Source organism: Lissotriton vulgaris, chromosome 2_1 (assembly GCF_964263255.1).
Source record: "Lissotriton vulgaris chromosome 2_1, aLisVul1.2, whole genome shotgun sequence".
Classification (NCBI taxonomy): Eukaryota; Metazoa; Chordata; class Amphibia; order Caudata; family Salamandridae; genus Lissotriton; species Lissotriton vulgaris.
In genome coordinates, this window is record NC_141687.1 from 1,496,914,623 (window position 1) to 1,497,202,980 (window position 288,358).

Sequence of the window (288,358 nt, forward strand, 5' to 3'; positions counted from 1 at the left end):
GGAGGCAAACAGACATAAAATGGAGGAGAGACTCATGCCAATGATGCCAAGTCTAACACGTGTCCCCTCCAGCTGAAATGTGGGGAGAACTACCCTTCACCTAGGGAGTCCTCAGCACTAAGGCGGAAAAATCTGGACAGACCATCAGCATTGGCGTGATCTGTACCAGGGCGGTGTTCCACCGTGAAGTCCATCCCCTGTAGGGAAATGGACCACCTTAACAGCTTTGGATTCTCACCCCTCATCTTCATCAACCATCTGAGGGGCCTGTGGTCTGTCGGAACCCGGAAGTGAGTCCCAAACAGGTAGGGTCTTAGCTTCTTCAGCGCCCAGACCACAGCAAATGCTTCTCTCTCTATCGCACTCCACTTCTGTTCCCTGGGAAGTAACCTCCTACTGATGAAGGCTACAGGTAAGTCTCGGCCCTCCTCATTCTCCTGTGCTAGAACAGCCCCCACACCATGCTCTAAAGCGTCAGTCTGGACAATAAATTCCTTAGAAAAGTTGGGGGCCTGGAGTATGGGTGCTGTACACATTGCAGTCTTCAGGGTGCCAAAGGCCGTCTGACAGGCGTCAGTCCAGATCACATTTCTTGGCTGCTTCCTGGAAGTCAGCGAAGTCAAGGGGTGCACAATGTTGCCATACCCCTTGACAAACTTCCTGTAGTAACCCGTGAGACCTAAGAAGGCTCTCACCTGAGTCTGGGTTTTGGGTGGTGCCCAAGCCAGGATGGTATCTATCTTGTGTTGCAGGGGGACCACCTTGCCGCTCCCTACTTGGTGCCCCAAGTACACCACTGAACCCTGCCCAATCTGGCATTTGCTTGCCTTGATTGTGAGGCCTGCTCTGCGCAGAGCCAACAAAACACTTCCTGGAGGTGGCGCAAGTGTTCCTCCCAGCTGGCGCTGAACACTGCTATGTCGTCCAGGTAGGCGGCGCTGAAATCTTCCAGTCCAGCTAATACCTGGTTGACCAACCTCTGGAAGGTGGCAGGGGCATTCTTCATCCCAAAGGGCATAACCCAGAACTGGTAGTGCCCATCTGGTGCGGAGAATGCAGACCTCTCTTTTGCCCCATCAGTCAAGGCGATCTGCCAGTACCCAGACGTTAGATCAAACGTACTAAGGTACCGTGCAGCCCCCAACCGATCTATGAGCTCATCAGCTCTGGGGATGGGGTGCACTTCAGTCTTGGTGACTGAATTGAGTCCTCTGTAATCCACACAGAACCGAAGTTCTGGTGAAGCACCAGGCGCTGCAGCCTTTGGGACCAAGACCACTGGGCTGGCCCAAGGACTGCTAGAGGACTCAACCACCCCTAAGGCAAACATCTTGGAGACCTCCTCCTTGATGTAAGCTCTGACCTTATCAGTCACTCTGTAGGCTTTATGCTTCACAGGAGTGCTGTCCCCGGTGTCTACATCATGGACACACCGCTCAGTGACACCAGGGGTTAAGGAAAACAGATCAGGGAATTGTCCCAACAGTTGGCGACAATCTTGCTCCTGCTCAGGGGTCAATGTGTCAGAGAGGACAACACCATCCACTGACCCATCTTGCTCTTTGGCATACAGGAGGTCAGGAAGAGGCTCACTCTCCTCCTCCGTTCCAGCATCTGTAGCTAGGAGCATGCCCACTTCGGACCTTTCTAAGTGGGGCTTTAACCGGTTGACATGCAGGACCCTCAAGGGGCTCCTGGGAGACTTCAAGTCCACCAAGTAGGTGACATCGTTCTTTTTCTCCACAACCTCAAATGGTCCAGTCCACCTGTCCTTGAGCGCACAAGGTTCCACAAGGGACATGACCCAAACCTTCTGACCAGGTTGAAGCTTCACCAGAGTGGCATTCCGGTCGTACCACCGCTTCATCTCTTCCTGGCTGGCCTCCAGATTTTCCTGAACAAGATCTCTGAAGCGCCGAGTCTGGTTCCTAAAGGCCAGCATGTAACTGTATACATCCTGGGGAGGTTTCCTGGGAGATTGCTCCCAGCCTTCTTTGACCAGACTCAAAGGTCCTCTTACCGGGTTTCCATACAAAAGCTCAAAGGGGCTGAACCCTAGAGAGTTTTGTGGCACCTCACGGTAAGCAAACAGCAGGCATGGTAAGAGGACGTCCCATTTAAGCCTCATTGGTTCTTCAAGACCCATGATCATGCCTTTGAGGGTCCGGTTGAATCTCTCAACCAGCCCATTACCTTGTGGGTGGTAAGGAGTGGTGAACTTGTAGGTTACCCCACACTCCTTCCACAGGGACTTCATGTAATTGGAAATGAAGTTGGTGCCCCGGTCTGACACCACCTCTCTGGGGAACCCCATGCGGGAGAAAACACCCATCAGTGCCCGTCCCACCACGGGGGCCGTCACTGTGGGAAGAGAGGGATGGCTTCCGGGTACCGGGTGGCATGGTCCACCAAGACCAGGATAAACCTGTTGCCCATGGCTGTCTTGGGGTCCAGTGGCCCCACAATGTCAATCCCCACCCGATCAAAGGGGGTACTGACGACGGGAAAAGGTTGGAGGGGAGCCTTTTACTTCCACCCGCTTTTCCCACTTGCCTGGCAAGTTTGGCAGGTTTTACATGGATGTCTACATCCTAAGTATGGGCGGAAAATCCGTTTCGCTCGCGTATTTTGCGGATTTTCGGTAAATTCGCAATCCGCGAGATTCGCGAATCTCCCGCAAAATCCGCAAATCCGCGAGCAGCGGATTTTATGGCTTGCTCGCACTGTTCGCGTGAGTTTGCTGCTTCCCAGTACAACTTCGCGCCCCGCGAATAAGCGCTAAATTGCAGAAATACGATCTTAGCAAAACTGAAACTACTTACCAGGTTTAAAAGTTCAGGCTCATCATTAGTAGCCATTTCCTGTAGTGCTTCCTGAGGGGCCCCTCCAGAGTTCAATTGCCTACTTGCAACTATTATGTGACCCTGCTCTGAACCTCAGAATAGTTACACATATGCCACAAAGGTCCTGAATTACAGCTAAGGGAGACAAGCAGGAGCCAGGCTGGAAGTTCAAATCCATTAATCAGCCCCTAATTCATTATTGTCAGTTGGGGCAGGGCAGGTGTTGTAACTAATTTTGCAACAATGAAAGCACTTAGCAAGTGCAAAAGATCACTAATCAGGAAGCACTAAGGAAGCAGGTGCCAGCTAAAAAAATATTCTGTGACACATTAATCAGCCCCAAATTAATTCAGGTCACTTGAGGCAGGGAAGGTGTGCTTTGCTTTGCCACAATAATGTACACTGACTGGACAACCAGAGGGTGCTGTGATGAAACAGAGGGTGGCATGGGTGGGCCAGAGGGTGGCATGAGTAGCAGAGAGTGGCAGTGATGAAGAAGAGTGTCCCAAACAGGCTGGACACGTAGAAACAACAAGTTCGCAAAACTTGCGACCCGACAGGTAAGTTCGCGTTTGCGAAATTATACAAAACCCTCGCGAACTGGCAGAAACCCGCGCGAACACAAAAAAAAACGCAAATTCGCGAGAATTCGCGGATTTTGCGAATTGCGAGTTCGCAAATCCGCAAAATTCGCGAAAGCGAGATTCGCAAAATTCGCCCATGCTTACTACATCCCTTCTCTTCTTGGGCCAATAAAAATGGGTGACAAGCCTATCATAGGTCTTGTCCTGCCCCAGATGTCCAGCTAACGGAACGTCATGAGCCAAACCCAGTAGGAAAATTCTGAAGCGCTGGGGTACCACCAGCACACGGGCTGACCCAGGCTCAGCAGCCTTAGGCTCGCTATACAGGAGGTCGTTCTCCCAGTAGACCAAATGTGATCCTGACTGATCACCTGTTGTTTGGGCTGAGGCCTGCTGCCTCATACCCACAATCAATCAATCAAGCAATCAATCAAAGCATTTATATAGCTCACTACTCACCCGGAGGGTCTCAAGGCGCTTGGGTTGTCCTCTACTGCTCGAATAGCCAGGTCTTGAGTTGCTTCCTGAAGGAGAGGTGGTCTTGGGTCAGTCGGAGTTGGATGGGGAGGGAGTTCCACGTCTTGGCAGCCAGGAAGGAGAAGGATCTTCCTCCCATGGTGGCTCTTCGGATGCGAGGAACGGCGGCGAGGGCGAGGGTGGTCGATCGGAGTTGGCGAGTGGGAGTGTAGAAGGTCAGGCGGTCGTTGAGGTATCTGGGGCCTTGGTTGTGGAGGGCTTTGTGTGCGTGGGTGAGGAGTCGGAACATGATTCTCTTGCTGACGGGGAGCCAGTGCAGGTCTCTCAGGTGTCCGAAGATGTGGCTGTGTTGGGGGATGTCCATGATGAGTCGTGCTGAGGCGTTCTGAATTTGCGGGAGTCTTTTCTGGAGTTTGGCTGTGGTTCCGGCGTAAAGGGCACACTTTCTGTTCAGCACAAAATTCTTCCCTGGAGGGACCACCATCCTGATGCCAGTGGGTCAGCTCGGGCAGGTCTCCCAGTTCAGCAACTTGTTCCCCTGTAGGTTCAAGGGCATCCCCCTCAAGGTCTGCCTCCTCCTGGACCGTGGGAACTATGGGGGACGGTTTCCCGCGCCCCCTGCCTCTTCTCTTCACAGCTGGGTCCTGGGCCATACTTTCAGGCTCCAGAACCCCATCAACACCCTTACTAGCTGTCATGGATCGAGTGGTTGCACACACCCACTCTGGCACACCCAACATTTTCAAATGTGACTCTAGCTCCACCTTAGCCCAAGGGGAGTCCTCCAAATCATTGCCCAGGAGACAGTCAACAGGCATGGCGGGCCTCACAGCAACCTCAAGAGTACCCGAGACCCCACCATTCAAAGGGAACCTGAGCTACCTCACACTCTCTCTGGGAGTTGTCAGCAGCTACAACAGGGTAGAATGCATGGGGGAACCACCTGCTCTCTGAACACCAAGTGACACTTGACAGCTGTCACACTCGCTCCGGTGTCTCTGAGGGCTTCCACCCTATGGCCATTAATGGTCACCCACTGTCTATATTTCTTAGTGTTACTAGGCAGAGGGGGTGGAGGGACCATTTCCATGTCTCCTAAAGAGACCAGGGACATCTCTGCGGGGCCTTTCCCACCAGGGGCAACCATCTCCTCCCCTCCCAGGGCTATACTAGCCATCTGACGGGGGTGCACGTGGTGGTGCATTAGAGTTCTTCATGAGACACTGGGGATCATAATAACGGTGTCCCACCTGCTTACAAGCATAGCAGGTCATGGGGCCCCTAGGAACAGGTTTACCTGTCGGGGCCTCTGGCTTCTTTACTGGGGGAGGCTGGGAACCCTTCCCTTGGTTCCCTTGGGGATTACTTTAGGGCCCTTTCTGAAACGCCCTCTGTTTACCCCTGTCCCCCCCACTCTTCTGCTGGGGACCCTGCCCACCTTTGGCTGAGTCTCCCTCTGGACCCTTGTGGACCCTGGTACTGACCCAGCGGTCCGCCTCCTCAGCAAGTTTTCTAGGGCTAGATATCTTGCTATCAATAAGGTGCTGGCGTAGCTCTGGAAAACAGTTATTAGACAAGTGCTCCCAGGCAAACAAATCATAAAGAGCATCATAACTTTTCACTTTGCTACCCTTTATCCAACCATCCATGGCTCTGCAAAAAAATGACACATATTCAACCCACGTAGTACCAGGCAACTTCTTACATTCTCTAAAGGCTTGTCTGTACTTTTATGGGGTTAGGCCATACCTTAACATTAAAGCATCTTTCATATGAGTATAAGACATCCTATCCTCAACAGGCATGTCCAACAAGGTATCTCTCCCTTCATTGACAAAGCGACCCCACAACCCCGCTCCCCAATCCTTCTCAGGGACCCGCTGGGCCAACAATGCTAACATTGACCAATATCTTCATTCTTATGAAAATCTTTCATCACATCTTTGGGAAAATAAAATCTACTTTCTGCAGGCCCAGATGGAATGCTGCCACCAGAGGGATTCAATTCTAAACTCTTAGCTTTGAGCTCCATCTCCCTCACCATTTTCTCACGTTCAAAAGCTAACTTTTCTCTTTCATACTCCAACCTTTTGATCTCCATATCAGCTTCCCTCCTGCTTCTTGCATTCTCTAACTCCAACTGCCCATCTATCTTAACCCCTTAAGTGCTGCGTCGGTGCGTTGGCCGACGGCAGCACTACCTCCCCAGTGCTGCGCACAACCATTGGACGTCCATTCAGCACTGGTTCCAATGGACAGCGCAGCACTGGGGAGGGATGTTTACTAGCATCTATGAGGTTAAGTTTTGCCATTTCTATGTTGTATGCTCGTTCCTTTGCCCTGTCTTCCAATTCTTCAGGAGAAAGACCCTTAGCCGAAACACTGCTGCCGGGAGAGGACCCAGGCCCCTTCACGGGCTCTGCCTCATCCCCTTCCTCTGGCGGTACCACCACCGGATCAGAGGGATCTCTGGCCTCTAACCAGGCCTCCAATGCTTTGAGAAATTCTTCCTTATATTTGAGGCCTGTGGTAGGAACGTTCAACTGCTTGCAGAAGCGCTGCAGCTGCTTTTTCTTGTAGTCCTTTATCAAATTTTTATCAAATTACTCCACAACAACAGGGATAGTGACTCCGGCATCACTCATGGTCAAAACTGGCAGTGTTCAAAACAAGCTTCAGGAAAGCAGAGAACAAAAATAGAATATCCTACCAAAATAGATTGTGGCTGTGGTATGGTCTGCTCTCAGTATGTAGCGTACACTAATCACTGCACATGAGTCATAAATGCAAAGTTCAAATCCCACCGCTGCCACCAATGTTAGAATCGGCTGGTCTCTAGTTGGCAGAGGTATAAACTTCTAACAAATAGGGACCCACCTCCTCTAGTCAGGGCAAGGGGATCACACACTCAGATAACCCCCGCTCACCCCCTTGGTAGCTTGGCAGAGCAGATAGGCTTATCTCAGAGGCAGTGTGTTAAGCATTTATGATCACATACAGTAACAAAGTGAATATACCACAAATGGACACAACACAGAAGGCATTATAAAAATTAAAATGTTTATGTAAGGCTTAGTACAAGACCAAATAACGACAAAAATATACCACAATCTCAATAAATACTCTTTGAAAGGAAAAATAATAGTTCAGGTAAAGTCTCTTCTTAGTAAACGGTTCTTTAGCAACAAAAGTAAATCTTCTTCTTTAAAGCACAGTTCTTGGCAACAATGTAACACCCACAGGAGTCACACGACGTCAAGGCAAAGTTATCCCAAAGGTTCGGCGTCAACCGCGAGGAACGCTACGTCGAACCCGGAGTCGAAACGGACCCCACAAACACAGTACCTTTGGAAATGAAGAAACGATGGTCCACGGCGTCGAGATGTATCGGCGTCGAGTCTTCAGCGTCGATCGGGCCTCGGAGTCGGAGCTATCTGCAGCGGCGTCGACAGGTGTGAGGTTGGAGCAGCACTCACAGTGGCGAAGCGGGATACGGTGTCGTCGTCGATGTCGTTGTTGCAAGAGTGAGCAGCGCTCACGGCGTCGAGAAGGGCTGCGGCTTCGATGCGATCAGCGGCGGCGTCGACACAGGGTCACTTGGAGTTGGAGCCGAACTCGCTACTCACTGGTGTTGCTACTGGCATCGATCGAACCCGGCGGCCGGGATCGAAGGTGCGGGACACTGGAGCCGTTACTCACGATGTCGAGCTGGATTCGGCGGCGTCCGTCGACGTCGAGATTGCTGATTTCTTTAGAATACTGGAAGCACCACGCTCCAGTTCAAGTAGATGGCGAAGTCCTTTAGCCCTGTGACTTCAGCAGGAGACTGGCACTCTTCCAGTCCTTGGAGATTTTCTTGGCAAAGCTTGAGAGTACACACTCGGTTCCTCTCTCCTTGTTCCTTGGCAAAAATAAAGACGCAACTGCAGGATTCCCCCCAGCAAACAGCACTCTGGCAGAAGGGGTAGGCAAGTCCTTGGATCAGCAGGCTTCTTGTCCTTGGTATAGGTTTCCTTGTCAGAAGTGATCTAAATTCTTGGTTCAGGGGTCCTTCTCTTATACCCATTTTCTGCTTTGATCCCTTTGTCCAGGCAGGGGAATTCCCCCCATCCAGGGTTTGTTGTGGGTGTTGCCAGGCCGAGGCACCTGGCCTATTCACTGAGCAGGGCAGGGTCCTCAGCCGCCCAGCAGGAGGTGGAGCCAGTATTGTCACTGGCAGGAGCAGGGCCATCAGTCGCCCGGCAGGAGATGGAGCCAGTATTGTGTCAGGCAGGGCAGGCTATCAGGAACTACTCTTCCCTCACTCTAAACGCAAATGCCTCATTCACCCCACACTGACTCATTCAGACCTCTGGAGCCACCCAGCTCCTGTCACACACACACCAAACCAGCAGAGACCGGTAAATAGTTAGACAAGAAACTAGTCACTTTCTAAAAGTGCTAGTTTCAATCTCAGAATCTAAAAACCATCCATCCTAAAGGATGTGTTATTAAATTCTGAGTTAAGGAATACTAAACTCGACTTTCCACCATGCTCTCTGAGTCTGTTTGGATTATATAGTGTAATAATTCCAGCAGCTCAGTCTGGCCAAAGGAGAGCAGGTAGCCTTACAATAGTGAAAAACGAAAATGGCTGTAATTCACTATTAGGACATGCCACACACATCAGGGCTTGTCCTACCTTATGCTAACAATGCACCCTGCCCGTGGGCCTACCATAGGGGTGACTGACATGAAGTTAAGGGAAGGTTTTGGGGACTGGCAAGTAGGTGTACTTGCGCAGTCAGCATGGCAGTACCAGACTGCACGCAGGTTCTGCAATGGCAGACCTTAGACATATTTTACTAGGCCGCTTCTGTGGGTGGCACAACCAGTGCTGCAAGCCCACCAGCAGCATTTGTATTTACAAGCCCTGGCACTCCTGGTGCACTCTACTAGAGACTGACAGTAAACCAAATAAGCCAATCATGTAATCCAATCAATGTATCAATTTAACATAGGGAGCACTTGCACTGTGGCACTGATCAGCAGTGGCACAGTGCCCAAAGCAATATTCCAGCAAAACATCGTAAACAGAGAAGGCAAACAGACAAAAAAATGGAGGAGAGACTCATGCCAATGATGCCAGGTCTAACAATGACGCATCATGTCGCAAGGAGTTACAGATACGTCAGTATTTCTGACGTATCTGTAAGCGCAAAAGTGACCCACTGCTGGAGTGTGTCACAAAAGTGACGCAACTCCAGCAATGTGTCCTTTCACATGGGGCAAGGCCCATTTGAAAGGGCCTGCGTCAGTCTTACGCCTGCTGTGAGGCAGGCGCAAGATTTTGACCCAACAGCGTCCTAGAAGTGACGCATTGAAATCTCATAGATTTCACTGCGTCACTTCTACGAGGCTTTTTGCGGGGGAACGCCCCCCTGCATACATTATACCTGACGCAGGTATAATGTAGCGCAGGGATTTACAAAGTGACGCATCTGCCTAGATGCATCACTTTGTAAATAGTGCGCAACAGGAGGCATGTTTTACGCCGCCGATGCGTCACAAAAAGTGACGCATTGGAAGCGCAAAACTGATGCAAGGCCTCATAAATGAGGCCCATCATGTTTAGTGAGTCAGTCAAATCTCTTTATGTCGCCTCGTTTCCGAAGCATAAAAGAACATACTAAAACAAACGTAGATAAACATTTAAAAAACAGCAATCAATACATCGCTAAAAACAGTTAATGGATTTTAAAACTTTAAAATCAAAATGATCTTTCATCTTTAGGGAGGCACTAGAAACAAACCGATGTATAAAATCCATTAAATACAATCAGATATACACATAGGAACACTTTATTCTTTAAATCCTGAACCACCAACAACATCCTTTATATTATTTTATAAAACATCATGTCAGTGCGCCAACCGACGTTACAATTTCAGGGATTTCCAAAGGTAAGATGCAACAGTCAGGCACACCAATGGGTCATCTAACTTTTGGATACAGCAAAGGGATGATCTGCATTGCCTAAAATTGTGTCTGCACATGAGTGGAACAGTAAATGTCTTCCTTTTAATTGGAGTGCAGTAAAAAGTGCAAAAAAAACATAGGGTGCAGGCTAGACTGAATTGAAACACCTTCACGTGGACATAGACCCAGCTCCTTCAATGAACACTAGTTTGCAGGAAAACCCAGCATTAGCGAGAGGTAATTCATACTAAATCCAGTGAGTATTAAATGAAGATGCAAATTCTGGACTAAAGCCAAATAGGATTATAAACCAGGGCAAGAGGGGAGAGTATCAGAGTGAGCAACGACATGTTTTTGTATGTTAGCTTTTAAAAGAAGCCCTGGCCAAAGATGTCTAATTCAGTTTCGCCTTATAAACTGGTAAACATGTCAGGAGTGTGAATCCATTTGGAAAGCCCCAGGTCTTCCAGAGTACACTTTACAAATGCTAACCAGGGAATCACTAGATTGTGCTGTAAATTTATGCCATCCTCCAGGATCTGTTAGTTTAGTCAGGGCCGGCTGGTCATAGTGGGCATTGGGTGTTTTCTCAGGAGACTGGAAGGGTTGGGGATCGGTTTTGCAGGATTGAGAACCGTTTTTTTTGTTATTGGGGCCATTGCTGCAATATCAGCCCCCAGTAACAAAAGCAGCAGTGCTTCACACTTGCACCCCTACCCTCCTCCCACGGGTTGGGGAGGAGGGCGGTCCTACAAAATTGCCAGGACTGCTTTGGGTTCCCGGTCGGGCCCTGGTTTTAATAGAACCGTTTCTCTCTTCCATATCGAATGCCAGAGAAATACTGGTGCTAGCTTAGTTATATCTGTAATATCAGATAAACCCAGCTCACTATGACTTATTGTGTTGGATCCGGAAGGGGGTAAAGCTAAGATCTTCTTAATAAATGTATTTTCACTTTCCTGAATCTTCCCACAATCCACCATACCCCATACAGCAGCCCCATAGTTAGCGGTTGTAACAGATTTTGCTGCATAAATGCTCAGCATCTCGAGGATAGGTTTCAATCCTAGTCTCTTTGTAAAGGTGAGCATGGCAAGATTAGCTTTTTCTAACATCAAAGCCCTGTTTGCAACCATGTTTTTCTACAAATGTCTTCTGTCAAATAAGGTACCCAGGTACGAAAAGGTCTCGGCCTCTTCCACCCTACTGTTTCCTTTATGGAACAGTGGACATGATTTGGGCCGTTTCCAACAAACAAGTGTCAAAGATTTACTCTCGTTCACCTGGAGATCCAACTCCTTCATTAAAGTTGTTTAATCTTCTATGAGGCCCTGCAGTGCAAGTCTGGTCCATTCTATGAGCCCAGCATCATCTGCATTGAGGAGTACAGAGCGGGCATGATCTACTATGAGGAATGTCTCTAGACTGCCCCACCAGGGATGTTTCCACTCTGTTGGCATAAAGGGAAAAGACAAAAAGTGTTAAGACGCACCCCTGCCTTACATCTGGCTCGATCTTAAAGTGCTTAGTGAAATCACCTTCTCGATAAAAGCGCGCAGAGGCCCCCCGCATACATCTCTCTTATAAAAGTAACAATGGGGCCTTCAACACCCATCTTAGTGATCATAGCCCACAATTTAGAGCGAAACACAGTCATATGTGGCTGTTAGGTCCATAAAAGTCATATAAGTGGCACCTTCCTTCGCCACCATGTACTTGCCTATCAAGATACTAAGGTTTAGGCACTGGTCTATCATGCCCCTGTTATGTTTTGTTAAATGAAACTTGTAAAGTGCACAGTCACCAGGACTGTCTCATGGTGCTTAGGGGGACAGTGGTAATACAAGGGAGCAATACTATGATCCGGGAGAGATAAAAGGACATCAATTTAAGAGTAGGATTGTATGCATAACCAGATTTTCAATGCTTTCCTGAATTCTAAGTAACAAGATGCTAATCTTATTTCAGTGGGGAAGGCGTTCCAAAGGTTAGGGGTAATGACTGAAAAATTGGTTCTGCTCTGTCTTTTCTAGGGGTGGGCGGAATTTGCTAAATTCGCTTTCGCAAACTATCGCGAAAATGTCAAAAATCTCCGCTATCACGTGGAAATATCATGAAGACGCATACGTTTTTTCCCAGCCCGTTCGCGATATTTTCTGCGTGATCAAGGCTCACCAACATACCCATGCGGTCGCTCAGGGGTGCGGCAATCTTGTTTTCACTTGTCCCGCCCGCCCGCGATGCTTACTTCCTGTTCCAGGTCGCGCAATGCATGCTCGCGCCCGTTCGCCATACATATGTACTGTTCGGGAAAGCTTTTACTTGTTCGCGCCGCTTTTTGCGTGCTCGGGGAGAAAATATTGCGCAAACTTGCGCACGTGGTCGCAATGGGCGCGGCCATTTTGTTTTTCTCTCTATTGCATGGTTCTGGGGCCTGATTTTGAATCCTCCCTGTATCTTTGCAATCCTTTGTTTCCAGCCACTTTTTTAAAATCTTTTTTATTTATTATCTCTCTAACTATTTTCCTGCTTCTATATTTTAGTTTTTTGTCTACTTTTTTTGAGTTTTTAGCTACTTTTTCACTCTTTTTCTATTCCCTGCTACTTCCTTTACTTACTTTTCACATTTTATTACCTTTTCTTTCCCGCCCCGTCTCTCTCTCCCCAGAACCATGCCAAAGGGTAGAGCTCGCAACAGCCAGAGCAGCGACCGCCTTCCCGTGCCTGCACAAGGGGTGCAGGCACTGGCCTTATTTGGGGAGGTGGAGTTGGCTGTACTTATCTTCTTTGTGCAGCGCCACCTCCCCTCTACCCCCTCAGCAGGTGGCAGGCCAGGGTCCGGGTACGGGCTCCAGGAGCGTCCACAGCGCTGGGGGAAGGTGCGCCGGGCAGTGTTCAGCTGCTCTGGGGTCCGACGCACCCAGGTGCAGTTGACACACCGGTGATCCGACATCCTGGACCGTGAGCTGGACCTGCTAGGAGTGAAGGTTCCAGGTCTTGGTGAGTAACTATTTAATTATTACTACTTTGTGTCTGTTCTTCTGCTCTGTGTTATATATTGCGAAAATCTTTTTTTCTTCCAACCTGCTAGATTGTTGCTGCTCACATTCCAGGTTAAGTAGGTTTACAAGTCTTCTGTGATTGTTAAGACACAGGTGCTCCTCTGCGCTACTACTAATCTTACTTGTTTGCAACTTTGCGTTTGCACTCTCTTATCTTGATTATGTAAGAGTTTATTTTAGAGAAATTAAGTTACGGAATGCTATAGAGACTCTAGTCCTTACTTTGTCCTGTCACTAAGAGATAGGGGCAGATTGATTCTGAGGTTTAGTTACTTTATATGAGTTTGTTATTTTTTTAGTGGTATGCGTGATGCCCCCTCAGTTACGTCACATGCTGCTGGTACCCCAGTCTTTATTAGAACCTTTTCTAGTTTGTTCAATGAGTGGTGATAATAGGCTTAGCACTAGCAGAACATCAGCATCAATCAATCAACCCAAAATTTGGTGTATACAAAAAATTTAGTTATGTGTCCTCCATTTGACCATATGCATTGTTGAGGACTAAAAGAAGTGGAAATGCATACTTAATGTACAATTGACATGCCTGGAATAGGTGGGCTAGGTTGGGTGGTACGTAGTACTTATGCTTAGTTAGTATTCTAGAATCAGAATGGAAGACTGGATTAGTGTTGATAAATAGGAAGTAGTCGATCCACAAATCCCCTGATACTATTTGTTGACCAGATGAGATCGGTCAATTTAGTTATTGCAATTGTTGTTTACATAAGTTTTTTTTGACCGTTCTTTAAAAATATTTTGTTTGTTTGACACCATCCATCAATGTGTCTCTTTCTTATATCTTTCCTGTTCAGCACCCATGAGGCAGGCAGACACAGACAGGGAGTGGGACTCAGGCGGCGGGAGAACCACGACAACACCAGGACAACACCAGCGAGGGCTCTTCTACTGGCCCTAGTAAGTCTTCTTGTTTTTAATAATAATTCTTATTCCATAACTTTTACCGCACCATATTTTTCCCGAACTATTGTTTCAGTTTCCTAATGCTATTTTTTACCAACAATTATCCTTCGATCTGTACTGTTTTGAAAATCTTGTTATCCCTGCCTCTGCTATGATGACTCTCTGTACTACTACTACTATTAGTCTGTCTGTACTGTAGTAGCTAAGCTTGCCTAGTTGGCCACTCTTATTTAAAAGGTTGTAAATAAAACTCAGATTCACCAGTAGCTCTAGCCATTGAGTCCAGTCCTTTGGGTCATCCTCTTGTACTACTTCTAGTCCTATTGATCTTGAGTCTTTGTTAATTTTGAGGGCTTGACAATTCACAACAACAAATGCCCGAGCAGATTTATTACTATTTTGATATGATAGGACATACTACTACTGTTGTAGGGATTTTGCACATACAGATCTTTGCACAAGAAAATAGGATGTTGGTGATGGTAAGTTGGACATTCCTTACACACCTCAATCAGAAGTACAGAACCCACCACAATCCCCTGCCCGACTAGTTTTAGTAGTGTCTTGTCATAACTATTAGCTCTCCAAACCCTCTCCCCAAGATTCCCAACAAGTAGACAACCCAGAACATAACACACCCAACCTCTCAGTCGTGGAAGCAATGCACATGGTTCCTTTAATTTGCTCACTCGTGTAAGTCCACACCAAATACCACCAAGTCTATGTAAGTTCAAAATGTTTATTGACAAGCTCTGTACATTAACATAAACATTGTTACACAGTTGTTAATTGAATCATGATAACTGAACAGTGGTGGAAGCACCACCATCCCCTAGGTAGGAATTTAGTTTATATAAATTTATAACTGAAGATCTCTGAGTGAAGGGACCCCTCACCGTAGAAGAACCCAGTACTGGTAGTTGTTGCATCATAACCTCTGCAAAGCTCTGGTTCGTAGAAGGGAATCTTCCGTCTGTAATGCAAAAATGAAATGGTGCATGTTAGTATATTGCAAGCATTTCTCAGCCGTGCCAAAAAGTGTAGCATTTATGGATCAGCAATATGGACTAACAGTACACCAGAAATTTTAAAAAAAAGTGGCTAGTTAATGTTTTGGTTGACCACTTGTACGCAGCGCTTAGACAGTAGCAGTGTAAGGCCATGTGGGCTCAAAGGTGTCTTATACAACAAACTGCAAGGTAACCTCACATGTGCAAAAATAAAAGACACAAAGGTAAAATGGTTCCATGGCTCGGGCTAACTAAGCAAAGGCAAGAATGGCGCTAGGGACCATATATAACTACTAGTGTCTACTCGACTACTACCTGATTTGTACTAGTAATGTATGTTATAAGCTATTAACTCATTTTTCAATCTTGCTACTGACCAATAGGGGGAGGTGTATATGACGCCTAAAAAATGTGTAATGTTTTCTAGGCGCACTACCCACGGCCACCATTGCCGGGGCCAGCCAAGGCGACACAGAGGAGGAGGATGCGGCAGTTGCCGAGGATACCAATGGAGCAGTAGGTTGAATGCCAGCACCAGTGGTGGGTGGTGGTAAGTTAGATTCATAATCCTTAACAATTGTTGAAATTACACCCACTGCAAGGGTTTCCCCCGCCAAGTCGGCAGTAGTCACCGCGGACCCCGCAGGGGCAAACCTCCCACCTTCCCTGTAGAAAAGACCCCCGCCATATTACAATGGCTGGGGGTCCGCAGCGGATAGAACCGTCCGCCGATTTTCCGCACAGTTGACATGTAGACCGGGTGGAAAAGGTTTCAATATGGTGGTGGTATCTGAACACACTGCCAGCCATATAATCTGCATTTTGGAATGCCGTTCCGTGGCGGCATTGCCGCCATGGAAAGGCATGCAGAGTATGCTTGGGGTGCCGGTTGTGGGCCCCCATTGAGGGTGCCTACCTATGCTATGGTACCCCCTGCCTTTCAAAACACAACGTGGCAGGTTCCGCACGGTGCCTGTCACGTTGTGCTTGGAAAAGCACAACATGTATTTTAAGCATTGCGGCGGGCGGTGCTTTCGGCACCGCCCAGCACAAGGTTAAAAATATGGGATGCGCCCGCCACAGTGGGGGGCGCATCCTAATTGTCCCCACGGGACCTCCGCCTTTATGGCGGGTGGTCCCTTTTTAGCGTGAGCCATCCGATGTCCTAAGTAAGTAAGAGTTGTTGTGAACGTTCGAAGAGTGAAGAAGACCCCCTTTAATTGGCATTGGGGCAGGAGTATTGAGTAACCAATGGCCTCCTCTATCTGTGATTTCAACTCTGCTTTGAAAATTTTATGGAGAAGACTAAAAGTCAGATCACCTGGTGTTCAACTAAAAAATGAAAGACGGGTGGAAGGAAGAACGGGCGAGATTTAATAAATGTTATGTACTTACTGTGCTTTATAGTGCTACCATGCCACTATGTGTATAACTATAACTTGTCTTACTGTTTTTCTAAGAGTATATTTTACAATTGTCTTGTTTCTTTTTGATATACAGCTACTCCTTCCAAGGTTGATAGGAAGGAGTTGGCCGCCAAGGCACGGTGCCGGAAACTGGAGGCAATACAGCGGGAATACCGGCGGCTGGTGGTCTTGGCAGAGGAGGAGGAGGAGACTGCTGCAACACTTGAAGCCTCCTCCAGTGCCCCGGGCCCCAGGCACCACTCTCCAGCGGTACGGCACCACCGTCTGGCGGCGGCCCGCCGCCCTAGCCGCAACACCATCTCTGGTGCCAACACCACTGTTGCTCCTGCTGCCGCACCCTCAAGCGCCGTGTTCGCCGTTAAGAGGAGCAAATGTTTGGGTGGGTGGTAATTGGGCGTTGGGTATTTTTTTACTTTTTGGACTTCAGTTTCTTTCTTACGGACATTGGTTGGGGTTAGGGAGGGGGGTGGGTCAGCTTTTGTGGGTTTTCGTTTTACATAGTTTATTTTCGTTAGGAGAAATGACATCTATATTTATACTATAAATGCAATTTTGTTAATGTTTTGTAGGTGGGTTTGTAGGTGGGCTTACTGTTTTACATCACACTGTTTCCTTGCTGGTGAAGGTCCGCCCGTAGCCAGTGTTTAATTTCAATAATTGGCTGACTGTGTAAGACACAAACAGATAGATGCGGCACCCCTCACTGATTGAGTTGTCCTACCAGTACTTTGTCTCTCTCTTCTAGTCTATGCATTCTTTTTCTGGACTCAAAGGGGTGTGTGAATTCATTGAAAACATGTCCATTATTAAATATGCCTCCCCCAAACTTCTCTTACCTTTGCTTGATGTTTAACAAATTGTCCCAACGTGAAGCTATGCTTATATTGAAATTCAACACCGCTGTGCGGGGACTAAACGAAATTTCTGAAATTTATAAGCCTAATACTTGAGCTAGTCCACGCCAGCTTTTGGTTTGCTCTCCAGCAAAACCGCGCACATAGACTACAAGTCCCAGCAACCCCAGGCCTCCATTTCCAACCAGGAAGCACCGAGGCACCATTCCCACTTGACGACTCGAGCAGTGTGAACCACGGACACCACCGAAGGAGAAGGTCTTACGCTTCGCTCCCGCATCGGTAGGTTGTCACGCATTCATTGGATTCAACATGCCCGCGTTTACAACGCCAGCCACCTAACAACCCCTTTTTCGCTCCGCTTTGCAGCAAAGGAGCGGGCGCACAGTTACCATCTGACGGAACAGCGAGCACGAAGCTGTTCACTAACGGGTACGTTTTCATGACCCCTACCCCTTTCCCTCATCACACACGAGCTGAATGAATCATTGTGAAAGGGTAGACACTGTAGTAAATGTAGTCTTTCGTATTGTTTTCCCTCACACAGCGGCTTTGACCACGCCTATTGGGAAATACAATTCCACTTTGGATTTTCACCTGCCTGCCATTGTTTGAGTTCTTAAGACTATTGGATTAAGGTAGGGAGCGGCTGTTGAACACAGGGAGTTGATCCCCCTCTTTTTTCTATTCATCGAAACCCTGAACAAATTTGCTTAAGCCACCCTTTTTATTGTTTCAGAACCATTCCGGTCCTGAGGAGAACCCCCACTTAACTGAAAGGGGTTCGAAACGCGTCGACCAGCTTTCTGTCCCGCATCTGGTCACCAATTTTACGTTGGAACAGTCGTTGGATTTATTTGGTTTAATAAGATAGACTGTGACAATCACAACTATAACAGATTGTTAAAACATGAAAGGAAATATTCTCCATTGAACTGATTGACCGATGCTCGGACGCATTGTTTCTTTATTTACGGTTGTTGTGAATGCATGGTGTATGAATGTATGGCCAAGTGTGTCTGAAACTGTATATCTATCTGTTTGTATATTTTGTATATAATACCTATTGTATTTTGTATTTTGTATTTTCCATGCACGACGAATAGTGTGCTCAAAAAGAAAAAAAAGTATGATTAACAATATAGAATAAACTTGTTTGTGGTTAAAGGAATATAGGTTGTTTTTGCTTCAATCAAAGCAGCTTGCGCCTTAAATTTACTAGTCTTCAAAATTGACATTCCAGTTTTGGCTCTTGTTTTGTTTAATAGTATTAGTTGGACTCAGCCATCCTGAGTAATGAGTCAAGGCCCTTCTTGATTCTCTGATGTTTAACTTAGGCACAGCGATGGCTGCATGGTGAAGATGGTTTCCTTTTTCTATTCTAACATGCCATGATTGGGGTGGTGGTGGTGGTAGTAGTAGTAGTAGTAGTAGTAGTAGTAGTAGAAGACACTGGCCCGGGCAGCAGCATTTGCAAAAAAAGAAAATGAGACAGTCAGTCGCCTTTGAGAGACTGTTCGAGGAGTAGTAGAATGAAGTATGGTACAGAACTTACCGGGCAACAATAATATGCTAAATATTTTAAAACAAAACCTAATGGTGGTGGGGATAGCCTACTAGACAGAGTTACAAAAACTATAGTTGTGTCGAGTCACTTGACTAGGCCTACAGCGTAACAGTTAGTGCTGTGTATGAGGAATGCCAACAAATCCAATCAATGCTGAGGTATATGTTCTTTTGTTAAATAAAAATCACCTCTAAAATATACTGCTCATGTCTGGGCAAGCAGGAGAAGATCATCGCTCTGCCTTGAAATTGAAGTACTGTTGCTTTTGCGACATCCACCCCATCAAGCGTGTGATTAATTATTTGTAACCATTTAATTTAGTCACACCTCAATAAGTCACACAGCCCGGGGGAAGAGGGTTAGGGTTTGTTGAATGGATGGGAAGGGGGGTTGGGAGAAAGTTTGACAGTGAAAAACAGTACACATGTAAAAACAAACAACAATCTTTGAAGACTACCATATCCATTTCAATATGTTAAGGGAGAAAAAGGAAATGCATGCATGATGATTACTGATAAGGATACCAGGATTACATACACTTCTTGTTCAGTTGTTCCGGGCCTAATACTTTTACAGATAGCAAATAGAATTTTTAAATATTGGTAGGGATGAATCATAAACAGAGAGCAAACCTAATGATAAAAACAAGAAGAAGAACACACTGTTGTAAAGATTGTAGACAAAAAAATGAATCAAATCATTTAAAAGAAGGTGAAAGTTGATACTGTTACTGTGTTATCCTGGTAAAAAATGTGGACTGGTTTTGCATCTCGGCATTCCTCTTGGTCCTCTCGTCCATCAATCTTGGGTGTCGCCACTTGGCACTGCCCGCCTGGAAAAAAATGTAGATTTATTGGTAAGGTAAGTGTGCATTGTAATGTTTTCCCAAGCATAGGGCAAGGCCCGGCCTGTAATTGTAGATGGAAACACAAAGGGGATATTGAGAAACAAAGTTGAAACAAATGCGCAAGTTATAGTGTAGTCATAGTGCAACACAAGAACACTTTCAGAGGCGGCATGTATGCATCATTTCTACTCTAGTCTGTTTCCAGCATTGACCTTCAACAACAACAGGACAGAGCAGGCCCTCAGTGACAGGCCTGACAGCACATTGCTTAGTACATCCTCGCTTAGTATTTTTTTTTAAGAGTTGGACAAAGGCAAAGCACATATCCATTCCAAACGTAGCATTTTACAATTTAAGTTAGTTCATTAAAAGCACCGCAGTCATCCCACTGCTACACTCGACTCCACTTCTCTTTTACTTGGAGCTAATCAGGCTGAACTCTCTAGACTTCAACGCGTTCAGAACGCTGCCGCCAGGGCTCTGGTAGGCTTACCAAGATTTTGCTCGGCCAAAAAAATTATTCATAAGCTCCACTGGCTTCCTGTTGCTCAGAGAATTAAGTTCAAGTCTCTCTGCCTTTCGTTCAGAATCCTGAAACACTCTTTCCCTCAGATTCTGGAGCATCTCATCTCTCCATATGTTCCATCATGGTCTTTGAGGTCCTCTGGATTACACCTGGCTATAGTACAGCGCTTCAAGAGGTCTAGGATCGGCGGCCGCTCCTTTAGAGTGCTTGCTGCCAAGCTATGAAACTCCCTTCCTGTCCATATCCGTGCGATTGACGGACTCTAGGCGTTCAGGAAGGCTGTTAAAACTTTCCTCTTTCCTTTAGATCCTTAGTGTTGTTGTGGTCTGGTTCCTGCTATTGCTTTTGTCCGGTTTTCTGTTCTGTTAGCGCCAGGACGCCCCTTTGCTGGGGCATCTGTGCGCTCTACAAATCCGGATAACATAACATAACATAACTTCTACACGGACATTTGGGTCTGCTGTGGTTGTTGTTGACGTGTTTACCTTTAGGCTTTTATGACACGCATAAAAAGTTCTCTTGTCTTGTTATTATTCCATCAATCATCTCTGATACTTGTACTGACTGACTGTGGAGGTTGACCTGCAGTAGAAGTAAAATTTTATTACACAACAAGAGTAGTATTATTGACTTGAGTCACTCTTTAGTGTGTACAGTAAGACTACTAGTACATTTTGACTTCACTTCGTGCACAACAAACAAACAACAAAAACACCAATCCCTCAGAGTCAGGTGTCCAATGCATGCCATTCATTTTCATTACTTCTCATCTAGTTAACGGGCCTTTCTTTTTCGCCATCATCATCATGGATGATGCTGTTGTCATACTCAGTGCTCAGATTGAGTCCCATTCCTGTATTCAATCAAAAGCAATGTATCAAGCTGCAGTAGAAGTACACATTTCTTATTTACAAGAAGGGGAAAATTTACCTTGAGTTACCTTTAGTGTGTACTGTAGAAAGATGATTAGTGCACAATGACATAAATTCATGCACAGCAAACAACAACAAAATCACTCAGTCTGCGACTCTGCATCCAATGGATGGCATCAATCATCATTACCTGTTCCATCTCATTTTCATGGGCAATCTCTCTCGAGTCTGAAATGAGGATAGCTATAGTAGTCATCATGTTCCACTTCTTTTGGCGGGACTAGGAAAGTTTTTATTTTTTCTTCTATTTTCCATCATCCAATCATCATGAGGGCAATGGATTTAGGTGGGAGATTTAGTATGATGGAGCGGAGGAAGTGGATTCGGAGGACTGTACTGTCAAATGCAGACACCTTAAAGTTGTATATTGAAATAAGAAGAGAAGAAGACGGTGGTAACGGAATGGATTTGTTGTGATTCACAAGTTTGTAACTTGAACGACAGACACACAAAACAAAGGAAAAAAGTGAGGAAGACAGTAAGTGCAATCCTAATTGTCAGGGAAGTATAGCTCGTCTTCAAACTCCGGGGGTTCAGCCAGTAGTAGGTAATCATCATGTGACACACTACTTCGGCTGTCCTCTTCATCTTCCTCCCTTGCTTCATGTATTGTGTAATTCGTGGTATGAAGTGCTGATTCATTTTGATCATTGTTAACCTCTCCATGTTTTTTGGCGATAGACTGGTCCTTCTCACTGTTACAATGGAACCAGCAGCACTAAAAAACACATTCGGAAGAGATACTTGCGACAGGGCTAGCCAGATAGCTTATCGCCAGCCTGCTGAGCAGTGGTCATTCAGACCTTTTCCTATACCAATACTGCAATGGGTTTTGATCAATGTACACCTCTGTTGGGTAGTCCAGATAGGCCTGGACCATCAGCTCAATGTTCAGGGGTGCTGCTGCTAAGCTTTCGGGCTCTTTTCTCTGTGCATCAGCACTGCGCTTATTAATGCTTAACTGTAAATACCAATCGTCTAACGATTCAACTGGGTCTAAATATGATCCAGTTATTGTTGCTGTTGTCGATAGTGATGGTGAGTGTTATGATCCAGATGCACTGCCCTCAGCCTCCAAAGTTGCACTTGATGCTGCATGCCCTTCTGCAGTACTTCTTGTGGGTTGATCTTGCAGGCTTTTAATTAACAGCCGTTCATTTTCCAACGTACTCGCTGCCTCAGCTATTCAAGTTTTGTAGCGGGCAACATGAATCTCTGAAAAAGGAAAGAATGTCTTCAGTCCCAATTTTGTCAGTGGACCCAGAATTGTGGCAGAAATGTAATGTTCTTGTGACAAAATTTTATTTTCTATCCTTATATTTTTAGCTAAGCGACGGGCTAAGCTCTCCATCAAGTCAAAGGCTTCCTTTTTGTCCTCTACACCTTTGTATGGTTCAGACACCTTCTTCAGCTGATGCTCTAGCATTTGCAATAATGGGATAGCTTGGCCCATTGTACAGTCGTCCTTGCTGGCTTCACGTGTGAAGGCCTCAAAAGGACGAAGCATCTCAGTGAGGCATTTAACTAGGCCCCATTGCTCCATCTGAAAGGTCATGCCTTTCACAGTAGTATCCCCTCTTTGCATGACATATTCATTGAGTGGCCTATACTGCTCAAACAGACGATCAAGCATGTAATACGCTGAGGTCCAACGTGTTACCACCTCCTGGATGAGTGCTTTGACAGGCATCCTAGTGGAGTGGTGTGGCTCACTGGTTAAAGGCGGCAGACCCGGAAGCAGAGTATGTCCCGGGACCAGGGTTCAATTCCCGATGCGAAGGGTCGTGGACCAGGGTCAGCCGACTCGAGAATTCTCGCCTCGGTGCCTACTCTAACCAGGGATCACACTCGGCAACTCTGGGCATTAGCTTGCCTCATCTCTACAACAGCCCCCCACATTCGCTGGGGATGCCTTATTTCACCTTGGAGATGCCCAGTAGGGACCATCTCACAGGGATAGCCAGGACGGGTTCCCCAGCGGTCTACAGCGCCACGACGCCTCAGGGCAGCAGTGCGCTTTACAAGACACATACATTTACATTTACATATATATTCACGTTGAATGATCCTCCGCTGCTTCCGAGCTTTAAAAGAATGGCTGAAATGAGTGCATATTCTTCGGCAGATGCTAAGTAAGTTGCTAACTATGGGTTCTTTTTTCAGAAATTCTTCAACTATAATGTTTATACAGTGCGCCAAACACGGAACCCTGAAATAGGAACCAAGTTCCATGGCCTTAAGTACATTACTGCCATTATCTGTGGCAACAAAACCAATAGTAAGCCCTATTGGGCGCAGCCATTCAGAAACCTTGCTGCAAAACTTTCAAAATGTTTACAGCATTATGAGATTTCTCCTTGGCGAACATGGCTACAGTTGCATGTTTCCGAGTACCTTTAAAAATCTCAGCTGTGTCAACAGCACCTCGTTCAGATAGCCTATCTCTAACCACCACAAAAGAGACCCAGTGTGCAGTGATGCACATGTAATCTGTGGCTTGGCAACTGGTCCACATGTCTGTAGTCAGGTGGGTATTGTGAAAAGCACTCTGCTGCAAAGCTTGTCCAACCAATTCCAGCACATCATGATGTAGTGCCGGAACAGCAATTCTTGCGAAATAGGAACGGCTGGAAACCTTCCATTTAGGGCAGATGGCTGACACAAATTCAAGGAAACCAACCCCTTCCACAAATGAAAAAGGGAGAAGGTCCAGTCCTAACATTTTAGCGAGCTTTGCATTGTACAACAGTGCCGTTGGGTGGTCAAATTACATCTTTTCCATCGTTGACAAACTCACGAATCCTGCTTGGACTCAACTTAAACCTGAAGCCACACAGGATTTTAGTAATACTTTGAACCATTATTTTCTAGATAAAATTGCGCTTATTCAATCCAGTATCCCTACTTGTCCCCTTTCTTCTTTTGAGCCCACTCCCATCCCTAATCCACTTTCAATGGATCACTTCCCTCTTTTGGATGTCCCGGCCTTGTTTACCCTTACGACAAGGGTCAAGTCGGGTTCTCCATATGACTGCTGTCCTCCCCATGTGCTAAAAGAAGTGATTACAGCCTTTCCCTCTCCTATATTAAGACTTCTTAACACCTCTCTGACTCAAGGTATAGTGCCTAATTCATTTAAGGAGGCAGTAGTCATGCCCCTTCAAAAAAAACCTGGCATGGAAGCCACTACTTTATCTAATTATAAACCTATTTCTTTACTACCATATCTGGCCAAACTGTTAGAAGCCCATGTAACATCTCATCTCTCAGGTTTCATCGAGCAATCCGACTTTTTGGATTCTGCTCAAGCCGGTTTCCGTCCAGCTCACTCAACTGAAATGGTTATAACAGCAGTCCTTGATTCCTTACGACACAATGCTGATTTAGGCATTCCTCAAGCGCTGGTCTTGCTTGATCTGTCGGCCGCGTTTGACACGGTCAACCATGACATCCTTCTCGACCGTGTCAGACTAGCCGGCATCAGTGGCTCGGCCTTTGACTGGGTTAGGTCGTTTCTTAATGGCCGCTCCCAAGCAGTGGGCCTGTCCCCTTTTCTGTCTCCTAAACTCCACACCACCTGTGGGGTCCCCCAGGGCTCTTCGCTCTCACCCCTCTTGTTTAATATTTATATGCGTCCCCTACTTCACTCATTAAAATCCTTTAAAGTCACCACATTTAATTATGCAGACGATCTGCAACTTACCTTCACTATTGACGACTCCCCAGAATCTTTCCATCAATTTCAGTCCACCATGCTCTTCATACGCCACTGGATGGATAGTAACCAACTAAAATTGAACCCTGAGAAGACAGAACTGGTCCTCTTTGGTAAAAGCAAATCCTTGTGGGAACCACACTATTGGCCTCCAACACTGGGTCCTTCCCCTACCCCATCCAGTACAGTGAAGAGCTTAGGTGTACTCCTTGATGGAGAGCTCTCATTAAGACCTTCAGTTAATTCGGTGGTCTCATCCTGCTTCTTTCAGCTCCGTAAAATAAAAAAAATTAGTCGGATGCTTACCCAACCTGCTTTGACCCAGGTCGTGTCGGCCTTGGTGTTGTCACATTTAGACTACGCCAACGCCATCTACCTGGGCCTTCCTACCGCCTTGGGTAAACGCCTTCAGATGGCCCAGAACCAGGCAGCTAGGCTTATATACCGCATTCCACAGTGGTAATCAGCAAGATCTCTGCTGTATCAACTGCACTGGCTACGGATCACACAGCGTGTACTTTTTAAAACTGCATGTATAACTTTGAAGTCCCTCCATGCACGTAGCCCCAAGTTTATTCAGGCGCTCCTCCCTAGATATATTCCTACACGTAGCCTCACAAATCCTCCTGACTGTCCCTCACTACAAACTTCAACGGCAAGGAGGCCGTAGGTTTGCCACACTTGCCACTAAACTGTGGAACTCTCTCACTCAAGAGATCCGTTCCTGTACCACTCTCTTACAGTTTAGGCGGAAACTTAAGACCTGGTTATTTGTACAGACCTTAGCCTAATTCCTCTATGGCCCCTCGTCAGGTGGTTTTCCTGGATATGTTGGTTAGCGCCAAGAAACCCTCGGGTGAACGTGCCCTGTATAAATCCTTGTTAGGATAAGATACGATTGCGTTGGAACTGCCCCTCCAACCTAAGAATGCTCTCAATGGTAGGCTGGATTACTTTCCTTTGTGGTTCTGTTGTTTTCATTAACCCACTTAGGCTCAATGATGCAGTTTGTCTGATTGCGGTACTCGGACGCCTTGGTGTCTCAGCCTGACTCTGAGTATGGCTCTTACTTTGGTGCCACTCAGATGTTACTGAGGAGGATGTGGGCGGTACCACTTCACTACTGGGGACAGGGCTTGAAATGCCTCCCGCTCCACCTTCCACCACAATAATATCGTCCCCTGGTTCTTCCTGACCAACTTCAATGTGTTGAGTTTTTCTACTTTCTTTTAACTTAAGTAGGTGATTCCCCAAACAATAGTGTGGTGTATTCTGAGATGACTTGCTTGGCCTCCGGTACCATAGTTTGTACCAAGCTTACTGCGCCGAACACCTGAGCGACAAATTGAGCATATTGCAATGTTCTCCTCCTTGGTGCTAACAGAAAAGAAGTCCCAAACTTAGGAGGAGAACTTTCTGGCACAGCTGGATGTGCCACTTTCAATACCAGATGAACTGGAGGGTGTGCTTGGAATGTGGCTCTGTGCAGCTACACTGTGACTTTTACTACTACTAATATCTTCTGAGATGGTTGAGATGGATGTAGGTCCCTGCCGGGCCTTGAAAAATATGGCAGCTGGAGGTCATGGTGGTGTAACCTGCGTTGGTGGTATATCCCGTTCAGTAGCAGCCTTTCTGGATAGGGTGAGAATGTTGGTCTCCATCCCCTTTGGGGCGGGAGTGATGTGCGTGATGACTGGCTCGTCCTCTTCATCAACATCACCCCCCTCTTCAACATCTACCTCCATAACTGTAAGTTTTTTGGGAACCTTCCTTTTCAGAAGCATTGTCTTGTGGCGTGCATCACTCTCAGACTGAGCTGGTGGCTGCCAAGTGACATCACGGTAGTCAGAAGTGGGATTTGAAGAAGAAGATGATGAACTAAGCCTCCTTTTTCCTGCTGGTGGTCTGGAAGACAATAGATCTTCCGAAACAATGGTTTGCTCCACTTTGTCTGCAGGAAGCTCGATTTCCTGAAATGCCCCTACGTCAGTAGGGTATGTAAAAAGGGGTTTACCCAAACATAGTCACTGGGACCTGGGTTCGATAAGTACTAAGAGGGAGGGGTCCCAGCTAGAATGTGACGTGATATGCAAAATTTCGAGCAATGAATTACACAAACAATAAATGGGTACACATTGTTTTAATCACAACGGGACCAAGTATACTGAATATATATACGAGCAAATCAATAATACAATTGGTTGTACAGTGCCCCAGGGAGAATAAGGGTAGGGAAGGAGGTAGTGATAGGTGCTTTGGTGAGGATAAGGTGATAGACAAAGGTACGTGACAGTAAAATCATGTGGTCATGGATACTGTATTATCAAGTTTTTACAGTTTAGTGGACCAAAGGTTCATCACATTTGAATCAAGGAATCATACTCCACAGGTAACAATGAATGAAACAAATGTTGGAGTGGAGTTGAAGACGCAGTAGGTGGTGGTCGACGTTTCGACCCTCTGATGCAGGGATCAGTTGTGCCCTTGCTGTGGGGTCTTCATCAGGACAGATAAGGGGGCCGGACAACCTAATTCGGTATGTTAAATTAATAATTAGAATCAATATGTCGGGAAGTACCTCAAAATAGTTAAACCAAAAATTTGGCACACAATCGATTGAACAAGTTAAGGTAAATTCAAATTGAGTTATAAATTCTTGTTCGTTCGTGCATGGAGGTCAATTACAATAATGGATCTAATGGAGCCGTCCTACTGAATAAGTTAGCATTTGATGATTGTCCCATTAATAAATGTTTTGAGCTTAATTAATTGGGCTCCAGAGAGAGCCAGTCCCGTACTTCGAATTAAATCACAGTGGTCGGCCTTATACTGAGTCCATCTGACTACGTTTTTACGGTAATTAACCACCTCAAAATATCATGCGAAGGGGATTGCTGTATCTGCCTCTTCCCCCAGCCCCTCTTCTCCATCATCCAGTCCGACCACTGTGATTTAATTCTAAGTACGGGACTGGCTCTCTCTGCAGCCCAATTAATTAAGCTCTAAACATGTTTATTAATGGGACAATCATCAAATGCTAACTTATTCAGTAGGACGGCTCCATTAGATCCATTATTGTAATTGAGCTCCATGCACGAACGAACAAGAATTTATAACTCAATTTGAATTTACCTTAACTTGTTCAATCGATTGTGTGCCAAATTTTTGGTTTAACACAGTGGTCGGCCTTATACTGAGTCCATCTGACTACGTTTTTACGGTAATTAACCACCTCAAAATATCATGCGAAGGGGATTGCTGTATCCGCCTCTTCCCCCAGCCCCTCTTCTCCATCATCCGTTCCGACCACTGTGATTTAATTCTAAGTACGGGACTGGCTCTCTCTGCAGCCCAATTAATTAAGCTCTAAAGATGTTTATTAATGGGACAATCATCAAATGCTAACTTATTCAGTAGGACGGCTCCATTAGATCTATTATTGTAACTGAGCTCCATGCACGAACGAACAAGAATTTATAACTCAATTTGAATTTACCTTAACTTGTTCAATCGATTGTGTGCCAAATTTTCGGTTTAACTATGTTGAGGTACTTCCCAACATATTGATTCTAATTATTAATTTTACATACCGAATTAGGTTGTCCGGCCCCCTTATCTGTCCTGATGAAGACCCCACAGCAAGGGCACAACTGATCCCTGCATCAGAGGGTCGAAACGTCGACCACCACCTACTGCGTCTTCAACTCCACTCTAACATTTGTTTCATTCATTGTTACCTGTGGAGTATGATTCCTTGATTCAAATGTGATGAACCTTTGGTCCACTAAACTGTAAAAACTTGATAATACAGTATCCATGACCACATGATTTTACTGTCACGTACCTTTGTCTATCACCTTATCCTCACCAAAGCACCTATCACTACCTCCTTCCCTACACTTATTCTCCCTGGGGCACTGTACAACCAATTGTATTATTGATTTGCTCGTATATATATTCAGTATACTTGGTCCCGTTGTGATTAAAACAATGTGCACCCATTTATTCTTTGTGTAATTCATAGCTCGAAATTTTGCATATCACGTCACATTCTAGCTGGGACCCCTCCCTCTTAGTACCTACGTCAGTAGCAACAACTACTACCCTGGGCTGTTCTTGCGACTGCTGCTATTGTTGTTCTTGCGGCTGCTGCTGTTGTTGTTCTTGCGGCTGCTGCTGCTGTTGTTCTTGCGGCTGCTGCTGTTGTTGCGGCTGCTGCTGCTGCTGCTGCTGTTGTTGTTGCTGCTGCTGCTCACTTATCTGCTGAGTTGCCTGCGTTGATTGTGTACTACTTTGCGATGATGGCATTTCAACATCGCTGCTCGTTAGTAGACAGGCTACCTCTGCAACACTCAAGGGCTTGGGCCTAGGTTGGTGGGATTGGACCGCTGGTGCGGAAGTGCTGCTCCCAGCTTGGTTCCCAGACAACGCTGCTGCAGGAGTAACTTTTTTGCTCCCAAAAAAAATTGGCAGGCACACCAGTCGTGGTTAATGGCACTTCCTTTTTCTGTTCCTTCTTCTCACCATCAACTTTCTTGGTGCTGGACCTGGTACCTTTCTTTGGGGCCATCTTCTTCAGATGTCAGGCAGGACGCAGATGCACAACAAGTTGTGTTCACACGTGGATGTGATGCACAGCAGGATTTCTGTCTGGCTGGCAGTACAACGGGTGATGATGATGACACCTCCTCCTCTGGCTTTTTGTGCACCTAAAAGCAAATAAGCCAGGAGAATTGTTTTTGTGTGGCTAAGTTACTTACTACGGTACAAAAGATATTACTTAGCCATTTCTGAGAGTTTGTCAATAAGGGCTATGTTATACTACTGCGTATACACACACTACACTCTCAGGAAGGATAGGAAAGAGAATAAGAACCACCAAATTAAAAATGTAATGGTAGTGGGGTGGACCCTATTTGCCATTAAATTATTAGAGCATCACATTCACATCACATTCATGGAGATGCTGCTGGCAAAGAGGGTGGATGGATGGAAGCAGTAAGCCAATAGGAAAACCATGCAGGCCTATATGCCAAAAACAGGACACTACTAACTCCCAACACAAAGAAAGGCCACCATCCACATGCCCAGGCCCAACAACATCAGAAAGCCCACCCCAAAAAACACACTTCCCACCTCAATCCAGTGCCATCCATGCCCTAAATGATGTCTAAAATAAATTCAACAGACCATACCCAGAAATACTTGATTAATAAAGCTGTGGCTACCTGCCTTGAGCCTACTGGATGAAAGCAGACGTGTTGGCAGACAAGGCCAGACAAGCTTGCAGGCCTAGGCTTCAAAATGGGCACCAGCCTCATGGCCAGGCCCAACAACATCAGAAAGCCCACCCCAAAAAAACACACTTACCACCTCAATCCAGTGCCATCCATGCCCTAATTGATGTCTGAATTCAATAGGCCACACACAGAAACACTTGATTAATAAAGCTGTGGCTACCTGCTCTGAACCTACTGGATGAAAGCAGGCCTGTTGGCAGACAAGGCCAGACAAGCTAGCAGGCCTAGGCTTCAAAATGGCCACCAGCCACATGGCCAAGCCCAACAACATCAGAAAGCCCGCCCCAAAAAAACACACTTCCCACCTCAATCCAGTGCCATCCATGCCCTAAATGATGTCTAAAATAAATTCAACAGACCACACACAGAAACACTTGATTAATAAAGCTCTGGCTACCTGCTCTGAGCCTACTGGATGAAAGCAAGCCTGTTGGCAGACAAGGCCAGACAAGCTTGCAGGCCTAGGCTTCAAAATGGCCACCAGCCACATGGCCAGGCCCAGCAACATCAGAAAGCCCACCCCGAAAAAAAAACACTTCCCACCTCAATCCAGTGCAATCCATGCCGTAAATGATGTCTAAATTCAACCGACCACACACAGAAACACTTGATTAATAAAGCTGTGGCTACCTGCTCTGAGCCTACTTGATGAAAGCAGGCCTGTTTGCAGACAAGGCCAGACAAGCTTGCAGGCCTAGGCTTCAAAATGGGCACCAGCCACCATGGCCAGGCCCAACAACATCAGAAAGCCCACCCCAAAAAAAACACACTTCCCACCTCAATCCAGTGCCATTCATGCCCTAATTGATGTCTAAATTCAACAGGCCACACACAGAAACACTTTATTATTAAAGCTGTGGCTACCTGCTCTGAGCCTACAGGATGAAAGCAGGCCTGTTGGCAGACAAGGCCAGACAAGCTTGCAGGCCTATGCTTCAAAATGGCCACCAGCTACATGGCCAGGCCCAACAACATCAGAAAGCCCACCCCAAAAAAACACACTTCCTACCTCAATCCAGTGCCATCCATGCCCTAAATGATGTCTAAAATAAATTCAACAGACCACACACAGAACCACTTGATTAATAAAGCTGTGGCTACCTGCTCTGAACCTACTGGATGATAGCAGGCCTGTTGGCAGACAAGGCCAGACAAGCTTGCAGGCCTAGGCTTCAAAATGGGCACCAACCACATGACCAGGCCCAACAACATCAGGAAGCCCACCGCAAAAAAACACACTTCCCACCTCAATCCAGTGCCATCCATGCCCTCAATGATGTCTAAATTCAACAGACCACACACAGAAATACTTGATTAATAAAGCTGTGGCTACCTGCTCTGAACCTACTGGATGAAAGCAGGCCTGTTGGCAGACAAGGCCAAACAAGCTAGCAGGCCTATGCTTAAAAATGGCCACCAGCCACATGGCCATCCCAACAACATCAGAAAGCCCACCCCAAAAAAAACACACTTCCCACCCAATCCAGTGCCATCCATGCCCTAATTGATGTCTAAATTCAACAGGCCACACACAGAAACACTTTATTAATAAAGCTGTGGCTACCTGCTCTGAGCCTACTGGATGAAAGCAGGCCTGTTGGCAGACAAGGCCAGACAAGCTTGCAGGCCTAGGCTTCAAAATGGCCACCAGCTACGTGGCCAGGCCCAACAACATCAGAAAGCCCACCCCAAAAAAACACACTTCCCACCTCAATCCAGTGCCATCCATGCCTTAAATGATGTCTAAAATAAATTCAACAGACCACACACAGAAACACTTGATTAATAAAGCTGTGGCTACCTGCTCTGAGCCTATTGGATGAAAGCAGGCCTGTTGGCAGACAAGGCCAGGCAAGCTTGGAGCCCTAGGCTTCAAAATGGCCACCAGCCACATGGCCAGGCCCAACAACATCAGAAAGCCCACCACAAAAGAACACACTTCCCAACTCAATCCAGTGCCATCCATGCCCTAAATGATGTCTAAATTCAACAGACCACACACAGAAACACTTGATTAATAAAGCTGTGGTTACCTGCTCTGAACCTACTGGATGATAGCAGGCCTGTTGGCAGACAAGGCCAGACGAGCATGCAGGCCTAGGCTTCTAAATGGCCACTAGCCACAAGGCCAGGCCCAACAACAGGAAGTCCACCCCAAAAAAACACATTCCCCAACTCAATCCAATGCCATCCAGGCCCTAAATCATGCTTTAAAATGAAATACATTAAAAAACACCAAAGGAACAGTTGCTTCATCATGCACACACCCATGAGGCCATGACTAGCTCTGGCCTACAACTGACTACTACTACGCACAACATTTAAAAAAAAAAAGGAATGATAGTTCCCAAAATTAAATTGTAGTTGTAACAACTGCAATGCCCCCAATCAAACAGACACAGCAACCACTTACTTGTAAAATATCCAATTCAAAAATCCTCAAATCTGATTGCAATGATTCAGCAGACAAAAAGAGTGATCTTTCCAGCTCAAAATCCAAAGGCAGAATGACCAGGAGATGGAAAAAGCACTGGGAGGAGCCTGCTGGACAGGAACAGGAAGTTGGAGATTCTGTGGCGTTTCCACCCTCTCCCCACCTCTTTAAAAAAGGACTCCTTGCATAAAAAAGAACAGCCAAATGTCAATCTGAGTAGTTTTTTCATCCAAATCATCATTTTCAGAAAGGTTCATGCTGCTAGAGCTGATATTCTTCTCCAAATTGAAAATTTCACATGTTTGCGTTCTCCAGCTTCACATTACTTCCGCTGGCGTGTCCAAAATTACTTGACCGCGTTCTCTCGCTCCCTGTCGCGTTGGATATGATGTGTTTGGGTTCTCTCGCTCCTTGTCGCGTTCGATATGACGTGTCCGTATCCTCACGCTCTCACTCGCGGTGGAGAATGAGGTGTTCGAGAACTCAATCATCTCATATTCTCGCGGTGCATGATCGCGAGAAGAAAGACGTGATCGCTCGACGAATGACGTGATCGCGCGACCAATGGCGTTAATGCGGGCGCGAACTCTCGAGAGATAGCGCAAAAGGGCTAGTACAATCCAACATCTCGTGGAGAACGCAACCGGATCCGGAAAACTTGTCGGCGAACGCAAGGATTCAGGTAAGGTGATCGCGCGCGAGAATGTATTTTTTTACAGCGCGAGCAAGACAAAAATTTCCGGTAAGATGCGGATTGTGGAGATTGTAATATTTTCGCGCTCTCCGCGGAATGCGAAAATGTCAAATTATCGCAATTTCCGCGAGCGGAACGGAATTTGTGCCCAGGCCTAGTCTCTTCCTCCTGAACTTAGGAATAGACATGTAGTTCTGATGGGCAGAGCCTAATGAGCACATAAGGGTGTATTTACGTAGTTGGGAGGTGATAAAAGAAGGGCTTTTATTCTAGATACTTTGAAGGTGATACATCCTACTTTAAAAATTTTCTTTGTTCTACAGGCATGGATATTTTTCATGAGTGGAGTGACATGACAATGTTTAGGTTGTTTATGGATAAGATGTGCTGCCTGGTTCTGAACGATTTGGAGCCTTTTAACAAGGCATTTAGGTAGTCCAGCATAGAGGGAATTGGCATAGTGATCCTTGAGATGACAAGAGTAATAACCGCTTGGATGAGGGCCTCCAAGGTAAGAAATTTGGTGATTTTCTTGATTTTACTCAGCATGAGAAAAGCAGAGGAGATCACAGCACCAATTTGAGGCTTCATAGAGAGTTCGGAATCAATGATCACTCTTAGACTTTTTACTGCTTTTATGGGATTGGGGGACTTCTCAACTCAGGATGCCAGTATTCAAGTTTGTTATTGCTGATCACAATCTCGATTTTATCCGAGTTAAGTTTCAGATGGTTGCTGCTCATCCATTCAGAGATGTACAGAATGTCAGATTGAAACTGTGCATTGGATTCATGGGTGTTATTGAGCTTAAAAAGTAATTGCATGTCATAAGCATAATTGTAGATGACGCAATTCATTTGTTTGCGATTGTGACCAGGGGGAGAATGTATATGTTAAATAAATGGGGGGCCGGGGGTAAAGATGATCCCTGGGGGACTCCACAGTCTAAAAAACTCCTGCCCCTGTCCTTCCTAAAACCATACTGTGGATCTACCAGGGTGTTGTTGGACTCTGCCCACTCATCTAACCTTTGTAGCAATAAGTGCACAATTATTTTTGCAGTGGAATCAAGCAACAAGATTAGCCTATTATTTTTCGAACTTGACTTGTCTTCCTTTTTTATAAATTGGCACAATTACAGATTGATTCCAGGATGCCAATGAGCCAACATTTTCTATGGCATTAAGCATGACTACCAAAAGCAGAGCCCACATGTATAGGTACTCCAAGAACATGTCTAATGGTACCCCATCTGGATAAGGGGCATTAAGGCTGCAACATTCCCCCAAAGCCCTCCTTTCCTTTTATAAGTAAAAAACCAAGAAAGAATAACCTTCACTAGGGGCGGGGCAGTTAACAGCCACTGGAGTCCTAGGCCTGCACGGATATATCTGCCTAAAGTGGTCAATCCTTACTTGTACCTCAAAAGAAGGGCCGTTAGGATCCTTAAAGAATGGAGCATTCACCACCTTCCAAAATCTAGAGCTATCTCTTGCCAGTGATGCTTTCCGCAGATCCTCCAATTCATTTTCCTTCAGGGCCTTTAGCCTAGCCATTCTAACATCGTTATACATTGTGTGTAACCTCCTAATCCGAACCCTGTCTCTTGGTTCCTCACACAGTATCACAGGCAGGTTGGTCCGTTCTTTTGAGCATGATGTGTCAAACCAGTGTGGTGCCAGTCTCTTCATAGAGTGAGAATCTTGTAACAACTGTTGCTTTATGTTCAACAGGATATTCTTAAAGGCAGAAATTATCTGTCCTCGGGGAAGCTCTGTGTTCAGGTATATAAGTACCTCTGTCTGTTTACTATTAAGGATCCCTGGGAAAAATTTAAGTTTGCAAACTTTGTCCCACCTAATGGTAAACTCCTTTTTTTCTAGCTAACACTGATTTAGGGACCACCGTTTTAAATAATCCCTTCACCTTCGGGGTTCAGGGCATCAGAGGAGGTCACTAAACCCTGCAAAAAAGCACCTAAATCTTAGTTAACCATGTACAGATAGCTTCTGAAGCAATAATGTAATGAATGGTAGTTCCCCTATCTGGAACTCCAAAAGTTCTAACCAAACAGCCTCTTTGGATATACACCTTATTCAATATTACCAGGTTCATTTTAACCATGAGATCATTCAAGGAGCCACATACTCTATGTTTGAAGTGAACTAGTGAGTCACCCTCAGTATCTATTAGCCCATAAGCAGTATTTTCCAGTCTCAAGCCATTCAAATTACATTCAAAGTTTTGGGGTGGAGGAATTAGTTGGAACCCAAAACCGACTCAAGTGAGACCGCTACCTGAGCCATGTCTTCAGTAAAACAATTATTGTAAATAGTAACAAACTAGACAATGGAAATTAGGGGAGGCATTGTGGAATGTATGTACTTTGTCCAAACTAGTATTAGCAATCAGAGTAAGAATCCCACCTTTAGCTCTACCTGCCCTAGACAGAATAGTAGTTGAGTGAAAGGAGCGAAAGCCATCCAAGAAGCTAGGCTCCACTTCCCATGATTCCTGCAGACATATCGCATTATACCTGGCAATTTCTCTCATCCATTCTGGATTTACCACTTTGTGCCTCAGACATGCTTTATTCCAAGATGCAGATTTGATCGTCCTGTCAGAATCAACCAATCTACTTTCGAAATTGCCCTGTCTGTATCCACCACATTCCCTCCTTATCTAGAACCACTTCCTTTAATGCTGGACTCAGTCAGTAACAAGCATCCAGACCTTCTAGGGGTGCATATCTATTCCTCAGAATCACTTCCAATCCACAAGGGATATGGTTGCATGCATTAAGGGAAATGAATGTCATTGTGGTCAACTGATGCAAAAGCTGACAGTGGGGTTCATACATAGGAGTAGGAAGTAGGTGAAAGGGAGGGGTAAAGTAAGATATAAGGTAACATGGATCTGTGAGCTGTTTGTAGGGTATAGTGAGGTCAGGATTCACAGGAACAAGCTTGTTACAAGTGATATGATGCAGGCAGAAGAAAATCATTTAAGAGAGTATGGTGGGGGAGGGAATTAAGGCCAGGACTCTTGAGGGGAAATAATGGAGAGTGGTGAATTGAATCGTGGGTTGACAGCCATAAAACATTGAGAATAAAGAAGTACTCTTGTTTTGTGAATGATATTTAATCAGATGGTTCTGTGCATCCTATGGTATTTGATGTGAAAGCTGGAGATTCCCCCTACTTTGTGAATGGTTGGGCCAGATTTATCATATTGTTGCATTGCCTTTGCGCCACATAGGTAACACAAGGGCAATGCAACACTAAGGTCTGATTTACCAAGCCATGCAAGGAGACCTTGCGTGGCCCTAAGGTGCTTGGTAAATCTGGAGTAACGCAAGGCCGTGCAAAGGCGATCCATGGGTTAAGAATGGATGTCCCCAAGCATCAACACATGGATTTTGGCACATTCCCAGATTTACCATGAGTGGTAAACTCAGGAATGCGCCAAAATGCTATGCTTTCCCAGGGGAGACATAATAAGGAGAAATAGCTTAATTTGTTCCTCTTTTACGTGTGCTGCATTCTGGAGCACACCTAGAAAAGCCTCAGAGGATTGTTTTTTGCAAGAAAGAGTCCATTCCTGCACTAAAACAATGCAGCCATCCTTGCAACAGCACCAGGAAAGGACAAGAATGTACTATACAATGTTAAATATGATGCAATCCTGCCGTCTCCCTTTCACACAGCACAGCAAGCTATCTTGCTGCATTGTGTGAAATATTAATAAATCTGCCCCTCAGTTGGTAATCTTCTCACCACGGTTCACCTTCTTTTCTGTAGATGAGTGGCTTTTATTTGGGGTTGGAGGTACATGTAGATATTTCAGAGTGGTGTATCACAGGCGCCTAAATCCAGTGCAGGGTGGGCCCAAATCGACCAGGGTGCCCCCAACCCTTCAAGCAGACCGCATTCAGCCCAAGTTCAATGAATAACTGTGAGATATGGGATACTCTGTCACCCCATCACATTCTGCAGGTAGACCCCACGATGTTAGATCAGGTCACGGATATTTCACTTAGTATTACCTTCAAAATTGCTCAACAGGTCGCTGTAGTGTTGCCAGTGACTCTGGAAATACTTTCTGGTGATATCTACCGAGGCCCAGGAGCCATGATTGTCCACCCGGTGTAGGGATATTTCTTTACCAAGGATTTACCATATAATCTACACTCTTTAGTGCATGAGGTCCCCTCTAAAGCAGTGCTGCTGCTGTTCTGAAGATTTCCCATAGAACAAGGAGCCCACGGATTCTGTTCTACAAGGACCAGGAAAATTGTTATAGTGAGACTCTCAATTAATTGCTTCAGGACCCAAGGTCACGCAGATGTGAGAAAAGCAGCCAGCCTAGTAATACCTTTGAAAGCACAAGACCAACAGTAGCAGTTCAGTAAATCCAACCAGATGTGTAAAATGCAGATATCCTGAGGACACCCCTGGTAAAACGGAACCTGGAGTAGTAGTCAAAGTAGCATATGTGATAACTCCTATTCCTAATTTTTAACTTAAAAGCACACTCATTTTTTAACACTCTAATTCCACATGTTATGCATGTTTACAAGCCCGGTTCACAGATATATTTTGGCATGTCAGAATCCATGAGGGAAAAATTCAGACGTTTGATTATTATTACATATCTTGCATCTAATTGGGCAAACTCCTCTTATTTACACTTGGATCGGAATTCAGCCATTAACTTGAAAGAAGGGCATGAGTCTTAGATATGTAAATTAGACTATCTTCGGGGACACCCTTGGAAGCACATGGACTTAAGCTAGTAGTGGGTCAATGAGGTCTACCAGATGTGATGTTGATGAAGATACCAAGCAGCATGTTTGTAATCACTAAACCACCTTTCAGTGATTCTTTCAGTTCTCTCTGCTTACAGGGAAATACACCATGGAAATAAGCATTGGAGACAACCAAACCTGTCCATTCAACTGTGCTACGCAGCTCCACCATTCCACTGTAATTTCCATAAACAAACGTGATGGTGATAACACATAATACAGAGCTAAAATGCACCCACACGACAATTTAGCACAAACTGTAATTTCACTGACCATCGTGACACACCTTACATAAGTCAGCCTCAAGGGCGCTCATTGTTTTGGCACGTGTTGACTAAGTCATATCTTGGAGTTAGAACAATGGTTTTACCCTTTGCGTTGTCGATGGAATAATCCTTTCAGGCATATCTTTTCTCTGATGTAATAGCCCGCTACACTAATCAGTGGCAGCCACGCCCTCATTTATCTACTCTTACACTGATTGCTACTTTTTAAAGCTTTCAGTTCTACTGAAGGAGCCTTTGCCCTCTGACATCCCAGACAGGAAATAGCCAAAGTCTGGTGAGACACTGACTATGAAAAGATATATAACATGACTGGATATATGATATTGGTGGCTGGGCTCTTCTATTACTCCAAAGCAAAAGTGTCATAATTGGTGCGGGAGACATATCTTGCCAGTATATGGAAAATAAACGAGAGAGTATCGTTTGGGAAGATAACATTCATAAAAAGATATAAATAAAATAAAGTGTTATTCAAAGTCCACGAGATTTCAATTAATAATTGTATGAATACTTTGAAGTTAACCAATGATACAAAAATGTCATTAATTACTTGGACTTATGTAGGACAAATATATATCAGTGTACAAAGGAAGATACAAGAATCGTGTACCACAAAGTATTTCTATTTTAATTGGCTTCAATGTAACGTTGTGTGTAGACAGTCAGTCAGTCATGAGAACTATTTCGCCCCTACAAGTGACATAAAAAGTATTCTACAATAATCAATCAATAATATTAAAAACATATTAAGTGTCTAATCACATAGAATTGCATAAAACTCATTAGAAATACAAAAAAAAACTAAAATAAATAATCTCATAAAATCAATAATTCAAATATATTCCTATTCCTATTATATATACATTCAATCATATGAAATACATGTTGTTTTCCTAGTGTGTAGTCATTATTGTGCAAGTCATGTCTCATGTAGATCACTACTATTGGTTTAGCTGTATTTCACTGACTTTCTTGTTTTTTCTATATGTACAACCACATGCTATATTTTCATGTGAATACTAACTGACAGTTATGGGAAATTTTTAAAAGAAAACAATTTCACCTTGGTTCAACATTTCTTCATCAGCTATGAGTAAGGAGTTCCTGAAGAACATATGTTTTCCCCACTGTTCTGAAGTCCGGAAGTGAAGTAGCCTGGCTCCTCTAAGATGGGAAGCTTATCTATGCTTTTGTGTGCAACTTGGGAAGTCTTGCTCAAGTGGTTTTTTCTTGCTTTTTGATCTCCAACTTGAACAAACTACAAAAGACCTTTGACTAATCTTCATTACTCGGAGTCCAAGTCTTCCTCCTCCCAGTTTTCGGGTTCATTCCCTCCCCACCAATTTATTTGACGACTGCTGAGATGCCTGGGTTGCTTGATGAGTCGAAACCTCTGTGAGGGCAGTACTTATTTAAGTCCCACATGAAGGGGAGGAGCCATGGCTAAGGGCCTGTTACATTTTCTTTGTTTATCGTTTGATCCCCGAAATTGAAATCCCGAATAGGTGAGAAAAACCTCAATATGTCAGGGTTAGGATGTGGAAGATGAATGAGGTCGAAATAAGAGTTGCAAAAATCATGATGAACTGGCTTGGAAACATAGAGTTGTATTTTCAAGACGTGTATGTATTTCTGGAATCAAGCTCATGTACTCTCTGCAGATGGGTAACCCATAGGTTTCGCATTAGGGCAAATTAACATTTGCACATTTTTTATGCTTTTGCAAAGAAAAAATGTTTCTGTGTAAAGGAATTTCTTTTGCAGTACACCCAAATATTTGAGAGTTGTGAGGAAAGCAGGTTACTATATGGTGTGGTTGTACAACCTCACCATGTAATAAACTCACTACCTGTACTGGTTCATTCTGTACAGTATATAAGAACTGCCAAATGTATATTCCATTTCTGTTTATATTTTAATAAAAAACTTTTACATAAAAAAAAAAAACCTTAGCTCAACCCTGGGTAGCTATCACTCTGAGCAGTTGGGCTTTATCAAAGGAACAAGTGTTAAGCATTATGAAGTACCAATTTGAAAAAGCAATAAGACTCCGTAACAATCCAAAACAAATTTTTAAAAATATGTTGTATTGTTATCTTCGAATAGACACCTCAGCAACAAAAATCAACCTGAGGGTTCTAGAGATATGAATTGTAAAAGGAACAATAAATCGAAGCTTTTTCACTTTGCTTAAAAGTCCCTGTAATGGAATACGCAAGGGCAGACTGTGTAAAACGTTTATAAAGTTGTAAACTACTACTTCGCTCCACTTTGGGCAACCAGCTTCAGCAGGAAGTGAGTCACAAGGACCAATGAGGACAAGCTAGACAAATACGTCGCAGTCAAAGCAATCTCCAGTCCACTTCCACCACAGGCACATTCTTCTCTTTGCAGGCCCAAAGGAGCAGCAGGTGCAGTCAATTCATTGGTTCAATCTCTCTTTCCTTGGGCCCCAGGGAACAGCAGGGCAGATCTTATTCAGTCAACCCTCCAGTACAGCGGTGATATGAGGTCTCACTCTTTTACCCATTTAATGCCCTCAGGAAATGTGGCAACTACTAGCCGATGGGCTACCAGTCCCCATGCACCTAGTGATAACTTCCTGTAAAGTGCAGCATCTAGCTAGTTCAGACTGCACCATTCAGCTCACTTCCAACATAGCAGTACCCTTCTCTTGGCATGTGGAACTCCTCGGCCCATGTCAGATGTGTGGCTATCTGGGGGCTACACACCCACAGAAAAAACGATTTGCTGGCAGCTTCCCCCATACTGATCGAATAGCCAACCTGTCTGCAAAAAAAGTTGCAAGTTTGTGCATTAAATTTGACTTCACCATCAAGTCGGGTTTAATTAAACAATTTATTTGATACAATGAATCTTTCAAGGGGACTTTATTTCTATCACTTTAGATCATACAAATGTAACACAGAACATCACAAATACATAAAAGTGAAAACAACTATAAATAGCACAGTATATAATCTTTGGGTAAAAAAAAATCAAAGCACATAGAACAACCAAATATTAAAATATACATCTGTTAAACACATTAAAATAGCAGCATATGAAAAATAGAGCTTCACCACAAAAAAGTTCAAGCAAGGAAGTGTCAGCAGTACAGCAAGATAGCAGCAGGTGGAAGGTGGGTCCATAATAAAAATAAAAATAGAAGCTACTTTATACATGCTTTGAGCACCATATCCACATTGCAATTAGGAACTTAGCCAGACAAACCACAACAATTTGGCTTGAATCAGTTTGCAGTATTCTGAACGCCTCCTGGTACTTCCTAGAGCCCACGTTTCTATAAAGGTAGATAATCCACTTTGTACGAAGCTGTTTATAGAAAGGACAAAAAAACTGTACATAGATGAGCAACAGGGCGGGACTGGGAACCAAAACTGTCCCTGGCAATCTGCTCGGCCAGCCCCTGGGGTGGAGGAGGGTTGGGGTGTGGCCAATCGGTTTCTGCTGATATTGCCGGCACACGGTCACAAAAACGGTCCCCAGGGGCTCAAAACAGGCCCTTACCCTGGCTGCCCATTGGTGAAATGCCAGATGCCCGTTATGGCCAGGCCGGCCCTGATTGAGCAATTCAGAACCTCCTCGCGAACCTGTACAAAGATCATCAGCAGTGACCATTTCTTTTTGCCACTTCCTAGTAAAAGTTTAAACAGGTAGGGATCCATACCTAAATTGTAGGTATAGCTTACTTGCTTAACAATTTCCTCAATAGTATTATTATAAAATGTCCCAGATTTTAGTCAATAAAAGCAACAGATAATGATCTATATCAGTACTTCAAGGGGTGAATTGGCTTTGTCAGAGACTTGGGGGAAAGGATCCATATTTGTATTTGTCTCTTTACTAATATCGGAGGGATTAAACACCGTTTGCGGTACCTGCCTAGAGAGGCAATCCCTATTAGCCCCTAGACGATTCCCCCCTATCCATTTGATACCCTAGAGTACAATATTTAGTAGCCTCATTCTGAAGTTAAGCCTGTCAGAATGCAACCCTGTACTGGCCAATGGGGCTGCTTGCCTTTCTGCAGTAAAAAGGGCAACATGGATATTTTACATCAGGACATTCAAAATCATATTTCCTACTTTTTGATATACAGAACCCTGCCCTACGACTTAGGTCTACCTTAGGGGTAACTAACATATATTATCAATCATTGGTAAATACATTAGGTTTCGCCTCTGGGTTTAATAATAAGTTAGGAGGTGTGTGCAGTGTCTGAGTGCTGGGAGAATGGTATTGGTGAGTGCTCTCCGTGCAGGGTGAGTGGTGCAGAATGAAGGTTGATAAATGCCTGAGTGTAGGATGAAAGTGCCTCAATGCATGGCGTGTCCACCCCCCAGGTGTCCACGGCGCGTCCGGTTCATCAAGAGGCAGAGAAAATGGCGAGGGGGACTTATGTCCCCTTCGCCTTGCCTGTTGCACCGGACGTGACGTAGCCCGCCCCTGACCCACAAAAAGACTCCTTTGTTCGCCAGTCTCCCCTTGGGGACAAAGGGGGGAAGGGGGAGGGGGGAAGCCCAATGGCACTAGAGGGCCGCCCTCCTGAGTGGCCCCCTACGGAGGCCTCGGGCAGCCACAAATGGTAGGTGGGTGTGCAAGATGAGCAGTGCCTGAGAGTAGTTGAAGTGTTTAGAAGTTCTTGTATGGCAGAGCTTATATGTATGTAAACAGAACTTGCAATTACACGTTTTGTGGGCAGTAGATGGCAGAGCTTTGAAGGCGCAGTAGGCATTACATACTGTACAAGACAACATACATGTACAAGATAAAATCAGCATTTGTTGGCAAAAAACTCACATTGGACCTCCATGCATGTGCTATTGCGGGTCAGAGCAAAAGACCATGGTGGACCCCTCAAGAGAATGCGGCTCTGTTTTGGGTAAACTTTGCCGTTCACCATCCAGGGAGTTTAAGATATACAGTTAAAAAACTCTGTCTCTTTCAAGTGACTGGTGCTTGAAGGCAAAGCAGCCGATTTGCCCAGCTTTGGGGAGAGAGGGGACCAGTCTGAAAACACAGCAGTGGAAGAGAAAGACACACAACAGAATGAAAACGCAGGAGAAGAAGAGACACGGAGACATAAACATTTTGAAAACAGGGGAGAGGGTGCCCATACTGAAAACACTGCAGACCAACAGTCACAGCAGACTGGACGCACTGCAGAAGAACAGACACAGCAACACACTGAAAAGTGCAGCGGAGAAAACACAGATAAGCTGAAATTGCAGGACAGGAAAAGACGCAGGGACAGACGAAACCAGTGAAAATACAGCAGAGGAAGAGTCTGAAACACAGCAGGATAAAAGAAAGTGATATACTGAAAGTGTATAAAGGCAAGAAACAAGAGCAATACTGAAAACACCTCTGATGAAAATGCAAAAAAACCAGTTTGGAAGCACAACAGAGGAAAGACTCCAGCGGAGTATAGAAGAGCCACATACAGGAAACGCAGGTGGGAAAGCGGCCCTTGGCAAGGTTAAACGCACAATAAAAATCATTTTAAGAGTTAAATATTGAATGAAAGCGGGTTACAAATCACCATAAAGCACAAAAAGGAATGAAGAGGAGCCTGTAAAGACAGGAAAACATGGGCAACTGCCACAGAGGAAATGGGAAAATAAGGGAGAGGGCGAGCTTGAGGCACTGGGTCTTCATATCTGAGTGATGTCATTTAATTGTTTAATGCTTATAAGGTCGAAAGTAGTCTACCAAACATTCATTTGACCGAAATCCACAATAAAAAGTAAATATTCAGGAAGTGCTTTCTGCTAAATATATTCAGTTGTGAATTTAAATAAAATGAACTTCAGAATGGAGGGTGAGGGATGTACTCGTCAAAATTACACCGACCACTGGCTTTGCAACATAGGTTTGTGTGTTCCAAAAGATGTTTTGTGAATGTAATGACTGTGCAATGCACTTCCCTGGCGCATATTTTGAGACTATACTGCATTACGAGACGTCCACTCACAGCTGAATGAGGGCAAATATAATAGTTTAGTGCTCTTTACCGCATAGTAATGTGGAGCGTTGACACCCTCACAGGATGTGCTCTTACCAGTTAGTAATCAGGACCAGCTTCAGGTTGTAAAGTACACTTGGAACGAGTGATCAAACACCCGCTCTGGTCACTGGCTAGTCCCAAGAAACGCAAGCACCAATGTCCAAAGTTAGCCCTGGGCTAGTGCCTGCTCCGAATAGCTGCTCTGAGCACTGGTCAGTCCTTAGACACACAATCACCAAAAGCCCAAGGTCGGCCATGGGCTACTGCCTGTTCCGGACAGCGTCTCTAAGAACTGGTAAATCCTGGAAAATTGAGCACTAAAGCCCAACTGCACTATGTCTTATGCAGCGCGTATTGTTTGTAAAGCTTGCTAATCATTACATATACTCTGTTTAATAGGACAATGCAATCCTGAGGCAAGTTGTCTGCAGAAGTGTTTTGGACATGCGGTGATGATAGAAAATTTGCTCCAAGGCATCTGATGCAAAAATGAAAAAAAATGCATGCTGATAGGACGAGTAAATGGTGTTAAGGAACACTCTCTAAATGAATACAGCCAGGAAAAGATAACAACATGTAAACAGTAAATGCTGTACAACTTAAGCATAAACAATAAACGCTGTGTGTGCAGCAAGCAGATTAAAGTAGTTCCACCCATCAAAGTGACAAGGGCAAGAAGAGAATGAGTACTTGGGCATGGGAGACTGATAAGAGAAATATACATGGAACAACAGGAAATCAATGCCTACAACCAATGAAAAGGAGGAAAAGTGAAGTGGCAAGCACACAGACCAATAAGTCCCTTTTAAGATATATTGAATGCAAGAGATTTCACTAGCACAGTACAAGTGAAACCTAAAAAGGAAGGCTGGGCTTTGTCATTGCTTAAAGTGGCAAAGTCCGTATGCCTCCCGCGCTGCAGGATAGAATGCTGCTTCTTATGGCACTGGTAGGCCTGGCCCCTCCTCCCGTGCCGCACCGGAAATACATGAACACTGGGAGACCGAGTCCCACCCCAGTCAGCTGCCTGGTCCCAAAGAACATAAACCCGAGCTCCACAAATGGCCCGATGCGTCCCGCAATGCAGAAGGGAGTGCTGCTTCCTATGGCGCTAGCAGGGGTTGCCCCAATTCCGCCTGCGCCAGAAATGCAGGAACACTGGGGGACCGTGTGCCCACCCAGTCAGCTGCCTGGTCCCAAAGAAGGTAAACACGGATCCCATAAATGGCCCAGATGCGACACTTTGTTTTGTCACATTCGTAGTAGCACAATAAATGCTTCATTCCATGAGGTACAATTTAACTCCTACGCCTGAATACACCTGGTAGCATATACTATGGACTTATAAGTACGTTAACCTATTCAAATTGTGTGTGAACCAATCAGACATGCACGTTTTAAGGGTCAGATTACTGGCAGTTAGGACTTTTTGGCAGGGCTCAGTGCACTGCCAGATTTGAAAAACCAGGAGCATAAGTCCAAAAGTTGGGGGTCTTCATGCAAAAATAGTTACTTTATGTGGATACTTGCTATTACCCTCCTTTTCAAGTCTCTCATTGTTATAGCCATTTCTAAATGTATCATTGTGAATATTCTGGCCAAATGGAGACATTTCTACACCCATAAGACCCACTTTTAGCCTTAAATGAGATTGTGATGTCACAAAATATGATATGTCATTTGTGTTGGATTTCCTGAAGTCAAAGATATAGGACTAAGGTTGCAAACTTGGATGTTCATAAGATGAAGGCACTGGGGGGCATATGTACAAGGAGTTAATGCCACCTTAGCAGCACTTTTCCGACGGATCGGGTGCAATATTTTCATTGCCATATCTTCAAGCTGTCGCTAACCTCTGTTAGCGGCAGTTTTCTGTCAAAAACGTCAATAGACAAGATCGCCACTTCTGTTAGCGATAATGACATGCAAGAAAGGCGGTCCTGTGCAAAAGTGGCCGCTAACCCCACTTTGTGATATTTACAAGGGAATTCTTGAAGGTAGGAGGAACCAAAAAAACTGCCTCTAACTGCATTTAAAGGCAGAATTTTAAGACCTGAAAATAGCTGGACTTAAAAATGGAGATAACTCTTGGGGCCTCATTTCAGCAGGTTTTGTTGCAGGACACCACTGGAAGCAATGTTGCTGCTCTGCCCTGCGACAAAACTACAGGGCAGGAATGAGCACCCTCAATAAGATAATGGGCATTCCTGGGCCTCAGTCATGAGAAGTGTTGCAGCGCTGCGACAAGACACCGTTGCAACACTTTTCATTATCCCTTCTCACAACAGCATGGATGCGCTGTATTCACTGGACAGCGCTCCATGACGCAAGTAATGGCAGATACGTCTGGAATCCTGACGTATCTGTCTGCGCTAAAGTCTGAATTGATGCAGTTGTGTCACAAGCATGACACAACTCCAGCAATGTATGGGGCCAGCCTATCCATGTGGCACAGCGTCACCCTTCGCCTGCCATCAGGCAGGCATAAGGTAATGATGCAGTGCTGTTCTACAATAGTTGCAGTGAAATGTGAAGGATTTCACTGTGCCACTCCAATGAGGCCTTGTCGTGTGGAAACTCACACCCTGAATACATTCTACCTGATGAAGGTATGAGGTGGCACAGGGCTTCACAAGATCAATTGTATGCCTACATGCCTCACTTTGCAAATACAGCACAACGTGCTGCTAGATTTTCCCTTATCTTTTCTTGAGGGGTGCCAAGGTGTCGACGCAGTTGCAGATCCATCGGAGGCAGTTGCACTCTGCGCAGTTATCCTTGGTAAGCGTTGGCAGAGTGGTGGAGCTGAGGTAGTTGACGAGAAGTTCTTTGGTGGCCTTGATCCAGCAGCAGGGGTGGGGGGGGGCGATGATGGTGGTGGTGTACGGTGAGCATGGTGAAGACGTGATATATATAATGATGGTCGGTCCAATTGAGTCCGGTGGTGTGGCTGTAGTTGAAGTTCCCACTAGAGGAGGAGATGTGCTCAACCGTGTGTCCTGCTATGTGGCTTGCTGCGGTGACTAGCTGCTTGAGTCTGATGTTGGCGAGCTTTACCAGTAAGGGGTGGTATTCTGGTCACTGGGGTTATCTAGGTGGAAGTGGAGTTCACAGAGTAGGATGTTGTTGATGGATGGGAGAGCCTGGGGTGCAATGGTATTGAGAATGGGGGTCCATGGCCCGGGGGCCTGCAGATGAGGGTGCCGCAGAGGATGGGGTTGAGGTTGGTCCGGTTCTGGAAATTGAGGTGTTCCATGATTACCGTTGGCTCATTAGAGTGCGTGGTAAGTCGGAGTGTGCTTCTGTAGGTGATGGCAATGCTTCCTCCTGGACGTTTGGGGTGGTCCTTATGGGTTAAATCAGTAGCCGTAAGTGATGGCAATTGTGATGTCCGGTCAAGAGCAGAGGTTGGTCCTGGCAGGCAATGTGGCGTCCAGAGCTGATGGCAAGGAGGGTGCTGGTGTCGTAGCGGTGGAGTGTATGAGAGGAAAGGGGCCTTGTTGCTGAGCATGGTCCAGGGGCACATGGACACAGACAGGCTTGCCTTTAGGTTGCCTATGGCACAGAAGACATCCATTACAATCCAGGAATTACAACGTAATGCCTTTACAACACAACTACAACAATGCAGGTGCCTTTACATCGCATTCCATTCCAACGCATTGTGAGGTTAGTAATGGTGTTTTTTAAGTTTTAAGGTGGGTATGGGTTTCGGGGGTCAGAGATTAAATTTGGGGTGCATTATAGGGTAAAGTATGACATTTGGGGTGTGTTTTGGGGGGTCAAAGATGAATTTTAGGGACCAGGGTGTTTTTTGGGGTGCAAAGGTTCATTTTAGGGTTGCACTCACTGAAGTGGCAATAGTAATGTTTTCATCTCCGCTTTCCAGTACTTTCCCTACTTTGCAATATGCGTAGTATTAGAATGCATTGTAATGGAATGCGATGTAATGGTATGTGTTGTAACATCCTATATACCTTTGGCACACCAGTATTACGCCCACTGCACATTGGTGCACAGCGCCCACCATAGAGTAGTGCTGCGGGGGCACTGGGCAGCTGGGATGTGGGAAACACCGGAAAGGACACTGAATGGGGCAATGATGTGGGGGGTGTGTGTGAGCGGGTGTTGTAAATATTTAAATGAAAGACATCTTAACTCAAGGCCAGGTCCCGTGTCTTTGTTTCTCCTACTCTCCTGAGTCTGCTTGAAAGCAGTGGGGTGATTACTCTTCTGTCATTGCAGATGAGCCGCCACTGGGGGTGTATCTCACCAGGTGCTAGGCCTGGGCGACTCGATCCCCAGTCCTCCTCTGCTATGTGTCCCACCTTCTCCTTACCTGGTTATTGACACCGTGGCGCAATCAGCTGCACTCTCTCCAACTCTATGACTCAGCCAGCAGGAACCTCAGCCAGGTGGGATTTTACAAGTCTGGGTATCGCAGTTGCTGCCAAGTCCACTGGGGAACCTCCCAAAGCAGGTGATGAAGCAGGGCCCCCTTAGGGGTGAAGTTGCAGTACTCCCGCCACACAAGTTTGGCGCAGCTCGGGGGCCTCACCCCCTACAGCGTCCAAACAGCACAAATTCATCCGGCCTGTGATGCAGAGAGATGCCCACCGTTGGTAATCCCCTCTGTGCACCCCAGTGTAGTGGTGGATCATAGTAGGCAATGAAGATCTCCCCACGTTGGTGTGCTGGAGTGCCTCAACCATTCACAGCTCCAAGGGGCTCAAGGCGGTCTGCTCAGACAGGTCAGCAGCGTGTCTCTATGCGCCCTGCCAGACTTCACTAGCAAGTAAGGGCGTTCACCACGCCTCAATGTCTACTGCCACGGCTCATCGACTCCACAGCACCTCCGCATCCCAGACCAGGCTCCAGACGTGGGTCCAGCGAGGCATCCAGGCTTCAGACACAGAACTAGCGAGGCATCCAGGCTCCAGATGCAGGACCAGTGAGGCATCCAGGCTCCAGATGCAGGACCAGCGAGGCATCCAGGCTCTAGACGCTGGACCAGCAAGGCCTCTGGGCCCCAGGGACTGTCTGCACTTTCAAGGTTTTAGATGCCATGGTGTTGCAAAGAGTGCGCAATGAGAAGTGATGCACCACTGGAGTTGTACAGCTATGCGTCTTTTCATGGATGTAGCCCTGCCTTTACTCTTTCCCTGGGACACTGGCTGGTCATCCTGGATGTTGGGGGGCTTTAGGGGTTTGTTGATCTGTGCTGCACTTGGCCCTGGCTGCTCCATTCTGCATTTCATAGTTCTTTTGCCTATTTATCATTGGAGGACGACTGATAGGCTACTTTTGGCTATAGAGGGAAAAAAAACTCACGTTGGGCTGACTAACTTGCATTTTTTTGCCGTTAATGGGACTTTTGTTAGTTTTTGCCCACTAACGCCGGAATTCCTATTGCCATCACGCTAATGTTACCGGCAGTTTGCACTGCTGATCCCTGAAGCTATCGCCATGTATCGACGTCTTGTGAATACGTCGCTAACAAGGCAATAGGTTTCAGCGGTGCGCAGTGGTAAGAAAACTGCCTCTCACTAGCGGTAGTTAACGCCAGTCCTTGTACTTATTCCCCTTAGTGTCTCTTAAGGAAAGTGCTCACACCAAGTTGTACCTTTATATTCAGTCATAAACCTTTCCAATGGCTTGTCCCCACAATTTGTTCACTTTGCGTTAGAAAAAAAATCAAAATTATTGTGGCTGCTACATGAGAAAACCCCCTAAACCCGCCTGTATTTTGAAGGATAAAGATAGAATGTTTTCCCAAGATCACTTGCTAAATTATTTTCCATGTGAAGACCATAAAATAAAATGTTAATGTGCAATCGCACTGTTCATCAATTCATACTTCTGAAGATTGCCCTCAACAAGGATAAGGCAAAAGCACAGGGACGTGGGTCTATGCCTTGAAGTCAATGACTTCTGTAAAATATTATGGAGTTGTACTCATTGAGAATCTTTGAATCTAAAAAAAGAAGGAATCCTTTGCAATTCATAGTCAGAAAATTATTATTCATCAAATCCCCACAATCTGCTAATTGCTCCATTAGTGACTAACCAAATATTGACATTCTAGTTGAATATTACTTATTTGAATAGTTAGTCATCGAAAAACAAAGATAGAGTTTTGCAGAGTTTTGCTGTGTGGACAATAAAAACCCTTTTTCTCTATTATTCCATTGCGACAAAGTCCACCATCACCTGAATGGAAATCATAAACTCAGTGGGTAGGAATTCAGGAGCAGGGAACTGCTTCCTCAATGTCACTTAGGGCTATACTTGGCTATGAGTGGCAGCTGAAAATCATAATAGTTACCACTCTGCAGCCATGTCACCCCCTTCCTTGTTGCTGGAAGTCTCACCTTAGTACAGCTGGCATCTAGGAATGAGATGTACTTGGTTAGATGGAACACGGAAGTAGTAAACAACTACCATGAGGTATGCTTGCAGCCTTAATCACCACTTTCTTGACAAATGCCTCTTTTGATCCATTTTTCCTTTTTCAACTTCACTAGTTTTTCATTTTTGGAAAAACATATTTAGAACTAGCTTTCTATTTCTTTGTATCTAGGCCCAGGTCGAATTTAAATTATGCCAATTATAGTTTGCATAATTTTCATAATTTTATGTACATGCATTCTTCAATATTACTGAAAGTAAAACATATTGCATAATAATGCCACAAACAAGGTAAAATCATAGTGCAGGAGTGAAGGAATGTTGACAATGAGAATGTGAGGAGCTGTTGTTTGTGGCATTTGAATTTTTCATACAATTTTTTTAACCACAAAGTGTGTCCTAGTGTCCAAAACAGGCATAAGGACGCATTTTGTGCAAAAATGTAACACTTAATGCCAGATTTGCCTTTCAAATAATTTTGTGTAATTTTCCTGAAATTTCCTGAAATTTCCCCAAAACGTTGCCCAATTATGCGAAAAAAAATTACACAAATTTAGACACCTATTTGTATCATTTGTCTCAAAAGTATACGCTCTCTTAAAAACTTGCTATTTCTGACCTCTAACTCTGGCTCCTGCCCTATGTTTGGCTAGCACTGGGAAACCCCATTAGGGTAGCTCTGCACTCTTAAAAACTCTTATAATAATAATACTAATAATAATACCATGACTTGGCTACAATACCACACTAACTTTTCAATCCCTGAAGTCATATAAATAACATAACCGTGCACTTGTCCTTACTCACTGAGTTAACAATGTCTCAGTGTCTAAAGTACACTGCATATGACAGTGACATATGGTACAACCTTTACTTAGCCACTTAAGAATTGCAAACATACTTGTACTTACTTAATGTCAGCTTTAGGGCATGAATAGAGCCTATTATCACAACCTCGTCAGAAATTGCCTCTTAGATATACACACATATATCATGGAACTCAATGTGATACATTTGAAATAAAAAAGCAGAAAAGAGATTAGGCTGAATATTTTGTATTAAATGTGGATTTTTGTTATTCTTTGTGGACCTTTCACTTCCATGCAAACAGAGCTTTCAATGGAAACAGAGAAATGCAGGCGCTCAGTATTAGAAACCTACCAAACTTTCATTCATGGACATGGAAAAGAATGCACATTTATGAATCCTGAATGGAGGTATTGGCCACAGAGGCGGTAAGAAACAATGACGTTCTAAAGTGCCAAAAGTGCAATTTCATGCTGAAGATGTCACTAAAGACAAAGAAAAATATGCTTGTTGAAAAAGATAATGGTCAAAATCAATACTGAATCAACATATCCACATGATATTGAAAACATTAACAGCTTGTTCTCAACATTGAAACTCTAGGTACTTAAAGCAAGTTGCCAAGTGCAATCACTAAAGCTTGGCAACTGGTGGCAGTTTTCCACCTCAGCTCTACCTCAAAATATGGGAAGAACCAGTTATGATCATCCTCAACATGTTTGGAGTGGAAGATTTGGAAGAAGGACTCCAGTTTAGAGTGATCTAACTTAACAGCCATGAGAGTTGTTATCGAAGTACACTTGGCTGTTAAAAAAGTTGACTTAGCTGAGAATCATCATCGTTGCGAAAAGTGGCCGATGTAATTTGTTACACATATTCACATTGATCCATGTATATATCATAGGGGCTAACAACTCTCTAATGTATAGAGGTTGGGCTACAACAATCATAATGCACTGTAGTCTTGATGATGAAGGGTTGATATGTCTGCCCAGTACCTAAAGGGTGACTTGTTTCCACAGTATGGCTGATGTTGCTTCTCCTCAGCATCATCACATTGTAGTTTCATACAGACCACCTCACATACCAATTCAGTATACACAGATACACATCACACAGCATTTAAACATAAATAGTGTGCTTCATTTTATGGTTTCGGTGCACTTGTTAGCGTCTACCATATGTACATGAGTGTAGCCAATTGTCCAAGGATATCAGGAAATATTACTGTAACACAGACGTTTGCTTTGCTGGCATTAGCTGTGTGGGTGTCCAAGGGGAGCTTTACATGCTGCTCACTCACTCTCTGTAAAGAATCCAGCACTTAGCAGAGTATTTTGCTAAAGATAGATTTAGTAATTCCATACACCAGTCTGCTGTTTGGTGCCTGTTGCAGTTGTAGGTATTCTAGCATTTTCAGGAAGAAGGAAGGCAGTGGATCCCCTTGTTGGGCTCCAGGGTATCTGTAATGGTGAAAATATGTTTTGCTTGGCTCCCATGTTGAGCATGTGTTTCCTCAGGATCTGAAGCTGACTCATGTTTATGGGTTCTAGTCCTAATCTGTCTATGAAGGATCTTGTCTTGTACGGCTGAGCCATTTGAGATCATTGATTGGTGACCTCATTTTCATCCTCATGGTGTATGGTTTGTTGTAGCAGATTATGGATCTAGCCATTACACTGGCCTAGCAGTGCTACATCCATTTCGGTGGACTGTGGAATTCAAGTGTGAACTGGTGCAATCAACCAATGACAGCTTCACCTGTCCCTTCTTGTTCATGTTGGTCTGGCCCTGTGTGTAGGTGTGTGTAATATTTTGTTTGTTTCAGCACAAACAGTACATGTACTGTGGTTTGCTTTGCATTATTGTGTAGGTCCTTGAATGTTTCTATTTCTATATAACTTTTCTTTCATGCCGTACACTTTCATGAATGTTGAACCCTGCATTTGACCGGTGGTATTTTAAGGTGTTATTTTCTACTAGTTTTGAATGACCTCCTATACTTGTAATTTGGTGTTATTTAGCACATCAGTTTTTTAGGTCTCGCCTACACAGCGCGCATGCACTGATTTGGAGACCTTTAGCCGTCGTTCAGCTCTTTTTCAAGCACTACACTTGTGCTTGTAGCGGCATACACCTTGCAGTGTACACCTTGAAAAAGTGAAGCCTGCTCTCCCAAGTGCGCGCACGCCTACTGCTGCAGCCTGCAAACCTTTTTCTTTTTTTAACTATGAGTGCAAGGCGCGCGCACTTGTTGATTTGGCAACTCGCCTTAACGAAAATGCCTCAACATAGCATTCCATCGCACGAATGATCACCTACAAATGCAGCTGCTAGCATGCACTATTCGACCACTTTATTTAATATTTTAATCGTGATTTGAGCGTTTTAATTGGAAAAATAATATGTATAATTTTAATATTATATTACCATCCTATAATAATGATATGATGTTACCTCTAGGTCATTGCTGTCATAATTTTGTTTCCATTGGTTTTTGTGTCATGTCCTATATTTCAAATGTTGTTATATTTATGTAGTTTGCTAATAAGTTATTCCTTTTTATGTTGTTATATCACGTCCACAAGTTAAGGGGTTTCACTTACAGCCCCTGCAGCATGCGTATAGGCCAGGGGATGGTTATGCAACGTACGTTTGCTGCTCAGAAGGCTGCTTCTGCTGTAAGCGCAGGGGTAAGGCAGCTGGTTGTGTAACATGCACACTCCAGTTGGCTTTGCAGCACATTAAAGCATGCTGTTCTTTGGATACTTCTATGATCCTGATCCCGGTTCCAGAGTAAATACCGCTTGGGGCACAAATTCACTTTTACTCTCAAATGTACACTGTCCAGGGGCAAATTGAACTTCCCAGGGCTTTTAGCCCAGAAATGTTTCACCATTCACTATTCCAAACCTTCACCGAATAGCACGCAACAGTGTTTGCACACCTCGTGCTAGTACAGTGCTTCTCCCCACTGCGGGGTGCACCACAAGGGCTTGGATGTAAATTCACCCCCATTAATTGTGGATCCGTGCAGTTTGTGTTCACGGGGTGGGTATTTGCCCACAGAAGGCTACAAAATTAAGGGGGCTTTTGTGGTCAGAGTAGAGACACCATCGGGATTAAAGGTGTACTATCAAACGCATGACCTTACTTCACATTGAACCAATATTTTTTGTATTACTATGGGGAACAACATTTTCATGGTGTAAACATACATCACTAAGAAAGAAAACAGTAAATAACTGATGAGAGTTATCTATTAAGCCACACAGTCTTGCTAATTGGGGTAGTACTAAACACCACAATGTGAACACTTTTCCTCCTGCCACTGTAGAAATTGACTACTGGAGGTACACATGGGTACATAAGGGTGATTTTTCTTTAATCAAAAGCTGCATTAATAAAGTGTAAAGTGTGAATTATGACTCTTATCTCAAGTGTGCGAGGTTAGAAAATTGGACACTAGAAAAGTCTCTTCCCCGTGTAAGGTGCACAGCAGAAGCGAAAGGGTTAAGTAGATCTCCATGGCTTGTCAATGGGGACCCTTATATGGTTTCAATCAGAGCTGATAATGTAGCAAAAGCTTTGACATCTAACAATGAAGATACCAGGAAAACCCAAGATATATGTATGGGTATCTTTAAAGAAATGGAGGTCAAGGGAAGGACAAATAAAGGAAAAAGATGCAAGGCAAGCATTTGCAATGCAATAGGTCTCGCTTTCACACAAGTTTTAAGCTATTGACATTGCAAATAGCAATGCCTTTTATTTCTTTTTTCGTTTTAAAAACATAAATAGAAGGCATTGTCATTTACAATGCTAATAGCTTAAACTCGCGTAAATGTGAGACCTATTGCATTGCAAATGCTTGTTTTTCTCTTGTTGTAAATAGTGCATTCTTAAAATGTACACATTGACTACAGACATGCAGTATTTAGCATATATGGTGAATAACACATGCATTTTTTTATGTTCGTTAAAGTCATGTGCTGTTTACCACAGCATGGGTACCACTACCTTTCAAAATAAAGAATTGCAGGTACTCTGTACGGGACAGTTCCTGTCCATTTAAAATACTACATGCAACCTTTCTGACACTCCTTCTTCCTCACTTTTGCCTGCTTACTCTTTAGGTTCGAGACATGAGCTTTGTTATTTGGTAACATGCCCTTTTGATTTACTTTTATCTGTACCTTATATCAACGTTTTTATACCGTTATTATGTGGCATTTTATGATTTTTGTATCAAATTATACTTTTATTTCGAATTTACCATTTCTTTAACTGTTTCTATATCTTTTTATCATTTTTTATAATATGCCCAAGAGCAAGTTATTCATAGCTGTCAGTAATCTTCTTTATTTAAATAGCTCACAACAATCATTCTGTCAGACATTGGGGGCTTTAAAAATTATCAGAAATAATTAAGTAAACAAAACTTCTACGAGTTTCTGAAAATATAAACCCTATTGTCATTATTGCCTTTTTAGCACCTGAATACCAAGACTCATGATCTTTTTATCAGTTGCAGTAGAAATGACCTTCATGGCAAAATATGTAGATATCACTCTGCAAAACCATAACACTCCAATAACAGGTGCCTGTTCAATCTAATCTGCCTTTGTTGTTTGCAGCGGTGGGGGAAGAAATTAGCAGAAACAAGAAATAGTTGCATTACCACATATTTTACTCAATGTGTTTCCTTAGGTCGCACTGACAAGGGTATTTTTGGCCGCAAATATATATATATATATATATATATCGTGCCTATGCTGTAACTAATTAAAGCTTTCCCTGCTGACCCCTGTTGTGGCCTCTCACCTTCTGTAACTGGAGTGGTGCTAATTGTATGTTTCACACGCCTGCCAGTGGCGTGACAGAGGCCCGGCTCCTTCAACTTGGCAGGAGACTCTGGCACCAGCTGTTCCAGCTTCTCTTCGTTATCCAAGGAATTGGACTATCTCCTGCCCACCTAAATTGCCAATGACGCCAGGGACCCTGCTAGCAGCAGCTCGTGACTTCACGAGGAGCCGTTCTGCACACCGTCATTTCGACTCATGGCCCGGCTGTACCATCGCTGACGCAGGTTGGGAGCTAGGGGACCCAGGGAGGCTGAATTTCTTCAATGCTGTCTGGCTTATTTGTTTCCTACACAACGCGCCTTTCCCTACAAACTTTGTCCACTGCACCCACAGCCCGAAATACACTGCATTTTGGGAACTGGAGTCCTACTTGGGAGCAGTGGCAGCGCGACCATGTGACTGGGGGCTGAACTTTGAACCTCCAATCGACGAGAGCACAGGATACTTCAAGGCGTGGGCGGAGACACTACCAGACACACAGCGGCATCTGACGAAGGCTACCACGCCGAAATGCATCGTGCCTATGCTGTAACTAATTAAAGCTTTCCCTGCTGACCCCTGTTGTGGCCTCTCACCTTCTGTAACTGGAGTGGTGCTAATTGAATGTTTCACACGCCTGCCAGTGGCGTGACAGAGGCCCGGCTCCTTCAACATGGCAGGAGACTCTGGCACCAGCTGTTCCAGCTTCTCTTCGTTATCCAAGGAATTGGACTATCTCCTGCCCACCTAAATTGCCGATGACGCCAGGGACCATGCTAGCAGCAGCTCGTGATTTGACGAGGAGCCGTTCTGCACACCGTCATTTCGACTCATGGCCCGGCTGTACCATCGCTGACGCAGGTTGGGAGCTAGGGGACCCAGGGAGGCTGAATTTCTTCAATGCTGTCTGGCTTATTTGTTTCCTACACAACGCGCCTTTCCCTACAAACTTTGTCCACTGCACCCACAGCCCGAAATACACTGCATTTTGGGAACTGGAGTCCTACTTGGGAGCAGTGGCAGCGCGACCATGTGACTGGGGGCTGAACTTTGAACCTCCAATCGACGAGAGCACAGGATACTTCAAGGCGTGGGCGGAGACACTACCAGACACACAGCGGCATCTGACGAAGGCTACCACGCCGAAATGCATCGTGCCTATGCTGTAACTAATTAAAGCTTTCCCTGCTGACCCCTGTTGTGGCCTCTCACCTTCTGTAACTGGAGTGGTGCTAATTGAATGTTTCACACGCCTGCCAGTGGCGTGACAGAGGCCCGGCTCCTTCAACGTGGCAGGAGACTCTGGCACCAGCTGTTCCAGCTTCTCTTTGTTATCCAAGGAATTGGACTATCTCCTGCCCACCTAAATTGCCGATGACGCCAGGGACCCTGCTAGCAGCAGCTCGTGACTTCACGAGGAGCCGTTCTGCACACCGCCATTTCGACTCATGGCCCGGCTGTACCATCGCTGACGCAGGTTGGGAGCTAGGGGACCCAGGGAGGCTGAATTTCTTCAATGCTGTCTGGCTTATTTCTTTCCTACACAACGCGCCTTTCCCTACAAACTTTGTCCACTGCACCCACAGCCCGAAATACACTGCATTTTGGGAACTGGAGTCCTACTTGGGAGCAGTGGCAGCGCGACCATGTGACTGGGGGCTGAACTTTGAACCTCCAATCGACGAGAGCACGGGATACTTCAAGGCGTGGGCGGAGACACTACCAGACACACAGCGGCATCTGACGAAGGCTACCACGCCGAAATGCATCGTGCCTATGCTGTAACTAATTAAAGCTTTCCCTGCTGACCCCTGTTGTGGCCTCTCACCTTCTGTAACTGGAGTGGTGCTAATTGAATGTTTCACACGCCTGCCAGTGGCGTGACAGAGGCCCGGCTCCTTCAACGTGGCAGGAGACTCTGGCACCAGCTGTTCCAGCTTCTCTTCGTTATCCAAGGAATTGGACTATCTCCTGCCCACCTAAATTGCCGATGACGCCAGGGACCCTGCTAGCAGCAGCTCGTGACTTCACGAGGAGCCGTTCTGCACACTGTCATTTCGACTCATGGCCCGGCTGTACCATCGCTGACGCAGGTTGGGAGCTAGGGGACCCAGGGATGCTGAATTTCTTCAATGCTGTCTGGCTTATTTGTTTCCTACACAACGCGCCTTTCCCTACAATCTTTGTCCACTGCACCCACAGCCCGAAATACACTGCATTTTAGGAACTGGAGTCCTACTTGGGAGCAGTGGCAGCGCGACCATGTGACTGGGGGCTGAACTTTGAACCTCCAATCGACGAGAGCACAGGATACTTCAAGGCGTGGGCGGAGACACTACCAGACACACAGCGGCATCTGACGAAGGCTACCACGCCGAAATGCATCATGCCTATGCTGTAACTAATTAAAGCTTTCCCTGCTGACCCCTGTTGTGGCCTCTCACCTTCTGTAACTGGAGTGGTGCTAATTGAATGTTTCACACGCCTGCCAGTGGCGTGACAGAGGCCCGGCTCCTTCAACGTGGCAGGAGACTCTGGCACCAGCTGTTCCAGCTTCTCTTCGTTATCCAAGGAATTGGACTATCTCCTGCCCACCTAAATTGCCGATGACGCCAGGGACCCTGCTAGCAGCAGCTCGTGACTTCACGAGGAGCCGCTCTGCACACCGTCATTTCGACTCATGGCCCGGCGGTACCATCGCTGACGCAGGTTGGGAGCTAGGAGACCCAGGGAGGCTGAATTTCTTCAATGCTGTCTGGCTTATTTGTTTCCTACACAACGCGCCTTTCCCTACAAACTTTGTCCACTGCACCCACAGCCCGAAATACACTGCATTTTGGGAACTGGAGTCCTACTTGGGAGCAGTGGCAGCGCAACCATGTGACTGGGGGCTGAACTTTGAACCTCCAATCGACGAGAGCACAGGATACTTCAAGGCGTGGGCGGAGACACTACCAGACACACAGCGGCATCTGACGAAGGCTACCAAGCCGAAATGCATCGTGCCTATGCTGTAACTAATTAAAGCTTTCCCTGCTGACCCCTGTTGTGGCCTCTCACCTTCTGTAACTGGAGTGGTGCTAATTGAATAAATATATATATATATATATATATATATATATATATATATATATATATATATATATATATATATATATATATATATATATATATATATATATATATATATATATATATATATACCATAGGTTTCACACCAGTTATAGTTAGGAATTAGCATTTAAAAAACCTATTAAATTCACTAAAAAAAACGTAGGTTTCACACCAGTTATAGTTAGCTGGAAATGTTACTCGCATAAAACCATTGAAAGTCACACGTTATAGTTAGTTGGACTCACTATAACTTGCGCGTGCAATGCACTGCTGATGACGTCACGTATTACATCACTCATGACATGGTCAGTGACATCACTCATTACATCACTGATGACATCATCCAGTGAATGTGTGTCTTTTATAAAAATAAATATGTGTTATATAAGTATATGTAAAAGTTGATGGAAGAATAAATGTTTAAATAAGTGTTTTCATGGATGCTTTTTAAAAAAAAATGATTGGTTAACTGGTTTATTGAGTGTTTCTTAGTGAATACATATATTAGAGAGAAATGTTTAAATATTTAAATATATGTGTTAGTGTTTCACTTTGTGTATAAGTGGCTGCATGGGCTGGTGAGTAGCTACATGTGTAGGTATATGGGTTATTAGATGTTTTTCTTAGTATCAGTATGAGTGTTTATATGGTTTGGTAGGGGTATTACTTAGCACATAGATGCATGAATGACTGACTCTCTCTTTGTATGTGTTTTGAAGACAGCATATGTGCAGGACTGTATGGGTGGATGAGTGTGTATATGTGTATGTTAGTGAGTGAATGACTGTCTCACTAGTGTCTTTAATAGTAACTACATATGTTTTAATGTAGTATATGTGAATATTGATGTAAATAAGTGAGTATATGTGAGACTAAGGGATTGTAAGAGTTCCTGTTTAAATAAGTATGTGTTTCTATAAGTGATTGTTTAAGAGAGTAAGTATGTGTAAGGTTCCTTAGAAGTAAGGTGGTAGTGTGTGTATAGCTGTATATGCAAATAAATGGACGTTCAATAGTTTATTTGCATGTGTGAGTACGTGTGAGAGTATCTTTTGGATGACTGTCGGTGTGTAACAGGATATATATGTGTATCATTATATTTGATGAGTGAGTATACGTATGAGTGATTATATAGAACTGTTGGTGAATGAGTGGATGTGTATATAGATGGTGGAATTATTGAATTGGTTGTTGTAACTGGTATGGGTATCTCCATTTTTTGAAAATTGTAGTTTCTATTTTTGAATATGTGTTTTAAGGGTTACATTACAGTGAAAGGAGGTCTGTCACTGTATCACAAGGATGGTGTCATCAGTGATGTCATGAGTGATGTCACTGACCATGTCGTGAGTGCTGTAATATGTGACGTCATCAGCAGTGCATTGCACGCACAAGTTATAGTGAGTCCAACTAACTATAACGTGTGAATTTCAATGGTTTTATGCGAGTAACATTTCCAGCTAACTATAACTGGTGTGAAGCCTACGTTTTTTTTAGTGAATTTCATAGGGGCGCGTACCGATGCGCTCACCGGTAAGCGCAGTGCTTTTGCGCGCCCCGGGGCGTGTACCGGTGAGCTTCCCGTTAGCGCTATTGCCGCGAACGAAAACAACATTGTGACGTATCGCGCAGCCGCGTGATGCGTCATATGACTCACAGCGTATGCGCACCCGGAAGCACGCGAGCGCATACGATCGCGAAACGTCCTGACGCGCTTTACGCTATGCGCCCCGGGGCGCGCCCCGGGGCGCGTAGTGTAAGCGCGTCGGGTCATGTGACCTGAAAATAACACTTTTCATTGGTTCACAACACTTTTGGTTTCCAAATGATGAAAGCCCTGCTCATGTGACTTGAAAATAACACTTTTCATTGGTTCACAACACTTTTGGTTTCCAAATGATGAAAGCCCTGGTCATGTGACTTGAAAATAACAGTTTTCATTGGTCCAGAACAGTTTTTTTTTCCAAATGATGAAAGCCCCCACCTTTTTTCCTTATTCTGACTTTGTCCTTTGAGTGAGGAAGACCTGTTTGGAGATCTGTCTCTAATCTTTTCTACTTTAAAATGGCTACAATAGCAGCAGCAGCTCGAGCATCTGCCCCACCACCACCACCACCATCAAAAAGACCACCAGAAGATCACATTGGTGGTCAAGAAGAAGAGGAGGAGGATGATGAAGAGGAGGGACAGACAAGGCATTTCCTGCCTGAAGTTAATCAGCCCTACAAACCAAAAGAGCACTTCGTATGGCAGTTCTACAAAATCCCAAGGGGTTTCAAAAAAGTAAACGCTGCGAAATTAACTTGTCTGATTTGTGATGCTGAGCTGTCCAGGGGGAACCCTAACAAAAAATATTCCTTCTGGAATCATACCATGATTCGGCACATGATCCGTTGGCACCCAATCAATTATTCTGCTGCAGAGGTAAGGGACCTCTGCAGTAAGCTACCCCCATCAACATCTAGACCCTCAACATCGAAAGAACCAACTCCATCGGGTTCAGAGGCAACAGAGACAATGCCTATCATACAACCAAAATTTAACGATTTTAAAATTATGTGCAAATATTGTGGAAAGTTAATTTGCTATGGTGAGCAAAGTATAAAACTTATCATCTGTGCTGGGGATAACCATAAGTGCCCGAAAAATCCCTAATTTTTTCTGGTTTTTTTCTTGCTCCAGTTGAGCCATTTACAATTCCCTGTTTTTTGTTTCTCCCCATAAAAGATACAAAAAAATATAAAACTGTTCAGAAAACCCCAAAAAAGTAAAAAATGTTCAAAAAAACAATAAAAAAAATATAAAACAACAAAAAGAAGAAAAAAAACAGTTCTTTTTAGAACTACCTCCAATTTTTAAAAAAAGACTACATTTTTTATAAACTCTGTCATTCTTTTTTCCCCATGGTACGCTCCCCGGTACGCTCCCCGGTGCGCATACCAGGCCCTTTTATGGCCCCCACATCAATCCTAGGGGGTCAGGGGGGTCTACCCTGCCCCCTTTTGGTCATTTCCCCCTTTGTTTTTGCCACCTCTTGTGTCTCGATCCTACCGAGACACAAGATGGCGGCCGATCCGGACTGTTTGGAATGTTTACAGACACCCGAGAGCCAATCAGCTTTCCGCTCGCGAACTCGCGTTGTGCGCTGGTACGCTCCCCGGTGCGCGTACCGGGGCGCGCTTACAGATATGTATATTTTTTTTAACCTAAATTACTCAAAATCCTGTGGAGCACATTTCTTGAGACCTAGCAAAGGCACATCGGACTACCAGTCCCTACAATTTTGCCAAGTTTGGTGAAAATCCATTCAGCCGTTCGGGCTAAAAGTGATGTCATTTGAGATGTCATCAGTGATGTCATCAGTGATGTCATCAGTGATGTCACTGACCATGTCATGAATGATGTAATATGTGACATGATCAGCAGTGGATTGCGGGTGCGCGATATATAGTTAGTGCAACTAACTATATATGAAATTTCAATGGTTTTGTGTGAGTAAAATAAGGTTTTGTAAATGCTAATTCCTAACTATATATGGTCTATAACCTATGGTTTTTTCAGTGAATTTTTAAGGTTTTGTAAATGCTAATCCCTAACTATATATGGTCTATAACCTATGGTTTTTTCAGTGAATTTCATTGGTTTTTTAAAAGCTAATATCTGTAGCTGTAAAATGTATTCTTCTTCAAATCTTAAAATATATTTTACATGTTTTTATTACATTTTTAAAAAACATTTTTTTATTGTTTCGCTCCCGGTCCGCGAACCGGTTAGCTTCCCGTTAGCTCAATTTGGAGCCGCGACCCGGTCCGCGAACCGGTACCGTTTGCGTAACTATCGCGTTAGAAAACAACATCGTGACGCGTCGCGTCAGCATGACGTTTCACGTTGTCGCGTAATACGTCATATGACGCGCTAAGTTCGCGTACCCGGAAGCGAACCGGGACGCGGCTCAAAGCGCGTAACGTAAACACATCAGGTCATGTGACTTGGTAATAACACTTTTCATTGGTTCATTTCACTTTTGGTTTCCTAATGATGTAAGACTAGGTCATGTGATCTAAAATTAACACTTTTCATTGGTTTAGAACTATTGCTTTTCCCAAATGATGAAAACCCCTCCTTCTTTCCTCACTCTGACTTTCATCTTTGTGAGAGAAAGACCCTTTGTGAACAATGAGCAATGGCTTCATTAGTAGCTTCAGCTGGTCTTCCCCACCACCTCCACCACATCCAAGGAAGAGAGGACCACCTGCTGAAGTTATCATTCAGCAAGAAGAGGAAGAACAGGAAGAGGAGGAAGAGCAGGAAGAGCCAAGGTTTTTGCAAGAGAAGCCCAGGAGGGATCATCGAAAGGAAAATTATATTTGGCAATTTTTTTAATTTCCCGCGGGCCAAAAGAAAGTGAATGCACGCTATGTATTTTGCCGTATTTGTGATGATAGACTGTCCAGAGGGACCGATAAAAAGTATAGTTACGGCAACTATACAATGCATCGGCACATGAGTAGGTGGCATCCAAACAACTACAGTGCGGCGCAGTTACGTGCCGAACAAGATAATCCCCCTGCGATGGCCATAAGATCTGTAGTCCAGGAAGTGACGGGACCAGAGGCGAGGGAGATGGTCCCAAATATACAAATGCGGTTCGGGGAAGTCAAGCAAGTGTGCGTGCGCTGCAATCAGTTCATTTGCTACAGAGAAAGTAGAATCACTCTAATTAACAGAGCTATTGAGAATCATGTTTGCCCGAAACGCCCCAGACAATAAATTATTTTTTTTTTGTTGCTCCTGTTGAGCCCTTTACAATGAATCGTTTTCGTTTTCCCCCCCAAAAAAAACAAAAAAAATATAAAAACGTTCAGAAAATACAAAAAAACTAAAAAAATGTTCAAAAAAAAATAAAAAATATATAAAACAACAAAAACAAAAAAAAAGTTCTTTTCAGAACTACCTCCCCGTTATAAAAAAATTGGTAGAATATTTGGGACTCTGCCAACCTCTATTTCTCTTAGTTCGCTTCCCGGTTCGCTCTCCGGTACGCGAACCGGGAGCGAACCCAAAAATTATTTTTTAAAAAAAGAACAGTAAGTATAAGGGAAGGAAACAGACAGTTATGTGAAAAGAAAGACAGCTCTAGGGAGTAAACAAGAGATACTGTTACCCACAATCCACTGCTGATGATGTCACATTTTACATCATTCATGACATGGTCAGTGATATCATCAGCAGTAGATTGCGGGTAACAGTATCCTTAGTTTACTCCCTATAGCTGTCTTTCTTTTAACATAACTGTCTGTTTCCTTCCCTTATACTTACTGTTCTTTTTTTTAAAAAAATGTTTTGATCAGTCAGAAACAGTGACATTAATACAGACAGAGAGAGTGAACAAGAGAGAAGAAGTATGAGAAGAGAGGGACTGAGAAAAATAGTGGAAGGAGTAGAGTAATTAAATATTAGAGAAAGGAATGAGGGAAGTAGCAAAGGCAGGAAAGTAAGGGTTAAAGAAATGAAGCAGTAAAACTAATAGAAGTTAAATGTGATAGATTAAATGATTGATTCAGGATGACGATAAGGTGTGGCCTCTCCAAAGGTTTGTTTAAGGTGAGGCCTACTCAGGGTTGCATATCAAATTTATGCTTGTTGAAGAATACAGAGGAGATAATACATGTGAAGGCCTACCAATGAAGTAAAACATGTCCACTTCACACTTGAACAAAGGCCAGACCTCTTCTGTGTCCGTGGACAGACCTAAACTTCATCTGCACAATGTCATTCGTAAACTTAGGAAACACAGGTGATGTAATTGAAAAACGTGGAGTTTCTTTTGCTCAATTCACAATCAGATCACCTGTGTTGCCTTTGCTTAGGTATCTCATAGTGCAGATGTAGTCCAGCATATGAAACAGTACCCAGAAGTGCAGCAGTGTATGCATTAACTTTGACACTTACAGAAGTCTCAGTTTCTCCATGTCTACCTCACATTTCTAAATGTATATCATAAGTACAAAAAGTAGAGAATTAATTAAACATGTTAAATGGTTTATTTTTGCTGTTCTCAGAATGTATCAAATTTCACTAAAATCAGTGACTTGAAGGTATTCATCATGTAACAACGGGGAAAAAAAAAGACAATCAAAATGATTGTGTTTAAAAAACCCATAGAACATAAGAAATCAGAATTCAAAACTCCTTAAAATTAACTTACTTTCCATGACGTCGAAGGATGTCCTATGAACAGTTTACACTCTGTTGTGCTATTAATATTTTCAGCCCGCCACTTTCTGAAAGAAAACCTCCATCGTTTTGATAAATATGTTACATGCGATAAAAGACTTCTCACATTCTACCACATGTTTCCACATGGCCAAATCATGTTAGAGAGATTTACAACTCTTGGAATTCTTGAAAGCAAATCCCGTCATTTTCTATTTTCGCAACTTTCATAAAGAAAACGTTTAAGATTACTTTCACAATCCTGGACTACTAATATCTTACCCTTCTTGCTCACTCATGTTTTACTTTTCCTATGACACTGATACTGCTTATTATGAAGCAGACTTACTTGCATCAGGTTTATATAGTTGGATTTTTAAAATGACATTAAAATCAAAAGTTTTGACCAATAATCTAGACAGCATTGCAGACTTACATTCCCTCTACTCCATGAACCTCTTGAAATTCCTCAGAGCACATACCAAGATTCTTTCCTTAAAATTTCGGTTTTAAAAACACCAAGTAAGAATTTTTAAGGTCATACGGCAATTTTTTTTGAAAGTTATAACAGAATCGTTGCAGAATGTCCAGCCGTTTATAGACTTTAAATAAGCTGTGTAATGTCCTGATGTTGTTGAAGGACCGTCATGATAGATAATTGCTGCAGTTACAAAAGTCCTTCCTGATATTGACAACTGCGAAGCAGCAAATCTTTTTATTAAAGTTGTCAATTTTGTTCCATCAGGCCTACATCGTTGGAACATTAAAATGACATACTGGCCATATCTTCGTATAAATAATGTAGACATCATTTCAGATTTACATTGGCTACACTCCATGTCGTGATCAGCTGCTTTTACTAGCTTATTAAAGGACACTGATGTACTGTCTGGCAAAGTTAAATATATAAATCTTTCTGAGTCTACACTAGTAGTACTTGATACCCTACAGTTCTCGCAGTCATGCTGCCATTGATAAGAAAGCCCAAACAGGTGATCTACATCTACACCCTCATCTTGCAATACATCAAGCATATACATTAAAAACTCCTGAAAATCCTGCTGAATATTTTCAGAGAAGTCTGTTTGACCTGAACATTCGTCTAACAGATAACGAACTTCAGACACACTTTCTACTTTTGTTCTATCAGTGCTACATTTCTCTAACACAGAATTCAACAAACAACATAAAATGTGTTCCGAATTGATCACAATCTGTTCTTTTAAAGTCTCTAGTGAAAAGACAACAATAACAACTACATTAGCATAGCAGTTGACACCAGAACTGTTTTCAAATTGAAAACCAACAACATCTTCAACAGAATCCGTTTTCTTTCTGCTTACAATTTTGGGTTCATCGACTTTTGGTCTTTTTGCTACAACCTCCCTACTATTACTGATATTTCTTCGTTTCCGGCCTACCACACGTTTCTCAAACAAAGGATATTGAGGCAAATGTGGCGCATACTCTCTTCTTAACCTATTGTATTCCTTAACACAATCTAGATCCGCACAAATGTTTGTGACATCACAGTCAATCAAGTACAATCCCGATAAAGTTCTAACTCGTGACAATGCCACATATGCCATACCCTCCTTGAACACAGATCTGCCAATATTCACCAATGCACTGTCTACACTTAAACCTTGTGATTTATGGATTGTCACCGCATATGCCAAGCAAACAGGAAACTGCTTACGGCGAACATATAAGTCTTTAACAAGCAGAAACCTAGCAGAGCAACGACCAATTAGCTGTACTTCCTCAATGCCATCAAATTTAATTTTTAAAAATTCAATTCCATCTCTACTTCTGTATTTCTCAAAATCAACAACATTACCCATTGATCCATTTACCAGACCTCTTTCAACATGTAAATTCCTTCTCAAAATGATTCGGCAATTTAAACACACATTCAAAGTCTTTTCAAAACCCGCAGTTTTAGATATAGACTTCTCTAATGAATCCAATTTGGATTTCAAATTCTCAGACAAAACAATTGTTGCTCCCATATGCTCTATTCTGTCAATAGCTTCCAGTTTCACAATCTCTTGCTTTTCTAAATGCAACATTTTGTTGTTGAAGATGGCACATTCTGCAAGAGTTGGCATCAAACATATTCCGGATTTCTTCTCAGTAATTTTCTGAAAAATATTCTCAGGCACAACGTCTTGTTCTGGATATAAATTTGACAGTAATCGTGCATGTAAAGCTTCTTTCCCACGCTCGGTCACTTTTCCAATTCTAACATCTTGTAGAATATTCTTGTAATCTTCATCCTTCGCCTGACGCATATTTTCATGCAGTTCAGCATAATTGAAATTTAACCATATATTGACGTTGCCAATGCTCCCTAGGCACTTCCTGGTATCCTCATGTGTGAGCATTTTGAACACAGGTTGTCCTTTCACTGGTGTAAGCTGCAGAAGATCTCCGAAAACAATGATGTGTTTGCCACCAAATAACACATCATACTCAGTTTTAAGAACTTCTTGCATTCTCAAATGCACAAAGGCAAGCATGACATTGGATACCATGCTTACTTCGTCAATGATAAGAAGTTTCATTTTCCTCAATACTCTTGAAACTTCACAACAAGCATCTCCAGATAACTTGTGGTATTGTAATTTGTTGTCATGCTCCACTGGCAGCATCAGTAGACGATGCAAAGTAATACCTTTAATGTTATGTGCTGCCAGTCCAGTTGGAGCGGTGACAACACAAGACAGCGATGACTCAGTCCTTTTCTGCAGGTAACATGAAATTGCTTTAATGAGGAAACTTTTTCCAGTTCCCGCTTCTCCACTCACGTACAGTCGGACAGGCTTCAACGACGTACATGAGCACTTTTTCTTCTCATGACTTAATCCATGATCAATTTGCTTGGTAACTTCGTCATATATTTTCCTCTGCTCAACGTTGAGTTGTTTTTCCAAGACTTCTAAGTTAACCGCATCCTCCTGAGCATGTGCCATGGCTCTTTCCACTTCATTCATAGCAGTGGCAGCTTCATTTTCGATAACAGGTTCTCCTAGTGGATCCTGACTCAATGAAACAGAACTCTGACTGTCCTGAGAACTGTCTCTGGCAATCTCGGCTGCAATCGTTGCTTCCTGCTCAATTTCCAAAGTCAACATTTCTTGATATTTGGGAAAAGCAGGCCATTCTATGCTCTCCTTGGCAGCAGTGAAAGAGTCTTCATAACAGAGGAAATCTCCAAGCAGTTCCTCTTCTGCACGCCAAGGCTTGAAAAGTTGCAAAAGGGCTAAATAGAAAAACTCCTTTTTTTCTGGAGATTCGCCACTCAATTTTCGATGGTTTACCAAGTGGCATTTTCTTTGCTTGACCAGACATCCCTCACTTCCAATTACAGCAGACACTCCTTTCTCAATATCTTCTTTGATGTTCCTCTTGAATATGTAATTTTGTAGAACCTCATACAAACAAACATTCTCCAGGTGACTGCTTCTATTTGGATAATATGTATCCAACATGTTGGTCTTCAAAATGTCGGTACTGTTTGGCTCCTTTTCCGCCAAATACTCAATTTCCCGCACAGGTTTCAGAACTCGATTACGCGTTGCAGCAAGACCAAGACTCGCCCAAACAATACTCCTGGATTTCGCATAAAGACTTGCTGAAGACAACCGGTCAGAACATTCGTAAGCTCCGATTTCTCGATGCGACAACATCTTCAGACTGAAACTGTACAACTTCTTGCTGAGGCTCTTTTCATGGGAAATGTCCTCCCACATATCCTTCAATTCTGTCTTTTCTTTTTTGGTGATGTAAGATGTCACATACCGAGCCACAGCCATACAGTTGTCAGCCACAAACTGTATATCCATGTTAGCATTCCACATGGACAAAATCACTGGGTTGTAGTCGTTGATGTACTTGGACTCTTCGTTCCTTTTCAAACTGTATGTATTTTTGGGTGATTTCCTCGTCACATTATGTCGCAGAGAAGACATCAAACTGTTCACTCTTCCTTTAGAAATCACCGGTCGTGGAAAGTTGAAACGACATTTGGTGTAGAACTTATCCTTGTGTCTAAATTTACGACGGCAGTACTTTCCACAACGATGGCTTTGGAAACGTAGAACTTGTTCTCTTAGGCTTTTCTGCTCCATTGCATTTGCATTTGGAACAGCACACGTAGAATACTGTTCTATGAAACTCATCACTAAGTCATCCGGATCTGTTCCAAATTTAGGTGCATCCTTGATCCACAGCAGCATATGTATATGAGGAGCACCTCTTGCTTGGTACTCCTTTCTCCAGAAGAAATCCAACACCTCTCCAAGAGGTGGATTCTTCTTATTCATGATGAAATACTTCATAGCTTCAAATCTATGATTGAAGTACCTGCATACATTCAGTGGATCCAAAGAGCACAGTTCTCCGGGTGTCTTGAATTCGATGTTTTCAATGTTTCCATTTGCCTCTCGTAGAAATTCAAGTAAGTCTTCCCAGCCATACTCGGCACAGCTGAGAGTAAGGAACCATGTCGGAGTTCCTAAGTTCCTCAGCATACATTTTAAATCACCATGACGACGGTACCAGTACTCATTAGTACCACGCTGACACGCCATGAGATTAATTAGGTGAGAATCCAAAATACTGTCTTGGACATTGACTTTATGCATAAAGTCACTTGCTGAGATGTTTCGCATCTGTATACCACTTTTCAAGATGTGGTTCACTGCATATGATAGTCCAGACAGATCGCTTTCAAACAGGAGATGAAACAAATAGGGAATGCATTTACGAAACCTAGCATCTTCTGCATACAATCGTAAAGTCTGGTATTCAGAAGCAGGAATTTGATGAGGTCGCTCATCATATCTTCCTCCTTGACCTGTTGGAAATAGCTGTGGGAAACACCGAGCTTCCAAACTTTCCTCCCAAACACTAATGGGACTCCCTTTGGCTTGTTTCATTTGAAACAACTCAATAGCATTCCCCATGACTTCCTTGGAATGCAAAGGATGAACACTATAATGTTCATATATTTCTTCACTTTTAGAGGCTTCTACTTTCTCAATTTGGCCAGCACACAAATCGATATCCTCTTCATCACTTACTTCCTCTTCTGCAACATAGACATTCTTATAGTACTTATTATTTTTTTTCAAATACAATGTTGCCTTTTTGACTTTCCTAACATCCACTAAATCTTGCCATATTTTCTTATTCTTTGTCGGAACCCCATTAACTAAGATAACCAGAGGTTCCTCTTCCACTTTTTCTACTCCAATTGTGTTAATGTTTTTGTTCAAATCTAGAGGCAAATAAACAACTCTTCCCTTTAATCCTCTCTGTAAATCTGATGTCTTTGGCTCCATTCTTACAATAGCCTGAAAGGGATGGATACTTTGAATCAAAATAGATTCATAAGTATTTAAATCCTTCAATTCAAAAGGAATCTCAACCAATTCCAGATTATTATGAACCGCCCTAGCAGGCATCTGGTTTTGGTTTAATTTGTTACAACAATAAGTACACACACGTTGATCCCAAATCAAAACAATTTTCTACCATCAAGTATGTTGCGACATCCTTCCATTCACTATTATTTTCCCTTTCACTTTTTGCATATAAACCCACTAACTTAATCTGATTCTTACAATAAGTGCGTCGACAACACACACAAGTGAAATTAGGCCTCTCACTTGATTTCACCTGAAACGTGGCAATTTCCTTCTGAAAATTTTCTGTACTGGAAACCTGTACATTATCTTCAACATTACCCTCTACTTCTGGGTCAATTTGAATATTCTCATGTTTACTTCCAAAGTAACAAAACTCAATTTCTTCACAAATATTCTTCACATCTATTTCAGAACCATGCAAAAGAGCAGCGCATAATTGTTTAAGCATAATTGCTGGACTCTTAGCATAATACAACATTCTCACTAATTTCCTCACTTTATTATGATGCACTGCTAGCATCCTGAAATGATGAAAAACACTCTGGCATACTCTCCTGGAAAGACAAGCCAGTGAATGACCATGCAAACCTGTCACTTTTCTCACTCTGCAAGGATCTAATTCTTGCAACAACTTCATTTTCTGCTTCAAACTTTTCTTATTAAATGTCCGTACAAAATCACAAAGAAAATTAATGGAATCCTGTCGCACACTGCAAATAGAACTACACTTCCAGGTGTACACAGGACCCTTAGGACGTCTCCCTAAAACCTGATTACCTAACACCTCTTCTGTGTCTGTTGTCACAAGTTTTTCTTTTTCAACTGGACAACCATCTTTCACTTCATAAGCTCGACCAATGGTGTCAACTGCAAGAACCAAATCATTATCCTGGAAATAACTCTCCTCATTAAAAAATGCCTCAGAACTTGAACTATGCATCCATTCTCCGGAAAAAACTTCACAAAAATTACTACGATTAACTACTCTCTTCCATCTACTATTTGATTTGAAATCAGATATTACCTTGTTTAGTTTCCTAATTCTATTGATTACCAAAATAAATAACTTTCGCTTAATTTCAAAAGCCTGATCAATAATTTTCTCAACATTTTTCTTTTTCTTGTAAAATGCCACTTTCTGTTGGCCTTTCTTTATATTTTTTAACAAATTGACTATTATCCTGTTGCGGATCATTCGTTTTCGAATGTCCCTAAACTGTTGTTTCCTTCTACTATCTCTTGCTCTAGCAGTAACATTTTTAATTGGTCTTTCCTTTCCGTTTAAATTACTTCTCTTTTTCTGGACTGAAACATTTTCAGTACAAATACTTTTTTTACTACAAATATTTCTTATGAATGATTTCGTGGTCTTACCCGGAGCTTTCTTGGTAACTTGGCAACATTTTTTTGTAGAGGACTGCTGCAGTAATAGATGAACCTGCTGTCTTTGACGTTTTGTAGCCTTTCTAATTTGATTCTTAGTTGGCATTTTCAAATTTTGAAATGATCTTCAGTTGAATCTGTGGTAAAAAATAATAAAAAATGTTATTAACCACTATTACCAAACAGTAAATCAATAACAGTCATCAAAAACTTAACACCCTGCTTGTTATTTTACAGCATGACACATCTGCCTAGATGCATCAAGTTGTAAATATGTCACCACATAGCAAATCTTTTGCACCACCACTGCGTCACAAAAGTGGCGCACAGTGGTACAAAACAGGCATACACCTATCATAAATCTGTCCCTAACATTTTAAATGATTGATTCAGGATGACGACAAGGTGTGGCCTATCCAGAGGTTTGTTTGAGGTGAGGCCTACTCACGGTTGCAGATGAGATTTACGCTTGTTGAAGAATACAGAGGAGATAATACATGTGAAGGCCTACCAATGAAGTAAGTCATGTCCACTTCACTCTTAAACAAAGGCCACATCTCTTTTGTGTCCGTGGACAGACCTAAACTTCATCTGCACAATGTTATTCATAAAGTTAGGAAACACAGGTGATGTAATTGAAAAATGTGGAGTTTCTTTTCCTCAATTCACAATTACATCACCTGTGTTTCCTCAGTGACCTAAAATGTCCTTAAGACACATGAAAGCGTTTTTTGATTGCCCTTGCACTATTTTTGGGTCACTATTAACATGGCTATGTAACTCCAAGAATCAAAATCAAAATTTGCCAAGCACAGGTGGGAGCATATTTACAAGAAACTTGCCCCACGTAGAAAGCTCTTCAATTTTAATGGGAAAAATAACATCATAGACACTCAAATGCCTTATAAATATGCCCGAAACAAACTATGAAGCTCTAGCAGTACATATCCAGAAATGTAATTGATTTCAAAAAACGTTTTTAAACACAACATATAAATCAACTGTATACCTACATTGAAGAGGAAATGACTTAAAATGTCCTTAAGACACATGAAAGCGTTTTTTGATTGCCCTTGCACCAATTTTGGGTCATTTTTAACATGGCTATGTAACTCCAAGAATCAAAATCTAAATTTGCCAAGCACAGGTGGGAACATATTTACAAGAAACTTGCCCCACGGAGAAAGCTCTTCAATTTAAATTGAAAAAATAACATCATAGACACTCAAATGCCTTATAAATATGCCCCAAACAACCTATGAAGCTCTAGCAGTACATATCCAGAAATGTAATTGATTTCAAAAAACGTTTTTAAACACAACATATAAATCAATTGTATACCTACATTCAAGAGGAAATGACTTAAAATGTCCTTAAGACACATGAAAGCGTTTTTTGATTGCCCTTGCACCATTTTTGGGTCATTTTTAACATGGCTATGTAACTCCAAGAATCAAAATCTAAATTTGCCAAGCACAGGTGGGAGCATATTTACATGAAACTTGCCCCATGGAGAAAGCTCTTCAATTTAAATGGGAAAAATAACATCATAGACACTCAAATGCCTTATAAATATGCCCCAAACAACCTATGAAGCTCTAGCAGTACATATCCAGAAATGTAATTGATTTCAAAAAACGTTTTTAAACACAACATATATATCAATTGTATACCTACATTCAAGAGGAAATGACTTAAAATGTCCTTAAGACACATGAAAGCGTTTTTTGATAGCCCTTGCACCATTTTTGGGTCATTTTTTACATGGCTATATAACTCCAAGAATCAAAATCTAAATTTGCCAAGCACAGGTGGGAGCATATTTACAAGAAACTTGCCCCATGAAGAAAGCTCTTCAATTTTAATGGGAAAAATAACATCATAGACACTCAAATGCCTTATAAATATGGCCCAAACAACCCATGAAGCTCTAGCAGTACATATCCAGAAATGTAATTGATTTCAAAAAACGTTTTTAAACACAACATATCTGTTTCAGCTTACATGAGAGACCATGGAATGGGCTCCATGTACAACAATAACTTGCGTTACTGCATGCAAGATATCTACACAGAATGTGCAATTACAATTTCTCAAAGAAACAAAATCTATTTGTATATCACTTGAGACAAAGCAACATTTTAAAAACACAGCTTTCTTCATAATTTTCTCCTTAAATCATACTATTCTCTATCTAAATTAAATAAATCTTTTCTCACCTTAGCAAATACTTTTTGAGTTTCAAAACAGTCTCAGAAATACACCAAATTGTCTTCAGCAGAACAAAGAGTATGCACTCAAGAGGCTGCAGCTATAGAGAGCACAGAAATGCTGATATTCATTACACATATCTCTCATGTTAGCCAATCAAAACTCTTCCCTCACCTTTTTCAAATCAAAACCCTTCCCCCCTCTGCCCTCTCTGCCTTTTTTGCTTAGCAACCACCTCCTGAAAGAGCTCTCATGTTTGCAAGTTCACACAACAATGTTTCAATTGAACTCTGAACTCTCAGTGCACCTGCGTATCCAGTGCAATCTTTCATTAAATGTTTTTTCCTTGACCATTCAAATTACATCTTTCAAAGAACACATCCATGCACCCTAACTTTCTGTTTTCAGAAATGGAAATCCACCAATCACTGCTAATGAATCATTAGCACTGAAACTCCACAGTTTTTTTTCTTTACAAACTCCTACTGTTTCATCTGCCATTTCATTACCACACTTCATCTGACTGCACCAGAAACTTTTCTCACTATGTTCACTGTCTGGATTGTTGGACATAGTTACATCTACTGGGCTCAAAGGTATGCTGAGAACAGAAATTTACCTAACCTCAATTTACAAGATGTGGAAATTAAGTGGTTTGGCCACAGAGGATTAAAATGTCACCAATTGATACCATTGGTGAAAACCTTTATGCATTTGCCAAAACCTGACCTATTAATTGTGCACTGTGGAGGTAATGATTTGGGCACTTTGACTGGAGTAGGTCTGGAAATGCTTTTAAAGGACACCTTTGAGCAATTAATGGCACTTTTTCCTCAAACTGTTTTTTTCTAACTTTTTTCACTAATTTTCAACAAAATACGCTCCCCGGAGCGTTATCCGGTACGCGAACCGGAAGCTAACCTCGCGGAATTTCAGATTTTTTTTTTTTTCGCACATATAAGCCTCCTCAGCCACCCTCAGAAAACCTAGGGGGTCAAGATAAGTCTACCGTGCCCCCTTCTACCCATTCTGAACATTATTTGCCCTCCATCTTGTATCTTAATTCGACCGAAACACAAAATGGTGGACTCCCATAACGCTTAAGGTTCGCGAACCGGGACGCTTCCCGGGAAGCGGTCCAATAAAAAAGGTGGGAAAGTAATTTACAGAAAAACGACTGGAGACACTCTCACCAAATATAGATTAGCTCATACTACATACCAATCCCTTTCATTTTCACAAATTTGATTGAAATTCCATTTAGCCATTTGCCTGTAGACCTCTCTAAATACCGTGAGGTAAATTACTTCACAAACCACATCTGAAGTGTTGGAATTGACAACCAATGAAAATGTTACTTTCATTTTCTAGTTTTATTACCTGACATTTGATTGGTTATATACCTGAATATATATAAAGGAAGAGAAGGAAACACAGCCATTTTGACTACTACTTCTTGTTGTATATATCATTTGGAATATCACTAATCACTTCAACTTGTTTGTAAAGGTAAGTTGTTATTTTTAAAACTGAAGTATATTGTGCACTATAAGTAAATATGGTAAACTTTTTCTGATAGTTATATACTATCCCTCTGTTGTAGTTATAGATTTAGATAGACTTCTCTGTTATAGTTATGGATGGACTTAGGATTCTCTTGTATAATTATAAATTTACTTACGTTAAATCACATACACTTTTTTATATTCCTACTTCCACTCTGATACTATACATTGCCCAAAGATAAATTCACTGATAAAAACTGCCTATCTAAAATTAATCCCAACAGTGCCCTATCTCTACTAATATATATATTTTTTTATCCAAATTTCAGGCAAAATGGAAGGCGAAAACAAAGTTGAATTTCAAATTGTCCTGCAAGAGAGCAGCCAAGAATTAATTGATCCAATTGATCCAATTGATATTGAATTTATGGATGAAACTTGGGACCAAGAACTACTGCAATGTGTGCAAGCAGTAGATGACCTCCTTCAAAATGAGGACATTTTACACCCTCACAGATTACAATCTATGTTCTATGAAAATAATGACATTTCAGACAGTGAAATGTTAGAAAGTTTATTAAATTTTGAAACACAATCACAATAAAAAAAAATCAAAAAAAAAAAAATCAACAAAACCAACAATCAATTAACATACAGTATTTGAAAACTCTATCATTCTTTTTTCCTTATAGTACACTCCCCGGGCCGCTTCCCGGTTCGCGAACCGTGCGCTCCCCACGCAAACATTTTTTATTTTTTTTTTGCCCTGCGGGCCCCTTTTAAAACCTCCACATGAAACCTAGGGGGTCAGGGAGGATCTACTATCCCTCCTTATGGTCATTTCCCCCTTTGTTTTGGCCTCCTCTTGTCTCTCGATCCTACCGAGAGACAAGATGGCGGCCGCTCCAGACTGTTTAGAATGTTGACAGACACCGGAAAGCCAATCAGCTTCGCTTCGCAAAGTTCCGATACGCGAAAAGTACGCGAACCGGAGCGCTGCCCGGAGCGCTGTTACAGATATATATCTTTTTTTGAACGTTAATTTCTCAAAATCCACTGGAGCACATATATGAGACCTAGCAAAGGCACATCGGGCTAACAGTCCCTGCAATTTTGCCAAGTTTCGTGCAAATCCATTCAGCCGTTCGGGCTAAAAGTGAGGCCAACCGCCCTATGGAAATTAACATGGGAAAAACGCGTTTTGGGACCCCCCTTTTTTCTCGGCCCCCCCTTGACGAACCCCCCCAAATTTTCAGGGGCTGCTCAGAAACAAAATGTGCCATTTTCCTGAAAATTTCAGCCAATTCCGTCCACAAACGCCAAAGTTATTAGACATAGAATTTTCAAAAATCCCATAGGGAAAAAATCCTAACTATATATACCTACTGGCGACCGCCAGTAGGTAATTACCATACTGGTAGGTATATATAGTCAGGACCTAGCTACCACAGGAAATCCGCAACATTCTATTGGGAATAACTTTGGCTCTGGTTGAGGAATTTGAGTGTAATTTACCATAATTTAGGCCAGCTCCGCTCCGCTCCTTCCCTGGAAGTTTTGGGGGGATTCGTCATGCGGGGGCCGAGAAAAAAGAGGGGTCCCAAAACGTTTTTTCCCCATGTTTAATTTTCATAGGACGATTAGACACTGCTACAGCCCGAACGGCTGAACGGAATTACACCAAACTTGACAAAATTGTAGGGACTGGTACACAGAAGTGCCTTTTCTATATTTGGTGAAAATTGCTCCAGTGGTTTTTACGAAAATTAACTCCAAAAACACATATATATATCTATATGCGCGCTTTGAGCACTTACAGTTACGCGTACCGGGGAGCGCACCCGGCGCGACACGGAAGTGCGCGAGCGGAAAGCTGATTGGCTTTCGGGTGTCTGTGAACATTCCAAACGGTCCGGAGAGAACCGAGACACAAGAGGTCAAAACCCCCTAGGTATTATCAGGGGGGCCTAGGAGGACCCCGAAGGTAAAAAAAACTAATATTTTTTTTGAAAATTTCACGGAGTACACGCTGGGTGCGATGCCATGTACGCATACTGTGAGCGTACCAGAGGGAAAACCAAAACCTGTGGGACCCCCTGAGCAGGCCTAGGGAGTCAGGGTGCTTCTACCCTGCCCCCTTTTTGAATTCTACATGATTGTTTTTCTGCTTTCTTGTGCCTCACTCTACCAAGGCACAAGATGGCTGCCATCAATATCTGTTTTGGAGTGTTGACAGACAGTGGCAGCCAATCAGCATGCAGCTCGTGTACGGGAAGGTGCTCGCACGGTGTGCGCACGGTGCGCTCACGGTGCGCGCTCATAGATATATAATTGATTTCAACTTTAATTTTCTCAGCAACTACTGGAGGGATTTACACCATTTAAACAAAAGCGTGATCTGCGTACCAAACCCTACCATTTTCCCAAATTTGGTGTAATTCCGTTCAGCGGTTCGGGCTGTAGCCGTGTCTAATCGTCCTATGGAAATTAACATGGGGAAAACACGTTTTGGGACCTCCCTTTTTTCTCGGCCCCTGCTCCACGAATCTTCCCGAGACTTTCAGGGAAGGAGCGGAGCGGGCCATCTCCTTTGAGAAATTCGCGGAGATTCATCAACCGAGGCCAAAGTTATTCTCAATAGAATGTTGCGGATTTCCTATGGAAACTAGGTCCTAACTATAACTACCTACTGGCGACCGCCTGTAGGTATATATATATATATATTTATATCAGGAGTAAGCATCCACCTCAGGTCCATATTATCCTAGATACCCAATACTAAAGTCATCATACCAGTTGATCATATCAGGATTTGCGTACAGACTGACTTGTCCTGCGTATCGAGTCTGCCGTCTGTTTTGGGTATTGAAATAGCAAAGTCCTCTTTTCGTTCAAGCAGTGAAATAAATCACATTATTATTTAAAAGGTTCCGGGTTCAGGCCTGAAATCCATAACTATCGGAAGTCGAAAGTGATTATTCAGTGAAATCAAAGTGGCGCAATGTGGTGCCATCTTGCAAGGGTTGGTTAAAAGGCTTCTTAACTGTCACCAACTGCAAGTAGTTGATTGTATGTGTGTTAAATAAGAACAAGGGCAGGAGGAAGGAGAAAGATAAGCGAACGAAGGTGGTGTAGGAAGCTTCTTGCAAAATAGGATACGGCTGTCCAAAGGCCAACACACTCCACTTCCTCTGGCAGTGAATTGCAGGCCCATGCTCCCTCAGAAACATCTCCTGACCTACTCCTTTTAGCTCATGTCTTGTGCTCAGGATCCCTGCTTCAGTGATTGCACAGAAGGAATCCATTCCTAACTTCTCCCAAGCCATGCTCTCCATGTGGAGCACCAATGCTAATGTAGCCTCTAAGGTCAAGTCTCACTTTCCAATAACTGGCTCCTTCATCCAAACACAAACACACGATTTATGTGTTAGATGTTGTTTATCACCGAGCCCATCGTAAGTTACATAACTCAACTGAGGCAGCTTCTCTGTTGTATTCTCCATAACCTCATTACCTCATTTGGCTAGGAGGGTAGGTATGAAGTTATTGAAATGGGAGAGCACACTTTTTTAACCGTTAAAGATATGCTAAGTGAGTTGAAGTTAGAGATGGTATGAAAATTAGAATAGGATTGTGTGATCATTTTAGATGCTCAATAAAGCACAGCAGCTTAGTTTTCATGTACTGTTATATTTCTTGTTTTACAGATGAAAAATCATTAGTCAGTGATTTGTTTCACATGTCGTGGATAATTGATGCAAAAGCTGACTGTGGCGTTCACACAAGGCAGTAAGAAGTGGGCAAAGAAAGACATAGGTTAGTATGACTAGGTGTCATTTACGACATGGATTTAAATTGTTGTGATGTTATATTTTTTAACTAAAAGCATATTGTGCATGTTTCTGTGGTTTGAGAGATGCAATTTTTTGATATATGTTCCTTCATTTATAGTGAAACCCCTGAAGAAGAGCTCCTATGAGCTCGAAATGCATTGGGTAACATTCAACTCACTTTTGAAGATGATGCTTGTCTTTTGAAAATACATGCCCAGAAAAAGGCTTAGATTAGCATATCTGAGTCACAAGAAGCTGTTCAAGACTTATTGTCCCACGTGCGATGTATCAATTGAAAAATAAATGAAGTTACAAGAAGATTTTGAAGTACATTGATTAATTAAGCATTTGAAAATGTTGGCAATCAGTTTCAATTATAAATTCAAAGCTGTGCACCCGTGCAAGGATAGCTAACATGTTCCGATTGATCCAAGGTTTCTACATATGCGTGAACCAGGGTGGAACCCATACTCGGGCTGCACGTGCAATGGTGGCTAAGACGATTATGTTTGAAAAAAATAAGGAGCACAAAGATGTGTACAGTAATTCTTTTTGACAAGTACACCCACTTTCCAGACCCTAAACTTCCCTTTTACTACATGTAAGACACCCCTAAGGTAGGGCCAAGGTACTCCCATAGGCAGGGTGCAGTGTATGTGAAAGTTAGGACATGTACTAGTGTGCTTTACATGTCCTGATAGTGAAATACTGCCAATTTCATTTTCACTATTGCAAGGACCTGGCCATAGGCTATCACTGGAGCTGCCTTGTAACATTTGGGAACAGCTAAAGACTTGGAGTTTGGGCTCTCTGACCTCAGAATTTATAAACAGATATTTTAGTAAAGGTGGTTTTTAAACTGTGTTTGAAAATTCCACTTTTAGAAAGTGAGCATTTTCTTGTATTACCATCCTTTGCCACAGCCTACTTGTGGAATCAACATTTGGATTAGACTAACAGGGGCCTGTTTGTGCATTCACTCAAGACAGTCAAACAAAGAGAGTTGAGGTGTGCCCTGCATATCCTGATGGCCCGTCACCTGGCTTATAGGCCTTCCTGAGCTAGAGTGGTGGGAGGAGTTGCCACTGACACCTGAATGAGGCTGTGCCTGGCCTCTCACAATGCTGTCTTCACCCCCTTGGAGTGTGTCTGGAGCCGGGAGAGTGCAATGCAAGATCTTGTGCACTACAAAAACTATCCTTTGAAGAAGCCCTACTTCGAAGGCCAAAGGGTGTATAAGTATTGGACCTAAAACCCCAGACTTTTAGAACACTTCTAGATCAAGAGGAGACTCTGCCAAGGAGACAAGGAGAAGAGCTAAAGAGAGTTGAGGGGTACTGCTACCTTTGCTATGTGTTTATTGCTAGGTTGCCCTGCAGTTGCTGCTTCTTCTTTGGAGAGGAAAAGGACTGGACTTTGTGTATCCTGCTTGAGAATTTTCTCCAAGGACTTGTGTGTGATTGCTTTCTATTTAAAAGTCTCAGAGCCATCAAAAACTTCACCTGCCGCATCCCTGAACTCCGCTGTTGGGAGTTCTGACTTTGCAATTGGTGCCATTTCCAGTTGTGGCCCCTTGGGGGTATTCCTGCTGTGCAGCCGAAGAAATTGAGGTAGCACCTGCCCGACGCTGAAGATAGTGCCACATCCAAGGCTCAAAGCATTGTGTCCCCAAAGTTTCAGAACAACCCACTGACTCCGACGCAGACTCTGCAGCGCGGCTAAAAGAATGAATGCATCATGGGACTGCAGCTGAAGAAATCGACTCAGAGTCTGTTTGCCAACGCTGCATCAACTTCCAACATGTCCAGATTTCCACGCATCGTACACGTGGGCCAAATTTTCCAACGCATCACCCGCAGACCAGACCATCTTGAATTTCAACGCATCGCTTCCCCTTACAGTCTTCATTTGATGCAACACTTCTGTGTGCAACAGAACTGACATATTGCCTCTGGGGGACTCAGGAATCGACTCATCACTGTATTTTCCAACGCTTCCCTCCTCTGCTGCTGTTTTACTTGTGGATTTTGAGGCATCTAAGATACTAAATACTGCATCCATAGAGTCCTAAGAAGAGAATTGGTCAAAACTTTAAAAAGTAAAATCTTGAGTTCTCTATGTTGGATTTATGCCATTTTGGTCTTGTTTGATTCAGATGAAGATTGTTTATTTTTCTAAACCGGTGTGGTGTCCATTTGTGGTGTTTTCACTGTGTTACTGTGAGAGGTATGTACAAACATTTTACACATTGCCTCTGAGATAGGCCTGACTGCTCAGGCTAGCTAGCAAGGGGTGAGTAGGGATTATCTTGGGTGTGTAACTCCCTTACCCTGACTAGAAGGAAGGGTTCAAACTTAGGGAGAGTATAGAAGACTCAAGTACGTCAGACAATAATGGTAAGGAAAAACACTGTTTTCCTTATAAAGCCCTCACCCACCGACCTAGTCGGTGGCATGCTTCATCATCGGGCCCACCACAGTGGCACCGAATGTGCCCCGGGTGTGCTGCAACGCCAGGTGACTGCGGAGCTGGTATATTGCTGAGTGTGCAGTGAAGAAGTGAGATTAGTGAAGTTGAAAATGCTATACGAGAGGTCCCAGCACCCGAGGGTTAACAAGTTTTAATGAACTGGGTCTCTGTTAGCAGGTTAAAAAGGCAAAGGGACGTAAGTAGGAGTGTTATAATGACCTCCAACGTCCAGTGTGCACAGGCGCAGTAACTACCTACCATGACATGGCGCGTTGCGCGCATCCCTCCCTCTCTGTCTACCTCTTTACCTCCACCCAGGTGAGCCGCATTTAGCAAGTAGTATAAATGAGAACCTAGACGCCCATTCATTTCGAACCGGGCGCCGCGGAAGGACGAATAGGTCCAAGGAGGAACCAGACCGAACTACTCGTGAGTAAACAAGACCGCTATACCTACAAAGGGGTAAGCACCAATTCTTTTTCCCTACAGGTTAGATAGCCTTGTACTACCTTTTTATTCCCACAGGGTCTCTTTCTCTACCAGGCGACCCATGAGGCGTTTACACGAGAAATAACAGAGTGAGGACCCAGTATCTATACTTACCTGTACCTCACCTTGTGATTTCGTTTTCTTAGCCCACCACCTTCCACTAACGGTTTCTTTAAACCCTCACAAGTTTCATGCAGTAGCCATGAGCTTACACTAGCCGTATATAGGTCGCACACCACCTTATAAGTCGGCAATCAGTGGTTTAAAGGTATACCACTCTAATATGACTCTCCCCTGTACGTCTTGTCTCTGTCTTTTGTGTTTTGTGTAGCAAAGCCAGAGGGAATCCCCCTCTAACAGTTACAGCGCCTTAGCGTGCGCAACACATAAAAAAGAAAATAACACAAACACTTAATATAGTTTATTATAATTTATTTTGCACCTTTTCACTTATCCTATTGGTCCTGAGGAAAGCCAGCTTAGAATACAAAAGGCACTGGCTGAAACGACCACACTGGACTTTGGAGGTCATTATAACACTCCTACGTACGTCCCTTTGCCTTTTTAACCTGCTAACAGAGACCCAGTTCATTAAAACTTGTTAACCATCGGGTGCTGGGACCTCTCGTATAGCATTTTAAACTTCACTAATCTCACTTCTTCACTGCACACTCAGCAATATACCAGCTCCGCAGTCACCTGGCGTTGCAGCACACCCAGGGCACATTCGGTGCCACTGTGGTGGGCCCGATGATGAAGCATGCCACCGACTAGGTCGGTGGGTGAGGGCTTTATAAGAAAAACAGTGTTTTTCCTTACCTTATTGTCTGACGTACTTGAGTCTTCTATACTCTCCCTAAAAATAGCTAGTCCTTATTGATTTATACATATAACCCAGGGGATCCGGGCTAGCCTATCTAGTCCTCTCTCTCCCTTTGATCTGTATAGGGTACAAACTTAGTCAGGCTGCTTACGACTGCCAGCAAGAGACCCCCATTTCTAACAGTGGGGAGGTATTTAAGGCTGGGACTCTTGAGACGAAAAGCTGGAAGGGGTGAATTCAATCCTGGATTGAGAGACATAGGTTGATAATACTTAAGAACTTGTGTTATATGAATGTTATTTCATCACAGAGTTACAGGGTAGATATTTCATTACAGGGTAGTTGAAGCAAAGTTTGTATGTTCTTTCTTTTTTTAGACAGTTTGGGCCATATTTATCATAATACGGTGTAGCCGTTGCGTCAATCAAGGTGACGCAAGGGCAATGCAACATTAAGTTAGATTTATCAAGCCAATCAAGGCCACCATGCATTGTCCAGTAATGCTTGGTAAATCTGGAGTAATACAATCCACTACACGTTGCTCCCTTGAATTACACTTCCCCAGAGAGGTGTTCCATGGGTGAAGAGTTGGTGTTCCTACATATTCACCAGTGGTTTTGGTGCATTCTCATATTTACCATGACAGGTAGACCTGGGAATTTGTCAAAATGCTATGCCTTCCAAGGGGAGTTGTACAAGTTGAAATATCTTTGTTTATCCTTGTTTTTTTCCCCGGCAACCGCCGTTTTCTCTGCTTTTGTGCACGAAGGAACAATTTCCATAAACAAAAGTGATGCAGATAAACAATAAACAGTACAAAGCTAAAATATACCCACGCCACAATTTAGCACACACACTACAATTTCACTGACTATTGTGACACACTTTACATAATTCCGCCTCAAGAGCCATCATTCTTCTGGAGTACATCGATTAAGTGATAATTTGTTGTTAGAACAGTGACTTTAACCTTTGTGTTGTCGATGGAATAACTTCTTTCATGCATATTTTTCCTCAATGTCATAGACCACTACATCAATCAGTGGCTGACACACCCTCATTTATCTACTATTATGCAGATTGCTATTTTAAAAGCTTTCATGTCTACTGAAAGAGCCTTTAATCTCTAATATCCCAGACAGGAAACAGACAATGTCTGGTGAGGCACTGGCTATGAAAAGATATAGCATGTCAGGATATTTAACCCCTTCGCTGCGGGGGATATTCCCCCACTGTGCCTGGGGGGAGGGGGGCGCGCACAACGCTCCCATGCTCATGACGAGCTAAGCTCGTCATGAGCTACGGCGCTCCTGTGCTCATGACGTGCTCAGCTCGTCACAGGTGCATTGGCTCCTGTGGAACGCTCAGCACAGCAGGGGAATTCTCCCCGCACCTGAGCGTTCCACGGGCCATGACGAGCTGAGCTCGTCATGAGCACCGGAGCGCCGTGGCTCATGATGAGCTCAGCTCGTCATGAGCACCGAAAAGGTTAATATTTGTTGCTGGGCTCCTCTGTTGGTGCGTAAGACATATCTAGTCAGTATATGGATAATAAACAACAGATTGCATCATTTAGGAAGATAAAATTCATAAAAAGATACAGAGAAAACAGTGTGATATTCAAAGTCCACGACATTTCATTGGGTATTTGTGTGACATACTTTGAAGTAAACTAATGATAATTAACAAATGTCTTTAAATACTAGACAAATATATCATTGGATACAAAGGAAGTTCCATGAATCATGTACCACCAGGTATTTCTATTTCAGTTGGGTGCAAGTTAAAGTTGTGTGTAGTAATTATCATGCAAGCCATGTCTCACGTACATCCCTGCTTTTATTTTATGTGTATTTCACAGTCTTTCTTGTTTTTTCTGTATGTAAGCCCACTTGCAATATTTTCGCGTGCATGCTAACTGGCAATTAAAGGATATTCTCAAGACAAAACCTTTTCACCTTTGTTCAACATTTCTTCATCAGCTGCAGGTACGGAGTTCCTCAAGACTATATGTTTTCCGCACTGTTCTTAAGTCTTGAAGTGAAGTAGTCTGGCTCATCTTCGCACCTCGCAGTCCGGGTTTCGGGCCAACCACAGCACCGAGACCGCCCTCATCGCCGCCACCGACGACATCAGAACCCTGATCGATAACGGGGAAACAGCGGCCCTCATCCTCCTGGACCTCTCTGCAGCATTCAACACCGTCTGCCACCGCACCCTAGTGAAGCGCCTCAGCAACGTCGGAATCCGAGAGAAAGCGCTGGAGTGGATCATCTCGTTCCTCACCGGAAGAACCCAGAGAGTCCGGCTCCCTCCGTTCAGATCCGAGGCCACCGAAGTCATCTGCGGCGTACCACAAAGATCTTCACTCAGCCCAACCCTCTTCAACGTCTACATGAGCTCCCTCGCTGCCATCGCACGCCAGCACAACCTCAACATCATCTCCTACGCCGACGACACCCAGCTCATCCTCTCCCTCACCAACAACCCCACCACCGCCAGAACCAGCCTACACGAAGGGATGAAAGACGTCGCCGAGTGGATGAAGAACAGCCGCCTTAAACTGACCTCAGACAAGACTGAAGTCCTCATCCTGGGATCATCACCCTCCGCCTGGGACGACTCCTGGTGGCCCCGGCCCTGGGCACCGCTCCCAAACCAACGGACCACGCACGAAACCTGGGCTTCATCCTGGACTCCTCCCTGTCTATGACCAGACAAGTCAACGCCGTCTCATCCTCATGCTTCAACACCCTGCGCATGCTCCGCAAGATCTTCAGATGGATCCCCACGGAAACCAGGAAGACCATCACCCAGGCACTCGTCACCAGCCGACTAGACTACGGGAACACCCTCTACGCCGGAACCACAGCCAAACTTCAAAAAAGACTCCAATGCATCCAGAACGCCTCCGCACGACTCATCCTCGACATCCCCCGACACAGCCACATCACCGGACACCTGAGAGACCTGCACTGGCTCCCCGTCAGCAAGAGAATCACGTTCAGACTCCTCACCCACGCACACAAGGCTCTCCACAACCTGGGCCCAAAGTACCTCAATGACGGCATGACCTTCTACACGCCCACCCGCTAGCTATGATCGACCAGCCACGCACTCGCCACCGTACCACGCATCCGCAGAGCCACCGCCGGAGGAAGATCCTTCTCCTACCTGGCAGCCAAGATTCGGAACTCCCTCCCCACCCACCTTCGGCGAACCCAAGACCACCTCTCCTTCAGGAAGCAGCTCAAGACCTGGCTGTTCGAGCAGTAACCTACCCCTCCCCCAGCGCCTTGAGATCCTTCTGGGTGAGTAGCGCGCTATACAAATGCCTTGATTGATTGATTGATTGATCTTAAGTAGGGTGTTTATCTACAGCTTTTGTGTCCAACAAGACTTGTTCAAGTAGTCTTTTCTTGCTCTTTTGATTTCCAAAGCACTTTTGACTAATCTTCATCACTCGGAGTCCAAGTCTTCCTCCTCCTCCCAGTTTCTGGTTTAATTCCTTCTCCTTCAGTTTATTCGACGACTGCTGAGATGCCTGTATTACTTGATGAGTAAAGACCTTTGTGAGGCCAGTACCTCTTGATGGCCCACATGAAGGAGAGGAGCCATGGAAAAGGACCGGTTACATTTTCTTTTTTCTTTTTTTGCTTTTGATCCCAGAAATTTAAATCCTGAGTAAGTGAGACAAGCCTCAATATGTTAGGACTAGGATGTGGAAGATGAATGAGGGTGAGATGAGAGTTACAAAAATCAGGATGAACTGGCCCAGAAGTATAGGAGAATTGTAAAATACATAGATGTATTTCTGGAGTCAAACTCATGCACTCTCTGCAGATGGGAAACCCACAGGTTTAGCATTAGGGAACATTACCATTTGCATATGTTCTTTATGTTTTTGCCACCACAACAAAATATATGAGAGTTGTGAGAATTGCAGGTTATTATATGGTGTGTGTTAGACCTGGCATTTTTTGGCTCTGGCCTCCGTTTTTTTTACTGTGTGCTGTATTTTGTTTTTACTAGTGTTAGGACTCTGGGCACTTTACCACTGCTGACCAGTGCTAAAGTGAAAGTGCTGTCTCGGTCTAAAATGTATTGCAATTGGTTTCTCCATCATTGGCATAATTGATTTAGTAGTAAGTCCCTAGTACAGTGCAGCAGAGGTGCGGAGGGCCTGTAAATCAAGTATTACTAGTGGGCCTGCAGCATTGATTGTGCCAGCCACATGAGTAGCTCTGCAAAAATGCCTCAGACCTTCCCCTGCAGTGCATGTGTGTGCAGTTTTAAACTGCCATTTTGATGTGGCAATTGTCTTGCCAGGCCCAAACCTTCCCTTTAATTACATGTAAGGCACCCCCAAGGTTGGCCCATGGGCAGGGTGCAGTGTATTTAAAAGGCAGGACATGTACTGTTGTGGTTTACATGTCCTTGTAGTGACATACTCTTAATTTCGTTTTTCACTACAGCAAGGCCTATCTCTCCCATAGGTTAGCATTGGAGATTCCTTGTAACGTCTTACAAGTGTATCTGCCATCTGGAACTGATAGAAAATTGGAGTTTGGTATTTGGATATTTATGGGTTTCAGTCTTACTATGTCAATTCAGGCTCTTGAACTGTGCTGCTGAACCATTTGAGGTCACTGATTGGTGGCCTGGTTTCCATCCTCATGCTGCATGGCTTATTATAGAGATTATGGATCTAGTATAGCCCGTTATAGTGCCATATAGTGATGCATCCATTCTGATGGACTGCAGAATTCAAGTGTGAGCTGCTGAAATCAACCTGTGAGAGCTTCACCAGGCCCTAATGTTAGTCTAGCCCTGTGTGCAGGTGTGTGTGATATTTTGTTATTTTCAGCACAAACAGTACATTTACTGTGGTTTGTTTTGCATTATTGTGCTGGTCTTTAAGTTTTTCTATTGTTAAACAGATATTCTTTAATTTCCTGTACTTTCATGAAAATTTGAACCCTGTTTTTCACTGGTGGTATATTAAGATGTTTTCCTTCGCTGTTTTTAATGACATCTTATACTTGAGATTGGGTATTATTTACCACATGCATGTTTTTCTCATATGGTAAATAGTGCATGCGTGAAATTGTGCATGCAATAAATAGTGCTTGTGGTCTACAGACATGCGATTTTTAGCACAGGCTAAATGACACGTACACTTTTTCAAACTTGTGATCATGATCAAACGATTCGTTAAAGTCATGCACTGTTTACCCCTGCATGCAGCAATTACCACAATGCATAACGCGCATTCAGGGCCGAAATATATTGCAGCTGGGCTGATAAGCGCATGTAATCTACCTTTCAAATTAAAGAATTGCAGGTACTCAGTATGGGACAGTTCCCTCCCATTTGAAACATTGCATGCAACCTTTCTGACTCTCTTTCTTCCTGACTTTTACCTGCTTATTATTTCATTTCGACACATGGGCTTCATTATTTGCTATCATGCCTTTTGATTTTTGTATCTGTAACTTGTAATTTTCGAATTTACCCCATGGTACTTCAGTGCAAATCAGATTGTTTAAACGTTTTTATACCACCAATCTGGAACATTTTATGACTGTTCAATTAAATTAGATTTTTTTAAACTTTATAATGTCCCTTTTTCCTTTTTTGTTTTAAATCTGTTAATCATTTTTCATAATATGCCTAAGCACAGCTTATCCATTACTTTCAATAATCTTTTTCATTCAAATGGCTCACGACAATCATGCTGTCAGATGTTGAGGGCTTTCGAAAGTCCGTAAACAAATTCTCTATGATATTCTGAAAATGTAAACCATATTGCCATCCTTGATTATTTAGCACTTTAATACTAAGACTTGAGACCTTTTTTAGGTCTCTCCTAGTGACACAGCGCATGCGCTGTCGCCTCGGCAAGACCTATTGTTGTCGGTTTGGTGGGCGAAGGGGGACAGGAGCAGGACATGTATACGTGTACGGGCGGACAGAAGATATGCGCACGTACGGGTCCTGTGTACACATGCATATCTCTTGTCCCATACGGGTCATGTGTACACGTGCACATCGGCTGTCCCTCCCTATCTCCTGCTTGCTGTGCCTGTGTGGACAGGAGATGTGCACACGGAGACAGCTTTTTGCCTTAGCTGAAGTTCCATCTTTTCTCACAAGTTTGGGATCTTTTTGACAACGTCGTTCATTTCTCCATAGATTTTACCTTACCTTAACAAACCTCTTCAAAAGCTCTCCAATGTAAGGCTTTCATCCAAATGCATACACTTTACATTTCTTGAAACTGTAAAATGTTGTTCATCCAATATTTCGTAAAGGCGATTTCCAATAGTGAACTGCATCTGGGCCCAATTACAGTACGCGAGTAAAAACACACAAAGTGTGCTTGTAGCGAAGGTATTTTATGCAGCATTGACATAACTGCTGCCATACGCTTTTGGTGTCATCTTCATGTAGATCTCAAGAGAACCGTGTTTTAAGCAATCTCACATGTGAAAACACAGTAAAAATTCTATTCCTTGGTTTTTCATATCGTAAATGAATTAAAAAAGGACAGATCGTACAGCCTAGTCTACAGGCTAGAAAATAAATGAAATAACCCAAAACAAGTCTCCGACCCGCTGCAGTACTCCAGAATGTGAATGTGCTGACTTTGGAGGTGGTTAGCGCCTCTTAGCTGCACACATCGGCACTAGACTGGTACTTCAATATTATCACAAAGGATGATGGTGACCTGGGGACTTGTCAACCTGCCAGTGTGTTGACGGCTGGGATGCAGTATTTAATATTTCAAAGCTTTCACTCTTCCTTCATTATCATGCTCCAGACTGCTGCTGCCCCTGTCTGCGGAGAACGGACTTACAATGATTCATAAATACTGCATGCAGAGTTCCTTTCTCACGTTTATCAGTCACTCCAACTCCACACACATGAAGCAGTTACAGACAAACAGCATAAAGTGCGGAGTTGCATTAAGACACACTGTGAGAAGATTATTCCAACAGTTCACAAGCCCAAAGAGAGAAGCCTCGCCCTCTTCCTACCTTGCAGCCTGACGGCGGTGAGGTTGAGTTTGCGCAGCTGCAGCCCACGGATGCACTCTGTGCACTGTAATGTGTGCAGTGGATCTGAGCACTGATGGATGAGCTCAGGTGCTTCGGCCCAGCGGCGACAGCCCCAAAAAACTTACCTTACTGGGTCCTGAGTCCCGCACCGCCTAAGCTCCTGGCAATAGCGGGGTCCCAACAGGAAGCAGCCACAGGCAGCCTTCCTCCCCTCCCTTAAGCTAATCACAACTCTGCAATGGCAGCATTGTGATTGGTGAGGTGCAGCGGAGAGTGCCCCAGCCGGGCCAATTTCTCTATGTAGGCTGCATGCAGCGGCCTACATAGAGAACAAGCATTTGCAATCCAACAGGTCTCGCATTTACGTGAGTTTGAGCTTTTGGCATTGTTAATGACAATGCCTTTTCTTTATGTTTTGGTTTTTGAAACATCACTAAAACGCATTGTCATTTACATTGCCAATATCTTAAACTCGCGTAAATATGAGACCTATTGCATTGCAAATGCTTGTTATCAATTGCTGTGGAAATAAACTTAAGGGCAAAATATGTAGAAATCGCTCTGTAAAATCCTACCACCCACATACCAGGATTCCCATCTGCCTTTGTTGTTTGCAGCGGTGAGAGAAGAAATAAATAAAGACATTTGTAATAATTGTATTACCACATCTTTTGCTCAATGTGTTTGCTTGAAACTCTTTCGGCATGATTAACAAGGCTATTTTCGGACGTTTACACTAAAGAAAATACCACCATTTGCACCTGCCAGAAACTCACAAAATTACTTTCTGGCAGGTGTAGATAGATTTACTACAACTGATTTCTCCCCGAGTGTTTAGAAAGCTGTAGCATTAAACCCTACTCAAGGAACCGTAAGTGAGGCTGCAAGCTATAATATCCCCTTTTAGTGTGCGACTATCCACAAACATAAACATTTGTGGGCATTCACAAACGTATGTGTCTGTAGGGCCACCCGCCAATTTCCAAAGGATCACTTCTTGTTTGTTGGCCAATCAGGTAGTCAGTATTTATCGCCTCAACAGCATAAATGCCGTATATTAAGTTAATTGCACGCATACTTATTCTGGCATGAAGAGTGGAGCTTTTTTCATGTTCCATGCAGCACAGAAAGATTTATAATAATATTAACGATTGTGAAATGCTACGTTTAATTGCAAATGTGACATAAAAACCATTCGTACAAAACAAATAGTTCATTTTTTTCACGAAGTAAATCCTTTGGCATAGCAGCACCCTCATTGAAAACGAATTACTGTGATTTAAATGGTCCCAACATGGGAGAATAAAAATACGCTTGGTACTTTCGGACTTTAGGAGATAGCAAAAGATAAACCAACCCTCTGTGACAAAGATATGCATGAGCTGTTTTCTAAATGTAGAATTGTGTATCAGAATTCAGAACTGATACTGACAGTGCAGGGCAAAGTGAAAAGCACATTCAAAGCTGTTTCCTTGTAGTGTAAAAAGACTTGGAAAAAACCTAGAAAAATTTGCAGGGACTCTCTTTTTCAGTTTAATAAACTTTTTAGCTAAGACATTTGCCTGAACTCGTGAATACCCAGGCTGGATATTACCTGAACAGAAGAAGTTGGCCCTTTTTTATTTTTATTTATTGAGTTTTTGCACCTGTATCAGAACAAACAATTGGCATATAAATACTTGCTGAGACACCACTTTTGGTAACGGCTTGTTCTAGTGAAACTAGCAAGGCTTATATTCTGTTACCCGCATTAAAATCTATTACATTGTGTGTAATCTGCTGTGACATTACAACAAGGTGTTGTAGTTTTTCCCTCCCCATGCATGTTTAACGGTGAATAGATTTTACTAAGCACGGACTTCTTGGTAGGCCAGACGCGTCCCAATAACAAAGAGTAGCAATTCTGCCTGTAAGTTTGCGGGAGTCTATTTGCAATGTGAATATCTCATGTTGGTGTATGCCCTGGGGAGCCAGGACTATGCTGGTGGAGCCAGGAGGTGAATGGGTCCCATATGTCCCTTGGCTGGCATGCAAATGGCATGAGTTCCCAGAAGGTGGAGAACTGTTCTTGGCAGTATGCAACATCTCTCTGCCAAGCTTTAACTCCTGGGGCAGGCCACCTGCCCCAGTATATTGCTACTCTGTGCAGGCTAATAGGAGCAACATGGCACTTAGCCACCGATTAGCAGGTGGGAAGATCTTTTCATAACATAATAGGGCCACTAGTGGAGAACAATCTAACTCTTGGTCAGTTATGTCTGCAATGTGCCTGAATACCTTTTCCCAGATTCCCGCAACTTGCGAGCAAGTCCAGGCCACGTGCAAGAATGTGGCCTGAGGTGCCCCGCATCGCCAGCATGCATAATCAGGGCCTATTCCCATCTGATGTAGCTGCACCGGGTAACGATATACGCGGTGTAGGAATTTAAAATGTGTTAGTCGCTGACGATAGTTTGGGGGAAAGCTGTTCAAGTTGGCCGCAACAAAACCACCATTGTGCCTCTATATTGGGGGAGTTCAGCTCAGTGGCTCAGGACTCTTGTGGTAGGAAGCAGGTGTCACCCATGCTCCTGCTCTCTGCCTAATTCAGGTGCCAGCTGTTGTTTTATTATTGTTATTAGCTGAGAGGCACGCCTCCCTCGATGCAGCTGTCACTGCTTTGACCGGCTGAGCTGAACTATATGTATATTCAAATAATATGAAAAAAATATTCTCATACAGAAGCTTTGCTTTGTGCTTCCAGCAGATCAGGGGGCGGGGGGGCAGGAGACAAACATTTTTGTGGGGGGGACAGGGACAACCTTATGGACTTTCAAGTGATACTATACAAATCGACAGTCGCATAAGACCCTAACCCCATTAAACAAATACAATCGAATAGTTTCAAAGTGAAATATTGAGAAAGGCAGGCCTTGTTATTTACATTCACAAAGCACTTAAACCGACTAAACTAAAGTTCACTCATACTCAGTTCTGTGATCTGCATAGTGCACGTTCTTTGCAGCAGGCACGTTAACCCTCTGCGCTACTTTACGATGAGTGAAAACTTCCACTAGACAAAATTCAAACTCTCACTAGTAGAAATATTAATCAGCAGAGTTTTCTTGACATTTTATTGTTGCCTGAAACTGCCTAATGCACAAGGAAGTTCATGCTTTTCAACCAAAAAATATTTTTAAACACAGCACCCCCAACCAAAGTCAATGGCAGGTGCGGCTGCACCTGTTGCACTGCTCTAAAGCCAGTCCTGCTCCCAGGAAAGGGGCAGGACAAGCATATTAAAAAGTTAGGTCAGAGCTAACCTCATAGCCATTATATGAGGGAAACGATCTATATAAGTAGTGAGGTGTGAATTTTGCCCCAAGCTCCAGCAACCAAAATAATTTATCAGATTACTTGTAGATAGTTTAAGGGAGAGCAGACTTCTCTCCTGATAATTTTTTGAAATGTTTGGTGTCAAATTTCTAGAATACTGCAGAGCCTTATAGGACATTCATGAAACATTCCAGTACTTTCATGGTGCACCAGGGAAGCCTGGCTTTTCCTAGGGATAGATCTGATTTTTTTCAAATATCTTACGTCAGAAATTACTTCCATTAAGGGCGTGGTTTAGGAGCCGGAAGGAATGGCCGCTGCTCTGAGGAGCTCCGGGAGAGCATTGAGCGACGGCTCCCCTTCAGGCTTCCAGCGTGGATGTGTGGCTTCCAGGATCGCATCTCTGAGCAGTGGAACCTCTTCTGCATGGACTGGAAGTACTGTGAAGGTGCGGGGTGAGCGTACAGAATGTTTTTTGGCATTAGCTAACGACCGCGGCTCGTTGCCGAGTCGCAGGGGCCATTTTGCGTATCTGCCGCTCCCCGCGCAAATCCTCCTTCCCTCACCAATTCTTCCTCCTCCATATCCATGGAGCTTTTACTCGAAGAAATACGCTCGCTCAAACCATACATGGCCGAAACAAATGCTCGTCTTCAAAGTCTTGAAGATAATTAGTCTCATACCAAGCAACAAGTTGCGGATCTTGAGAGAAGAATGACCTCAGTGCAGGTAGTCTCAGACCAGGTTCCAGTCATACACAGAGAAATACAGAATCTTAAACAACAGGTTGAAAATTTGGAGAACTGCAACAGGCATAACAACCTACAAATATATGGTCTTGTGAAATGTTTCGAAACTCCTGATCCTATATACTCCTTTCAATCCTTTCTGCCAACTCTTCTTGGTCTCCCAAGTTCTTCTCCATTGAATATTCAACAGGCTCATCGCTTAGGTCAACTTTCTCGCTCGTCCAACTTCTCTTCATCGTCAACAAAACCTAGAGGTGTTATCCTTTATTTCCTTGAATACACGGATCTGGTCAAACTTACCTGGAATGGTTCAAATCCCTTTTTTGTGCAGGATTACGCCAAAGCTACTGCAGATCGCCGGAAAAAGTTTATGGACATGAGACCTGCTCTCCGTTCCCTGAATGCACGTTATGGACTTTTTCATCCTTGTCTCTTCAAAGTAAGTTACAATAATAAAATGACACATTATGAAGATCCTGCTCTTCTTCAACACTTCCTGAACTCCTGCAGAGATGAATCTATTATCTTGCATGCCCCATCAATATGTGCCGTTAATTGTATTTATCTCCTTTTCCTGCTGTATTTGTTACGTTATGAGATGCTCTCCTTATGTTTTTCTTTTCTTTTTAGCAGGTGCGGTCTTGTGATCCTCTGTTTTATGACTTTTCCGTCTTATGCCTGGAGGCGGGTCTCCCTTTGCTGCGCCCACTTGGAGTCATCGGTCCGGTGTGCTACCTCCCTTATGTGGTTCCTCCTTCCCCATTTTCATTCTGTTCTTGTGGTATGTCATTTTGACATTTTTATCCATCATCAAATGTTGTCTGACTTGTTTTATTTCCCTGTTCAATGTTTTCTTCCTCCCGATCCTTCTTTCTTTCTTTCCCTCTTTTTTCCTTGCTTTTCTTTCCTCTCTTTTTTTCCTTTTTCCTTTTCATATTTGGTGATAGTTCTTTCATTCCTCTCTCTTTTTTTTCCCAATCTGGATGTTCCTCTATCTCACTCTTTGTCATCCTATTCATTATCTTTCTTTACATAATGATTTCAGTTTTCTTATTACTTGCATAATAACTTTTCATGTTAAATTGAATTGCCTATATTTTCGTTCTACTTTATATAATTTATTCAGTAATGTATTTAGTACACTTATTGTTTGCAAAATAATTGTTCAAATTGAATTTGATTGGTTATATTTAAAGTAGTTACATGGAATGTTAAAGGATTAAATAATCCTATAAAATGGCAACGGGTATTATCCTATTTAGCTAAATTAAACAATGACATAGCACTAATTCAAGAGACACACTTCTCTGATGCTGAAGCATCTAAACTGAAGCGGTGTTGGATAGGTAATGTTTCAACCACTCCTTATTATCACCTCCTTTACTTCTTTTCCCTCAATTCTACTCCGGATTCTACTCCTGTTATGATTTGGGACTCATTTAAAGCTGGGGCTAGGGGCTTTAGCATAAATTTTGTTTCCCAGAAGAAGAAATCTTTTTAAGCTAAATCTTCCCAATTGCTTGCTGAGATCAAACAACTTGAATATACTTATTACCACTCAGACTCAAAATCTTCATTAAAAAATGTATTGACGCAAAATTCAAGTTCAATAAATCTTCCACTGAAGTTGCTTCTTCTTATCTTTTAAAGAGTAGTGCTCATTATTATGGAGGTCAAAATAAAATGGGGAAATTAATGCCAGTGTGCAGGCAGGATGAACAGAGGGCCTGTATGAATTCAGGCTGAGTTGTTTGTCCATGTGAGTGCAGGGTGAGAGGAGGAAGTGCACAATGAGTGGTGTGACTCTAGGGTTACTGCTGTGCTTGTTTGTGTGGTGTAACTGCAGGGTGAGTGCTGTGCCCATGTAAGCGAAGATGTGCATGAAAAGTGAGCTGTGTAAAAGACAGGAGAGCCTATGTGAGTGCACAGTGAGCGATATGACCATGTGAGCATAGGGTGAGAGGAGGGACTGCAGGGTGAGCGATATAACATACAAGTTTGGGTGCCGGTGTAAGTGCAGAGTGGGAGTAATTAATGCATGGTGAGAAATGTGCTTGTTTGAGTGAGATGAGCGGTGTGCTCGTATGGGCACAGGGTAAGAGGAGGATGAACGGAGTGAGTGTAGGGTAACAGGGCAAGCTCATTTTGATCGTCGTGTGCGTAGGTTGAGCAGTGAAACTGATAAGTGAGTGAAGTGTCATGTGCGTGCAGGGTGAGCAGTGTGCTCATGTGAGTGCAGGGTAGAAGGAGGATGAATTGAGTGAGTGCATGGTGAGCAGTGTGGTCGCTGTGAGTGCAGGGTGAGTGTTAAAGTGAAGGGTGAGTGATGAGAATGAGGAGTGAGTTGTCTGAATACAGGATATATGCACTGACACCTGGATTAACTCAGCATTGTATTGACTGCTGGCGTAGGGTTTCAGATATGTTAAATTATTGCTATTATGGCATCAATCAGGGATGGAGGGTGGAGGAAATAAATAATATGCTGATCCTGCAACAAACCTTCAGTCTCCTGATAAGGGTTGCAGCTGATTGGATTTCTACAGGCACCACCGGTATTTTGATATCGGAGTCAGTACACAAATAAGAAAAATCTCCTGAAGCCAGTATTTTTTAGCACTTATCTGTGCATACTTCAAGTATAAATATAAATTTGAAGCACTTTTAAGTGTGTTGTAGGGCTGCATTAATGAGCCATGTCTAACAACTACAGTAAAGTTTAGTTAAACAAAAGGAAAGGAAACAAAGACATAAAAGCCATGTTACAAATTAAAACATAGCATTTTATTTACTACCCTATTCCGTTTCACAGTGAGGCCTTTGCAGACAACAAATGGCTGGCATTTTTCTTTCTTTTGGAAAGGTGGCATCCCTACTCGAGAAATGCCCTTTCACTAAATGAATTCTCCCACTGTGGCAGTAAAAGTAAAATACACATGTAAGGAATAACGAATAGGCGGAGTGGAGAACTAGGAGGTACTGGAACCAGTGAACAAAACAAACACACGATGGGTGGGGGAGGTCTAAAGCCCTTTTAACCCAATTGGAGCTGCACCCCTGATCACAGGTCAAATGCATGGCCATTATATGTAGCACTTTTGCATGCTAATGGCCCTGAAAATCACAGAAGGGAGAGGGTAAATTATTTTGTCCCCTTGTCCCACCCACCCTTGTCCCCCATGCCCCGCACTCCAAAATCTGGGGTTATATATCCCCTGTGTCCCCCACTATGCCCATGCACCAGATGCTACTAGTGTGAACATAATGGTACTAACTTTATAAAAAAGGTAATACTTCAACGTGTGCCTTTCTGGGGATAAGGCTGGCATCTGCTGTTCCTGGCAGGAGTGAACGATTCACGAGCTCTACAAATAACACTGGAGCAGCTGAAGGTCATTAAATGAGGTTCATAAACATTGTAGGAATGAGGATGATAAAGAAGTACAGGTGTGTTGGGGAGAGGGGAGAAAGTGGAAGAAAAGAAGGAAGGGAAAATATAGGAGAGCAGAATGGGAACATGGACAGAAGCAAGGAGAGAATAGAATATAGCACAAAGTAGAGGGCAGGGATGCACTTTTGGAGGTAGGCGAAAGTAGAAAGCTCCCCAAGACTTGAGAAGTTGTATTTTTTTGGGCAGTACAAGGCTGTGTAGTGAGGATACGGGATCAACTGCAGACATTGCTATGTTTGCATAAGTGAGGTTTATGCTTAAACAACATTTTGCTGCTTTTGCAGCTTTTGCACACAACACTATATGGCTCTCGTAAATAACCTGCTTGCGCTCCATCACATGAGAACTGTATGTTTTTCACATATCTAGGCATGCTTGTCTAATGCCTTCTCTAGATCTACAGCCATCAGACCACCATTGGTCTTTTAGGCTGATCGGGAGGCAACAGTACTAAGCATTGATGGCATAGGTTAAGGGAAGTTTTGCACTGGGGAATTAACACGCACTGGTCAGGGTGGACCTGGGCCTGCATGTATGCAAGGAGTCGCATAGCCAGTATTTTGCTTAATATCTTAAAATCCATCTTCAACATGGATAATGGATGGTATGCCGTAGTGGGTGTTCCATGTGTTTTTTTCTCAGAAAGGGGGATAACCACTGCGCCCCTTATAGTAGCTGGGAGTTCTGTCTTGTTCAGGGCCTTATTGTACATATGAAATTTTGCTGGTAGCCCATACAGGCCTAGTATCCTTCCATTCACCATTTTCCTGATAGCACCCTCGACTTCCTAGGGTGTGTTAGGCCTCCTAGGTCCTCAAGCATGGGGGTGTAGGGTCCCTTATAGTTGGGGAGCAAGGAAGGCCTCTACTTTCCATCTTGTGTCGTCTGGGCATTTCCTATATTGTTGCACGTAGTATTAACGGAAGACCTCGATGATGCCTACTTGGGAATGGGCCTGTCATCCATCTAATACAACTTGCTCGCAGTCTACCTCCCTTCGAACCCCTACAGATGTACCCATGCAGTGTGTGTGATTGACCACTTTAAAGGCCTCCCACTCAGCGAGGCAGTCTGTGGCAGTTTCTGAGTTGGGTGTGAAATAGTCTGAAAGTTGCAGTCCTCTTAAATAACAGGGCAAATCAGTCACATGGGGACCACAGGCCAGGCGGTACTCAACCGGATGCCTGCTCGTAGTGGGTTAAACTCCAAGATGGTGTGACCCAGGTACTTGGTATAGTAGAAGAGTGGGCAGAGTGGTGTGGAGCACAGGACCTTATACAAGTGGACATGGAGAGCATATACATTTGAATGAAAGGAGTAAGCTCTGTACTCAATGGCCCACATGCATCAAGGTATTTAGGAGTCGCAAACGGTGCGAATCGGTAAATTCGGCCTTTTGCGATTCCTAAATATCTTTTTTGGATGCATCAAACATTTTTGGGAAAATCGATATTTTTAGCGAATTCCAAAAATGCGATTGCTTTTAAGGAATCGCAAATTTTCGATTCTTCAAAAGCAATGCATGATTGCATTTTAAATTGCGAATTCGCAATTAGGGGGTGCAAATTACCACGAGGTTGAACCTCGTGGTAATTTGCGAAAAAGTTTATAAATGCTCACAATTGCATTTTAAACACTGTAATGTTGCAGACACACATGTCCTTAGGACATGTGTGTGTGAAACATGCTCTTAAAAATGCATTTCAGGGGTGCAGGGGGGGGTCATTTGGACCCCCCCCTGCACCCATGTAATGCATTAACATTTTGCGAATCGCAAATAGAAATTCGCATAATGTCAATGCCTTCCCATTGATTCCTATGGGCCTTTTGGCCCATAGGAATCAATGGGAATTGCGAAATCGCAATTTAGAATTCGCATAATCCTTGTGATTTGGTAAAAATTGCGATTTTCACCGAATCGCAAAAATTATGCGAATAAATAATGCATCCCATTTTGCGATTCCCTATTTTTCGCAAATAAGGAATCGCAAAATGTCCCGATGATGCATGGGACCCAATATGTTGCACCCTCCGCATGCCCTTCAGGCCCTAGCCCACAGTCCAGTCACAAAATCCCTTTGCAATTCTATCTGCTAAAGCCCAGAGTAGTGGAGGAGTAGAGTGGTCTAATGAGGTATAAACAAGGAAGTTATAATCCCCTCAGAGGATCATGTCCTGGTAAGGCAGGGAGTCCGGTCCAGCTGATAACTAGGTGAGGAAAGTGAGCTCGTCCTGATTGGGGGTGTATATCTTAAAAAGGGCCTACTTTCAAGCCTACCCTTTACCAGGACATATCTGCCATCCCTATCGACTGTGTTTTCCAGAGCTTCAAAGGGTATACCCCCCAAACCTGGATCAGTGCACCTCTGGAACACGCAGAATCCCTGTAGCGTGTACCAGCCCCCTCCAGCATCTCCAGAGATGGTGTGCTTCCTCTTCAGAGAGGTGTGTCTCTTACAGGAGAGCTATGTGTAATGCCAGATAATTAAGGAACATGCATTTTGTGCCAATCTTGCAGCTGTTTTCATGCCTTTTGTGTTCCCGGTGAGTATTTTCATCTCAATTTGTGCCATAGCACTGGACAAATAACATGAGTTAATCTGACAAAGATCACTGTATTAACATTGAGCCATTATTCGTGTAAATTGCATCAAACATCAAACCAACACTTGTCACTGTATTCACGATGTATGTTTTCATTACATGAAACAAGGTTAGGAGAATATATTTAGCTCGCCCACACACCAGCTGAACATTATACATATCTAAATTTAACCCAATCAGGATAACTTGGATATCGAGGAAATATAATTTCCCATGGGGGCAGTAATTATCATAGTAGTCAAATATTATGATCGTGCACTCCATTGAGATTGCACCCACAGCTCACAAAAATTGTTTATATCATAATATCATCTTCTGCCCATCGGAATTGAGGCTGTTCCAACGTAACAGCCTCAAGTGCAACTCGGATAAATCGGAGGTACTCTTCTTCGGGAGCAGTTCAGATCCAGATTGGCAGGAGTGGTGGCCAGAGAACATGTTTCCTCCTGCATGTTCCTCCCAGGCGGCCAAGAACCTGGGGATTAAGATTGATAACGGCCTGACACTGCGTTCCCAGATAATCGGTCTCACTGGCACCTGTTTTGGTTTGCTCCGGATGTTGCGCAAGTTTCTTCCCTTACTATCGGAGGAGCACAGGAAGATAACGGTGCAGGCTATAATTGGCTCGAGAATTGATTATTCTAACATTCTTTATCTCGGCCTGCCAGAGTATCTGTTGCAACGGCTGCAGGTGGTCCAGAACTCGGCAGCACAGGCCATTTTTGGATTATCTGGCCATGCTAGAGCCTCGGGCCTCCTGCAGTCACTGCATTGGCTTCCCGTCCGGAAGCGGATAATTTTCAAAGCCCTGACTTTGGCTCACAAAGCTCTTTATGCCTCAGGAGCAAAATACCTACAAAAAAGGCTAGCTTTTTACCACCCTGCTAGGTCCCTGAGGTCCGGGTCCCTATTTCTTGCCACGGTCCCTTGCATTAAAAGGGCACGCATTGGAGGCCGATCTTTTAGACTGCTGGCTCCGCAGCTATGGAACACGCTGCCAGTGATACTGCGCAGCACTCCAAGTTTACTGGCATTCAGGAAGGGTCTTAAAACCTGGCTTTTTACTTCTTAGTTGTCAGCCCTGTGGTTAGTCTGGATTTTTCCCTTTTCTCTGTTTGTTTTCCTTCTGTTATGTTGTGGTACAGGTGTGCATTCAAAGCGCGGGGACACTCATTGAGTAGCCGTGCTGTGAGAAGTTGGCCTGATATATAATGTTCACTATTCTAGTGAGCACTTTGTATCAGTCCAAACAACCCTTATTGATGATTGGTTGTAAGTCAACCTTATAGACCAGCTATCCTAGTAGCATGGATACGAGCAGTCTTCGGGCTAAACTCTAGAGGGCGTGTTAAGCCAGCTGTTATACCATCACATATACCCCTCGAACACCAAGTGAAAGGACACCACACAAGTGTTATGAAAATAAACAGTGTATTTATTTAGATCACAACAGCCCTGTACTCTTTATGAGGACAGGGTACTAAGCACACAACAAAACTCTTAAGAAAATACTTTAAGTTGCACAATTTACACAAATGCCCGAGGGGCTCGAAAAACCATATACTATGAAAGTGGAATGCGAAATTACTAGCAGGTAAGTACTGGACTAATAGGCTTTGGAATCGCTAGGACTACGTTACTGAACTTTCAGATTACTAGTAGGAGGCCTAGGGGACTCGGGTGCAGAGTGTGCACTCTCACGCGGGATGCGGGACAAAGTCTATGGGAGCTAGTAAAAGCAAAGTTAGTGTTCTCGGGCGAACCCGATCAGGTAGATCGAAAACGACAGTGGATTCTGACCCTTGGATAGTGAGGCTATGCTGGGGCACCGAAATGCCGAAGTTACCTAGCCCAGGGGCTGCAGCTGCATAGGTCTCAAAAGACGTCGGGAATCCTCGTTGACGAACCAGGAGCCTGAAGAAAGAAGGTGCTGGCAGGCGACCAGTGAAGATTGTTCGAAGTGATCCAAGCCTGGATCGAAGATGGATGACACCTGAAAGCAGAGGGGACCAAGTTCGTGACCACTAGCCAGTAGTCAGATGGCACCAGGAGGGCACCGGATGGTAGTCACCTCGACCAGGTGAGTGGGCGACGCTGGGCTCTGCAGTCTCACGGACCAGGAGGCGTTGTCGGCGACCAGGATGGAGGTGCGAGCTGTCCCACGATGGTTGATGCTGTCGACGTCACTGGACCCAGGATTGGGGCAACAAGTCTTGGCAAATTAAAGCCCACGCGGTGGACTCAAAATGGCGTCTGGAGTGGACCAGGAGGGTCTGGGGTGCTCCTCTTTTGGAAGGGAGCAAGGGCCAGTCTGGAGCAACCAGACCAGCAGCGGTGATGTCGTCGGGCGTCGTTGGGAAGGCCACAAGCCAGCGGGCTAGTAGCCAAACAACGCGGTGAGCAGCAAAAAGCAGAAGGGCCCCACGCAGATCTCGTGGATGCTGGGAGGCTGGACTTCGGTGCTGGAGCTGCTCAGGGTCTGGGCTTCTCGGACCCCAAAGCACTCACCAGAGGATCCCTCGGCGGTCGTGCTGGATATAAGTCGTGCAGTTCTGATGATGGCCGGTCCCTTGAGGTCTTGTCGCACCTACAGTTCTCAGCTTAGCTGTAGAGGTAGGTAGAGGTCAGAGGTGCCAGGGAAGCCGGGTCTCATCGAGCTGGTCAGTCGGATTCCGGAGGAAGGACGTGCAGCAAACCGCAGAGTTCTTAGATGGTGCCTGCAGATGCAGGGTGACTACTCCTTAGTCACAAGGGAGAAATCTTGAGAAGAGTCGAGAGTTCCTTTTGTGGAAAGTAGTTTCTTGATTCAAAGATGATCTAATTTGGAAGGGTCCCCGCTCCTGCCTTTATCCTAAAGAAAGGGGTGGGTACGCGACTAGGTCCTGCCCTAGGGGTGGGACCAGGAAGGGGGGTGGTTACACCCCTCTCCCATGCTGGACTTCCCCAGGCCAGGGGCTGGTGTGCCCCTGGAACTGGTTCTAGCCGGCAGATGCGTAGTGAGCACCGGGGTGCCACTTTGCAGTCACCTTCCTGTAAAGCCCTGCCTACCCAGGATACACAAAACCCTGTCTGGGATGGTGCTAGCACCGCCCCTGACAGGAAACCCTTTGTTCAGGCTCCCCTCGCTGGAAGGACTCCCAGCTGCAGGGGGTCAGACTTGTGTCTGTGGTGGCAGCATCCATTTTGCGATGCTGAGGCTCGAGTTAACTTTAACCGGGGTTCACAGTTACATACATGTCGTGTCCCTCTAGGAGGGTGGAATGCTAACCCCGTCGCCAGAATTGGCGAGGGGTTAGTATTCCAATTCGTATGACACCTTACTCGACATGTTTTGATAAAGCGATACCAAAGATAGCATTTAACCGCGAGGATTATAATGCATTTAAGAGTATATGGTATGCGTTATCATGGAACAGCTATTAGGACTTGGTTCCGCAAGCTGCAAATGGGCTCAGCTCATGCCAGAGCACCATCTCACACGATTCCAAGCACTCTGCCTTCAGGATTGTCAAGGCCTGCCATAGGAGTGACTGATAGGAATCTGTGTGTCCATTTTTAGGGTTAGATATAGGTATACTATATCTAAAGCAAAGGGTGATTACACCACCTTGCCCCAGCTGTCGTGCAGCCAGTTGTGTCAGATTTAGATGGCCATCCAGGGGTGGCATAATACATGCTGCAGCCCCTGGTAGGCCCTGGGTACACCTATGCCCTGAGTTACAGGGTCTGATAAGGTGGCCCAGTACCAATTGGATAATGCACCTAAGGTACACGTGTCAATTTAGTGAGAGAACAGCTAGGCTGTGGGTCTGATTAGCAGGCCCACAGCCAGAGAAGTCATAAACCAGTGAAGCAAAAAGCAAAAATCTGGGGTGATCATAGGATTGCAGACCCTACTCTCCTACATGACCCCCCCCAAACTTTGGGACAATAAACTAACCTTGACCAGGTGAGTGTTCTTGCTCTAAGTGGAAATACCTGGAGAGCCCATCTGCATTGCCATGATCAGTGCCTGGTCTATGCTCCACTGTAAAATCCATCCCCTGTAGGGAAATGGACCACCTAAGCAGTTTGGGGTTTTCACCCTTCATCTGATTTAGCCACAAGAGGGGCTTCTGGTCGGTCTGAATCTTGAAATGAGTGCCAAACAAGTATGGCCTCAGTTTCTTCAGGGCCCAAACCACAGCAAAGGCCTCCCTCTCAATAGCTGACCAATTTTTCTCTCTGGGGGTCAGCCTTCTGCTTATAAAAGCAATGGGCTGGTCATTACCATCAAAATTCAGTTGAGATAGAACAGCTCCCACACCCAACTCAGAATCATCTGTTTGGACAATGAATGGTTTGGAGTAGTCTGGACTCTTGAGGATAGGTGCTGTGCACATGGCCTGCTTTAGGTCATCGAATGCTTTTTGACAGCCTGCTGTCCACTGAACTTTCTTTGGCATTTTCTTACTTGTCAGTTCATTAAGTGGAGTCACAATTGATCCATAATTTCTGACAAACTTTCGATAGTAACCAGTCAGGCCCAAGAAAGCTCGAACCTGAGTCTGGGTGGTTGGAGGAGCCCAGTCCCTGATTGACTGTATCTTGCTCTCCAGTGGCTGAACTAGGCCTCCACCTACAAGGTGGCCCAAGTATACAACCTGTGTCTGCCCTATCTGGCACTTTGTGGCCTTGATAGTGAGACCTGCTGCTTTCAGTGCCTCTAACACTTTCCTCAGGTGGACCAGGGGATCCTCCCAGGTGGAGCTAAAGACAGCTATGTCATCAAGATATGCTGCACAGAAGTCATCCAGCCCAGTGAGAACATGATTCACCAGCCTTTGGAAGGTGACAGGTGCATTTTTCAAACCAAAGGGCATTACCACAAATTGATAATGCCCACCAGGGGTAGAAAATGCTGTCTTAGGCTTGGCATCCTCAGCTAACCTGATTTGCCAATACCCAGCTGTCAGGTCAAATGTACTTAAGTAGTTGGCAGAAGCCAATCTATCTATAAGTTCATCTGCCCTTGGTATTGGGTGGGCATCAGTCTTAGTGACTGCATTGAGACCCCTGTAGTCTACGCAAAACCTCATCTCTTTCTTACCACCCTGGGTGTGAGGCTTTGGCACTAGAACTACTGGACTAGCCCAAGGGCTATCTGAGGGTTCAATGACTCCCAACTCCAACATTTTCTGCACTTCTGTTTTGATGCAGTCTCTAACATGATCAGGCTGCCTGTAGATTTTACTCTTAACTGGCAAGCTGTCACCAGTGTCAACCTCATGGGTACACCAATTGGTCTGACTGGGTGTTAGAGAGAACATATGCCTGAAGGATTGAAGAACTTGTTTGCAATCCTTCTGTTGATGTTCAGAGAGGCTGCCACAAAAGACAACACCATCTACTGACCCATCATCAGGATTCTGAGTGAGCAGGTCTGGGAGAGGGTCACTCTCTTCCTCCTGTCCCTCATCTATGGCAATGAGCAAGCTCATGTCCTTCCAGTCGACATATGCTTTGAGCCTGTTCACATGAAGCACCCTGTGGGGGCTTCTGGGAGTTCCAAGGTCCACCAGGTAGGTGACCTCTCCCTTTTGCTCAAGGATTGTGTGGGGCCCAGACCATTTGTCTTTGAGTGCTGCTGGGGCCACTGGCTCCAACACCCACACCTTCTGTCCAGGCTGGTATACAGTCAGGACAGCCTTTTGGTCATGCCAAGCTTTTTGGAGTTCTTGGTTAGCCTCAAGGTTTTTGGATGCCTTTTCCATGTACTCAGCCATCCTGGAGCGGAGACCAAGTACATAGTCCACTATGTTGGTTGCAGGCTTTTTGAGAGGTCTCTCCCATCCTTCCTTCACCAAACACAGAGGTCCTCTTACAGGATGTCCATACAAAAGTTCAAAAGGGCTGTAGCCAACCCCCTTCTTTGGGACTTCTCTATAAGCAAATAAAAGGCAGGGTATCAGGACATCCCATCTACGCCTGAGTTTTTCAGGTAGTCCATGAATCATCCCTTTTAGGGTCCTGTTGAACCTTTCAACAAGCCCATTGCATTGTGGATGATAGGGTGTGGTGAACTTGTAGTTGACACCACATTCCTTCCACATAGCAGTTAAGTAGCTTGACATGAAGTTTGCAACTCTGTCAGAGACAACCTCCTTAGGGAAGCCCACTCTGGAGAACACTCCAACTAGGGCTATTGCCACTACAGGTGCTGTAGTGGTCCTAAGTGGAATAGCTTCAGGATACCTGGTGGCATGATCCACTACCACCAGTATAAACCTGTGCCCTGATGCTGTCTGGGGTTCCATTGGACCAACAATGTCAATCCCCACTCTTTCAAAGGGCACCCCCACCACAGGCATTGGTATAAGGGGGGCCTTTGTTGTGCCACCTGACTTACCACTTGCTTAGCAAGTGACACAGGAGCGACAAAACTCCTTGGTATCCTCATTCATATGAGGCCAGTGAAAGTGTGAGACAAGCCTGTCCCAAGTCTTTGTCTGGCCTAAGTGTCCTGCTAAGGGAATCTCATGGGCCAAGGTAAGAAGGAAACCTTTCTGAGACAAGGGGATAACCAGCCTCCTGGTGGCACCAGGTTTGGGGTCTCTTGCCTCAGTGTACAGGAGTCCATCATCCCAGTATACCTTGTGGGTACCTGTGGCGTTCCCTGCAGCCTCAGCAGCAGCCTGCTGTCTGAGGGGTTCAAGAGAAGGGCAGCCTAACTGTTCCTTTCCCAGGTCTTCTCTTGAGGGTCCCCCTGAGCCCAAAAACTCAACTTGATCAAGTTCAATTTCTCTAGGCTCAGTTTCCCTCAGTTCCTGTAGGTCAGCCTCCTCAGAGACTTGATCCTCAACCTGGGGCAAGGGGGAAGGCATAGCCTTAACCCTACTGCTTTTCTTCTTGGAAGGTGTCTGGTCCATTGTTCCAGGATCCAGCACCTGTTCAGTGGGGCATCTTCTGGCCTGTGACCTAGTCACAGCAAGCACATGTGCTGGCAAGCCTAACATCTCCATGTGAGTCCTCTGCTCCACTTCTGACCATAGTGATGACTCCAAATCATTGCCCAACAAACAATCCACTGGGAGGTCTGAACTAACTACAACCTTCTTTTGGCCATTTACCCCTCCCCAGGAGAAAGCAACAATCGCCATACTATGACTGGTAGTGACGTTGCTGGCATTGGTCACCAGGAAATCTGTACCTGGCATGATCTGTCCAGGGTCCACAAAGTTAGGTGTCACCATGGTGACACTGGAACAAGTGTCCCTATAGGCCTGAGCCATTTTGCCATTTATCAAAGGGGTCTGTCTGTATTTGCCCAAAGTATTGGGACTGACATCAGGGGATATATCCACATCCCCTGTACAGACAAGGACAGCCTGAGTGAGTGTGCCAACTAAGTTGTCATACCCCTCAGAACCAAAGGTTAACCAAACGAATCCCTTGGGAGGTGCACTACCACTACTGGCTGTACTAGGGGGCACAGGTGCCTTAGGGGCTGTAGTGGCAGGAGTCTGCCCTCCTCCTTTCTTGGTGCACTCACTAAACCAGTGAGTTTTACTTTTACAGTACTGGCACCACCTTTTAGACTGGCCTTCTGGATTCTTCTTCTTCTGGGAAGCCTGACCCCCACCCTCTTTGGGTTGTTGGGGACCTGTCGAAGACTTCTGGTCATTTTGTTCACCTTTTGTATCTTTACCCTTCTGGTCTGCTTTCTTCTGACCACCCTGGTTCTGGCCCTGGTTCTGCTTAACCCTTGTTCTGACCCATCTGTCTGCCTTCTTTCCCAATTCTTGGGGAGAGGTCAGATCTGAGTCAACAAGGTGCTGATGCAACAAATGGTTCTGACAATTGTTTAAAATCTGTTCCCTCATGATCAGATTGTACAATCCTGTATAATCAGTAACCTTACTGCCCAGCAACCAGCCCTCCAAAGCCTTAGTGGCACAATCTACAAAGTCAGACCAATCCTGAGACTGAGTTTTCTGGGTACAGCAACCTGTACTGCTCAGTGGTTAGGCCAAACCCATCTATCAGTGTACTTTTCAGGACTTGGTAATTGTTGGCATCCTCAGCTCTGGTAGTGAGGAGCTTATCTCTACCTTTACCTTCAAAGGAGAGCCACAAGACAGCTGCCCACTGACTCTGGGGGACGCACTAGACAGTGCAGGCCCTCTCCAAAGCACTTATCCATTTGTGGATATCATCCCCTTGTTTAAAGGGGGGCACTATCTTACTCAGGTGTCTAGTATCTAAACTCCTGTCTTTTTCTCTTGGGAGAATGCTGCCACCAGTGAGATCTAACCCACTTAACTTTTGCTCTCTAGCAAAGGTAAGCCTCTCTTTGGCCAGGGCAAGTTCTTCCCTTTCAATCCTCAGAGTGGCTTCCCTCATTTTAGCTTCATGCTCCCTTCTTTTAGGGGATGACATCCCTCTACGAGAAGAGGTCTGAGAGCCATTGGTTCGAATGGATCTGTTAGAGCCTCTGGATAGAGACCTAACTCGTCCATTCCCAATGTTAAGCTGGTCTGAGAGGGGCCCCAGGGGTCTCCTAGTACCATTCTCATGCCTGCTTAAGTTGTCCCTAGTTAGCTGGCTAACTACTTCTGGACCTTTGTCTGCCTCGTCCTCAGATGGCTCTTGATCCTCATCCTCCTCTTCACCTTCTGCAGAGAGATGGATAAGGTCAGGGTCACCTGAGGTTCCCTCTAGGGGAGGCATTGTCCCATCTGGATTAGAAGGGTCTGGGTTACCAGCCCTCCTGGCATCATAAGTCTCTAAGAGACCAATCAGGAATGGGATTGTAGGGTTAGAACCCTGTTTTAGTTTCCTGGAGGTACACACTTGTCTCATCTCCTGGAAGCTAAGAGCAGCATATCTGGAAGTGACCTGTGGAGGGTCCACTGACACAAGGGGAGACTCAGAGTTTCCTCCTTTGTCTGACATGCTGATTCTAGTGTGGTATAAGTGATGCACCTACCTACACTATTTGTTTGCCTACTGATCCCTTGCTAAGAGTTGTAGCCAAGGTGTGCTAAGCCTTGAGGAGCTACAACAGCTGGTTCAGTAGAACTCAGAGTATTCTAAGCTAAGTTATATGTACCTGGAGTACTTATGTGATCTTTCACAAGATATTCTTAGGATACGTGTGGTAAAACAACAGCAAGCTCAAATCCCAACCGCTGCTCACCAATGTGAGAAGTTGGCCTGATATATAATGTTCACTATTCTAGTGAGCACTTTCTATCAGTCCAAACAACCCTTATTGATGATTGGTTGTAAGTCAACCTTATAGACCAGCTATCCTAGTAGCATGGATACGAGCAGTCTTCGGGCTAAACTCTAGAGGGCGTGTTAAGCCAGCTGTTATACCATCACATATACCCCTCGAACACCAAGTGAAAGGACACCACACAAGTGTTATGAAAATAAACAGTGTATTTATTTAGATCACAACAGCCCTGTACTCTTTATGAGGACAGGGTACTAAGCACACAACAAAACTCTTACGAAAATACTTTAAGTTGCACAATTTACACAAATGCCCGAGGGGCACGAAAAACCATATACTATGAAAGTGGAATGTGAAATTACTAGCAGGTAAGTACTGGACTAATAGGCTTTGGAATCGCTAGGACTACGTTACCGAACCTTCAGATTACTAGTAGGAGGCCTAGGGGACTCGGGTGCAGAGTGTGCACTCTCATGCGGGATGCGGGACAAAGTCTATGGGAGCTAGTAAAAGCAAAGTTAGTGTTCTCAGGCGAACCCGATCAGGTAGATCGAAAACGACAGTGGATTCTGACCCTTGGATAGTGAGGCTGTGCTGGGGCACCGAAATGCCGAAGTTACCTAGCCCAGGGGCTGCAGCTGCATAGGTCTCAAAAGACGTCGGGAATCCTCGTTGACGAACCAGGAGCCTGAAGAAAGAAGGTGATGGCAGGCGACCAGTGAAGATTGTTCGAAGTGATCCAAGCCTGGATCGAAGATGGATGACACCTGAAAGCAGAGGGGACCAAGTTTGTGACCACTAGCCAGTAGTCAGATGGCACCAGGAGGGCACCGGATGGTAGTCACCTCGACCAGGTGAGTGGGCGACGCTGGGCTCTGCAGTCTCACGGACCAGGAGGCGTTGTCGGCAACCAGGATGGAGGTGCGAGCTGTCCCACGATGGTTGATGCTGTCGACGTCGCTGGACCCAGGATTGGGGCAACAAGTCTTGGCAAATTCAAGCCCACGCGGTGGACTCAAAATGGCGTCTGGAGTGGACCAGGAGGGTCCGGGGTGCTCCTCTTTTGGAAGGGAGCAAGGGCCAGTCTGGAGCAACCAGACCAGCAGCGGTGATGTCGTCCGGCGTCGTTGCCAGCGGGCTAGTAGCCAAACAACGCGGTGAGCAGCAAAAAGCAGAAGGGCCCCACGCAGATCTCGTGGATGCTGGGAGGCTGGACTTCGGTGCTGGAGCTGCTCAGGGTCGGGGCTTCTTGAACCCCAAAGCACTCACCAGAGGATCCCTCGGCGGTCGTGCTGGATAGAAGTCGTGCAGTTCTGATGATGGCCGGTCCCTCGAGGTCTCGTCGCACCTACGGTTCTCAGCTTAGCTGTAGAGGTAGGTAGAGGTCAGAGGTGCCAGGGAAGCCGGGTCTCGTCGAGCTGGTCAGTCGGATTCTGGAGGAAGGACGTGCAGCAAACCGCAGAGTTCTTAGATGGTGCCTGCGGATGCAGGGTGACTACTCCTTAGTCACAAGGGAGAAATCTTGAGAAGAGTCGAGAGTTCCTTTCGTGGAAAGTAGTTTCTTGATTCAAAGATGATCTAATTTGGAAGGGTCCCTGCTCCTGCCTTTATCCTAAAGAAAGGGGTGGGTACGCGACTAGGTCCTGCCCTAGGGGTGGGACCAGGAAGGGGGGGGGTTACACCCCTCTCCCATGCTGGACTTCCCCAGGCCAGGGGCTGGTGTGCCCCTGGAACTGGTTCTAGCCGGCAGATGCGTAGTGAGCACCGGGGTGCCACTTTGCAGTCACCTTCCTGTAAAGCCCTGCCTACCCAGGATACACAAAACCCTGTCTAGGATGGTGCTAGCACCGCCCCTGACAGGAAACCCTTTGTCCAGGCTCCCCTCGCTGGAAGGACTCCCAGCTGCAGGGGGTCAGACTTGTGTCTGTGGTGGCAGCATTCATTTTGTGATGCTGAGGCTCGAGTTAACTTTAACCGGGGTTCACAGTTACATACATGTCGTGTCCCTCTAGGAGGGTGGAATGCTAACCCCATTGCCAGAATTGGCGAGGGGTTAGTATTCCAATTCGTATGACACCTTACTCGACATGTTTTGATAAAGCGATACCAAAGATAGCATTTAACCGCGAGGATTATAATGCACTTAAGAGTATATGGTATGCGTTATCATGGAACAGCTATTAGGACTTGGTTCCGCAAGCTGCAAACGGGCTCAGCTCATGCCAGAGCACCATCTCACACAATTCCAAGTACTCTGCCTTCAGGATTGTCAAGGCCTGCCATAGGAGGGACTGATAGGAATCTGTGTGTCCATTTTTAGGGTTAGATATAGGTATACTATATCTAAAGCAAAGGGTGATTACACCACCTTGCCCCAGCTGTCGTGCAGCCAGTTGTGTCAGATTTAGATGGCCATCCAGGGGTGACATAATACATGCTGCAGCCTCTGGTAGGCCCTGGGTACACCTATGCCCTGAGTTACAGGGTCTGATAAGGTGGCCCAGTACCAATTGGATAATGCACCTAAGGTACACGTGTCAATTTAGTGCGAGAACAGCTAGGCTGTGGGTCTGATTAGCAGGCCCACAGCCAGAGAAGTCGTAAACCAGTGAAGCAAAAAGCAAAAATCTGGGGTGATCATAGGATTGCAGACCCTACTCTCCTACACGTGCACTATACAAAACCAAGATAACATAGCAATGTAAATTATAATAATTTGTTCTTCACGAACAGCACATCCAAAATAGTACATATCGGGAATTATAATCCAAACGCATAGCCGGTTGAAGGCGAAAACATAATCTTTCATCTAGCTCTAGTGACATTATTCCCCAGTTTAAGATGGCGACCGCGCATACCATCGTTCAGTGTAGTAAAGTCCTCTCAGTCCGCTCTTTATGTTTAAGGTGGATCAGTGATGTGAGCTTTGCAAAACAGTGTCGGGAATGGCCGCAATTTAGAACGCGATTTTGAATACTCTGGATACGTACAGACGGGAATAGACATATACACAGGTAAAAGCGGAATATGCGGGGCTTTATTGGAAAGTCCGCTTTCTTGATCTACTTAGTGGTAGGAACTTATGGCGCTTTTTCCATTTATCTTGTAGAGCATACATCCAAGTACTGAGGTACGTACATAAGTTTAAATGGCAACAGTGAGCATAAGGCCATTTGGCCAGTGAGTCGATATAACATCTGTCATATATCTTTGCAGCACTAAAAACAGTTTGGCTACGGTTCAGGTATGTCTGGTTGATTTTTAAGACATTTAAAATGGATATACTATACGTTATCAGACAGAGCTCATCATTATGATTATCTCATCAGACAGCTTATCCAAAGTAAAACAGCGTTAAGAACGTGGTAAGCCTCATTATATATATTTTTTAAGAGAAAGTGAGCTACCATAGTCGTGTAGTAATAAGATCACTTGAGAGAACAAGAACATTTACTCATCTTCTATTGATTTCAGCTCGCAAGCACAGCAATCTGTCCACACAGGTATGATTTGGCACACTAATAATACCACAACCATGGGCGTTCTAGCAGTTTCAATACACTTACATCTCCCTATATTTTTATTTTTTTCAGACTGGTCCCTGATGAAGGTACCATGGAGTACCGAAATGCATAGGGCAGAATGAGAAAATTGTAATGTTAAAAAAATAATGAAGGAATGTAATAATGTACATGAATGATCGAAAGTCAAATCAAATATCATGATGTATTTGTTGATATGATGTAATAATCAACACTGAGAATAAGTATGCACACTAAACAATGAGTATCATGCATTAAAAAAGATAATTGTTTTCTGGTATAGAGTACAAAGTAAATTTCTTTTTGAAAAGAGTGAAGGTGTAACACAGCAAGTGCACAGTGCGCGTCTAGGTGGGTTTGTAAACCCGCCATAACTCACATTCAGAACAAGGATTGACTAAGGGTGGGCGTAAAATCCGTTTCGCGGGCGAATTTGCGGATTTTCCGCGAACCTCGCGAAATCTCAGTAAAATCCGCGAATCAGCGTGGACGAATTTTCAGCCAAGCAAGGGTTACAGCAGCAGGGGCAAAAGTTTAACCTAATTTCTTTGTAACCTTTTACAAAAGGGTTACAAAGAAATTAACTTCAACTTGGGCACCTGCTGCTAATTGCTTCCTGGCGCCTCGTTGCCTACTTGCAACTATTCTCTGACCCTGCTCTGACCCTTGAAGCAGGGTCAGAGAATAGTTACAAGTAGGCAACGAGGCACCTGTCCAAGGAATTAAACCTCATCAGGAAGCACTTACAGATATAAAAAAAGAAAGAAGGGAGAGGATGGCAAATACACCCATTTTGAGTTGTAAGGAGGGGTTAAACTAAAAGAGACCTTTACAGCACAATTTTCATATGCATTTTGCTAAAAATAAAAAGCTGTATGTTCTGTAGGGGCAACTCAGGAATCTGGCCCTTCAGAGATCTGGCCTCTCTTTCTTTCTCTCGTTCTCTCTCTCCCTCTCTCTCTCCCTCTCTTTCTCTCTCTTTCTATCTATCTATCTCTCTCTCCCTCTCCTTTCTTGCTCTATTTATCTCTTTCTCTCTCTCTTTCAAGTTCTTCCTCTTTCTCTGCTTATCTCTTTCTTTCTCCGTTGTTCTCTCTCTCTTTCTCTCTATCTCCCTCTCTTTCTTTCTCTCTCTCACATCCTCTCTTTCTCGCTCTCTCTTTCTCTCTCTTTCTTTCTCTCTCACTCTCCCTCTTTCTCTCTCTCTTTCTCTTTCACTCTCTCATCCTCTCTCTCTCTCCCTCTCTGTGTGTCTTTCTCTCTTTCTCTCTCTCTTTCCATGACTCTCTCTCTCTTTCTCTCTCTCTTTTACTTTCTTGCTCTTTCTCTGTCTCTTTCTTTCTCTCTCCCTCTCTTTCTCTCTCTCGATCCCTCTCTCCTCTTCTCTCTCCCTCTCTCTCCCTTTCTCCCTCTCTTTCTCTCTTTCACTTTCTTGCTCTTTCGCTGTCTCTCTCTTTCTTTCTCTCTCATTCTCTCTCTCCTTGTTTGTTTGTTTGTTTGTTTGTTTCTTTCTTTCTTTCTTTCTTTCTATCTTTCTTTCTTTCTTTCTTTCTCCCCCCTCTCTCTCTTACTTTCTTTCTCTCCCTCTCTTTCCCTTTCACTTTCTTGCTCTTTCTCTGTCTGTCTCTCTCTTTCTTTCTCTCTCTCTCTCTTTCTTTTTTCTTTCTTTCTTTCTTTCGTTCTTTCTTTCTTTCTTTCTTTCACTCTCTCTCCCTCCCTCTCTCTCTCTCTATCTCTCTCTCTTTTTCTCTTTTGAAACATTGCAAAGATCTCATAGATGACAAAGTACAAACAAGCATTTGCAATGCAATAGGTCCCGCATGTTTTGCATTTACATGTCTTAGCTGTATTGATATTACAAATTACAATGGCTTTTAATTTTTTTAAATAATTAATACTTAAATAAAAGTGTATGTTCAGTGTATTTTATTGTGATGAAAATCCAAAAACAGAAGTGAAATATTAACATCTTTTTGTGACATTTGTCATAAAGTTTGAAACATTGAGAGAACATATTTGAACCAGTTGTTGAATGGTTGCGCAGATTGATGCTGGGGTGACGCTGAGTGGTGCTGTGGTGGTACTGAGTGGTGCTGTGGTGATGCTGAGTGGTGCTGTGGTGGTGCTGAGTGATACTGGGATGGTGCTGAGTGATGCTGGGGTGGTGCTGAGTGGTGCTGTGGTGGTGTTGAGTGATGCTGTGGTGGTGCTGAGTGGTGCTGAGTGGTGCTGTGGTGGAGCTGAGTGATGCTGGGGTAGCGCTGAGTGATGATGTGGTGATGCAGAGGGCAGAAAGGCACAAAAAGCAGTCTAACAGAGGACAGAAGGGCCGAAAAACAAGGGAAAAACGAGTCTAACAGAGGGCAGAAGGGCACAAAAAACGAGTCTAATGGGGCAGAAAAGCACAAAAACGAGTCTAACAGAGGGCAGAAGGGCACAAAAAATGAGTCTAACAGAGGGCAGAAGGGCACAAAAACAAGGGAATAACAGAGGGCAGAATGGCACAAAAAACGAATATAACAGAGGGCAGAAGGGCAGAAAAACAAGGGATAAATGAGTCTAACAGAGGGCACAAGGGCACACAAAACGAGTCTAATGGGGCAGAAGGGCAGAAAAACAAGGGAAAACAAGTCTAACAGAGGGCAGAAGGGCAGAAAAACCAGGGAAAAACGAGTCTAACAGAGGGCAGAAGGGCACAAAAAACGAGTCTAACAGGGGGCAGAATGAATCTCGCCCTGCATGTTTGTCCACGAAGATGCCACCTTTTTGTGCAATACCTCTACTCAACTGGAGTACTTTCTACTGTCTAATCAGTAAGTGCTCCCTCGTTGGCTAAATGTATAGGGGCAGATTTACAATAACTGGCGCATCCCCAGGGATGCGCCAGTTATTGTGCGCCGCAGCTCCGCCACCCATGGTGCGCCCCATTGACAATGCAAAACAACAAAAAGAGAGTGCCAATACTGATAACAAGACGTGGTTTACAAATATTGTAACGCAGCACATCAAAAATTCATTCAAGTCTGGAAGCTCGTTAATAGCTTTTATTAGTCTTTTAAGACTTTTTTTCAAAGAAAGGGGGTTTGTTTCATGTAAAAATCATGAGCAACTAATACATGCTAGGAACAGGACTTGGAAGATCATTCATCATATCAAACATATCACAAGCATACAACAGTCAGGCATTCAGCAGTGGTAAGGGGTAAATAAACTAGAAGAAACTACAAAAGTGCATATCATACAATATTTACAATAGAATTGAGAGAGCCACAGTCTGCAAAAACAGTTTTCAAAATGGTATCACTTGGGAAATTATTTGAACAAAAGGTACACTTCTTTGTCAGAAATAAAAGTATTCACAGTGTTTGATCAGGTTGAAAGATAATGTACACAGAGCAGTGATAAGCAGCGTGGGAATTAGTGGATGTGCTTATCACCCAAGCAGACTACAGTGTGGCTGGGGCCTACGCGTTTCGAATCCCGCTGGTCTCGGGGGATTCTCTTCAGGGCCTCGGTCCTCTCTAGGAAAAAAGGGGGGAGAAATTATGAAATACTAAACAAGGGGAATTAATCAACATTTAATAGATCAACATCAGATTCCTCCTTCAGGTCGCACCTCCTCCTCAACAGACTTACCAAGGGGCAGATATGCTAACGTTTGGTGAAAACTTCAGCGCCTTAGCTGGGGGGATTTTAGTTCTAAAACTAGAACAGTCATAACAGAAAAGAAATTAGTTGACGGACTATATGAAGTGGCTACAGTGTAAGAACTTACAAGGCTAGGTCTTACCTACCTTAATGACAATGCGGCGCACCATGTGGCAAAAACGGCACAGATGCGTCACGCATCTGTGCCGTAAAAGCAGCGCATTGCTGGAGCTGCGTCACGCTTGCGACGCAGCTCCAGCAATGCTCTGGGGGGTCCCTATCTCCCCAATGCTGCATCACGCCTTGCGCCTGATTCAAGCAGGCGCAGGGTTTTGACGCAGCATTGGCCTAAAAGTGACTGAGTGAAACCTTGTAGATTTCACTCAGCCACTTTTAGGAGGCTGAGTCGGAACGCCTCCTGATGGCGCAGAGCTTTACAACGTGACGCATCTCACAGAGAGATGCGTCACGTTTTTAATACCCAGCACCATGGCGCATCATTTGTGCTGCCGCTGCGTCACAAAAGGTCTCGGTAGAGGGTGGCAGTGGTGGACCAGAGGGTTGCAGTGATGAACCAGAGGGTGACAGTGATGAACCAGAGGGTGGCAGGGGTAAACCAGAGGGTGACAGTGCTGAACCAGAAGGTGGCAGTGCTGAACCTGAGGGTGGCAGGGGTGAACCAGAGGGTGGCAGGGGTGAACCAGAGGGTGACAGTGCTGAACCAGAGGGTGGCAGGGGTGAACCAGAGGGTGGCAGCGATGAACCAGATTATGGCAGGGGTGAACCGGAGGGTGGCAGTGGGGAACCAGAGGGTGACATTGGTGAACCAGAGGTTGGCAGTGGTGAACCAGAGAGTGGCAGTGGTGAACCAGAGGGTGGCAGTGCTGAACCAGAGGGTGACAGTGGTTAACCAGAGGGTGGCAGTGGTGAACCAGAGGTGCTGTGATGAAATAGAGGGTGGCAGTCATGAACCAGAGGGTGGCAGTGGTGAACCAGAGGGTGACAGTGCTGAACCAGAGGGTGGCAGGGGCGAACCAGAGGGTGGCAGTGGTGAACCAGAGGGTGGCAGGGGTGAACCAGAGGGAGGCAGTGGTGAACCAGAGGGTGGCAGTGCTGAACCAGAGGGTGACAGTGGTTAACCAGAGGGTGGCAGTGGTGAACCAGAGGTGCTGTGATGAACCAGAGGGTGGCAGTCGTGAACCAGAGGGTGGCAGTCTTGAATCAGAGGGTGGCAGTGGTGAACCAGAGGGTGGCAGTGGTGCACCAGAGGGTGGCAGGGGTGAACCAGAGGTTGGCAGGGGTGAACCAGAGAGTGGCAGTGCTGAACCAGAGGGTGGCAGTGGTGAACCAGAGGGTGGCAGGGGTGAACCAGAGGGTGGCGGGGTGAACCAAAGGGTGGCAGTGCTGAACCACAGGGTGGCAGTGGTGAACCAGAGGGTGGCAGGGGTGAACCAGAGGGTGGCAGTGGTGAACCAGAGGGTGGCAGTGCTGAACCAGAGGGTGGCAGTAGTGAACCAGAGGGTGGCAGGGGTGAACCAGAGGGTGGCAGGGGTGAACCAGAGGGTGGCAGTGGGGAACCAGAGGGCGGCATGGGTGAACCAGAGGGTGGCAGTGGTGAACCAAAGAATGGCAGTGGTGAACCAGAGGGTGGCAGTGCTGAACCAGAGGGTGACAGTGGGTAACCAGAGGGTGGCAGTGGTGAACTAGAGGTGCAGTGGTGAACCAGAGGGTGGCAGTCATGAACCAGAGGGTGGCAGGGGTGAACCAGAGGGTGACAGTGCTGAACCAGAGGGTGGCAGTGGTAAACCAGAGGATGGCAGGGGTGAACCAGAGGGTGGCAGTGGTGAACCAGAGGGTGACAGTGCTGAACCAGAGAGTGACAGTGGTTAACCAGAGGGTGGCAGTGGTGAACCAGAGGTGCTGTGATGAACCAGAGGGTGGCAGTCGTGAACAAGAGGGTGGCAGTGGTGAACCAGAGGGTGACAGTGCTGACCCAGAGGGTGGCAGGGGTGAACCAGAGAGTGGCAGTGCTGAACCAGAGGGTGGCAGTGGTGAATCAGAGGGTGGCAGGGGTGAACCAGAGGGTGGCACGGGTGAACTAGAGGGTGGCAGTGGTGAACCAGAGGGTGGCAGTGATGAACCAGAGGGTGCTGTGCCCATAAACGACTGCATGGGTAACTTCGCCATGCAAGCGGCTCGCGAAGACGCAAAAAGCCCCGCGAACACGCAAAAAACCCACCGAACACGCAAAAAAAACAAAAATTCACACAAATTCGCAAATTTGGCGGATCGCGAATTCACAAATCCGCAAATTCGCGGATCGCGAATTCGCAAAATTCGCCCATGCTTAGGATTGACTACCCTTATTAGCCACAGCACCGGTTCTCAAAAGTGATAAATAAGGTTATCCTACGGAGTGCTCCTCATGCACCCACATAACTAGTGTCGCTCCATCCAGCATAATTGGTAGTTTGACAAAGAACAGTAGAGAATACCTGATACCAGATTCCCACAACTCGTGTTTATCCTCTAGGAAGGACGCTCACTTGACCTGGACAGCCGCTGTGACGTCAGGCAACAGACCCATTGCTGCATTGTCCATCGCAATGGGGTCAGCAGTTAGGGCTCTCTGCAACAAGATGTTCTGATCTTGATAGCACAACACTGGGCCACAACCGACCATGGGGGGCAATCAGGGCAGGAGGGAGTGCCGGGTCTCGATGTGCACTGTCCAGTGCAAAGAAGGGGTTAGAGTTTTGTTGGGGCCACCTGTGTTTTCATCCATTCCTCCAGGTCTGCGATCATGTTCCTTTAGTGTCCTCAGGACACGCTGTTTCTTCTATTAAAGCCTTCAGTGTCTTCAGCCCTATGTTCCAAGGTATCCACATGGGCAATATGGTCAGCCAGCTGTGTCAACAATATCTGTTGGGCCTGATGAAGTTCCCCCAGAGCTACCTCTTTCTCTTTGACTCTACCTGCAAGTTTGCAGTGGTCAGCCCTCAGGAGACTTACTTCTTCCGCAACAGTTTCGGTCTGTAATTGCAGTGAGGCCTTCAAATCTTCCATTGCCACCAGAATGTTGTCTAATGTCTGCTGGAGGATGGGTGACATGCACTCTGTCCTGCTCCCTGATGGTGCACTGTCTGACAGGGAGGTTCTCTGAGATTTCAGAATCACTCCCATGTCTCTTTCCTTGGGCTTGCCAATTCCATTGCTGCTATTGGGGTGTTGTGATTTCTTCTTTCTGCTGCAGATTGATCTCCTTCATCACCTTGTGCCGGCAGGGCACCCTGGAACAATCTGTCCCTTTCAGCATTTGGATGATCTTGCTGGTTGGAGAGTGACAGCAGCCCCCCTCAACAGCGGTCCCTGCACTAGGGCTGTCCATATAAGATCCAAGATCTAGTCATGTATACCCAATGTTCATGGACGAGACAGAACTGTCCAGAACACTGTATTTCTGATCAATCCCAAGGTGTCATTGCTGGGGGGTGTGGAGAGCTACGCTAATCCCCACTGATCGATATCTAGTAGTGTCTGTAATCAGGATTCCATCAATGTCCTCAGTGCCTGAATCTGTCCACAGTTATTGCGGGTGGTGAGTCCTCTTCTCTCAGGTTTTCACTGGTGGCTTAACGTCTGTTCACACATGCAGCAAGTGTGATGAGGGACCAAAGTTCTCCCAGATGTCCTCAAAGCATGAGGACCAGCACCAAGGTCTAGGCCTACCCCATCTCACAATTTGGCCAGGCGTGCATTCAAGAGCCCGGAGTCCCATCCCTCACCTCTTTGCCTCCCCTTTACTTAATAGTCTCTGGGTGTGGGTTCTATATCCCTGCCTCTGCTGCCACCGACCTGCAGTCATGGAGCCCATTCCATAGTGCACAGGTGTTCGCTCCCCAGAGCTGCTGGTCTCCTTTTCAGGCTCATTTTGGGTCCGGTCATGGGCCCCTCTTCCGCATAATTCTTCGCCTGCACAGATTAGACTGGAATTTGGCCTAAGCAAACAGACAATTGTATGAAAAGGCCAATTCATCAAAGTATGGAAAATAAATAAAATAGATAATTTTAAATCAAATGTCCAATTTGTTATGGTAGGAGATAAAAATCAAATCAGAAGTCTTCATTCTGAAGTATCTACAAGTTGCTTTAGATGATTATTCAGCACATACAATTTGGGATATGCCAATAACTACGGATTAATTTTAAATATATATCAACAAAATTACAAAACATCTACCTGTGCTTAATGATAACAAATTCCCTGGCAAAGAGAGTGCATGCAAGCTCGGTAATAAATGGGTATACTCAATTGAGATTCCAATCATACTTAGAAACTCACTGGTCCTTGAAGCATTAAAATGTGTTCATAAAAGCTCGCTCAGGCGTTTTCCCAGGCCCATGCCATGTAATGCCTTGGCTTAGATCAGCGGAGACGATGCCCTGTCGCCTATGTGGAACGGGAGAAGAGAAGATTATTCAATTGCTGTATATATGCCCCAAACTTAAAGTTGAAAGAAAAGCTATACTTAAGAGGCATTTCAACTCCAGAGGAATACGGACCTGTAGACAAGCATTGATAAGATGCCTTCATGTAGAGGACATGGCACTGAATTCAGCTTTTGTAAAGTTTTTATTATTAGTAAAAAGGGCATTAGATCAGTATGATTAATTTGAGATGTCACATTACGGACCTCAGCTTTTGGAAATGTAATAATAGTAAGAAGGCAAGTAAAATTGACAAGATTAATTTAAGATCAATGCAAGATGTAATATATGATGTATATAAAAGGAAACATTGTACTATAAAATCTGAGCTAGCAAGTGCTGCTATATTTAACCCTAAAGATGAAATCGATCATTTTGTTAAATGTACGTTTTATTAACAGTTTAAATCAAATTTGTATTAATTATATTTTTTTTATTATATTAGGAATTATTGTAACTATATTGTAAGATTTTAATTAATCAAACAATAAAAAGAAATTGAAATACTCCCTCTCACGAAAGGGTACAAGACTCCAGTCCAGAGTGAGTGGTGACATTGTCTTCCAAGGGGATCCAGCTCTCTGTACCAGGACTGTAGTGTCCAGGCCCTCTGGTCATCTGCGTGTCAGCCTGATAGCCATGGGGTACCACGGGTCCTCTTGGGAAGAAGCACCCCACTAGTAGTCCTGCCGATCCCTCCGGCTACTCGCCGGTCTTGGCTAGCAGAAGCACTGCACCCAGAATGTGATTGGGCCACAGCTCCTTCGGTGGCGGTGGGTCCTTAGGAGCTAAGCTGGAAGGCAGAGATAGAGGTCTGAGCGCCTTTCAAGGCCCCCATGAGGTCTCACTGTGCGCCTCCCTTGCCGCTCCCCATTTGGGGATCTAGAGTCTGTCAGTGTCTGCATACAAGTCCAGGATTAGGCAGGATAACAAATTCGTGTTAGGGAGCTTCCCTCTAGCTCGTCCGACCCACGTTCATGCTTTGCCATGCCCCCCGAAGTTGTTCTCATTGATAATCTTTGAATCTATAAAAATAAAAAACCCAATGCAGTTCATAGGCAGAAAATTATAATTCAATGTTATCAAAATCTGTGAACTGCTCCTTTATTGAATAGTCAAATATTCACAGCATAACTGAATACTAATTTAGATAGTTAGCCATGAAAAAACAAAGATAGAGTTTCACAGACTTTTCCTTTGTGGACTATGAAAACCCTTTCTCTCTATTGTTCCGCATCACCTGAACAGAAATCCTAAACAAAATGGGTCGGAATTCAGGAGCAGGAAACTGTTTCCTCAAGTCACTTAGGGCCAGATGTAGGTAAAATAGATTTACCGATTCTTAATTACCGAAAATTACCGAATTTTACCGATTCGGTAATTAAGAATCGGTAAATCTGAGGGGTGGATATGTAGGTATTCCAGATGTGCTGGAATAACGAATCAGAACCATTCGGTATTTACCGATTCGGTAAATACCGAATCGATAATGCCCATTCATTCCTATGGGCTTTGAAGCCCATAGGAATGAATGGGCATTACCGATTCGGTATTTACCGAATCGGTAAATACCGATTTTCACAAGGGTGCAGGGGGTGTCACTTTGACACCCTCTGGCACCCCCAAAACAGGCTCGGGTGCCATGTGGCAGGCATACATGCCCTAAGGGCAGGTCTGCCTGTCACATGGCATAGGTGTGCATGCACACATGTGCATGCACACAGGAATCAGTATTTTACTATCAAATTGGATTTGATGGTAAAATACCGATTCGGTAAGGCCTCTGGGACTCAGAAGAGTCCCACCTACATCTGGGTGCCTCAGATTTGGTAAATTTACCAAATTTTTATTTTACCGATTCGGTAAAATTACCAAATCGGTAATTTTACTGAATCGGTAAAAAAATGCCCCCTACATACCTGTCACCCATTTACCGATCGGTAACGGACAAAATCGGCCGTTACCGGTCGGCAAATGGCCTGAAACGGCCACCTACATCTGGCCCCTAGTGTGTACTTGGCCCTGAGTTCCAGTTGAAAATCATAATAGTTGACACTCTGCAGCTATGTCATCCCTTCCCTTATTGCTGGAAGTCTCACCTTGGCAAATCTGGCAGCCAGGAATGAGATTTACTTGGTTAGTTGGGTTACTGGAGTAATAAACATCTACTATGAGGCATGCTGCGGCCCTAATCACCACTTACTTGCAAAAGGCTTTTGATCATTTTTTTTAACATTACCAGTTTTGCATTTCAGAAGACCATATTTAGAACTAGCTTTCTATTACTTTGTATCTACCCAGGTAAAATGTAATTACCCCATTTTAGTTTGCATAATGTTCAGAATTTTATTTTAAACTTATTAAACAAAATTCAAGAAATTAAACTATGTTGCCTAATGATGCCATGTTCATGGTAAACGTTCTTGGTAAACGTCAGGAGTGAAGGAATGTTGATAATAGGAATGTGGCAGTTGTGTTTTTCATGCAATGTTTTTAACCACAAAATGCATCCTGCTATCCAAAATGGACATAAGGAAGCTTGTTGTGCAAAATATAACACTTAATATCAGATTTGCATTACACATAGTTTTGGGTAATTTTTCCGAAAGTGTGCATAATTATGCCAAAGCAAATTATACAAATTCCTACACATCTATTTGTAACATGTATCTAAAAGGCATACACTCTCTTACTATACCTGGCTCTTCTAACCTCCAACTCTGGCTCTTGCTGTCTGTTTGCCTAGTGCTGGAAAACCCAATTGGGGTAGCTATGCACTCTACAAACTCTAATAACAGTAACAATTAACAATAATAATAATAAAAAATAATAATATCGTGACTCAGCTTCTATGCCACACTCACTCAATCCTTAAAGCTGTATACATAACATAACATTGCACATGTCCCCACGTCTGGGTTGAGGTATTTTTAAATCCAATGTCTATTGCAATGTCTAAGGGCCAGATGTAGGTAATTCCGATTTACATACTCTTAAATACCGAATCATACCGATTCGGTATTTGAGAGTAGGTAAATTGGAAGTAGGCAGATGTAGGTAATTTTTCTTTTTCAATTACCGATTCTGTAAGATTCGGTATTTACCGAATCGGTAAATACCGGATCGGTATTTCCCATTGATTTCTATGGGCATTGAAGCCCATAGGAATCAATGGGAAATACCGAATCGGTATTTACCGAATCGGTAAATACCGAATCCTAGCAGGGAGAACGGGGTATCACTTTGACACCCTGTAGCCCCTCAATTGCAGGCTTGTGTGCCACATACACATACATGCCCTAAGGGTATGTCTGTGTGTCACATGGCATAGGTGTACATGCACAGATGTGCATGTACACTGGAATTCGTTATTTTACCACCAAATAGGATTGAGTGGTAAATTAAGAATTCCTAAGGGCCTGTGGCACTGCAAACTGTGCCACCTACATATGGATTTACAGAATCAGTATATTTACCGATTCGGAAAAATACCGAAGCAGTAAATTTACTGAATCGATAAATATACCGACTCTGTAAATTCAGAGCTACCTACATGTCAAAAGCCAAATACCGGTCGGTAACGGCCGAAATCGGCCGTTACCGACCGGTATTCGGCGACCTACATCGGGCCCATAGTGTCTAAAATACACAGCATATGACAGTGACTTACTGTACAACCATTATTAAGCCACTTAAGAATTGTAAACATGCTAGTACTTACTCACTATCAGCTTTAGGGCATGAATAGAGTCCAGTATCACAACCTTGTCAGAAATTGCCTCTTAGATATACAAATGTTTATACTGAAAATCCATGTGATGAATTTGAAATAAGCAGAAAGGAGATTAGGCTGAATGTTTTGTATTAAATGTGGATTTTGGTTGCTCTTTTATTTGTTCTATTTACTTTTTAAAAAATGTGTGACCTTTCACTTTTATTCAATCAGAGCTTTAATGGAAACAGAGAAATGCAGGTGCTCACTATCAGAAACCTGCCAAATGTATCCATAATGGACCTAGGCAGGGAAATGAAGTACAGGTTTATGGATCCTGAGCAAAGGTTTTGGGCAAAGAGATGGTAAGGCACCATGATCATCTAAAGTGCCATTTCAAGCAGAAGATGCCACTAAAAACAAAGAAAATCATGCTGGAGAAAGAGATATTGGCCAAAATAATCCTGAATCAACATATCCACATGATAGTGAAAACATTAGCAGCATGTTATAAACCTTGACATTCTAGGTACATAAGCAAGTTGCCAAGAGCAAGCACTAAAGCATGGAACTGGTGGAAGTTTTCCACATAAGCCCTATCTCAAACTGTGAGAGAACCAGTTATGATCATCTTCAACATGTCTAGAGTGGAAGACATAAAAGAAGGTCTTGAATGTAGAGGAATCTAAGTTAACAGACATGAGAGTTATAATGGAAGTACATATGTCTGTTGAAAAGTTGATTTAGCTGTGAATCATCATTGTTGTGAAGAGTGGCCTGTGTAATTTGTTACACATGTTCAGATTGATCCATGTATATGTCACAGGAACTAACAGCTCTCTAAAGTATTGACACTGAGCTACAAAAATCTTAATGCACTGTAACCTTCATGATGAAGGTTTGATTTGTCTGCCCAGAACCTTAAAGGTGATGTGTTACCACAGTATGGCTGTTGTTGATTCTTTTCGGCATCATAACATTGTGGTTTCATACAGAGCACCAAACACATCAGTTCAGTGCACACCGATCTACATTACACAGCATTTGCACATAAATAGTGTGTTTCATTTTATGGTTTCAGCACATTTGTTCCCTTCTACCTGAGGTCGCCACTTGTACATGAGTTCAGCCAATTGACCCAAGGACATCAGGAAATCCTTCTGTAGTAAAGACGTTTGCTTTGCTGGCATTAGCTGTGTGGGTGCTCTATATATGCTGCTTACTTACTCATTGCAAAGCATCCATCACTTAGCAGAGTATTTTGCTTAAGGTTGACTTAGAAATGCCAGGCATCAATCCTACTGTCTACTGTTTGATGCCTGTTGCAAATAATTCTAATGTTTCTAGCATTTTCAGCAAGGCGGGATGGCAGTGAATCCCGATGTTGGGCTCCAGGGTGTCTGTAATGGTGAAAATATGTTTTGTTTGGTTCCCATGTTGAGCAGATGTATTCTCGAGATCTCAAGCTGAATACTGTTTATGGGTTCCAGTCTTAATCTGTCCATTCTGGCTCTTGTTCTGTGTTGCTGACACATTTAAGGTAATTGATTGGTGGCCTGGTTTTGACTCTTATGCTACATGGTTTGTTGTAGAGATTATGGATCTAGCATAGCCCATTATAGTGGCATAGACGTGCTACATCCATTTCGGTGGACTGTGGAATTCAAGTGTGTGCTGCTGTGATCAACCTATGACATCTTCACCTGTCCCTTCCTGTTCAGGCTGGTCTGGCCCTGTGTGTAGGTGTGTGTGATATTTTGTTATTTTCAGCACAAACAGTACATGTACTATGGTTTGTTTCGCATTATTGTGCTGGTACTCAAAATGTTCTATTATTATACAGCGTTTCTTTCATTCCATACACTTTCATGAATGTTTGAACCCTGCTTTTAACTGGTCGTATTTTAAGGTGGTATTTTACACCGGCTTTTAATGTCCTCCTATACTTGTAATTGGGTGTATACCCCTGCATGCACTAACTACCACAATGCCTAACTCATAATTAGGGTCGAAATGTATTTCAGCAGTGCATATAATCTACCTTTCAAATGAAAGAATTGCTGGTACTCAGCAGGGGCAATTCCTGCTCACTTAAAGCACTGCATTCAACCTTTCTGACTCTTCTCCTTCCTCATTTTTACCTGCTTATTTTTTCATTTTGACACATGGACTTCATTATTTGCTATCATCCCCTTTGATTTTTTTTTATCCGTAACTTATCACTTTCGAATTTACCCCATGGTACTTCAGTGCATATCAATTTGTATAAACGTTTTTATAACACCAATCTGTAGCATTTTATGATTGTTGAATCAAATTAGATTTTTTGTTCTAATGTGCCTTTTTTTGTTTTTATATCTTTTTATAATTTTTCATAAAATTACCTAATGCTGCTTATTCATTACTTTTAATAAACTTTTTTATTTTAATGGCTCACGACAATCATGCTGTCAGACGTTGGGGGCTTTAGAAAGTACCAGACATCATTATTTAAATACATTTTGGAAAAATAAACTCAATTGCCATACATGACTATTTAGCACTTTAATACTTAGACTTATGACCTTTTTATCAATTGTAATGGAAAAACCTTCGGGGCAAAAGATGGAGAAATCACTCTGTAAAATCGTAACACCCACACAACAGGTGTCCCTTTAATCCCATCTGCCTTTGTTGTTTGCAGCAGTGAGGGAAGACATAAGCAGAAATTAGTGATAATTTAGTCATACAACTTTATTTCGGCATACTGCCATAAAAGCACAATAAAAAATCGCATAGTTTAAAAAAAAACATAAAATAGCTTTTTAAATGGTGTGATCGATTTCAATAGGTGCTTTTTACAAATATAAACCCTTGGTAAAAGAGGCCATTCAATATAAGAAAAGAGATGAGCTCCCACGTCTCAGTTTGAACCTTGGTGACCTTTGGGGAGGAATAAGTAGATACCAATATTTAAAATCAGAATACAATACTACCATCATAAAAAGCAGTACAAATTTAAATTACTATTAAAAAAATAAAAAAAATAAGCTAGAGCTAGCATGAAAGCTAAAATATTACAACAACAATTAATACTGCTTAAGGTCGGGAAATTCACCATTAGGAGGGCGACACACACTAGTTCCTAGTCCAAGCATCTCACTTGACTTCTGTGCTTGCACCACATAGCAAATAAAAATGTTGCTATGGCAACAACAACAACCGGATAGATGTCATACTTTAGTAATCTGTAGACCTCTCTGTAGTTCCTTGTTCCTAAATTCTTACAGAGTTGGAGAATCCATTTTTATCTTAACAAATGATTTGCTCGACAAAATAAATCACATGGATCTCCGTCTCTTCTTTCTCATTGCACCCGGGACATAGACTCTTATTGCACCCGGGACATAGACGTTTGTCAGCTCCCACCCACTTATTAGTAAATGCATAAAGGGGGAGCGTCCCGTGCCTGAATTGGACAAACAGTTTCTTAGGTACAAGGGGTTGTACCATATCTAAAGCTGGCTCCAGAGTATAATGTGATTTAACATCCAGAAATCTAGAGGTTAAGCTTAATGACTCTGTTGTTTGCAAGATTGTTGTCAATCTGAATTCCATCAAGGCAGAGGTCAGTAATTTTTAGGGGTTACAGTACAAGTCTCCTCTGGGGCAAACCACAGGTTACTTTTCCCTATTTTACAGGAAGTTTCCCTGATGAATGACAGCCAAGGGTTGTTACCCGCCCCCAAGGTTGACATGACTGACTTCAGTTCTTCTCTATAGTCCACCAACTCCCGTGTACTCCATAACTGCCGCCAATTGAGTAGTGGACGGGAGGCAATCAGGTCAGCGATGGTGTGAATTCCCAGGTCCATCCTCAGCGGGATCAACGGGGTACTCTGGGGTAAGCCCAGTAAATTCCTTAGAAAGCGATTTTCAGTGACTGTCAGACAATTGGTTGGGCAATGGCCCCAAAGTTCTGCACCATATAAGGAGGCAGCCCTTATCTGAACCTTTTACATTTCAGCCGGTGAGCCAATGACTTTAGCCACACAACTGCTATACACTTTCAAAGTTAGTTTTAGGTTCGCCTTGGAAATCTGTGGACTCATTCCATTCTCTCGTTCAGAGTGAGACCCAAATATTCAAAAACAGGTACCCTTTCAAGGGATCTTAAATCCATTTTGGGGAGAGGGCAGTTGGTGGAATCTGCATGAAGGGCCATATACTTTGTTTTCGAAATGTTGACCTCCAAATTCCTTTTTTATCAAAATGCGCTAAATTCATCTAAGACACACTGCATCCCCATAGGTGTTTTGGACAGGAGCAGCGTGTCATCCACAAACATTAATGCTGGGATTCTACGGTTAGCAAGTCTTGGCGAGTCTATATCTTTGACAGCTAAAAGGTCATTAATAAGTCCGTTTAGGAAGAGGGAGAACAAAGTTGGTGCAAGCACACAACCTTGTCTCACTCCCTTCTCTACCGGCAATGACGCAGAGAATTCCCCACTTTTGCCAAATCTTACTTTAGCAAATGACCCTTCATGTAAGCGTTTAAGCTGTTGACAGAGGTAGACTGGAGCCCCCATTTCGAGCAGAAGGTCCCACAGTTGGTCTCTATCTATCATATTGAAAGCGGACTTAAGGTCCACGAACGTTAGATAGAGAGAACCTCCCTCCAGCAGTATCGTTTTCCAGAAGATTAATTGTAGTCTAAACAACTGGTCTATAGTGGAGGTTTTAGACCTAAAACCCGCTTGCAAAGTAGTAAGTATATTATGGTCATCCATCCAGCCCTGCAGCCTCCCAAGAGGACCAGAGCAGAGATTTTTTGGGTTACGTCGATGAGGCTGGTTGGCCTATAATTTGCCGGGTCTAACGGAGAACCTTTTTTATGGATGGGAATAATCTCTGCACCTGCCCACATTTTTGTGGGTGTCAGGCCGCGAAGAATTGCATTAAATAGGCACTGCAGATACGAACCCCATAACACCATTTCAGATTTAAACAGGTCTCCAGTGATCCTATCCAACCCGGGTGCCTTATTTGGGAGGACTTTCGACAGGGCCACTGTAACCTCAGCCAGTGAACAAAGGGGTATATCTACATGCGGTACAAAAATAAGATCAATATTCGGCATGCCCGTCAGAATAGCTTCCACTCGAGGCTTGGAATACAGCGGCTCAAAATGAGAATGCCAAACCTCCTCCCCAAGGTTTGAATCAATGGCATTCCTGTCATCGGTCGTTCCATTTTTTACGAAGTTCCAAAATCCTCTAGTGTCCTTATCTACTAGGGCTTTCTGCAACGCCTACCATCGGTCAATTTCCCATTATGCCTTTGCTTCTAAAATACATTTTGTTTTAAATACTCTAGCCTCCATTATTTGTACTGTGTCACCCTGTCGCAAGTGGGTCAGCAGGGCTTTCTTTGCCTCTTTACATGCCCTATTGTACCATAGGTTATTAGTTCTGTTAGGGATTCTTTCACAGGTAGATACTCTATAAAAGAACAGAGGAAGAGAATTAACCATAGCTGCATGGTTTTCCCCAGTGCTTCTAGCATATCAATGGCACCATTACTATCTACAAGTGCGCTTGCCTTATCTAAAAAAGGTATGATTGAATTATACTTGGACGCCTTCGCCTCTGCTGATTGCAAGAAAGTGCCCTAGCAAATCCTTCTGCCACCATCGACAGAGAGCAATAGAGGACGAGGGGAGGTCAATACAGCCTGCCCCTCTGCCAGGCAATGTCACTCCAAGGTGACAACCAACGAGTTGTGGTCACTTTCAGCACGTGGAAGTACTAAGAAATTTACAATCCTATCTCACATCTCCATGTTAATCAAAATGTAATCTATTGCGGAAGTATTTTTCCCTGGGTTGTCAGCAGATAGGCGACCATTACATGCTCTCAGGGAACTGAGAGTAAGGATGGTCAATTGTAAAACTAGCGGGGTCCAAGCCTGTGCTGGGTAGTGATTACACACTGGGATTCCCCACGACGAATCCTCATCACACGTAACAGAGTCATAAACAGAATTCAGAGGTTCAAAGTGGCAAATGAAGTCCCCACCAATGATGGGGACTACTCCATCCGGTAGCATAGAAAGAAAGGAAGAGGAGGAGCTAGGGGGCGCACAGTGGGATGGCTGCCTGAAGAGACAGCTCTGCCGGGCGAATACAGGCCAAAGTAATTACAAGCGTGAAACAGACGACAAACGGCTGTAGCAGTGCAGCATCTAGTGTGGGACTGTGTCGGGCGGCCACGTGAGCAACATAACGAGCTGCTGATATGTGAAACATGAAGATATGAGCTGAAATCTGCTGCGGCGGCTACGAGATAAAATGGCGGCAGTGGAGGAATGCGAATACTGATAGACGCGAGGTCGGTGATGGGATGGAAGCGCTGCATACGATCAGGCAAGGAGTAATACCCGACTAAGCGGTAGGAGCGGCAGCAAAAAATAGGAGGCAGGCGGGACTCCGGTAAACTTAGTGGCATATAACGGCATAAAGACGGGAGGCTAACGATGCGGATTTCGCAAATCCAATATGGTGGCACCCACGGCTCCGAATGTAATGACCATCACTGTAAGGTAGGAGCTGCTTCCCACCGTCACTCTACTGCGAATTTGCCCTCAGTGCGATAACCTGGCTCTACATATCTGACTGCATGGGAGAAGCTGACCCGTAATAGTGCAAGTAACAAGAAACACACCCCCTGCACATGTGAACGAGACCTGGGGATACGAGGGAGGTGCTGATTACGACTTGGCCCCATCACACTGCAGAGACAATAACGTACTAAGACAATCCTCCAAGTATAGAAGCCCACGCTCTGCCCAGAATCTGAGTGAGCTGTGTTGATGCAGCATGCCTGGCTAAATAACGCATCTGAAGTGGGCTGCTATAAGTCTAGATATAACCTTTTACCGCCGGGGACCGTTAGAGAGCAGCCATTTTGTGAGACCCAGGAAGTGGCGAAATGAGGTTTCCGGATGATAGAAAATGGGGAGCAATGTAAATGTAGCGCGACGTGTCAAGATAATTCTCCTATGTTGAAAAGCGGCACTATTGCGGGGCAGAGAGAAAACATTGTGCGCGTAAATCATAACTACAGCCAGGGCATGCATTTCACAAAGGAGACTTCGGATGGCCAAGTATAAGGGCATTGAACGGAAGATTTCTGACGCCTGGTAATCGGCCATATTGTGATACCGCATACCAATTGTCTCTCTCTGAAATAGTACAGACAACTACTCGACTCTGAGGAAGAAGGGTGTAGGGTGCTGAGCATCAGCCTTCTAATACTACCAGTGCCACCCTGCCACGTGCAACGGGGTACCTGCCACCTGATCTCCAGTACAAATCGCACCCTAATTGAATACCAGTGTTTGAGTGCCCCATACCCAACCACAATGGGGAAACAGGACATGCAGCAAAAAAAGCTCAGTTTTGAATCCCGCAGACCACCACGTGGCCCAAATGCAAATACGGATGCGGATACTGAAGCAGGTATGACCGCAGAGAGCAGTATGGAAGTTATTCTGAAAGCTATCCAGACAAATTTGCAGGATATCAATGGAAAGCTTGACAACCTCACATGTAGAGTGGACAGCATGACCGCCAAACTAGACAAGCAGGGGGAGCATCTGGATGCAGCTGAAAATTGCATTTCGGCGGTAGAAGATGAAGCGCGTGTCACGACAGATAAATGCAGCGGTATGGTGATTAAAGCAAAGGCAGAAGAGTTGGAAGCCTGCTCCCGCCGGAACAATGTAAGAATTGCAGGGGTACCGGAATCTACAAGCACGGGCCGCATGGAGACCGATGTGGAGGAATTGTGCCGTGATGTATTCGGGACGGAAGCGTTCTCGCCGATTTTCATAATAGAGCGGGCGCATAGGTCCCTAGCACCGCGGCCGCTGCCAGGTGCAACGCCTCGACCTATTGTGGCCCGTGTGCTAAACTACTGTGATCGTGACAACATATTAAGGATGGCATGTGAGAAAGGTCAGATCAACCATCGAGGCATCCAGCTAGAATTCTACCCAGATTATACCATTGCGGTACAACAGGCACGAAAGGAATACGCTGCTGCCAAGGCGAAACTACGGAGCATGCAGGTAGACTACGCCATGTTATACCCTGCACGGCTAAAAGTGACATGGGAAGGCAAACCAACGATTCTTACTACTCCTAAGGCAGCTCAGGAATTTATTTAAAAAATAATGAACAAGCGAAAAGCAATGGATCGCGAGGGCAAGCAACAAGAATCCGACTGAGTGAAACCACGCTCTGAACTGCTCTTATGCATTGCAAATGTGAGTATTTCCGTTGACGAACAGTTGCATGTAAGTTGGGACTAATTCGTAAAGGTATACGTAACCAACTGTCGACGCAACCTAGCGGGGTAAGTGACCACATTCCAATATTTCTCTAGCACCAGAAAGAACCTGATCTCTACACACCAGCTGAGCAGGGAAATGGTGGTTTTTGCAGCATGCTATAGACATTATGACTGTACTAATACACTGGTGATGCTGCACAGTGGGACACCTGAGCATGATTTGACTCTAAGTAGGACTTTTTACATTACAATATAATGGTCATTGCAGGTGATCGGGGGTCAGTCTTGATATTCTTTACCCTTAACAGTTTCAGAGACCTGCTCTAAGTATGTTCCCCGCGATTGATAAGACTGGAACCCCCGGCCAGAGATTGACGGTCGGTGAAGGTGGGTCGCTATACGGGAGGCTTGGATTATAATTGGGCTGCATGATGGGACAACTGAAACCGCACGCCCTAAGACATGCATGCAGCTGAAATACTATGAACAGCTAAGGTTGCTCTATACCCACCAGTGACACAACTGAGCAACTTGCTTTGATAGTTGTGTATGGGAGATGTAAAGGAAAGTTACGCTAAGGCTAATATGTCTTTAGAGTTATTGCCAGTTACATGACTAGTACGTTTGTTATCAAATGCGTCTGTGATGATTACTAATGTTTGCCCCCATCCATTCAGTTGGGTGGTGTAATGTACCCTCGGCGGACCTCCATATGGGTGTTCCCCGGATACTTTCTATGAGTTTGGGTGTTATTTTTGGGTTAATGCTTCGGCAGAATTGGGTTGCTGAAGAGGGTGGGGGAGGGTTTAATGGGGGGATTATTACAGTTTGCGGACCAAGACATTTAAGATGCATTGCTGAGATTCATGATGTTAACAATGTTTACGTAGGAGTTTCAATACTAGCACTTGATGGATATGGTACTATAGGGAGAAAATGTCTGCAAGTATGTTGCCGAAAATTAGATAATCAAGTAATACGTCGGTAGATGACACACACACTGGCAAACTGCGTCTAAACTTCATCACCTGGAACATAAGAGGCTTCACAAATCCCAAGAAAATAAGACGGGTATTTGCTTGCCTAAATCGCTGGCATATAGACATTGCATTATTGCAAGAGACCCACATTGCTCCGAACACTCATAAACACATAGGCCACAGATGGGCGGAAGCATCGCACTCCTAGACATATTCCTCATATTCTAGGGGGGTTACTACTATGATAAGGAAAGGTACAAATTTCACAGCGGAACACACGATAATTGATAAGAATGGGCGGTATGTCATACTCACGGGGATGTTACGTGGGCAACGGATAACATTGATAAATCTATATGTGCTGAATGTGGATGCACCAGAATTCTACACTGAGGTCTGGCAGAACTTGCATGATAAACAAGATACCACATTGCTCTGGGGCGGAGACCTTAATATGGCATTGCATGAACATATGGAACGCTCAGGCAACACTGTCGAGTCCCATAGGCGTGCACGGGCGAAAGTGTTAGATATTATGACTGAACTTCACATACGTGGTATCTGGAGGGAGAGACATCCAACAACTACAGAGGCTACACACATAAATGCTGCATATGGCAGTTGGTCTCGCATTGACTACTGGCTAGGCTCAGTTCGCACATTACCATGGACGCGAGAGGTCAAACATACGCCCAAAACCCTATCGGACCATAACCCAGTGCTCTTATCCATTCAAATTCCGCACTATTCCCCACCTCCATTCAGCTGGCGTTTCAACTCAAAAGCATTAACTGACACGGTATATGCAGACACAATAGATACAGCGATTAGGGATTATTTCCAATTCAATGAAACTGCTGTCGAGGATCCATGCCTATTATGGGAGGCTTTTAAGGCCACACTAAGGGGGGTATGCTTCAGTACGACAGTAGGAATGTTACGAGATATAAGAGGTCAACTTAAGCGCTGTGAAGATCGGATGAAATTGCTTGAAACACAATATGAAACTGACAGAACATCAATCCTTCGCCAAAGATGAACTCAAATACATTTTCAAACGCCCCAAATCTAGAAGATTCGGTGAAGGTGGTAGACCTGGTAGGGTGCTAGCCTCAAAAATATGTGAAGGTCATTACCCGCAAACAATAACGCAGATCCGGGAAGGTGATGGATCCATGTCCACAGACACTGAGGGTATCCTGCAGGGATTTGTGCGCACCTATAGTGAGTTATACACATCACAACAAACGGCACCACCAGCAGAGGTTATGTCATATTTAGAAGATGTCGCCATTGCATGGCTTTCGGACACACAAAGGAAATATCTGGCGCTGCCGATAACATTGGAGGAGGTAATGGAGATCATTAAGACATTACCAAATGGTAAAGCTCCAGGCACAGACGGGTATACATGCAAGTTTTACAAAACATATGTTGACATGTTAGCCCCGCATTTAGTTGCAATTAAACGGTAGTGCCTTCGATCAGAATATACTTCCCCAACCCTGCGTGAAGCAGTGATAATAGCCCTTCTAAAGCCCACTAAAGACCCTGAAATATGCGATTCATATAGGCCTCTATCACTAATAAATGTTAACTCCAAAATTGTAGCCAAGATTCTAGCTGTCAGGTTGCAGCCTCCCATGACCAATCTGGTTCTACCGGATCAGGCTGGTTTTATACTGTCAAGGGCCACCACACATAACACCAGGACACTATTCGCGCTATCACACTATTTGACACCGACCACCAAAGCAGTAGCGGTTATGTTAGATGCCGCTAAGGCTTTTGATTCTATAGAATAGTCATACCTCCTGACGATACTGGAAAGGATGGGATTCCCCCAAATATTCACTAAGTGGGTAAAGCTACTGTACACGAAACCGGTAGCCAGAGTTAGGGTGAATGGGTACATATTCGAACCGATAAACATCGCCCGAAGGACAAGACAGGGATGTCCGTTATCACCCCTATTATTTGCCCTGGCCTTGGAACCACTAGCTTGCATATTGAGGCAAAAGCATAAGCAATCAGCTCTGCAGTTCCCCTCTAGGCCTCTACATATATCACTGTATGCAGATGAGATGTTACTATATGTCCGCGACCCTGAACAAAATTTGGCACCACTATTGAGGGAATACATTAAATTTGGAAGACACTCAGGACTACAAATAAATTGGGCTAAATCTTCGATCATTTCCCTAACAAACACGACCCAGCCACATACAACGGAGTTCCCCCTAGAGTGGCAAACCAACCCGATTAAGTACCTGGGTGTATGGTACCACAGAAACTCGGAGATTGTCATACGCACCAACTATGGACGGGTAATATCTTCTATAGAGGAGAAGGTCAACCGATGGATACAGTTACCGCTATCACTGGCAGACCGTATTGTGATTGTAAAAATGAATGTATTGCCCAAGTTCCTTTATTTGTTTAACAACATACCCATCACCCCTCCTAAAGAAAGTTTTTAAACACATCACATCACTAGTACTCAAATTAATATGGGCGGGCAAACAAGCTCGCAATGAGTTACAAACCCTGACACTGCCCTATGCTAAAGGGGGTTTTGGTGTGCCGGACTTCTTGCTATATTATCTGTGTGCCCAGGCACAATACTCTGCATATTGGTACCATCCGATACCGTACTTAACACACACAGCTGTGGAGGAGGGTGACGCACTGCCAATACCCTTAACCGTGATCATATCGCACAGACGCCCACCACTGCATGCGGAAGACCGGAAGACATTAACACAATTGACACAACCAATGAAGCATAGCGTCGCCTGGGACGGTTAACCCATAAGTTACCACTATATGCTCCGGCGCTGCAGTTACATGATCACCCAGAGATATCAGTAACTAGGGAGAAGGTAGGCAGGGAGCTGCTAAAGCAGGTAGGGATAACCACCTTTGGAGACCTTTATCATGAAGGGCAATTTAGGCCACTGCAGGACCTTTCTTGTGTAATCAATGTAAATGTAAATGTTTTGTACTTGTATAACGCACAGCTACCCAGACCGGGTCTCCCGGTGCTTGTACTCATACCGCTAATTAACCCTTCCTGCCTTTTCCCTGTGAAATGTCCACTCCTGGGCCTCTCCAAGGTGAAGCCAGGCATCCTAGCGCTGTTGGGGCCATTTTGGAGATTAAGCAAGCTATTGCCCAGTGTTGCAGCGTGGGACCCATGATTAGAATTGGCACCGAGGCGAGAAATAAGGTCCGAGGAATTTAGAGCTCTAGACCCCACCAAGGCCGGCCGAGGTGGGAATTGAACCCCTGGTCCCGGGCCAGACCTCTGCATCAGGGTCTGCCACTCTAACCATTGAGCCACACTTCTCCACAAGAATCAGACGCTGTTGTTCCGCTTCACTTATTATAGAGTACAGGTAGCCATTAGGGAATTGTACTCAGAATACTCTGCTGAACCAGCGCGATTAGACACCCTAGAACTGGTATTAAACTCACCTAACACTACACACTTAGCCTTGCGACTATACACTGTAGCACAGAATGAAATGCCTATAGCCACTTACAAAGCGATGGAGAGATGGAATGCAGTGCTAGATGACCCACACAGACTTGGAATGGCAAGCGTCATGCGCACTAGTTCAGATGCTTACACCAAACGGGAATCTGCGAATACTACATTATAAATATTTGCATCAAACATACTATACACCAGTCAAACTCCTTAGGTATGGATTGCGACAAGAGGCACGGTGTAGCAGATGTGGGTCAGAGGATGCTGACTTCACTCACCTCGCGTGGCACTGCCCAAAGATTAGAGCCTACTGGGTGGAGATCACTTCATTGATTACTGCAATGGTGGGGATGGAAATAGTATGCAATATGCGTACATGTTTATTAGGGCTTGTTGTAAATGTGAGATCTGTAAAGAAGAAATTTTGTGCAATAGCACTGTTATTAGCCAAGCGCCAGATATCCAAATGCTGGTGTAGTGTAAAGATTCCCAACGTGAAGCAATGGATGCATGATCTGACCTACTGTAGGGATACGTTGTCGCCCTATGAAGAGGAACTACCTTTGAGATCTCGACCTAAAGACTACTGGAAGTTTTTCACAGAGTATGTGCGTGCCAATTCCATTACTTAACTACATGCTTTATTTGTATTTCTCTCCCCAATATAGGCAATGTCGTATGGAAACAGACTTTATTGCTATTATATATCAATGACACATGAAAGATGACACCCAGTTTGGCTTCAGGAAGGGCCATGGGACTGAGACGGCATTGATAAAGGCCTCAGATGAGATCAGGACCATACTGGACCAGGGCGGGGCAGCGGTCCTGGTTCTTCTAGATCTCTCTACCGCCTTTGACACAGTCGATCATTCCATTCTGATCGACCGTGTCACTTCCCTGGGAGTGACCCACCGTGCCAGGGACCTCATTGCCTCCTTTTTGGCTAATCGTACCCAGGCAGTAAAACTAGGCTCCTTTTACTCGCCAACATTTACCCTCCCGTGTGGGGTACCGCAGGGCTCTGCACTAAGCCCCACATTATTTAACATATATGTGGCAGACTTGGCGAGAGTCATTAAAGCTCAGGGTCTCCGCTTAACCACCTATGCGGATGATACCCAATTGGTGTTGGCGATACACAAAGATGGACCAGCTGTGGCTGCAAGATTTCAGGAAGGAATGAGGACCATCAGTTCGTGGATGTCTAGTAATTGCTTGAAGCTAAACTCGGACAAGACCGAGGTGATGACCTTTGGCAACCTTGCATCAGAATGGTCTTCCAGCTGGTGGCCCAGTGAAATGGGTCCACCCCCGACCCCGGTTGCCAAGGTCAGAAACCTCGGCGTTGTGTTCGACGATAAGCTGGTGTTTAAACATCATGTGAACAAGGTGGTCTCTTCATCTTTCTTCATGCTAAGAAAAATCTGAAAACTGCTGCCATACCACCCGTCAGGAGCTGGGAAAACTCTGATTATCACCCTTGTCTTCTCAAAATTGGACTATGGCAATGCCCTTTTCCTTGGCACACAGGAACAGATTCTATCCAAATTGCAGTCTGTGCAAAATGCAGCGGCCAGAATTCTGCTTGATATCCCCAGTCGCCGCTCAACCTCCATGGCCATACGCCATTTACATTGGTTAAGAGTTAAGAATCGTATAAAATTGAAAGCTCTTTGCATTGCTTACAAAGCTATTCATGACTCTGGACCAAGATTCCTCAAAGACGCTTTTCGAATTTATACCCCACAAAGACACTTTCGTTCTGCTAGCACCTATCTACTTGCTGTCCCGCGTACCAGAACCGCCAGCTGGGGAGACAGGCGTTTCTTGGTAGCCACCCCCAAGCTGTGGAATTCCCTTCCTCTGCCCATTAAAACCAGCCCAACCCTCACGATCTTCCGAAAACTCCTGAAAACATGGTTATTTGATCAATGAGTTCAAGGTAGTTTCATCTCAGGAGCCCGCTCTGCACCGAGACACCCTCGGGTATTTGCGTGCAATAAAAATTTCAAAAACATAAACATAAACATAAACATGAATGCAGAAATGTAATGGTTCGTAATGCTTGTTATGCTTGTACCTGGTTTCTATTTTGACAAAAAAACAATAAACAAATAAAAATAAATAAAAAAAATAGAAAGAAAGGAAGAAAGGAGACCGAACACCGGCAAGGTCTAACAATACCTAACCGGACGAGAGTAAACGTTAATAATAGCCACCTTTGGAAAATTAGAGAGTGAGAGGATAATACAAAGTATATCAGGGCACTTAGTTTCAATCATCCTAACTGTGCAGTCTAGGAGCACACCAAACCAGATACCCAACCCACCCGATGGCCTTTCCCTCACACCCTGAACTGCAGGTTTGCAATATGTGGCAAATCCCACTCTATGCATAGGCTTCAGTGCCCATGTTTCCTGAAAGAGACAAATCTCATGGAGATCCACGAATTCACCCCAATCAGGAAGATCCATTTTGGCACTCAAGCCAGCAATATTCCAGGAGAGGATCTTTAGCCCATGTGGTATGGGTACCTTATTACATTGGAGGTCTACTGTGGAATCCCCTAGCTCACACTGCACGGACATATCAGCCTCAATGTCAGGGACGATAGTTTCAACAGTATCCTCACAATGGGGAGAAACAGAGCTGTTGAGCTTCTCTATTGCGGCCATAACATCGCCCATCTCTACCACACATGCAGGAAACTTGTTTACCTGCTGGCCTCGGACTGCTGGAGCCTGGTTTGGGGAAGTGGAGTTCCCACTATAGGTCCCAATAGAATTAGTCATTACCATGCCCAGCAGTACACAACCTTGATCAGACAATCCCGTAGACAATTTCTTATTTACAACTTCCCTATTTATTATTGGTGGCTGCTCATGGGCCACAACCCCCTCTTCAGGGATATTGGGACATAGCTGATGGACCTTGGGAGTTGAGTAGTAACTACTAATGGATTGTCAATCAACCTCGTCTAGTACGCTGAATCTATTACTAGTTGGAAGAATAGGTGGTAGAGTAGAGTCATAGAAACAAGGACCATTAAAAATGCTTCCTACCTATGCTCTCAGGTCCCTTCCTGCCCTGTTTTCCCGTGACCCACTCCTTCCCTCGGCTAAAGGCTGAAGAGGGGATGGGGGATAGAAATAAAATAGCGGAAGTGAGTGAATCCGAGTTGAGGTCCATGTCGGCTTCCAATGGCAGATATGCTAAACCACCCGCCTGTCCCTAAAATTAATCAAACTACAGTCGCCCTCAATATCTTTTGGTCTTTGACCCACCCAGTTGACTCTGCGGGGGAATAGAATTTCACTGTGTACCTGCGGAGGAAGTGGCCTATTAGAATTCAACCAGTGAATACATTTGTTTTTAAGCTCAGAGTAGGTCTCCTCCCTGTCATGATCCAGGGGTGGGACCCCAGCAAGCACAACAACATATGGGGACAATGCAGGGGTTAAATCTAGGTTTTGTAAACGCACTTTCCTTATCCCCAGCTCACCAAGCTCATATGCAAGGCATGGGTTTCAACTCTATGGCTAGTTGCAGATACTCCCCCACCCTCAGGTTCAGTCAGAATCGCTCCATCCATATTCTCATTGTTATTTGCCCCCACAAATGGCATACAAGTTGGGTATACGGTTGCCGGACCCCTTTCGCTCTTGCTACAAGCGGCTGGAGTTAAATTAATCTGGGCCGGGGGGGGGGGCAAGCTTGGGGGGACAGAAGGAATACACAATACTTTTGTTAAAGCCTCCGAGACCCAACATCCATCCCCCTTAAATTAGCAGTATTAGTGTGATCAGAAGCACATAGTGTCTTATAACGTAGGAGCCTTTCCTCCATCGAAGAGAGTCTTTCCAGGAGAGGAGAGAACGATCTAGCCAATAACTCTTCCGTTCTGGCCCGAAAATCCACTCCAGTCTGGCAGCGTTGAAAATCACCAAAGTTTGGCACAATCATAGACTCTAAATGGGGCAGAGGACATTCTTCTAATGTTATTTCCTCTGTTAAAACCATCGCTCCTGTGTCGTTGATTTGCAGGTTTTGGCATTTTTATTTCTCTGAAGACTCCCACCCCGCTTTCTCTTGGCAGCCGTCTCTCGGACTTGGGCCCCTGTTTGCAGTGAACTACTAACAGACCTGGTCAAAGTTCGGGAGGCACTGACAGCTTTTTGGTTGCATTAACAGTATGCCAAGGCGCTGTTGCAGACTCCAAAGGTGAAAAAATAATCACAGAAGTATTCACTGGAGTCACTATTTGTGTTGTGTCACGAGATAACTGGCCGCCGCCTCCCATAGAGGCCGATGGAACAATAGCCAGAACTGAAGTTTGTTCAGGTGTCCTTGCGTTCGCTAACGCACCCAAGGATGAGCGTTTAACTAGCAAGGGATCCAGCGATAGGTGTCGTTCAGTCAGCTCAATTTCGTGCTCCAAAACCGATGTCACTCTAATAAGAAACTGGTCTAAAGTCCCCACCACTGACCCACATGTGGTGGAATTCCTTCTGTTACATCCTTTGTAGGCCATCACTAATTTAGGGACAGCCACCAACCAACCTCAAGTCACAGAGATCCAACAATAATACGAGAGAAATGTACAAAAGTTGTTTGATCACCAACTTGACAATGCGGATATCAGAGGGGAGGCCCAGCCCAGCCTCTAACGGGCGCAAACAGGCCCGCCCTTGGCCCGGGCTTCGCCCGGTGCACGCCTACGCGCGTCCTGCGAAGCGGGTGCCGCCAGCAGCTTTGTAGGCTTTTCAAGAGTGCACAGGTGTGGCAAAGCGGGGCGTCCTGGGACTAGCAGTCCCTTTCGGTTGCAAAATCGGCAAAATCCGGTAGAGCGCTGATTTACATCATACACCAGCTGTGGCCTCAGCCCAGGTACACCACCCATTCTTTCGTTCTCTGGACCCGGCCACTGTTGGTCTCCGTTCCCCCAAAAAGGGAGTTTTTGATCATCCCAAACATGGTGCCTCACACTCCGCCGAGGAAGTTCCTTTGTTGCTCAGTAATAAGGAGCTGCGACGTGGGTCAGTAACGATGCTGGTCCCTGTGCCTGCCTCCACCCTGCAGCTATACTTTCACGGACTCCCGTTCACAACTGCTTAGTAATAATTGTATTACCACTATCTTTTGTTCAATGTGTTTGCTTGAACTTCTTTAGGACTCATTGACAAGTGTATTTTCGGACGCAAACATATGTTTACAGTAAAATAATACCACTATTTACACCTGCCAGGAACTCACACACCAGTTTGAGGCAGGTGTAGGTAGATTTCCTACAACAGATTTCTCCACGAGTGTGTAGAAAGCCGTAGCAATAAATCCAACTCAGGGGACCGGAAGTGGGAGTTGCAAGCTGTTATATACCCACTTACTGTGGGAATATCCACAAACATGAACATTTGTGGCCATTCCCAAACCTATGTTTGTAGGTCCACCCTCCAAACCCCAAAGAATGAGTTCTTGTAGGTTGGCCAATCAGGTACTCCGTACTTCTCACCTCAACAGCAAAAAAGCACGTATTTTGAGACAATTTCACCCATACTTATTCTGTTCTGCATGAAGAGTGGGGTTTTTCGCGTTAAATGCAGCACCAAAAGATTTTGAATATTATAATAGATTATGAAACGCCAAGGTTGCAAATGTGAAATAAACCATTTGTACAAAACAAATAGCTCACTTTTTGAAGAAGTTGGGGGAATATTATCAAGGACGGCGTTACAAATACCGCCGCTTAATGGCAGGAAACTGTCGCTAAAGAAGCGATAATGGGCTTGATAATATGCCCTTGAGAATTCCAAAAAGAAGCCCATGTTCACACTAGAACATGGACTTTTATTGAAATTCTCAAGGGCATATTATCAAGCCTATTATCGCCGTTTTAGCTGCAGTTTCATGCCGCTAAACCGGCGGTAATCTTTAACGCCGTTCTTGCCCCTAATTTCTGTGAGTTAAATGGCCACAACATGCGAGAATTAAAAAAAAAGAACATTAGTCATTCTTTGTTTGCTTTTGTATATAGGTAATCTTTATACTGATAAGATTATATCGATGTCTTTTCATGTTTGCTAAGTGCAAATACCTTGAAAACTGTTCAACTTTTCATTATTACATAATGTGCTTTGTACTTTAGGAGATAGCAAAAGATAAGCCAACCCTTTATGACAAAGATATGCATGAGCTGTTTTCTAAATTTAGAATTGTATGTCAGAATTCAGAAATGATACTGACAGTGCAGGGCAAAGTGAAAAGCACATTCGAAGCTGTTTCCTTGTTGTGTAAAATAACTTGGACTGAACCTAGAAAAAATCTCAGGGACTCTCTTTTTCTGTTCATTTAATTTTTCAGTTGAGATATTTTGCAGACCTCCATGTATACACAGGCTGGATATCACCTGAACTCAAGAAGTTGTCACTTTTTAAAAATTTTATTTTTATTTATTGAGATTTTGCAGATATAAACCACAACAAAAATGGCATATAAATACTTGCTGAGACACAAAGCAAAGTACCACATTTGTTAACAGCTTTAACAGCTTATCCTAGTGAAACTAGCAAGTCTTATCTTGTGACATACAAGGTCACTTTGCACACCCACATTAAAATCTACTACATTGTGTGCCATCTGCCATGACCTTACAGCAATAGCTTTTCCCTCCACATGCATGTTTAATGGTGAATAGATTTTACTAAACAATATTCAGTGACTTCTTGGTAGGCCAGACACGACCCAATAAAAAAGAGTAGCAATTCTATTTATACCTTTGGAGGAGTCTATTTGAAATGTAAATATCTTATGAGGTGTCTGATCTGGGAAGCTGGGACTTTGCAGGCGGAGCCAGGAGATACATGGGGCTGATATGTCTTTTGGCTGGGATACAAATGACATGAGTTCCCAGAAGGTGGACAACTGGTCTTGGCATTATGTGACATCTCTCAGCCAAGATTTTTTGTCTGGGGCAGGCCGCATGCTCAGTGTATAGCCACCCAGTGCTTGGCTAGTAGGAGCAACATGACAGTTAGCTGCTGATTTGCCGGTGGGCTCTTCTTGAGATAACCTTATAGGCTCACTAGTAGAGAGCAGTCTAACTCCTGGTCCGTTATGTCTGCAATGTGCCCAAAAACCTCTTCTTAGAATCATACAACTTGGGTGAAAGTCCAGGTCACATGCAAGATTGTGGTCTGAGGTGACCCGCATCGCCAGCATGCATCATCAGGGCGTATTCCTATCCGATGTAACTGCATTGGGGTGGAATATACGCGACATTTAAAATGTATTTGTCACATGCAATAGTTAGGGTAAAGCTGTTAAAGTTGGCCATAGAAAAATGACCATTGTGCCTCTGTAATGGGGGAGTTCAGTTCAGTTACCCAGGACTCTAAGGGCACATTATCAAGGGGGTTTATCTCCGCTTTTTTGGCTTTAAAAGCCAAGAAAGCAGAGATAAAATGATCTCCCTATTACCTAGCTGTCGCTAACACCAGTTAGCGACAGCTAGTAGGAGATAGCGACCATCTTGGGCCCCACTTTGCATGTCAGTGATATTTATCACTAATGACATGCAAAGTGGGCGTGCCAAGATGTTAGCGACTGAAAACCGTCGCTAACATCGCTATCTCCTATTACAAACTTTTGGAGATATTTGCGCTAAGCGCGAATATCTCTAAAAGCGAACATGTGCCCTGAGCAGTTCTTAGCCATGTTATCCAATGGGAGGTGGATAACATGGCTAAGATCATTAGCTCGGTAATGCATGAATATCGCTGACTTTTCAGCGATATTCATGCATTACAGCGATTTTTATCGCATTTGCGATAAACCTTGGTAATACCAAGGTTTATTTGCGGTAAAAATCGCCGCAGCTCAGCGGTAAATTTTTGTCTCTAACCAAGCAATAGCGATAATTATCGCTATTGCTTGGTAATATGCCCCCTAGAGACCTGGAAGTGGTCGCCGGGGAGGTACTTTGAGTATTGGTGTAAATACGTATTATTAACTTACAGGCAGAAGTGTCTGTAGGAATATGCTCTAGAGCAGGTAAGGGCAGGCATCAGACAGGAATGTTTCGTGGAACACGCTGCAAGTGGCACGCAGCTTATAGTAGAGAAGTGTGTTCAGGAACGTTATTTGGGGGACTCCGCAATGTGCAGTGGGGGGAGGAACTGGTAATTTGTATATAAGTTAAAGAACGTTCTGAAGCGAAGTTTGCACACTCACCCTGCCACACCTCTGTCTGATAGCGGTGGGATTTGGGGATTGTTAGCTAGCGAAATTGATGGTATGAATATCAGGGTAAGGTTTGCCTTTTTCTGCAGCCCCTCTCATGCTCAACTGACTGTTTCAACCATGTTGATCTCTTGTCTGGGGTTGTGATATTCATTGTAAAGGTCAGTGGTTAATGTGTCAGGAGCAGCCCGGTCCTTCTCAATTGCAACATGGGGTTGAAATTGTGTTGGGTATAGCCAGAAGTGCAAAAATTGGCCTTGTGTACAATATGCATATAGGATGAGGTCGGGGGCACCCATCCCGCCAGTGGGAGGGTGGGAAGGTCCCAGGACACTCTGGGTTGTTTCTGCGCATACCAGGTTGATTATGGTAGATTTGAGACGTCTGAAGTAATGTAGGGTGTGCGGCATAGGGATTTAGCAAATAGGTACAGCAACTTGGGAAGTATTATAATTTTTGTGATTGCTGTTCGATCAGTAAGCATTAAGGTCTGTTTAGTCCAGCTAAACAGTTTCTCCTCTATCCATGTCATCACCATGGTGTAATTTGCATTCCATAGCTCATATGTGTCCCTACTGATCCAGATAGCATACTGCGTCGTCCGCCTATTCAACGGATATTCTGTATCAAATATGTTTGTGCCTTCAGTGAACAGGAATAGGGTGGACTTAGCCCAGTGTATCTGAATTCCTGACAGGCCCCCAAAGCATAGAATCTCTTGTGTCACTGGTGCAAGGTTCACCTTAGGGTTGCAAATGTAGAGTGTGACATTGTCCGCGTACATGGAAACTATCAGCCCCATTGTGGTGAATCCTATGCCTCTATTATTTTTTTCTGAGTTTTATATTTTGCGAACTTGACCTGGTATTGGGTATCAGAAGACTTTACATAGCACCAGTTGCGTTACATGAGGACACATTCATTTTTGTTAGGCTCGGGGAGATTAACTGATTTGCCCAGAATCACAGGATGTTCAGTATCATTGCAGAGACTCGAACACGGTTCCCCAGAATCGAGGTAGACTGCCCTAGCCATAAGGCCAATTCCTCTCCCCAATCAGCATGTTGCTGACGCATGCGGGCTACCAAGGTTTCCATCGCAATAGCAAGAGTGGCAACAAAGGACACTCCTAGTGAGTGCCAAAAGAGACAGGGATAGAGTCGAGATCAGCTAATTAACCCGCACTTTGACAGTTGGAATGTATAATATAGTCTTATTTGTTGTGTGAGGTAGGGCTGAGTCCCAGCCAGTCGAGGAGTGTGAAGAGGAATCTCCACTTCAGGTAGTCAAATGCCTTTGTGACCGCTAGCATCATCGCCACCACAGGGAAATGAAGAGCAAGCATTAGAATAAGTTATGTATGGTAGAGTGGCCAGGTATGAATCCTGATTGGTCTGGCCATACAATAAGTGGGAGTAGCGGCTGTAGCCTATTTGCCAGCAGTTTGGCGAATATTTTATTGTCAGTGTTTATTAGTGACAGTGGGTGATAGGAGTAGCATAGTGTGGGAGGTTTGTCCAGTTTCAGCAATGGTGGAGGTATACAGCTGTACATAAAATACTGTCATTGTGTCTACTAGGGCAGCCAGGAGTGCACCAGTGTGCAATCTGCGTTCTTTAGTTCAGTAATGAATGAGGATATTCTGGCAGGCCGAAGCAGATTGGCCAACGTTTTAATAGGGCGATCACCCTCGCCATATCGCTAGGCTGGGGCGTGATGATGGAGGACTCTCACCACTCGATCCGCCTACACCTGAAAATCAGAGAGCTTTTCTCTGATTTTGGCTAACAGAGTGGGATCTTGAGATATGTAAATATTTGCATTCCAGATTTTGGAGGTCCCCTTCTAAACTGTCAAGGGTGCGCCATACGGCTTTCAGCACCCCAGATTCATTGGCATTGAATATGCCGTGACTCACCACCTTACACGCCTTCCACAGTGTTATGGTTGATTTCACTGAATGTGTGTTAAACTCAAAGTATTCGAGTGTGACGGAAGGTGCCCGTTGAAGGAACGCAGGAGACCTGTGGGATTTACAGTGCGATCATGACCAGTGTGCGTGGTAGGTGTTTGGCTGCTGTGGCCCATGCATGTATATTGAGAGAAGTCAACCAAAAGTCTAATCTCAACCAGGCCCCATGTAGCGTTGCCACACAGGTCCCCTCTTTTTTGGTAGTGTGTAGTTGTCTCCAGGTGTCAACTAGTAAGTTATCCGGTGCAAGGGCTCAGAGCGTGACTGTTGCTTGGGGATGATGGCTGCAGGAGGGGTCCTCCTCCATGATTGCATTGAAATCCCCACCACAGAATATCGTAGAGTTCCCCAGGGATTGTATCTTTGACCAAGTATGTATACAAAATTCAGGATTGTCACTGTTGGGATCATGAACAGTTGCAATAGTAACCTGTCGCCTGTGTAGCATGAACCTTAGTAGGAAAATTAGTTGTCCCTTCATTTAAAGTCACACTCTAGTTCTGCTAGTAGCTCTGATTACGAGTTCCAAGGTAAATTCCTATCTCTGTGTAAACACCTATTTGCACAGAATTATGTCTGGTGTTTTATATGTTGTGGTGGTGCACAGGCTGCTATAGGGCAGAGTGCGTCCAGACCAACAAACACAGGACACCCTCAATGCACTGTACGGGCAAAGACCATGAGCTGTTTTTCGCCTCTTTGTTTATACCCACAGCTGCTCCGGCTTTGAGGGTTGAGGTGTATTACAATTGGGGCAAGGGTTGAGCTACAGTGACCAAATGACTTACTACATCATCACACAAAAATACAAAGAAGGGACTGGGGGCTTTTTTCTCCATAGAAGAGGGAGGTCCAGCGTAAATGCCCAAGAGGAAATCTTACAAAAGAAGTTTATGCTATTCCTCAGGGAATCGGAGTCAGAGCAAGGGAAATAAAAACCTACCCAAACAGCAAGGTTTAAAGTTGGGAGTCCATATATTGGATTATGATGCCCTCTCACACCCAGTTGGGTGTCATGCTTCATCATCTGGGCTACTCCTCATCAGGTTGGCGGTGCAATACCCAACGGTCTCCCTATAGTAGCGGCACTTTAGCGGAAATCTTTTTCAATAGCTGTATGGTGAAGTGGGGGTAAGGAGCCAGAAATGTGTAGATGTATGGATTGAGAGTGAATCTAAAATAGGGTTGGGAGTACCCGCGACAGCAAACTTTTATCATTAGGTCTCCTACCCTAAGTAAAAACAGACAATAGGTGCTCAACTAAGCTTTACATCTTAGATTCAAGCGTACCTATTGGTGAAAAGGTCAACATGTTTCTCGCTCAATGTAAAGTCTACAGGCGATTCGTCAGGACCAAAAACAGTGCAGACTATCTACACCTTAAAATTAGTGATGTGGAATCCTACTCACATAAGCCAAACAACTACCTATTAGTGTACGTGTCAGTACTGGAACTACCCAATGTTGTTAACCAACCAGGCTTCAGCAGTACTTGTTAGGTTGTACATGAGGGTTTTTTTATGTAAATCGTGCCAGTATCACGCTGTGTCTCGACCTACCCACTCCTACCGGGTCACACCCTCATAATGTTTCCCTGATAAATTTGCTAGAATATAATTCGTCCCTAGGCCCTGGGATTCCAAGGTGTTCTTCCTGTTTTGGCAGCAAGTGAGTGGGGCACTCCGGGTGGATCCACAAGCCACACCGGGCTCGAGCAGAGCCACCTCCAAGTACCGCCTGGGGCTCTCGCTACACTGCAGCTGACTACGGTGGCCCCACTCACAGCTGTCAATACTCTAACCCCACTTTATGGTGCTGCAGGCCATCGCCTGCTCTCTCATCAGGAATCCCTGCAGCCGATGCACTCCAATGCTTCCCTGGTACTAAGCTGGCCACTAGTGTTATAGTAGCCAACGTAGGAGCCCTCGTGGGACGATTTAGAAAAGGGGGGTGGTGATGAACAGAGTGTCTGAATTAAGCAGACCACTCTTACCCAGTCCAAAGATCAGGGCTTGATCCATCACCGTTATTTATCTCACTGCACCATCCCAGCTCAGAACCTGGCTATATGCAAATCAGTCTGTCCCTGGCCCAGTGCATCATGGGAACAGGGCAGACTAAACTACCAAGCCAATTCTTCACCAGAAAGGAGACAAGCTACCGGGGACCGGTTTCTGGCATTTCAGCCGTCTTCAGCCCGGCTTGCTTGAATCCTGATGGTGCAGTGAGAAAGGGACTCATGTCTGAGTATACCCTGCCACACCTATAGTGGCCAAAAACGATTTAGAAAAGGGGGGTGGTGATGAACAGAGTGTCTGAATTAAGCAGACCACTCTTACCCAGTCCAAAGATCAGGGCTTGATCCATCACCGTTATTTATCTCACTGCACCATCCCAGCTCAGAACCTGGCTATATGCAAATCAGTCTGTCCCTGGCCCAGTGCATCATGGGAACAGGGCAGACTAAACTACCAAGCCAATTCTTCACCAGAAAGGAGACAAGCTACCGGGGACCGGTTTCTGGCATTTCAGCCGTCTTCGGCCCGGCTTGCTTGAATCCTGATGGTGCAGTGAGAAAGGGACTAATGTCTGAGTATACCCTGCCACACCTATAGTGGCCAAAAACGATTTAGAAAAGGGGGGTGGTGATGAACAGAGTGTCTGAATTAAGCAGACCACTCTTACCCAGTCCAAAGATCAGGGCTTGATCCATCACCGTTATTTATCTCACTGCTCCATCCCAGCTCAGAACCTGGCTATATGCAAATCAGTCTGTCCCTGGCCCAGTGCATCATGGGAACAGGGCAGACTAAACTACCAAGCCAATTCTTCACCAGAAAGGAGACAAGCTACCGGGGACCGGTTTCTGGCATTTCAGCCGTCTTCGGCCCGGCTTGCTTGAATCCTGATGGTGCAGTGAGAAAGGGACTCATGTCTGAGTATACCCTGCCACACCTATAGTGGCCAAAAACGATTTAGAAAAGGGGGGTGGTGATGAACAGAGTGTCTGAATTAAGCAGACCACTCTTACCCAGTCCAAAGATCAGGGCTTGATCCATCACCGTTATTTATCTCACTGCACCATCCCAGCTCAGAACCTGGCTATATGCAAATCAGTCTGTCCCTGGCCCAGTGCATCATGGGAACAGGGCAGACTAAACTACCAAGCCAATTCTTCACCAGAAAGGAGACAAGCTACCGGGGACCGGTTTCTGGCATTTCAGCCGTCTTCGGCCCGGCTTGCTTGAATCCTGATGGTGCAGTGAGAAAGGGACTCATGTCTGAGTATACCCTGCCACACCTATAGTGGCCAAAAACGATTTAGAAAAGGGGTGTGGTGATGAACAGAGTGTCTGAATTAAGCAGACCACTCTTACCCAGTCCAAAGATCAGGGCTTTGATCCATCACCGTTATTTATCTCACTGCACCATCCCAGCTCAGAACCTGGCTATATGCAAATCAGTCTGTCCCTGGCCCAGTGCATCATGGGAACAGGGCAGACTAAACTACCAAGCCAATTCTTCACCAGAAAGGAGACAAGCTACCGGGGACCGGTTTCTGGCATTTCAGCCGTCTTCGGCCCGGCTTGCTTGAATCCTGATGGTGCAGTGAGAAAGGGACTCATGTCTGAGTATACCCTGCCACACCTATAGTGGCCAAAAACGATTTGGAAAAGGGGGGTGGTGATGAACAGAGTGTCTAAATTAAGCAGACCACTCTTACCCAGTCCAAAGATCAGGGCTTGATCCATCACCGTTATTTATCTCACTGCACCATCCCAGCTCAGAACCTGGCTATATGCAAATCAGTCTGTCCCTGGCCCAGTGCATCATGGGAACAGGGCAGACTAAACTACCAAGCCAATTCTTCACCAGAAAGGAGACAAGCTACCGGGGACCGGTTTCTGGCATTTCAGCCGTCTTCGGCCCGGCTTGCTTGAATCCTGATGGTGCAGTGAGAAAGGGACTCATGTCTGAGTATACCCTGCCACACCTATAGTGGCCAAAAACGATTTAGAAAAGGGGGGTGGTGATGAACAGAGTGTCTGAATTAAGCAGACCACTCTTACCCAGTCCAAAGATCAGGGCTTGATCCATCACCGTTATTTATCTCACTGCACCATCCCAGCTCAGAACCTGGCTATATGCAAATCAGTCTGTCCCTGGCCCAGTGCATCATGGGAACAGGGCAGACTAAACTACCAAGCCAATTCTTCACCAGAAAGGAGACAAGCTACCGGGGACCGGTTTCAGGCATTTCAGCCGTCTTCGGCCCGGCTTGCTTGAATCCTGATGGTGCAGTGAGAAAGGGACTCATGTCTGAGTATACCCTGCCACACCTATAGTGGCCAAAAACGATTTAGAAAAGGGGGGTGGTGATGAACAGAGTGTCTGAATTAAGCAGACCACTCTTACCCAGTCCAAAGATCAGGGCTTGATCCATCACCGTTATTTATCTCACTGCACCATCCCAGCTCAGAACCTGGCTATATGCAAATCAGTCTGTCCCTGGCCCAATGCATCATGGGAACAGGGCAGACTAAACTACCAAGCCAATTCTTCACCAGAAAGGAGACAAGCTACCGGGGACCGGTTTCTGGCATTTCAGCCGTCTTCAGCCCGGCTTGCTTGAATCCTGATGGTGCAGTGAGAAAGGGACTCATGTCTGAGTATACCCTGCCACACCTATAGTGGCCAAAAACGATTTAGAAAAGGGGGGTGGTGATGAACAGAGTGTCTGAATTAATCAGACCACTCTTACCCAGTCCAAAGATCAGGGCTTGATCCATCACCGTTATTTATCTCACTGCACCATCCCAGCTCAGAACCTGGCTATATGCAAATCAGTCTGTCCCTGGCCCAGTGCATCATGGGAACAGGGCAGACTAAACTACCAAGCCAATTCTTCACCAGAAAGGAGACAAGCTACCGGGGACCGGTTTCTGGCATTTCAGCCGTCTTCGGCCCGGCTTGCTTGAATCCTGATGGTGCAGTGAGAAAGGGACTCATGTCTGAGTATACCCTGCCACACCTATAGTGGCCAAAAACGATTTAGAAAAGGGGGGTGGTGATGAACAGAGTGTCTGAATTAAGCAGACCACTCTTACCCAGTCCAAAGATCAGGGCTTGATCCATCACCGTTATTTATCTCACTGCACCATCCCAGCTCAGAACCTGGCTATATGCAAATCAGTCTGTCCCTGGCCCAGTGCATCATGGGAACAGGGCAGACTAAACTACCAAGCCAATTCTTCACCAGAAAGGAGACAAGCTACCGGGGACCGGTTTCTGGCATTTCAGCCGTCTTCGGCCCGGCTTGCTTGAATCCTGATGGTGCAGTGAGAAAGGGACTCATGTCTGAGTATACCCTGCCACACCTATAGTGGCCAACAACGATTTAGAAAAGGGGGGTGGTGATGAACAGAGTGTCTGAATTAAGCAGACCACTCTTACCCAGTCCAAAGATCAGGGCTTGATCCATCACCGTTATTTATCTCACTGCACCATCCCAGCTCAGAACCTGGCTATATGCAAATCAGTCTGTCCCTGGCCCAGTGCATCATGGGAACAGGGCAGACTAAACTACCAAGCCAATTCTTCACCAGAAAGGAGACAAGCTACCGGGGACCGGTTTCTGGCATTTCAGCCGTCTTCAGCCCGGCTTGCTTGAATCCTGATGGTGCAGTGAGAAAGGGACTCATGTCTGAGTATACCCTGCCACACCTATAGTGGCCAAAAACGATTTAGAAAAGGGGGGTGGTGATGAACAGAGTGTCTGAATTAAGCAGACCACTCTTACCCAGTCCAAAGATCAGGGCTTGATCCATCACCGTTATTTATCTCACTGCACCATCCCAGCTCAGAACCTGGCTATATGCAAATCAGTCTGTCCCTGGCCCAGTGCATCATGGGAACAGGGCAGACTAAACTACCAAGCCAATTCTTCACCAGAAAGGAGACAAGCTACCGGGGACCGGTTTCTGGCATTTCAGCCGTCTTCGGCCCGGCTTGCTTGAATCCTGATGGTGCAGTGAGAAAGGGACTCATGTCTGAGTATACCCTGCCACACCTATAGTGGCCAAAAACGATTTAGAAAAGGGGGGTGGTGATGAACAGAGTGTCTGAATTAAGCAGACCACTCTTACCCAGTCCAAAGATCAGGGCTTGATCCATCACCGTTATTTATCTCACTGCACCATCCCAGCTCAGAACCTGGCTATATGCAAATCAGTCTGTCCCTGGCCCAGTGCATCATGGGAACAGGGCAGACTAAACTACCAAGCCAATTCTTCACCAGAAAGGAGACAAGCTACCGGGGACCGGTTTCTGGCATTTCAGCCGTCTTCGGCCCGGCTTGCTTGAATCCTGATGGTGCAGTGAGAAAGGGACTCATGTCTGAGTATACCCTGCCACACCTATAGTGGCCAAAAACGATTTAGAAAAGGGGGGTGGTGATGAACAGAGTGTCTGAATTAAGCAGACCACTCTTACCCAGTCCAAAGATCAGGGCTTGATCCATCACCGTTATTTATCTCACTGCACCATCCCAGCTCAGAACCTGGCTATATGCATATCAGTCTGTCCCTGGCCCAGTGCATCATGGGAACAGGGCAGACTAAACTACCAAGCCAATTCTTCACCAGAAAGGAGACAAGCTACCGGGGACCGGTTTCTGGCATTTCAGCCGTCTTCGGCCCGGCTTGCTTGAATCCTGATGGTGCAGTGAGAAAGGGACTCATGTCTGAGTATACCCTGCCACACCTATAGTGGCCAAAAACGATTTAGAAAAGGGGGGTGGTGATGAACAGAGTTTGCCCTGTTCCCATCATGCACTGGGACAGGAACAGACTAATTTGCATACAGTCAGGTTCTGAAACTGGGATGGTGCAGTGAGCTAAAAAACGGTGTTGGATCTAGCCCTGATCTCTTGACTGGGTGAGAGTATTCTGTTTAATTCAGAGACTCTGTCCCTCACCACCCCTTGTTGTAAATATTTTTGTCCACCCTAAGCGTGGAAGGGTATACTCAGATGTGAGTCCCTTGCTCATTGCACCATCAGGATTCAAGCAAGCCGGGCCGAAGAGGCTGAAATGCCAGAAACCGGTCCCCGGTAGCTTGTTTCCTTCCCAGTGTAAGAATTGGCTTTTGTAGTTTGGTTTGCCCTGTTCCCATCATGCACTGGGACAGGAACAGACTAATTTGCATACAGCCGGGTTCTGAAACTGGGATGGTGCAGTGAGCTAAAAAACGGTGTTGGATCTAGCCCTGATCTCTTGACTGGGTGAGAGTATTCTGTTTAATTCAGAGACTCTGTCCCTCACCACCCCTTGTTGTAAATATTTTTGTCCACCCTAAGCGTGGAAGGGTATACTCAGATGTGAGTCCCTTGCTCATTGCACCATCAGGATTCAAGCAAGCCGGGCCGAAGAGGCTGAAATGCCAGAAACCGGTCCCCGGTAGCTTGTTTCCTTCCCAGTGTAAGAATTGGCTTTTGTAGTTTGGTTTGCCCTGTTCCCATCATGCACTGGGACAGGAACAGACTAATTTGCATACAGCCGGGTTCTGAAACTGGGATGGTGCAGTGAGCTAAAAAACGGTGTTGGATCTAGCCCTGATCTCTTGACTGGGTGAGAGTATTCTGTTTAATTCAGAGACTCTGTCCCTCACCACCCCTTGTTGTAAATATTTTTGTCCACCCTAAGCGTGGAAGGGTATACTCAGATGTGAGTCCCTTGCTCATTGCACCATCAGGATTCAAGCAAGCCGGGCCGAAGAGGCTGAAATGCCAGAAACCGGTCCCCGGTAGCTTGTTTCCTTCCCAGTGTAAGAATTGGCTTTTGTAGTTTGGTTTGCCCTGTTCCCATCATGCACTGGGACAGGAACAGACTAATTTGCATACAGCCGGGTTCTGAAACTGGGATGGTGCAGTGAGCTAAAAAACGGTGTTGGATCTAGCCCTGATCTCTTGACTGGGTGAGAGTATTCTGTTTAATTCAGAGACTCTGTCCCTCACCACCCCTTGTTGTAAACATTTTTGTCCACCCCAAGCGTGGAAGGGTATACTCAGATGTGAGTCCCTTGCTCATTGCACCATCAGGATTCAAGCAAGCCGGGCCGAAGAGGCTGAAATGCCAGAAACCGGTCCCCGGTAGCTTGTTTCCTTCCCAGTGTAAGAATTGGCTTTTGTAGTTTGGTTTGCCCTGTTCCCATCATGCACTGGGACAGGAACAGACTAATTTGCATACAGCCGGGTTCTGAAACTGGGATGGTGCAGTGAGCTAAAAAACGGTGTTGGATCTAGCCCTGATCTCTTGACTGGGTGAGAGTATTCTGTTTAATTCAGAGACTCTGTCCCTCACCACCCCTTGTTGTAAATACTCGTGGGACGAGTCCCATCTCCTGTCGGGACTCAATTAATTCAATTTCAAAGCTTTATTCGATTATTTAAAACAATCACAAAAGCATACAATATAAAAAACACAGAGTACAAACGTTACAGTGGAGACAATAACTCATCAGTATTGGGATTTAAAAGATATTAAAACACCAGACTTTTCCTATACGAAACAGCTTTGAGTAAAAAGGTAGCGGTAAAAAAGCAGATATCTACGGAGTCAAGTGCAAATAACAATTTCAGAGCTTGGGCTGTAGTATACACTGAGTGTTTTCTAAAAACAGGCCTGAGGTAATAACGGCGAAGGTGCATATAGAGAGGGCAGATAAGCATCAAGTGCAAGGTGCCTTGCCTGGATAGGCCATCACAGGGGCAGGGGGATTGGCTATGTATTTTCATCACTGGGAAGGCCACTAGGTTATGTACAATACCAAGTCTTAACCTTGTGAGAACAAACTGATGCGATTGCTTGGTAATAGATTTAAGGCACATAGGCATTCCCATGTCTTCCAACATATTAGAATAATAAAATACATGAGCTGACATGGAGCTGCATTTCGCCCTGCGTAAGTTAGATTTGGTCCCAATAAAGACATTTTTGAGTTCCTTTTTAGAAACAGTAACAGCACTATGGGGGTCATTAAATATGTCTAGGTTAAAAATATCACTATAGGAAGATGAAACATAGTTTAACCAGGGAATCTTGCAGGCTCTGTCCGTTTTGAGGCAATCTAAAATAATCTGCCTGGTAAAATCAGTCTCGTCTTTAGCCCATATTGACCTCCAGACCATTAAAGGTCTCATTCCCATCAGGTCTGTTAAATGATGCATGCTCACCTCGCTATGACACAATTCATTGGTAGCCGAGGGGGGTAAACAAAGGAGCCTTTTAAGGAACCCATTCTCGGTGACTTGTAGTTCCCTGTGCTGACAATAGCCCCATATACCAGAACCATATAGAGCAATAGATACACACCTGTGCCTATAGATATCTAACATGTCTGGTATGCGGCGACTACCTAGCTTAGATGCAAAGCGAAAAACTCCAGAGGAGCTTTTAGCCATCCTAGCATTTACGTTTAGAATCTCATGTGCCCAAGTCCCTTTGTTATTAAAAGTTACTCCAAGGTAACAGAATCTGTCCACCACCTCAATTTTATGATTATTAAAATGGAACCGCTTTAAGGGTTTCATCCGTTTACCACAAGCCATAATATAAGTCTTGGAGTTATTACCTTTCAATTTCCTCTCCTTGATGAAGTCGTAAAAATAATTCATTAATTTTTGAAGCCCATTTGGAGTGCGCGAAAGTAATACCGTGTCGTCGGCATATAGCAGGACTGGCACAGAGTGGCCACCAACCTGCGGAGAGTCAGCCTGTACCTTCTTCAATTCGGACTCTATAGAATTTATAAAGAGGGAAAAGAGCAGGGGGGCCAGCACACAGCCTTGTCTTATGCCCGACTTGACCTTAATTTTCCATGTGCATTCACCTGCCTGGCCAAAACGGATCTGGGCTGATAACTTAATGTAGAGTCTGGCCAGGAAGTATATAATTGCTGGGGGAGCACCCATACCCAATAAAGTGGACCATAGCAAATTATGGTCCACTAGGTCAAAGGCACTCGAAAGATCAGCGAAACAGAGAAATAAAGAGCCCTGTTTTGCTTTTGTATACTTTCCAATGAGGAGGTCAAGATTAATGCACTGCTCAGTTGTCTCCAGTCCTTTGCGGAAGCCGTATTGGGATTCAGCCAAAATTTTGTTTTCCTCCGCCCATTCCTCCAACCGCATCAGGAGAACCCTACTCATGATCTTAAGGGAGGAATAAAGAAGGGAGATAGGGCGGTAGTTCTTGGCCTCTCCTCTATCTCCCTTTTTGTAGATGGGTAAAATTATAGATTCGCTCCAGGTAGGTGGTGTACTCTCCAGGACTGAAGCGTTAAGCACCTGTGTTAGAAGTGGGCTCCAAAGTGTCGGGTTGGATTTATACAGGTCAACCGGGACCCCGTCGGGTCCCGGTGCCTTTCCCCCTTTACTCCGACTAATAGCAGTAACAACCTCTGATAGTGTGATGTCCAGGGGTAACTTTGTTTCAGGCATCGTAGTAGGAAAACTGACACAATCCTCCCTGGGCGGATTAAAAATTCCAGAAAAATGGGCAACCCAGTTCCCTTCGCGAACCTGGGCTGACAATATGGGGAAATCTTCTTTTGCAAGAAAGGGACTATTGACCGTAGACCAAAAAAGCCTACTATCACGCAATACAGATGCTTGTTTGAGAGCATCCCAAGCTTGTTCCCTTAGCTCTTGCTTCCTGCGTATGAGATTGTTTTTATATGTAAGTCCAAGGGATTTAATAGCCTCCCTGTCTCTGGGGTGTTTAGATAGAGCCTGCTTAAGTTCCCGCAGAGATTTGGTACACATGCTATCAAACCAGCCCACATTTTCCTTCTTAATTCGGGCTTTGGTGATAGTAAGACAACTTTTTATAACAGTGCCGAGCTCCACAAAATTGGCTATAATGCACTCACAGAGAGCCTCTGGATCTAAACATTTATATATTGCGGCAAACCCAGCTTCTATGATTTTAACCTGTAACTTCTCGGAGTTGTCCAAACACCACTTTATACGGATACCATTCTGTCTACAGGGGGTGACATCTTCCACTATCGAATGGTGACTGTTTGCTGGTAACCCCCAGGCAGAAATCGACATGGTGATAGCATTGTGGTCGCTACTTCCAAGGTCGGCAACAATGGGAACCGTACAAAAGGGAACAAGATGCGTAGAGACCAGTAAGTGGTCAATAACAGAAGCCGAATTCAATCCTACAAAGGTTGGGATAGGTTTGCCATCAACATCTACAGCCGGAGGGTGAATCATAAGGTCCATGCTTAACATCGGAGAATTAAGGGAATCACCATAAGGTGTGTGAACAAAGTGTGCCCGGTTTTCCCCATTATCCCCGTCATATCCACAGATTCTAGTGAATGAATGAGGACAGGTACATATGTTAAAATCCCCTCCCCAAATGATATCCATTGATTTATGAATGCCCTTTTGGATGTTGCTCACGGCAGAACCCAACTCCTCCACCACTGTAGTATTAGATGCATCGAACAAGTTATTAAAGTGGTTAATCACCATAGTTACATGGCCCTTTACATGTTCCAAGATTAAGATTTGGGAGTGGTGACCCACAGACTGGTGTGATTTCATACAAGCTGGAAAGTTCACAGAAAGTAATATTACTAACCCCCCTTTAGCCCTATCCATACCAGACCTTTGTGCCAAGTTGTTATATGACACAAATCCATCAAGGTTAATATCAGTGGTTACCCAGGTCTCTTGTAAACATAAAACGTCAAAGTCAGAAAGGATTTCACTCCAACCTAAGGACGACGTTTGCCGACTCCACCCTGCAACATTCCAACTAGAAAACTTAAAACCAGGGAAACAGGGGGAAGGTTTAATTGACGCGGGTACAAGGGTAATTGAGGGTTTGTTGGCAACTAGGGGAACCATTGAAGCAGGAAAAACAGCAGGGACATTTGATATAACTCCCTGCGGAATTATATGCACCAGTGAGGAGGTGGGAGATGATACAACTACCGAGCTTTGGCCCATATCAGCAACTGGATTGCTATTTAAGGTTCCTATTCCCTGAGAGGGTAAGTACACCGGGACAATAATAGGAGGCGTTACAGGGGTGGGAATAAGAGAAGAACTAATGCCAGGTGTTACAACACTACCATTGCCAGGAAAGGGTGGGGTGGAATCTAAGGCTGGGACAATAATAGGAGGCGTTACGGGGTTGGGAATAAGAGAAGAACTAAAGCCAGGAGTTACAACAGAACCATTGCCAGGAAAGGGTGGGGTGGAATCTAAGGCTGGGGGCAGTCAGTCGACACCATCCAGTCCGTTAAGACAGCTAAATCGATTGTAATCATAGAAGGGTGTTGCCGGGGGTTGGAAAACCGGTCGTGCTGTATACCTACAATGGCTACCCCTCCGATCAACCTTCGTCCATTTCCCTTGGACTTGATCATGGTACATATGGGTAGGGGGGAAGAAAAAAGACACTGACAGAGTCCGAATGGTGGATTCGAGAGATCTATTCCACCCGGCACATATATGAAGAACAGTCCTTGGATCTCGAAAGCTCACCATAATACAATCCCCGGTTATAGATTTTCTAGTTTTACCCAGCCAGGGTACCCTTCTCACCATTATAATTTCATTATTAAGATAGGCCGGGAGGGGTCTGTTCCAGTTCAACCATTTAATAACTTTACTTTTAAGTGAGCGAAAGTTCTCACCTTCACCCTCTTCAAGAGGAGGAACACCAGCCATAACTACCATAAAGCCGTTAGCCTCTGGGGGAAGGTCGGGTCTCCGGGGTCTGGGGGCAGGCTTCTCAGGGGTGGGGGAGCAACACTGTCAGTGAATATAGCCCCATCGGAGGTTGTCACAGGGGGGACTGAGCCTACTGGTTGAGAAGATGAAATAATAGGTATGCAATGCTGAGTCAGGGCTAAATTAGCCATAAGAGGTTGTGGAAGGGGAGCAGCAGTAGTCACCAAGGGGCGTCCCGGGTTAGCTAGAAGGGTTTGGGGGTTAGGGGGGTAGTAGAAGGGGGATTAGACTCAGAGGGTCTACCTTGGGGGATAACCGAGGATTTCATACTACTTATTGTTGCTTCCAAGATAGTGAGTCTAATCTCTACTTTCTTAATGCTCTCACTGATGGGCAGGAGCAGTGACCTGAGTAAGAATTCCAGGTTCCCTAAAGGGGCAACGGGGGGTGATCCATTAGATGGATTATTCCCAGGGGCATCAACAAGATCGGTAATATTAGTACCCTTAACGGGGGCAGATTTACGCGCATCCACCATTATCCTATCCGAGATTGGGGGGGCTTAGAGGCTTTCCCGAAATCAGAGTGGGGGATTTTAGTTTTACCCTGCCCTCCCCTCGTCTTCCTTCTTCGCTTGTTTGGAGGAGGGTCATGCATCTCTGCCACAACTACTTGCTTCGGCTTAGCTTTCCTAGGTTTAGCTGCTGGGAGGGGTTGAGTAGTTAAATCAACAGCCATACAGCTGGGACTGGGGGGGGGGGGGTGACACTAGGGACCTGCTCGGTAGATAGACAAAGGTTAGGAATGCAATCCCTTAGCAAAAGAGGGACGCCGTCCTGGGATAATAGCTCCTCACTAATGTTAAAGGTGCCTCCCTCTTGGGGGATAGAAATATCGGCAAGGGGCCTGTTTTTCAGGTTCTCAATAGAGCGGCGACGCTCCGCCCTGCGCTCCGCCAGAGAGGTTTCCTTATCCCCATCATCCGGTGCCCGTGAAAAATAATTGTCCAGGGTCCCATTTCTGATTCCCCCCGCCTTCACAGATGCTCCCTCCAAAGCCGGTGATGGCATGTCTGATACCTGTGTCACGGACTAAAGCAAAAATGAACCAATACACACACGGCAGACGAAAGAGGGTGGGCCCAGCCCTGCCTAATCTGGCCTACGAGGGCCTCAGAGGGCCCGCCCTCGCTGGCCAGATACACTTCAGGCGTTCCCCGTGTTTATCCAAACAGTCCAGACAAGGTACGGGAGATTTCTCCTTATCCCCACAATAGCAGCGACAGTCAAAGTTTTCACACCACGAGCAAGGCTGCAAGCGGCTCCCGCGGAGCGGGGGCCGCTAGCCATTTTAAAGCAGCAGGGGGAGGAGGGAGGGCGGGAAGAGTCGCAGGTGCGCTGATGTCCAATGCGCTACTCCTGCTGGGACTCGCAGTCCCGCCCTCGCTGGCCAGATACACTTCAGGCGTTCCCCGTGTTTATCCAAACAGTCCAGACAAGGTACGGGAGATTTCTCCTTATCCCCACAATAGCAGCGACAGTCAAGGTTTTCACACCACGAGCAAGGCTGTCGGGACTCTTGTGGTCTCTTACAGTCCGTTCTGCTCCACTGAGGTGTTTGCTCACCTTCTCACCTTCTCGCCTGCACACCAGCATTATACTCCACTTTCTTTTCCGGGTTGCCTGCAGCTGTGCGACCCCACTCATGGAAGACAAAGACACTCTGCAGATGTATAGTTACGCTAAACTGGAACACTGCTAACTTTGGCAGCTTCTCCCGTCTCCTGAGTTCAGCATCACCTGAACAGAAATCCCAAACAAAATGGGTAGGAATTCAGGAGCAGGAAACTGTTTCCTCATGTCACTTATTGTGTACTTGGCCCTGAGTTCCAGTTGAAAATCATAATAGTTGAGACTCTGCAGCTATGTCATCACTTTCCTTATTGCTGGAAGTCTCACCTTGGCAAATCTGGCAGCCAGGAATGAGATTTACTTGGTTAGTTGGGTTACTTGAGTAATAAACATCTACAATGAGGCATGCTGTGGCCCTAATCACCACTTACTTGCAAAAGGCTTTTGCTCCTTTTTTTTAACATTACCAGTTTTGCATTTCCGAAGACCATATTTAGAACTAGCTTTCTATTACTTTGTATCTACCCAGGTAAAATGTATTTACCCCATTTTAGTTTGCATAATGTTCAGAATTTTATGTTAAACTTATTAAACAAAATTCAAGAAATTAAACCATGTTGCATAATGATACCACTTTCATGGTAAACATTCTTGGTAAACGTCAGGAGTGAAGGAATGTTGATAATAGGAATGTGGCAATTGTGTTTTTCATGCAATGTTTTTTTTTAAATTTTGATTTTTTATTGAACAAGAGCAGAGTAATTGAACAATAACAATCATTAAAATACAAAATCGACATTGAGGTCATACATTACATCAACGCATCTTTAGATTTGATTGCGGGAAGGACCAGTCCTGGCCATTGCCATATCAGCTGTAGGGGAGCTACAGAGCTCGCCTCTATAAACATTCCAATGACCCCATTTCTTATCCCATTTCTTTGGGCAACCCCTGACCTTATATACAGTTTTCTCCGACAACATACATGTATCCATCGCAGCAACCCATCTCACCAAAAGCGGTCGTTGTGGTGAGCCCCAGTGCATTGCTATCTCCCGTTTTAACAAGAGAAAACCTAAAGCCGGCCATTGTTGCTCTGGGCCAGTGAGAACCATTGGGTCCCACGCATTCAGGAGTCCAGTTTTCGGAGATAGAGGGACAGACCTCCCCAGGGCATCGGTCATCTTCTGGGTCGCATGCACCCATAGGTCTTGTATCACTGGGCAGTCCCAAATAATATGGTAGAAAGTACCTATAAGCCCACAGTTACGGAGCAGAGCTCAGTCGTACGCCTACCAATTTTTACTAAGAGGGGAGCGGACATGTATGTTCTTTGCAGTATTTTCAATTGTATTAATCTGAACCTGTGATTGATAGCCGATTCACGCGGGGACATCAGTGCCATCTGCCATTCGTTATCTTCCAAGGGCCCAATGTTACCTTGCCACCTGTCCCTCAGAACCTGAAAGGAGTTAGGCATATTGTTGGTTAGCTTACGGTAAGTGAGGGATAGTGCTTTGGTCGGGAGGGGTTCTGAAAGTAGTCTGTCTTCAAGGGGTGAGGATTGCGGGAGAGAGGAGAGATCAGTGACATTAGTGAGTATGGCATGCCTGATTTGGAGATAGCGGAATGCTTCAGATTAGGCTAGAGCATACTTCTTCTGAAGCTCAGTGAACATCAAGACTTTACCCTTATGAATCATGTCACCAAGTTTAGAAATGCCGATCATATCCCACTTATGGAAACCCTGATATTGACAGAGGGAGCCTAATGTGTGGGAGGCCCAGAGTGGGGTGGCTAAGGTAACGATGGCAGACCAACCCAGACGTTTATGTGCACGGTGCTAAATTGTTAGTGTTTGCGACATCGGGCCTATATAGCGAGTGCGGGAGGGTGTCCCATATAAGGCACCGAGGTAACACTCTCGGCCCGTCTGATACCGTTCGAGGAATGCGGGGTTGGTTGGCGGGCCATGGAGCCATGAGTTGGTGGCAACTAGTTGGGATGCCCAGTAGTAGAGTCTAATATTCGGCAAGGCAATGCCACCGTCGTACCACCTCCGCGTCAGTGAGGGAAGAGCTATGCTGGGAGCGCCTCCGTCCCAAAGGAGAAGGCGGAGATCTCCTACTACTGCATTAAAATAAGAATCAGCAATGGGAAATGGGCACTTCTGTAAGACTTATAGGTAGCGGGGAAGTGCAAGCATCTTAAAAAGGGCTGCCCTGCCTGGGAGGGACAGAGGTAGTGACCCCCAATGAGATATGTCACTGCGGAGTCTTTGTAGTGGGCCCTTCAGGTTACGGTCATAAAAGACTTTGGGGTCAGGGGTGACAAATATACCAAGGTATTTGAAGCCATCTTGGGCCACAGCAATCGAATATCCCCTTGGGAGGGGAGGGGGGGGTGCATGTAGTCCGTACAAGACTGATTTTGACCAATTTATGGAAAAACCAGAGTACTTGCCAAAATTGGTGATGGCGTTGTGATAGAGTTCTTGGGGGAGGAGACATAGACGAGAATGTCATCCGCATGTAAGGAGATTTTATCAAGTGTGTCATCATTCCACCGGAGACCTCTGATAGAGGCATCAGCTCTAATCCAATCGGCCAATGGTTCAAGGGTAAGTGCAAACAACAGTGGGGAGAGGGGACAACCCTGCCGCGTTCCCCTGTGTAGGGGAAATTGTCTGGATGTGTGACCATTTACGTAAACTTGTCCCCAGAGATCAGTGTAGAGCAGTCGGACCCTCTGGATAAAGTTTGGGCCGAAACCATAGCCTATTAGGACCTCAAAGAGATATGGCCATTCTATGGAGTCGAAGGTGAGTGTGGTGTCGAGGGAAAGTATAGCCGCGTCTTCCTGGATAAGCGGGATTCTACTCATGACGTTGTGGACTCTACTGAGATTGAGCGCTGTGTTGCGGCCCTGGAGGAATCCCGACGGGTCATCATGGATTAGGGAGGGGAGGACTGTAATCAGTCTGGTGGCGAGAAGCTTCGCTAATATCTTCACCTCGGAATTAATGAGGGAGATCGGCCTGTATGAACCGCAATCGGTAGCTGGTTTGTTAGGCTTATGGATTACCACAATTGACGCCAACCTTTGATCAAGTGGCAAGCTACCTGCGTCTCGGCTCTCTTCAAACATTGCCTTCAGGTGAGGGATTGCCTCCCGCACCATTCCCTTCAGGAATTCGATAGGGATACTGTTAAAACGAAGTAAGAGGCTTAGACATGTCTTGTAGATGGTCAAGGAAGATTTATTCTTGAAGTAATCTACAGGTTCTCAGTTTCAAGAAGATCCATAGTAGTAACTGGTAATCTCTGGTAATGCCTAGGAATGCCCCACCAGGAGCAAGGTCCTCTCTGCTCAGCCCATCACACCAACTGATTCTGTGCTACATACAAACCAACCTCAACATTCCAAGTGACCTCACCACAGGCTGAGCAGACAGGCAGAGAACCACAGTGGAGAGACTGCATTAGTAAATAGCACATTACAACAGATACCGTTGGGGCCCATAGCCTTAACCGACTTTATAGCAAATAGCGCATTCCCAATATCCTCCACTGTGAGGCCTGCTTCTAATTCCTGCACGTCAGCCTCAGAGAGTGCGGGCAAGTGCATTTAATTTAGAAGTAGTTTGGACTCTTCCACGGTGTAGTGTGCTCTGGCAATGTATACCTTCTCTAGATGGTCAGCAAAGGCCTCCATTATGTCTTTTGGGTCTGTTTCAGGAGAATTATCAGGGCCGGTCAATATCGGGATTCATCTGGACCCTTGTTCACGTTTTTCCAACCACACCAACATTTTTCCAGCTCTATCACCCAGCTCATAAACTCGGTGGTGAGTTTTTAGGAGCTTGGCTTGAGCTTTTTCCAATGCCAGTGCTTTATATTCAGGTTGCTTTACTCGGAGTCGGGTTGCCGTCTCTTCTGAGGGGTCAGTATTATGAATCGATTCTAGATGGACTAGGTCAGTTTCAGCGTGGATTAGGTGATCATTTTGCTTATGCAAATAGCCACTCTTGAGAGCTAACGCCTTTCCTTTAATCACAGCTTTATAGGCTTCTCATATAGTCACAGCCGAGTGTACGGATCCGACGTTCTCAGCAAAATAGTATTCTGTATGTTCAAGCAAGCAGTCTTTTATGTCAGGGATTTTTAAAAGCCACAGAGTTATGGTTATGGGACCTCGGGATATTTGGCGGTGATACGTAAAGTCTACAATAAGCGGGGAGTGATCTGAGATCCCTCGGGAAGTCCTTTAGGTTGGTGAAAAAATTCTGTGTCAGTATGTGACGAACGTTGGGGGTGTCGATCTATTGCGTCATTCATTGTCATATTGAAGTCACCTCCAAGAAGCAGAGGGCCCCATGGAAGATTTAGTATGAGTCGTTCCAAAGTCTGCAGTGCGTCCCCTCCCAGGGTTGGTGGAATATAAACCGAAATAATGTTTAACTGTTTTCCCTCCCAAATGGCCTCTGCCACGGCAAATCGGCCAAGTGGATCAGCCCACGTCTTTGTGCATGTGAGTGCAACACTTTTACGGACTAGGATACCGGTTCCTCTGGAACCGGAAGTAAATTCTGCGTGTACGAGTAGTTTGTAACACCCTCGGTGCAGTGCTTGACATGTGTTGCCCATCAAGTGCATTTCTTGGAGGAGAATTAGGTCAGGAGCATAGCGCTTAAGGTATTGCATAACTATTCCCCTTTTCACTTTACTACCTAGGCCATTGATATTCCATGTCATAATGGAGAGTGTCTTAGTCAGGGGGTGTGTCATGGCGGCTCAAAGAAAGGAACATATTTACAGAATACGGGCGGATGGGTCTCCTGATGGCCTCCAGAGCCAGTGTCGAAAGTGAACCGGCTGGGGACGGTAACCAAGGGAACCCAGTCATGTCTCAGTGTCGAATATAGAGTGCCTCATGGGGGCTCTGAATGACGTTTAGTATGCCTCATGGTCAAATAGACTCTGCAATATGCAAACAAAAACAAACCTGAAACCAAGAACAAAGTCAGAACAAAATCCCCAACAATCCACCCTCCTCCCCTCCCAACCCCCCTCCCTGCCCCCCTGCCTGCGGACATCAAACTATCCCCTCCCCAACTCGGCAGAGGGCCTGTCACCCTCCCAAACATTAGTGGGGTGTGTGGAGAGCCTTGTGAGCCCTCGCCCGAGGTCTATGAGAGTACATGCATTATATTACATAAATCTGAACATTTTATGGCAGTCTTGTACATATTACATTAAATGAGAATAGAACCTGATGGCGGTCTCCCCGGCGCCCGAACCAGAGGAGGGGAGACAGCAAGAGCAGTTTTTCAACATCATCAGGGTGAGTCCGAGGCATCCAAAGAGCGTCACTGGTCATCCTGAGTTCCATTGTTAAACAAGTCTTTACTTCCGGGCGTCTGGTCCCGGCCGGAGAGGTCAGTTGAGACTCGGCGACGATTTGAGGACCTACTCCTTTGACGCCAGCCCTCGATCCAGTCCCAGACCTCCTCAGGAGATATGAAGAATCATGTCTTTCCCTCTGATTCAACTCGCAGTTTAGCGGGAAAGAGCATGGCGTATTTAATATTCTTGGCTTCCAAAGCCTTCTTGATCTCAAGGAAACTTCTCCTCCGCGCTTTTACTTTCATCGTGAAGACAGGGAATATCGTAATCTGGGCATTTTCTAGCTTCCGGGGTGGACCCGCTCATGCCGCCTGGAGGATGATGTCCCGGTCTCTGAAGTTGAAGACTCGGGCAATTATAGGGTGTGGAGGAACCCCTGGTTTCGGCCTACCCCCCAGGACTCTGTGCGCCCGCTCAATTGAAAAATAGTTAGATAGGTTTTTGGGTTGGAGATGCTTTAGGATAAGATCTTTGACAAAGAGGTCAGTGGTTGGCTCCTCCATCCGTTCCGGAACCCCCAGGATACGGAGGTTATTACGGTGTGCACGACCTTCATAATCATCTAGGAGATCACCCATCAGCTTTTGTTGTGTTTGGAGTTGAGCCACCTGCTGTTGGAGGGAAGAGGTGTCATCAATGAGCGATGTGGCCTTGATTTCTATGTCTTTTACTTTGGAGTCCATTTTGTGCAGGTCTGCACGCAATAAGGTGACCTCGATGTTCACCGAGTCTATACGGGTCTCTAAAGTCGAGCGTACACCAGCTATCGCCTCCATCACGTCTTCCAGAATGGGCGACTTAGCCGCAGGTGGGGGATTCGCGCTCTTAGGGTCCACATCTGTGTTGGCCTCTTTGCCCTCTCCCTTAGAGCCCCATGAGAGCTTGTTCATTCGCCGCTGTGAGGAGGGCCTATTACCCTTGGTGCCAGCCATCTCGTGGGTCAACTGGTACCTCTGAGTTGAGGTCACCGTCCAGAACGCTGATTATGGCCAGGGAGTGGAGCAGTATCGCCACCGCGGAAGGGCCAATCAGTCACCACCCAGACCAGAGTGTAATCAGAAAAAGTATAGGTCTTGAGTTGTAGACCTGCGGCGCTGTGGAGAAGCTCCTGGGATCGGCTACACCGCTGCCAAGCGCCAAGATGCAGGGTTGATATTCACCGGGAGATGGGCAGAAAGCAGCTCTACCCAGTCGTCGCCCACAGGGCCAGGAAACCATATTCAGGGTCCAGAGCACTTCGCCCCAGTGTTCAGGCGAGCCCGCAGAGACGGGAGGGGGACCAGCGGGCCAGGACAAAGAGAGCCGATATTCACAAGTGCCCCAGGGAGGTGTCACCGTGCCAGGCCGGAGAAGGGCGCTCCAAATCGTCAGTAGAGGGGGGGGCAATGCCAGCAGAATATTCACAAGGGCCACGCAGGAGTGGCCAGCCGCCAAGTGCAATCAGCATATTCAGGTACCGGCGATAGAACAGGCCAGTTGAAGTAGGGGGGTTCCTGCAGGCCTTGGTACAGACACCACGCAGAAAGAATTCAGGGCGCTGCGTGGCGTCCACAGAAGCTCCACCACCTTCTGTCCCGCCTCGGGGGCCCCGGAGACCCCGGAGATCCAGGATATGCTGGATAGACAACAGGGGGATCACCAAGTAGGGCGGCCGGCACAGGGCACCTCAGAGCTGCAGTGCGAGCGGTGTGTAGGTCCGATAGCCGGGGCGTCGCATTAAATGTCCCATAGTGAGCCCCCACCACTCTCTCCTCATCGCGGGGGCCTCTTTGAATCACGGGCCTCCCAGGAGTTGTAGTAAGGCAACAAGGACACCTTCAGCAAGACCTAGAGGCGCGGGGTGTAACTGTTCATAGCAGGCCGGCTGTAGGCCCAGGAGTCGGGGTGTTGCCTACGCGCACTCCGGTGCGCTGAATCACAGCAGCAGTCTTACTTCGGGTGTTCAGACGCGGGATCGTCACCGTAGACCAAATCCACCACAGGGCTCCGGGCAAGCAGCAGGGATGTCCCGGGTGGGAGCAGCAAGAGCGGGGGCGTCCAGGGAGTGACGGCGAGTCGGCATACAAACAAACCGCCTTTAGGCTCCGGGCCGAGGCACCATAGGCGCCGCCAATTTGTCCACTCTCCAGGAAGGACACTCCAGAGCCAGCTCAGCGTGCTCCGCGTCTCCGACCCTCCGGTGCCGCACCAGAACAGAGACCACAAGCAGACGGCAGGAACCCTCTGATTATAGAGGGGGGGGGGTTTCCAGAGCAATCGGAACACATTGGCGAATTTTCTCGGGCGAGGGCCGGGAGCCGCATCAACATGCGACCATTCCCTTCGGCTGTAGACCACACCCCTCCCTCATGCAATGATTTTAACCGCAAAATGCATACTGCCATCCAAAATGGACATAAGGAAGCATGTTGTGCAAAACTACAACACTTAATATCAGATTTGCAATACACATAGTTTTGTGTAATTTTTTCTGAAAGTGTGCATAATTATGCCAAAGCAAATTACACAAATTCATACACATCTATTTGTTTCATGTATCTAAAAGACATACACTCTCTTACTATACCTGGCTCTTCTAACCTCTAACTCTGGCTCTTGCTCTCTGTTTGCCTAGTGCTGGAAAACCCAATTTGGTTAGCTATGCACTCTACAAACTCTAATAACAGTAACAATTATCAATAATAATAATAAAAAATAATAATATCGTGACTCAGCTTCTATGCCACACTCAATCCTTAAAGCTGTATACATATCATAACATTGCACATGCCCCCATGTCTGGGTTGAGGTATTTTTAAATAAAATGTCCGTTGCAATGTCTGAGTGTCTAAAATACACTGCATATGACAGAGAAATACTGTACAACCATTATTAAGAACTTAAGAATTGTAAACACTCACTATCAGCTTTAGGGCATGAATAGAGTCCAGTATCACAACCTTGTCAAAAATTGCCTCTTAGATATACGAATGTATATATTGAAAATACATGTGATGAATTTGAAATAAGCAGAAAGGAGATTAGGCTGAATGCTTTGTATTAAATGTGGATTTTGGTTGCTCTTTTATTTGTTCTATTTACTTTTTAAAAAATGTGGTACCTTTCACTTTTATTCAATCAGAGCTTTAAATAGAGAAATGCAGGTGCTCACTATCAGAAACCTGTCAAATGTATCCATAATGGACCTAGGCAGGGAAAATAAGTACAGGTTTATGGATCCTGAGCAACGGTTTTGGGCAAAGAGATGGTAAGGCACCATGACCATCTAAAGTGCCTGTAATGGTTTGCCACCTTTCCCTTTAGGGGTTAAACTGGAAGTATCAGTCAGTCAATGACAATGTTACAAGATTTGCATTTATTCACGCTCAATAGACTTAAACAGTTTGTGTGTATCTCACACCAGTACCTGAAAACAAGAATTTATATGTAGTAGGATGCGGTCTCTTGTGGAAAGATGTCTTCGGCCTCTCCAGGTCTCTCTTTCGTATTGTAGCCAGGACAGGTGCCTCCCAAAAAGCAAACAGAAATAAAGGGACACTACCGTCACTGAGAGTCTGTTAACTTATGGCTCTAACATATGCTTCCATTCACCAATAACCTTGGGTCACCAAGGTTAGTGCAAGATAGTCTAAAGCTGGAGGAGGGGCAAGGGAAGTGAGGGTTTTGAGGAGTATCTCAACATGCATGCAAGATATACATCTCTACTTGTGCCACAAACCCCACAGTCCCTTTCCCGCCAACCTCCTCCTCCACCGTTCTCCCCACGTCACTTTCCTGGGGCTACGGTCTCCTTGGACCGTAGCAATGGGTATCTCGGCGTCCTTTTGCTTGGAGGGACAGCCGGATACAAGCGCAGTGGTTGTTGGGGAAACCTCCCTTGGGACTGCTCCGCCGCTCCCTCGACGTCTCCCGACAAGGTCTTCTGGGTCTTGGGTCTCTTCTCCAGTCCTCCGTTCTCCGATCTCCTCCTCGCTGCCTTCCGTCGCTGCTTCCTCTCCTCCGGTCCTTCAATCTCCTGATTCCCCGCACCTGAGCCAACGGTCGTCTTTTTTCTTCTCTTCTGATGTCATCTCCCCCTCCCGGGAGACTAGACTGTTCAACTTCCCTTGATAGTGCGGCCATCCGGGTGCCATCTTGGAATCTCGGCTCCCTCGGTCGTAGAACACTCTCTACCACAGTGCCATTTCAAGATGAAGATGCCACTAAAAACTAAGAAAAACATGCTGTGGAAAGAGATATTGGCCAAAATTATCCTGAATCAACATATCCCCATGATAGTGAAAACAGTAGCAGCATGTTATAAACCTTGACATTCTAGGTAAATAAGCAAGTTGCCAAGAGCAAGCACTAAAGCATGGAACTGGTGGAAGTTTTTCACATAAGCTCTACCTCAAACTCTGAGAAGAACCAGTTATGATCATCTTCAACATGTCTAGAGTGGAATACATGAAAGAAGGTCTTGAAGGTCTTGAATGTAGAGGAATCTAAGTTAACAGTCATAAGAGTTATAATGGAAGTACATATGTCTGTTGAAAAGTTGATTTAGCTGCGAATCATCATTGTTGTGAAGAGTGGCCTGTGTAATGTGTTACACATGTTCACATTGATCCATGTATATGTCACAGGAACTAACAGCTCTCTAAAGTATTGACATTGGACTACAAAAATCTTAATGCACTGTAACTTCGATGATGAAGGGTTGATTTGTCTGCCCAGTACCTTAAAGGTGATGTGTTACCACAGTATGGCTGTTGTTGCTTCTCTTCGACATCATAACATTGTGGTTTCATACAGAGACCAAACACATCAGTTCAGTATACACCGATCTACATTACACAGCATTTGCACATAAATAGTGTGTTTCATTTTATGGTTTCAGCACATTTGTTCCCTTCTACCTGAGGTCGCCACTTGTACATGAGTTCAGCCAATTGACCCAAGGACATCAGGAAATCCTTCTGTAGTAAAGATGTTTGCTTTGCTGGCATTAGCTGTGTGGGTGCCCTATATATGCTCCTTACTTACTCTTTGCAAAGCATCCATCACTTAGCAGAGTATTTTGCTTAAGGTTGACTTAGAAATGTAAGGCATCAATCCTACTGTCTACTGTTTGATGCCTGTTGCAAATAATTCTAATGTTTCTAGCATTTTCAGCAAGGCGGGATGGCAGTGAATCCCGATGTTGGGCTCCAGGGTATCTGTAATGGTGAAAATATGTTTTGTTTGGTTCCCATGTTGAGCAGGTGTATCCTCGAGATCTCAAGCTGAATCATGTTTATGGGTTCCAGTCTTAATCTGTCCATTCTGGCTCTTGTTCTGTGCTGCTGACACATTTAAGGTAATTGATTGGTGGCCTGGATTTGACCCTCATGCTACATGGTTTGTCGTAGAAATTATGGATCTAGCATAGCCCGTTATAGTGGCTTAAAAGTGCTACATCCATTTCGGTGGACTGTGGAATTCAAGTGTGTGCTGCTGTGATCAACCTATGACATCTTCACCTCTCCCTTCCTGTTCATGCTGGTCTGACCCTGTGTGTAGGTGTGAGATATTTTGTTATTTTCAGCACAAACAGTACATTTACTATGGTTTGTTTCGCATTATTGTGCTGGCACTTGAATTTTTCTATTATTATACAGCTTTTCTTTCATTCCATACACTTTCATGAATGTTTGAACCCTGCTTTTAACTGGTGGGATTTTAAGGTGTTATTTTCCGCTGGCTTTTATTGTCCTCTTATACTTGTAATTGGGTGTATACCCGTGCATGCACTAACTAGCACAATGCCTAACTCATAATTAGGGTCGAAATGTATTTCAGCAGGGCTTAGAAGTGCATATAATCTACCTTTCAAATGAAAGAATTGCTGGTACTCAGCAGGGGCAATTCCTGCTCACTTAAAGCACTGCATTCAACCATTCTGACTCTTCTCCTTCCTCATTTTTACGTGCTTATGTTTTCATTTTGACACATGGACTTCATTATTTGCTACCATCCCCTTTGATTTTTTTTTTTATCCGTAACTTATCGCTTTCGAATTTACCCCATGGTACTTCAGAGCACATCAATTAGTATAAACCTTTTTTTATACACCAATCTGTAGCATTTTATGATTGTTGAATTAAATTAGATTTTTTGTTCTATTTGCCTTTTTTTGTTTTTATATCTTTTTATAATTTTTCATAAAATGACCTAATGCTGCTTATTCATTACTTTTAATAAACTTTTTTATTTTAATGACTCACGACAATCATGCTGTCGGACGTTGGGGGCTTTAGAAAATACAAGACATCATTATTTAAATACATTCTGAAAAAATAAACTCAATTGCAATTTGCCATACATGACTATTTAGCACTTCAATACTTAGACTTATGACCTTTTTATCAATTGTAATGGAAAAACCTTTGGGGCAAAAGATGGAGAAATCACTCTGTAAAATCGTAACACCCACACAACAGGTGTCCCTTTAATCCCATCTGCCTTCGTTGTTTGCAGCAGTGAGGGAAGACATAAGCAGAAATTAGTAATAATTTAGTCATAAAACTTTATTTCGACATACTGCCATAAAAGCACAATAAAAAATCACACAGTTTAAAATAAAAAAGTTCCTAGTCCAAGCATCTCACTAGACTTCTGCGCTTGCACCACATAACAAATAAAATGTTGCTATGGCAACAACAACAACCGGATACATGTCATACTTTAGTAATATGTAGACCTCTCTGTAGTTCCTTGTTCCTAAATTCTTACAGAGTTGGAGAATCCATTTTGATCTTGACAAATGATATGCTCGACAAAAAAGGATCACATGGATCTCCGTCTCTTCTTTTTCGTTGCACCCAGGACATAGACGTTTGTCAGCTCCCACCCACTTATTAGTAAATGCATAAAGGGGGAGCGTCCCGTGCCTGAATTGGACAAACAGTTTCTTAGCTACAAGGGGTTGAATCATATCTAATGCTGGCTCTAGAGTATAATGTGATTTAACATCCAGAAATCTAGAGGTTAAGCTTAATGACTCTGTTGCTTGCAAGATTGTTGTCAATCTGAATTCCATTAAGGCAGAGGTCAGTAAATTTTTTAGGGGTTACAGTACAAGTCTCCTCTGGGGCAAACAAGGTAACTTTTCCCTATTTTACAGGCAGGGTGCCTGATGAATGACAGCCAAGGGTTCTTACCCGCCCCCTAGGTTGACATGACTGACTTCAGTTCTTCTCTATAGTCCTCCAACTCCGGCGTACTCCATAACTGCCACCAATAGAGTAGTGAACGGGAGGTAATCAGGTCAGCGATGGGGCGAATTCCCAGGTCCATCCTCAGCGGGATCAACGGGGTACTCTGGGGTAAGCCCAGTAAATTCCTTAGAAAGCGATTTGCAGTGACTGTCAGACTATTGGTTGGGCAATGGCCCCAAAGTTCTGCGCCATATAAGGAGGCAGCCCTTATCTGAACCTTACAAATTTCAGCCGGTGGGCCAATGACTTTAGCCACACAACTGCTACACACTTTCAAAATTCCCCCACTGGCTTGGGTTAATTTTAGGTTTGCCTAGGAAATTTGTGGACCCCATTCCATTCTCTCGTTCAGAGTGAGACCCAAATAATCGAAAACAGGTACCCTTTCAAGGAATCTTAAATCCATTTTGGGGAGAGGGCATTTGATGGAATCTGCATGAAGGACCATATACTTTGTTTTCGAAATGTTGACCCCCAAATTCCTTTTTTTTCAAAACGCGTTAAATTCATTTAGGACACACTGCATCCCCATAGGTGCTTTCAACAGAAGCAGCATGTAATCTGCAAACATTAATGCTGGGATTCTACGGTTAGCAAGTCTTGGCGAGTCTATATCTTTGACAGCTAAAAGGTTATTAATAAGCCCATTTAGGAAGAGGGAGAGCAAAGTTGGTGCAATCACACATCCTTCTCTCACTCCCTTCTCTACAGGGAATGATGCAGAGATTTCCCCGCTTTTCCCAAATCTTACATTAGCAAATGACCCTTCATGTAAGTGTTTCAGCTGTTGACAGAGGTGGACTTGGGCCCCCATTTCGAGCAGAAGGTCCCACAGTTGGTCTCTATCTACCATATTGAAAGTGGACTTAAGTTCCACGAACGTTAGATAGAGAGAACCTCCCTCCAGCAGTATCGTTTTCCAGTAGATTTATTGTAGTCTAAACAACTGGTCTATAGTGGAGGTTTTAGACCTAAAACACGCTTGCAAAGTAGTAAGTATATTATGGTCATCCATACAGCCCTGCAGCCTCTCCAAGAGGACCTGAGCAAAGATTTTTTGGGTTACGTCAATGAGGCCGATTGGCCTATAGTTTGCCAGGTCTAACGGAGAACCTTTTTTATGGATGGGAATAATCTCTGCACCTGCCCACGTTTTTTTGTGGGTGTCAGGCCGCGAAGAATTGCATTAAATAGGCACTGCAGATAAGGACCCCATAACACCATTTCAGATTTAATCAGGTCTCCAGGGATCCTATCCAACCCGGGTGCCTTTTTTTGGGAGGACTTTCGACAGTGAACAAAGGGGTATATCTACCTGCTGTACAAAAATAAGATCAATATTCGGCAGGCCCGTCAGAATAGCTTCCACTCGAGGCTTGGAATACAGTGGCTCAAAATGAGAATGCCAAACCTCCTCCCCGAGGTTTGGTTCGATGGCATTCCTGTCATCGGTCGTCCATTTTTTACCAAGTTCCAAAATCCTCTAGTGTCCTTATCTTCTAGGGCTTTCTGCATCGCCTGCCATCGGTCAATTTCCCATTCTGCCTTTGCTTCTAAAATAAAAAAAAAATGTAATACTGTAGCCTCCCTTATTTGTACTGTGGCACCCTATCACAAGTGGGTCAGCAGGGCTTTCTTTGCCTCTTTGCATGCCCAATTGTACCATAGGTAATTAGTTCTGTTAGGGATTCTTTCACAGGTAGATACTCTATAAAAGAACGGAGCAAGAGTATTAACCATAGCTACATGGTTTTCCACCAGTGCTTCTAGCATATCAATGGCACGATTACTATCTACAAGTGCGCTTGCCTTATCTAAAAAAGGTATGATTGAATTATACTGGGATGCCTTTGCCTCTGCTGATTGCAAGAAAGTGCCCCAGCGAATCCTTCTGCCACCATCGACAGAGAGCAATAGAGGAGAAGGGGAGGTCAATACAGCCTGCCCCTCTGCCAGGCAATGCCACTCCAAGGTGACAACCAACGGGTTGTGGTCACTTTCAGCATGTGGAAGTACTAAGAAATTTACAGTCCTATCCCACATCTCCACGTTAATCAAAATGTAATCTATTGCGGACGAGTGACCTATCCCCTCAAAAGTATTTTTCCCTGGGTTGTCAGCAGATAGGCGACCATTACATGCTCTCAGGGAATAACTGAGAGTAAGGGTGGTCAATTGTTAAACTAGCGGGTTCCAAGCCTTTGCTGGGTAGTGATTACACACTGGGATTCCCCATGACGAATCCTCATCCCTCGTAACAGAGTCGTAAACAGAATTCAGAGGTTCAAAGTGGCAATTGATGTCCCCACCAATGATCGGGACAACTCCATCCGGTAACATAGAAAGAAAGGAAAAAAGGAGATCTAACACCTGCGAGGTCTGACCATACCTAACCGGACGAGAGTAAACGTTAATAATAGCCACCTTTGGAAAATTAGAGAGTGAGAGGATAATACAAAGTATATCAGGCACTTAGTTTCAATCATCCTAACTGTGCAGTCTAGGTGCACATCAAACCAGATACCCAACCCACCCGATGGCCTTCCCCTCACACCCTGAACTGCAGGTTTGCAATATGTGGCAAATCCCACTTTAAGCATAGGCTTCAGTGCCCATGTTTCCTGAAAGAGACAAATCTCATGGAGATCCACAAATTCACCCCAATCAGGAAGATCCATTTTGGCACTCAAGCCAGCAATATTCCAGGAGAGAATCTTTACCCCATGTGGTATGGGTACCTTATTACATTGGGGGTCTACTGTAGAATCCCCTAGCTCACACTGCACAGACGTATGAGCCTCAATGTCAGGGACAAGAGTTTCAACAGTATCCTCACAATGGGGAGAAACAGATCTGTTGAGATTCTCTATTGCGGCCATAACATCGCCCATCTCTACCACACATGCAGGAACCTTGTTTACCTGCTGGCCTCGGTCTGCTGGAGCCTGGTTTGGGGAAGTGGAGTTCCCACTATAGGTCCCAACAGAATTAGTCATTACCATGCCCAGCAGTACACAACCTTGATCAGACAATCCCGTAGACAATTTCTTATTTACAACTTCCCTATTTATTATTGGTGGCTGCTCATGGGCCACAACCCCCTCTTCAGGGATATTGGGACATAGCTGATGGACCTTGGGAGTTGAGTAGTAACTACTAATGGATTGTCAATCAACCTAAATCTATTACTAGTTGGAAGAATAGGTGGTAAAGTAGAGTCATAGAAACAAGGCCCATTAAAAATGCTTCCTACCTGCGCTCTCAGGTCCCTTCTTGCCCTGTTTTCCCGTGACCCACTCCTTCCCCCAGCTAAAGGGTGAAGAGGGGATGAGGGATAGATTTAAAATAGTGGAAGGGAGAGAATCCGAGTTGAGGTCCACGTCGGCTTCCAATGGCAGATATGCTCAACCACCCGCCTGTCCCTAAAATTAATCAAAATACAGTCGCCCTCAATATCTTTTGGTCTTTGACCCACCTAGTTGACTCTGCGGGCGAATAGAATTTCACTGTGTACCTGCCGAGGAAGTGGCCTATTAGAATTCAACCAGTGAATGCATTTGTTTTAAATCTCAGAGTAGGTCTCCTCCCTGTCATGATCCAGGGGTGGGACCCCAGCAGGCACAACAACATATGGGGACGATGCGGGGGTTAAATCTAGGTTTTGTAAACGCACTTTCTTAATGCCCCGGTTCACCAAGCTCATATGCAAGGCATGGGTTTCAACTCTATGGCTAGTTGCAGATACTCCCCCACCCTCAGGTTCAGTCTGAACCGCTCCATCCATATTCTCATTGTTATTTGCCCCCACATATAACATACTAGTTGGGTCTTCGGTTGTCAGAGCCTCTGCGATCATGCTACAAGCGGCTGGAGTTAAATTAATCTGGGCCGGGGGCAAGCTAGGGGGGACAGAAGGAATACACAATACTTTTGTTAAAGCCTCTGAAGACTCAACATCCATCCCCCTTAAATTAGCAGTATTAGTGTGATCAGAAGCATATAGTGTCTCCTAACGCAGGAGCCTTTCCTCTATAGAAGAGAGACTTTCCAGGAGAGGAGAGAATATTCTAGCCAATAACTCCTCCGTTCTGGCCCAAAAATACACTCCAGTCTGGCAGCGTTGAAGATCACCAAAGTTTGGCGCAATCATAGACTCTAAATTGGGCAGAGGACATTCTTCTAATGTTATTTCCTCTTCTGTTAAAACCATCGCTCCTGTGTTCGTTGATTTGCAGGTTTTGGCAATTTTATTTCTCTGAGGACTCCAACCCCGCTTTCTCTTAGCAGCCGTCTCTCAGGCTTGGGCCCCTGTATGCAGAGAACTACTAACAGACCTGGTCAAAGTTCGGGAGGCGCTGACGGGCTTTTTGGTTGCATTAACAGTATGCGAAGGCGCTGTTGCAGACTCCAAAGATGAAGAAATAATCACAGAAGTATTCACTGGAGTCACTATTTGCGTTGCGCCACGAGATAACTGGCCGCTGCCTCCTCTAGAGGCCGATGGAACAATAGCCAGAACTGAAGTTTGTTTGGGTGTCCTTGAGTTCGCTAACGCACCCAAGGATGAGCGTTTTACTAGCAAGGGATCCAGCGATAGGTGTGAGTCAGCTACCTCAATTTCGTGCTACAAAACCAATGTCACTCTAATTAGAAACTGGTCTAAAGTCCTCACCACTGACCCACATGTGGTCGAATTCCTTCTGTTACTTCCTTTGTAGCCCATCACTAATTTAGGGCCAGCCACCAACCAACATCAAGTCACAGAGATCGAACAATAATACGAGAGAAATGTACAAAAGTTGTTTGATCACCAACCTGACAATGCGGATATCAGAGGGGAGGCCCAGCCCAGCCTCTAATGGGCTCAAATAGGCCCGCCCTTGGCCCGGCGCGGGTCCTGCGGATCGGGTGCCGCCAGCAGCTTTGTAGGCTTCTCAAGGGTGCACAGGTGTGGCAAAGCAGGGCATCCTGGGACTAGCAGTCTCTGTTGGTGGCAAAATTGGCCAAATCCGGTATAGCGCTGATTTACATCATACACCAACTGTGGCCTCAGCCCAGGTACACCACCTGTTCTTCCGCTCTCTGGACCGGGGCACTGTTGGTCTCCGTTCCCCCAAAAAGGGAGTTTTTGATCATCCCAAACATGGTGCTCACACTCCGCCGAGAAGCCCCTTTGTTGCTCAGTAATAAGGAGCTGCGTGTGGGTCTGTAACGATGCTGGTCCCTGTGCCTGCCTCCACCCTGCAGCTATACTTTCACGGTCTCCCGTTCACATCTGCTTAGTGATAATTGTATTACCACTATCTTTTGCTCAATGTGTTTGCTTGAACTTCTTTAGGACTCATTGACAAGGGTATTTTCGGACGCAAACATATATTTACAGTAATATAATGCCACTATTTACACCTGCCAGGAACTCACACAACAGTTTGAGGCAGGTGTAGGTAGATTTACAACAACAGATTTCTCCACGAGTGTGTAGAAAGCTGTAGCAATAAATCCAACTCAGGGGACCGGAAGTGGGAGTTGCAAGCTGTTATATGCCCACTTACTGAGGAAATATCCACAAACAAGAAAATTGGTGGGCATTCCCAAACCTATGTTTGTAGGTCCACCCTCCAGGCCCCAAAGAATTACTTCTTGTAGGTTGGCCAATCAGGTACTCCGTACTTCTCACCTCAACAGCATAAAAGCACGTATGTTGAGACAATTGCACCCATACTTATTCTTTTCTGCATGAAGAGTGGGCTTTTTCACATTAACTGCAGCACCAAAAGATTTTGAATATTATAAAAGATTATGAAACGCCAAGGTTTCAAATGTGACATAAACCATTTGTACAAAAAAAATAGCTCACTTTTTCAAGAAGTTGGAGGAATATTATTAAGGATGGCGTTACAAATGTTGTCGCTTAAGGGCAGGAAACTACCGCTAAAGAGGCGATAATGGGCTTGATAATATGCCCTTGAGAATTCCAAAAGAAGCCCATGTTCACACTAGAACATGGACTTTTATTGGAATTCTCAAGGCCCATTATCGCCGCTTTAGCTGCAGTTTCATGCCGCTAAACTGGCGGTAATCTTTAACGCCGTTCTTGATAATATGCCCCTAATTTCTGTGAGTTAAATGGCCCCAACATGCCAGAATTAAAAAAAAAATATTAGTCATTCTTTGTTTGCTTTTGTATATAGATAATCTTTATACTGATAAGCTTATATCGATGTCTTTTCATGTTTGCTAAGTGCAAATACCTTGTAAACTGTTCCACTTTTCATTATTACATAATGTGCTTTGTACTTTAGGAGATAGCAAAAGATAAACCAACCCTTTATGACAAAGATATGCATGAGCTGTTTTCTAAATTTAGAATTGTATGTCAGAATTCAGAAATGATACTGACAGTACAGGGCAAAGTGAAAAGCACATTCAAAGCTGTTTCCTTGTTGTGTAAAATAACTTGGACTGAACCTAGAAAAAATTGCAGGGACTCTCTTTTTCGGTTCATTTAATTTTTCAGCTAAGATATTTTGCAGACCTCCATGTATACACAGGCTGGATATCACCTGAACTTAAGAAGTTGGCACTTTTTTTAAAATTGTATTTTTATTTATTGAGGTTTTGCAGATATATACCACAACACAAATGGCATATAAATACTTGAGTTTTTTTTTTATGTAAATCGTGCCCGTATCACGCTGTGTCTCGACCTACCCACTCCTACCGGGTCACACCCTCATAATGTTTCCCTGATAAATTCCAGCAGGATACACCCAGTGAAATGCTAGAATATAATTCTTCCCTAGGCCCTGGGATTCCAAGGTGTTCTTCCTGTTTTGGCAGCAAGTGAGTGGGGCACTCAGGGTGGATCCACAAGCCACACCGGGCTCGAGCCGAGCCACCTCCAAGGACCGCCTGGGGCTCTCGCTACACTGCAGCTGACTACGGTGGCCCCACTCACAGCTGTCAATACTCTAACCCCACTTTATGGTGCTGCAGGCCATCGCCTGCTCTCCCATCAGGAACGCCTGCAGCCGATGCACTCCAATTCTTCCCTGATACTAAGCTGGCCACTAGTGTTATAGTAGCCAAAGTAGGAGCCCTCGCGGGACGAGTCCCATCTACTGTCAGGACTCTTGTGGTCTCTTACAGTCCGTTCTGCTCCACTGAGGTGTTTGCTCACCTTCTCACCTTCTCGTCTGCACACCAGCATGCTTCTCCATTTCCTTTTCCGGGTTGCCTGCAGCTGTGTGACCCCACTCATGGTAGACAAAGACACTCTGTAGATGTATAGTTACGCTAAACTGGAACACCGCTAACTTTGGCAGCTTCTCCCGTCTCCTGACAGAGGCCCGGAGGCTCTTAAAAACCTGATTGGCTCTGCCTTGTTTTCGACTCTAAAAGTACTTGGAAAACTCTGTAGTCTGAGGAGGAGTGTGGAAGTGGCAGTCAAAGTTTACATGGGTGTGCCCAGCATGGATACCTATTTATCTGGTCTTCATTATTTATTATTATTATTTATTTTATTATTATTTATGCATTATTATAAGGCACAGACTTTACCCGAAGGTGTCAGAGCGCTGTACAATAGAACCAGTTACGTTACATGAGAGAAATGTTACAAAATAGAACGTACAAAAATAGCAGGACACAGAATCAAACACAGCAGGGAAGAGGAACACAATATCAAACACAGCAAGCAAGGAATGTACAAAAATAAATAAATATTACAAATTTGCAATGACTAATAGACTTCCTGGCGGGTCTGAGAATGAAGGCATTAGTTCTGAAAGTTACTTTGGAATAGAGGAGAATTGAGGTCCGCTTTGAAGAACTGGATGGGGGTGGTGACACAAAGCAATGGAGGAAGCAAGTTCCAGATTCTCACCGCATTACCTGAGAACAATTGAGCCATCAATTTTTCCCTTTTGAAGGAGGGGGGCTCACTGCGAAACTTTTCAGCATTCTGAGAAGGTCTCAAGCCTCCAGACAATTTCAGTTTATTCCCCAGATAGCGAGGGGAGGAAGAGTGCAAGGCTTTGTGGGTGATGCAAGCCATTTTGTAAATAGCTCAAGCCTCTATGGGAAGCCATCGGAGAGAAGACAGGATAGCAGTGAGGTGGTAACTTTGTTTGGACCCTGAAATGAAGCGAGCTGCTGAATGGAGAATGAATTTGAGGGGTGAGAGGTGAGATTTGGGAAGGCCAGTCAGAAGAGAATTACAATAATCCAGTCTAGAGAGAACTAGCGATTGGACCAAGGTTTTTAGGTCTTTCTCCGGGAAGAACTGACAAATCCCCCACAAAAGGTGCAACTGATAATGTGCGTTCTTGGCAAAGAAGTTGATGTGTGAGATTAGGTTGAGTCTTTTGTTAAGTATGATACCTCGGGATTTAGCGATGTCGACAATGATGGGTTTACTGTTGAGCAGATTCAGCTGATCCATCCAGGATTGAACAGGAGAGAGGTGGAGAAGAGGAGGGATTCAGTTTTGGAGGGATTTAGAATGAGTTGGTGAACTAACAATCAGTTGTGAATAGAGTTGAGAGTAGAGTTGAGTAGTGAGAGATCTTGTGAGGAAGACACCTTGAGGTAGATTTGGGTGTCATCCGCGTAGAGATGGTAGAGGATTCCAGATTTGTTTAGGAGGTTCCCTATTGGTTCCAGATAGAGGTTAAATAGAGTGGGTGCAAGAATAGAACCTTGAGGGACGCCTTGACCAACCAGCAGTGGAAAGGAGAGACTGTTCACAATCTTGATCATTTGGGATCTGTCCAAGAGGAATGAGGCAAACCATTAAAGCACTGTGCCTTCCACGCCCATTCTCTGTTGAAGAGTGTTAAGAAGGGTGTTGTGATTAACAGTGTCAAAGGCTGCAGAGAGATCAAGAAGAAACAGTAGGCAGGATTCCCCCGAATCGAGTATATGCAGTGCATCATCGATCACTTGCAGCAAGGCAGTTTCAATGCTGCAATTTTTAATAAAGCCAGACTAGTATCACAGCTGCTACTCATTGAGGAGGAACTGGTATTCTGAAGGCAGGCAGCCTGGCTTCCACACTAAAGAAGCCGCAAAACAATGCCTCTGTACATAGGTTTTATTTTTTTACCAGAGGTTAAATGCTTTCTACCTTTTTTGCGTGATGCTTAAGTCATATGGGCCTCAGTATTTTAGGAATCATGCTTTATAAGGAATTCAATACTCCAAGTGTGCTCAATGAGCAGTGGCTGCTCCAATGCAAACATATGGTGAGGCACAATGGTGCACAACTCACCATCAATGGTGCAGCACTTCTCACGAGAGCATGAAAGCAGCTCCACAATTAGTTTGAGCAGGCTAGCCCATTGCTCATTTTGGGGCTGGGGCCCTGTACCAGCAATTCTGCAGCTGTTTCACAGTCCTATTATTTCTGGGTATACAGTGTGCAGTTTGAGTTGGCTATCGCAAGACAGCTGGCTAATTCAACATGTGCACGGTAGACACAGCAGTGATCATGGAATCGCAGGATTCAGTCCTGTCCCCTGCCCTCACAGTCATGCTATATACACCGCCAGCTGGTCAAAAATTAAAATGGCTTTACTATGACATTTTGAGGTGCTTACTTTCTCTCTGACCCTTATTCAGCCCTTGTACTCAGCATCTCTGTGCCACCTTCTGCCACCTCCTTCGTGTTTAGAGCAGTGGCTTATTCCAAAAATGATACCCACTGCCCTGAATTTGATGAGGCGAGTCTCTCATATATCACAGATATATGTTGGCCTTGGATGATTGGGGACCCCTGAAGAGGTGGGGAAACCCACGTGCCGCAGAGGGTGCAGGGGCCTGTGTTATGCCATTGGACAATATGAACGTCAGTGCTATCGCTCACTGTGCCTAAAACATGCCACTAACCTTTTATATATTCCTTGAGACAGAACCCTTAAACCCCTCTTTAAAGTCGTCCAATGTGATTTTAACCAGTGACCCTGCACTCATGTGCTCAAAAAGCTCCATGTACCACGATTTTCTCAAGGAAGCCTTTTTGATATAAACCCCAGTCACATGGCATGTGAAGGCTAGGTAAAACAACTTGCCCATTGTATAACACTTGAAGGCATATTCACTAACATTTTGTGCCGATTTTGCATCGCCGAAGTGATAAAAATTGGTGAAAATATTTTTTTTAAATTTACTTTCCAGTGCAAACTAGTTATGCGCTGGAAAGGCACCCGAAAGTTAAGCAAAGCAACGCCTAGCACTGCTTTGCAATACTTTGTTCCAAGGGGATGTAGCATGTGTGGTACATCGATATTCCCATATAATCACCCATGTTTTTTAAAGCAAAACCCTGGGGCATACTTACAGGGGCATTGCATCATGTTTTACAACGCTACAATGGTGCAATGCCCTGCTCCATATTTAGAATGCAGCACTAATCCACTTTGCGTGGCTAAATGCCACATTGTAAATATCATATTCTTTCACTGAGTTTTCTGCGTCAAAAGGGCGTGCAATGGGTGTTGCTGTGGATGTCCCACCAAAACACCCATTGCCTTTTAACGCTGCCCCATATTTATATGAATCGGTAAATCTGAGGCAGCGCCAAAAGCTAACACTGTTGAAAAGCAGGTGTTTAGAGTGGCGTAACGAGGAAAAATACTTTTGTTTCTCCATAATTTTTGCTCTTTCAATGTGTGCTGCATTCTGCAGCACACATAGAAGGAGAAGATTGTCTTTATGATTGTTTATGTGCAGGAAGGTGTCCCTTCTTGCACATCCACAATCATGCCTGCAATGCGGGTACCCTTGCACCATGTTTCGAGGGTGTCTAAGTTGGCGCTATGCAGCTTTTTTAACGCCAGTGCATAGGAAATCCAAGGGTGCACTGCATTCTTGTGAATAGGCTGCAACCCTGAGTTTTATAAATGATGCAGCGGAGCACTGCAAAATTGCTTGCAGTGCCGCTCCACATCATTTCTTTGCAAATATGCCCCCCTATATACAAAAAAAAGTAGACAGAATTCTGCATTAAAAATTGCAATGTTTTGACATTGATGTTATCCAGGAGAAATTATTATATTTCTCTAATATTTTATGACTTTGCATGTGCACTTACAGCACACATCCAAAGTGTGAAATGTTTCAAAGTTAATCTAAGTATGAAGGGGCAGATTTACAAGCCCCTTGCGCTGCCCCTTATTTACAAGGACAGGAAAAGCTGTAAATCCGACCCCTTTAAATGCAGGACTTTGAGTGAAAGGGGCGCTCCATTGGTGTTGCTGTGGGTGTTTCCACGCAACACCCATGAAACCAGACACATTTCCAGATTTACAAGGATTCGTAAACCTGGAAATGCATCAGTATGCTATTCCACCCTAGGGGTGGCGTAACAATGGGCAACGAGGAGAAATGTTTTCATTTCTCCTCGTTTTTTTCCTCTTTCAATGCGTGCTGCATTCTACAGCGCACATTGAAAGAGGAAAATGCCTGCAGTGATTGTTTTTGTGCAGGAAGATAGTCCTTCCTGCACAAAAACAGACTCCCCATGACGCAGGCATCCTTGTACCATGGTGCAAGGGAGCCTGTGCCAGCACATGGCCGCTGTTTGTGCGCCAGGGCAGGGGAGAGCACAGGAATGCAACATATCATTGTAAATATGTCACATTCCTGTGCTCTGAAAGTGACGCAGCCGAAGGGCTTGCGGTGCCACGCTGCAGCACCTTCTTGTAAATCTGCCCCAGAATTTGGTACTGGAAGGGTAGCCTGCCAGTACAAAATCTATGCTAAACATAACACAGGCACTTTTTCACTATGGTACAAAATGTTTACATAGTGCTGACAGCTTGATTGTGCGCCAGGCATAGAGCACTTTCCTGCTTTCTCCGTCATGCAACAAAATGCAGCAACGTTGCGTGAGAGGCACTTTATTAAAAATATCCTTTGATATCACAGATTTCCCTCTTTCCGGATTCCGTGAAAGTCTTGTGTTGCCACTACATCATTTAACAGTATGCAATGTTTGGATCTCACAACAATGAAACTCTGAATTGCTGCTACTGGAATCTAAACTCTCGATCTGCAGGTCACTTCAAATGAACTGCCTTTCAGTGGCATGGTAGGGTGTCATGGTCTCCAAATGCAGGCAAGATACATTCTCCCCATACCTAGGTGGGAAGTGAAAGAAACCTATTAATGAGCTGCAGTGAGTTCCTTATAGCCCTTTGCCTTTGCATTAATGATAGCTATGTCCCTGTTACTTTGACACAGTTAACGGAATTTTAATTGAGCAATATATTCTTTCAAACCTTATCCTCAGCTAGCCTGTTCTCTGTAACAGAAACGGAGTAAGTTGTTCACACAAACACAAAGGTGCAGACAATGTACATTAACTTTCTGTTTTTCACAGTTTTACAAAGCGCAAACTTGGCCCAATGGAATTAAAGTGCTGCATATGAGCACCAGACCTCTAAATATAAGAGGTCAAATTAACTTTTTTAAGGCACTAGGAGATTAGGGGCTATGGACCATATTATCAAGAAAGGGTGATACATTATCGACGCTTTTATCGGCAGGAAACTGCCGCTAAAGCAGCAATAATGGGCTTGATAATATGCCCTTGTGAATTCCCATAGCAGCCCAGGTTCTGGTGTTAACCTGGGCTACTATGGGAATTCACAAGGGCATATTATCAAGCCCATTATCGCCGCTTTAGCAGCAGTTTCCTGCCGATAAAATCGGCGATAATGTATCGCCCTTTCTTGATAATATGGCCCTATATTTTTCAAATGTAGCGCAGCTCGTAGCATTTTGGCGCGTTCCCAAGTGTACCAGTAATGGCAAATCTGGAAAGGCTTCAAAAACTATGCGTGCTGAGTGGGAACATCCATGCAACTCCCATGGACATCCTCCATGAGGCAGAGAAACGAAACACAGCGATTTGCACTGTGCTTTGTTACTGCAGATTTGTCAAGGCACTCAGGGCAACGCAAGGAGGCCTTGCATGGCTTGTTAAATTGTATTTTAAGGGTTGCGTCGGTTTTGCTCCACACAAAATGGTGCCAAAACGACACAACCCTTGGTAAATGGAGCCCTGAGTGACTTGCCTCGAATCATTGGATAGTGATCAGCAATCGGTACTCGAAAGTTGTTCCCCTATTTCAAAGCTGACGGCTCAGGCTGTTAGGCCACATTGACTCCTTTCCCTCAAATTACTTCTTGTTGGCATGGCTTTGCCCGCAAGAGGATTCATACTCTTCATACCTTTTAACAGTGCTTTAAATATAATCGTTTTAAAAGCCAAGATTTCAGTAACCAAGTGTTCTGCTCCATTTAACACATTCCAATGCTCATATACCTGGAATCATGTCATAAAAGCCAACACACAACATTAATGGAGACCTTGGGCCTCACTTAGGAGAAGTGACGCATCGCTGAGTGAAAGCAGTGATGCGTCACTTCTCCGTGCGCCCTCCTTGCGACATGATTGATGCGTCATATTTACAGTATGACGCATCATGTCGCAAGGAGGTACAGATACGTCAGTATTTCTGATGTATCTGTATGGCACAAAAGTGACGCATTACTGGAGTGTGTCACAAAAGTGACGCAACTCCAGCAATGTGTCCTTTCACATGGGGCAAGCCAGTCTTACGCCTGCTGTGAGACAGGCGTAAAATTTTGACGCATTTGAGTCCGAGAATCTGGTAGATTTCACTGCGTCACTTCTACGACCCTTTCTTGCATGGGAACACACCCCCTGCATACATTATACATGGAGCAGGTATAATGATAATGTAGCACAGGGGTTTACAAAGTGACGCATCTACCTAGATGCGTCACTTTGTAAATATGGCGCAAGAAGGTGCATTTTTTACACGGCTGGTGCGTCACAAAAAGTGACGCACCAGTGGTGCAAAAGTGACGCACGGGCTCACCCCTTGGGCCGCAATTATGAAAAGTGACACATCTCTTCGTGAAAACAGCGATGCGTCACTTTTCATTGCGCCCTACTTGCAACACCAATGATGCGTCATATTTACAGTATGACGCATCATTGCGCAAGGAGTTACAGATACGTCAGTATTTCTGACGTATCTGTATGGCGCAAAAGTGACGCATTGCAGGAGTGTGTCACAAAAGTGACGCAACTCCAGCAATGCGTCCTTTCACATGGGGCAAGCCCCATGTGAAAGGGTCTGCGTAAGTCTTATGCCTGCTGTGAGGCAGGCGTAAGATATTGACGCATTTGCATCCTATAGATTTCACTGCGTCACTTCTACGACCCTATCTTGAGTCAAAACGCCCCTCTTGTATACATTATACAGGTATAATGTGGCGCAGGGGTATACAAAGTGACGCATCTACCTAGATGCGTCACTTTGTAAATATGGCGCAACAAGGCGCATTTTTTACGCCACTGGTGCGTCACAAAAAGTGATGCACCGGCGGCGTAAAAGTGACGCACAGCCTCATAAATGAGTCCCCAACTGTTTTGTCCTAGGACGAAGACTCGTAGAAGTTACATCACCCTAGTGCCCCATGATCAGTTATGATAATTTCTTTTTTTTTCCTAATAATGTGCTTTTTAGGTGTTAAAAAAATGCATTTCAAGAATGCGAAAATTAGTATTTCTTGAACCCTACACTATATTACAATTTCTAATTATTTATCTTTCTCGGCACAATGCAGAGCTGGGGCTTTATGGTGCCAAGACTGCATACGATGGTGTGAGATTTCCGCAAATGGACTCATCGTTGGCTGTCCGATTGGAAGGGCATTTTCCCAAGCATCAGGTGATATTTGAGCGTGGGGCACTTGTACCAGCGACAGCTCCATACAGCAAATGTGGTACATACTGTGACAACCACGTTAGTACTAAGGACTACCATAATAACATCATCCTCAAATTCCATTAGAAGCCAGTTCGAATTATACCTATTTTGTAGTTTATTGAAAATTGTTTGTTTCTTGTTCACTAAAAAGCGCACAAGCGATGTAATCCACTGTCTGAAAGGATTTGCCGAAGAAAGTTTCTGAGAAAAAATAATCATTTGCTGCCCTCTGGAGGAGTTTGATGACATTGAAAGCGATCACTGTGGAAATGTTCAAGCACACACTTTCACAGAGCTTGCGAGTAAGGGTTATTTAATTTATTGAGGATTCTGCTCAATATTCCAGAGGAATAATTGAACCTAAAACAAAATGTAGTCTTAGTTTAAATAATGAAGGTGAACTTTCGAGCTCGGGTCTGAGCTGCATTGTATAAATGAGTGCTGTGCTTAACCCGGTATTTCACATAGGTCTGTCTAATACAGTCCTTGTTATTATGTTGAGCACACATGACGGTAAAGGGTTGTCATTGAGTTCAACACGTGCTTTTGTGCACCTCCAAATTTTAGCAACGGGCGAATGGGTACCGCAGGATATCTTACCTGCGGTACCCATTCATATTACATACACCTTCAGACTTTACAAGCATGGCTACTCACAGATAAATGGTTTGTTCTTCTTGTGAACTTATAACTGTTTTCCTGGAAAAGTGACAAGCTACATTACTGGCTTCCAAAAAACACTGTTTAAAGAAATGCTGCACTTCATGCAGGCTTACGTCAGCACACTCACCCTTGTTCCACAGGGTAAGAGTGTGTTGTGGACTGCATCATTTTTGTTTTTCTGTTTTGTTTTGTTTTTTGAATGAATGGGTTCTTTTCTGCACAGAAATTATTCTTCAGGGTTATATGCTCTATGCATTTGTACTGATGAGTGCAGCACACGCACAAAGTGGGAAAAAAAGAAGAGAACTAAAGATATTTCTCCTTGTTACACCAGTCTCAGTTAGACTGAGGTTTTTGTCATAAATCTACGAATACAAGTCTTTGTAGATATGGATTTTGTTAAAATATTTGGATGGATGGAGGTACACCCATGCTCCACTCATGAAATGCCTCCCTGACACAAAGTAACTCAAGGCACAGGATTGCATTGCATAGCATTTTGTTACAAACCAATACAAATTCGCATTTGTACATTCCAAACAGTATTTTGCTTAGGCAATGTATTTAAAAAAGAAATGCAAACCGAATCCAAAACCTTTGTAAATTTGGGCCTAGAGGCACAGCTGACAGATGTGTGTGCCACATGGAAGCACTGACCATCCACTCTCTCATTACTTAGTCACACATTTTCTCTCCCCTGGTACTGACTCTTCTCTGCACTCATTTCTCCTACATCGCACAGTAGTTTGCTTGCACCTCTTGTACTCCAACTTAGGAGTATATTCACAACAAACTGCGATAATTATCGCTAAGCCCATTTAGCGCGACTTTTATTATCGCTGTCTAACGCCGGAAACTATCACCTTGTTAGCAGCGTTTTCACAACACGCCACTAACAGGCGATAGTTTCTTGTACCGGGTCAAATGTCAAGCGATAATATTATCATGACAGCGATAAACATTCTCATGTTAATGTGAAAAAAGTGGTGATGGTCCATAGCGATCCAAAACGGATCGCTAATCATCGCCAGACTTGTATTTCCCAAGGTAGGCTGGAAATATCACTATTAAATGCCTGCTAAGCAGCCCAAACACCAAAATAAAAAAAAAAGCTGGAAGTTCAGAGAGAAGCCATGGAGGAGGCTGAACCAAGCACAGGGGCCAACAACTACCCCACAAACACCCAGGACGACCAGCCAGGGACCACGAGGAAGTCCAAGGAGAAGAGGAAGAGGAAGACACAGTTCAGTCAGCAGGAAAACCAGGTCCTGATTGCGGAGGTGGTCGAACATCAATGACAACTATTTGTCACCTCCACTGTGTCATTGGCAACAAAAAATGCATTATGGCAGTCTATTGTGTCAAAGGTGAATGCTGTCAGAGAGGTGAGGAGGACAGTGGACGATTGCAAGAAGCACTGGCATGATGTCAAGCGCAAAATCAATTTAAAAACTTGCAGTCAACTTGAAAGCAGCAATGCAGACTGGAGGTGGGAGAAAAGAGCCACAAGAGGAGCTGGATCCATTAGAGGAACAGGTGTCCGCTGTCATCAGAGAGGAGACAGTGGTTGGAGTTCCGGGACAGGATACTGCTGAACAGGAGCAGTCACAACAGCAACAGGGTGGACAGGGGATATGGGCCCAATGGCACCTATGCACAATTAAATATATTGCAGTGCACACCCACAATGAATGCGGAACTTGTCATAGATCCTCTAGTCAAAGATGGCATAGACACATAACACCCTACTCAACCAATAAATAGCAAGACACATATTGGTGGGCTCACAGAACTGGAACTATGCTCTGAAAAGTTGAACAAATATAGTCCAAGTATCAATACACACCACACAATAAGGCCTACGTAAAAGAGCAAAGGCACACATTTATTGGAGATGCAGCAAGCCCTCTCACCTCAACACCATGCATATGCATGTGCCCTTATGTTGGAGTTGTGTGAAATATTGTGCATGTGCAGCAAGTGTGACACAACTGCACATACACAATCTTGCACACAACCCAGACACACGTGCTAAATGCTGCATGTCTGTTGACAATATTGGTGGCAGGCCCACTCATGTACATGATCAGTCACACACACACTGCATTCTCATGTTTAGTATCAGAGAGATGTGGTCCTGTGAAGATGATATGTATATGTGTTCTGATGATACAAGGGGCCATGTAGACATCCTGCCACATCTCCAGTAAATGTTTCTGCCTGCTTGTCCATGAGATGCAGTCCTGTGTACACAGTGATGGCTCGCAGTGGGAGTGTTGTGGGGCAGTGTTGCAGGGCGGTGGTGCGGGGCAGGGGAGGGTCTAGATTGGGGTCGTGGAGTTGGACACACGACAGGCTTGAGTTCGGTAAGTCCATAAATAAATCTCACTAATTTCATTGCACTTGCTGCATTGCCAACATGGCGATGCAGCAAGTGCAAGGTAAATAGTTAAAATAATTTATTCACTAACCTACCTCCAGACCTCGTATGTCCAAATCCACTAACCCCATCCTGCCACTGCCCCTAACTCTACAACTGCACCGCACCAATGCCTCACAGCACTCCCACTGTGAGCCGTCACTGAGTGTAAACCATCAATTGAGTTTGCATACCAGAAGCACATGCAATGTCAAGATAAAATGATCACGTAGCCTACTGACTCAAAGGTGCATATCCCACAATGCACACAAACAGCAGACTACACACAAAACATGACGTAATACAATTAGCAGGGTGGCAATGCCTACAAAACCACAGTGCACGGGCAATGCCTATCAGGAATGTGTCAACAAAATATGTATTGCATTACTTGTCTGTGTCCCAGATTCACAGAACCACAATTTCCTTGTAAAGAAGTATGATAACTAAAGTTTGACAACAAGCAGGGATAGCAAAGTTGCAACTAATAATGACAACTATCCAAATAGCACACTCATCCCTTAGGTAGATTGACACAGCTACACTCTCAAGTGTACAAATATGCCATACAGAAAACACCATTCAACATCAGTCCTGGTGTGAGTTGCACACCACAACATTGTGTGCATGTAAACCTATCTGTTTGTTAAATCGACGGTGTCAGTGAACAAATATGTAGTCATGGTTGTCATCAACCACACGCAAAGCCATGCTTTGAATAATCTGAGCCAGGAGAGCATGTATTATCCATGTGAACAGCTGAGTGGCACATACACAAGCACACATCACACATCACCCTGTCATTTGCAACTGTTGGCAGGCTGGTGATTGCAATGTCTGAGCACCACAAATACACAATAGGAAATCAGCATCACAAATACGCAATAGGAAATCCACATCCACAAATCCTGGCCCACTTACACACTGCACTTGGTGTCACCGTTGATGGTAAAGTGTGTTGACACTGTCTGTAAATCCAGCAGCAATAATAGAAACTCATGCAGCACCATACTCACAATGGGTAAGCCAACAGGAGTGCAGTAAGCAATGCATGCAAGACAAAGGGTCCTGGATGCACATGTGTACAGCATAGTGCAGCACACATTTAAAACAGCAAATAGGCCTTATTAGCTAATGCGCATAAAGGGGGCTCTCCTCACCCATAACTAATCTTGCTACTAACACATACACATGTGCACTACCCAGCAAAGTTGCGGGTCTCTGAGCTACACTCACAATGCAAGTGACAGTGCTTGACATATAGCATGCCTGCCCCTCAAATATCTCAACATGGTGCAGGCCACATCACTGAGGTGGCTGAGCGTGGACCACATCCTTAAAGGAGCAAGTCATAATCTGACACATCCTCGTGTACATACAACCCCTATTGTAAACAAGACATCTGCTGATAATAAATGTACAAGTGTCCCAAATCTGTCAAATACACATATATACCCCAGGTTGCTACATCTCAGCATTGTCAATGCACAGAAGTGAAGGCTCACTGCCTGAATGGGATAAGGGGTATTATAAATAAAGCTGATTGTGTGAGTATCCCACAATGTAGCTCAAACACATCTAAATCGGAGCTCGTCAACATTGACTACAATGTGTCAGGATCCGCCCATCTTCTCATCAAAAAGGTAGTTCAAGAAGAATGTACAAGTTAAGACACCCTTGCTGGAAGACTTCACTGCGAGTTCTAGTGGCAGCGTTGCGGAGGTTCGCCATCTTGGGAATGCGGAAGTAATTCCGTTTTCCGATTGGCGGTTAGCCTTGCAGTTGTTCCTAGAGCGTCTGTATTTCGCGCACGCGCGCAATTCGTGCTGCGCACTTCAACTGAAGAATTCACCAAAGAAGAGTGCTTCCTCATGCTCTCTTCAGAAAAAGTTCTCATTTCGACCAGAATTTCTCATACTAGGCTTCCAAACAGAAACCTAAAGGAAAGTAACTGTGGTACGTTTTTTCAGAAATAAAATAGCATTTCCTAATGAACATTTTTTCCCTCAGTAACTTCGTGACCAGAAGTACCACATCGTCGGAATCTAGAGAAGTTGCGGTGAGGAGGAGTCAGAGTTGGGAAGACTTCAGTCGAGAGAAGTTCCCTCAAAGACATTCAAGTAAGCGTAGTAGTTTTAGTTTATTCAGGAGAAGTCTCAAGGCAATGAACCAAAGGCGCTAAGGACTCTTTCTAGCAAGAAGGCTAAAGAGCATATTGCGTCTAGAGCCTTATCAGAGACTATGTTGAAGAGAAATAAATTGTAAAGACCTTGAAGCTTCAGAGTATGCAAGACTTGTAAAAGACTATTGTTTTTGAAAAGACTTATCTTCAAGGAATTTTCAGGAAAATTCGAGATTGCGAGAGAGTTCACAGTTCTGAGTTCAAGACTTTGAGGTTCACAGTCCAGAGAGTGTTCGGAGCAATTTATCTTGTCAAGATTTTCCAATGACCTCTTAAGTGTTCTTCCAGTGAATCAGATGTAACACTTCAGACAAAACACTAAGGAGAGTGGCTAGCTTCCTAGGCTGTATCGGTAAGGATCAGAGTTCAGGGAATAGAATAGAACAGAGTAATATTAAAAGTTAAGTAGAGAAGGTTAAAAATGTGTCTTTTCCTTTTCAGAGAGTTCACCCAAAAGACTCCAGAGGCAGACCCTTTGAGGAAGAAGTCTCTCTTGTTTTGTCTGTCCACTTCCCCTTTCCCCCGCGGGTTAGGACTAGGGACTGCATTATCAAAGTAGTTTCTGGCCTTGGCTTGAGGGGGTCTGAGGAAAGAGCATCTGTTCCTGAGGGGGCCGAACCAGTGTATCCTTTTACGGTTCTGACAGATTGAAGTGCCTGCCTCTTTATTGAGGAATCAGGTCCCCTCCCAGACAGAATGGCGGAAGGCTTTGACTTGAAGGCTTTAAATGAAGTTTTAGGTAATATGCAGGTGCAGTTAAATAAAGCTTTAGAGGAAAATAAGGCCTTAAGGGAGGAAGCTAAAAGATATAGTCTGGAGTCAATGCAGACTCGTCAGAGGTTAGAAAGTTTGGTGATGGCAGGGTCTTTACCTAGAACTTCGGCACCACAGCAGTCATCCTCATCTGGGATTTCAACTTAAGTAATTCATTCCATCTCCCCAGTCATTCCATTAGCGCCCCCAGAGAGATATGGGGGGGATCCGATGAAGGCTCAGATTTTTCTGACACAGTGTTCATTACACTTTCTGTGTCGTCCTGTAATTTTTACTGATGATCAGGCTAAGGTGGCATTCATATTGTCCTATCTGACGGGAGATGCGGCTGCTTGGTCCATGTCATTGGTCACCAAAAAGGATCCGATCCTAACAAATTATGAGAATTTCAAAGAGGAGTTTGCCCGAATCTTTGATCGACGATCCTGCGCTCAATCTACAGATAATGAACTGTTGGACCTTAAACAAGGAAGTCGAGACTTGGTTGGATATTTGGCTAACTTTAATAAGTTAGTGGTAGAAACCAATTGGCCAGAGGAGAAAAGAGCGGCAATTTTTTACAGAGGTCTTCGGGATGAATTAAAAGATGCTCTTTCCCAAATCCCGCAATGACCCACAGAAGTCTCTGCTCTCATAGATTTGGTTTTGCAGTTGGACCATAGACTAAATGAGCGTAAACATGAAAAAAGGAAGGACTTTCGTCCCATACCTCCTCGATTTGATCGAATGCGAAGTGAATCTCAAAAGAGTTCAGATGCACCATCTGTTGAAGAACCCGTGCAAATTGGATCAGTTAGAGGGCCTTTGTCTAAGGAGGAGAAGGAGAGACGGAGGAACTCGCAATTGTGTTTATATTGTGGTGTGTCTGGACATTTTGTAAGAGAATGTCCCAAACGATTGAAAACTTCTCTGTCAGTAAAAGATCGGCTTCGCCCGTAGAGAGAGTTGCACGGGTAGAAGCGACAGCATAGTCAACTCCTGAATCACAGCATATTATGAATACCCTCCAGTCTGCTGCACCACATTTGATTGTAATTTTTGTGGTTAAATTTCGAGATCAAGAGATCAAGGAAGTATCTGTCATGATTGACTCTGGAGCAACAGGCAACTTTTGTGATCTAAAATATGCAAGGCGACATGGAATCCAATTTGTGAAGAAGACAATTCCAGAACCTGTATGTGCTGTTGAAGGCACCAACTTGTCCTCTGGCCCCATTACTCATGAAACTGAGCTGGTTCAATTAACAGGGCTAAAAGGACAATCGGAGTATATCACTTTTAATTTAATCGATGCTCCGCAGTTCCAGTTAATTTTGGGACTTCCCTGGTTAACTGAGCACAATCCAAGAATAGATTGGAGTCGAAGAACAATAGAAATGGACTCTCCTTATTGTGTTGAAAATTGTTTTGGTTCAGTGAAGATTCCAGAAGATGAGTCACAGGTCAAGATCTTAGCCTCTGTTCACCCGGCCCAAATCTGTATGGTGGAAGCAAAATCAATCCCAGCGGAGTATCAAGACTTAGCAACTGTTTTTGATTAAAAAAAAGGCAGAAACGCTTCCTCCACATCGTTCTTACGACTGTAAGATAGACATTGAGCCTGGAGCTATTTTGCCCTGCAGTCGAATTTATGCTCTCACTGAAACTGAAAATCGATTTTGAAAGAGTACTTAGACAAATACTTGGCCAATGGATTTATTCGTCCTTCACAGTCTCCTGTTTCCTCGCCTCTTTTTTTCATCCCAAAGCGCGATGGAGCTCTTCGAGCCTGCATCGACTACAGAGCACTAAATCAGGTGACTGTCAAGAATAGGTACCCACTACCATTAATCTCAGTATTGTTGGATCAGGTAAAGAATGCTAAGGTCTATACGAAGCTAGACCTTAGGGGGGCATATCATCTGATCAGAGTGGCCACTGGAGATGAGTGGAAAACGGCGTTTCGAACTCGATATGGGCTATTCGAATACCAGGTGATGCCGTACTGCCTTTGTAATGCCCCAGCAGCCTTTCAACACTTTGTTAACGATGTGTTGGGAGAGTTTTTGGATCGAGTGGCTGTGGTTTATATCGATGATATTTTAATTTTCTCCAACAGCTTGGAAGAACATATTCCTCATGTGAGAGCAATTTTGAGTAAGTTGATGGAGAATCATCTCTATGTCAAGCTAGAAAAGTGCACCTTCCATGTTACCAGAGTTGAGTTTTTGGGTTTTGTGCTATCCCCTGATGGAGTGAGCATGGATGTCACTAAGATAAAGGCAGTTCAGGATTGGCCCTCTCCCAGGTCTGTGAAGGAAGTTCAGAGTTTTTTGGGGTTTTCGAACTTCTACAGAAGGTTCATTTCAGACTTTTCTCAGAAGGTAACCCCCATTACTCGACTCCTTAAGAAGGGAATCAAGTTTGAATGGAAAGAAGAAGAGGATGCTTTTCGATTTCTAAAGAATTCTTTCACTCAAGCTCCAATATTGCTGCATCCTCGAACTGAAGACCCTTTTTATGTAGAAGCTGATGCTTCTGATGTTGCAATTGGAGAAATTTTGTCTCAGCGACATCCAGTTTCAGGTCAGCTTCATCCTGTGGCGTATTACTCTAGGAAACTAAATCCTCCTGAGTGCAATTATTCTATTGCTGATAAAGAGCTTTTGGCTGTGAAGAGTGCTTTTGTGGAATGGCGCCACTATTTGATGGGAGCTAGACACAAGGTTAAAGTCTTTACGGACCACAGGAATCTGCAATTCCTCAAGTCTGCTCGTACCTTAAATGCGAGGCAGTTGCGATGGTCATTGTTTTTTGTGGACTTTGACTTCAACATTACCTTCCGCCCCGGAAAGAGTAATGCCAAAGCGGATGCCTTATCAAGAATTGATTCTACCATTTCAGAGAAAACAGAAAGAGTGGAGCCGAGTATCATCCCGAAGGAAAAAATTATCATGGTAACAAATGCGAGTGATCTGGCGGACAAGGTGCAGAAAAGTATGTCCCTTCAAGAAATGGAAGATTGGTCTCAGAAGGAGAAAGGTCGAGAAATTAAGAATGGTTTGCCATATCAAGATCAACGTTTATTCCTTCCGACATCAGAGCTTCAAGAAAAGGCATTGGAATCTTGCCACGATCACTTGTTGGCAGGGCATAAAGGAATTCTCAAGACTACTGAGTTGGTGGAAAGGAACTTTTGGTGGCCAGACTGAGGTAATTGAAATTTTTATGGGCAAGTATGTCCCCTAACATGTACCCCAACGTCTCCATGTATGTGCTTAAAGTACATGTAACTTCCCTCCATGGCCGAATATGAAGACGCAAATGCATTTGCGTCCAACGTTAACATGTCCTCTATCAGATCCACCATGAATGGATCGATAATATAGTCTCTAACCATGCCATGCCAACGTCTTTACATGGTGCACTTTTATGTTTTCCTGGCTCTGTTGAGCTAGGCCCTGATTTCTGACTTCGAACCACTTCTGTCTCTGCCTCTGAAAGCTGCAGCATGAAGATGCATCCCTGACTTCTGCCTTACTTCCTGCCAAGCGAAGCGGTGCCTGGCTCAGCCTGGCCTGCCTGCCAAAACAGTATTTTGCCTTCAAGTTATCAGTTCAGCCTCCTCGAACACATTCCAGTCTAGTGATATAGGTAAACATATCCCCGACTGCAGAGCAAAGGGCCAAGCCTTACTGTCTCCTTCATGTAATTCATTGCTCCCATTACCATGGTAGGCCCATGGCCCCGCGCATTACACTTAGACACATATGCATTCAGTATAGAATAGCCTCTGCCCGAGAGACCTTTTACTTCAGATTAAACATCCTCCAAACACAAGATATCAGATATGTTATAGGAACAGGTCGATCTGACATGCCAGACTTCTGTCTCCTCTACTAGTGCTAAAGTTAAGCCCCAGCTCTTCCCTAGTTCCACGTCAATCACACGTCATACTAACTGCACGCGCACCCTTGTCAAAGGTTTCTACTGACTCTGCAGAATCCTTTATGCATCCACCCACTTATGACACTTTTCTGTGACGTTCCCAGCACACGCCTCCGTGCACACCCTTGTACACACCTTCTTGCTACGCACATGTGTTCTTATCTTATTCTTTTCACTTGGCACGCCTACTGTATCCATCACCATTGTACAGTTTTACTATATATATTATGTACTGTTAATAGATCGTTGACATCTTTTGCCATCATTTTATATCCCCTCCTGAACCCTTGTATTGATGGATCTGATTTCCATGGCTCGAGCCATTTCAATTAAAGCCCGTATGACTCAGATACCACGGACTCTGCCTCTCATTTGATTGAGCTATTCTTTTACCTGTTATTAATTATACGGAAAAATTGCACGGTAATTATATTTACCACATAATTTGGCGCCCGAACAGGAACCCCTCCCCCACCTCACGCGCCGGCGATGCGCCGCAGGCCTTGCCCCCTACCGCAGCCGTGACGGACTCCTATGCGCATCTGCAGGTTTTCCTGTATCTCCCTCAGGCCCACGGAGGAGACGGAGACTGCGGGTCAGCATCCAGACGAGGCGGTGAGGAGTGCGGAGGATCCCGACCAGAGCCCAGCCGAGAGAGCAGTGTCCGAGGTGTCCAGAGGCCCACCTGTTCCGTCGCGGCACATGCGTAGTGCGTAGCAGTAACCAGTCGTCGTAGCAGTCCAGTCCAGTCAAGATTCCGAGGCCTTCCGTTCCGTGCTTCCCGGTGACTACCGTTGCTGGGGACGCATCTAGACTGGTGCATTAATTTGTGTCCAGTCAAGACGGGTTTGGGTACACAGATCCGGTCTGTACTGTTTCAGCAGTGCATCTGTACTGTTTAGCAGTGCATCTAGTAATTCAGTAATTCAGTAATTCAGTGATTCAGTATTCTGGTCTTCCAGCATTATCTCTCGAGGTTTCCAGTATTTTGTTTTAGAATGTACTAGACAGTATTTGTTTGAAATGTTTCAATGTGTTTAATGTCGTGGTATGAATGATTGTTTGCATTCTATTACTGTGTTTATCGTGTTTGCGTTCAGGTAGAGGTAATCATGCCTCTGTTCTCAAAATTACGTCAGATAGGAACTAGGAAAGGGTTACTCGAAGAAGCAGTTCCCGTCCCGCCTAGGGACACTCCAGGACATTTTAGGTACCATAAACATGGCTTAGATGCCATACTGTACTTAGACTTATGGGTGGACTACACAAAGGATCTGGAAGAGAAACATAGATGGCCCGTTACAGGGACATGGGATGCCGAGTGCATCATGAGAGTAGAAGAAGCATTGTGGAAAAAGAAAGCCAGACAATCTCAGAAAGATGCCATAGAATTGTGGCGTAAAGAATCGCATAGAAGAACAGAGAAAGAATTCAGGAAAGCAGAAAAACATAGGGAAGATTCAGGAAAAGACCGAGAAAAAGAACTAATGGAAGAAGGTGAACGAGTTAAAGCAGAACAAATAGATCGACAACGAAATGCACTTATGAATGGCATGTATCCTCTTCTGACCGAGGGCCTACCTAAGGCTACTCCGGAAATGCCAAGTAATCTACCACCACCATTGGTTCCGACTAAGCTCCGTCAGACCGCAGCAGACATATTCCTTTCTTCCTATTTAGATGGCGTAGCTCCAGCATATACCAATGTATCCGTTAATAATGTACAACAGCCTGCTCCGGCTGTTCAAGCCATGACCCCTCCACGTCACCAACTTCCCGTGCATGTTGTCACTTCCCCTACTGCTGTTGTTACTTCTACCGGCCCCCCGCTACTGTTCCCCCTACTGTTGGTCCTCATAATCCTTTTGCGACAACTGCAACCCAGAGTCCACCCCCATTACATATACCCGCCATGACTTCAACAGCTACAACTCAGTCAGGTTATGCCCATGCTTCCGTTTCAGGAGGTGCCGTAGGAGGCCACCTCCACACCCCGCCACAAGTACAACGAATGACAATCAGAGAATTAGCAACGCAGCGTACTCCGAAAGCGAGCACATCTGAAAAGCTTAGACAGTATATTACAGACTGTAGATATGATCCCGTACCTGGCAAGCAAGGGGACATAATGTTAGCCTTGTTACGTCTACGACGGGTTACAGATTATTTGATGACATTACCAGAAATGCCAGACCATCTAGACAAAATATATCATTTTATTAGAACTGGGGAGAGACCAGAATGTATTCGTGAGGCCATGGCATATCAGAAAGCTGAGACACAAGGGTTAATATTACGATTCTTGATTAATTGTTTGATAAGGGAACAAGACCGGCTAGGTATTGTTCAAGAAGAGATGGAGGTACTGACAAAATGGAGTCAGAATATTGCAGATTTTAAACATGATAAACAAAATTGTATAGATGCCATGTCCAGAAAGATCCGAAAAGAAATAGTGGCAATACATATCCGACGAAAGGCTGAAAGGACAGCCGAGTCAGACGAAAAAGATTCCTCAGAGGAGGAAGAATTAGAGAGTCCAGTAGAGAATCAAGATACAATAGCGTACGTAGGTAGAGCGAAGCTTCCTAAACAGTATCCTTTAGACAGTCCTTTTGACAGACCCATTCGTCTAGAAAACAAGAAACGTTTCCTTTCCCCCATTCCAGACCAATGTTCCCTTGAACATGTATTTCAACATACTGACAAAATACTGAAAGAAAGAATAGGATACAACGAACTTCATACAATGCATGAACAAGAACTAGCACGGTCCGCAGTACAGTGGGCCGATAATAACAGCGTATATAATGATGATACAGTAGCGCAAACCTTTTTGAGCCTTACCCCAGACGAACAGCGACTAGCTGGTATGTACATGATCCAACATCTTATTACACGGTATGAAAATCAGCATTCTGATCCAGGTCCCCTATATAATATATTAGATGACTTACTTCTGAATAGATGGAGAGGCCTAGGTACCGATTTGATTAATACCATTTTAGAACAGCGTCACAAATACAGAACTTTCCTGACTCCACATTTTGTTTCTGTCCCACCCCCAGTAAGACAGCCATATCACCTAGACAGACAGAATCCCTTACGAGAAGTACATCCAATCCGGAAGCCAGATGATACGCTTCAACGCGTATTCGTATACACTCCTTTGACCAAAATGGAATTATTGGAAATGAAGAAACTAGTACCTTGTCACGATAAAGATCCTGCAGGATTCCACCGTGAATTAAAAGACATGTTACTGATGGGAGATTATACGTATTCAGACATTCTTAAAATGTTAAAAGTACTGTTACCAGCAGGTATTTACGAAAAACTGAAAGAGAAAGAATGGGAGGTGGGAGACAAAAAGATTGTTTGGACTGAATTAGAAGACGAAGACAAGGGACGTACCCCAGGTTTAGGTCTTGGGGACAAAACTAAAGCACTACCAGGATTATTAGTACAAGTTTTGCCTAGATTATTGACAGTTAAGAAAGAGGACTGGGATGCAATCTCAGCCTGTAAGCAGAAACAAGACGAAGACACTAGTGATTTTTATTCGAGATTCGAGAAATGTTTTATTATCAATAGTGGCCTGAAAACAAGTAGCGAGTCATACCCACATCTTTTTGTGACCAAATTAGTCGAGAATTCCCTACCCCAGGTTAAGAACCGTGTATTGAAAGTTGAAAGTACATGGCAAGCAAATACGCCTTCCCAAATGTTACAAATGTTACAGTACCACCAGAACAGAATCAGAGAGGAACATGATCATGAACAGAGACGTATAAAAGACACGAAAATGAAAGTACTAGTTGCTCAGTCAGTTCCAGCTGATGGTCAGAAAAGGGGTACGACACAGTCAAATAGTCCGACAGCTCCTGTTAAAGGGACCTGCAACTATTGTAAACAGCCAGGTCACTATATAAATGAGTGTACAGTTCTAAAACACAATATAGCTACAGGTAAAACGAAAGAAAGACCGCGTCCACCTAGACAGGATCAGGTCCAGCAACATATCCCGCAGAATGTGCAGCCTATGCAGATTCCTCAACAGACCGTAGCGGTACCACAGCCCCAGCCCATTGCCGCAACACAACATGTCACACAGCAGATGTACCAGTATGCACAGTCCGATTACCCCGATTATCAGCAGTATACATGAAACAGCCTAGAGAGGGAGGTTGGCTTGCTTCTTATTGAGGTTCCTGTAGATCAAGAGGGTCCTTATGTACATAGTCAGGTATTAGGAAAGGATAGAAAATTTTTGATTGACACAGGGGCAAGCAGAACTACCATTAGTCATGACGAGGTTCCAGGGGCACCCCTCTCAGGCTCACAGAATGTTTCCCTTGGATTTTCAGGAAAGCCTATTGTTAATGAAGTATCGAAACCAGTTCCCCTTGCAGTTGGTCCATTATCCCGTACTACAGATTTGTTACTTACAAAATCATGTCCAGAAAACTTGCTTGGTATTAAAACGCTAAAAGCTCTAGGAGCTGTAATTTGTTGTTCTCCGGAAGGAGTGAGGTTGTTCCTACGTGATTTTAAGGGACATTATGTGTTGAGAGATTTTGATCCCAGGTTACAGAATGTTCCTGCACATTTGTGGGCACAAGGCCCAACTGATGTAGGTTGTATGCACATTACACCATACCGTGTCACACTCAAGCCAGGAGTTGTACTACCCCGAATCCGACAATACAAGTTACCACCTGATGCTGTAGTGGCTTTACTGAAAATCATTGACGAGCTCATTGCACAAGGAGTGGTTGTGGAAACCGACTCAAATGTTTGTAATTCCCCTATCATTCCGATTCTTAACAACCTGATCCGAATGCACCTCCAGTCTATCGGTTGGTGATCGATCTGCGAGAATTAAATAAATGTATTGTACCACAGTATCCAGTGGTCCCAGACATCTCGTCATTATTGACAGCTATTGATTCGGAAGCAACGTTCTTTACTGTAATCGATCTCAAGAACGCCTTCTTTAGTGTCCCCATTGATCCGGAAAGCCAGTACCTTTTCGGATTCTGTTTAAATGTCCGTAGCTTCAAATTTGCACGCGCCCCTCAAGGATTCACAGAAAGTCCTAGCATCTATAGCCAAGCACTGAAACGTCAACTTGACAGTATTCACCTGCCTACTAACACTGCCCTACTCCAGTATGTCGATGATCTATTGATCACCGCCCGAAGTGAACAAGAATGTGAACATGCATCACTGGCAGTCCTGTATTTTCTGGCAGACAAGGGACACAAGGTGTCTCCTACGAAGCTGCAATTCTGTGCCCAGCAAGTGGTGTACCTTGGGCACTTGCTGTCCAAGTGGGGTAGGCAGCTGACACCTGATCGTATCCAGTTAATTGCACACCTTCCACAAACCAAGTCACAGAAGGAAGTACGAGCCTTTATTGGACTCACTTCTTACTGCAGACAATGGATTGCTCAATATGCATATTTAGCTAAGCCACTCATACAGTTGACAACACAGGAGGCAGCGTCTTCGACTGTCCTCCCTTGGACTCAGGAACATACACAAGCCTTTGACGAATTAAAGAAAGCCTTATGTCAAGCACCTGTTTTAGCAACACCATGTTACAGCAAACCTTTTATGCTTTTTGTCACAGAACGCGATGGCACAGCGTTATCGGTTCTCACTCAGGTTCAGGCAGACAAACACAGACCGTGTGCCTATTTTTCGAGTACATTAGATCCAGTAGCCCAGGCCTTGCCTGCGTGCTTAAAATCAGTTGCAGCAACAGCTCTAGCAATAAGACAAAGTGATTCCATAGTATTAGGACATCAATTGACAGTACAGGTTCCACACTCTGTGGAAGTTCTCTTAAACAGAACACAGACTCAGCACTTGACTATAGCACGACTGACAGGTTATGAATTGACATTGTTTCAACCACACATAGAGATCAGACGCTGCAATACACTAAATCCTGCTACACTTTTACCGTCAAGCACAACAGACCCTACTCCACATGACTGTGTGGAAGTCATTAATACAATCACGAAGCCCAGACAAGACTTGACAGATGTTGCATTACCCGATCCAGACCTGACACTTTACGTGGATGGTTCATGTATGAGAACAAGCACAGGAGAGTTAGTGGCCGCGTATGCAGTGACCACTGAAACTGAAGTCATAGAAACACATCGCATTGACACCCTGTCAGCTCAAGCAGCAGAGCTCATTGCTCTGACCCAAGCTTGTATACGAGCCAAGAACCTTAAAGTAAACATATACACAGATTCACGTTATGCATTTGGAGTCGTACACGACTTCGGTGTCCTCTGGCAAGAGAGAGGTTTCTTGACCTCTCACGGAGCCAAGATCCAGCATGGTCCTCTCATTCAAGCTCTGTTAGAAGCAATACATTTGCCTACAGCTATAGCCGTCATGAAGTACAAAGCACATACTAAAGTCACAGATACTATTTCCCAGGGTAACGACCTGGCAGATCAAACTGCAAAACATACAGCTCAGACTCATGCTCATACGACTGATATGACAAAGACTGACGTAACTTCACTGACACATTGCATGACAGTTAGGGATCCCACACAAGATGTAATCGACATACAGACACATGCTACTCCAGACGAAATCAAGAAATGGACTGAACAAGGAGGGGTCCAGACAGAACAGGGATGGATGACGAAGGGAAAGACCACATGGTTTCTCCCCGACTCTATGGTTCAAGTTATCATCAACACAGCACATAGTCCAGCACATTTAGGAGAGAAAGCCATGTTAGACAGTTTACAGAACCTCTGGTTCAACAAGCATTTACGTGCAGCAGCAAAACAGAAAGTGCGTACCTGCATGATCTGTTGTCAGTTCAATCCAGGAAAAGGTATTCCCGTGGAACGAGGTGGATTTCATCCTCCCGACCATCCTTTTGAAGTCCTCCAGATGGATTATATCCAGATGGACCGATGCCGAGGATTCAAGTATGTCCTCGTAGTTGTATGTGCCCTATCCAGATGGACAGAAGCATATCCCGTCCCAGATTATACTGCCGTAACCACTGCCAGGCAGTTGGTTCGTGAATTTTTTCCCACGGTAATGTTTGCCCCGTGTCGTATATTCAGATAATGGTCAGCCATTCTCGTCCGAGCTCATGAAGCAGGTTTCACTCCTGTTAGGCTATCAATGGAAATTCCACTGTGTTCGACATCCCGAGGCAGCTGGTCTCGTGGAGAGACACAATCAGACTCTGAAAATCCGTCTTGCTAAAGTATGTGCAGAGAAAGGTGTAGATTGGTTGGTAGCTTTACCGGTTGCCCTCTTTTATATGCGAATGGTAGCTCATTCTAGGACAGGGCTATCCCCGTACGAGGTGGTCTTTGGTAGGCCTCCTAATATGTGGGGGACGCCTATGCCCCGTAAAATTACAGATGTTGACAGTTCTATGCTGACAGATTACCTTGCTTCCTTGATGTCTGCACTACTATCATGTCGTTCACAGGTCGCGGCAGCCTTCCCAGACAACACCGAGGTGAAACCACATGAACTTGTTCCCGGTGACATCGTCGTGGTCCGCAATTTTGACAGATCAAGCCCTCTGGAGCCCCGCTAGAAGGAGCCTAAAATCGTTTTGATGACCACAAGGACTGCAGTTAAAATCAAAGGAAGGAAAGGGTGGCTACATTCGAGCCACGTGAAGAAGTTTTATGGCCTTCCGCCAAAGACTGTTTCCCAGGACTGCCGCATTCCAGACACTGATACTAAACTCCCCCTGTTAGAGAAAACTCCGCACCAGGAGTACAGATTAAAATTGAGGTCTAGTAAGTCAGACAGTTTAATTGTTTAAGTCTCCTCCTGGGTGAAGAGGTTAGACAGGTTCCTGACATGTATAAGATAGACCCCAATAGAGAGAGAGACAGACAGGAGATCAAGAAACGAAAATATTGTAAAAGTCTCCGAAGTTGTTGCATTCTAACGTTACTTATTATGTTTTTTCTGAGTCTTACGATAATCTGCATAAGTTGGATGTTATATATATTTTTTCCCATGACACATTCTTTTTCTAATGACACTGCAGAGCACACGTTTAGTGATCTGCCCCCACATGAACTGTCTTATCGACTTGCGCTGCGCAACAATACATTCATTCGTATGTTACACCATTCTCACCAGACCAGCAATGCTACTAATTGTTGGATATGTGGCCGACTCCCTCCCTATCAGAACTACAAGGGAGCTCTGCCCCTCTTTCCTTATCCGTTTACACATAATGGTTCCTGTGGTGCATGGTTTAGTTTAATATCCTCTTTAGGATCTGAATCCAGAGTTTCCCAGGGCAATTGGATATGGGGAAATCTGAACACAGTTATGAACAAAGCATGTTTCCCAGATGAGGAAGGTCTTCCACAAATGACAGGGACCGATCTAGAAAATGAAGTGTATGGATTAGGTAATTTCACACCTAACCTCATGATTCTAAATATTCAGTCCGAGACTAATCCAGACTTGCCATCAATATCAGTCTTACCAGTAAAAGGTGAATTATGCGTCAGAAAGAGTGGTTCAGTACATCTAGGACACAGTGATTGTACTACTGTGGTCGAATTCAATGACCAAGGCAAGTCTACTTTCAAAACTTCCCGACATTCATATTTTATTTGTGGTCAGACAGCCTATATACGTTTACCTCTAGACTGGGATGGTACTTGTTTTATTGCATTCCTGTTGCCACATGTTTTTCTAGCCCCATCTGATTATCACAGAAATTCCCGCCTCACTCATGTTAGACAAAAGAGAGATCTCCCAATTGTCGATCAGACTGAAACTACATGGGAACAATGTGTAGATTTCAATAAAGGTTTCTTTCCTTATTTAGGCACTGTCTCAAATAGTAAACTGATACGTAAATTAACCAGAACCCTCGAAGCAGTAGTGAATGAGACTACTTCTGCTTTAGGTAATTTAACAGAGGAGCAGTCTGCTATGAGACTTGTTGTTCTTCAGAACCGCCTTGTCCTTGACGTCATCCTGGCCGATAGGGGCGGAGCTTGTAGAGTCATCGGATTTAGGTGTTGTGTGTTTATTCCTAATAACGCACCATCAGTATACAAGGCTATAACCAGGCTTCATGAAATAGCTCATCAGCTACACCAGAATCCAGGCAACTGGACTTGGTCCAGTTGGTTCTGGAGTGTAATATCAGCCTGGGGATGGAAACTACTGTCATTCCTAGGAATCATACTGCTCATAGTGTTCAGTTGTTGTCTATGCCTACAATGTGGGCCAGCGATTTGCGGCTTGTGTGCCACAGCCTGCGTTCCACATCCAAGTTCACGTTCCAGTTCCCGTGTGAGAAAGGATGAGCAGATGATGTTATATGAACAGATAGATGGTCTCATGAAAATAGATATATCCTGATGGGAACGTAGGGGACAAGGAGGAAATGAGGTAATTGAAATTTTTATGGTCAAGTATGTCCCCTAACGTGTACCCCAACGTCTCCATGTATGTGCTTAAAGTACATGTAACTTCCCTCCATGGCCGAATATGAAGACGCAAATGCATTTGCGTCCAACGTTAACATGTCCTCTATCAGATCCACCATGAATGGATCGATAATATAGTCTCTAACCATGCCATGCCAACGTCTTTACATGGTGCACTTTTACGTTTTCCTGGCTCTGTCGAGCTAGGCCCTGATTTCTGACTTCGAACCACTTCTGTCTCTGCCTCTGAAAGCTGCAGCATGAAGATGCATCCCTGACTTCTACCTTACTTCCTGCCAAGCGAAGCGGTGCCTGGCTCAGCCTGGCCTGCCTGCCAAAACAGTATTTTGCCTTCAAGTTATCAGTTCAGCCTCCTCGAAAACACATTCCAGTCTAGTGATATAGGTAAACATATCCCCGACTGCAGAGCAAAGGGCCAAGCCTTACTGTCTCCTTCATGTAATTCATTGCTCCCCTTACCATGGTAGGCCCATGGCCCCGCGCATTACGCTTAGACACGTATGCATTCAGTATAGAATAGCCTCTGCCAGAGAGACCTTTTACTTCAGATTAAACATCCTCCAAACACAAGATATCAGATATGTTATAGGAACAGGTCGATCTGACATGCCAGACTTCTGTCTCCTCTACTAGTGCTAAAGTTAAGCCCCAGCTCTTCCCTAGTTCCACGTCAATCACACGTCATACTAACTGCGCGCGCACCCATGTCAAAGGTTTCTACTGACTCTGCAGAATCCTTTATGCATCCACCCACTTATGACACTTTTCTGTGACGTTCCCAGCACACGCCTCCGTGCACACCCTTGTACACACCTTCTTGCTACGCACATGTGTTCTTATCTTATTCTTTTCACTTGGCACGCCTACTGTATCCATCACCATTGTACAGTTTTACTATATATATTATGTACTGTTAATAGATCGTTGACATTTTTTGCCATCATTTTATATCCGCTCCTGAACCCTTGTATTGATGGATCTGATTTCCATGGCTCGAGCCATTTCAATTAAAGCCCGTATGACTCAGATACCACGGACTCTGCCTCTCATTTGATTGAGCTATTCTTTTACCTGTTATTAATTATACGGAAAAATTGCACGGTAATTATATTTACCACAAGACATGAGACCCCAGATTCGACAATATGTGACTACTTGTGAGAGGTGTCTGCGGGGAAAAGCGGATAGGAGATCACCTCAGGGGAAGTTAAAGCCTTTACCTGTGCCGCCTTACCCCTGGCACACAGTGTCGATGGATTTGATAGTGGAGCTACCTTCTAGTCTTGGGTTCACTACAGTTTTAGTGTTTGTTGATGTATTTTCTAAAATGGCACACTTCATCCCTTTAAAAAAGGTTCCTGATGCCCCAACATTAGCACAGCTTTTTTCTCAGCATGTTGTGCGATTGCATGGGATTCCCAAAATTCTGGTTTCGGATAGGGGAACCCAGTTTGTCTCACATTTTTGGAAGGCTTTCACCCACAGATTAGGAATTGACACTCGTTTCTCCACTAGCTACCATCCAGAAACGGATGGCCAGACGGAGAGAGTGAATCAGGAACTAGAGCAGTACCTTCGGCTCTACCTATTGGATCAAAAGATGGAATGGTCTGAGATGGTGTGGGCTGCAGAGTTTGCATATAATAACTCGGTTCACTCTTCCACTGGTTATTGGCCTTTCTATGTAAATTATGGTAGACACCCTACCTTAATTGTGGAGAAAGAAGAGAGTTCAGTCCCTGCAGTAAACGAAATAGTTTCAGAAGTTCAGAGATCCCTTGCTCAAGTTAAAGAAAATCTGATCAGAGCCAAGGAATCGTATAAAAAATATGCTCACAAAAAGAGGAGAGAAGAATCAGTTTTTTGTCCTGGAGAAAAGGTGTGGCTGTCCACATAAAACCTGAAATTAAAAACTAATCGGAAATTCCAACCCCGATTTTTAGGGCCTTTCACAGTCGAGAAAATGTTAGGTCCAGTAACGGTTAGGCTACATTTACCCTCATATCTGAAAATTCATCCTACCTTTCATGTTTCTTTGATTAAGAAAAGCCCAGTGAATTTGAGAGTCGGTTTTACTCCTAAGCCAGTTCAGGTAGATGGGGAGGAAGAGTTTGAGGTACATAAGATTTTAGATTCTAAATTCAGAAAAGGCACACTATACTATTTGGTTGACTGGAAGAACTTTGGTCCAGAGGAAAGATCATGGGAGCCTTGTGAAAATGTACATGCTCCGAAATTGCTCAGAGAATTTCATAGGCTTCATCCTTCAAAACCCAGGTTGGGGAGAGCATCCTTGGTGGGAGGTACTGTCAGGATCCGCCCATCTTCTCATCAAAAAGGTAGTTCAAGAAGAATGTACAAGTTAAGACACCCTTGCTGGAAGACTTCACTGCGAGTTCTAGTGGCAGTGTTGCGGAGGTTCGCCATCTTGGGAATGCGGAAGTAATTCCGTTTTCCGATCGGCGGTTAGCCTTGCAGTTGTTCCTAGAGCGTCTGTATTGGCGCGCGCGCGCGCGATTCGTGCTGCGCACTTCAACTGAAGAATTCACCGAAGAAGAGTGCTTCCTCACGCTCTCTTCAGAAAAAGTTCTCATTTCGACCAGAATTTCTCAGACTAGGCTTCCGAACAGAAACCTAAAGGAAAGTAACTGTGTTACGTTTTTTTCAGAAATAAAATAGCATTTCCTAATGAACATTTTTTCCTTCAGTAACTTCTTGACCAGAAGTACCACATCGTCGGAGTCTAGAGAAGTTGCGGTGAGGAGGAGTCAGAGTTGGGAAGACTTCAGTCAAGAGAAGTTCCCTCAAAGACATTCAAGTAAGCGTAGTAGTTTTAGTTTATTCAAGAGAAGTCTCAAGGCAATGAACCAAAGGCGCTAAGGACTCTTTCTAGCAAGAAGGCTGAAGAGCATATTGCGTCTAGAGCCTTATCAGAGACTATGTTGAAGAGAAATAAATTGTAAAGACCTTGAAGCTTCAGAGTATGCAAGACTTGTTAAAGACTATTGTTTTTGAAAAGACTTATCTTCAAGGAATTTTCAGGAAAATTCGAGATTGAGAGAGAGTTCACAGTTCTGAGTTTAAGACTTTGAGGTTCACAGTCCAGAGAGTGTTTGGAGCAATTTATCTTGTCAAGATTTTCCAATGACCTCTTAAGTGTTCTTCCAGTGAATCAGATGTAACACTTCAGACAAAACACTAAGGAGAGTGGCTAGCTTCCTAGTCTGTATCGGTAAGGCTCAGAGTTCAGGGAATAGAATAGAACAGAGTAATATTAAAAGTTAAGTAGAGATGGTTAAAAATTTGTCTTTTCCTTTTCAGAGAGTTCACCCAAAAGACTCCCGAGGCAGACCCTTTGAGGAAGAAGTCTCTCCTGTTTTGTCTGTCCACTTCCCCTTTCCCCCGCGGGTTAGGACTAGGGACTGCATTATCAAAGTAGTTTCTGGCCTTGGCTTGAGGGGGGTCTGGGGAAAGAGCATCTGTTCCTGAGGGGGCCGAACCAGTGTATCCTTTTACGGTTCTGACACAATGTGGGACAAATTGCATCACTTCCACAACTGAACAGAAGACACAATTGGTGCTGCTTGTGTGTGTAAACTTGCCAATCATATTTGTCATTGCTTTAAAATGTTAAATGACAATGTACAAGTTCAAGCTTTAATCCGTGACGAAGTAGAAAAAGTCTACAATTCGCTAAAAATAGGCGTCTCCTCCCAAACAGTCATAATGTACATTATCATGCACTCTGCTTGTAAACACATCCAATGAATGATCACACATGAAACACACAGGTAAAACGCATCTCCCCTCTACTTTGCAGAGGGAGATACATCACCTCCTGAAATGCAGCATGCCCCACTCTTCACTGATGAAGACGAGGAATTTGCCACCATCAAAACGGACACTCTCCAAAAGCTGCTAGACTCCATTGGCACCCCATCTCCAGGAGCAGGGCGACCCAGCTGCATCGTGCAAAACCCCACCCCCGCACAACCCACACAGCAGCAAGCACCTACCACCACAGCTGTCTCCCCGGACCTCCAGGACCCACACCTGGCATTCCAACACTGTGTGTTAGAGGTCCAGCAGGAGATGGCTCATCAGGTGCGGGTGGGGTTTGATAGCCTGGCGGCTCAAATTTAATTCTGCTCGTGAGTGTCTGAGTTCCATCCGGGACCACCTCAAAAACATCTCGGACACCCACAGTCCACTCAATGCTCTCTTACACTCCATGGCTGACATCCATGGAGTCCTGACTCAGAGAAAGGAATACCTGTCTAGTCAGAGTGGCTCCAGCGTTGGCAGCCATGAGTTGGCCCATATGCATAGGATAATGGTGTTGTATTTCTATCTAGGACCCTTATTCGATATTCCCGATTCATGCCCTTGTGCGGTTATAATGAATAATATCCTTACCAAGGCATAAAAATCATATCCATATTCAGTAATAGCCCATGCAGTCCAAAGCACAGCACGGCTATTCCAATCGACTCCTAGAAAGCACAACACGTTCTTTAAACTAACCAAGCCTCCAGCAGCTTGGGAAATTCCCCCCCTGCTTTTGTTCTGATTTGAACAAGAACTCCTGGAGTCCAGCAAGAACTGTTAGTTCTTAGTGACGTCTTATGTCCAACCTTACGTCAAACCCGGCACCTTTCAGGTATAAAATACCAACGGTTGCCTTGAGCAAACACACAGTGGTTTGGAGCAGAGCAGCTATCTACTTGCCCGAGAGCCCAGCTAATGCGAGAGCCCACGGAAGCCGCCCCTCCCCTTTGACGCACTGGAGAAGCTACTTTTTCCCACGCCGAGAAAAACCAGCTCCGGTGTTCCCGAGTCACCCTTGTGGGTTGCTGGGAGATCAAGTCCTGAAGAAAGAGATACCAGACCTCCCACATTCTATTACTAAGGTTCGGAGCTGACTAAATCCTTAAAGAGAATTCTTGAATCAGATCCTTGGCAAAAACAATCTTAACCAACTTAACTTAAACTGCTACTTACTTACTCCTTCCCAAGTATTAGGCTTAGGTCAGGTACATCGGGGTAGGCATAGTTAGAAGCACCAGTTGAGTACGTTAGTCAATGGTGTTATGTATGAATATATATTTTATCTATTTTAAGTATCATATGGCTAAGAAACCATATCTATGCTTTTACAGTATTATTTCGTAATACTACTTTTACTGTACGCACTTTACTTCATAATAAGTTTTGCAATTGTGGCAATTCATTTCTCTTGCATGAGAAAGAAGACTGCTCAATAAATTCCACCTTTTATTGAAAACGCCCGTCTTTCCATTTCTCTGCACTCTGGTGAAACTAAGTATGCACGATTGACTGAGTGAAACAGCTGCCTATTGTTTTCACACAACTCCAGAGATACACTCTATTCTGAGGGAGCAAAGTTGTCATGTGTGTACGGTTGTCAGAAGCTAATCCCTTCTTGTCTAATCCGGAGAGTTAACTCTTTCCTGAAAATTCGAGAAAGTTTCTAGTGACCTCTGAGCTAGCTGGCGAAACTAATTAAGTCTAATATAGTCAGTAGAGACCTAGTCGACCTCAGTCCTACGTCTACACTGCTGTTTATATTATTCCAAGGCGCAGAGCCTATCGGGAATTTATGAACTACACTACAATGGAGAACATGGAGCGGATGCAGGCGGAAAAAAAATGGCTGCCACTGCTGTACACCAGCAAGATGTAGCTGTCATTTTTCATGCCCTGCAGATTATTATCAAGGCATTGCTGCAGCAAGGTCTGGTGCAAATTAATGCTCCTGCTGCTGCTTCTACATCCACATCTTCGCCCCTGATGTGTTTATGCCTCACAGTGCTGCAGCCAATATACCACCACCCACAAGTGAGACACATGACTCATCAGAGAATAAAGATGTGGATTATTCTGCCTTTTTACAAAGAAGGAAGCGGTAGCATTCATTCATGCCAAATGACCAGTTTTAACTTGGTTTTGGGCTAAGCATCATGGCCCCTAATATCACCTTTCACTGTACCCTGAAACACCCTGTGACACTCACCTTCGACCGCAACATGGACTGACATTTTATTTTCTGGTTACCAATGACACAGCAAACAGCCTGTTGACTGAACTCTTCCTCATCCTTTGGACTTCTCAACCGTAAAGGACTCTGTCTGGCCCTCCACTGGGCATCAATGTAATGTGTGGATAGCATGGCCAAGTACTGGTCCAGTCTCCAACCATGTCAGTGGACATTTAAATACATATTTCGAAGTCTCACAGTTGTCTGTCTTCCATGGTCAATCCAGTATAGCAGTCTGTCAAAATGTAGGTGCAGCTAATCCAACTGAAAGTACACCCAGGGAAATGACACAATAGTACAGTTTTCACTGTGATCCAGATGGGCAGTGAGTTGAACATGGATGTGTGAACTAGCTGTGCCCCCATTACTCCAATAGAACAATCTATCAAGATCCCAACTTAGGCCAACATCCATGAAGGTAATAGGAATGTGTGTAAATAATTCAAAGTCTGTAGCAGGACAAAAGTAGTGTCCCCCATTACTATTGCAAATAGAATATCTATTGGCATATCTGCTCACAATCTACAGGCTGGGCGAAGTCTGTTGTGATTGTGTACATTGCATGTCACATCGCAAGAAGATGCACACCATAGCCACATTGATGAAGATACCCAAGGGCAAATGTCCACCACCCGCAAATTGAACCACAATGTCTGTCTCAGTGAATTAGATTTAGCTATAGAGACTCACACCAAAATGTCAGCCATCTATTATCCCCTTCCTGTGGATGTAAAATGCTTACTGACTTATGAACACTCACTTACCTTGACCACTGTGAATGGATAGGGCAATGTGACAATGGATGTTTGTTGTATTGTACTAAACATACAGTCTGAAGCAGAGCAAAATCTTCAAGGGTGGCATCACTATCAGCCAATTCCAAAAGGTAACAGCTGGTAGAAGTGGCCACAACACTGGCACTACAGGGAGCAATGCAACATTTCCCCACCTGTGTGCAGCAGAACTGTCTGCACGTACCAAAAATATAACACTGCCTAAATCATGACTTCATAATATTTGAGATTCCTCAAAGGCATTTCTGAGAAGTAAAGTCAGTACATCTAACGGCAGTACTCCCCGATGCCAGTTGTGAATACTTGAAAACGCGAACTCATTACTTACTCTCAGATGACTTAGGTGAATCATTGCTCACTGTACTGCCATATGCACATTTCAGTTGACCCATGGAAATACTAATACTGGCATGTCCTTGAAGATCAATCTCCATGCACAGGAACATGTAAAGAAAATGAATCTGACACACTTGCACTACGCAGCAAGTGTGCCAAGGTCTGTGCAATGTAGATGGACTATGTGCAAGGGGCATGTGAGATGCTTAGCAATGAGGCAATCTGTGAAACCTTGCACATACACCCATCTCCATGATGGATAACAGTAGCCATTACAATCTCCTCTCAATACCATGCCCCTGCCTTGTAATTCGACAAGCATACTGTATGGCTAATAATTTTTTTCAATCACTCCTTTTCATTGTTGTTGCATTGAACTCACAACTGCATATTAATATTTTTATCTCTGTTGTTATCTACAGACTTAGTATATCGAATACAGGGTCATTTACCTAGGACATGTCACTTTTTTTGCACCTTCGTTCAACTTTTCAATCACCCCTTCATGATTTTTCCATTAAAAATTGTTTTTCATCCTTTATTCACTTTAATATAGCACCCAATAGGAATGATCTCTTGTCCTTTATCTATTTTTACTTTTACCGTTAAGCACTATTATCACTACTCCAAGATGGCGAGCACTCTTAGTGTCCTTTATCAGTCCTATTTCTACTTCCAAACACATTCACTTCGACTGAACCGCCGGTTCGCATACTGGACTCGGCATGAGCACAGAATAATTTGACTCCACTTTTGCATGACTAGTAAGTAATAGATTCCTCATGAGCACGCGTTTCACCTGTTTCACTACGAATAGAACTTAGCGCACACTTTCTTCAACTTTCACGAATACAAACTTATGGGCTTTTTTCGTTCACTTTATTCGGATATTTGTATCCACGCTATACACCCAGAAGAGTTAGATCGACGTTTAGAATAACAACACTTGGGTGAAGGTATTCACTTTATTTAGCCATTAAGCCACTATTTTATGTATACTTCAATTCCAAATAGATCTCACATCTCACATGTCAGTAACAATGCTAGAGAGTATGCTACTTTCATTTGACGTTATATATGTTATGGATGATGTAAATCTGTTTACCTACATGCTTTGTAGAAAATTTTCCTTATACTGAGATTATTTAATCTTTGATGTTTAGATTCCCCTGACGAAGTGCACTCCATGCACGAAATGCATTGGGAACAATGCAAAAAATTGTGGAACATGAACTAACATGAAAATAATGCTGAAAAGTAACTAGTTTTGAAGCTAAGACAACAATTACCTTCAACTAAATAAACACTTTGAAAAGTGCACCTTGTTTGGTTTTATTATCAGAACAAACTTTGAACGCCTTATAGCGAACCTATAAGCTGTGCCCAGAGGGTCGTCCTCTACACAGAGGATGCTTCAAATCTTTCCAAATTATACTGCCTCTGGGCATGGGTGTTGGTGGCTCGGAGGGGTGTCGTAATCCATGGGGTGAGTGCATATCCTTGATCACCTATAACATGTAATGGAGATTAGCTGTTATGCATGCTATGTGGCCACATTTAATATTTTTGTGGTGTGTGATTGTTGCTAGTTTGTGATTTATATTTGCCCTGTGTGGCTTCTGGACAATTGAACAGCATCACTGCAAATTACATTGCATACCTGATGCTCTTTCCTCCCCTAAACATAGTCACTTGTGTTGCATTATTGCAACTCCAACAGTGCACCAATGTCAGGCCTGTCTGCACATGTTCACAAGACTGACACATGCACAAGCAGGCTCCCTGGCTCTCATACCATCTTGCCCCGCCACACATTTGCACTACTCAAAATTAACACCAGGAGAATGTTTAGATGCCAATGGGCCACAACAGACACAGCTCACGTTCAGTTGAGACGCTGCCACTATACATTCCACGATGCACAAAATATGGTTTTTCAAGTACAGACATGCCACAAGGCAACAGTCTGCCACACCATCATCTGCAGGGGACACAGAGGGTGTGAACACTTAACATTCACCATCAACGTCATCACACACCACGCCATCCACTCCATGGGCTACATAGTCATCTATGATCATAGACTACACCTCACATGACACAAGTACTCAAAATCCATTTACCTCTGCCCGAGGCTTAGTAACATCGAACTGAGACAACTCTTCTCAACACTGATCCACAAGGCAGGGCACACCTTTGACACCATCTTCACATGTGGAAACTGCGTCCACTTCATCAACACCACTCAATGCCCATGTTGTGACCAGCACTGCGTACATCACACTCAAACAAACAGCAGGTGCCATGCAGACTTACAGGAGCTGAGTCAACATATATCTGTTACTTTACACAATCAACAGCAACAGCCGCATCGCTGCAGGCAACACCAACAGCACAGTCAATATTTTTGTAACATGTATAGACTAATGCACATACACACTTGCCCTGATATGCAACTCCTACATACAGCATGCTATTAATGTCACATCGTTCATACACAACATCAAAGCTGACAGATGCATCTGAAGATGCCTGGAGTAGAACTTTATCTACAGGAAGGTGAACATTGGACATCACCACCTACAAGGACACCTAGCTCATGAAGGCACCCCCACACACCAGACTGTGTTGCAGGGATTATTGCTGCAAGTTGCTAAATGGATCTTCAACAGATGGTTGGTGCTCTACGAAGAGGGGACATTAGTCCTCATCCTCTTGTCCACAACATCGGCATGTGGCAACACCTGGTAGGCCCCCTTTGCCAGCCAAACTCACAACAACTCTATATCCATTGGCATCGTACTTGACTCATCCCTCTTCATGTACAAACAAGTCTATGCAGTGGCCTGCAGATGCTTAAACAGGCTCTGCATCATCCATGCTGCCTTCCAATGCTTCACACCCCACATCAGGTAGGACAGTCAACAACGCTGTCTTTGCCATCAGCCTGGACAACAGGAACACAATATAATCCCACTTGGACATGTCTGTACTCTGCACAATTGAGACTATCCAACACTCCACTGCCACACTTGGCCTTGTACACATTATTACTTTGTAGGTCGATTGCCTATATTGCACATACGTGGTTGCCACCTCTCACCACATTTGCTGATGTGTGGCAGAGGGGCTATGCCTTTGGTGATGGTTTGTCTACATGGCTGGCCCCAGTTTTCACAGGGCATGTAAATTGGCATGTTGTGTGTGAGTTTTGTAAGTGTGCATTCTCACAGTTATGTGTACTATGATTGTGTAGTGAGGTGTGTGTTCAGTCAGTACTTACCAGTGAGAAGTGCATTTCCATATGTGCCATCTTCAAAGCGCTGATTGATTGTGGACTGGCGGAATATGTAGGAATCATGCACACTGCCTGGGAACTTGGCTACAACATTGGTGAACATGCCCCGGTGGTCCACTATTGCCTGCACCGTCATGGAATGTGTGTGCTTTCTGTTGCGGTATATGTGTGCAGTGTCAGCTGGTAGCACAAGTAGGACATGTGTGCAGTCAATTGCCCCAACACATGTGGGAAGCCACCTATGGCGTAGAACCCTTGCTTGATTTCCAAGTGTTCCTGTGCAGTATTGGGGAAGTAAAGGTGTTGTGGTATCCTGCTGTTGATGCCGTCCAATACAGTTGTGAGGAACTTTGATATGGATGGCTGTGAGACTCCCCCGACTCTGGCAGTTGTTGGTTGGAATGTGCCAGAGGCCAACAGGTGCAGCACAGTCAAATGCTTTGCTTGCGGAGGGATGTTGGTTATCCACTGTGTTGGTGCCGCCAGTCTGTGGGCTATCGATGTCAGGAGTGGTCCGGGGGGGGGGGGGGTTGTGGCAGTGGCGGTGGATGCTTTTGCCCTCTTGGTACTCCAATCTGCATAATTAGTACCTCTATGGCATCAGGGGGTGTTCAAATGAGGCTCTGAGATATTTTCCCTAATATATAGATAATTTTCACCCCTGATAAGACCTGAGTTTTTTCAGGTCTTAAGTTCCTGCGGATAACGTGCCTTAGCGACAGTTTCTTTTATCGCATCGCAGGTCAGGACCATCGTTGTTAATAGGGCGATGTGGTGTTAGTGTGACTTTTAGCAAGGGAACGCCTACATTGCATATTATTAGCGATAAATATTGCTAAGATGTTATGCGATGCTGAAATGGGTTCTAACTCGACAAATATGTCGCTAATGGCTGTTTTCTGCAGGTTTTGAATAGTGCGATAAAAATATTGCCACTTTTATCAACAAAAAAGTGCTGCTAAAGCAGTGATATTGGCTTGTGAATATGCCCCTTAATCTCTTGGTCCTCAATAACCCACACTGGTTCATTTTCCGAGAAAGTTGGAAAGGTATGTGATGAATAGCATTGGTTAAACTGTTGCTTCTTCTGTTTTTTGAAATTATAAATTTAATATTATAGCTATAAGGTCTTGGAAGCTAACGTCATTTGTACATCGAAGAGAAAACAAATTACATTGCTTCCTTTTAATATTTGGGGGTGGTGTATTTGTTAGCAGCATCTTAAATTTTAGAATGTAGAATTCATGCAGGAAATGTGTATACATGATCTGGGGAAATAGAGTGTAGCGTATTGATGTATTGATGGACTGTGGGTAGTTGGGGGACATCACCACCAGGCAAGCTGTTTTGAACTCATGCTGAATAAGTATCTTTGAAGTAAGGAGAATGAAGTTTAATTCAGGTTTGGCACTGATTTAAATTACAGTGATAGTTATTGGTATTACACACTCGGGTGTAAATAAACTAAGATTTCTACCTAAAAATACAAATGACATGGTTAGCTTTTATTTCACATATAATTCCGGAGTACTATAGAAGTACTGCTACTAATAATAATAATTATAAAATATACCCATCATCATCATCATCATTTTTACCGTTGTTATAGTTATTATTATTATTATTATTATTATTATTATTATTATTATTATTTTTATGAGCATTATTATCCTCCAGCTGTTCTCAAAGGGTCAGTTAGGTAATTCCAGCCTAATATATATGTAATCACAGGGATGAAGTCCTGCGTCAGGATCTATGCTAAGGCTGCAGCCTGTATGGACGGGTGTGTGACCCTCGCCTCTGGGGACTTCTTGGTTTCGCTGCCTGCTTCTCTTCCCATTCAGCTGCATCTAAAAACGTCCAGTGCCTTATTATCTTTCTCCAGTCAATATAACTAATAGTTGCGGGAATAACCTGCAAAGTATGCAGACGGCACGCTGAATGCAAATCTCAGGTGCAGGCACTCTGCAGGCATTTACATTAAGCGCCAGCCTCTCTTCCTCTTTGTGAGAGGAGGGGGTTCAAAATGCTCTGAAAAAGCAGCCGTTGCACAATCCTCTCTCGCATCTATACATTTTTCATTCGTGTTTCATGATCTGTAACCAGGACTTATGAAATGCTAATGAGAAACAGACACACGCAGAATAGAAGAGTTTTGCAGCATATGTTAAGAAGGAATGAATTACCCTGAGCATGCAAAGCAAAAGGAAGAGAGAACCTCGATATCCATTTAAATGCTTCTGACGAGCCTACAATAGCGGAGCCGAGTCATACCTGCCAGCTTGAATAACAATCGCAACATGTGAAGAGGGGGCATGGCCTTGAAGGGGCCGGGGCCTCGCGAGAGAAGTATCTACGAGATACTTTTGAACCACCAAGCCTAGGGTGACCAGTCAAGTCAAAAAATAACTTTATTTGGTTTTCACAAACCACAAAGCATATAGGGCCAGATGTATCAAGGCTTTTGCGACTCGCAAAGGCCGAAATTCGCATTTGTGAGGGTGGCATGTGACACACATACATGCCCATAGGGCATATATGTGTGCCACATGCACACACATGTAAATTTCAGGGGTGCAGCAGGGTGTCTTTGAGACACCCCGGCACCCTTGAAATAATTCGCAATTTGAGAATTATTGCACTATCATTCCTATGGGCCTCCTGGCCCATAGGAATGCATTGGAAATTATTCTTTATTTGCGAATTCGCAAAATGTGAATTCGCAAATAAAGAATATTAAGGAATCGCAAAATAATACAGATTTTGTACATACATTCCATTTTGCGAATTCTAAATAGCGATTCGCAAAAAATCGCTAGTTAGAATTCGCAAATCGGAATCTTGATACATCTGCCCCATAATGCTAGGGTGACCAGAATTTTAAAGCAAAAAACCGAGACATTTCGTAAAAATAGAAGAAGGAGTAAAATTTTACTTCAAGCGAGCGAACAGAATGACAACGCTCCTCAGCAAATATTTACAGAATAGGCAGTAAGAACATACATAAAATGCGATTTTTTAACCCAGTACCTTGCCTGTTAATTAAATTGCTTTCTTGAAACAACTGCTAACTATCCCTGCTTTGCAAAACATGAAAAAGCATCTCCCGCCATTTTCAGTCAACCCTCTTTAAAAACAAGGACATGAGCTACATTTCCTGAAAGCTGGCTGGACAGCTGGTGAAAAAGTTGGACCATCCAGGCAAATCCAGAACGCCTGGTCACCCTAACCAAGCCACCTCCTCAAAATAAAAAATAAAAAAGCTACAATAAGATGGTGCCAATGTCCTGGGGTGTTTTCACACCATTTGATGGCCGTTGGCTGTCCAGAAAGTTCCCCTCTAGGTACCTTGCAGGGGGGGCCCCCTCAAGTTTCATTACGCCAGTGAAAAGAGCTGAAAAACGACTATTTACAGTGGTTTTCAGCTCGTTTTCCCCGCCACCATGTGATATCGGCTCCTCATAGGTGACCGTTTGATGGGACCGTGTCATATCTGCTACTTGCAGGTGACTGTTTAATGGGAGTGATATCATGTGTCACACGTGCACCATGTGCAATTCAGTGCACAAGACCCTGCCTTTCCCTGACCTGGCTCCAGACAAGGGGGTGGAGACAGCTTTGTGTAAGGATAGGCACAGCCCTATTCAGGTGTCAGTGACAACTCCTCCCACCACTCTAGCTCAGTAAGACCCATCAGCCTGGTGATGGGCCATCAGGATATGCAGGGCATACGTCATCTCCCTTTGTGTGACTTTCTAGAGTGAATGCACAAACAACCCAACTACCACCCTCCCTCAGACATGGATTCCACAGGCAGGCAGAGATACAGAATGGTAAAGCAAGAAAATGCTCACTTCCAAACTCCAAATCTCTATCTCTTTTCAATTGGACATCATACTTGTAAGTGGTTGCAAGGCATGTCCAATGATAACCTATGGAACAGACAGTCCTTGCCATAGAGAAAAACGAAATTAGCTGTATATCACTACCAGCACATGTAAAACACACCAGTTCCTGTACTACCTTTTAAATACACTGCACCCTGCCCATCGGGCTACCTTGGGCCTACCTTAGGGGTGCCTTACCTGTCGAAAAAGGTAAGGTTTGGACCTGGAAAGTGGCACTTGCCAGGTCAACATAGCAGTTCAAAATTGCACACACAAGTACTGTAGTGGCGGGTCTGAGACATGGTTTCAGGGCAACTTCGATGGATAGCACAATCAGTGCTATAGGCCCACAAGCAGCATTTGATTTACAGGCCTTCGGCACCAACAGTGCTCTTTACTAGGGACTTACCAGTAAATCAAATATGCCAACCATGGATAAAACAATTACAGACACGATTTACACAAAGAGCATGTGCACTTTAGAACTGATTAGCAGTGGTAAAGTGCCAGGAGTAGAAAAGCCAACAAAAACAGGTAAATAAAAACAGGAGAAGGAAGGCAAAAAGTTTGGGGATACCCCTAAAAAAAAGGGCCAGGTCTAACAGCTGGTGGGTACTCAGACACACCTACCTTCCTTTGTTTGTTGCTGTCTATAGGCAATGCACAAAGTGTAGCTGTCACGCACCCAAGACTTGTATTGGAGACAAGCAGCAGCCACACAGAGCTGTAGGAGAAGAGAAATGTCTGCTTTTTAAAAGTGGAATTTCTTAAATAGTAATGTCATATCCAACTCTACCAGTGGAGAGGATTTGTCATTATGATTCAAAAGATATGAAACATGAAACATCTGCCCCTTTCTAATCAGGAATCATAGCTTAAAAGTGTATTAAGGAATTCCCAATTTTATCCTATGAGAGGAGTAGGGCCACAGTAGTGAAGCACAAATGTTGGTGTTTTTCACTACCAGGACACACAAAACTTAAAAGTATATTTCCTAACATCTACTTACACAGCAACCTGCCTTATGGGCTACCTAGGACCTACCTTCGGGTGATATGTGTAATAAAAGGGGAGATTCAGGCTTGGCAAAGGGTTTAAAATGCCAAGTCAATGCAGCAGTAATACTGCACACAAGCTCTGCAGTGGCAGGCCTGAAACATATTGTTAGAAATGGGATTTCTGGTTGGCTCAGGCTTGCGCCAAAGCCAGGCAGAAACCACCACTCAAGTTAGGGCAAGGGAGTTACACGTCAAGATAACCCCTGCTCACCCCCTTGATAACGTGACACGAGCAGTAAGGCTTATCCCAGTGGCAAAGTGTAAAGCTTTTGCGCAACACACACACAGCAGCAACACACTAGGCACACCACAAAAAGGAACTCCACACAAGGTTATATATACAAAATAGCCTTTGTTTTACCATAAACACATTAGATCATAATCACACAGATACACTGTGCCAACTGGTAATGGGCAGTATTTACAGGTGATTATATACACATGACAGCGCCTCGTGGGCCACTGGCAGAATCAGCACTTAGTCTAAATAGCACTTCTAGAACATAGAATAATTCTAGCACCAAATAACAAATGTAGAACACAACCAGTAACCACTGGCAAAAGGTAGGTACTCACTACGCAATACTAATCACCTTAGGCATAGATCACGCAGGTAAACATAAACTCACTTGTATAACCTATACTAGGCAAAACAACCTCCTAAGCATGAAAATACAGTTAGAGGTATCTCAGCATAAAGGCAGTGCACATTACGCATAAATCAGATACTGACACAGTGTGCCCCAGGCGGGGGCACAGCACAGGAACACTGTCCCTAGGCCTACTGGCCTCTCATGGGGCTCATATGCCCTTTGTCCAGCAGAGTCAGGGCAGGCTGCGTAGGCAGCCAAAAGCAGAGGGCGCAAGGGTTTAGGCCCTAAACGTGGCAACTGCCCACTACTTGCTGGGCAGCTGGAGAATCCTAAAGAACATGTCCCATAAGAAAAGAAGAACCTGAATGGTGCAGCTGCCCACTACTTGCTGGGCAGCTGGGGAAACTGAGCCTGGCACCAGCGTGCCTCCGGCCTCTCCTCTGGGGATCTATAAAAATCAATGTGCCCCCAAAACGGTGCAGCTGCCTGCACACTCGCAGGGCAGCTGAAGATGGCACAGGCACCACTGTGCCCTGTGAGTCCACCACTGGGACTCTAGAGACAAATGCCAATATTGGAGCCTCTTAGGCTCTACCTAAAAAAAAAATGCCCCCATGTGCGTGGGTGCCACGTGGACTCTGAATCAACAAAAATGCTCCTGTGAGACTCGTGGGCTCTAAATCGATAAGGAATGCCCCACTACGTTGGAGCGGCCAGCTGCCTTCCGGGGCCCCTCTAAATACAACTAAAGTCCACACTAAGCAGGGGAGCGACCCGCTGCCATCAGGGGCCGCTCCTCACTTGAGTCGGAGTTTCCCCCCGAGACGCCCGCACTCACCGGGTTGCTTCTGGTGGGGACTCCTCTATGCTGCCAGCATGGGGCTGACAGGTGGCGGGCAGGTACCGACAATGTACCTCAGGCCCCCTCCGCCTTAGCTCCCAGTTGACAGCAGCTCCTCTTCGCGCGGTCCCTCTTCTGAGACCAGGACTTCGCTGAGTTGCCGGCAAGGCTCCGGCCGCGTCGGGTGGAGGCGGGGTGGGCTTCCGTCTTCCTGCTGCACTCTCCGCCTCAGCTACACAGGAGCGCGGGGTGGGCTCCCATCCACTTCCTGTTTACTTCATCCACTTCCGGGCTCTCGGGAGTTCCTCGGCGGCGGCAGCAATACGAGGCAGGCGAGGGGTAGGCTCCCTCTTAAACTGTAATATGAAGCGGGGCAGGCACCCGCTGAGCACACCATGCAGGGTGGGCACCTGCCAAAGATTTAAAAGTATGTCAAATAAGCCGGGTGGGCACCCATGCTGAAAATCAAAGGATAGGGGGATCCCCACGCCGGGGAATCTCTCAGGACAGGGATCGCCGATCCAGCGGTGCATTGCGCTATTTTTTAGGAAGGGAAGGCCAGCGCTTCGGAGGCACCCAAATGTAAAAGTCCAGGGAAAAGAATGAAGGCAGGGGGGAAGGCTGGGCCCAGGGTCCAGCTCACAGGGCCCTCCAACAGGGAGGCAGTCCCCAGTGGTGGTTCCTCCTGGTGCCCACCAGCAGCAGGCCCCCCTCAAGTCAGGAACAAGAGTGAACACATACATGGGGTTACAGCCCCTTCCTATGCACACATATCCTTTGTCTGGTAGCACAGGGTTAAGGTAAAACCAAAATGCAACTGGTTTTGGAGCACTTTGTTGTGCTCAGCCCCTCTCTCCATTCACAGGACAGGCTAAGAACATCAGTTGCACCACAGGGGGCGGAGCCAGCATTGTGTAGGGAAGACCCAGCCCTATTCAGGTCCCAGGTGCACTCCTCCCTTCCATCAACATGCAGATCTCTCCATTCACCACCAGGGCAGACCCATCCTGACTCCTGGAGCCAGGCACACCAGCCAGCTCCAGCAAATCACAAGCCAGACAGTCTATTCACATGTACTACACAAGCATGCCAATTTCTAGAAGTGGCACTTCTACACTAGACACATTACATCTGCGCACACCATCGTGCAGCATTTAATCTCACGAGTTTGCACATACCAAACTCGCCCCTGCACTCCACACACATCAGGAACTACCATGGACTCACACCTTCCCCATGCATTCCTATGGGAGGGCAGGCCAATCTCACCACACACACTCAGACCGCACACACACTTTACACTGGGACACAGTGCGCAAAGCCAAAAACAACCAACACCAAATCACATTTAAAATCAAAAAGTTTAGGGGTGAACCTGCAAAAAGGGCCAAGTCCAACACATATTTAAAGGACTACTTGGGTGGGTGTTACAATCAGTGCTGCAGGTCCACTAGTACCATTTAGTTTACAGGCCCTGGATCTCTGGTATACCAATTAACAAGTGACCTACAAGTGCATTAAATATGCCAATTGTGTATAGACCCATGTTACCATGTTTAGGGGAGAAGCACATGCACATCAGCACAGGTCAGCACTGGTAAATTGCTCAATCAATTAATCAATCTATCAATCAATCAGCTTTTGTATAGCACAGCACCATCACCCCTAGGGGTATTTGTGAGCTGTGGGTGCAACATCTACTTTGAAGAGCCGGGTATTGAGTTTCTTCCTGAAGTGCTATGGAGGGGGCTGTTCGAAGATGATGGAGTAGGTTGTTCCATGTTGTGAAGGTGATGTAGGAGAAGGATTGGCCCCTGCTGTGATAGATGATCTAGTGAGGAGGAGCGCATGTGTCTTTTGGGTAGGGGGGAGTTCAATTGTTGGTTGATGTTGGCTATCCTTGATCGTGCAGAGCTTTGTTGGCCTGCATGAGGATCTTGAACTATGCAAAAAGAACAACTGATGGACAGAATGCAGAGCAATGTCATACATTCACCCCAGTACAGAGATCTGGGCCTCAATCCGTCATTTTTTTGCTCACCATGCCATTCCAGTTTGGACCCAGCCATATGCAAACCAGTCTTGACCATGTGCCCAAAGGGAACAGTCCAGCCTGAACTGCCAGGCCAGGTCCTCCCTGGACTGGAAACAAGCATCCTAGGACAGGTTTTGGGCTTTCAGCCCTCACCAGCCCGGATAGCTTGTCTCGATTGGCATGGAGAGCACTGAACCCACGTCTGGGCATACCCATACCACTCTAGGTAACAAATGTAAAAAGAACAATTGATGGACAGAATGCAGAACAATTGATACAGACAAAGCGGTCCCAAATGGACACACAAATAACTAAATCTTAACAACAAATAAGTACATACAAGGATAATTATGACAACATTGTTTTTAATAACGTGTATTTTAAAAATTCATTCATAAAATTAAGTACATAGTCAATCATATGGAATGCCCCTAAAAGGAGGAATGGGGAAGGGGTGGTGTTGGACTGGTGAAAGTATAGAAACTAGAACATTGGTCACTAAGACCGATATATACCAACAATTGTACTAAATTGACACAATGGAAACACATAATTCTCAGTTAATTCAAATAATCATGCCTCAAATAAAATCACAAATGATAATTGTGGAGGGAGGCTGAGTGCAAACAGGAAGTGTCGATGTTTCGACCCAAATTGATGCAGGCGTGGTATAAACCTTGCTAAAGGGTCTTCATCGGGACATGGGGTTGCGGGAGATGGGGCAATGGATCTTACAGGGAAACTGTAATGTAGTGATTCTGGTTGAATGCTGGTAGAATCTTGAAGATATGAATTGTAGATTATATCTGTTAGTAAAATGGCCAATGACAATCAGGGATTCGGCTGTCGCAATTCACAAAGGATGCGGGTCCACGCTAGATCGTATAGGGTTGTCCTTGTAAGTGGGAACGGGACAAAATCTGCCGAAGGCAGATATACAACAGGACGGGGGTTCCGGTGTTATTTTAGACCAGGGAGTGCGTGCGTCACCGCTGTGGTGGCGGTCAGCTCCACTCGGCAGGGTCTGCCAAGGACAGAGATACAACAGGACGGGGGTTCCGGTGTAGTTTTAGACCATGGAGTGCGTGGGTCACTGCTGTGGTGGCGGTCAGCTCCACTCGGCAGGGTCTAACAAAGGCAAAACTGCCACGGAGGGTAAGGGTTCAATTACGTTCGTGGCAGACACTGGACATCGCCTGTTTGTAGTGCTGTCCGTTGGCGGTAAAATTCAATGGACACGGTCGTATGGGTTGGAAAACTCATAGACTCGTTGGAAGATCCTAGACGGCACTGCTCATCATGTGTGTCTATCTGGGACCGCTTTGTCTGTATCAATATTTCGCCCAGGTCCCAGTGACTTCTTGGGTTAACCCGTGTTGTTTATAGCAGAATGCAGAACAATGTCATACATTATACCCAGTACAGAGATCTGGGCCTAAATCCATTCATATTTTACTCACCATGCCATTCCAGTTTGGACCCAGCCAAATGAAAATCAGTCTTGACCCTGCACCCAATGGGAACAGTCCAGCCTGACATTCCAAGCCAGGTCCTCCCTGAACTGGCATCTCTTCTGAATGGGGAGCCAATGGAGGTTTCTGAGGTAGGGGTGATTTGGTTCCATTTGGTGAGGTCTGGGATGAATCTGGCTGCAGCATTCTTAATTGTCTGGAGTCATTTGAGGAGCTGGGTGGTGATGCCGGCATAGAGATCTTTGCCGTAGTCAAGGCTGCTTGTGACAAGGGCCTGCGTTACAGTTTTTCTGGTGTTGACTGAGATCCATCTGAAGATTCTGCAGAGCGTGCGAAGGGCATGGAAGCAGGAGGAGGCAACTTCATTGATTTGTTGTTTCATAGTCAATTCGCTGTTGAGGATGATACCTAGGTTGCATGCATGCTCTGTAGGTGTTTGTCTGAGTTCTGCTGGCCACCAGCTGTGGTCACATATGGTTATGTTTTTCCCCCAAGTTCAGTACTTTTGTCTTGTCCGAGTTGAGTTTAAGGCAATTGTCTCTCACTTAGTTGGCTTTGTAGGTCATGTTTGCAAAAACAACAGGTGATGGACCGAATGAGGATCAATGTCAAACATTCAACCCAGTCAAAAGATCTGGGTCCTAATCCATCGTTTTTTTGCACTCCACACCACCCTGGGTTAGACAATGGCGATATGCAAATCAGCTCTGACCCTGTGCCCCATGGGAACAGTCCAGTCCGAACTACAAAAGCCATGTCCTTCCCAGAACGGAATTAAGCATCCGAGGACCGGACCGGTTTCGAGGTAACACCTCTCATCAGCCCGGCTAGCTTGACTCCAGTGGTGTGGAGTGCCTGGGACCCACGTCTGGGCATCCCCAGTACACTTAGAGCGAGTTTGCAAAAACAACAGGTGATGGACCGAATGAGGATCAATGTCAAACATTCAACCCAGTCAAAAGATCTGGGTCCTAATCCATCGTTTTTTTGCACTCCACACCACCCTGGGTTAGACAATGGCGATATGCAAATCAGCTCTGACCCTGTGCCCCATGGGAACAGTCCAGTCCGAACTACAAAAGCCATGTCCTTCCCAGAACGGAATTAAGCATCCGAGGACCGGACTGGTTTCGAGGTAACACCTCTCATCAGCCCGGCTAGCTTGACTCCAGTGGTGTGGAGTGCCTGGGACCCACGTCTGGGCATCCCTAGTACACTTAGAGCGAGTTTGCAAAAACAACAGGTGATGGACCGAATGAGGATCAATGTCAAACATTCAACCCAGTCAAAAGATCTGGGTCCTAATCCATCGTTTTTTTGCACTCCACACCACCCTGGGTTAGACAATGTCGATATGCAAATCGGCTCTGACCCTGTGCCCCGTGGGAACCTCGAAACCGGTCCGGTCCTCGGATGCTTGATTCCGTTCTGGGAAGGACATGGCTTTTGTAGTTCGGACTGGACTGTTCCCATGGGGCACAGGGTCAGAGCTGATTTGCATATCGCCATTGTCTAACCCAGGGTGGTGTGGAGTGCAAAAAAACGATGGATTTGGGCCCAGATCTTTGGACTGGGGTGAGTGTGTGACATTGATCCACATTCGATCCATCACCTGTTGTTTTTGTAGGTCATGGCATCTCAGAAAATAATTCTGATGGTGGAGGAGTCTTCGGTGAGTTGAGTGTTGTCGGTAAAAAATTATGTTGAGGCCGTGGGATCAGACAATGTCTGCGACGGAGGTCATGTAGATGTTAAACAAGGCGGGCTAAGGAATGATCCTTAGGGTACTCCAAATAAAATATACTTGGGTTCAGATGTGAAGGGAGGCAGCAGGATGCTCTGTGTGAGTCCTGTGAGGAAAGAGGCAATCCATATGAGGGCGTTTAACTGAATGCCGATGTCGTAAAATGTATTGATGAGGGTGTGCTGGAAAATGGTATTGAAAACACAGAGGGGGAGATTTGCAAAATCTCCATGCAGCATAGCCCCCCCTCTCTCCTCCCCTTTCCCTTGAGCTGACACTGATTTCAGCTACTGTGCACCATGCACACATCTTAGCTCCGCAGCACTATGGTGTGTGCATGAGTGTAGCATAGGTTTTGTACAGGAAGGGCATCCTTCCTGTAAAAAAGACTATGCTTGAAACAAGGCAAAGCTTTTCCCACTTTGTATGTGTGCTACACAGTTCAACATGCATGCAAAGTCAGAAAAGGAAAGAAAGATGATAGCATTTCTCCTTCCTTGTGCCTAGTTGAAAAGGGCACAGTTTTCTCACACTAAACTCAATCTTCTGTTTTTAGTAAATTGGGTTTAGCATGAGAAACCTTGGGTGCTTGCATTGGAACGCCCCTGCACTACCCTTGGCATGCACTATGAGCTGCTTCATGTTACTTTTATGTTATTTCCAGAGCTAAACAAGTTTAGCGCTGGAAAGTAAATTAGGGAAAAAAGATTTGCTCCATTTTGCATCACTTTTGTGATGCAAACACAGCGCACAAATGTAGTAAATCTCACCCGGAGATTTCTAGAAGGGTCAGGGCCAGTGTCTCTCCCTAGTCAAGGAGGGTTCTGATGTTTTCTGTGGCAGCAATCAAGGACGGTCTCAGTGCTGTAGTTGGCATGAAATCCTGATTGGGAAACGTCAAGTATGTGATTTTGTTCCAGGTATTCTGTAAGTTGTTTGGTTATGACCTTCTTGAGTACTCTGGCCAGATATGGGGAGCAGGAAGATTGGTTGATAATTTTTGAGTTTGCTAGGGGCAGCAGTGTTTTTTTTCCGGAGGAGTCTGACCTCTGCATGTTTCCATCTGTCCAGGAAGGTTGCTGTTGTGATGGAGATGTTGCTGATGCTTGTGAGTTTGGTGCTGATAGGGTCGGTTCCGAGGTTGAAAAGACGGTCGGAGCAGAGGTCAAGGGTGCCCTGGAGTGAATGGATGACGATGGCCATGGTGGTCTGAGTGGTGAACAGAGATCAAGTGGTGATCATTCAGCTGGTGTATCCTGATTGGTCGAGGCTGTTGAGGTTTAGAGCACTGGGTTGGGGGGTCAAAGTTGTTGTAGATTATGGGAATAAAGCTGTGGAAGTAGTCCGAGAGGGTGTTGCACAGTTCTTGAGGGGAGTGGATTATTTCTCTGTAGCTGCTGGTTTGGAGAATTCCATTACTAATTTGAAGAGTTTTTTCATGTGATTGACCGCTGTATCGATGCAGGTTGGGAAGGCTGTTGTCTTGACTTCCTTGATGCGCTGATGGTAATTGTTGACGGCTGCTTTGTGAGCGGCTCTTTTGGGCAGAAGTGGTGAGGGATCCAGAGCGGGCTGGCATCCCTGTGTTGAAAAAGAAGTGGCAATGGCGGCAGGTGAGAGGTCCTTTGGTTGATCACTGGGAGTAAGTTCAACACTTGTTGTTTTCGTGTCTAGGGCCAAGGGTTCCTTGGCCGTGTACTAGTGGGTGTTGAAAGGACCAGAGTTCCTGGCATTGGGCGTGGTCCAAGAGGGGACGGGTACAGACTGCTTGCCTTTGGCACGCCAACAGTGCACCCGCTGCACACGTCCACTGCACAGCTGAGCTGCGCTCTTCATTAAGTAGATCCTGGGGGAGACCTGGTAGCAGGGTGGCAGGGGAGGGATATGGTGGTAAGAGGAGGGAAGAAAACAGATAGAAAAAAGCCAAATAGAAGGCACAAAACTTGCAAAAATGGATGGCAGAAATACGAACAGAAAAGGCAAAACAGAGGGCAGAAAAACAATCAGGTATGGCAAAACAGAGGGCAGAAAAACAAATTAAAGCCAAGAAAAAGAATCATTAAAGAGAGGAGACAAGCAGACAAAACAAAAGGTTTGGAGGAAGACACCCTAAGTATGACAAATCTAACACCTGTTTCAGCTGACAGTCAGGAGAGCTGCCCAACCTATAGGGAGTTCTTATCACTAAGGCAGAAAAACATGGATTGACATCAGCATTGGTGTGGTCTTCCCCTGGTCTGTGTTCCACCCTGAAGTCCATACCCTGTAGGGAATTGGATCACCTCAACAATTTTGGATTCTCACTCCTCCTTTGCATGAGCCATCTGAGGGGCCTGAGGCAAGTCTGAATCAGATAGTGAATCCCAAACAGGTATGGTCTCAACTTCTTTAGTGCCCATACCACAGCAATGAGTCTCTCTCAATAGCACTCCTCCTCTGTTCCCTGTGAAGTAACCTCCTGGAGATGAAGGCTACAGGTTGGTCTAAGCCCTCTTTATTATTGTGAAAGTACGGCCCCTATGCCATGCTCTAAGGCAGCTGTCTGAACCATAAATTCCATGGGAAAGGCAATTGCCTTGAGCACAGGGGCTGTGCACATGGGGCCTTATTTATGAGGCCGTGCGTCACTTTCACGCCGCGGGTGCGCCACTTTTTGTGAAGCACCAGCAGCGTAAAAAATGTGCCTTGTTGCACCATATTTACAAAGTGACGCATCTAGGTAGAAGCGTCACTTTGTAAACCCCTGCGCTATATTATACCTACGCCAGGTATAATGTATGCAGGGGGGGGCGATCTTACGCAAGAAAGGGTCATAGAAGTGACGCAGTAAAATCTATAAGATTTCACTGCGCCACATCTAGGACACAAATGCGTCAATTTCTTACACCTGCCTCACAGCAGGCGTAAGACTGATGCAGGCCCTTTCACATGGAGCTTGCCCCATGTGAAAGGACACATTGCTGGAGTTGCATCACTTTTGTGACACACTCTAGCAATGCGTCACTTTTGCGCCATACAGATACGTCGGAAATACTGACGTATCTGTAACTCATTGTGCCGTGATGCGTCATACTGTAAATATGACGCATCATTGGTGTCGCAAGGATGGCGCAGTGAAAAGTGACGCATCGCTGTTTTCACGCAGCGATGCGTCACTTTTCATAAATGAGGCCCATGGTGTGCTTAAGGGAGTCAAATACTTTTTAGCTTGCCTCTGTTCAGATCACATTCATAGGGTACCTCTTAGAGGTCAGCTCTGTAGGGTGGGTAACAATGGTGCCATATCCCTTGAAAAAAACTCCTATACTATCCAGTGATGCCTAAGAATGCTTTGACCTGACCAACCAGCTGCAGTTTTACCTAGCTTTGTTATGAACCCGCAATATAGATTTCAACCCACTAGGTTTCATTTGGGCTAAATGCACTTATTAGTAGCCTTTCCATACCAATGTGACTGATCCGATAACCTTACGCCAAGTCCTTGTAATAATATGGCTCAACAAACTTCTTTGCACTTTATTCTGTTTTATGCACTTTATAAAATACTGAGAGCTAAATTCTTGCTTCCATTGTTGAGGTTGTGTCGCCCTTGTTCTGATAGAGAACGTTTTAGCTGTTTGTATTTGCTGGAATTCTATTGATACCTGTTCTACTGTCAAACATTTTATAAGAGGAGCACTTGTATTTAGAAAGCAGTATAGATAAACATATGCTTACAAAAGTCCCATGGGACAGGGTATTGTTACCTTGACATAAAATGGCAATATTGAATGTTAGAATTGAATGTGAGAGCCTCATTCTAGTATTGTATTTTATGTATATGTATGACTGTACACTACAGTCTACGCCTTCTTTGTCCCCTCTTCTAAATATAGGGTTTGGAAGCCACCTTAAGTGCGTGCGCAGAGGATAAGTTGCGATTAGCTTCCCCGACAAGATGGGTAAGCCCTGAGAATGGGTAAGCCCTGATAAATTGGTATTTTAAAGTATTTGCGTAGCCACACTTGAAACTAAAATATGTATTTGTGCCATGTAAACTAATGAGTGTATGTAGTAATGTGTAGAAACTTCTTTACTCTTTACAGAGACGACTTCGACCAGCAGATCCCTATAAATTGGTTCGTTAATCTGCTTGCTGGCTGTATCTTTTTATTCCCCCTACCATATTTGGTATTTTGGCAACATTCACTAGTTAACAAACTTTGACTCTTCACCTGGTCCTGAAGAAAGCCATTTCACTTCTGTGGAGGGCCTTCAGGATGAAACATGTCGACCCTTTGACCACTTAGAGACCATGACAGGTTGAATCTTCCTGCCGTGGCCCACACATCTTTTTAATCCTGACCCGTGGATGTCCCATTAAAATGTATCTTTAGCATTCCAGGTAGTCAGCTTTAACTTCACCCACACCGTCCCCACTCACTCACTCCCTCCATGCCGGGCTCATCTGAAGGTTTTAGCATACCTCTCACCTATTTCATAAAAACATCCCTGAGCTCCCCCCTCACTGTGAGGGGGTTGTAGCCCGCATTGCAACTAGGTTTGCAGTGGGAGGAGGTCCCAATGTTGAAGCATGCCAACTACTGGTGGGTAAGGGAATTCATCCTTTAAAAAGGGACTCCCCTGCACTCCGTTGTTGCAACTTTACCCAGTGTGGCTTGTGTGTGGTGCTATACTCTTGAGTGTGCCATTAATGCCACATATCATCACCCCTGTATGGGAGATGAGTTGGCAAATGTGGGGCATCTTCAAACATCACAAGGGCGAGGGTGATACATCAATTCTCTCAATAACACCACTGGGAGCTGGAGCTGGAGGTGAAGGGGAAATAATATGGGACAAATCTTAAATAACAGGGCAAACTTGGCCTGTGTGCCTGTGTGCTACCACCTTGGCCCCATCCCACATGAACAGGCAGCCACCACCCACCAAGGGTGGCCAGAAACAGCACTTATCTAGTGGTACACATGAGGCATTGGACTCCTAGAGCAGTGCACAGTAGGTGCAGATCTTTATGAAGAGGAGTGGCCTCCATCAGTACTCCAATCTTCCCTTCCTGGTGATTCTGCACTCTGCAGGGGATTATCTATTGCCAGGGATCCCTCTTGAAAATGATGGAGTATCGCGTCCCAGTAAGTCACATTTGGGAATTTTCATAGTACTAGCGTCTCCTCCCCGCGCAGAGCAATGCTTCCAGACTTGGCACGTACCAGCAATAAGCATCATCAGGCTAGCCGAGAAGGAGGGTCAGAAGATTTCCACTATCTCGGGTTGAGGAGCTTAGACACTAGCAACACCAGATCTAGGAAATGTGTAGTCCCCCTCTGTTGCTCACTTCTATAGTACCGGTGTAATATGCATTCCTCCCAAGTGCATGCCATAACACGCTCCATTCAGGGGGCAAGGGAGGTCATAAAGCATTGCCAGTATGATGCAACATCTGCAGCAGGTCTGCATTCACAGCAGGACATCTGAGGTAGGCTGTATCCATGCAATGGGAATATCAGTTAATCTTATCCAGGGTTAGACATTCTCTCTGTGTAATGTAGTATTGGATTAGGCCGAACCGTGCATTTGGGGGAACCCTGATGGGGCTATCTTGTATTACAGCCCATTCCCTATCTGACAAGGATGGATAGGTCTGCCTCGCATCAATGCCTCAGGGGCAGAAGCTTTGTTGTTGCATGTTGCTGCAAACCTTCTGGTGAGGTGCCCACCCGTTCCCATCACCTGTAAATATTGAAGCATGATGTGAGTCTGGTGTTCGCGCGACATGTCCCCCTCATCAGCTCCGCAGGGCGTGAATTACTGCTGCGTAGAACAAAAACTGTATGGGATGTAGCTCATCCTCATCTTTTAGCACATCAAAGGGCAGCAGGACTCCATCCCTGTAGAGATAGCCTAGCAGGTGAAGCCCGGCTGCCCATCACATGGATAGCTCGGTAGATGATGTGGCAATTGGCCCACGTGGAGGACCTAACAAAGGTAATGCTGGTGTGTAAGGGGTAGTCAGTCTTGTGGGATACATGCTTCTATGATATGAACGCCTGCAACTTCAAGCAGTCCGACAGACGACTACGGGTGCAAGGGTGAAACAGTCTATGCATCTCCTTTGGAGGGCAGGGAGGGGAGTGAGTGGCTGTGCCAGTCAAATGCAAACCCACCAGCCACCTACTGTGGAGGACCACCATTTTCAATAGTGCTACCCGACCCATGACAGATATGGGAACCGAGCGCCAGAGCAACATTTGAGAACAAAGAGACCGATGTGTCCCTGCCAAGGTTCCCATCCAAAGATCAGCAGGTTTGCTGTAAATTCTGATCCTGAGGCAAAAGGTGTTAGGTTGTTACACAATGGGAGTGCTGCAGAATGTTAGGACGGGTTCAGGGCAGGTGGGCACAAATGAAATACAAAAGACTTCATCCAGTTCACCCTCAGGCCAGAGATGGCTGCAAAGTTTGACAACATGCCTGCCAGGTCAGAAGGGAGAGACCCAAGATTGCAGAGGTAAAGGAGAATGTCATCTGCGTAGAGGGATACAACATGGGGGTATACCCTAAGCAGTATCCTGTGCTCAAAGGGAAGCCACTAAGGGATCTATGGCCAGGGAAAAAAAGGGAACGGGACAGTTGGCATCCCTGGCGGGTACCTTTGCACACCAGAATTAGATGAGATATGGAAGAGATCCTCCTTCAGCCTGGCCATTGGCGCAGTGTATAGCTATCACACAGGGGAATAAACCTAGGTTCAAGCCATAATGTGGCAGCCTGGAAAAGAGAAATTACCATTCCAGTAAATCGAACGCCTTCTCCAGGTCAAGTGCCAGAGAACCAGATGAGGGCCAGCAGGATATGAAGTAGGTGGCAACTCGGAAAAAAACATTGTTTAGGTAAACAAGGTAAGGGAGGTGTTTCGGACTCGAACAAACCTGCTTTGGTCAGAGTGCACCAATGATAAAACCTGTGGTCCCAGTCTATCAGCGAGGATTTTGGGCAGGGTTTTGTAGTCTGTGTTTAGTAAGGCCAAAGGACGGTAAGAACACAGGGTGGTGGGATCCCTGTCTAGCTTAGGAAGGGATTTGAGAAGCGCTTCTCTTAGGGAGTCTGGAAGAGTTGAAGCTGACAGTGTTTCAGTGAATAGAACATGAAGATGTAGAACCAGGGTCAATGCCTACACTTTGTAATATTCAGCAGGTAGGCCATCCGGCCCTAGGGTCTTTCCAGATGGCTTTGTGGATCTCAGAACACAAACTAGGCGCCTCATGATTTGTTTGCTGATTGTGAGAGAGAGAGAGACAGTAGGCCTATTTGGGAGAAGAGGTCAGTAAAGAGATCCGGGCGGAATGTGATTGCAGGCTTATATAATGAGGGATAGTGGCGCATCAATTCGTCATGTATTTCGTGTTGTGTGCACAGGAGCCAACTGTCCAAGGCACATAAGGATAGGATGGTGTGTTGATGGTGCTCCTGGCGTATCAGTCATGCTGACAGCGGGTTGTCCCGGTCCGATGCTGCATGCGTCCATGTTGAGTGCGCAGAATAATTAAGGCAATGCTGGCGCTCCAGGAGCACAGTATACTGGCTGCAAGCTTTCTCAAGTAAGGAGCGCAGAGTTTGGGCATGTCACGGACCGGGTCTCAAAATTCATCAGCTTACGCTCAGGTGTGGCAAAGGTATCATCTAGTTGTTTACCGACATTCTATATAATGCACAATCTGTGCACCAGCATGGCCATTTTGAAGGAATCCCACTAGATAAGCCTGTTGGACGCCGTACCTGCATTAAGATCAAAATATTCTGTCGCCGCAACCCCTAGGGACTCCAGAAATGACATGTCCTCAAATGCAGCTGGCTGGAGACACCACTAGGGGATGACAGGAACCTCCTACTCCCAAGCGAGTGTTGTGATCTGAGTATGTGCGGCCTAAGTAATCAATGTGGGGAGCAGAGTGGTTGACCCTACTATGCCGTCAAGTCATATCTGTGGGTTGTGCGGGCAAAATAAAAGGAATAGACCCTCAGGGTTTGGTTGGGGTTTTACCAGAGGTCCACTAGGGACCAATTTTACAGCCAGTTGTGCAGTGCATGTGCGATAGATATATCCGCCATGCATGAGAATGGTGGGAAGTAGTGATTTAAAGTGGTTTTGAGAACAGCATTGAAGTCACCACCAATGAACCAGGAGATCCCGCTCCAGCAAGACAGGACACTGGACAGCATGTGTAAGTAGCCATCCTGATCCGTGTTAGAGGCATATATCACACCCTGCATACCCCGGTCATTCCAGGTGATTATATTATTATGCTCATAGGAATGGTGCAGTGAGGCTGCTTGTCTCCCCCCTACGCTCATATATGGAGTGCTGCAATGCCCATGTGTGGGCTAGAAAGCAAACACATGCTACAGGGCCAAGTATGTGTGGGCAGCAGAGCAGGACATGAAAAAGATAAGAATAAAGGGGGAATGGTATCTTAACAAGGAAAAACATTATCAGAGCAGTAGCGCCAGGAGCGACTGCCCTAGCCATCTAACTTTATGTAATAGGTGCTGAGTTTGCAAGCTAAAACAAGGGGTAGGGGAATTTATGAGTTCCACCATGTGTTGCCTTGCCATGCGTTATGCACTGACAGACACACACATCAAAGGCCTAGTCATTACAGCAAAGCAGCATGTCAGAGAGCCTCCACCCAGCACTCCTGGGGCAACTTAAGCACCCATATATTGCATAATCAGATGGCAAACAATACTAAAGTGCCATATCACACATAGTGGCAAGCTGGACACAGTGTTTACATGATGTCATCTTCCGTTTGTGGGGTCACCACCAGGGGGGGTGAGCTCATCAGGCCATGACAGCCAGGTGGCAATTGAGCCATCATCACTGAGGGATTTTGATGAGTCCTCAACTACCTCCATGCTTGAGACGTGGTCTCTCATTGCTGTGGCCATATGTAGGGCCTGCCGGTGCTCCATAAGTATCTGATCCAGATCCAGGACTGTTCGGGTGAGGATGGGGCTGCCCTGTTTGGCCTCTCTTGCCCCTGTGGTGCAGTGCTCAATCCTTTCATATATGGATAAGAAGGAGCAAGAAAGTCAAAGAATACAAAACTCCTGTCACAAGTTACAAAACTCAATAAGGCGTCTGGTAAAATCACAATCCGATTTTGGGGAAAGATTTACTGAAGCAGAAACAAGTATTTCAAACATTGAAGACGAACTCGCTCAACAGAAGACTGCCACTGAGTTATTGAGTCTTAACAAGGAGGACATACAGTGGAAAATGGCAGACTTCGAAAACCGCGCTCGGCACAATCATTTGAGACTCATGTAGATCCCAGAAGGAAAAGAGGGACAAGACTCTCGCAAATTTATCGTAGAGTTATTTAAACATGCTTTTCCAGAGATAACAAATTGGGACTGGGACAGAGAAATAGAGCAGGCACACAGATATCCATTTAATATCCGTCTACACCCGGGGGCAACTGATACTAGACCTAGGCCTTTTCTTGTCGCATTTAATAGTTTTCTTGCTAGGAAGGATGTGAATGGGTGAAGGTTTTGAATTTTTTGCAACACCCGATTTTTGTAAATATACGATGGATACTCGTTGGCAGTTATGCCAGTTGGTTACACAGTTTCAGAGTAAGGGCGCTGAAGCCTATATAATGAATTCAGCTAAACTTAAAGTTGTTCATAAGGAAAATACTCGTTATTTCACCAATTTGGCTGCAGCAAAGGAATATTTACATGCTATGTAGGGTGGTTAAGGTAGCTGGGTTATACAGTTATATTGGATTGTAGACTTTGCTTTCACTTTTTACTTTGGGTGATGACATTTCTCATGGATATTTGTATTCCTGTGGGGTTTGGCAGGGGGCTTCGGGAAGCTTCTCATCCAAGGACCATGAGTCCAAAAGCCTCGGTAAGAGGGGGGGAAGGGGGAGGTGGAGAGGGGGGGTGGGCGACCAGAGTGGTGGGGTTTGGAAGGGGTGGGCAGCACGGTGGGGGTAAAAGAGGAAAAAAGGTCAGTTGGCACAAGACACAGCACAAGAGTAAAGAAATGATCAATATAATGTTAATTTTTTCAAGGAGATTTGAGAGCATATGTAATAGGTGCACTCCAGTGTTAAGCATTAGGATAATCTTCAATGGCTCATAGTATTAAATTATGTTCCTTAACCCCTTCGCTGCTGATGACGAGCTCAGCTCGTCATCAGCCACGGGTGGCGTGTGCTGATGACGAGCTGAGCTCGTCATGTAACGCGGAAAATGGAAAACAGCCGCACAGCGCAAAAATCACCGCAGCAGCGATGCGGTTAATGTGCATCGGAAATTCGCTATATACAACCAGATATTTTAAGCCTTCAGGAGACACATCCATCTTGAAGTAATCGACTTCTAGTAGCAGATTTAGGATATTCTCTTATATGTGCATCACAACAGACTTCTATGACCCGGGGGTGATGATATTATCGAAGCCATGAGTAGCCACAACCATACGCAGCTTAACTGATAAATGGGGGAGATGGTCTATCGCTGAGTTAAAGATCAATTCCTCTCGATTCACTATATGTTCAATATATGGATCAAATTTGGATGAAGCTGAGGTGTTAGAGAACTTGAATATGGAATTGGCAACCTGGGCAATGCCGTTGATAATTTGTGGTGATATGAATATTAACTTAAACAACACAGAGTTAGCAGGAGGGCCAGATAACTATAGGGGACGTAAACCCCGTGTCTTTAAAGCTCTTTATAACTTGATAACAGACCACGGTTTAGTGGACACTTGGAGTACCATGAATCCTGCTTTACTAGGTTACACTTACTATTCTTTTCCACACAAGAAAATGGCTCAACTAGATTACTTTTTTGCTCCCTTATCGTTATTAACTGACGCTCAGATTGAACTATACCCCAAATAACATCCGATCATGCTCCAATTGTTATAAACATACCTGATTTAAAGATTATTTATACGGGTAGAACCTTTACCTTTGACAGAAAACTTTGTTTAGATGAACAGTTTAAGTCCTATATGTCAAGCTGGATAACGGAATTTATTAATTTTAATTTGCACTAGGCCAGTATTGACATGGTATGGGAATCATTTAAAGCCTGTTTCAGAGGGGAGGTTTTGAGCTATGACAATTATCGCCAGAAGAAGCTAAGGGCGGAAATACAAGATCTTTATATGGCGTTAAAGAACTAGGAGGAGAATTTAATAAAGGAAATTCAAAAAGGGGATAACCAAGGGAATATTGGAGAAGCTGAGGACACGGTAGCTAGATGTCAGGCTAGGATATCGGGTATTTGGAGTAAAGAAAATGCGAGAAAGTATTTGGTGCATAAGCGGCAATCACATGAATATGGTGAGGCAATCAGGAGGTCCCTGGCATTGCGTCTAAAGATGCAGGCAACATCTAGATCAATTGTTAAACTACAGGAACAGTATGGTATTATACAACACGATCCAGATAAAATTCTAGATATTTTTCAGCAATTCTATACTGAATTATACACGCAACAAAAAGTAGATGGAGCAGATTCAGTATTTGATTTAGGGGGTTTTACACAATTATGTGAGAATGATAAGGAATGGTTGGACAGCCCTTTTCTCATGGAAGAATTAGAATCGGCTGTATAAAGTTTGGCGAATGGATAGGCTGCAGGCCCAGACTACATTCCTGGAGAAGTCTATAAACTGTTTTTTGAACAACTAAAATATAATATGCTTGATACTTTTAGAGCGGCACAACTGGGTAAAGCACTAAAATCATGGAATGATGCAACTATTGCTGTTTTCAGTAAAAAGGGTAAGCCTCCAGAGTTGCCGGGTTCATATCGCCCGATTTCCCTACTCAATTGCGATAGTAAATTGTATTCAAAAGTTTAAGCTAACCGCATCTCTAAAGTCATCATCCCGCTAGTTTCTTTAAATCAACATGGATTTATTCCTAATAGAGGCACTGTGACAAATATAAATAAAGTTATCACTCTTTTTGATATCGCTCAAGCAGAAAATCGAGAACTAGCCTTATTATTACTAGACGCTGAGAAAGCGTTTGACCACGTAGAATGGCACTATTTATGGGAGGTTATGCGCAAATTAGGGTTTGGAGACAACTTTTTAACTGCAATACAAGTGTTATATTCTGTGCCGAATGCAAGAATTGCAGCAATGGACAGGAAATCAGAAATGATCAAAATCACAAGAGGGACCAGGCAGGGGTGCCCCTGCTCCCCGTTACTTTTTGGCTTGTTTATAAATCCTTTCTTAAATAGATTATCTAATAGCCCATTTATCAAACCATTCATTGCTCAAAATATACCGCATACAGTATTTGCTTATGTGGATGATGTCGCTGTGGCGACGGTCAATCCAGGTGAGGCCTTAGTAGAAATTGAGCAGTTAGCCCATGAATTTGGTTTAACATCAGGCTACAAATAAAACTCTTCAAAGACGCAAGTCTTATGTACTGGTAATATTCAAATTAGTGACCCCAGAGTTGTATTGGAAGTAATATATCTTGGTATTATAATTAAGACCTCAATGAAAGATATAGTGGATATTAATTGGACTACCACATTGCAACAAATTAAGCAATCGCTAGACAGATGGGGACGTTTACAATTATCAATAATTGGAAGGGGGAACATTTTTAAAATGAGTATTTTATCAAAAGCCTTATATCTGTTTAGAGCTATACCTTAAGAGACTCCACTAAATTATCTTCAACAGCTGCAATCCATATGTGCAAGATTTCTTTGGGCCCCTGGGAAATCCCGCTGGGCAATGAGAATAATGACACTTCCGGTTGATAGAGGCGGTCGTGCTATTCCGGATTTTTTGTTATATTTTTTTGTATGTTTTCTACAAAGATTGCAAATGTTATTGACTGGGGAGTTTGTAGAGGATCCGGCAGAAGCACCATCTATATTTTATTTACTTCTAGGGTCTCAAGCCAGACGCAGTTTTATTAAAGAACTTGATGGAAATTATTATAAAAGAACACGATTCAAGGTCCTGGAATCGGCCTTTAAAGTGTGGGGAAATTAGTATGTGTTAAAACTATCTCTTGGGTGGATTTGCCAAGGTTTATTGTGTCATGCAGTGATGAGTTGAAAGTCTAAATAGACTTTTCCCTCCATGTATGGCCACATACGGGACATCAGAAGGACCCTGTTCCATTATCCCCACTTCAAGATTGTAGCAAAGCCTTTTCTAATTTGTGACCAAAAATAGATTACTATTGTGGACTATTCCCGACAGACTCTCTTCATTAGCGGGTTGTAATTGCCAGTAATATGTTGACCTCTGCTAATGGGTTGTATTATCCACCATCTTACTTTAACTCAATCACTGAAGGAAGATACAATGTTGTAGGAAATCTTCATGTGGCTAAGCTTGCATGGTTATACTGTCCCATGTTGTGATAATCATTCCATAATACATGTTTCATGAAGGCCATTGGTCTGGGGAGCACAGGACAGTCTTTTGTCTTTGCCTTGCTTGTTTATTTTATTTTCTATCTATCACTCAAAATAGTTCTGATTACAACCCTTTCGACTTGTGAGATACAATTTGATTAAGTCATATTAGTACCACCATTCTAAAAAACAAGGGGGTATATTATCAAGACAGGCGATAAAATTATCGCCGCTTCAGCGGCCGAAAACTGCAGCTAAAACGGCGATAATGGGCTTGATAATATGCTCAATGGAATTCCAATTGAAGCCCATGTTAGATGTCATTCACATCTGCCCCATCGGTTGATAAAAAATAGGATTAGCTAATAGTCTGGTCTGGTTGGCCTATGGAGTTGGGAATTTGCAGTTAACCTAAATTCTTGCAGTATCAATGAAACCCACACCATTCCTTTGGTTTGTTAGTCATAATCCAGCACCAACTCTCACGCTAAGAGGACTCAGGTTAGTGCAGCAAAGTTCCAGTCTCTCTGATATCGGTCTAAAATCCAAGCCCACATTCCTTTAGTGAGAATGCCCTACAGCCCTTCCTAGTCCATCTTTCAATATCTATCATTCTAACTGCTCCACATACTTGCTCTGGACGCTATCCACAAGTGTCTTTGGAATTTGCTCAAAGTGTTGGGAAACTAGTGGTTATCCACGGGTGTTAAACTTATGGATAACTATATGTGGACAAGTCATATGGACTAGAGCACCTAAACAATAGAGCATAGATCTAATGCCATTTTAAGATTTTATAATCAAACAACATCACGTGTAAGCTCACCTGCCCTGGAAATGTATTATGCTACAGGTCAGAGTCCAGCACTTTATGGTATTGAGATCTGGGGCTATACCGACCTTCACTCACTGTCAACAGCGGATAACAATTTCATTAGATAATTGCTTGGTCTCCCACCCAGCTCACCCCTCTCCTCTCTGCATTTTGATATGGGTCTGAAAAGAGTTGCTGATTCGGCTATTTTACAATTTTTTGCCTACTGGGTCTGACTGTGAACTACACCAGAGCTTGGAGTTTATAAAGACTCACTTATAGATTTACTAAAAACCACAGGAGCTGGTAATCTCCCATGGGTTAAAAAGAGAAGAAAGATTTTAAAACCTACTACATAACGTTGTTTTAACGCTTTCCTATCCAAATATGTGCTTTAACAATCTTTGCTTTTTGCACATGATTATTCTTAACTTTGTGCTAACAAAAACATATATTAGGTGTTTCCCTGACAAAGTGGTCCTCAGGTTACACCCAAAATTTGTTACAGGATAAATTCCAAGTTCCATCTCTCACAGGAGGCTATTTTACCAGTGTTTTGATCAGAGGATGATTCACAGTTGCCTTCATATCTTGATGTTATTCGAGCATTGCCTATAGATCTGGGATGTACAAAGGAACTCAGATAGACTAATACTTTATTTATTTAATATGGATCCGTAAACAAAGGAAAGAAAACATCTGCATATATATTGGGGAGATGGGTCAGACAAGTGATTTCACAATTCTATAAATGCATGGGTGTTTCTCCTCCTGCTTCCATCCAGGGTAGGTTAACAAGGTCAGTCTCTGCATCATGAGCCAAAAAAGAAGGGCAGTCCTACAGAAGATTTGTAGGTTGGCTACATGGACCTCACAATTCACTCTTATCAAATTTTGCAGGTTGGAATTGTCTGATGAGTTGAATACTACTTTTGCTTCCACAGTCTTGCATACAGCAATGAAGTACTTGTCAATTAATACATGTATTTTCCTATCTGTATCAATGGTGCCTCGGGGCAAGTTTCTACAGCTTAGAAAACCTCATTACGGTTTGGACCGGGATGAGAAGGACAAGGCGAGGGAGTAATGAACACATTAATGACGGGTAATCTTCAATACAGTGAAGATTACTGATAAGTAATGTGTTCATTAATCATTGGTTATGAATTCAGTAGAACACTATGGAGGTGCCTGGCAGGCAGATGAACAAGCATTTGCAATGTAATAGGTCTCGCATTTGCAATAGTTGGAGCTATTGGCATTGTAAATGACAATGCCTTTTATTTTTTTGTTTTGGAAACCTACAAGCCATGCATAAACGTGCACTTTGTATGTATAGTCCTTGCTTAAGAGAAGCAAGGCTGTCAGTAAAAGAGACTGCCAGCTTTGCTTCTCATAAGCACGGACTACAATTGCAAAAACGCTTGTTGACGCACAGCTTGCAGGTTTTCAAACGCTTTTAATAAAAGGCATTGCCATTTACAATGCCAATAGCTCAAACTATCGCAAATGTAAGACCTATTGCATTGCAAATGCTTGTTTTAATGAACTGTGCAACTACAGATTTGACTCTAGTGAGTCCCCGTCTGTGGCAGCGCAGAGTACTGTGAGCCACAGCATCCCAATGCTAGCCGTGCCAGGGGAAGGCCAGATTCCGACAGAGACGGGTATCCCTGAGACAACATAGAAGGAACAGTTCCACAGTGTCAGGAAGCCACCCGAGCCCTGTGAGCCACGGATTTCTCAAGTCACCAGAGCCTGTGGCCGGGCAGAGAAAAGCAGTGAGCCATCGTGGCACAGAGCTACCTTAGACCGTGGCAGGGCATCCTTTTAAGATGAAGTTTCGTGCAGCTCTGTCCTAAATGCACCAAAATGATCACAAACACAAAATTGTTTTTTTCTCCAAGGACTTGCGAGTCTAATAGGAACCAGAGAGGCACCAGTGCCACCGCATTCACACTTATAAACATTTGCATAGCTCCCACGCGGTTGTCTCTTGAGAGGCGCTGTATCAGCTGTGCGTTTTCCTACAGACCCCGGCCAGTGTGCACTAGCTGTAGTGCAGTGTAAGGGCAGCAGCAGCCTAGACCCCTCTGTGGATGACGCCCCCTGACCAGCTGTCGGGGCTAACAGAATGCTGGTGGGATATTAAGCCGGCCCCTGATTAGTAATTACAGTTATATGGGAATCCCAGCATATGACATGATAATCCACATTTGTAAAGCGGCACAATCACCGTAAGGGTCACTAGGCGCTGGGGGCTGTCGGGAAGATTAAGCAAGCTATTGCCCAGAGTCATGATGGTAATTTGGAAACGTTACTATTGATGCCATGCCCCACCAGAGATCAGCCCCAGCCCGCTTTGAGAAGGTTGCAAAAGTCCCGCTGAAGCCCCCTCGAAGGGATTCCTCAGATCTTGCGGTTGTCGAAGTGCACATAAACGCTCCATAAAATCATAGCTCCCCGCCCCTTCCTCCGGGAGAGCCCCCTCTCCTGACCATTCACCCACTCCCCGCCTCGTGTTAATTTCTAGGCAGATGCATTCAGGGGCCGGCAGCACTCAATGGGGCTGTGTGGCAGCCACCCCTAATTGGCGTTAAAGCACTCAGTACTTGGGAGCATATGCGGGGAGGGGGCTCTCAAGTCCCATCGAGCAGCGCACCCACCCGCTGGACCCTCAATCCGGAGGGGAAAGGCAGAGCAGAAGCTGAAAGTGTCAGGGTGTGAGGGAGCGGGAACTGGTACAGACCGAGGGACATTACCCCTTGCATTCCGCAGGTGTGGGAGCAGGAAGAGGGTTAATGGAGACCTGCCTTCTACAGGCAGAGAAATCTCGCTATAAGCCCCCACAGGCCAGGCCACGAGGAAGGGCCAGTTGTTCTGCACTCTGGCACTGCATTACAAATGGGAAAGGGTTGGGGGGATGCACACCCCATGGGTGGCAACATGGAATGACATTACCTCTGCATTCCACAGACAGGGCCCAGTGAGGGGGGTTCATGCACAGGTGCCCTCTACAGGCAGAGACATCACGCTATAAGCCCCACAGGCCAGGCCAAGAAGAAGGGGCAGTGGCTCTGCACTCTGCAGTACAAATAGGAATGGGTGGATACGCACCCCATGGGGGTCCTCGATGGAGGGACAGTGGTTTGGCTCCCCTCAGGCAAAGAGCTCGGAGGGGATCTTGGCAAGCTGCACTGTACAGGCAGGGCCTAGAATGAGGGCTGTGGGCATCGGACTGAGCGCCACACAGGCAAAGCCCCAGAGAGGGTGCTTCAAGGCTTTGCGCCCGCATGCAGGGGCCCAATGGGGTGTGAGGGGGCTCAATACCTCAGAGAAGAGGTCTGCTTGAATCTCACAGAAAGGGCCATGAGCGGCTGGGAGAGAGTCCCAGAGGATAAATTTGGTGGTCTCACCAGGCATAAAGAGGTCACTAAACAGGGTGCATCCAGCTCAGAGAGCCTGCAGTGAAGTCTGCCCAACAGGTGGATCCAAGGAAGACAGGATCTCGCGCAGCTGAGGCAATATTTTTTCCTCCTAAAACAGTCTATAAATTGTAACGTTTGTCTAAGGCTATAAGAGTAAATAAATGTGCCATTCAGGTCAGATTGAGCGTTGGAACTTCAGACTGAGGTGAGCTGGGGCAGAGCAGAAAGTGTGCCTCTCGAAGAAGAAACCTAGGTTGGGATCCCGGCTCCCCACTTCATCAGCTTGTGTGATTCTTGGCCTCCTTGTATACAGCAACATTCGCAGCTCTTTAAAATGTAAATATTCTTAACTAGCTAATTGAAAGCTTAGAGCGCATCAAACAAAGTTGGCAGACACTACTGAGAAACGCTGCAAGCAAATGCCGACCACAACAAGCAACGTACCTTTCTTGGATTGAGTGTTTCCGGTCCCTCTGCACGGGCGAGACACAGGAAGCCAGGCTGGACTGCCCGGGACTGCCTGCTTGAGGGCGGGGCCACCAGCACATACAGGAAGCAGACGGGAGCCTACCCCGCGCTCCTGTGAAGGGAAGGGAGCTAGCCGCCTACGAATCCTGTGCAGCACCACTACTGCGGGACAGGACGAGAGGAGTATGAGAGACCCGGTGAGTGGGGGCGTCGGGGCACATTGACGGCTAGACTGATAGACGGAAGTCATTAGGCACGTTTGGCACGTTCACAACACCAGAGCTGCAGCGCCCAGGAGAGTCTGAACACGTGATGCGAGCCCGCCAGCTGAAGCGCGTCCTCGAGGTGAAATCGCTGAGGTTATGCGCGTAACCACCCCCTCTCAGCCATTCCCAGAAAACCCACAACAATAGGTCTTTTGCTGGAATAGCGCTATGCGCTGCTAACACCAGTGAGACCTAAAAAGCACCAATCACATTAGTTCACAACAGCTGAACGGAAGCGCACAGGAGAGTGTGCACAGGGCCAGCAGAAGCGGCAGTGAGGCGGCTTTTGACATAACTTGTTGGTTTTAATTAATTCCATAACATGAGAGATATCGTAGAAATGATATATTGTAAGCCGTTCTTTTAACCGTAATGGTGTCAGCGACAAGAAGGGTTACGAAGTTTGAGACGTGGTAATGCTTTGGAATTTAAAAGCAACCATAGTCCCAGTGAGGCGGCTTTTAACGTACCTTTGTGACTTTTAACACCGTGGTTAAATAAAAATCACCAAGCACATTAGTTAACAACATCTGAATTGAAGCGCACAGGAGAGTCTGCACACGGCCAGCAGAAGAGTGTGCCACTTGCCTAAAATAATTAGAGGCGCAGAAGTCTTTAGGCGCGATCACAACAACAGATCTGCAGCGCCCTGGAGAGTCAAGCACGTGCCACTTGCCTGCAAAAAAAAAAAAGCACGTGCCACTTGCCTAAAGAGAAAAACAAGACACGGAAGTCATTAGGCGGGATCGCAAAAACAGATCTGCAGCGCCCTGGAGAGTCTGCACACGTGATGCAAGCCTGACTGCAGAAGCGCGTCCTCTAGATGAAATCGCCGAGGTGAAGCGCGTAACCACCCCCTGTGCCCCATTCCCGGCAAACCCATAACATAGGTCTTTCGCTGGAGCAGCGCTTTGCGCTGCTAACACCAGCGAGACCTAAAAAGGAACACATACAGAAAACCCTTTTAATTTTAATGTATCTCACAGGAAGATATGTTTCTTAATGGCACATAGAAAAGACACTATTGCCTTTGAACTACTATGACCTGAAGACATAGGAGGTCATTAGGATGGCAGGCGGACTTTGCCTGCCCGCCATCCTCGCAGGCATTGAGACCGCCCGTTTTTGCAAATATTTGTTGCTCAGGAAACTGCCAGACCCTCAATAAATCTAAAAAAAACAATGGCTAATAGAAAAAGTATGTTCCTGGTCTTATAAAAGCACAGTTTACCGTGGTACACCCAGAACTGAAGGGAAGTACCTTGTGTGTGGATGTGTTCCTATTAAAAGGGCAGCATGCCATGACTCAGATTTGTAAAAAAGTGCCTTTTTTGACATGGTCTACACCCACATTTTTCCTTATATTTGATGTGATTTTAACTGGAAGTGCACAGGGTTCCTTTAACCAGATCTCCAGTGCCAGATCTCTTTCCCAAAACTGTGCAATTATTTTCCCCAATTGGTAATACCTTAACTACCTTCTGTAATTCCCTAGTAAAGGGTACCCCTGTTACCTGATTCACTGAAGAGGGTGCCTAAAGGCTGCACTACACATTGTGCCAACCTAAAGGACCCCTCACCAAGCTCATGCAAACTACTACTGGAGGCTGTGTGTCTTGGTGCAGACTAAAGTGAGAGGCGACATGGCAAATATCCTTGTGTGCCATGTTCCTTTACACTGCATATAATATTTGCCAGTCACTCCTATGACAGACCTTACAGCCCTCAGACAGTATGCCTTATATTACATGTGAGGACATATCTGCATGAGCAAATATGCCCCTGTATGTGCTGGCCAGTTCCATTACTGCCAGTACAATGGGAACAGGGAAGCCATTTTAAAACGTGCTGGACACTGGTGAAAAGGAGTTTGCCATCTACATGATGGCTTCACTGAAAAGAGGGATTGTTGGTATCAAACATCCTGTATTAATAAACCCAAACTGATGCCAGTGGTTGATTTATTAATACATGCACACAAAGGGAACATCACAGGTGCCCCCTGCAAATCTACCAGCCCCTTGTTCTGAATGACTGACTTCCGTCAGTCTGCCACCAGAGATGAGTTTCTGACCCCCAAAGAGTGAGGGCCTCTGCTCTCTGGGTGCCATAAACCAAGCCTGCTTGAGCAGAGGGTTGTCTTGCACTCCTGTCCACAGGATGACCTGCAGATTAGTATTCCAAGGCCAAGGAGCTTCAAAGAGGTCCACTGCCTTTGGTATGCAAATCTGCTTTCTCTCACAGGAGAGGAAACAGACCCCCTTGTCCAGAGCCCTTGGCACCTGAACAGGCGGGAAACTTAACAAGGCAAGACAGGCATGTCCAACCTCGGGCAAGCACCACCCCTAAACTGGGCTACCTGAAGTGAATGTGAATGTGGCTTTTCAGAAGTGGCAGTTAGTGCTTCCAAAAACCTTGGTTGCATCCCAGTAGGATTTTAAATAATTCAAATCATAACTTGGATCCTGTTTTCATGAATTTATTAAATCAATATTTTGGTTGACTTTTTCAATTATTCTTAGTATTCCTTATGTTAATTTTTCTTAACACAATATTTCCTCATAATGCCCTTTTTTTGTGTCTGTGATACACTCCAATGCATTTCGAGCTTTGCAGCTCTTCATCAGGGAGTACAATCTACAATGTAAATGACATCAAAATAATACATGATGGTACCAGAACGTGTAACTACATGTTATTGTCATAGTTGATTGAGATGCTCTTAATTGTAGTGCCCATTCGTGCAATAGTGTATGTGTGGAATGTGATCCCCAGAAAGGAAAACATGCTCTTTGTGTGTTTAAAATAATTAGATGCCTATTATTCACAACTGGAATTTAGAGTTAAAGTAACATAAGGAATACTAAGAGGTAGAGGTAAAAGGTAGAAATTTCCAATTCTACCTTTTACCTCTACCTCATACCAGCAAAATAATACAGTATATTGACGTGACGGCAACCTTTTGAAAAAAAAAACTGTCTCCTGTCCCATCTCGTCCTATCTTCCCTGCGGTTTGGAACCGGGTTACTCTCCGCGCACCAACCTCGCATTACCTCCGCCTCTGCACCAGCTTCTGCGTCAGCAGTCGTCCGCGTCAGCAGTCGACCGCGGGCATCTGTGGCATCGGCGTCCATATCCACATCCAGCTCTGATTCAGCATCCAGCATCCAGCATCCAGCATCGGAATCCGGCACCCGACACCCTGCACCCGGCATCCGACACCCAGCATCCACATCCACAAGGTGCTTGAGTCAGTGAGTAGCTGTGTGCCTGCTTGCCTGCATGTTGCCGGCCTGCCTGCCTGCCTGCAAGTGCCAGCCCGAGTTTCAGCCCGCCTGCCTGGGATCAGAGGATCATTCAAGACACACCGCACAACAGAACATAGCCAACGTCCCAGGACAAAGGCGATCTGCGCTCCCTGCTCCTTACCCCTTGCCCCTCGCTCCTCGCTCCTTTCTCCAGGCAAGCTCGGGGCTCCGCATAGGTGACTGCGGCAGAAACGGCAGAAAACGTTGAAGATAACGCCGAAGAGCACACAAAGCTTACCGTGAGAAGGTGCTGAGCAGGTTAAAGGCAGGGTAGAAGCAGGATAAAGGCAGTCTAAGGGCTTTGACTACTTTGGAGAACGTGGCAGAGATTTGGCAGAGAAACTAAGCTAATAGATCAGTTTCCAGACTGGCCTGGAAGCTGCCTGAGTTGCTCTGAACACCCTGTGCTCTGAACTCTGCACTTTGCACACTCTGGGCTCTGTACTCCCTTCAGATTGCTAAACCTGCACACTTGGGCACTTCATACACCCTTCATACGCCCGCATTGTTTGATCACTACTCCCATATTTCCAATATTAAGAGTGCAGAAATAAACCAATTAACCAATTAACCATGTCACCCGGTCTCCCTCTGAAAAGAGCATTAAAGAGCATGATAGAGCATTAAAGAGCATTAAATCAGCACAGTTTCAAATAATAGGAAAAAGCTGTGCCGTCAGATAAGTTCCAGAAGGGAGAAAACCAAATGGTAAACAGACGGAGGGGCGGACTGAAAGCAACTTAAAGAGACGGACAAGATAAGGACCAGATAAGGACCCTGCTAGGTCAAGGCCAAGGCCTCCCCCTCTCCCAATCTGAAAACGCTAAAAAAAAATGACGGAGCCTACCACCGAAGCAACCCCCCACTCATTCGGAGTGTGGGCAGAAGCAGTGAAAGCGCGCTGCACAAACAGGTAGGCAGGACGCAGACTATCCTTTCGAAGTAAGAAAGTGGCAGCTCAGATAGAAATAAGCAGTAGCAGAAGTCGTGCATTACTAGGGGTACAAGAGGTCCGCAACGGTACAGAGAAGAACCCATCACAGCAGCAGCAATAATATCTACATAACTCAGGAAAGCAAAACCCCCCTACTGTCAATCCGCTGACCATCAATAGAGCAAATCCAGGAGGGGAGCAGCCCGTCCAAGAAGGCCTTGAATCAACCGAATCAACCGTACAAACAGTGTCATCTCCACATAAGCTGGAACCCTCTGAAGCCCTCAAGAATCTACAACCTTCCAACAGATACAAGGAGGAGTCAGCTCAAGAAAGAAAGGGGTACAGCCTGAGAAGTAAAAATGTGGAGATAAAAACCAGTACACCATCTAAAGAGAAAAGAATAGGCCAGTCGCCAGCCAGTGTCCCTTCCAGAGAGGAAAAATGGAAGTACAAGAGATACGACTCAGGGCAACCGCAAGCGCCTCAATCCAAAGCAAGCCTTAAATCCACAGGTCGCAACACCTTAAAAATCACCCCCTCACTCAGGTCCTATTTTAAGTTTCAGGATAAAAATAAGAACCATACACCTGAGAAAGCTTCGGGTGGGGAAATGACACACAAAGATCCACCCAACACAGGCAGGACCCAGGATCTTAAAATGGCGGAGAACCAGAAGCAGCATAAACAAAGTGAAGGAATACTCGATTTAACAGTAAGCAATAAATATCAGGCCCTCTCGGTCGAGGAAACAGAAACAGAAGTAGAAAAAGAAACTGAGCAGCGACATGAAGCAACAAAGACATCTCTGGAAAAGAGCCCACAGGGTTGCTCACAAACATCGCCGGCAGCGCCTCCGCCCTCCAAAAACGACACCGTCAATACAGAAGCTACAGTTGCCAAGAGTGTCACCATCCCTGAGAATGTTCTCGAAGCAATAATGAAGGAGCTTAGAACTAAATTTGCGACCTCCCAAAAAAAACGGTCCAAAATACAGGAAATATGTAAGGCTCTGGATCAGAAAATAAATACTCTCATTGACAGGATGACACACGCCGAAGGTTGAAATTGAAGTACTAAACAAGAAAACAGAGGCAAACCACAATGAAATAACGAAACTAAAGACTAAGGAAGGTGAGATTAGCGAAAGAATAGAGTCCCTGGAAAACCATGCCAGGAGAAACAACATCAAAATCCTGAATATCCCGGAGGGACTCAAAGGGGATGACATCAAAGGCTTCATAATCCAGCTTCTAGAGGAAAAAATCCCCATGGCCAAATCTTTAAATCTAAATGACGGCATCCAAAGGGTACATCGAGACCCCTTTAGGAAGGGGAAGTTTAGAAAAAAGCTCAGGAAATTTCTAATCAACTTCATGACCTACTCACTGAAGGAGCGAATACTTAGCAAAGGCCTTAAAGCTGTATCATACACCAAGGATGACTGGTCCTGTAAAATTAGATCTGATCTATCTAAAACAACTCAAGATAGACAATGGGAGTTCGGCCAACTTATGCCCCAACTGAGGGCACTCGGAGCGAATGTTCAGATGCGCTTCCCAGCGCTTCTCAAAATCATGTGGAAGAATAAAATGTTCAACATAAGAGATCCGAAATCAGTGGCAGGGCTATTCGAACAAATCAAGACCCAGCAGGAAGACCAAACTCTCTCAAAATAGGAAACAAATTATGCACCACCATAAAAGAGGAAAAAAAGAAGAGGAAGAGAGAGAAGTAAAATGGCCAATATATCGTTGGGAAAAGAAATGAAACGCTAAACTTGAATAAACCAAAGGCAAGGAGCTCGAAAGGGGCAGTCTCAATGCCCAGAAAAAAGAAGAAAGGGGAGGCTTCTCCAGGGTGGGGGGAAGGAAACTACACACAAGCATGAAAAAAGAAAAAAATAAAGCACACGGTGGGGAGCAAAATAGGGAAAAAAATAAAAAAATAAAGTCCAAACAGCAACATTAGAGGAGTACAAAGGCCCAGAAGGGAGAGACAAGGACAAGACCAACGATGATGGCCAGTAATAAGAAAATAGAAAAGGAACTTAAAATATTAACGTGGAATATGAATGGAATGAGAATTAAGTCACTGAGAATGAAAATATTGGAGCACTTAAAAGACTGTAATAGCGAAGTAATTCTAATCCAGGAATCACACCTAACGAAGGAGCAGTGGGAACTAATATGTAAATCCGAGGGTTGGATAGAGCATTGTATTTGTACAAATCAAAACTGTAACATAAAAGGAGTCGCAATCATTCAAAAAAAATCTTTGAAAGCTGTGATCAAAAAAACAGAAATTGACTGAAAAGGCAGATGGGCCATCAAGACAGCAATGATCTCCAACAACATATATACCCTGGTGGGCTACTATGGCCCAAATTCCGATGACCCTGAACCACTAAAGAAGCGATATGCCAACCTCCTAGCAACCAACTCCCCAATAATAATGGGAGGAGACTTTAACATCCTACTAAATCTCTCAGAAGACAGACACCTCATAAAACACCTCCCCAACTTGCCAAACATGAGAGAATGGGTAGGGCTTTGAAAGCAGTGATCAAAAAAACAGAAATTGACCGAAAAGGCAGATGGGCCATCATGACGGCAATGATCTATAACAACGTTTATACCCTGGTGGGCTACTATGGCCCAAATTCCGATGACCCTGAACCACTAAAGAAGCTATATGCCAACCTCCTAGCAACCAACTCCCCAATAATAATGGGAGGAGACTTTAACATCTTACTAAATCCCTCAGAAGACAGACACCTCACAAAACACCTCCCCAACATGCCAAACATGAGAGAATGGGTAGGGCGTTATATCAAGGACCTTGGCCTAGTCGATGTATGGAAAGAAAAAGGTAAAATAAACCATTGTTTCATGTATAAGAACAAAAGACTAGGGAACGCCTCCAGAATAGATTTTTTTCTTATTAGTAGGAGTCTGGTGGAACAAACAGAAAAGGTCGAGCCGTTCCCTGCTCATATTTCTGACCACTCAGCGGTGCAACTTATACTGATGTTTAAAACTTCACCACTTCCCCAAAGGTGGACTGTAGATAGGAGTATATTCCTAGTGGACGCCTATAACATAAACCATGCAGAATAACAAAACTGTTCTTTGATCTTAACAAGGCCGGAACTACAAAACAAACTGCCTGGGATGCCTATGAAACAGTTATCAGAGGGAAACTCCTCAGCATAGCATTGCAAATGCATAAACAAAGGAAGATATTTGTCAAACAGATTGTAAAAGATTTACTATCGATAGAACTGGACCTAAAAACTGCTGGTTGCAGCAAGTTAACCGCCGACATAGAAGAAAACATAAGAAATAAGAAAACAGAGCTCCATGACTTCCGGAAAGAAGAGTAAGAGATAAATGGGAAGCTAGTAAACTTTCTCATTATGAATATGGGGAAGGATGCGGGTGGATCCTAGCCTGGAAAGCAAAAACTGAAAAAACTAAAAATATAATCACAAAGATACAAAGATTGGACTATACAGGATACACCTCAGAAAGTAATACAATTAGGCAAGAATTTAAACGCTTTTTTGAAGATCTCTACACGGAGGACCTAATTACCACTGAAAACCAAATTCAACACTTTCTACCGAATATACCTAACCCAGTGACCTCGCAGGAACAGAGGCTTGCCCTTAATCAAGAGATCTCGAAATAGGAAGTCAGAACTGCAATTAAGTCCCTTGAAAGAGGAAAAGCCGCCGGCCCAGACTCCCTACCAAATGAACTATATTTACATCTCCAAGAAACACTATTAGCACCACTTACAGAACTCCCAAACTGCATATTTCAAGATAACCAAAAACTCTCAAACTCATGGAATGATGCAATCATGAATATTATCCTAAAACCAGGGAAAGACCCAACAAAATGTGAATCATACAGGCCCATCTCCCTCTTGAACACGGACTATAAGATATATACACAGATCCTGGCTAAAAGATTAGGGGCAGTGGCAGGGTCCCTACTTCACCCAGACCAAGAGGGTTTTATTAAAGGCAGGCAAATACATGAATTATCCCACAAGCTCATTGCTGCCATCGACATTGCAATTCAAGATACTGCTCCTCTATCTGTAATAACTTTTGACGCGGCACAAGCTTTCGATCGAGTCAGTTGACCTTTTCTGAACGCTACTCTATCTAAATTTAATCTAGGTGAAAAAATGGAAAGCGCTATATCCAATATTTACTCAAAACCAAATGCAAAAATTCTAGTAAATGATGCCCTTACTGACAGCGTACTTATTAAAAGAGGCACCAGACAAGGATGCCCCTCGTCTCCCCTCCTATTTAATTTCTACATTGAACCTTTGGCCATCTTACTAAGAGGGGAAGAAGAGATCCAAACTTTCAAACATCAAGGATGAGAGAAAAAGGTAGCATTATATGACGACGACCTGATGATATTTACTGGAAACTAAATGATTTCACTCCCCATAATAGAAGACATTATAGCCCAGTTTAGAGCAGTATCAGCCTACCAGGTCAACCAAACCAAAACAGAAATTCTTGAGTGGAACACAGCCTCAGGAAACCCCCTCACTAAAGATAAAATCAAATATCTAGGAATTGAATACACAAAAAGGATGTATGACGTTACAACGCATGCTTTTACCATGCATACCATTACAACGCGTTTTTTACAACGCATACCATTACAACGCATAGTGCTTTGGGGTGCTGGATAGTGAATAGTTCATTTACTATTCCAACTCCAGTCCCCGTGGATAGTAGGGAAGGTGTTGGATAGTAAATTAAACCTATTCCCTATCCTAGAGCGCCCCCAAGCGCAATGCTTTGTAATGGTTTGCATTGTAAAGACTGCGTTGTAATGGTAGTGCGTGGTAAAAGATTTGTTGTACAGGTTGTATACCACACAAAAGACATAGAGGATATAACCAAACTGAACTTCTCAAGGATACATAAAGAAATAAGACAACTACTATAGGCCTGGTCATTTCTACAACTATCATTCCTAGGAAAATCAAACTTAATTAAAATGACTATTTTACTGAAATGCACATACTTATTTAACTCTATCCCTCTGAGCTTTAGTACGGAGCAAATCAAAAAACTTCAGGGAGAGCTGTCTAGTTTTATCTGCGCCGCTAAGGGTGTCCGAATCGGCTGGAAAAAACTTAGAAGAAACAAAGCACAAGGGTGAATTGCCAGCCCGGATATACTGGAATATTGTAGATCTTTTCAGTTCAAAAACACCAGGATCCTACTGACCGAATGGGAGAACTGGCCTACCTAAAAGCCCTTATAGGCACCAAAGAAGACCACTACCTATACAAATTTGGCCATCCGAAATGTTTCAAAAAAATAAAACTTAAAATGATAATGGCTGCAGCAAGATCTTGTCTGGAGATAAGAAGAACACTAAAAATACCTATTTTAGCAAACATGCACCAATCTGGGAATCACCGGGCACCCCTGATTGTCTAAAAGATGCACTATCAATCCCATTAAGAAAGCATAGCATAGACCACTGGGGACAGCTCTTGGAAAAAATACGGATTGTGAAATGGGAAAATTTATATGAGGAAACTCAGGGGACGATATCAAGATTTAAATTCTACCAGCTAAATAGTTGGGCAAATACTTTTAAAAAAACTGAAAGGTGACGAGATCATCGAACAAAAACTCTTGAACCCAGCCACCTTCAAAAAGGAGGTCTCTTATTGGTACTGGGCCCTAATAAGAGCAGGAGAGGAAGAGTACAAAATGCCACAAGATATCTGGCAAAAAGACATGCCCGATATGGACCACTCAAACCTCTGGCTTTCCTCAAATGTTATCATGGGACGGGTAGTAAAATCCACCACCCTGAAGAAAAATCATCTATTCACGATCCACATATCATACTGGTCACCAAAAAGGCTTTCCAAAATAACCAGTGATGAACAAAAGAAATGTCCTAAATGTGGAGAAGAAAGAGCCGACGATTTACATATGTTCCAGGCCTGCACGGCACTAAACAGCTACTGGATCCAGATCGGTAAGATCCTCTCAGACGTAGTAGATCGACAGATAAAGGTAAGCGCAGAAATGGTTATTTTTGGGATACCAAGTAATGAAACAACCCTGCTTCTAACTAAAGACGAAGAAAATATTCTTTTTATTTCGCTTCTTTTGGCAAGAAGAGAGATTTGTATTAATTGGGTTAAACCATCTCCCCCAAAAACACACAGATTGGATAAATTCAGTATTAAGGGTGTATAAGCTCGAGAGTCAAAAGAAACACACAAAGAAAAATCGATTCTGGAATCTGTGGGAAAAGTATAATTTACGATATATCAGAGGGTCCAATGATTAAGGCAAAAGAAACAACAATTTCAAGCTAACTACTTGATCAGAGTAGTCATAATTACTAGCTCCCCCACTGCCGAAAAACATGAACCTTTCGGTTCATACAAAAGAAGGCTCCAAAAGGACAAAGCTAGAAACTGTCTTTCAAGACAAATCTGGGCCCCCGCTTCCAAAGCTCTGAATGTACACTGGGGCTTTTGACTCCTCCTTACCCTAAGGGATTTTGCTCGATGAGGACTTTAAAAAAAAAAGGAATACTAAGAATAATTGAAAAAGTCAACTAAAATAATGAATGAATTAATTCATGTGAACAGGATCCAAGTTATGATTTGAAATATTTAAAATCCTACTGTATGCAAGAGGAGTGCCCTAGGGGGATGCAACCAAGGTTTTCGGAAGCACTAACTGCTACTTAAGTTCATGACGTTACAGGGGCGGAAACATCACACCTACGAGCAGCCAACAATACTAAAGAGAAATAATTAAAGAAAACTCAAAGAGAACTTATTAAACATATTGGCTGTGCGCAAGCTAACTATACTGAATTTTACTTTTCAGAAGTGGCCATTGTTGTGATGGAAAATTTAGGATCTTTGGGACAGGGTTATGCCCACTTCCCCCAGGAAGTAGTCATATAGGGTGCGTAATGACCCCTGGAATAAGTAGCCCATTGGCCACTAGAAGGATGGAAGAGCTCCAAAAAGCAAGAACTCTAACGACATCACCCCCTCTCAAGCACTCTGCGACTCCCTAGCCTCATTCTTCCACAACAAGATTGCAGACATCCACAACAGCTTCGACAACCAACCCGGAGACCAACCCACCCATCCATTTGCTGAACATTCTCCCCCCGTGAACACCCTCAACGACTGGAACCCAATCTCCACTGAGGATACAATCCGCCTGATGAATTCCATCCACTCAGGATCACCCACAGACCCATGTCCTCACCACATCTTCAACAAAGCAGACTCCGTCATAGCACCGCACCTCCGAGACGTCATCAACTGCTCCTTCAACTCCGCCACCTTCCCGGAAGACTGGAAACACGCCGAACTCACCGCCCTTCTAAAAAAACCCACAGCGGACCCCACCGAACTCAAAAATTACCGCCCCATTTCACTCCTTCCATTCCCAGCCAAAGTCATCGAGAAAGCTGTCAACAACCAACTCGCCGCCTTCCTCGAAACCAACAAATCACTCGACTCCTCACAATCTGGCTTCCGAGCAAAACACAGCACTGAGACCGCCCTCATCGCAGCAACAGACGACATTCGAACTCTACTGGACAATGGAGACACAGTCGCCCTCATCCTCCTCGACCTCTCTGCAGCTTTCGACACAGTCTGCCACAGCACCCTTTTACAACGCCTCAATAACATCGGAATACAAGGAAAAGCACTTGAATGGATCACCTCGTTCCTCACCGGAAGAACCCAGAGAGTCCGCCTTCCACCATTCAAGTCCGAGGCCACTGAAGTCATTTGTGGAGTTTCACAAGGATCCTCACTCAGCCCCACCCTCTTCAACGTATACATGAGCCCCCTCGCGGCCATTGCCCGCCAACACAACCTCAACATCATATCTTACGCGGATGACACTCAACTAATCCTTTCCCTCACCAATGACCCCAGCACCGCCAAAACTAACCTTCACGAAGGAATGAAAGAAGTTGCCGAATGGATGAAACAAAGCCGTCTGAAACTGAACTCAGACAAAACAGAAGTCCTCATCTTAGGTACATCCCCCTCTGCATGGGACGACTCTTGGTGGCCGGAAGCCCTTGGAAAAGCACCCATCCCGACAGACCACGCACGGAACCTAGGCGTCATCCTGGACTCTTCACTCTCAATGAACAGACAAGTCAACGCCGTCTCCTCATCCTGCTTCAACGTTCTTCGCATGCTCAAAAAAACATTTCGCTGGATCCCCACCGAAACCAGAAAAACAGTCACCCACGCCCTGGTCACGAGCCGACTGGACTATGGAAACACCCTCTACGCAGGTACTACCGCTAAACTCCAGAAAAAACTCCAGCGGATCCAAAACGCCTCAGCCAGGATCATATTAGACATCCCGCGCAACGAACATATCTCTGGTCACCTGAGAGACCTCCACTGGCTACCCGTCAATAAGAGAATCACTTTCCGACTGCTTACCCACGCACACAAATCACTCTACGACATCGGACCAGAATGCCTCAACTCACGACTGTCCTTCTACACCCCCCCCCCGCCAACTACGCTCTTCCAGCCAAGCCCTCGCCATTGTACCTCGCATCAATAAGACCACCATGGGAGGCAGATCCTTCTCATACCTGGCTGCCAAAACATGGAACTCACTCCCCGCTGACCTTCGCCTTACCCAGAACCACCTAGCATTCAGAAAGCAACTCAAAACATGGATATTCGACAATTAATCCTCCTCCCCTTCCTAAGCGCCTTGAAACCCTCCGGGTATGTAGTGCGCTATATAAATTTCCTGACTTGACTTGACTTGACTTGGAAGATGACACTAACTTGACGCCAACCCTGCTGGCCTGTCTGCTGTTCATACCAAGTGCACCAGTGTCTACTCATCCTACAAGCTGCAGTGCATCTAAAAGCCTGGGAGGACTGCAAGCATTCTTCTGCCAGGACTCAGGAACTCCTGTGGAGTAGGGAAGCTGCTTCCCTGCATCCTGCAGGCACCCGAAGAGACCTGAAAGGACTCCAAATCACCGAAACCCGACATCAGAGAAGCCACTTCATTTGTGCTGCATAGCCTGAGTTGAAGTGGGCCAATGATGCCAGCATAGTCCCGCAGCCCTCCAGAGACAAAGCCCACTCTGGAATTGCCCACTGTGGACTTCCCTATGCTACCTGCAGCCTCTGTTTGCAGTCACCCTCTACTGAGAGTGTTCCTGGCGACAAAAATCAGATGCCTGAAGACACCTCTGCACCTGACTCCCCTGGCCCATGAGGAAGAGGTTTCAAGGTTTCCCCATGTCCCCAAGCCTCATGAGACCAGGGCTTTGAAAAAGAAAGCAAGAACGAAAGGAAGACATTAAGGAAGTGTTGGACTTGGCCTTTTTTGCAGGGTAATCCCTGAACTTTGTGCCTTCCCCTAGCTTTTTTCTGACATGGTGTTGGTGGTTCTAGGACTCTGGGCACTTTAGCACTGCTGTCCAGTGTAAAGTGTGTGTGCTCTCTGTGGTAAACATGGTGAGATTGTTCTACACCCGTTTGGCATATTTGTCAGTCCCTTGTAAAGTGGTATCTCAGATACCCAGGGCCGGTAATTAAATGCTACTAGTGGGCTTGCAGCGCTGATTGCGCCACCCATCAAAGTAGCCTTTCCTACCTGTCTCAGGCCTCTGCCATTGCAGGGCCTGTGTGTGCAGTGCTACTGCCCCTATGACGTGACACATAGCACATGTGTTATGTCTGTGACCCCCCTTTTACTGCATGTCAGTCAACCCTAAGGTAGGTCCTAGCTAGCCCTATGGGCAGGGTGCATTGTAGGTAGAAGGTAGGACATGTACCTTAAGTGTATGACATTTCCTGGTAGTGACAAACCGCTATTTTGGGCTCCTCATTGTGTGAGGCGGCTCTCCCGTAGGAATGCATAGGGGATTCCCTGATAAGTGTTTCAGTGGAAATTCCTGATATGAGAGGGGCAGCGTAGTCAAGTTTGGTATGGTTGGAATAGTAATAATAAATGCTGCACAATGGTGTGCGCAGATTTATTATCACTATTTTAGAAATGCCACTTCTAGAAGTTGGTATTTCTGTGTGCTATATGTCTGCCTGCCTCATGTGGATTGCATGTTTGGCTTTAGAAGGACAGGGGCTGGTAAGGTGTGTGTGACTCCAGCGAGGGCAGGGTGAGTCAGAGCTAGGCTGAATGGGGGATCTGCATTTGGAGTAGTGGGAGGAGTAGTCCCCTGACCCTGAATAGGTATGTGCTTGCCTGGATGAATGCTGGCTCTGTCCCCCTGTGGTGGTCTGATGACCAAGCCCCTACCTGACAATGGGGAAGAGGAGCCCTTTAAACAGAGTGCTCCAAATCTCCCCAGAACCAGTTCAGGCTGGTTCCCCCAAGCCCTGTGCCAAGGGCAGACAAAGGAAAAGGTTGTATAAATATTGGGTCTGTGACCCCAGGTAGATGGTGCTTTTTGTGCTTCCTGGTGACTTGTTGCTGCTGCGGCCTAGGAGGAACCCCCACGAGGGACTGCCTCCCTGCTGGAGGGCCCTGTGAGCTGGTCTGTCTGGGCCCAGCCTTTTCCCCTTGACCTTTGGGGTCCCAGCACCTCGTGAGCACTGCACCTTTATTTTTATGCTCCAGGACTAGGGGAGCGTTTTGTTTTAATTTGCAGGGCTGGGTTGCGATGAATTTGGAGGGGATCCCAACATGGGGATTCCCCCGCATTGCTGGCTTGTAGGCGGGAGCCTACCCCGCATTTCAGTGTGCTCTTGGCGCATTGTGGGTGCTTCTGCAGCAGTGCTGGAGTCCACCCCGCACTACCGCTGCTAACAGAAGCAGGATCCCACCCCACATTGATACCTTTTAAGCAGGAGCCAACCCCGCCCTTTACTTATCTGAAAGCGGGAGCCCACTCCCCATTGCCCTGCTGGAGAGAGAAGACTCTAAAAGCTACACAGTGCAGGAATTCTGGCAACTGTTGCCTGACTGTGGACAGGGCTCCCCAATGTGGAGGAGAGCCCCATGTGGTGTCAAAGGCTGTTTTCTGTGGAGACCGGCTTCTGAGGAGGACCGAAGCCTCGAGGACCCCCGGCTGAAGTCCAGCACTGTGCACAGAGACCGAATGAGATCCACCAGAGAGCCGAGGTGAGAGGGGCTCCCTGAGACACATTGTCAGTGCCTTTCCCCCGATGTGGAGGAGACCGGAGGAGTCCAGTAACAGAGCTCCAGTGAGTGGGGGCAGACCAGAGCCGAATATGAGCTCCCTGAGGCACCGTGGTCCCTGTGCCTATTTTCCTTTGGCGGCAATTGTGTGCACCCCCAGCACATTGCTCAGTGTTCCTGCTGCATTGGGAGCCAGATGGCCACTTGTAAGGCTCTAGAATTGCACCCCGACATTCTGTACAAAGGGCATTGGGCCCACTAGAAAGGCCAGATAGCCTGCGGTCATTTCCATGGGCGGTACCTGTGTGTACTGATAGGGCACAAGACCCTAAGGGATTGCATAATGTGTTTATGCCATGTGTTGATGCAGACATAATGCGTTTATGTTGCTAGTATGATGCTAAGTACAGTGTTTTGCCAGTAGTTACTGGTATTGTTTTATTTTTATTACTTATGCTTGTGATGATTCTGACAGTGGCATGATTGGCCCTGTCCTGTGTATATAGCCCCCTGTAAATTACTACCTAGTGCAAGTTGGCACAGTGCATATGTTCTGATTATGATTCTAATGTGTTTGGATAATACAAAGGCTTTGTTTTATATAACCTTGTGTGGAGTTTCTTTTGTGGTGTGCCTAGTGTGTTGCTGCTATGTGTGTGTGTTGTGCAAACGCTTTACACATTGCCTTTGGGATAAGCCTGACTTTTCTTGCCAAGCTACCAAGGGGGTGAGCAGGGGTTATCTACAGTATAAATGAATGAATGAATAATTTTATTGCTTGGTTACTCAAAACCATTGCTTTAAAAACAAGATACAAAAGTTAAAAAGGGAAAAAAATCAGCATGTTAAAAGGAAGTCTGTGTAACTGGAGTCAGGATATTTGGGATATGAAGGGAATAATGTCCGTGGACTTTCAGCCTGACGTACGTTATATAGTTCTCAGGTCACTTGGCCCGAGATGGCTATCAGCTTTGTGCGAGTCTGTTGGATGAATTTACCAAACGTGGCCATCTGTTTTACTGTGTTCAATGTGTAAAGTAGCTGGACTGCCTCTTTTGCAGTGCGCGTGCCCAGTTGATAAAGAATAGGCCTGAGATAAAGGCTGCACGCTGCGTGCAGAGCTGGACAACAAAGTATGAGGTGGGCCAGGGACTCACGTTTGTATACTCAGAGCCGGCATTCCTTGATCGCTGTTCCTCTCGGCTCGGTGGTGTATAGTTCTTTAAGGGGCAGGGGGTACAGTCTGAATGCCAGGATCCTGTGTAAGGCTGCGCAGCCCACAGCCTGCGTGAGGTGGGGTTTGGAGTTATGCGCTGTTTGTGGGAGAGTTTGGGACTCGTGGAAGCCTCTTTTGACCAGCAATTTCAGGTCCGAGGCACGGGGGGAAATGCAGACTTGTTTTTTAATGGTACTTTTGATGACAGAGTACTTAATTAACTCGGGGGTCCCAGTTCTATAGAGCTAAGTTTAGACGGTCAGAGGCCGCGGCAAGGGTAGCAGACCAGGGATTCCCTGATTCCAAAAAGATGTGTTTTAGGACTGCCTTCATTGTTTTCTCTTGTGCTGCTGTTGTCAGGTAAAAGTATTTACTCAGGGGAGCCAATTCTTCCAGCTTTTTTGATTCAGGGAAAATTCCAATCGCGCAAGGGTGTTTTTGGTGCACGCGGGTAGGTGGAATAACCTTTTGTATGCACTTAAATTGACTTTTTCCAGGTCCTTGATCAGTTTTCCAGGAAATGCTAGTTGGGCATAGTTAAGGGCTAGCATTAGTTTTGCCCTTAGAGCTCTTTGGATGGCCATGGTTGTGGGGCTGTGTAGAGTGGTTTGTAGTTTGCAGAGGGCGTAGATAATGGCTTTCCCTTTAGTTTGAATTTTCCTTAAGTGGACTCCAGGGCGCCCCGATTCGTTGAACCAAACACCCAGATAATTGTACTGCTGTGTGCATTCCAGGGTCAGCTGGCAGAGGCTCCATTTTGCTAGTTTTTTTATGGTAATGACCAAAGATCACAATTTTGGATTTGGATGGGTTGACCACCCACTTATTTTTCTCATTATAGATTGCCAGAGCCGACCGTGCCTTTTGTAAGCCTATTTTGGTATGATCTAAAAGTACCAAATCATCGGCGTATTGCATAAGCTGTATTTTGGTGCTCACAATCCTCATTGTGGCTAGGGCGGCTCTGGTCAGGGCTTGGCCCATGTCTGCTGGGATTCAACCCATACACCAACCCGCAGACTGAGAGCTGCGAGCAGGGACCGAACTGCACTCGCCAGCTTTGAAAACTTACAGAAGAACTTTGCTCCTCGAGTATTGAAACTCTTGTCTCTTGGATTTTGTCAATTTGGAATCAGTAATATTATACGCTGTATATGTGGAAATAGCCTTGAGAAAGCCCCGGCGCAACTCGCCAATAGGGGGCAAAACATGTGTCGGCTGTCCATGTCTCACTATAAAATAATAAAGATGTTACACTGCAACCTGAAGTAGCTCCGTTCTTTGTATGACGATTTGAAAGAACGGATATTAATCCAAACAAGCACAATCTTGATATCTCATGGAGTACACACTCTTACTTTTCAAAAAAGCCCATGTCTGCTGTATATAAATTAAACAGCAGCGGTGCTAAGACGCACCCTTGCTTAAGGCCGCGATCTGTTTCAATTTTCTCTGTAGCCGAGTCAGTCGAAAGCTTAATTCTGACCCACGTTCTTTGGTATACAGATTGAATTGCTTTCAGTAGTGCTGTGTTGATGTTCCAAAGGGCCAGCTTCTTCCAAAGAGTTGAGCGGTCTACCCCATCAAACGCTGCAGAATAGTCGATGAAACAGGGGAAGAGAGGGAGGTTTTTATGAGACACTGCTTGATGGGATAGGTATGAGAGAGCTGTTATGTTGTCCACGTTGATGCCCCAGATCTAAACCCTGTTTGAAAGAAGGGTAGAAGGCCTTCTGTGTTCGCCCAACTTGCTAGTTTCGCCAGAATGGTGTTCGCGTAGACCTTACCCTCGATGTCCAGCAGGGCGATCATGCGATAGTTATTCGGGTAGGATTTTAGGCCTTACTTGTGTATTGGATGCAGGAGCGACCCTCTCCAGGAGTCTGGAGCATCTCTCAGAAACTGGCATTCTGTGTACAGTTGGGTCAAGTTCTCGGACCAGAATTCTATGTTCCCCTTGAATATGGAGCCCGGGAGGCCATTGGGGCCCGGTGCCCCGTTTGTCTGATTTTTTTTTAAGATCTTGCACACTAGGGATTTTTCTGGAACGGTCATTGTGTGGGCTGTGATGTCTGTTTCTTCACTCTCAGCAAGGGCTTTATTTGGGTTGAGTCTGCTTCGATCTTCTTTATATAGTGTTTTAACGTGGCTGACCTAGATACGTGCATCAAGGGAGTTCTCTCTATGGTTGTTTCCTTGGGTTAGGGTGTTTAAATAACTCTAAAACTCTTGTGATTTACAGGGTCTCAGCAGATCGAAGATCTTCAGCCATTGTGCCTCGGAGTGTTCGCGTTTCGCGGCCCACACCTTCTTTGAATGACTTTTTGCTGCTTCTTTTAATAGTGTTTTGTCCAATAGTATGTAACTCCCTTGCCCTTACTAGAGTGGTGTTTTTTCCTGGCTTTGGCGCATGCCCTAACCAACCAGAAATCCCATTTCTAACAGGAGGTGCATTTTACTTCTCCATATATACAAGGAGAGGAAAGGCCACCCTTCATGATTTTTCCCTCCTTGTAAATATGGCCCCTTCATACGCAACACTTTGCGTGGAAGGGGCATTCCATGGGTGTTGCTGTTGGTGTTCCCACGCAACACCCATGGAACGAGACACATTTCTAAATTTACGAGGAATTGTGAATCTGGAAATGGGTGTCAATGTTACACTTCCCCAGGGTAGACGTTTCAATGAATGCTGCATTTTACAGCATTCATTGAAAGAGGAAAATGCCTGAAGTGATTATTTTTGTGCAGGAAGGGGCCCCTTCTTGCACGAAAACAATCTCCCCATGATGCAGGTATCCCTGCACCATGGTGCAAGGGTGCCTGCGCCGGTGCATGCCTGCAGTTTTTTGCACCAGCGCAGGGGAGAGCAGAGGAATGCAACATATTATTGTAAATATGTCGCATTCCTGTGCTTCGGAACTGTCATAGCGTGGCGCAGCCAAAGGGCTTGCATTGCCACACTGCAGCACTTCCTTGTAGATGTGCCTCTATGTTTCAATAAAACTCTTAAGAGTGTGTTGCGAATTAAACACCATAAAGTTTGTTTTTCTCCCACAGCAAAGTTTAGCAAATAACCATTGGTGAAACACAGTCCAGGAAAACAATATGGTATGCAGTGAAGTAGCAGCAGTCCCCTTCAAAGGAATTTACACCAGCACTGGAATGAGACAGAAACTGAAAAGCTGGAATGTGCCCTGTGCCAAATCCAACCTACTATATTACCAGGTAAAACTAGCACTAAAGGGAACTCCTTGTGTGCGGATGTGCACGTTGTGAAAGTATCAATATGCAGCCACTCAAAGTGACGTTAACTAGAGGCTTAAAGTAGGCTGATCCCTTGCCCCATGCTATATGAAGTAGTGGGTGTGGGTTGAAGCAAGATGGGAATGACATAACAACAAACCAATGGCAGACAGCCCATTTAAGTAAGCATATTATACTTATTATTTTTAGTAAAATCAAATGTTCTTGGCAAACTCCAGACTTACCCTGTCTAATATCCTCCCAAGGGGTTGAGGTAAACAGTATCCAATTGTTAAAAAATAATTATTTAAACCACAATTAGATTTAGCTAATGTCCAAGGGGTATTTTTGTTTGTTATTTGAAAGCAAGTAGAAAGAAAGAGCTTACAATATGTATATCAATGCTCGGCTTAGCCGCACATATTAAATGTACCTAAAATCATTACAACCGCAAACTCAAACCCATATCCTCTCACCAGTCAGCTGCCTTTAGCGACGGTGGGTAGGGCATGGTAGTTCCTCATTTTTCTGCTACATCTCTTTGCTATTTTCCTTGTTTTACTGCTGTCCTCCACAATTGATTGCTCACCTTGACTCACTCTCTGCCTCCATGCTCTCTCCTGGTTGGTGCCTAACCCCTAGCCTGGACCCTCCCGGATTCTCCTGTCACACGGCGCCGACTCTGGTTGGAGCAATTTTATATTCTTCAGACCGCTTTTTGAAAGATCCACACATAGCCCACTAGATGGTAGTGTTGCATTACTTTGCTTTATAGCTACACAGTTGGGAATGGCTGTGTTGCCTTTCATTACGGTATGGATGTACGTGTACGGGAATCAGAGCAGAGGCTTTGCCCGTTAGGATTCAGCCAACATTTATAAATGACCATTGGTAGCACGCCAATCATTCTTTGCACGTTCCACTTGACAGCAACCACAGAAAGTGTCAAATTCTATGCTACTGTGGGAGGCAACCAATGGTTGGATACCAATTGAAGTGACAACCGCTGGCATCTCTCCTTCCACTCTACACTTCACTGTCCTTTCTTAGAGGTGTCATCTCAACAGGAGAAAGGCAAAGAGCATTACACTAGCACGAGTTGCAGATGGGCGACCAAAATACCTGCATATTGGGCTTTAAGGGGGTTGTGTCCTGCCGGGTCTCAGACCCCACAGTAATTAAAAACAAACTTTGAAACTGGTTGCTTTTGGACGCTATATTCATGTCCGAGGTGCAATCTCTTGTTTGCATTTCACGTTTTACTTCATATTGCATTGCCTAGGGCTATTTTTCTCAAGTTGTAGTGTTTCTGTAGTTTTTTTCTTATAACGTATGACTCTTGGATATATCATACTCTGAACTGAGGGTCAGATTTACAAGCCCCTTGCGCCTCCAGTGCATCACGTTGCATAACACGCCTGTGGCGCAGCTTGCTGAGTGATATTTACAAGCACAGGTAAAGTCACCCTGTGACTTAACCTGTACTTTTTAATATCGCCCATGTTCACCCAACACTTTGCGTGTTAGGAGCGTGACATGGGTGTTGCTGTGGGTGTTCCCACGCAACACTCATGTCCACTGATGCATTTACAGATTTACAAGAAATCGTAAATATGGAAATGCATCAGTGGACATGAGTGTTGCGTGGGAACACCCACAGCAACACCCATGTCACGCCCCTAACACGCAAAGTGTTGGGTGTGAGAGAGCGCAAATTTGAATAAAAATTATGTATAGGCCATATTTAGAAGCATATGTAATGTAATGGGCATTTATAGAGCGCTGCTACCACTCCAAGGAGTATCTTGGCACTTACACAACCCAGTTGGAAGGGTTGGATAGGGAAAGAAGTCCAGTTTCTTAAACACAGCCACTACACTAGGGTTCTACACATTGAGTCAGGCATGGAGAAAATCCAGGTTTTCAGTGCCTTCCTGAAAGGGGCCTCTTGGGAGAAAGAACGCAAGGGAAGGGGAAGTTTATTCCAGGCCTTAGTTCCCAGTACAAAGATGGATTTGCCACCCTTTGTAGCCAGTTTAAAACGGGGAATAGTAAGTAAATTCTGACTGGCAGATCTTAGGCAGCGTGCTGGGTAGTATCTTTTGAACCCCCTTCGTAAATAGGACGGGCCACGTTGATGGAAGGCTCTAAAAGTAATCAGGAGAAGTTTAAACAAAATTCTCTTTCCTATTGGCAGCCAGTGTAAGGTATTTAGAGCTGCAGAGGCAGATGATCTGCGGGGCAGACGCAGTACGAGGCGGGCAGCCGCGTTTTGGATCATCTGCAATTTGTGGAGCACGATTTTATTTGCTCCAGCATAGAGTCCATTGCAGTAATCTAGCCTAGAATTTATTAAGGCCGCTGCAACTGTTTTCCTCGCCGAAAGGGGAAGGAGGTCAAAAAATTTCCTAAGTGCTTTGATAATTTGAAAGCACATACCTGCCACTGCTACAGCCTGAGGTTTGAAGGATAGGCAGTTGTCAAACTTTATGCCTAGGTTACGGGCGGATGCAATTGTGTTAGGTGGAGCTTCTGCATCCGATGGCCAGCATGCTGAAGGGGAAAAAAGATTATTGATCCCTATGGGTAAAATTTCCGTTTTTCCGGCGTTGCACTTTAGATGGTTGTTATTCATCCACTTGAATGTCGCTGCAAGACAGTTCCTAAGGTCTTCCTCAGCACCTGGTTGTTCCTTATCCAGCACCAGAATCAGTTGGGTGTCGTCAGCGTATGAGATAGAACTGATCTTGAATGACTCGATCAAGTTCATCAGGGGTGTCATATATAGATTGAAAAGGACAGGGCTCAAACTAGAGCCCTGTGGCACCCCTGAGCTGACGTTTTTAGCCTCAGACTGATATGGGCCAAGCACTGTTATTTGGCGTCTGTTTGTGAGGAAGTTCCTACACCAGGTCAGCACCTGTCCTCCCACCCCTGCGGCAGCCAACCGGTCCAGTAAGATGTTGTGGGACACGGTATCGAAGGCTGCCGACAGGTCAAGAAGGATAAGGACAGCCTGTTTTCCCCGATCCATTGCTGCTCTTAAAGTTTCAGCAGAATATAATAAAGCTGATTCGGTAGAGTGTTCTGACCGAAAGCCAGACTGATTTGAATGGAGAACGTTATTCTTCTCCAAAAAGTTTGTCAGTTGACTATTGACAAACTTTTCAGTCAGCTTAGATAAGATGGGTAGCAAAGAGATCGGGCGCAGGTTGGACAGGGTAGTAGGATCAGCCAGGGCCTTTTTTTGGAGTGGCTTTACAGCTGCAAGTTTCCAGTCCTCTGGGATACTTGCTGTTGCTAGAGAAGAATTGATGATACTGTTAATCATAGGATTAACTATCTCTATTAGATGGTGCAACACCGGAGGAGGACAGGGGTCAAAAGGGGAACCTGATTTGCTGGCTAAAATAGCTTTGGCAGTTTCCTCCAGGGGGACTGGGCAAAACTCGTCAAAGCGGAGGGGGGAAGTCATCTTCGCTATCTGTTCACCATCCGTTGTGAAGGTAATATCTGAAGGGAAGGTATTGGTGATAGTTAGGATTTTATTATCGAAATAATCAGATATCGTGTTACAGAGATCTTGTGATGGAGGGATCTCTTGCGATAGAGCTGAGGGCTTGATAAAATCCTTAACGATCCTAAAGATAGCTTTTTGTTCTTGGCCTGCAGAAGAAATGGCCTGTAGGTAATGGGCTTTTTTTGCTAATTTTAATCCTACATGATATTTTCGTCTAGCTGCTATATAGGTGTTACGTGCAGCTGTGTCGTAATTACGACGCCACCTCCGTTCTAGAGTTTTCACTTCGCCTAGCTCGGCCTTAAGGGCTGATGAAAACCACGGGGCATTTTTTTTCTTATTCCTAGGTTTCATGTTCTCACTATTAGCTGGTGTGAGCAGCTTGCCCGCTCCAGCAATCCAGTCACAAAAGCTTTGATAGTCTGGACAGGTACAATCGGCGAAAATTGGTAGATCATTTTTAAGATTTTCAACGATATCGGCTCTTCTGGCTAGTGCCTTCCAATTCGGAGTGGGTTTTATATAGGGGTTATCTGTACCTTTTAAGGAGTTGGAGAAGGATTTCCGGGTTTCAGCTATCAGGAAAGGAATTAAAAAATGATCAGTCCATACCTGAGGGCTTGGAGGTTTAGCTATCAGGCTGGAGAAATTGGAGCAGATACCATCTAATAGATGTCCTGCTTGATGTGTTGGTTCGCGATTCAACAAAGTAAGTCCCAACACTTCAATTGTGTCTAGGAAGCAACTAACTCCAGGATCAGTTGGGGCCTCGAGATGTAGGTTGAGGTCCCCCAACACCGTGAAATTAGAGAACCTGAGAGTTAAGTCACTCAACACGTCGCCAACAGAGTCTAAAAATGTGGAGGGTGGGCCTGGAGGGCGATATATAAGGGCTCCGGAAAATACAAGAGAGTCATGAATTGCTAAAGAGAAAGCTAATGCTTCTGACTCTTTTAGCTCCGTCAGTGCTTCAATAGTGCATTTGAAATTATTCCGTATAAACGTAGGAATGAAATGTATATCGAATGTAAAGTTGACATCTATAACATAAAGACCAACAGAAGTGACAACGTGGGATAAGAAATAAATGTATTTGTATTCACTTTAGAATGCATCAGAGATAGAAGGCCCGTATACGTAGTGGGCTAATGTAGAAATGTGTAGAAATGCTTACGAACAGAAGAACGCAAGTAACTTTAAATGTAGAAACGGCGAGAAACGTAACATGGAGAAACGTGCAAGGGCATATATAGCATAAATAATGGAGAAGAATATAAAGTTATGTTCTATGTATAGAGTTTATATTCTATGTAGATTATATTCCATGTATTAAAGTTATATTCTACATATTTGTATTAGGTAAAATGTATTCACATATGAGTAGGGGATTTGCTAAATGCGACCATATATAAATGTATGCTAAAGGTTATACTGTGTAGAAGAAGTTGTAGGAATGTTAGAAGACTTTAGGTCATTTGTGATTATAACCTGACTGACCAAGAGTTCGCAGGAGTGTAGTCCGCTGTTGGTAATTTAGTGGGCTCACAGGAGTCGTGAATAGTCTTCACTTGAATGTGCGAGCCGAAGAGTCTAGCATTTGTTAGATTTAAGGTGACAAATGTCGAACGAAGTTTATTGCCTAAACATGGGAGGAGGCGATTGGAATTTGAGCTTTGTTTTGAATGACCGTTTCCAGGATCTAGTAAGGTCAAGAATCATATTTTTAAGTTAAAGTCTTGTTTAAGTTCATTTGACTTTTGATCTGGAAAGTGTCAGCTAAAGTCGCCAACAAGAAGATGAAGATGACATCTAAGGAGAAGGGTCAACCTAACGGACGACGCGAAAAGACGAAGCCATGGAAAGAGCTAGAAGATGACCTCACGGGGAAAGTCCGTGGTGGGCGTCGAAGGGGCGTTCCACCCACACTGTGATTGTGTATTTTAGGGACAGCACCCCGGGGAGAAGGTAGCAATTGAAGATTAGGAACAGCGAGGCGAATTGCTCAGAGCGAAGGCAAGGGTAGATGCCTTGAGCAGATGCGCTGAGAGAGATCAGAGCGCAAGGGAGCAGTAGGCCGAGGACCCTTAGAAGAGCGGATGGGTAGGCAGATAGGGTACTGCTTCTTAAACTTAAGTTACCTTTAGAGGCTAAGAGAGTTTGAACTTCTTTGGGAGTCAAACTGCTGACACCTTTTTTTGGGAAGAAACCTGCGAATTAGGGATGTCACCTAGTATAGAGTAGGGACAGATTTAACTTGATTAATTTTCTCTTTCTGTAGATGACGCAAAAGAACCACTTCACATCGAAACTTTAAATTGCTGATTTTGGAATTGATTTTGTATTCTTTGTATACTTTGAGGTTTATCCTGAGAAGATTGTATTTGCATTTAAATTTGACTTTTATATAAAACTTTTAAACTTTACCAGTTGTAAGTGGTTCTTCAGAGTGGCGTCAGTTAATGGGGTTTAACTAAACCTATGTGGGGGTTGTCTTTTACTCAAACGACAGATACTAGCGGTCCAAAATTAACGAATGAGATAAATTATTAAATTGATTATAAATTGATACCAAAATCTCATTCCCCGCAGTTGGTAGCAGAGTAATGATGGTTATCTTCTTGAGGAAGACGACCTAGGCCAGGTTTAGTTTACCCCAAGGTCCCTAGTCATCGACGACCAGAAGAAGAATCCCTGCCGAAGACGGTGCTGACGGTGCGTCGAGAGAAAAGCAGCAGAATCGGTCGAGAGTGAGTATAAGGGTCATGCGTTGTAAGATTGCGGTGTTTTATGTTGTTCCTGTGTTGTAATGTCAAGCGGAGTTGAATGCCTGTAGTGTGATTGAGGGAAGGTTGTGAGCGCGCGCAACCGGATAAAATCTTATGTCCAGAGGGCTTAAGTGGTTCGGGTGTATCGAACACCCAGAGTAATTTGTCTACCATAGAAAGGGGGTCATGAGGTACCATTGATCGCCCGCAGACCGATGATAGGGGGAGCGTTTGAGTGAGTGTATGAGTAAACGCATGCTGGTCGTACGTTTACTGTGTGTAAGTAACCTATCAGTTGAGGCAAGCGTCTGACCGTAAGAGGAAAGACGTCTCGCCAGTTGAGGTGGCAATTACAGTTAGACTGTGGCCGTACAGTCAGAGAAAAGTGATCGCTTGGACGGAAGTAGTCATTTTTCGGCGTATGAATGAAACGCATGTGAGATCGTGAGACGAGTTGAGAAACGAAGGAAACTGCTGCAGAGGGAACGAGTGACGTCAGCGTAGAGTCGCGCTGAGATTGGTCGGTTAGCATAGAACCGTGTCGAGATAGGCTGACTAGCGAGAATCGCACAGGGATTGGTGGAAGTTGTCATCGGGACGTAAATAAGGAAGAGAATTAATAAAGGGAAATCGTAGATTATCAAAAATGAAGTGCTTTAAGGGTTTAAGAAAAATCTTTAGGAGGAATAGAAGAAACTTATATGCTGGAGAAGAAGCTCCACCAGAAGGCACACCAGCTTATCATATGGCAGTAAATGTAGGCCTACACTCGATAATGTGGATCTCCGAGTGGAATAGCCTAACAGAAGGGGAAAAGGAACTGATGTTTCCGAGATTCGGAACATTTAAGCTAGACGTGTTGAACCAACTGAAAGCAGTGATGCTTGCAGCGAGACCTCTACCGAGGCCAACACAGTTCGAAGCACTTAGTGCATGGTTTAGAGCGGCACACGAAAAGAGCGTAAAGAGACGCCAGGAAAGAGTGAGACGATCAGTAAAGGCAGTGCAAGATGCAAAATGGGATGAGGAAGCTAAGAAGTGGAGAGTGCAAAAGATAGAAGCAGACAAACTGTTCACCATGATAGAAGCTACGGGAGAAAAGAAACCTCCAGAGGAGGAAGATGAGGAAAGCGAGACGGAGGAGGATCTGATAGAGAGGCTGTTAACAGATAGACCACCTCCATATAGCGGTGAATCCGCAAGTCCCATATTACAGCAAGGGGACGGAGCTAGATGGGGGGAATATAAATCGATCCCAGTAACAGAGTGGGACTCCAACAAGAGTGAGGAAATACCCCAAGCTAGTTCCGAACAGAGAGTAGTGGGAAGATTCGTGGTCCAGAAGGCGCCAGAGACGCAGTGTGCAAGGTCGTACCAAATGCCAGATGCTTTGCAAGTACCTGTTACCATAGGCCCTATAGTGTCAATCTACAACCCAGAGGGGGTCCAGCAGGAGGAACAGGCACGATGGGACAGGGAAAGGGCAGAGATGGAGAATAGGAATAACACGATGAATCCTCAAAGACAGAGATTAGCACCAGTGAGTCGGAGTACCCCATTAGATTCCGCAACGGGTCCCTGGATAGAACAAGGGGGTCAAAGAGGATCAATGGATTTGAGGGGACCAAAACCGAAATCCTATAAGGAATTAAGGGAATATTTGAAAGAATGGGATACTGCCGAAGAGGCTCGGAATAAAAGTTTAGAAACAGAAGCAGAGTGGAGAGACCAAGATAACAAGATCCTCTCTCATTGTGGAGCTGGCGAAAGCAGCCCGGAGTGGGAGAGAGGGAGTCAAGGAAGCAGGGGAGACACTTGCCCTATCACTAGTGGCAATAGGCAAACGTGCAACGACAGGAGTGCAGGGTGTGGCGAAGTGCCTCGCGTTACCTTTAGTGAGGGAGAACGAAGGACGCAGGAGTATCGAAACACTTTCAGATGCACACACCATGCTACGGATGAAAATGTGCAACATTGGAATCACGGGAACATGGAGAGCCGTGAAACGTCTCGACATGCCTCCGGTGATTACGGACGGAATCACGGGAACATGGAGAGTCGCGAAACGTCTCGCCATGCGTCCGGTGATCAAGAACGAAGTCATGAGAATATAGGGAGTCGCGAAACGTCTCGCCATACATCCGGTGATCACGAACGAGATCGCGGGAGCATGGAGAGCCATGAAGGTCCTTACCATTTGTTGAGTGATACCAGACAGCAAGCGAGTTACAGTGGTTTAGAACAGCACGAAGGATCTTATCTTGTATCTGGAGGAACTGAGCCGAAAAGACAGAATGTAGGATTAAAGGATGGAGCATTGTTCCACCATACCCCAAGGGAAGATGGAAAGGCTTGGGATCTAGAGAGGTGGGAACAAAGAGATGGAAGGAAAATTCCTCATAACTCACCTGTGCTCAGGCGTAGGGCGCATAGCGGAGGAGAGAGAGATGTGAGAGAACAACCTAGGACTGACGTACTGAGAGCTGAAATAAAAGCCAGACGCATAGACGTAATGAGTTTAAAATCAGACTTAGATGAAATAATTGACGGCACAGTGGCAATCGAGAGGTTAGAGCTGTACGCACCAGATGAGATACTGTTCTTATATAAAGATATTACTCGAAAAGCAAGGGCAGCTCATGAAAAGTTGTCTGAATTGGCAGGAAAATACATGATAGACATATCACGAACTAAGGCTTTACAGGCCAACCATAGGCTGAATTGCACGGATCAAGATTTAGATGAGCGCAGAACGATTGGATTAAGAGTACACATAAGGGAATTGGTCATGTGTATTAGGATATGGAGAGATCTGGATAGATGGGAGGAAAGATGGTCCAAAAGGGGATCTGTCAGACGGAGTACACTCGTGAAGTCTCAGGATACAGACCTAATGCGAATGGAAGCTTTCCCTTTGCGAGAAATCGCGAACGGAAACTACGTGCATGTACCATGGAGTAGGGGGGATTTAGCGGCATTCACTAATTCCTTCCCGAAGCTTAGAGAAAATCCCGTGGAGTGGTACAAGCAGGTAGAGAGATTCGTGAAGATCTCTAAGGTACTGTGGATCGATTTGAACACGTTGTTCGATATCGTAGTACCCGGAGATTTGTGGACGGCATGTAAACTCAGTATTGAATGGCCCACTTGTGAGCCTCCGAGAGATACCCAGACAGGTGGTCCATCAGACAGAGTCATGGAAAAATACGAGAGAGTAATAACATGGCTAAAGGAGAAAGTGCCGGTGCAGGATATAGACTGGGTTAAGATAGATCGAACAACTCAGGAGCCTAAAGAGACAGTTCACGAGTTCTATGAAAGATTACTAAAAGCATTCAAGCAGTACAGTGGGTTGGACGTAATGGATCCTAAAGACATAGGACAGTTTGTGTCGAAGTTTGTTCTCGGATTGAGACCAGACATAAGCCTGATGATTCAACAGCATTTAATCTGTTGGCAGAACAAACCTTTGGACGAGATTCTGAGGTATGCAAGGTACTGTAGCGACGAGATAGATACCAAGGCAAAGAAGCTTAAGGAAAAGCTGATGTTAGTGCAGATGCAAGCAGCTGGAAAGGGTGGACAGCGGCAACAGGGAATAGGAACGCAAGCAAAGAATCAGAATAACCAGAGCAGAGATGAGGAAGAAAGACCGAGACCGAGAATGGATATCGCAACACTGAAAAGGACAACAAGGTGTCATCAGTGTAACGAGGTGGGACATTGGAGACGCGAGTGTCCTTACAATGTTGAGACAGGGGAATTAGAACAGGAGGAGGAAGAGGTTCGGCATAACGTGGTTAAAGGAACTGCAGTCCCCAAGGGAAATTTTATCAAAGGGGGGACTCAGACTCCTCGAGCCCCGTTTCCTCAACCGCCTCGCATTGCAAATGGAGGGAAAACCTATAGACAGATGCCATTGTTCGTAGGAGGAGAAGAATGCTACTACGTTGATCCTCTTACAGGGCAACGAGTGAATAGGGAAGAAGACTGTACTTTAGGAGCAGCCCTAGAAGTAGATCAGAGAGGACCATACGTAGAGGCTGAAGTAGCTGGATGTCCTACGACCTTTTTGGTGGATACGGGAGCCACTAGATCCACGTTGAGATCAGCGGTAGTCCCAGGTCTGCCGATATCAGGAGAGATGATTCAGGTGGTAGGAGTCGCAAACAAGAGGATGACGAATCCTTTGACGGAACCAGTGTCAGTGAAGATAGGGAATTACAGTGACGAACATCAGTTTGTGATCTGTGATTCTAGCCCGGTGTGTTTGCTAGGAAGAGATCTGTTGTGTAAATTGAATTGCACAATACATTGCACACCTGAAGGAGTAGAAGTGCAGACCAATGATGAAGATGCCGATTTTAAAGTTGTAAACTCGCAGGAATGCATGGAATTATATCCTACCTTAACAGTGGAGGAGCTTCCACAGGACTTGAGGGAGAAAGTGTCAGCTGAGGTGTGGGATTTTACTGGAGAAGAAATAGGATTGATCAAAGGGGTAGAACCAGTAAAGATTATGGTAAGACCCAATGCCGAGTACCCAAGAACACCACAATATAAGTTGACACCGGAGACGATTGCAGGAATAAAGCCTGTGATCGAATCCATGATTAAACAGGGAATACTGAAGGAGATCGTGGGTAGTCCATGTAACTCACCGATTATGGGTTTGCAGAAACCTAGTGGAAAATACAGAATAGTGCAGGATCTTCGAAAGATTAATAATATTGTTGTCTCATGTTGTCCAGTGGTACCGAATCCATCAGTGATATTATTTCAGATACCGTTCCAAGCTGAATGGTTTACAGTGATAGATTTGTGCCAGGCTTTCTTTTCGATTCCTTTAGATGAAGAGAGCCAGTATCTTTTCGCTTTTAAGCTGGAAGATCGCGTTTTAACATGGTGTCGTATCCCTCAGGGGTATACAGAAAGCCCATCGATTTTTAACCAGCTTTTAAAGAGAAATCTTGAAAGTCTAGTACTGCCCAAGAACTCAGTTCTAGTCCAGTACATAGACGACCTCCTAGTTGCGTCAGAAACAGAGGAAGCTTGCAGAATAGACACTATCACCTTGTTAAATCACTTGGCCGAAAACGGGCACAAGGTGTCTCCAAGTAAATTGCAATATTGTCTTACTGAAGTGCAATACTTGGGCCACAGGATTGAAAAGGGAAAACGGAAGGTGTCTCCAGACAGAATAGAGGCGATTATGAAAATGAACGCGCCTACGACACAAAGAGAGGTCAGGATGTTTCTAGGCATGGTTGGTTATTGTCGACAGTGGATAGCTAACTTTTCACTGAAGGCAAAACCTTTATTACAACTGACGCACAAAGGAGTGAGTGATCCGGTACCATGGGACAAAGATTGTTTGATGGCATTTTTGCAGCTGAGGGAGGACTTATGTCGCGCCCCGGCTTTGGGAATGCCTGATTACACCAAGCCATTTTTGCTTTACTGCTGCGAAAGAGAGGGATGCGCTTTAGCAGTATTGGCCCAGATCCACGGAGATGCGCGTAGGCCAGTAGCGTATTTTTCGGCTACATTAGATCCAGTAGCCGCAGCGTTGCCCGGATGTCTCAAATCCGTAGCTGCAACGGGTGTTAGCATTGAAAGATCTGAAAGCGTGGTAATGGGACATCAGTTAGTAGTGTACGTACCGCATTCTGTGGAATTGTTAATGACCAGGACTAAGACTCAGCATCTGACGAACAGCAGGCTCACACGCTATGAGCAAGTCATACTGGCTGCCGAGAATGTGACCCTAAAAAGATGCTCCGTCTTGAATCCTGCAACGTTGATGCCACTTCCAAATGAGGTGGATGATGAAAATTGTACAGATCATGACTGCCTTGATGTGACTGAACTATGCACCAAACCGAGACCCGATATCGTAGATGAGCCATTGACTGACCCTGATGAAATTTTTTTTGTTGATGGTTCATGCATAAGAGACGATATTGGTCAGCTGAGAGCAGCTTATGCAGTTTGTACAATTACCAGAGTTGTAGAAGCCGCTTGCCTGGAAGGAGTACACTCCGCTCAGGTAGCTGAAATTATTGCTTTGACACGTGCCTGTTTAGCGGGTAACAAAATTCGAGTCACCATATACACCGATAGCCAGTATGGTTTCGGGGTAGTTCATGATTACGGGCAGTTATGGTCTCAAAGAGGTTACATGACCTCCTCGGGTTCTCCCATTAGGAATGGAGAATTCGTGAGATTATTGTTAGAGGCATTGCAAGGCCCGACAGCTATCGCAGTAGTCAAATGTGCTGCGCATACGAAAGGTGCAGATTTTGTGTCACAAGGTAACCGCTATGCGGATGAAGTAGCGCGTTACTGCGCAGAGCAAGGATATTCTCACACTAATGTGAAAGTGGGGGGAATCCAAGAAAGGACTGAATTAACAATGTTGTTAGACACTGTAGATACGTGGGATGAGTTAAGGAGTGTTCAAGAGAATGCACCAGATGATGAGAAAAAGAGTTGGGAAACAGTGGGTTGTGTGAAAAGTGAGATGAATTTTTGGGTCTCTGCCGATGGGAGAGCAGTTTTACCAAATGAACTTGTTAGTCCAATGGCAAGGAAATTGCATGGATCAGCACACATAGGTAGAGATGCCATGGTGAGAGTATTCAGACAAACGTGGTTTAATCCTAAGTTTAGAGTAGCGGCAGAAGCAGTATGTCAGCGATGTGCGATCTGTCAGCAACTAAACGTAGGAAAGAGAACACCAGTTACATTGAGTCACATTGGGAGGTCTGGGGGGCCTTTCAATAGGATGCAGATTGATTTTATAGAAATGCCTCCATGTAACAGACTCAGATACGTTTTAGTGATTGTCTGCATATTTTCTAGATGGGTTGAGGCTTACCCTACACGTAGATGCGATACACTTACAGTAGCGAAACTGTTACTTAGAGAGTTAATACCGAGGTTTGGGGTGCAATCCTCTTTGGAATCGGACAGAGGAACTCATTTCAACAGCGAAATAGTGAAGATGTTGTGCTCAGCTTTGAGTATCGATCAGAAGCTCCATTGCAGTTATCGACCAGAAGCTTCAGGGATAGTAGAGCAAATCAACAGCACAATTAAGTCCAGACTTGCCAAAGTTTGTTCATCAACATCCCTGAATTGGCCAGACGCACTTCCAGTGGTTCTTATGAGCATACGTAGTACACCAGATAGGAAAACAGGTCTCTCTCCACATGAAGTGCTAATGGGGAGAGCTATGAGATTGCCATCGGTCCCGACTGCAGGGTTATTGAACATCACAGACGACTTGATCTTGGACTACTGCAAGGGACTATCTGATGCCATTAATTCTGTGTCCCTCCAGGTCCAGGCTGCAGAGGTTCCATCAACACAAGATTTGTGCCATGACCTGAGTCCGGGAGACTGGGTCTTGGTGAAGAAGCATGTCAGGAAGAACTGCTTAGACGTGCGTTGGCGAGGACCGTTACAAGTCATACTAGTAACAAACACTGCAGTGAAGTGTGGAGGCCTGCCAAATTGGATACACGCTTCACACACCCGAAGAGTGCCAACACCTCTAGAAGAAACAGCTCATCTCTCGGATGAGAATCCAGCGGAAAGCGGAGAAGCCATAGAGGGGGAAAGCCAAGCTGTGGAGGTGATCGAAGAGGCTGAACCTGTAACAGAACAGATCGACGAAGGTCAAGACACCAGTGAGACCGAAGTTGTATCGGGAGAAGAAAGTAACTGGGAAGTTGAATCTGATACTGAACAAGCTGAGAGTGACCAAGAGACAAGTCCCAGAACAAGGAGCAGGAGAACAAGGAGTGACGAAGCCAGTTGGCCAGAGAGAAGGAGAAGGCCAAGCATAAAGGCACAGCAGGAGAAAACTCTTGTCCCGATCGCTGAAGATTCGGATCAAGAAGAGGAAACTACAGACTCAGGAACTGAGAGTCCAAGAAGATCGAGGAGGGTACGTGTGCCCTGCAGAAGGTACGCCACCCCAGAGTGGACTTATCTAGCAGATGTCTTGGGGACAGAAATCTGGGAGAGTGAAGAATGTGAAAGTAATCGATCTCGATCCATTTGTGGCAGTGGAGATATGGATGTTGACTCCTGGACTCGAGACTGAGGGATTACTGACTTTCACACTTCCTATACCCCCATACTTGAGTCAGATTAAAGATTTAGTGCTAAACAGACTACAATTTCCAACATTTGGTCATCAAATTCCGGAAGAAGAAGAAAAAGTCCTTCGTTTTGAACTATTGGAACTTGTTGCGAGAGCTGCAGGTACGAGAATAATTGTTGATGCATAAAAGACTTTTATATATATATATAAGCTATAAAGAAGAAGATAACCTAGCGCCGAGTGGAAAGAAGAATAAACTTAGGGATTACATTTAGAGGACGGAGAAGGGTTAGGGTTGTCTGTTGTTAACAGTAAAGAGACATTGTTGCGAAAAAGAGACTTTGTTGATAAAGAGCACTTTACAAACTGAGAAGGAAAAAAACTCAAGCAGAGATTGAAAAGAAAACTTTTTCGCAAAAGAAGGAGTTGCGCTGTTTTGACAACATGGAGAACGACAACCCAAACCGAAAAGCCAGATGTATAGTAGGTACACTTATAGCAGTAGTAATTTTTCTCATAATCACAGTAGTGACAATATCATACATAATAGGACATGAAACAGATAAAGAAATAGCAGAGGTAAAACCTGTAACGACTTTGAAACCTGCTCTTGATGAGAAGAGGAAGGAGAGCAAAGTTATACGTGAAAAAGCGTTACTGGTAGATGAAGCTCGTAGATTACATGTAGACGAGTCACAAGGAAACTTTAGGTCAAACGCATATGCTAAACTATTATACGAATATATCGATGCCATGGAAGCCAAAGATTGCTACGTTTGTATGCAATTGCCGGCTTCTGTAGATGAGGGCATCCGATATCATCATCTTCCATTGACTTATGGGATAACTTGTAGTTTACTGCTTAGTATATTTTATGGTAGAGAAGGATTTGAGTACTACTTTTCAAATTATGATTCGGTACTGCCTGAAGTTCCGAATTATAAGCAAATGAATAAGTGGGACTATTATAAAAAGGAGGATAGACTAGCCAAATTCTTCCTTCCTTGGGATACATTAGATACATCATACGCACGCAGAAATAATCTGACTTGCAAAGTGTCAGAAATTGAGAAAAGGTTCATAGCACAAGTAGATGACCGATACAGAAGGCAGAAGATTCTAAAAATGTCAGGACAGTGGAAAACTGATTGGACCGAAGAAGAGAAGGCACATAAAAAGAAAGGTAGCAATGGTCCAATAGCTTTGGATAGAACGCAGAAAGGAAAGTTATGTTTAACTCGAAGCAAGACATATTATGAGAGTGTATTTGTAGGTGAGGTAAATTGCGAACATGCTTTTCGATTAGAGTACTATACGAAGGATTTTATGAAGGAGATGCAAGTGATTCCTAATGTATATTTTGTATGTGGGAGAAATGCCTATGTAAAACTGCCTGACAATTGGTATGGTTCGTGTTACTTGGCAATTGTCTTCCCCAAAATATATCATGCAAAGGATTTAGCGATCATAGAAGGAAAGGCTTCGACAAGAACGAAAAGAGAAGTAGGAGATGCAGAAGTAGTAGGAGACGTATTTGGAGCGATGTTTCCTATGTTAGGTTTAATACTTAATGATGTTAAGATCAGGAGACTAGCTACAGTCGTAGATAGATTATCTGCAAGTACTGCAAGGTCATTAATGCTAATAGAAGGTGAGATGCAATCGATCAGAGCAATGGTTCTTCAGAATCGACTTGCTCTTGATGTGCTATTAGCAAAAGAAGGCGGAGTTTGTAAGGCTTTGAAGGTTCAGGAATGTTGTACTTATATTCCTGACAATTCAAAACCACTTGAGAAAGTCATAAGAAACATTACACAGATTCATCAAGAAATCGAGGATTTGACAAAAATAAATGTTTGGGAAAAAGTAGGTAACGGAGTAGGAAAGGTTGGAAGTTGGTTTGCTAACCTTGGCAAAAGTATAGTGTGGTATATATTAAAACCTGTATTAATAATATTAATTTGTATAATCACATTGTTAGGATTAGTAAAACTATATAAATGGTATAAGACGAACCGGTTACAAAGATCTATGAGAGAACAAGAAAGGAGATTAGCTGCCTTACAAGATCAACAGTATAAAAGCTTGAGAGCACTTGAAATGATGAAAAGAGGAAATGATGTAACTAGTTCTGTTTAAAGGTGTTATTCAAATTGCATTTAGTGATGACTCCTAAAAGTCATCAAAGGGGGGACTGAGAGAGCGCAAATTTGAATAAAAATTATGTATAGGCCATATTTAGAAGCATATCGTATAAACGTAGGAATGAAATGTATATCGAATGTAAAGTTGACGTCTATAACATAAAGACCAACAGAAGTGACAACGTGGGATAAGAAATAAATGTATTTGTATTCACTTTAGAATGCATCAGAGATAGAAGGCCCGTATACGTAGTGGGCTAATGTAGAAATGTGTAGAAATGCTTACGAACAGAAGAACGCAAGTAACTTTAAATGTAGAAACGGCGAGAAACGTAACATGGAGAAACGTGCAAGGGCATATATAGCATAAATAATGGAGAAGAATATAAAGTTATGTTCTATGTATAGAGTTTATATTCTATGTAGATTATATTCCATGTATTAAAGTTATATTCTACATATTTGTATTAGGTAAAATGTATTCACATATGAGTAGGGGATTTGCTAAATGCGACCATATATAAATGTATGCTAAAGGTTATACTGTGTAGAAGAAGTTGTAGGAATGTTAGAAGACTTTAGGTCATTTGTGATTATAACCTGACTGACCAAGAGTTCGCAGGAGTGTAGTCCGCTGTTGGTAATTTAGTGGGCTCACAGGAGTCGTGAATAGTCTTCACTTGAATGTGCGAGCCGAAGAGTCTAGCATTTGTTAGATTTAAGGTGACAAATGTCGAACGAAGTTTATTGCCTAAACATGGGAGGAGGCGATTGGAATTTGAGCTTTGTTTTGAATGACCGTTTCCAGGATCTAGTAAGGTCAAGAATCATATTTTTAAGTTAAAGTCTTGTTTAAGTTCATTTGACTTTTGATCTGGAAAGTGTCAGCTAAAGTCGCCAACAAGAAGATGAAGATGACATCTAAGGAGAAGGGTCAACCTAACGGACGACGCGAAAAGACGAAGCCATGGAAAGAGCTAGAAGATGACCTCACGGGGAAAGTCCGTGGTGGGCGTCGAAGGGGCGTTCCACCCACACTGTGATTGTGTATTTTAGGGACAGCACCCCGGGGAGAAGGTAGCAATTGAAGATTAGGAACAGCGAGGCGAATTGCTCAGAGCGAAGGCAAGGGTAGATGCCTTGAGCAGATGCGCTGAGAGAGATCAGAGCGCAAGGGAGCAGGAGGCCGAGGACCCTTAGAAGAGCGGATGGGTAGGCAGATAGGGTACTGCTTCTTAAACTTAAGTTACCTTTAGAGGCTAAGAGAGTTTGAACTTCTTTGGGAGTCAAACTGCTGACACCTTTTTTTGGGAAGAAACCTGCGAATTAGGGATGTCACCTAGTATAGAGTAGGGACAGATTTAACTTGATTAATTTTCTCTTTCTGTAGATGACGCAAAGGAACCACTTCACATCGAAACTTTAAATTGCTGATTTTGGAATTGATTTTGTATTCTTTGTATACTTTGAGGT